Genomic DNA, 287727 nt, shown 5'->3' on the forward strand with positions numbered 1-287727 from the left:
ATGTGCATAAATTATCTAATTATCAAGTGATTCCTGTGTTTGCTAGTAAATTCAGGGGCAGGGTAGCCCGCTGCGGGGTGTCCTGCAGTTCCTGGGCAAGGGATGGGGAGGCAGCCCCCAGTCCCCAGACAGTCATCTTTTTCAGTCTATTTCATTTTTGCCATTGTAGATTATGATTTTACAAATTTCTTTTTCAGCATCGTTATGACACTTTAGGCAATTTTATGCATTTTGTACATGTACACAATTTTTACATTGTATATTTAAATAAGCGTTAGTGGTTCTGATTTGGTGGCCCTGATCTTGCAGGAAAGCAGGATATAGGTACCATAAATGAAATAAATATATAAAGGAAGGTGAAAATATTATTTTTACAAGAGACACTTGATAGGTAACTTCAAGGTTTCAAGTAAAATATGTATAAAATTATATCGATCTGAAGCAACAAATACCTTGAGGTCTTCACACAACATAAATTCACTCTGACACTTTCTGAATGCTTCTGTCTTATAGTTCTCTCAGACTCTCTGTCTTTATTTTGCCTAACAGTTTATTGAGGCTCTGATTTTCTCTGTGTACCCCATGACACAAAGACTAATTCTCTCAACACTTGGTCTTTTCACTCAGAAGCATTACACATTCTGCCATGCTCACAGAGAGCTTTAACTCTCTCTGACTAGAGTTTTGACACTCTAATCTTTTCACTCTGAAATTCAATCACCTTCTTCTCTCTCTCTGACTCTCTGGGCCTTTCCCCACTTACCTTCTGCCCCGCGCTACTGTAGGCAAGTAGCACGGGGTCCCCCGGCACTCCCCACTACAGGGCGGCAACAACGCAACCGCCCCCGACGCTGTCGCTGTCGCGCCCCCCTCAGCGCACGTCATTCCTGGCGCTCTTCCAAACGACACCTTTTGATGACCCTGCGCAGAAATGATGCACGCTGAAATGACAGTCTGACACCCCACATGCCAGTCTGACACCCCACATGCACAATCTACAATCAACTAATCATACTGGTCTTTCATCCCTCTCTTAACCTCCCCATTTTTCTCTCCAACTCAGCTCTCATTTTAAAGTCACACTCACACATACATTAAAATCATTACACTCCCCTCTGACCATTTTCTCTTCCCCCTCATCTTCCATTTTCAAAAGATTTTTTTAAAATCCTGCATTGCATTAGCAATGTAATGTAAGGGCTACAGACACAAGCCAGGTCAATTGTATCAGCTTTATCAGTTTCATCCCAAATGAGCGCTGTTAGGTTAAGGAGTAAATGCAATGTGTCCACATTTAGAAGCAAGTGAAATTGACAAGAGAAGTAGCATTTGCTGGAGGAAACTGACAAGGGACTGTTGCAGTAATAATGGTACTTTACTGCAGCAGTCCCTTGACAATTTTATCCTGTAAAAGCAACTTTCCTTGTCAATTTCAGTATCACCTAACATTATATCTTCACCTAAACGCGAGCTTGGATTCACCATTTAAGGATTAAATTAAACTTAGATGAAATTACAATCCAACTGAAGCGCAGCTTGTGTCTTTACGTTATATAAGTGTGATAGAGAAATTTGTTTAAAATAACTTCATTGGGTTATAATATCACAGAATTTACCCTCCGAAGATCCTATTTTCTCCAGGGAAACAGATCTCTGTTAATACAGCAATAGGTTACTTCAATTCCTCCAGGTTACCTGGAAGACTGAAGATATAATGCAAAGTCAGCAAAATGTAACCAAAGAGGTCAGAACCAAAGAAGCAAAGAGAATATTAGTATAATTTCAGTTAAATGAATTTAGGTTTAGGATGAAGTCTGTCAGTGGTGGATTCTGCAGAGGCCAAATGAGAGGAGTGTAGATCAGCATACAATCCATCTGCAGGGGAGGGGGAGACTTCGCAAGGTCCCACTCCGAAAATGAGCCTGCTCCATTTTATTTCCCTCAACCCATGTTTTTTGAAAATCGCTAAACTAGCGATCCTTTTGGAAAATGCCGGTTTGGAGATGCTCTGACGTGAATGGCCAGGCAGGAGGCACATTATGTCCCTCTCTTCCAATGCACTGTCCATGGCAGGGAGAATCTGCCTGCCATTGCCCTGCTGTTGCAGGGAGGCCCCTTTTCGTTGTTGTTTTTTTAAAATTGGGGGGTTGCATCTGTGTAGCTACACAGGTGCAGCCAGTCGTATCATGTGTTACCTAGCTTAACAGTTAGTTTGCTGGCTCGTTCCAGCTCAATACTAGCCTGAACTTCTCTTGTGTCTGGTTTGTGCTTGTGTCTGGTTGGTTTTGAGTCATGATATCATCCTTCGCTTGGATTTATATGCTGGTCATATGAATCCTTGCCTTCTTCAGAACTTCTCAAGACGCCGGGATACAGAGCGAAAAGCGGGGCGAGGTGGGATTCATTTATGCAAAGTCCTCTCTGCTTAGCTACCGCGTTTTGCCGCGAAATTAAAAGAAGTGACTCCGTGCGAAGGCAGGACCGAAACCTGGATTGTTTCCGTGGGCTTCAATTGCTGCCTGCATGGAACAGAAAAACACAAAAACAGGTTCCTTTACTATGACTGCAACCCGTTATACGTTTGCTGTGAGGAAACAGCCAGAGATTTAACAGAACAGTTTGATTCTGAGGAAAGATTTCAAATAAGAATAACAGGTACGAACATTATCTAGCGGACTCAGTTCTCTCAAAAGGAACTCTGAGCAACCTTACCACAAGCCTTTGACCAGCATTAATGAATGATTCTAAATTCCTAATTATTTAGCCTCTTCTTATCAGTTGCATAACGGATTCAAATCCCTGGTCCCTACTTGAATGCGACTAGTTGACCACTGATAAAGTGACGTTTTGGTTTAAGGTAGGTAAGTAGGAGAGGGGCTGCAGGAGCTGAAGGGGGAATCTGAAGAATAAAGGGAAGAAATTAAAGTTGAGAAAGAACAAAAGGGGAGTGGCTGCTGAAATGCCACAGGAAGTGAAAGAAGTAATAATGGGAGGGAAGGGAATACAGGGGGAAATGGGATCTCCCCTTCCATAAAATGCCCCTACCATATTCATCATGCTTTGGACAATCTGCTGCAAACACAGCTAGGTAAAAGCATGATTGTTTATGTATTTATTTGCTCTAAATTACATTTCTCAAAATTCCTCTCCATTAATGATTCCTTCTACGTAGAAACCTGGCAGAACATGCAGAAAGCTATGCTAGAACCTTTCTCCCTGGTGTGTGTGTGTGTGTGTGTGTGTGTGTGTGTGTGTGTGTGTGAGAGAGAGAGAGAGAGAGAGAGTTCTTTTATGGGGGAGTACTAAAATGTGTTCAACATATTTATTGCCCCAGCCAAAGAGTTCCTGTTGCTCCTGCCATCCTGCTACCAGCTGAGTTGAAGCCCATATGCTATCTTTGCACTCTCCTTATTGTGCTACCCCAAGGAGTTGCATGGGTGGCTTGTCCAAAGAATTGGCTTTGCCTATCTATATTCTGCAGTGGTAAATCCCATCATGCCTCCTCAGAATTCTGCCAGCTCTTTATTATTTTAATGTAGACCAGGCTTAATTCTCTTGTGTTACATTTAAGGAGTGAGCAAAAAACATCACAATTGTCCTGGGGCTTCTAAAATATATCTTCTATGCCTAGTGTAAATGAAAGTTGTAAGAACAAATTTAGTTTTATCCTGCCTTTCTTGCCAAACCCTCTCCCTCAGAAAAATGATGAGCAGAGATGCAGTGTCTTCATGTCATTACATTAGTAACTCTTGCAAGCTCTAGAAGGACTTCATGCCCCTGTGAAACTAAATAGGTCAGGTATGTGGCTCAGACCATGGGTACTATATTTACTTTTAAAAGTCTGTCCTGCAGCTGAGCACTATACATAGCTGCCTTTGCTCAAGGCAAAAGGCTTCAGAACATGGAGTGTTTTTCCCCTTCCAAAAATGCCTGCGAGTTTAATTAAACTTCTAATATAAACTAGCTGGCAGGAGAGAATACCTTATCGGCTTGCTGATTGCTTGCAATTTTAAGTAAGTTATTATTCTTCTGGTGCATGTTAAACAGATATAATTTCATCAGATTTATTGTCTTTCAGGTTCAGGGTAATCTCTTTCTCAAAGTGAATTGATTATTGCAATCTTCTTAACCTGTTTGTATATGGTGAGCAATAAGAAGCAGGTGAAATTAATTAACCTAAAATGATTTTAAAATAAGTTTTGTTATACTCTTGGTTTTGTAAGATCAAAATATGATTCATATGAAAATCCTGAATGTTAAGTAAAGAGTTTCTTTGAGCAATTTTATAGAACTGCAGTTCATTGGAAGAAGTTGAATAATGTTTGATTATCATTCAAGGATTGATCTGAAATGTTACTAGTCCTTTCCTTGCTTGCCATTTATTAAAGAATAAAATTTGTCACTGTTTCTGTGGCAAATATTACCAATCTATTCCATCACCTAAATCTGTTTTTCTTTCTATCAGGTGAAGATGGGTGCCCTGGCTGTGCTTATTCTTCCATTACTTGTAGTTGGAATCAGTGGGATAGTATATATTTATCGGTCAGTTGTTCAGCTGATGTCAAAATCTGCTGTGCGGAGTAAAGTCGTGGTGATCACGGATGCTCTTTCCGGTGTTGGCAAGGGTAAGTCAGAGCAACAAAAGGCTAACTAATAGCATGCCACACAACACAACTTCCACATTCTAGAAACTTAAATTGCTGTGATGGAATTGCATGTCACTTGGAATCTAGTTGTTTGATTGCTGAACCTCAAAAGGTTTCCAGAATCTTGAGAATCTCAGTTTTCATTTAACAACATAATTTCTAGACCACATGATTGTATAGGGGAGACTGGAACAGTGGGAAGATGAAAACAAACATTTATAATCAGTACTGGAGGATAATGTGTAGTGTATAGTATAGTGGATATATGTGTTCATGCACTCAGGCAGAGTGAGTCCTCTCGTGTTATTGATGGAGGAAGGTCTCCAGACTCCTCTATTTATCCTAATTCACCCATGCCTGACAGTGTCTTAGAACACCTAGTTCATGTTGCCTAGACCAAGAGCTATCATCTATGCGTTACATTTGGACCAAATTCACTATTTGGCAAACCTTACAATTTTGCAAGATCAATGACCAAAAAAAAAAAGGCTTCTGAACATACAAAGAATTAAGTACAATAAAAATGTACATAGATTCTATGCAGATTTGTTGATTGTACTCTACATATCCTGTGCAAGAAATGAGGCCCTTCTGTGGCAACATATGTAATTTTTTGCAGCCCATTTTCTAGAATTCTACTTTACAGAACTTCTCCATTCTTGACACAAAATAAAATAAACAATAATTGATACATCACATTTGTTCAAATAGTTGTGTCCTCAGAACATTCTTGTGATCTAGAGAAGTCTGGGCCCAGAGGAATGACACTCAGGTGGATCCAGAAAGAGTTGAAAAGCTGCCCCCACAGGCTAGAAGTCTCAAGATTGTATAAATGGATCTAGCTTTTACTTGGAATACAAGCTATGCTGCTTAGGGGCAAGATCTAATTACACTTTAGTAACTATCCAATTGGCAGTAAGAAGTTATAAAACCCGTTGTAGTGTATTTCTAGTACTCCAAAAATTATGTTCTAAATGCTGGGCTTTAAGACAAGTAAAAATGACAGGTGTAGGGTTATCCGGAAGCTAAATTGTTTGCTGGCTTTGGGGCTAAGTACTTTAACAGGCAGCAATATTCAGTCAGTGGATGGATACTTGGCCACGAAGAGTGCCAGGGGAATTCTCTGTTGGTGCTTACCATGTGTTAGGGGTGTGTGTGGTGGAAATGAGAGATATCAATGGACAGAAGTCCTGGCTCAGATGTACAATTTGGCAGACATACTTGGAGAAGCTAGAAAAATATGGGGCAACAGGTTATACAGCTTTCATTCCTTTCGGGGATCGGGCGGTATACAAATTAAATAAATAAATAAATAAAAATAATAATAATAATAATAATAATAATAATAATAATAATAATAATAATAATAATTCCACAGTGGTGGGTTTGCAGAATTAGGGAAGCATTCCTGACTGTACCAAGATTGATGATGGAAGTGAAAAACTTGGAAAGAGAAAGATAGTAAGAACATACAAAGGACAAGGAAAAGGTCGATGGTTTTTTTTTCTGATGGTGATAAGAATACAGTGTGAAATCATTGGCCATAGTTGTACATACAGGTAATAGTATGAGTTTTGTGGAAATAGTGCTGTATTTATGGCCTATAAGAATGCGTGTGACGTTTGGGGAAAAAAAGTATTGACTATCTTCTTTTGCTTAACTGAAATAAATAATTTTATCTTGATTTGTCTTTCTTCTAGTATCTATTTTCCTTTTCTTTCTACATCCATTTTCAATGTCTGCCATTTTCAGTTTATTCATGCATCTAGAATTTCTTTTTTTCTCCAGACACTACCCCAAATTACTTCAGTCTCTTCCTACATTTATTGTAACATTCTTCTTGTTCTTCAACTTTTTCCTGGTTCACCTTTGTTCTGTGCTTCTTTCCTCTTGGCTATAATTGTACACTGCAAGGCATCAGGCAGGTCCTGTTTTATTTTTAATTTGATGACAGTAGCTTCTTATAATTATCATCTCTAGAGAAGAGGGAGTTCAAGAGACTTTTACATGCTCTGTGGGTAGCAGGGCCACACCCTTAAAATGTAAGTGGGTAGAGCAGTTCACAGTGCTTCCCATTGGAGTTAAAAGAGTATGGCCCTTTCTGCACAACCAAAATGAAATGTTTTGAAGAAGGAAATAAAATGTTTTCTACAAGAAGTCCTGCACAGTTTCCCCCCGAAAATGTTTTATTGCAGCCTCATAAAAAGCGTTTGGCGGGAGACTGGGGTAGGCCCCCGTGCTCTTGTGGCGGTTTGGCGCATGGGTATTGATCTGGAAGGGCAAGGGGAAGGGGGCTAGGGAGTTGCGCCTTCCCCTTGGGAACGGCAACAGTGACAAGAGGCGACCGCCCTGTCGAACCGGGCCGAAAGGGGGAACATCTCTGGCCAGGAGTGGCCACCCGGCAGAGCCTCACAATAGATCAAAGCTCGGGACTGGGCACCCGCCCTGCTGAGCTGTAGCACGTGCCCGCATGACCAGATCCACACCCATGCTTAGCCTCACGCTTCTGGCTATGGCCAATTTATTACCCCAGCAATGGTGTGATGTGTATCATTATAGAGGGGCCTCCCACAAGAAGTGATCCACCCTCGGGCAGCAAATGTTTTATATGGATCCTCTAAATCTCAAGTGATTGGAGACACAGTAAGATCCCTAACCTGTTCAGGGAATCTCTAAACCCTCTCTGAACCAAATAAAAGCTAAATGGTTTTTTTTCCTTCTGTTCCTCTCCCTCCCTTCTCCCTGTGAAGGTTCTGTGGGCTTTGATTGCTGTTGCTAGCTTTTCCTCCAGATCACAAAAGAGGCTGACAGATAAGCAAAAAAGAGGGGACTTGGCTCTATCTGTCACACTTTCAATGGGGGCGGGGAGGTTTTGCAGCTTCTCCCAGCAATGCATTTCTCAATCAATCTTACTATTAGAAAAAGTTTGTGACATCTATCTTAGACATTCTCTTTGTTGCAACTTGAACCCAAGAAGTACACCAAGTTTAGAAATAGGCCACACTTCAAGTGATTTGAGAGGCAACGTTCCTGAAAAAAAATATGCATATTTTCAAAGACATCTGGAGTTTCTTTTAGTTCCATGGAAGTCTGTGTGTCTTAGCAACTGCAGCACAATTCACAAGTAATTGATTCTCAAAGACTGTCATTAATATAAGTTTCAGAGTTAACTGGTTGTGGATCAGAGCCCAAGTATGGTTGCTAGACGATGGCAGGAGAACTTCTGCTGGCAACCCACTTTGCCTGCCACCTCTCCAAGCCTGGCAAACAGTGGGAGGCCTGGGGGCAGGGACAAGGGGCCTGTATATGACCACAGAGCTTCCAGCAATCCATAGAGCTACACTATGTCACATCTGGGTTTTACCCAAAATTGATATTGTGACATTGTTTTTCATGTTATTTTTCTCATGGCCAGAGCACTGTGGGCAACTGGGTTTGCTGATGGGATGCTTAGCTTTTGGAATAGGGTTGTCAACCTCTTACCAGGTTTGAGGTCGTTTGTGTTCTGAAACCGGGCTAAGACGGTAGTGGGGATTCGACCGGGGAGGTCGTCCCTCAAACCTGGTTAGTTTGTGTTCTGAAACCGGGCTAAGACGGTAGTGGGGATTCGACCTTAGTGGGGCCTGCAGTTCTCCTAGAATTACAACTGTTCTCCATACAACCAAGATCAAATCCTCTGGAGAAAACGACGGCTTTGCAGGGTGGACTGTGGTGAGGTCCCTCTCCATGTCTCCCTACCCACAATCTCAACCCAGAGTTAGCAACCTTACTTATTTCTCTGTCTGTTCTCTCTCCCAGTTTGTCATCCTCTCTCAGGCTCCTTCTTCTTACCTTCTCCTCATTCCTCTGCACTACTCCTAGCCCCTCCCTGTTTCCCTGGGCCTGCATCCTTCTTAGGTCCCTGCCTTCTGCTTTCCTAGTCATTGTAGCCTTGTTTCCCTGGATGCTCCTGCCTGCCTTCTTCTGCCCTTCTGTGTGGTACCTAGCATTACTAACCTTCAGGTAGAGCAGGGGTCCTCAACATAGTGCCTGTGGGCATCTTGGTGCCTGCTGACATCTGCCAAATGTTTTTAGAAAGTGGACAGGGCCGGGTAAGGCCATTGCTCAGCAAAGCTTTTGATTGGTCACTGGAGATTAGATTGTGCATTAAAAAAACATTTTGGCAGCAGCTGCCACACATAGCACTGTATGACTGAAGGTAAGCTACAACAGCCACTTTGTGGCAGGCTCCTTCTGCAGTAGCCATGTTGTACCAGCCCACCATGCTGTTTTTAACACCAAGCTGGTAGGTGAATGACTTGGATTGAGAAAGCACTGTGAGAATGTGCATGTTCTGTGCATTTTCAATTGTATTTTGAACAGGAACAATCAACCATGTTTTGAAAGATTGATGGTGCTGTATTGTTGAAGGCTTTCACGGCCAGAATCACTAGGATGTTGTGGGTTTTCCGGGTTGTATGATCGTGTTCCAGTAGCATTTTCTCTGAAGATGCCAGCCACAGATGCAGGCAAAACTTCAGGAGAAAATGCTACTGGAACATGGCCATACAACCTGGAAAACCCACAACACCATATTGATGGTGCTGTTTGTAGTTTGAGTTAATTATGATCTGAGCAATGGTGTATCTAATGGGGACAGAGGGGGCATATGACCTAGATGCCACTTTGAAGTCATATGTGGGGGGCACATTCGGCGCCCTCCCCAGGAGGCTCCTGTGCCCCCACCAGCTGCTGCCTGCTGTCCATTCTGCTGCCCACCCATTGCTTCTGTCGCCCTCCCACCACTCACTCTCCACTTCTGCCACCCTCCCACTACAATTTGGGCCCCCAATTTTAGTACTTGTCCCGGGTACATTTTTGACTGATATGCTGCTGGATCTGAGTGATCAGCTTTCTTAGATTACAACTTAAATTGTCACAACATTGCATTGAATTTAGCAGTTCTTGTGCTCTTGCTGCATGCACCATCTCATAGGATCAGTCTGTCAACAAATTTTAAGTGTTGGTACGTTCATTTGTATAGTTTATTGATTGGAGTTGAAGTATATGGAACATTTTCTCAGCTGTCTGAGGATCCATGATTTGAACTGCAACCAAGGGTGGGCAGGTGTATGTGGTTGCAGAACTGTATTATGCTTGTTTCTTTCAAATTAACAAATATGTTGCTACAAGTCACATTAACCTGTACTGTGTTTTCTTTTCTAGAATGCTCACGAGTATTTCACACAGGTGGGTCTAGGCTTGTTCTGTGTGGTAAAGACTTCGACAAGTTAGAAGCTCTCTATGATACTTTAAACAGCTCAGCTGATCCTCGTGCAGTGAGTATATAGTAAAGACCTTAAGATCAGCAGGATTTTCTGCATGAAGTGAGGGCGATGATAGAGAATATATGTTCACCTTTTCCCACGGAATAAATGATTTATGAATAGGTTAAGGGAACTACTTCAGGTTATGATGCAGATGCACTCACCATTACCAAATTTATGGTATCCACAGAATGTAAGACAGGGTGACTGGATGAGGTATGGAAGTCATCTAGGTCAGTCTTCCACACCAAGGGCAGCAATGATCATACTGAACAGAATAATATTCTTTTTTTAAAAAAGAAGAAGAATGCAGCCTATGATCTTTCTTACTGTAGTATGACATAAGTAGAAAGCAATGTAAATTAAGTATATCATATCAGGGTGCAGTTAGAATAAGGGATAAACAACTTCAATGAGACATCTCTGAATGGTTAAAGATAGTGACTAGGCCATACATTATGAAGCATAGGTTCTTTATGCATGCAGTATTTACACAGAGGCTGTTTGCTCTGCAGTGCAGTTTGCTCCTATGTTTCTTAGTTTACACATGAGGACGTGCCCTGCTGATTGCTCCAAGCCCAGCTGCCATTTTGCCTGGGTCGGGAGATTGTTTGCTGCCTTTTTGGGGGGAGCTGTTTTAACAATCTATTGCTCCTGCATTAGATCAAAAGTGTCAAAATTTTTAAAAAGAACAGAAGAAAAAGGCCCATCAATCTCCCAGAAATGCTGACCAAGAAGTGGTCAAACTTCTCCTGCATGGGAGGAAAGGTGGGGAGGAGTGGAAAAAGCAAAGGAAGGCAAACACACACTTGTCTGCTTCACTTTCCCTGCTCAGACAGGGGACAAGGCGCACTTTGCCCGCTTTTGCAAACCGCAGGGATTATTTGATCCACAGCGCAGTGAGTTCAGGAGGGGGGGGCATGTGTGCAACTGAAAAGCAATGTAGGCTCACTGTGGGGCAGAACAAAAGTGCATAAATGGCCATAGTTAGGGAACATTTTTGGTGCTGATGTCATATCCCCAGTTTTAAAACAACCAGTATATGTAACACACCCATATGCTTTGTGTATGTCATAAAAGCATACACCTGGTCTTTCTAACTGTGCCTTTCTAAAAATTGGTCTTACTAAATGTTCAGTTCAGGCAAAGCATATTTTATCCAACCGGTTGAGTCAGGTATGAGATCAGGCAGATGTGCAAAGCAAGAACAGGGTAAGTCTGGATATAGTCATCAACAAGTCATGAAAATGCCATCTTGATCAAAGGAATTGTAGCTAATTATGATGCTCACACAATAGTGTCCACTTCAGCAATTTGCTGTTACAGTCATTTAAAATTTGATTCATAGTAGTCTGATCTGGTAAATTTAGATATGGCGTTATACATAAAGCTGTCAAGATGGGCTTTATACCAAATGATCTATCCATTGATCTGCTTTCTAAAATTTATGGAAGATGTCTCATTTCATATATATTGTCTTCCACTTCAAACAGAATGTAGAAACAGCTCCATGCTAAAGGTAGGGTACATTGTAATAACAAAATATTCTTTCTTTTGTAGACCTTTACACCAAAGCTTGTTCTTCTAGATCTGTCTGATGTAAACTGTGTCCAAGACGTAGCTAAAGAAATCCTTGACTGCTATGGTTGTATTGATATACTCATTAACAATGCGAGTGCAAAGGTGAAGGGAACAGTACAGAATATCTCCTTGGAAGTTGATCAAAAAATTATGGATGCCAACTATTTTGGACCTATAACACTCACCAAAGGTATTACTTGGAACAATGCCTCTTTAAGATCCTGTTGCTTGGGCCAATTAACACACTACAAGCATACTACAAGCCAACTGTAGCCAGGGATGGGCTGAGTACAAATACAATTTAAAAAATAAATAAAATAAAACATATACATTACAAAGTTTTATTCTAGCTACCCTGTTGTGTCTTTCTCCAAAGAATTCTGGGAATAGTAGTTTCGCAAGGATGAGAATTTTGTGATACAATTTCCCATCCCCCCTTAAAAACTACAGGTCCCACGGCTGAAAGAAAGGCTGCTTCCGCATGGGCCAAAAACAGCGGTATGAAAACGGTGTGAAAACAGTATAAACCCTTTTACACCGTTTTAAACCCTTTTACACCATTTTCACACTGCTGTTTTTGGCCCATGCGGAAGCAGCCAAAGTCATTTAAGTCTGTTGTGTGTTACAAGCTCTTAATGTTTATTGCTATTAGCCTAGGTATTTTTGAATCCCATTGATACATGTAGAATAGTTAACAAGAGCTTGGGTTGAATCCAGTGATAGGTCAGCAGGAGTCCAGGCAAGGAATCCAGGCAAGCTATTTCCTCAAATACACTCATATTTGAGCAGGCTTTGAAGTGAGTTCTTCCTCCAGTTGGCTTCTTTATATCTTCTTAGATACTTGAATGCTAGGAAAGAGTTTGACTTACTTGTTTGGCTTACTATTTGGCTTACTTGTACTTGTACTTCAGTTGTATGTTGCTGAGCTGTGGGGGTTCTACTGTTTAGTTTGACAGAATTCTATGTTTTTAATGTTCACTGTTTGTGCCATAAGACACTTCAAGCAGTTTTTGTTGCATATAAATCTCCTAACTGGATAAAAAACAACCAGCTGGTGGTGCTCCTGAAGATGCCCTTCCCCAATTTTCACAGGTTTTAGCCATACAGCTTTTTTCTTGTGAACTCACACATCAAAAACTAGTCTCTCTCCAAAATGCAGCCACTGTTGCTGTGTTCCTTCTAGATCACCCAGATATCCTTACTTCATCATGGTTGTAAGGTCCTTCTCTCCATAGACAAACCAGCTATGCCACACAGTCCAAAAGAGATACATTATCCTGGATTCCTCTAAGGCAGGGGTAGGGAACCTGCGGCTCGAGAGCTGCATGCGGCTCTTCTGCCCTTGCACTGTGGCTCCACAAGCCGAGCCGCCAGCCCCATCCTTGCCCGCCCTGCAGGCAGCAGGGTGGGCGCACCAACTGCCCACGGTCAACCACGCTGCGCCGCGGGCTTCCCCTCTTTCAGTTGCCATTGGGGCGGGGCGGGCATTTCCTGGCGGCCGGCAAGGCCAAGCCGCCGGCTTCATCCTTGCCCGCTCTGCAGGCAGCAGGGCGGGCGCATCCATGCGCTTCTCAGAATGAGCGGAGTAAAAGGTAAAAAACCCCTACATATATATATAGTGTTATCTTTATTTTAAATGTCAAAAATTATTTGCGGCTCCAAGTGTTTTCTTTTCCCGTGGAAAACGGGTCCAAATGGCTCTTTGAGTGTTAAAGGTTCCCTACCCCTGCTCTAAGGTGAAGCTATGGCAAACCTGGAGGGTTTTTTTCCCTGTCAAGTTGGGGGTTTGGTGGTTTTGTCTATGGAAGGTAGGGCAGTTTGAGCCTCAGATACCATTATCCCTGAGTCCCTCATGTGAGTTTGTCAATATGGCTTGGCACTGGTTGGGGGTGGGGCTCAGACTCCCTCAGGCAAATCCCAGGAGGGTCTGGAGCCCCTGAGCTCCACCCCATAGATTACACCTATGCTCTAGTGCAATATTGGAGATGTGCTTCTCAGTTGGGCCATATGATGTCAATGAGTATGCTTCATGTGCTTGGAGGACCCAGCTGCTGCTTTAAAAAAACAAATAGTTCAGACCTTGAATGGAACATTCTGATTTAGATATGCAAAGAGGCTGCAAATTATATTGCAAGGATTACCCATGGCTAGCATGCAGGAAGGTAAAAACCTCTATGGAATCAAAGGGACAGGGTTTGCACACATCTGTGCTAAAATAGATGGATTTTGATATGATCTTTCAAAACACTTCTGTTCATTCCCCCAATCTCTACTTCTGTTTATTCAATACATACAAGGGAGCAGCAGTGGCGTAGTGGCTAAGAGCAGTGGCTAAGAGCAGGTGCACTCTGATCTGGAGGAACCAGGTTTGATTCCCAGCTCTGCCGCTTGAGTTGTGGAGGCTTATCTGGGGAATTCAGATTAGCCTGTACACTGCCACACACGCCAGCTGGGTGACCTTGGGCTAGTCACAGCTTCTCGGAGCTCTCTCAGCCCCACCCACCTCACAGGGTGTTTGTTGTGAGGGGGGAAGGGCAAGGAGATTGTAAGCCCCTTTGAGTCTCCTACAGGAGAGAAAGGGGGGATATAAATCCAAACTCTTCTTCTTCTTCTTCTTCAAACATACTGCAGACCCTCTAGGCAGAGACTGCATCATATCAGTTGTTTGTACTGTGAGGATCTTTAAAAATAAGTTCAGTTGAGACCTGATTATATTTGTTATTGGATTTGAAAACTGTCAACCATCTTCAGCCCCTGCATTTCTTCGACCTTGATTTTAACTGAACCAGGCACTGAAAACAAGTTCTAGGCATGAAGTTTAAATAATTAATCTCACATTCATTTTCTGCCATCTTTTCTCTTCAGCTCTTCTTCCCAACATGATTTCCAGAAGAACTGGTCAAATTGTTTTAATCAATAATATTCAAGGGAAACTGGGAGTCCCTTTTCGTGCGGCCTGTAAGTTTACAAGTCTACATGACAACTATTTATTACATTTTTAAATTCTCATTAAATATATCCTGTTGTGTCTTCACAAAATCCATTTGATGGCCAAGCCAGGCAGTTCTGGACCGAGTGGGGGGGGAGGGGAGCAAGGATCAGCTCTTCCACACCATACATATCAACTTCATTCAGAAGTCACAGTCTGACTGGAGAATCTCACCACTCTTGTCAAATATTCCAGCGTATAGTAAATTACGTTGTTCTGAAATTTCATACTTTTGTGTTATTCAGAAGGGCACTTCTCATACACAGATTTAAGTGTATACACATTATTATAATATCTGTTTAGGTGCGCTGTGCTCCTTAAATGTTACTCTACTTTTTCTAACTGCTGTGGACCAGACCAGCTGACAACTAGCTAGTTCTTCTTAGGCTACCTGACCACCACATGCAGCGTCCAAGAAATGAGACAGCAACTTTAAAACCTGAAAATGAACTATCTGTAGAATGTACAGCTCATACCTTCCAAAAAGAGGAACATCCTTATTGTTTTGCATGTGAACTGGAACAGTAATATAAAAGAAGGAATTTCTAGTAATCATGGATTTCAACTTCCTGTACCTGGAAAGACAGTACTGAGCCCAAATAACAGAAAAGCTGAGGGAGGAAACTGCTAATGTCTTTTTTTCTCTTTTCATTTTATGAAGTGATGTTCTTTTTTCCTAGATGCTGCTTCAAAGCATGCTGCACTGGGATTCTTTGACTGCTTGAGAGCAGAACTGCAAGAATTTGGTGTGTGTGTCAGTACTGTGACTCCAAGTTTCGTATGCTCAGATCATATTCAACCACAGCCTAGCAAATCAGACTCTTCTGTATGGAAATGTAAGCTTCACATAATACATGGGAGGAGGGTAAAGGAAGAAGTGCGAGAGAAGTTGATTTGAATAAGCCCGTGTGACTGGGAAGGTGAAATCAGATCTAATAATAAGACTCTGTTAGGGTTTCCAGGTGCATTTGACATTGATACATCAACATCACTCTGAGATAAAACTCAGAAGTGATGTCACTGATGCTCTAGCACACAGGTGTCAAACTTGTGGCCCTCCAGATGTTATGGACTACAGTTCCCATCATCCCTTGCCAGCATGATGTAGTCCGTAACATGTAGTCCGTAACACATAGTCCATAACATCTGGAGCAGGGGTAGGGAACCTGCGGCTCTCCAGATGTTCAGGAACTACAATTCCCATCAGCCTCTGTCAGCATGGCCAATTGGCCATGCTGGTAGGGGCTGATGGGAATTGTAGTTCCTGAACATCTGGAGAGCCGCAGGTTCCCTACCCCTGATCTGGAGGGTCGTGAGGTAGCATTTTGCCAAGCTATATGCATTTTTTATTTATTTCAATAAACTTATATGCCGCTTTCCCTCCAAAGGACTCAGAGTTGCAAGTGATGTCACCAACATGCTAGGATTTTGCCTATCTCTACATATATATTAGCAAAGTCCTACAGCATCAGTGATGTCACTTCTGAGTTTTAGCTAGATATTGATGCTTTGATAATGTCTCCCCCCACCCCACCCGCACTGCTCATTCAAGCAGTGGCGAGGGCTGGGACTGGGAGGCATAGGCAGAAAATCCTATGCCATAGTGGGTAAGTGCAGATGTTTTGAGCGTGCAAAAAATGTGCTACTGAAGGCAGTAGAGTTATATCCACTCTCCCCGTCACCCCGCATAGTATTTGCGCAGAACCAATATATATCTTTAAGCTGTGTACTTTTGATTTTTCATTTATTTATTTGTATTCCAAGCTTCTCTTATCCACTATAGCATACCAGCCCTCAATTCTATGCCACTTGCAAACTTGTCCCAACTGCAAGGAGAAAACTTGCATGCATGTAATGTTCACATTTGCACACTTGGTAAAGATGTTATCCTCATGCATGGGGATAATTACAAGAGGGTAGCAAAGCAAAAGAGGTGGCACTTCTAAGAACAATGAAGTTCATTCTGGAAGAAGCGTTCATGAACCAGACCTCCCCTCTTTAGATGCATATGTAGTGGACCTTTTACACAGATTTTACAACCAAAATCCCAAGACAAAAATAGGGCAGGGGACTATGGCCTCTTGTAATTGTGAGTCCCTGTGGTAAAGAACTGGAACATAATGTGGTTGTTACACTAATTAAATGATCAGAGAGGTCACAGGTTCCAGCCACCCATGGGGTTCACCTTGCCAGTCTCCAGGTAGGGCCTGGAGTTCCCCCAAAATTACAACAACTGTTCTTCAGGCCTGATGGAGAAAATGCTTGCTTTGGAAGGTGGATTCTATGTCATCATTCCCCACTGAAGCTGCTTCCCAGGCTCTATCCTTAAATCTCTAGAAATTGCCTAGTCAGGAGTTGGCAACCCTAACAGTTACACATCACTCCTGATCTGTGACCAATCTGTTTTTGGACTTTAAGGCTCCAAGCAGGGGAAGGAGGGAGATTTGGATTTTCTCTCTACATGTTTCCAGCAGCATCAGTGGGGGAAAGGATCTGGCCTTGGAGCCAACAGCTTTCTAATTCAAACGCATACCTGCCTCTTCATCAGCTGGTCAAGGGAAGGGAGTGATGCTGGGAGCCTCCTTTACACTTTCTCCTTTGTTTTCTACAATGCTTGTAATTCTTATAGAAAATAAGCGGAACAGTGTAAAGAAATATTTCAGCCTTGCTGATAGGGGAGGTGTGGGCTAAATGCTTTCCTAAAGCCCAGCCCCTGAGTTGGGTGTGGGTGTGTGGGTGTGTGTGTGTGTGAGAGAGAGAGATAAATACTCTGCCTCAAGTTTGCCTCCCTCATTGCTAACACCAGCCATCTGATTCAGTGTGGCTTGTTGGGGGAAGCAGGATAGCTTCTCTTACTAGTTTATTTTTTTCTACAGGGTTTTTTTTGTAGTATCACTTGTATTGGTTATAGGTTTTGCTAGGCTACCCTCAAAATGGTAGCCTTGATCAATCAGCAAAAGGAACTGATTGTAGCAGATCTTCCCCTCTTTCGCTTCCCCACATCAGTCATTTCTAGCTGCAGGAAAGTTGATTCCCACAGCTGCAAGATCCACACTGAGTATGGATGCAGATGAGGAGACTGCAGCCAAGCGGAAGAAGGGGACAAAACCTTTCTGCCTCTCCCATCATTGTAGTCGTGGTGGAAAGTATTGTCAAGTCACAGCTGACTTATGGCGACCTCGTAGGGTGGCCAAGGGAACAGATGTTCAGAGGTGGTTTGCCATTGCCTTCCTCAGCATGGACTACCCTCAGCATGGGCTGAGAGAGTTCAGAGAGAACTGTGCCTGGCCCAAGGTCACCCAGCAGGCTTCATGTGGAGAAATCTAACCCAGTTCCCCAGATTAGAGTCCACTGCTTTTAACTACTACATCATGCTGGCTTGCAATAATAATAATAATTCCCCATTATTTCAAAAGGTTTTATCAATTTTAAAAAAATCTGTTTCCTTAAAATAATATGGGCTCACACTCTCCAACACATCCAGTGATGTCATTTTTTCTTTTAACTTTCTTTTATAAAATTTCTAGACCTAAAGCTGACTACGATCCACTTTCACTCAGTGCTGAAAATGAAAAAGAATGATATTTAAGACCATGGTGGAAGTTGCTTTGACCCTTTCCTCTCTGTTTGATCCTCAGTCTTTTCTAGAAAACTGGCATACGGTGTCCACCCAGAGGAGGTAGCAGAAGAAATTCTGCGAACAGTGAACAGGAAGAAACAAGAAGTGTTCATGGCAAATCCCATTGCAAAGGCTGCTGTTTACATTCGCACATTCTTCCCAGATATATTTTTTGCTGTTGTTGCTGCTGGAGTTAAAGAAAAGCAGAAAACAGAAGATGAAAGATGATTGTGTCTGATTCTCCTTCTCTGGCAGTAAGGTTGCCAGAGCCCCATGTTTTATGAGCTCACTATGTAAAAGCCATACAACTTTTGATGGCTTATTAAAATGTTTCATGTTCGAACACTTGGAGGCAGTGGAGCTGGGAACTGTAGTCTTTCCAACTACCATTAAACAGTGCACTCCAGGCAGTGGTAGGTTTCAAATAATTTAACAACCGGTTCCGAAAGGACTCAGTGAGGGGCTTACAACCAGTTCTCTGAACTAGACAAAAAATTAGCTACCGGTTCTACCGAACTGGTGTGAATAGGCTGAATCCCACCACTGACTCCAGGGCTTTGGGAGAATGATTCCCTTGAGTGACTTGTGATCCATCTGACAGGTCTATGGTGTTGCAAGGGCTCCTGGGAATTGTGGTTGCAGGAGAGGGAGTAGAAGGTATAAATCTCTAATCTGAAGAAGCTATGTCCAGCATACTAAACTCTGGGCTGCTGCGTAAATAAGGATTCATAAGTAGGTTCTGACAGAGATAACAGGAGGATCTGAGAGCAGGAAAAATGACAAATTAGAGAAATTATCAGACATAGAAGATGGAGAGAAGATGGCATTGATGAGAGTGAGTGTTTGGTGTTAGTTTTACTACAGAGTGTAGGATACCTCTTTAAAAAGGTTTGATTTCTTAGAAAAGGAAATGTTAAGCATAAGAAGACTGGTTTGGTGCAGCTGCCCTTTCTGTGGGTTAGTGCAAGTATTATTTCTTCCAGGTCCCAATTTCACAGAGAATCTCCAGTTGAGAATTTTTGTGGGTTTTGTTTTAAATTTAAGGAATGACCAACACCCAGGGGAAAATACGCATTCTATATTTTAAAACCTAGGCTAATTTTGTACGTTAAAAGTGCCCCATTGGCACGGGTTCCCTGGCGCTGCCCCGCTTTGCTACGGGGGAAAGGGGGGGGGGCTCGGGCGTCAATTCCCAGTGCTTGTTTTGTGCAGAGTCAACTAAATTGGTGAAAGTGAGTGGAGGGAGCGGGGAGATTCGTAGAAGACATTGCCGAAGACCTCGCAGTGCAAGTGGAGGAGAGCCGGGGAGCACTGTGAAATCAACAGCCGGGTAAAGAGCACAGTGGAAACTGCGCTCCCGGATATAGCATGGGGGGTTTTGAAAGTGAAAAAACAGCCCTAGAGATCTCCGTGTATCATATATCTTCAGTTTTTTGACCAATTAATATTTTATGCTCACAGAACAATACTATTTGATTATAGGATTTAGTAGTAGCTGATATCTAGGAACCCTGTGGTACAGAGTGGTAAGCTGCAGTACTGTAGTCAAAGCTCTGTTCACAAACTGAGTTTGATCCCAGTGGAAGTTGGTTTCAGGTAGCCAGTTCAAGGTTGTCTCAGCCTTCCACCTTCCTAAGATAGGTAAAATGAGATCTTAGCTTGCTGGGGGTAAAATGTAGATGACTGTGGGAGCCAATGGCAAACTACCCTGTAAACAGTCTGCCTAGTCACGTGATGTGGCATGTTCCCATGGGTCAGTAATGACCCAGTGCCTGCATAGTCCCTTCACCTGTTAGCTGATATTTTACTTGGAGAGTGATATGAAGGAGGAGAAAGATCAGAGGTATGTCAAGTATCTGAAGGCTGCTACTGTCAGGGTTGCATGATGAAAATTTGTAGCAGAGTTATGTTTTTTAAAATTGCCTCATTTTAAAGAAGCATAATAGATTTTAAAATATAATCCCCCTGTCAGTTAATCATTGAGAAGGACAATGCGGTAAGACAAATATGATGCTATGATTGTACTGATGCTCTATCAGATGCACCACTTTGGTGTCACCTGCAATACACACTATGGGCTATCCTGGCCTGGGTTCTGCTGACACTGCTAATAGGTATATTTGCTAAACAACTATGGAAAGTGCAATCTAGTTGGTTATAAAAGGAGCAGCATTGGCGTAGTGGTTAAGAGCAGGTGCATTCTAATCTGGAGGAATCGGGTTTGATTCCCCGGTCTGCCACTTGAGCTATGGAGGCTTATCTGGAGAATTCAGATTAGCCTGTGCACTCCAACACATGCCAGCTGGGTGGCCTTGGGCTAGTCACAGTTCTTCTGAACTCTCTCAGCCCCACCCACCTCACAGGGTGTTTGTTGTGAAGGGGGAAGGGAAAGGAGATTGTAAGCCCCTTTGAGTCTCCTACAAAAAAGAAAGGGGGATATAAATTCAAACTCTTCTTCTCAGACTGAGACCAAGGAGAAGTTTTTAAATACTCTCACTGAGTCTAACTGTTTATGGCAGAAGGAGGCAGACTAGATATTTCTGGGAACTACTTAATTCTTTCCAAGAACCTTGGGAGCTAAGTATTACAAAATGGTGGACTGCTGGTAGTAGTGAACAGCCAGGGGCTGGCAACCACATAGGAGCTTGGGGGAGGGATGGGAAGACATCATACAATGCAACAGTGGCTATTTTCTCCCTCTAAAGGCTGAAGGCTGGAAGTCTGTAACTGTAGTCCTACTTCATGGGTAGAGCCAGTCACAAAATGGCAGCTTGCAAGAAAGTTACCTTTCAGAGCAGGTGCTCAGGGCTCAGGTGTGAAAACCTTTCACCTGTTGTTTTCCCAAAGCAAACTGCCATCATCATCCCAAACTGTAACTTCCAAAAATGGGAAACTTCCAAAAGTAGGGAAAGTGTACAGTTCCTTCTTCATGGTTTCCCTAGAAGAGGCAAATAGGAGCTTTGATACAAGGACAAAGCATCAATGGGACACTCTTTGCCAGAGGCGTAGCTCCAAGGGAACGGGGGGTGCACGACACACTGGGCATTCGTCCCTGTGGGGGTGTGGCATGGGCGTTCCAGGGGCGTGGCAGAAGTGGAGGACGCACCGGGAGCTTTTCCCCCTTGCTACGTCTCTGCTCTTTGCCCATCCAGAGCAAGAGTGCATGTCTGAGGAAGGAGGGGCAGATGGGGAAATGCTGGTGTTGTAATTTCCCATGCAGAGAAATAGTGCATGGGTGCACTTCTTTTTCCATTGCATGAAAGAAAAAGAGAAGAGAAGCTGCTACAGCAGCTTTAAAGAAGAGAATAAGGAAGTGGTTTCAGCAGCATTGACGAAGGGACAGAGAATTACTTTTAATTGGGGGTGGGGGGGTGGGGCTGCCGGTCACGCTTCAGTGATCTTCGGCCCAGTGCTGATTTATAGCAAGATGATGAGGGATCTTTCATTGTGATTCAGAAAAGTTTTAGATAAAGTGGAAAAGAACCTGGGATTAGTGCAAGCTGTGTTAAAGTGTTATGTGTGTATGCAGATGAGAAGAGGGAGCTGAACAGAGAGATGGCTGCTTCTGAGACCCCTTCCGCACATGCAGAATAATGCACTTTCAATCCACTTTGCATCTGGATTTTACTGTGTGGAACCACAAAATCCACTTGCAAACAATTGTGAAAGTGGATTGAAAGTGCGTTATTCTGCATGTGCAAAAGGGGCCTAAGTTTGTTTGCTGCAGGGTTTTCAGAGGTCTGTGCCAATTAGTGCACATTAGAGGTCTGTGTGTTCTCCCTTCCCTATCATAGAGAAGAAGGAGGGGAGGAACAAGTCCTCAAAGTATTCCCTGACTCCACTGCCTCCATTTCCCCCTTGGTTCACCAGCTTAAATTTGGAACAGATGTAAGTTAACTTCAAAAATGAATATTTTCCATCCAGGAGTACATCCACAGTTTTACACAAAATTGTGAAGAGGAAAAAAAAGTAATGCACATAAGATGCAGATTCTGCTTCCCTTACATTCTTATTTCAGATACAACAGCCCTATCAGGAAGTATCATGAATAAAAGTCTTGTTTCAGCTATGTCTTTTATTAAGATCCTTGTTTTCATTATTAATTCTAAAAGTAACTGTTTTGTTATTAGGTTGTTGTTTTTATTATTCTTTCATTATTGTTCTTTCATTTTCACAATTATATTTTGTCATTTCCCACTGGTTTCAGTGGAAACTCCCCCTCTTCTTTACTTCTTTCAATCTTTGATCTAATGATCTTGAGCAGCAAATAGGGAGCCATTATTGCTTTAAGGAAAATTTGGTGAAGAGATTTTTGGCCACTGCCAAGATAATCCTTGGGTCTCTATCAGTGGTAGGTTTCAGCAGGTTCGCACCACTTCAGCAGAACTGGTTGTTAAAATGATGCTTGTAAACAACCAGTTGTTAAATTATTTGAATCCTACCACCGGAACCAGTTGCTAAATTACTTGAATTCCACCACTGGTCTCTATCGACCAACAAATAGGTAACTACATTATCTTTTTATACAGTAAAAAGTAGTTTAGTTAAAACAGGGAAAAATCCATAAATCATGATAAGAGTTATGAGGGCATTCCAGTATTATGTGACTGGAAAATTTAACTGGAAAACCATGAAGGGGGGAGGAATTGACTCTCTATAATTCCTCCCCCCTTCATGGTTTTCCAGTTAAATTTGACAAAACTCAGGTGAATTGCGCAACTCACTGAGAACATTCACAATGTCAACATTCAGACAAATGCAATAAAGAGACACCTATATTTGAGGCACCCATTTGAGGCATCCTTATTTAACATTAATGCTTATGGGACAATGGATAGGACAAAGCACAGCAGCACAGAGAGCACTACTACAGCCACTTAGCATGAAGAACAGTAGCACAAGGAATAGGTATACTGACAAGGAATGGGCATTTGATGGCACAAGAGATGCAAGACATCCAGGCAGGCAGCAGGAGGACAATTGTGCATAATATTTATTACTAGATAGTATGTTTTTAAATGTATTATAAGTGGAGTACTTGGGTTAAACTGCGGACGCTTAAGACATACGACTCAGATATAAAACACAGACTGAGTTACACAAGGCAGACAATAAAATGTCAGCAAGGAATAAAAATGCTAACATATCCCAAATGAATTGTACTTCCCAAAATACAACAGATGAGGGAATGGATACCGTTTATAAATAGAGGACAAGGACATGGAGATGTAACATCAGCAAGTCAAAACTGAAATACTTTATACAAAAGACTAGGTTAAAAAGCACCTAAGACCTGAGGATGGGTGTATGTGTGTTAAAATAAAATTTAAAAAGGCTCCAAAGAGCTAAAAGTGGCAGGAGGAAGCAAGAAACAGAAGGAAAGAACTGAAATCAAATATTATTTAAAGCAGTGAATAACTGGTGAGTGGGGAAGCAAGTTCCAACTGAAAATAATAAATTGCTTCAGAACGTTTCAATCCAGACAGAACAGTAAGTGTATTCAAGAAAAAAGCTAGGAATAGTCACTCTGGCCCCTTCCGCACACGCAAAATAATGCGTTTTCAAACCACTTTCACAACTGTTTGCAAGTGGATTTTGCCAATTTCCGCACAGCTTCAAAGAGCACTGAAAGCAGTTTGAAAGTGCATTATTCTGCATGTGCGGAATGAGCCTCTAATTGGCACAAGAAATGCAAATGTTTTCCTCTCGAGGAGGGAATTGTTTTTCCATTCTTAGTCTTAAAAGGAAGGTGCAATATTTTTTCCCGTGGAATTTCCCCCACTCACTTTTCAGAACAAGAACGCAATTCTTAGACACTGGCATTGCTAAATAATACTCCACACTACTCCTACACATGTGATCTATCAATGGATTCCAGAAGTCACAATGTATTAAGGACTGCCTGGTATCTGCTGATTTGAAAATAGCAGAAGCATTGCCTATTGCCATCAACGGCATTATCAGCATCACCACCACTGCCATATACATGCTTCAGTATGTGATATCGGCTTATATGCAATTCAAAGTGTCATCCTGTGTCCTTCAGGATTAGAAAACCTTACAAATGTGTGCAATGCTAATGGCTACAGCTTACAGCTAGTCAAGAAAATGCAGAGGTGCTCTCTCTTTTCCCCTCATTACAAAAATACCGACTGCCTTTTGAAACAGCAAAAAACGAGTTAGATGAACAGAGATAATGATGAAAGAAGCAAGAAAAGAACTGCAGAAAAGCATGAGTTTTTTCATTATAGTTGTTTAAAAGAAGAGTGGGTTTTTATACCCCATTTTTCTCTACCAAAAGGAGACTAACTTACAATCGCCTTCACTTCCCCCACCCCAACAGGTACCTTGTGAGGTAGGTGAGACTGAGAGTTCTGATGGAATGGTGACTAGCCCAAGGACACTCAGCAGGCTGCATGTGGCAAATCAGGTAATCAAACCTTATTATCCAGATTTTAACTACTCCGCCTCTACTACACCATCTGGTTTAGATTGTGATTTTTTTTTCATTTTTGGATTCCTTATAATAATTATGAAACACCCCATTTTCATATTTATTATTATTAACTAAGAAAAAACAAGTCTACTAATCATATATGGGGTGGCATGCAAAGGAAGGAGAGTGAGTGAGTGAGGGAAACATGCAAGGGAGGGGAGGGAGGGGGCCGGCATCTGGACAAGGCCCACCAACCCTAGCAGGGGGAGTGGGAGGGGTGGCATGGAAGAGAGAGGAGGGGCCCGGCATCTGGATATGGCCCACCCATCCTCGCGGAGGGGAGGGAGCGGGAGGGGTACCCTGCAAGGGAAGGGGAAGGAGCCCTCCCGGCATCTGGACATGGCCCATCCACTCATTTCAGAACAGTCTTCCACTGGCTCTGGAGGACCATGGCTGACTGTGCCAAAAGAAAACCTGTTTAGCATCAGTGTGGAACACATTCTTGGATTTAGATATAATGGGTATATTTATTATAGTGACAACATTTTCTTCTTGGTTTTGCCACACAGACTACATAGCTATGGATCTAGAATTTCTCTCTGCTAATTGCCAAGGTTTCACTAGGGCTTACTCAAGAGTCCTGTTTGTTTGAGTCCTGTCCTGGAAGAAAAATACCCCTTCGGAATGCACAGAACACCAATTGCTCTTATCTTCCCATGCATATTAATAATCTTCCTACATGTATTAATAGTTCCAAAACTGTTGGATTAAAAGGTTTTGGAGAACTTATTTTAATTCTTTAGTCCAGTTGCCACCAAAGGACTGGGGGACAGGATTTCCAGATCCAGGTTGGGAAACTCATGGAGATTTGGGGATGAAGCCTGAGGACAGGAACCCCAGCGGGGCGCAATGCCGTAGAATCCATGCTCCAAAGCATCCATTTTCTCCAGGGAACCTGATTTCTGTAATCTAGAGATGAGTTGTAATTCCTGTGGATCCCCAGGTCCCATCTGGAGGCTGGCAACCCTGTCCAGCCACCATTGTCTGGTAGCAGAAGGAAACATTCTTCTGCTCCTACAGACATACCCTAACCAGTACAGAACATGACCAGAGGTAGCAGCGAGCCAAACTGCCCAGTGATTAACAGTTTTACTAATGAAGCATTTGGTGGCAAGCTCTACAGGGTTTGGAAAACATTGGTTTCTGCACACATGTAACACATTATTAATGAACCTGGTTTCCCCTGTTCACCTTCGCACTGGAGATTTCACCCCTCCAGGAAGCAATTGCAGCAATTGCGAATGGTCCAGGTTGCTGTGGCTCCTTTGGTTTTTCCAAAAAGACTGCTGGTGTAGTGATTTTTGTAAAACCTGGGTTGAGGGAAATACAAAGGGCTGAACCTGTTTTGGGAAAATCTCAGTGTGAAGATCTTCCCCAAAACGAGATCAAGCGCTTCCTCTGCCCATTATATTTGGGTTGTGCAGAAAACACTGTGGAGTAAAGCATTTTCTCGTCTCCAGAAGTACCAGTTTTGCTGTCACAATGTTCTGTTCTATATACTCCAAAGGACTCCAGAGAAAGACCCAGGTGGAAGCGAACAAAATTTGAGGGATACTTTAGGGCAGGGGTCCCCAAACTTTTTAAACAGGGGGCCAGTTCACTGTCCCTCAGACTGTTGGAGGGCCGGACTGAAAAAAACTATGAATTCCTATGCACAAATGATTGTAAAATGTTTGATTTCACCTTTCAGCCTTTCTGGTCAGCGGTTCATTTTTAAAACAAAGACTGCAGAAAGTCAAGTACAAGGTAGTTTCCAAACATTAGAGGCTGTGGAATACCTTCCCCTGTAAAAAAAAGCAGAACTTTCCCAATGAAGCATTCCATCTAACCCAGGATCAGGTATCTTCCTGGGTTCTTTCCTCCCTAGCAGCCAGCCGCAGCCGCATTCCGGCCAGCCTGGCTGATGCCAATGGGAGGGAGAAGGAACAGGAAGCCTGGAGAGCAACACATGGAGTAGCTGAAAGGGAAGGGCAGAGCAGGTGTTGCCACATGTAAGGTTTCCAACTCTGGGTCAGAAAATTCCATGGATATCGAAAGCATGTAACTGCAATCATTAGCCGTTGCGAATAGTTCTTCCTCTCCCTCGAGCCCCCACTGCACATACGAATGGAAAGCCATCACCACCATGCCTCAAGGGTCGGATAGTCGCCTTCAGGGGGCGACATTTGGCCCCCCGGTCAGAAGGCTTCAGGGGACCCCTGCTTTAGGGAGCCGGCGGGGTGGCTGTGGTATGGTTAGGGGAAGCGACAACAGGCAAAAGCACCACAGGTCAAGGAGAAAAGTGTTCCTATGGGGGGGGGGGGTGCTGACAAACCCCATCTGGGGAGGTCTCATTCTGGGATCCAGAGTGTGACTCATCTTGTTGCTGGGGAGGTGAAGCCTTCCCAAATGGGGTTTGTTTCAGCCAGCCTGGGTGGGGACTGTCAGCAGCCCCCCTCATGGGAACATTTTTCTCCTTGACCTGTGGTGCTTTTACTAACACCCTGGAGGAGATTCCGATCCTCCTTGAGCAAAGCGGGGCCGACGTCTGCGCAACCTTTCTCTTCAGGCAGTGGGCAGAGTTTTGCAGCGTTATTCCCTTATAAATTATAAACATTGCTCGTCTATCTGCCAAACTCCCTTTTAGTATTAAAGCGACAAAGACGCATTAACGCCACCAGCAAGATGCCTTCCTTGTTTGCGTCTGGTCCGCCGCTCTCTTGGCGGAACGTTTTTGCTGCAGTTTTGGCAAACGGCCGCCGCTTATTCCCAGCTGCACCAAACTCAACATGGCCGGAGCTCCGATTGCAGCACAGCCGCGAGATTCTGCATTTTGCACTTCACGGAGCCGAGCTACACAAGGTCCTTCCGCTGTTTGCTAACATGATTTTGACTCGGATGCAAACAGAAGAAGGGGAAGTGGACGAGAGCGGCGTGGCATTTCACCTGCTCTTAACATTTGTCTTTTAGCTGCCTTTTGTTCCTCAGGATTGATTTATCGTTTAGCTAATCCTTGCCGTGAGGCAACCTCTTTCAATCACAGGTGTTGAGATTACCATTTATAATAAACTGAATTTATCCTTCGCAAGGTCACACTTAGTAGAAGGCTGGACGTCTTTTGCATAAGGAAGATAGAACGGCAGAACTGCAATGGTTGGTTCCATGGTGTAATGGCTAGCACTCTGGACTCTGAATCCAGCGATCCGAGTTCAAATCTCGGTGGAACCTGGAAATACTTTATTTTCCCGAAAATTGTACTTACACTATGTAGGGAACAGTTTATCTATATAAACTAGTACGTCTAGTTTAGTAACTTGTTCCGGGCTAGGTCCACAGCAAAACGTATCAACGTCAAAGAATAGTCATTAGTAATGTAATTGTTGTACTTGTACATTATTATTAAGGCAAAAGCTCAGCGTAAGAAGTATGCATGTCTAGGTTTACGAATATCGGAAAACGTGCTAATAGGCATCCTTTCAAGCACAAGGGCTGACCGATGGTTCTATGGTGTAATGGTTAGCACTCTGGACTTTGAATCCAGCGATCCGAGTTCAAATCTCGGTAGAACCTGAAATTCAGGGAAGTAATTTTGCCACAATCTTTGCTTTTTCTTTATGAGTTGTTACAGAGGATGTGCATTCTATTTTTTTGGAATTGCACAAGCCCTCTTGCAAGATTTAAAAATACTCTCCAGCCGCCAGTTTAAAAATGTATGATTACAGCAGCACTCTCAACCCACACTTTTCTGCAGACAATAAAAACCGGTCAGTCCAAGTTCAACCAGGACATGCTTTTCACATTTCTTTATTTAAAATCGTGAAAACTAACAAAACCATAGCGACTAAGTAGATCCGACGTCGCGCACAGGGAGCGGGCGGGCATATAGAATAGCATCGGCACAATCACTAACGAATTCGTCCAAATGCACAGGATCGGCGCAGGCTCCGCGCAAATTATTTGAAAGGGGAATTGCTGGGGACCAAAATCTCCCAGGGTTTTCGTTGAATAAACAACGAGTTCACGACCGGGAGTAAAGAGATTATCAGCTGCCCAAATGTGATGTGAAGCGTTAAGTGTCTGCTCTGTGTCAGAGTCTCTGTGTCAACCAGCCAGGCGCCATTTCCTCGGCTAGACTCACGTCACTCTCTGGGATGCCTCTCTGGGAGGGAATACCACACGTTGAGACCCAACGTTCCAATTTCAGATTTATTCCCAATGCTTAAAAAAAAAAACCTTTATGAACATTTAAACTGGTTTTGAAAGCTTTACAGAGCAGTCTTATGCAGTTTTTTTTCCCAGTCAGTGAAATCAGTGAACGGGCTTAGACTAGAGTGACTCTGCACAGGATTGCATTATAAAATATGTAATAGTCCTCACATAGAAGGGCGATGGGAAGATTTTTAAAAAGGTATCTCTATAGCAGATCCTTTTAAAAATCACCATGACGTTTAAAAATGTTATTGAGGGCTTTCAAGAAAATGCAGTTTTCAGGAAAAATCTTCATTAGTGGAGCTTGCAAAAGGCAAGTGCGCTGTTTAACAGAATTCACCTCGGTTCATCGATCTTGAATAACAAGCGCATCATGACAAGAATGGCATATGTGCAAATCTATGTATTCCTTCTACCCATGAAGCTGCTCCCTCTAGTGGACATTCTCAAATATGCACTTCCCTGGAAACATGCTGCCTAACGCAGAACTGGCCATTCAGGTGTGGAGCATTTACAACCTCTTTTGGAAATATGGCTACCGTATATTCCACTAAAAGTTTGTTACATTACACAGAAGCATGAGGCTTTCAAAGCATTTATTGAGGTTTAATTAATTAATTAAGCAATCAATTAATTATTGGATTTTTATACCGCCCTCCCCCGGAAGGCTCAGGTTAATTTTTAATAGCTCAAAATAACTTTACAAAACGTTTAACAAAGCACAAATCGTCTTTTTTTTTTAAAAAAAAAGTATTTCATTTTAATTGGAACTGCTACATTTATTTGATTAATCAATAAAATCTTGATTAATCAAATTGTGCTTTAATCAAAGTAATTTAAAATTATTTTAATATAATATATAATGCTGAGTTGGCTGGGATTGGAAAAGGAAGGAATTCTCCTTCTCAATGAAGAGTCCAAAGTTTTTTCTTCAGAAGACAACCTTGATTGGGGTGTTGTGTGGTTTTTGGACTGTGTAGGCATGTTCTAATAAGATCTCCCACACACAAAAAATCACAATTAATTTCAATCCCTCATTATTTTTTTTCATTTATTTATTCCACAGCAAAAAAATTGTCCCAGCAGAATATCTTCATGCCTTAGAATCCCCCAAATATCAAAGAGCTTTCACTTTGACTTTCAGCTTTTCTGGAAGGAAGATATTTATATGTGTCCTTTGCTCACTGTGTTTGACCTGGATGTAACCAACAATTGGTTTTAGATTCTGTTCTACCATTAGGTAATTTGAGGCAGTCCACTAATCGCAGAGCCATTAAAAGTAAAGGCAAGTACTGTGCAAGTACTGGATCATTGCTGACCCATGGGATGACCTCACATCACATTTACTAGGGGTGGTTTGCCACTGTCTTCTCCAGTTGTCTATATTTTACCTCCAGCATGCTAGGTACTCATTTTACCAACTTCGAAGAATGGAATGCTGAGTCGACCTTGAGCGGGCTACTTGAAACCGACTTCTATTGAGATCAAACTCAGGTCATGAGCACAGCTTTGACTGCAGTAGTGCAGCTTGCCACTGTACGCCACAGGGTTCCTCGGGTACCGTTAGAGAGAGCAAGTTGTCAATAATTCACTTAATGGTTGCAGTTTTCCTACAGGGAGGGAGCCATTTAGATTTCTACCCTAGGCACAAAAACATCTCTGACAGGCACTTAGATGAAACCAAACAAAAAGTGTAACAAAATCCAATTGATCTTTAATTATTTAAGCAATTCAAATTCATATTCCACTAGAAGAAGCTCAGATTGTTGAATATTATCCAAGTACAATCATGTTGAAAAGGCAGAGATGAATACAAACATTTTTGTTTTGATATATATCAGCCTGTAGTCACTTCAGCTGTTAAACATTTACAATTTCCTTTGGCTCTGAGGTCCTGATGTCGTGACACTATATCTATTGCTCCCTTTTAAAGACCCCAGGTATATAATACATAATAGAGACTAAACTTCTAGAACAGAATGCATGTACAATGTACCATCATTCAGAGCATATTCACATTATACTACATGTATTTTGGGAGCCTAAACTGTAAGCCCATATTGGTTGCCCATAATTTCAGGCTCAGCTGAGGGCTACACTTTTTTGCATTTCATTTTCTTTAAAAATCACGCATAAATGTATACTTCTTATATTCCATATCTAGAAATGGATTGTTCCACAGGTTTTAGATGAAAAGCAAAGCGCTATGGACCTTACTAATTCCTAGGAAGCAAAGCTGACTGCAGCTGTAATAAGTCTGAAGCACATACATTACTTTTCTTTCAAGGCAGAAAGAGCAGAAGGGGCTATCAATGTCCATAAGACAGCAGGTGGCTTCCATTATAGTCCCATCACAGTGAATAAGGATTGATGGGTGATTGATGGGTTGCACATACAGTTAATAATTGGGAGCTCTTGTAATGAACTGGAATCCTGAAATTGTGTACACTGAATACTATGAAGGGGATTACTTTCAAGTGAGCAGCTTGGATCTTAGCTAACCTTAGAGACAGGGGAAACATGCCTTTTCTAAATGCATATGGATCGTTCTGATCAGTGAATTCTAGCTACTTCTGACTTTTTAAAAAAGCATTTCCACTGGACTGAACGGTTATTATAGCAGGGCAAAACAGGTGTAAATACATTGTCCACAAATCCTTTCCCAAACAGATCTAGATTTGCAAACTGTAATAGTTTATGCAGCCTTTAACTATCATGCAAGTTAAAGCACTTTGCAGTGCAATCCTGCAAAGAGTTGATTTTAACAGGGCTTAGATTGGAGTAATTTTGCATGGGATTGCATTGCCAATTTCATTTCTGCCTTGTTTAGGTGACAATTCAAGATGCCAACATCCCATATAATATCAGATCTGTGAACTCTGATTCTCTCTCATTCTCATTCACATCAACCCTGTGCCTTGCACTGAATGTGGTACATGTGGTACACCTTGGTCCTTCATTTATTAATGCACATACGTGAAGGATGGAAAGGCCCTTCCTTAGATCCAAAAGGTTCCGAACTTGGTGGTATGACCTTGCTTTATTGAAGTGGCTCCTTTCTGGCTTTGAATAGGGACAGCCAAGAAAAACTATTGCCATAAGCGTGTGTGTAGTTGTATCAGAGATTCAAGTTAAAGGTAATGTTGTCTATCAGAGAACCTGCAATGGTGAACCATTATGGCAACTACCCTAAATGAAAGGAGTTTAAGGGGTCAGCACTTAACTACTAGATTTATATTTGGAAGTTTCTATTTTGGCAAAAAAACAGAACCTTTTACATCACAGCAAATGGAAGGCAGCACAACCCATTGGGATTTGTGCTGGTGGAATGTTTGACCACAGAGTCCATAACATGAAACTAAAAGTCGGTATTGAGAACCACATTTCCCCCGATCAATCACACACATACCATACATAACAAAACCTAGCCACAAAACTGTGAAGAAAATGAGATATAAGATTTAACGTAGTGGCTTAGATCCTCCAGTAACTTTGTGCTAATGGAAGGGGGGGGAGGGCATTTCTCACCGATTCCTACTGCAGTGCCCTAGTTTGCGCCTCATGCTGTTCCAGGCTGCAGCAAGAAAGGGGGGACGCAAGGAAGTTCTCTTCTGCTAACAGAAATGCCTTCCATGAGTGGAGATTTACTGCAGGATCCAAGCCGATGTCATTCAAATTTATATACAAATACAGAACACCGAATTATAATTGTCTTGTAAATGAGACCACAATTATTAAATTGAAAACGTATGAAAACTAACGAACAAAGAAGGCAGAATAAAAATAAATATCATGGTCACCATAACCTGAAGTTACAGAAGGCTTTGCTTAAGTGCGTTTGCCTTGATTCTGACACTTCGATGCCCTGAGGTGGCACACAACTGGGAAAAGTTCCTGGAAAAGAGCCAGTCATCTTGTCTGCAGAATATCCTTATGATGAAACAGGAAGGCAGCCGGGCACATTGCGTATCTGTCTGCTGCTACCTCAGTTTACAGAAGTACACTTTGTTCAGGAACTGGGGTGAACTGGAAGTACTACAACAGTGCACCTGAGGGCAGTACATGCCAATTCCTTGAAATTCCTTTCCTAACAGAGAGGTAGGCTTAATTACCAGTTTTGCTTCTACACCCATTTCATGTAATTAATATTTTTTTTTTGCAAACACACAACTAAAGGCTGAAAAGGACATATAATCTCACATGTGTGTGTGTAAACCAAATCAATAAGAACAGAATACAGAATAAGCATCTCTATGTTAGTGTTGCTGAAGGAGCTACATCCAAAATCTAGAGCCACTGGATTTTTCTTCCCATATCTCTCCACTATTTGTCTGCTCCTGTACAAAATTTCACTGCCTTCGGTGGAAATTACAGCAACAAATTATATGTTCGTTTTATTTAAGAAAAGTGAGGTACCAACGTCCTCTAATTAGAGGTTTAGATCCCAACCATGCGCAACCCTACCATGCGTAACTTGAGATACCAATCTTTGAATGATTGTATTTTAAGAATGTAATAGGGATTCATAATCATAAGTATTATAAGGTTTATCCCTACTTTCTTGTTAATATAAAACTGAACAAGGGAGCAATTCTGGAAAACAGCAGGGTGAAGCTGCAGCAAAGTGTTTGAAAATTATTTTTAGGAACAAGTTTGTAAGTCTCCAGTATGGAAAAAAGGACCAAAGAAGTGCCAAAAACTCTTCCATAGTTTCATTTCTGAACACCACCCATCTAGGGAATCTTAAGGGGAAAATGCACCCAAAGTAGAAATAATATCTACAGAAATAAAGCTACAGCACTATAGGTATATAACCTATGTTTGTTTCCGTTTGCCGGGACTAGGCCCCACACCAATGATATGCATGGAGACTGCACACTAGCAAGGCTTGCTTGATTCCTTTTTTTGTGGATATAGTTGCTCCTCAAGATAAGCTTGCTAATAACTAATCGTGGTGAAGCCTTATTGGTCTTGACAAATGTGAAATTGTGATCAATACTGTGTGTGTTTCCTTTATTTCTTTTTCCATGCATGACTGTGGGCAAGAATCTGCTGTCAAGATCAGGGCCTGGCCATCATCAGAAAAATCTCCAACCCACAGAATGGGATTATCACCAGTGTAAGAAGCTGGACAATCAGTTCTTACCTAAGGAGCTGTGTGATACAGACTTGGCATTAGGCAGGCCTCAGTATAGGAAAACAGATTGGTGGAGGAGGCCAACCTTCATTTTCAGAGATTCTGGATTCAGTTCAGAGGTCTTTGTGTCTGAACGACTTCTCCCATATAGATTAGCTATACTCTCCACATTTGGCCCAGTGATTTTCCTGTCCCCCACATTTATTGCTATCTTACCTTTTGGTTTCTTTAATTAATCATCCAGAACTGCTAAAAACAGATAAAATGTTCAAGATCCAGGCTTGTTGCCTACCCATGTCTCTCTCAAAGGCCAAGATCTCAACATTCAGAAGCAGGCTAGAAATGCCAATAAAACATGACAACAAAAATAGAGAACATTTCCTCTAAAGAAATGAAGTTAAAGCTCATAAAGAAAATAATTACCCCTCTTTCTAGATTTTCTAGTGACAACTCTCAAATATCCCAAAATACGGTAAAGTGGATTTGTTGAGGTACGGTAAAGAATTATACCACTAACTGGTTTGTTCTATCATATTTTGATAACTTATGAGTTAGAGTTTGGTAATGATACAAAGTCACACAACACAGTACCTTCTGAGAACAACGAAATTCATGGTAAATCATTTTTGGCACAAAGGACTTTGTACGAAAAATTCAGACTCAAAGCACCAGACAACATGCACTGATTCTGCTATGCTCCTTCCACTGCAGTGTACCTCTGCTCTACGCTGAGGGATTCCCTGTGCCTTACAAAAGATCCCTGGAGACACATACTCACAATATCAGGCTTTGATTAAATAAAGACATTCCAAATATGCAAGGGCTAAGGAACACTGTGATCCTACCTAGTCTCAATGGGAATAAAGGCAGCCCCAGTTCTTAATTCATAGTGCCTCAGATCTCCTGTTGCATAGAAGGTGCCAGTGCTGAATGTACCAAAAACCTTATGCAAGTCTTGTAATCTGATTGGTCACCACTTGATATCGAAACTGTTGGCAGTTGGTTTTTCCATGCTGTATTTAGTGTGTAATGTTTCTCTAACCCGGGTGGAGTCAATCCCTTCCAACCACTCTTGGTAAAGCTTCTGCACGTGCTCGCTGTTTTCAGGAAGCTGGACAGGAACAGCAGCATATACATCCTCCATCTGACGGAGAAGTGCTCTGTCTGGTTTTCCATCTTCAGTCTGAGCCTGGCCCTTTCCATTTAAGCATCCTAGAAGGCCAAAGACAGGAGAGATGGTCTGATTTCTTGGGAAGTTAAATAATGATAGCATAATGCATAAACAAAATACCAAATGCTAAATCTAGTTCAGCACAGCAGTTTAAGATTTTAGAAACTTCTAAGCAATCTTCCTGCTAAATTTGGCATCCAAAGTGGTTGCTGTAAAAAGAACCATGATTATACAGCATCAGTAAAGAAAACCAAAGAATAGCAGATAAAATAGCCAATATTGGATACAGAAACTTTTTTACAGCAGCTCAGGCTGCTGTAAACAAATTAAAATCTCCAATATAGCATCTTCAAAACAACAGAAGTACTAAATCAATACTATCCCAGCTAAAACAATCAGAACATAATTGATTGTTCTCAAAATGAAAGACAATAGAACAGACTTTGCCTAGAGCCCAGTGTGAGATTCTCTTCAAAGTAGTTTCATCTTCTTTTCCATTCAAGTTTTCATCCTTTTGCCTTTCTAAGGTTTTTGGTATCACTCCCAGCTAAGCTCAGTGCCTTTTACTTGGAATTTCAGTACTGGAATACAAAAAATCCTGTTCTTTAAGGATCTGCCTAAAATGGATCCAAAATATTGGACTCATCTTATATACTGCATAGCAATATGGAATTCTAGGCTTTCTAAGAACTGGAACTATAAAATGAAGTAGAAGTACGCAGTATTGTTTATTTTATTTTTAAAGATGCCAGTATTCACATATAAGGTTGTGCCAATTTCCACCGATTTTCCTCTCCTTCTCCAGATTACCATCAGGCTGTTTCTGAAGATCTACCTTTCCCTAGTTGAATTTGGGAAGCTCCTTTTCTCAAAGAAAGTGCTGGTACTCCGTACTGGTCTGTATCATCATGCATCCCCCTGGAAATATATATTGAAGTTTTTCGTTTTGACAGAATTTCAGTAGACCTATCACCATCTATCAAAACCCAACAAAGGGCAAAATCAGAATAGTTAGCTCTGTCAGTATCTTTTCCATCACAAAATAAAAGGGTGTTGAGAGATCCTTTATGTTTTAACATTACCTCCAGGACAAGCTAAAACTTCTACGAAGTGGTAGACACACTTTCCCTTTTTCAGTTTTAAAACCATGTTTTGGATGTTTCGAAATCCATAAGTTGCAGCAAAGCGCAACACTGTCTCTCCTTCTTTTTCTAGTGTGACCTCTTGGAAGTCTTTGTTTCTGAAAAGACACACAGAGAAGATTCTGAATACTTCCATCTGGAGCATTAGTTTGAGAACTATTATATCTTTTTCAGCATAAATGATGACACCAGATTTGAGAATTCATCCACAATTTTCTGGACCATCTTTGTTCTAGAATGCTTGGGTCCAAGTGCCTTGGGGACAGAATTAGGTAGGCACCAGAACCCAAATGGAGCATTCTAGGACAAAGAGGGTCCAGGAAACAGTGGATGCATTCTCAAATCTGGTGTGATCTTTATGTTGAAAAAAGTATAGAAACTGTGTTTGGTGCATTCACAGAAAGCACTGATTTCAGTGGAATTAGAAGGGTGTAACTCTGCTTAGAACAGCATTGCCACAGTTTCACAGACAGTAGCATATAAAGGTTGCATTTCTCAAACCAACCTAATGGCCACAAATGGTTTTTAATTGTGTGGTGAGAAAGTTACTGTTCTTTCAGAGGACATAGGGAGCAGCAGTGGCATAGTGGTTAAGAGCAGGTGCATTCTAATCTGGAGGAACTGGGTTTGATTTCCAGCTCTGCCGCCTGAGCTGTGGAGGCTTATCTGGGGAATTCTGATTAGCCTGTACACTCCCACACACGCCAGCTGGATGACCTTGGGCTAGTTACAGCTTTCCGGAGCTCTCCCAGCCCCACCTACCTCACAGGGTGTTTGTTGTGAGGGGGGATGGGCAAGGAGATTGTAAGCCCCTTTGAGTCTCCTATAGGAGAGAAAGGGGAGATATAAATCCAAACTCCTCCTCCTCCTCTGCTAATATGCCCAGCATAGGACTGCCCATTGATAACTGATGCCTTTGATGATTTAGAGCAGTGGTGGCGAACCTTTGGCACTCCAGATGTTATGGACTACAATTCCCATCAGCCCCTGCCAGCATAGCCAATTGATCATGCTGGCAGGGGCTGATGGGAATTGTAGTCCATAACATCTGGAGTGCCAAAGGTTCGCCACCACGGATTTAGAGCTTCACAGTAAAATACATAGCAGCTCCCCTCCCCATGCACACTAGACATGTGATACCAGAAACACATCATAACAGTGCTTCAGAAACACCACTGTTCTTAAAGCCTTCAGGGTTTAATTCAAGGTGCTCATTTCAATTTTTTAGTCTCAAAACAAACATTCCACTTTTCTTACAAAAATCAGTTGTAAAAGCCTTAATATTTAACTCTTTCAGGAATGCCAGCCTCCAGGTGGGATCTGGGGATCCCCTGGAATTACAGCTCATCCTCAGACCATAGAGATCAATTCCCTTGATGAAAATGGATGCTTTGGAGGATGGGCTCTATTGTACCCTCGTAAGGTCCATCCTAGGTGAACAGATTGTTTTCTGTGGGCTGCAGGATTAATGTGCCAGACCTGGGAGCAAGTAGTCTGTAGAATGAGTGTGCCAGGTCTCTACCCTTGGAGCAAATACCAGAATTTATTTTGAGTTGGCATTTCTGCTGTGAAAGGTTCTTGATTGAGAGTTGTTACCCTAACATAAGTTATATTATATGCACAGACAGAAAATCTCAGGTTGTTTAGTTGTTGGCCTATCTCCCTATTTGAGGTCACCATGCACTTGTGGTGATAAGGAAATTGTATTACTTACAAGATTGTTTACCCAGAGAGTTAATGTAGGCAGATCAAGAACCCACAACTATATAGATCTCAACTGTTTTATCCGTGCATCTAAAATGTCAGGAATGCACATGACAAGCAAATGTTTTCAATCACATGTATGATCATACACACCACAAGTGGCCATGGTTCCTGGTGTGTGCAGAAGCACCGAAAAACACACATTCATTGCAGTCTCTGTGCAAAGTGACTTTAAGTGTATATTTTCTGAACTGCTGTTTTTGAGTAATTTAGTTCGGATTTGCTACTTACTTTAATACTCTGTATGTGATTTCCTTCACATCAATATCGAACAGCTCCTTGGCAGCATGCTTAAATATGTGTTCCAGGTAACCATCTGACCTCCTTCCATCATGCCGGATTAACTCTCCTTCTTTTATTCCACCAAACCTTATAAAACGATGGTGGAAATCAAAAAGGTAAAAACATGGTCTGGATCAGTTTGCGATTGTCCAAGAGCTCAATTAGCTCTGATTTGTGCACAGGCAGTCACCATACCCAAAGAATAACCGTAATACTATGTTTTCCTTAACCACAGTACAAGAGTAACATTAAAACGTCGCCACTGAATATATATATTAAATGTCTGCCATCTCAGCCCCCTGAAAAACTGGGACTATCATCCTTGTTTTCAGCCCAGAAGTGTGTACCATCACTCTTAGACAAAGAGCAACAGGGAAGGGGAAAGAGCAGAACAGTCTATTGCTGAATTATTCAGGCAGACAGGATGCAAATTACAAGTATGCAAGCCTGTTTTTGAAGTAGCTGGATATAGAAACAGTTTTGCCACCTGTCTGTACTCCAGGATTACTAAGTTATCGCTGAAGCAATTACCATGACAAGAATTACTGTTTCTGTTCTTTTTGTGAGATGCTTTATGACTTCTTTCAGCCTAGTTACCTAAAGTGTCCCACAGAAATTACTTACAGGGTATCGAAGGCCACTTCTTTTACTTCTTTCAAAGAAGTTTTTCTCTGTTCCATTATTTGGAAGATTTCACCTGCAGAAAAAAACCCCAACGCATTTCACCTTAGACACACAGAAACAGAATAGGCTGAGGGCCAAGGAACTAATACTTTGAGATAAGGCTGCCAGGCTGTAACTTGGAGAACCTACAGATTATCAACACTGATGCAGTGGAAGAGACTGCTGTTGTTGGACTCCTGCCCTGATGCATACTTTCCTCCCCATTTGGTGAAATACAGAAGACTTCAGTTTGGGCCCACAGCAAATGAGATGAAAAAGGACCTTGGAAAGACAACGGTGAGGAATGGTGAGGGTAAGAGTATTAGAAATGACAAACTTAATGACACCTGGGTAGAATACTATGACTTGCTGAAGGGGAAAAGTAAGTTTGCCAGCCTCCAGATGGAGCGAATAGATCTCCCACAACTACAACTGACCTCCAGTCTACAGAGATCAGTCCCCCTAGAAGAGGTGCTTTGGAGGATGAACTCTATGCCATTATCCTCTGCTGAAATCTCTCCTGTCCTCAAACTCTGCCCTCCCCAAATTTTGCCCTCAAATCTCCAGGAATTTCCCAACCTGGAACTGACAACTGTAGGGAGAAGATACCTGATCATGTGAAATGAAAGCAAGAACAAGTTTTCCAGACAAAATAAGAGTTTCCCCTCCATATGGCTGTTTCCGCACAGCCAGCGGCAGCGGCATCCCACCAGCTTATATGAAGCTGGTGGGGCGTCGGGACTACTCGTACGGTCCCGTGCAGGCAGCCCCGACGCCACCGCTGCCCAAAGGGGCGGCTCCACATGGAGCCGCCCAGGGTGTGGTCAAGGGACTTACCTTGCCCTGTTCAGCTCCAGGCAGCTTCACAGACACCCCACGCTGTCCTCTGACTCCTGGGGGTCAGAGGGCAGTGTGGGCGTGTCTTTGCAGCCACCCAGAGCTGAACAGGATGGCAAGGTAAGTCCCTTACACACACCGGAGGGACCAAAAGTGGTGCCCTCACACCAGTGCAGTTTGCATTGCGCCGGCCCGAAGATGCGGCTTTCAGAAAACCTCGCTCAGGGAGCAAAGCTTGAAAGTGGCGTCTTTGCACAGCTTGGGCGGGCCCAGCACAGCACTGCTGCGTTGCAGCAGCACCTGCTGTGCGAACAACGCCCCAGGGACGGTGTTTTCTCCATCCCTAGGGCGCTGTTTTCCGCCTGCGCGGAAACAGCCTATGATAGCACTAAGGTCTTCACTGTTGCATTGGTAAAGAACACACCTACTTGAATTCTGAGATCAATGAATGGGACTCTCCCATCTATGGGAATCTACCTTGTCTGTGACTAGTGTGGATTTGTGGGAGCCTTTTCAACCCCCAAAATATAGGATTCCTATGCCAAGAAAACCTTCTTTTCCAGAATTTTTGGGAAGGACTTTTATTAACTCTGAAGTCATGGCCCTTTGCTACTCTTTTTCTATGTTCTTATCATGCCCTGTTGTTTGATTTTCTAACAAAATACTTATAATGGTTTAGGATTATTTTAAATTTTTGTAGCCATTAAAGCTAAAGTCAGGCTCCAACCTATACCAGCATCCCTAAAGTATATCCCCTTAAAATATATATATTTTATCACCATCCCCGAATATTCTATCCATTTGTTTTAAACTTTTCCTCTGTAAGGAAGATAGAGGTACTTTATTAAATCAAAAGAAAGAAAATGAAACTGAGAACCAAAGTACAAATGTTGTACGTGTGTGCACACACACACACATATATACACACACACAATTATTAACAAAGTTAACAATGAATTTTCTTCCCCACTGCTTCAAATACATAAACACGGTTTCAGGGCTGTTACGAGCTATCCAGATTGAAGTGTACCGATTTGCTGCTGCCATGTACAGGCAGACCTGCTGGAAAGTCTGCTCTGATGAGCAAAAGTCACCTCATTGTTTTTCACTGCATAAGTGCCCACCAAGGGAAATGTCTACCTACCTGATGTTAAAACACAATCAACGTCACGCGAGCTATACAAGGGGTTGTAGAAGTCTTCTCGCAAAGCTTCCAGTTTCTTGTCGTAGCAAGGTGCCACAATTACGTGAAAAATTTTATCAGGAGACAGATTCTGATGATGAAAACAGAAAAAATGAAGTAAAAGAAATATGGCTTCAAACCCTTTTTTTCAGAAAAAGCAATGATGCTTAACAATGGTGCCTGTGGCGAGGGCAAAGACAAGTAAAACTTCCCAGAAAGGGCAATTTCCCAAAAAATTTACAAGGTATTGGAATTTTAAGCTCAGAACAGACACGATGCCGGGAATTCCACGCATGAGCTGTTTCAGGGCAGGATAATGTCATGGGCCCAGGGGAATCTTGATCTCGCCATGCTCCCAATCCAAATGAGGATTCTGTACATCTGTTATTTAAAGGCAAAAACCCACGTGGGATATGTGGAATACCCAATGTCACATTTGTTTCCAGCCTGCAGCTGCTAGTTTTACATTATTCACACTGATTTTGTTTATTAATGTTTATCTGAATAATCAGTCTACTTGTGCTCTATCACTCTAAGATGAAATGGAGCCTATTTCCAATCCATGAGACCCCTCCAGCTATCATGTTGGTGATTTGATTTGAGGGCAGGCGAGCTTGAATGGGCCTGAAAATATCCCTAATCAGGATGCGATTGCTTACCTGCTGTTTGGCAAAATAACCCTTTACGAGGGAGCCCATGATCTGCTGTGGTGATTTTGCAGTGCAAATATATGGAGTCACTAGACTGGAAAGGACTCTCTCGGCATACTGTATCCAGCCTATAATGAGTCAACAGGAAAAACAGTAAGGTATCCTGACACTGGATTGATAAACCAAGATAGGTAAAAAATATATGAAGCAAAATGGAAAAACAGGCAAATGGACAAACTACTGAGATATCCAACAAATATTTTAAAACACTGCCTATGTCTTCCTTTCTATTTAGCTGATCTGTTAATGGGAAAACCAGCTCTGGGGGGATGTAACTTTTTTTACTTCTCCCCAAAATCATTAATTCCTGGTTCTGTTTTGCAACACGGATAGAGGTTCAACGTAGGAAAACATTTACATATGTTAATGACTGAGCCACTTTTTGGAAAGAGGGGAAGAATGTCTTCCCTTGCCAGCTGATCTATTTGTTGCATTTATTTTTTGTCAGCAGATGTACTCCCGAGCACAAAAACAGCTTGCCATTCCTTCTAGCTAGCTTGCCAATGTGCTTGTATCGCATTCTTTCCAAAAAGATCAGAGTGAAGCAGTTTTGAGAAAGAGAGAATGGAGAAAGCAGAGAAACAGGGTTACAGCAGGATGTTGTGTGGAAGCTCAAAATCTCTCTAGTTTGGAAGCCAAGCCAAAAAAAAAAAATCTCCTTGTGGAAGTAACCCCATGCCCTCCTCCACCATACCCTCTCATATCCACATGCATATGACTTCCTTATCCATTACCATTTCCAGACAGAAAGGACTCAACTGGAAAGATACCAAGAAAGAAATAAGAGCTATCTATGTAAAATAGCTGCTGCTTACAAAAGCAAAATGCTGGGTATTTCAGATAATCATTGGCTGCCTGAAGATACGTTAATGCATTTCTGGAGACCTCTGCTCTATCAGGTTCTGCCATTTGTATCCTGAGTCATCCTGGTGCTGTGCCCATGATACTGGGCTTTTACACCCCTGCCTCCACACTATCACCAAACAACCACTGGGGAGCTTAAGGAGAGACGCCAAGAGTTTGTTATGGCATGAATCATTTCCCAAGTTGATTGACCTCCAAGTATCTATTTCTTGGGAGGAAAAACAGACAAGAGTTCAATCCTTAGCTCCAACCTTACAGTCGACATTACTAATTGTTTAGTTACGCAAACAGCCTCACTGCAAGAGCCAGAGGGCAAGGGAGGCTTTTATCAACTCCCACACGAACAACCCAGCCCTTTCTGCACAGTCATCAGCAGAGTCGCTGAAAGCAATGCAAGTGGCAACAGAACCAGGGCCCAAATTCTTCTGCCTGTGGCCTGTGCTCTGCCCACCTCCACTCAGCTGAAGTGAGAATGAAAAAGGAGGAAAGGAGTTGACCCAGGCTGCACCATACTTGTCTACCAGTAGAGCTTATTCACAGGACTGAAAAAATCAGCTAAAAATAAACTAGCAAGAACATTCAGCTCTTCTGATTGTCAGAATAAATCTTAGCAATCGTGCCTGCTATGCTCAGAGGGCAGAATCTGTTTTGTTTTAATCACTAGATTTTTTTAAAGGGACAAATCTCTGAAACGCTTATTTAAAAAGCAATCCCCAAAGTGCTGTCTGTGTACATGCCCTGCTGACATAAGAGGGCTGTGAGTAACAGCGATCCTGGGACCATTGCCTTTTCATCTTCCCAAACTTCATCATTGAGCTGCAACGAGGCATAACAAAAATGCATACACCTATTTACCCACAAAATGTATTTTTCAAGTTTGCTACAAATAAACATATCTGTTATGTCTTCCTTCTTATTGTTTTGAAATTTTTAAATTTCTCCTTTATTTAAAAGACAAGACATGCACCTAAGGTGTTCTAACCATGGTGTGGCTAAGGTATTTCCTGGTGTGGCTGCCAAATTGTCCATATCATTTTTAATTCCCTGCCCTTCTACCCAGTGGGATGTATGGTCACAGTCAAAAATAAATAACCATTATGTATGCAAACCTTTTCCCAGATTAACTATATTTCTGGTTCATCTGTAGCTTTTTAAAAAAAGCTCAGGAATTGTGCAGCTTTGCATATTTGTTAGTTGGGTCTCTATAAAACTAAGTGATCCTATGCCAATATCACTAATCCTTCTGACATGCATGGTAAGCAGAGAATCACACAACTTTTGGCAAAATACTTTTTTGGGGGGGGGGGGGGACTGCCTAGGAAGGTAACAGAAATTAAAAACACAGTTATACTCCCTGACAGTCTTACAACATCCAGAATGTACAAAGTATAGATGTGATACATGGAAAAAGATGTATAGCAACCATTGTGCATATAATAATATAATATATGCATAGTAATCATTGTGCACTAACACCACAAGAGAGAGAAGTAAGAGATACCCTAGGTCAGAGTTTGGGGCACGATGCCTGCACAGTTGCAAAACAGCATCATAGGAATGAGTCTGGTGCTGATCTTACCAGGACCAAAGCAGGGAATTTTCCTGGATGTAGTGTTTTAATACACACAGAGAATCTCTACAAATCACAAAATTACTCACTAAGCTTCAAGGTCTTACTATCTTCAAGTGCCTAATGATCCCAACAAAGCCCATCTCAATGGTGAATACTGGAAATGTATGAATGGTGTCATATGTTGGACTGGGTTTCTCACCTGGGCAAGCAGAAGCAAACATTGGTAAGGCATATTCTTCTTGACTCTGATGGCGGTACCGCTGCACAAACTCCTTCTGGCTCTCCAGAATACTAAAATCAGCAGCTATTGTGGTGTCAAAGACATAATGTACTCCTAGAGGAAAATGATAGCAGAACTTTAAAACATAATCAGATTCGCTGCAGGGATATGTGGTTTCTTAGAATGCTCTGAGTGTCCTTCAGCCTTTTCAAACACATTGAAAAAAAATAAAATCAGAATGTCAAGGTGGTAAAGAGAGCAGCAGTGGCGTAGGAGGTTAAGAGCTCATGTATCTAATCTGGAGGAACAGGGTTTGATTCCCAGCTCTGCCGCCTGAGCTGTGGAGGCTTATCTGGGGAATTCAGATTAGCCTGTGCACTCCAACACATGCCAGCTGGGTGACCTTGGGCTAGTCACAGTTATTCGGAGCTCTCTCAGCCCCACCTACCTCACAGAGTGTTTGTTGTGAGGGGGGAAGGGCAAGGAGATTGTAAGCCCCTTTGAGTCTCCTGCAAGAAAGAAAGGGGGGATATAAATCCAAACTCTTCTTCTTCTAAAGGACAAATCTGCACTCATGTTTCACGGAATGGCACAAAAATGAAGTGTTTATGCAAACTCACCAGACTGGTCAAAATGGCTAGAATTTGGGCAGAGAACCATTCACAAACAGTAACTATCAGTGTGTATCAAAAGCAGTTATAATCCCCCCCCCAAAAAAACCCTCAAAAGGGTACACACAACCTCTTGAGCACACCTACCAGTGCCAATGTATTCCAGTGCCTTGAGGCCAGAGATTCTAAATTTCAATACTCATTCCTATGTCCAACACTGTGACCAGAAATTGGAATAAAATTTTATTTATGTTACAATGCACACACAGTGAATTACCACTGTTACTCTTATAGACTAAGATGGTGGGAACAGGAGGGAATATGAACAAGAGACAACAAATACACATAGATTTCCAGATCAAATTTCAAAAGAAAAGGGCCCTAAGGACTTGTGGGGTTTGTTGTCTGATGTTCCAAGCAACAGGTATTTTACCAAAGTAACTGAGCCATACTGTGTTCAGTGGGGATGTACAGTAATTGCAAAAGAGAACAGAGAATCTAGATGGGAACAAGACTTCAACTGATGGGAGGAAGATATCTGCTGATTTCTCACTTTCCACAGTAATTTCCCCCTCATGCTATTCCTGGGGATCCTCCATCCTCTAGAAACAGCATGGGAGGGCTTAAGGTAGCAGGTTTGGGCGGGGGGATAAAATCATCATGCTCCTCTGACATAATTCCTTCCATTGGGGGTAATTTGGGGTGAAATCCAAGCTGCTGTTTGCAATCACCTCCTTTACCTGTAGCATGGGTGCAGAGGCTTAGCAAGGGGGAAAAGCGCCCAGTGCACTTGTGGGTCCTCCGCCCCTGCCACACCCTCGGAACGCCCTCGCCACACCCCCACAGGGGCGCACGCCTGGTGCGTCGCGCACCCCTGGTGCGTCGCGCACCCCTCCCCCTCTTGGAGCTATGTCTCTGCATGGGTGTTTTTGAACCCTGGTTTATAATAGAATACTTTCCCCAACTTTTCTCCTGTAAACAAGACTTAAAAACAAAAGCAACATAAAACAAAAACCCTTAGGTTCTTAAGCCGTGTATTAAGATGTACATGTGGAAGGAGGATGAGGATTCTGCTTGTCCTGTTCCTTGCTGCACTTGATTACTAGGCTGGTGCACATGGGCTCAGCAAATATGTAGCATGTATGGATGAAAGGATGCATTCGGGGTTTAGGAGTTTACTACAATTCATGAAGATCAAGTGTGGTAAGGAAGAGGGGGCAATGGGGGCAGTTCTAATCTACACTGCTCCCCAATCTCTACAGGGACAGACCAGTTGCAGGGGGCTCAAATTCAACATTCTGTGATGGAAATCTTCACTCTGCATTCCACAGTGGTATTGGAGCATTACAGATTTCTCAGTTCCCTGAACACAATCCTAAGAAAGCTTTATTAGTTGACTTGAATTATATCCATTTTTTTCTATAATGAAACTCAAGATAGCACACATAAGGTTCCTAGAAGATCTCTTTCTCATCCAGGCGCTGACCAGACTCGGACCTGCTTAGCTTCACGTGACTTCCAAGTATACCCAAGTACTGTGTTATATCAGAACACATTATTGATTGTGGGTGCCGTCATAAATGTATTCCAGTTTAATAATTGCACAATCCTTTCTGATGACTTGGCACCTGCTACAGAATTTGCCAGAAAAGCAAAATGTAAAATACAAATAAAAATAAAGGGGGAGGGGGGGAGAGAATGCAGCTTTTGTTTTACCATAATAACGGACCTACCAAGACTGCGGAGGAAACCACAAAGCCTCTTGGCTGCTTCAGTTACACAGATATTGAATTTAGCAGCAAAATAAGGCAAGGACTGAGGGCATATAGACACGGCCACCACTTTGTGTTTTGAGGTATCACATTTCTGGAAAACAATACACAGCAAAACATACAGGTAGATTAATATTTAACCATTCAGAGTACATCCTTATCTCATATCTTATTAATTGTTCTGAGTTGGACATTGATCCAGAGTTTAAGTTAAGTTTCAGGAAGTTGTCATTGGCATCTCCCCCTGCCACTGCTCACTACCACAATATATCACCACACTGTTCTAGGCAATTTGCCATTCTTGGTTCCTCTCCCTATTCTTAAGGGCAGGAAAGAAAGAGAAAAAATACTAAAACTGGAAACTGCAAGAACACAGCCAAGTTGATTTCTCCAGACAACAGAAATACAAAACAGCATTATGGTGGCTGTTCGTCATCTTTCTCTCTCTGTCTTGTTGCCATAATGTCAGGAGACCCATGGCAGGCAAGAGATCAGAAGGTAAAGAAATATAGAATTGTGTTAGACAAAAGAGGAGAGGAAGAAGGCTGTGTATCTCCAGTTTTTGAAATACAGTGAAGTGTTACAAACATGGTAGTCGGGTTGCAACCTCCCAATGGGGCCCAGAGTTCTCCTAGAATTATGTTTGATGCAGAAAAAGGCAGCTTCAAAGGAAGGATTGTATGGAAATACATTTCTTCTCTTCCTAACCCCACACTCTACCACTACTAGGATCAGTCCCCAAATCTCCAGGAATTATGGTCACAGTCAATCCCAATCCTTAGACCATAGACCATCCTTAGATGGCAAACCTATGGCATGGGTGCCAGAGGTGGCACTCGGAGCCCTCTGTGGGCATGCGCACACAGAGTTCGTCATGTGGGGGGCGGAAAATCACACACACACACACCCCACACACAAATCTAAGCTGGTCTGGGCTACTGAGCACGATGTGCGCACACTGTGGTGAGCAGGGAGGACTCGGATGGCAGGCCTGGTGCCTGTGCTCCAGGTGGCTGCTGCCCGGGGGGGGGGGGCAGAGGAGGCAGAGATGCTTGAGAGGCACAGAGCGGTGCGGGCGGGACTTGCTGGAGGCTAGAGCAGGCTGGCCCCTGCTCGAGCGGGTGGGGCGGAGGAAGAGGGAGCCAACCGATTTTTTCTAATCTAAAACCTCAGCATTCAGGTTAAATTGTCGGGTTGGCACTTTGCGATAAATAAATGGGGTTTGAGTTGTAATTTGGGCATCACTGCCTTAGACAACTGTACCTTAATAATACCCATTTATTTCAAAGTGGGGACTTTCAAAGAATAATGGGGATAGAAGTAAAATCACTGGGAAACTTCTCCCCATTAGAGATTTACAGCCCCATCCAAAGGGGGTGCAAAAGGGAAACCTTGTGAGGGTGCATTTGCCCTCCCTGGGGCACTTACCCTGGTGGAGGGGGCAGATATGCCAGTGGCAGAAATGACAGTGGCAGTATATCCCGCAGCCCCACCGCTGCACTGGCGTCCTGCTTAATGCCAGTGTGTGAAGGGGAGGCGGGCCAGGCGTTTCCAGGGGCAGAGGCAACAATAATCAGTTCCCTCGCAGGGTTTAGGGCTGGCTAGGCGGCACATCAGCCCTTGGACATGCCACCCTTATTAAAGTATGTCCTTTAAACTCTATGGGGCTCCCGACAGTGGGAATGTTTTGGGGGTTTTCCAAGATCCCGGTGCCACTGGAAAGCCCTATGGGAGCCAGCAGACTGCCGTCACCCTGACACCATGTCCCACCACCTCTGGGTTTGGATGGGACTGTTAACCAGGAGGATGTTCCCATCCCCCTCCATTTTCCTCCCACTGCTTAATTCAACAGCTCCTGAAACAAGCTTAATCTCCCCTTTCCCCCTCCCACTCTCTTTTTTCTTCAAAGCAGCATTTTTCAGCATACCTGGAAAGTCCCACACTAGAAACCCCTAATTTTTCTACATATTGCCACTTTGCAGCCCTACTGATAGGCGTTTGACTATGGTTATTTTATTTAAAATATTTATATACTACTTTTCGGTCAGAAGTCCCCAAAGCAATTTGAAAATAGATAAAATTAACAATTTTTAACAGAATTAAACCACATATACATACATATTTCAAACTGGCATTTGTCACAAGTACCTCCTGAAACAAACATTGGCATGTTCCTTCAGCCTAAAGAGACTTCTTCCAGCTTTAGTGGCTCTTCTGTGTGAGGACAGGCCTCTAAAGTTGGAGGAAGGCTTCACATTTTATTCATTAGAGTGGAAGGATATGCCACAATGGAATAACAGCATTTGCCACAATCTCTGCCAATAGGGTTATATTTTAAGAACAGGAGAAAAGAGGATGAAACAGTGAGAGAGAGATCAAGCAAAACCTTTTACATGAGTGTGAGTTCTAGCTGTATTATGTTACAGCTGCAGCATTAGTGCAAAGTGAAAGACTTGAAGAAGGAAAAGTGGAAGAAGGTGTTTAAAAATAAAGCAATGAAAACAAATATGACATACCAACAGAATGGATTTGACTGTGTAGAGAAACTGAATGCTGGAGGGAGAGGGAGTCACTGCAAAGATACGAAGAATGGGGAGACAGATCAAAGAGAAAAGCAACAAAAAATAGGTAAGTAAACATATTTTAGACAGAAGACAAAGAATTTGAATGAGAAAGAGGGAAACCAATGAAAAAGAATGTTATAATAGTTCCAATGAGTAAGAAAACATGCATTTTAGGATTACTTAGAAACTAATGGCAATACAACTTAAATATACAGTGAATGTGCAGCAGGAATAAAAAAATAAAGGAAAAGTGTCAAAAAGGATATCTGGAAAAAGAAAAATGGACAATGGTATTTCTGTGACTTGGAACAGAAACAACTATGGGCATGAACGAAGACATAGAACGTGGGACAACAGTGTGTCACAGAGAATTCATAGGGAAAAAGAGTATTTTGGGTATGGGAATACCAGTTTTAAAGTTGTAAGGAATGAGTCCTAAAGACAGGGTAAAATAGGAAATGCAACATATTGCTGGTTCTTTTAAGAAGATAGGTATCATAAAGTTCTACTTCATCATATTCTTTCATTTTTCACCAAAAGCAGAATGCTCTTCATGCACACATTACCTTGTTAAGGTTTAGTACCTGGAAGAGCTCCTTCTGATTCTGCTGGAAAACTCTGACAGCTTCTTCTGAGGTTATGCAATTTTCACAAGCTAGGCAGTCACTGAGGAATATTTTTGCATTAGCCAATTTATGGAATTCACTTTTCTGAAAATGAAGAACACCAACAAAAAAACTTAATAAAAATGCAACAACACTCTGTTAAGCTGCGTTATTCAAAAATGCCATGCTAAAAAATTGTGGCTGGATAACCAGGTGTCAGCAGTTGGTACTGCCTGGAACGAAGACCTAGAGGTGAAGGGCTTGGAACTGCTGGAAATTTCTGCATATACATTCCCTGTTCTACTTCCAAAACACCCCCTAAAATTCTGTCTCTGGGAAGAAAGGGAACCAGGAAGAGTCTGGGGTAAGAGCCAGAGATTTGAAGCGGGGAGGGCGAATCAATAAAAATCATTCCCTTCCCTTCATGGAGGAACCCTCTCCGAAATCCAATCCAATGAAAGAATGAGGTTTTGATCAGGGAGTGATTTACAAGTCCTGATCACAGACAATATTGAATTTATTTACTTAATCTACTTTCTCCCCCAATGACGTGGCTTACATGGTTCTCCTCCATTTTATCTTCAGAACAAACCAAGTGAGGTACATTAGACTGAGAGTACGCATCTTGCCCAAAATCATCCAGCAAGCTCCCATAGCAGACTGGGGATTCAAACCTGGATCTCCCAAATCCAAATCCCACACTTCCACCACTGCAATATAGTGACACTCCTCAAAGGCCATGGCAGATTGATTTTTCAATCAATCTACAGTTGTACGATGTCTAGATTTTGATCAACATGTCTCTTTAAACTTCCTAAATAAACATTTTGGTGCCAACTTTTTAGCCCATTTTTCTCATTGTTTTCAGAGAACGACTACCATTAAATCATGGTCAAATTATTTGGAGCTCTACTATGAAACACTGTGGAGTACTTGTATTTCTGGAGGCAAAATGGTGCAGAATAAGGGACATACCATTACACAAGACAGGATTGCTAGCAAGTGGTCTCTGGGTTAGATGTGACTCAGGAATAAAGTATATCAAGCCTGCAGTGGCCCAATCAGGCTTAACTCAATGTACTGTTAAAAACTGCCCTTAGGTATCACCCAAAATATTGCTTTTGAATTACGTGAGAGTCAAGACATACTTAACATTTTAATGTTACATTCTGTTATGATTTATGCACACAATGTTCTAGCCATACCCCTCTGCACGTACTCTGTAAATATGACTCTCTTAAGTGTTGGAAAAATACCATGAAGAATGTGTATCCTATCACCTCTATGGAGCAGTACTTTTCAATATCCCCCTCCGGTCTAGCAAAGTCCACTGAGCTCTTGGGGCAGGGGGTATCAGCAGACTTTCAGGAGCTGCAAAAGGGAAAGGAGGAGCCAGCGCCACCTGAAAGCCTGGCAATATTTATTTCAATATAAGCTTTCATGTCACAGCTCACTTCCTCAGACATGCAGTAGATTCAGAAGGAAGTTGCTATAAATTCAATGAAACTTATGCCCAAGTAAGATAGAATCAGACTGCAAAACTGTGCTTTTGTGTCTGACAAATATTAAATTTATACTTGTTAGAAAGACAACTATGTTAAAAATGTCAATCATGTTAACTTCTTAAATAAAATTTGTGGCATATTTTACTCTTATTCCCTAGAAGTAAGCCTTCCTTTCTCCAATTACCATTTTTTAAAAATAGTGTGCATCCACTATCAGAAGTCTGAGTAACCATGATATAGATTAGTGGCTCCAAACCTGGAGTAAGTGTACCCCTGGGGTACGCCCCACCACATTTGGGGGTACGTGAAAAAAGTACATAATGGGTTTGCTAATATGGGGGCACTTGGATCCAGTAAATGGCATCTGGGAATTTCTGCCTTCATTGTTACTTTCCCCCCTCTTGTTGCAGCCCAAAATGCCCCAAGGGGACTCCACCTACAGAAATGTTCCACTAGATCTCAGTCTAGGATCTCTTAGCAAAGACTTCTGCCTATCTGAGCAGACAGTGCTCAGCCAGATGCACCAATGGTCAGAACAGATATAAAGCAGTTTCTGTTAAGTTCTGTAGCAGTTACACCATATGGAATGTATCATTTGTTCTGGTTTCATAAAGCCCATATGAGTGTATAATGTTTTCACAAACCAGCAGTGTATAAGGAAACAAAACAGAATGGCTCCAATGTAGAAACAGTGAGCCATAATGAAGGCAGCAATCCAATGCACATTCACTTGGGAGTATATAAGTAAACACTTATGAATACATTATATATCTTATTGAGGCCAGTGGAATAAATTAGGCATTATTTACATTTGAGTCAGGTCAGCATGATTTAGATTAATAAAAATGTGTTATTACCTCTTCATTTTCTTCATCTGAATTGAGAACATCAGCTCGCATACTTTGTTGTTCATCATTTTTCGGTTTTTTACTACATTCCTGAAACATTTAATAGCCTTTAGTGATAAAACAAAGTACTGTACAATACAGGTAAATGGGCAATGGAAAAGTATCTAACAGTCCAATCCTGATGACCGATGGAGGAGGGGCCAGTGTGCCAGAGGCAGTACCGCACCGTCTCCAACAAGCTTCCCAGGGTGGAAGCCAACCAATGTCAGCTCCACCAGCGGGAACACCCCTGCCATGGGTGGGTGGGGGAGCCCTGACATGAGGCCAGGTGCTGTGGCCAGTTGTTGCAGGGCGCCCCAGGAAGGACATTTCTGCAGGTGTAGATTTATGCTGCCTCCAGAGGGGGATTCATGCCCTTCCCCCCAAAAAATTGGACATAATGTCATGTGCTAGATAAATAAATAGGGACAAAACAATTAATACAAATAAAGGAACAGGAAACCTTGCTATGTAGTACATAGATTTCAACCACTTATTAGGTTACCTAGTTGTGGCTGCTGTGAGGCAAACCCCTGTAGTCTAGCCTTGGAAGATGTAGGAATTAAGGATCTAACAACTATCAGTCACAAAGCTCATTGGGTACCTCTGGCCAAGTCCCTATCTGCCAATCTACTTTATAATGATAAATTAAAAACCCCTAAACTATATATAAACTCACATATATACCCATTATGATCCCATATACTCAAATGGCCTGAGGCTCAGGGAGGGAAAAGAAAGTCAAGAAAACAACAGGCAAACTGTAGAATGGACAGCAGGGTACAAAATCAATTTGGTAATCAAGGAGAGGCATTTGGAATATAATTAAGAGCTCTGATGCATCTCATTTTGCATGGAATTAGGCTGTAAATACACTCCTTCTTGATTAAGAAATTTTAAAAAATTAAAAGAAGCAAAAACCAGTCTTGTTTTCTTTGCGGAATTCTTAATGACAAAAGAAAGTTTCCTAATGGAATCTGTTATTTGATGTGCCCCTGTCTGTGTAACTATTCCTGAGTAACAATATAAATTCAAATCACCCAAAGTATGGTTCTCTCAACGTGGAGCTTCTGTGCTCTTAAGCAGATTAACAAACTGGTCGGGATGGTGCAACATGTAGAGTTTAAAGCGGGACACACAATCAAGCTGCTACATGCCCAGTACATTCTTTCAAAGCAGTACCACACACATACTGTTTGTGAATAAATAGGGATCTTCAGAGCCCACCAGAAAGGCAAATCCACATGATGCTATGCTGGGAATCTGACTTAAGGTAAAAGAGAGAAAGCAAGAGTATATTCTGGGAAGCAGTGGCAAAATGCCCTCTCGCACTGTATGTCTAAAAAATACTCCACAATTTCCCAGACATATGTTGCATGCTGAACCACACAGAGGAGACTGGAAGAGCAGTGCAATGCAGTCCTAAGCAGTAATATCTCTCTAAGACACTTGACTTCAATGGAAACAGAAGGGTGTGACCTGCTGTGGGGCTGGATCCATACTAAATTGGCCATTTCTATCACTTAACCCTTCCTGCTGCAGCCCCTTCTCATGTTGTTCCTCAAGGTCCCCTAACCTCCAGAAACAAAATTTAGGCAGACCTTCCACGGGGGAATCTGGGGACAAAATCCCCGGGCGGCTGTCTTTCAGTCACATGGACCCCCCTGGAAAATCGCCCCCCACACTTCTAGCCTGGTGGGCATGCTCCGTGCAGCGGGTCAAGGCAGAGGGGCGCAGTGTGCACAGGCACAGGAGTGGAGGTGAGTGGGAAGGAAGCGGCGCAGACTAGCCGCACTGGAGCCTGGAGGCGTTGCACAGGCTGGCTAACAAGCAGGTGCTGCTGGCCGCCAGGCTGAGCGAGTGCCAGGCAGGAGGGGTGAGCTTCAGGCCCCTGTGCAGTGCGAGTCAGTGCCCCCTCCTTGGGCTTGAGCATGGGCTGGGGGGAGGGGTAGGCGTCGGGCATTTCTTTGAGAAAAAGGAAGCCAAATTTAGGAAAGTCACTGCCCTGTAGCTCCACTTTAGAGGCACGTCTTGTTCTCATTATACATGTAACAGTATTTGAATGAAAAGTGTGTTTGTACTGGACGGGGGGGGGGGGGGGACCAAAAAAACTGAGTGCACTTTTCCACAACCTTCATTCCCTTCACCCTGTCTTCAGTGGGGCTCTTCCCCATTCCCTCTCTGTGTCCTGGACAAAGAACTGGCACCAAATGTTTGGCATCAGAGGGGTAAGGTGGGCTGGAGCAGCAACTGCTATCAGTGGGATCAGCACTGGTGAGTGGGGGCTGGGGGAGTGGGGAGGGGAGGTTCCAGTTCTCCTCCATGTGGGGGTAGGAGAACTGCCAGGTGCTCCTCTGCTGGGTTCTTTCTCTCCTCCTTTCTTTCTCTCCCCTTCTTTCATTCTCTCACCTTCTTCCTTCCATTCCTCCCTCCCTCCCTTCCAGATCTCATTCTCCCCCCACCCCCCGGTGTCCTTGCATGTCCCAGTTCATTGTAGGACATGTGTTCTGTGGATTCTTTACCAAAGGAATCTCCATTGCCTTTTGTCATTTGTAACAATTTATAGAATAATACTACTGCCTTTATCACACTCCTGGTCATGGTTGGGGAGGGCAGCTGCCCATACGGGGGGTGGGGAGGCACAGAAAACTCAGAATTTTTTGCCCTGGGCTCCATTATCCCTAGCTATGCCTCTGGCACAATTTCATGGAAATCAAAGGGCTGCAGGGAAAGGGGAAATGCAGGAAGGTCCCATTCCAGTGATGTAAAATTTAGTCTGGATCCAGCTCTAAGACTGCACTTTGACAGCAAGAGCCTTACTCTGTAAAGGATGCCCCTTTCAGAATCCTGCAGTAGAATAACTTAACCTATCGAAGTGCCTAAACAGTAACTGCAAAGCATTTCACATATTACAGGACAATACAGCTCTTTCCCTCAGATATACAATATTGAGAAATCCAAAACAAAAGGCATATATCCAGGCATTTTATTTTTTCAGAACTTTCACTTATGTCAGAATCTTTTGAAAGTCTATTTTGCAATTTTTTTGCTGTCAAATCATCACTGACATAGTGACCTTGTAGGGTTTTCAAGGCAAGAGACATTTGGAGGTGGTTTGCCATTGCCTGCCTCCACATCCTGTCCCTAGTACTCCTTGGAGATCTCCCGTCCACATAGCAGCCAGGGTCAGGGCTGAGAGTATTCAACTGGCCCAAGGTCACAACTACACCTGTCTTTATTTTGCAATATGGCATATTAAATTTAATGGGATTTACTGCTCAGGTAGGATACATAGGATTGCAGCTGTCAAGCTAATGTTATGAATGTTTATTCAGAAACATAATTCACAAGAAAATTACTCACCTTTTTGGTGCAGTTTTCACACTTCATTTGAAGGTCTTTGTATTACTGTCTTTGGTGTGCTGGGTAAAACCTGCTGGTTCTCATATATTTGTATCAAAGAGATCGAGAAGAGGAAAACGCTGCCTAGACAGTCCAGCTCCCTGAAACAGTAAAGGCACAAATACAAAAAGGAGTGGTCAGAATCCTTTATTGCTATCATGGCCTTTCATCCTTCATATAACTATTCTCCTTTGTGACCAAAGCATTCTGCTTCAGCTGCCAATTCTTCCTGTAACTGGGTAAGTCTTTCAGGATCAGGCATTTCAAAAGTGGGATGGTTCTAATCTAATCTAGTGTTACAGAACTGACTAATCAGCAAACGTCTGCTTTCAACTCACAAGAGACAGAAATACCGTAGCATACCAAAACATGAGCAATTCTGATCTTTAGCTCCAATTATACATATTTTACGGTACCACAAGTAGATATAAGAACATAAGAACATAAGAACAAGCCAGCTGGATCAGACCAGAGTCCATCTAGTCCAGCTCTCTGCTACTCGCAGTGGCCCACCAGGTGCCTTTGGGAGTTCACATGTAGGATGTGAAAGCAATGGCCTTCTGTGGCTGTTGCTCCCGAGCACCTGGACTGTTAAGGCATTTGCAATCTCAGATCAAAGAGGATCAAGATTGGTAGCCATAAATCGACTTCTCCTCCATAAATCTGTCCAAGCCCCTTTTAAAGCTATCCAGGTTAGTGGCCATCACCACCTCCTGTGGCAGCATATTCCAAACACCAATCACACGTTGCGTGAAGAAGTGTTTCCTTTTATTAGTTCTAATTCTTCCCCCCAGCATTTTCAATGAATGCCCCCTGGTTCTAGTATTGTGAGATAAATATATGCATAGCAACTTGCAAATAGCATGTATGTATACAGCTTCAAGGTAAACATTTTAGCTACTGTATACCTTAATAGAAGATGGCTGTATACCTTAATAGAAGATGGCTTAATAGAAGATGACCAGGCATTCAGGGACAGGTGTGTGTATGTGTGCATGAGAGATGGCCTTGGAGACATACAGTACAGCTAACTTTCACAACATAGGCTGGGGGATCCTAACTGATAAATATCTATAGAAGCCTGTTGCTAACAATTACACATTACCAGTTGGTTCCTTCTAAGAGTTGATGCTCCAAAGGAACAACTAGGCCTCTTTCATCTTCAAAATGCTATACTAAGAACAAATGAGTAAGTTTGCAATATATCTTCTATCAGGGCCACAGAACGCAAGAGATGCCCTTCATTTCAGAACACACAGTGCCAAATTGAAGAAATCCCAGTTCAGCAACATCCATAATTTGGAAACACCAGGCAGCGGTAACGAGCCATTAGCCAAAACTAATTTCTTATCTGTACTTGGTGCCTGGAATCTACACCAGCCAATCACACCCATACTCACTGGGCAGGGCTTAAACCCACACTTCTTTTTAGAGGCATTTAGGAGTCAAATGCACTTCATTAAGAAACTGTGGCCACTGTAGAGAGTACCATAAAGATAGGATTCAACTGTTTTTAATAAAGTGTCTGTACTTCTGTGGAAGGCTTCCCAGCCCAGTTTGCAAGTGTCTAGAGTCTAGACCCACCTGAAAATCAATACAAGGTTTACTACACCAAACCTGACACAAGGGGTGAATGCACTTGGATTTAGAAACGCAGAATAACCCAACCTACTTATTTTCTTAACAAGAGGAGCTATTCCTGTTCCCGTAACAAATGAACAGATCCTCATGGAAATCAACGGCATTTCGACACGTCTGTATAAGACACTTCAGCCTGTGCTGCAGAGCTTTACAATTACTTGGAAGTAACTGTAAGACACAGATGTTTCAAGCATACTCAGCAGCACAGTTTATGTATCCCAAGTAAGGACACGACCCCTCCCCCTCCAGCATCAAACCAGAAACAGCTCTCCTGTATCTTGTGAGGTCTCTGCTTAAACATTTAAGGTGCCTTTTAAAAAATAACAGCCAAACCTGGTACACTTTATCTCCGGGATTACACAAATGATAACGTGTGTGTGGCAATTGGAGGGAGTTCTGAATTTTGATCCTTTGGAATTGCAGACATACATTCAAAACACTCTTCAACATTTTTTTTGCAAGCTCCGCATAAAACTAACGATGAACAAATCTTACTCTCGCGACCGCAAGTCATTATTTCGCCTCTGCAGATGCAGAATTAAGAAAGCGGAAAATAAGCCACCTTAAAATAGGCACCCGGACGTGCAAGAGCAAGCTGCGGCAGCTGCCGCCGCCGCTGCAATTCAATTCGTGCAAAGGAATTAAAGGGAAGCAAAGCCGACACAGTACCTTGAAGCATAATTCGCTTAAGTCACAAATGGCATCACTAGATGAAATGAAATAGCACCGCTGCTAGAGACTGATGCACGCCGCTATCACCATTTAAAAGCAATCCAGAGCACAAGTAACGGGGTCCTGAACGGCTCCAAAGGAGGACACGACCTTTCTTTCTTTTTTCCTCTTATTTTGGGGGTAACCTTGTTTCTCCTCCCTCCGCCCCTGCCGTTTGCAAGCGTTCATTGTAGACCTGAGAGCTGTCACGTAGTCACAAGCGTTTGGTGGAAGTGGGGGAGACAGCGCCTCCCCGCGGAAGAGAAGCGAATGGCAGGCGATATCTTCAATCACCATGCGGTGTTTCCGAAAAAAAGAAGCAGATGATGCTCCGAGGAAAGCCATTCTCCAAGATTATATTCCATTTAAAATACACATAAACTACTTACAGCTTGGTTGTTGTGGGTTTTCCGGGCTGAGTGGCCGTGGTCTTGTAAATCTTACTTACAGCTTCATTATTTATTTATTTATAATTAGTTTTCTATACCGCCCCTCCCCCGAAGGGCTCTGGGCAGTGCACAATATAAATAAAGCAACAACAGATGAAGCACACGGACAAAATACAAACTATAAATTAAACAATATAGGCTCCATTAGCCATAACACTATTGTTTATCGGCCCCTTCCGCACACGCAAAATAATGCGTTTTCAAACCACTTTCACAACTGTTTGCAAGTGGATTTTGCTATTCCGCACAGCTTCAAAGAGCACTGAAAGCAGTTTGAAAGTGCATTATTCTGCATGTGCGGAATGAGCCTTGGTTTTTTTTAATTAAACTCGTCTTACCTTCTGGCCTTTCCATGCGTGTTAAGTGCCCTCAAGTTGCTTCCACGGCCCTATGAACTAATGACGTGCACCCCTCTCATTCCCCACGTCCTATCCTTAACAGCCTTGCTCAGGCCATGCAAACTGCAGGTCGGTACGTCTTGACTGACTGAATCCATCTCATGTTGGGTCTTCCTCTTTTTCTGCTGCCTTCAACTTTTCCTGGCATTACTGTCTTTTGCAGTGACTCCATTCTTACTCTAGCCAGTCACTAATATATTTATCTTGGATAGCAACTTGTTATAAATAATGCTTCGATTATAAGATATATATCCTATTCAGAGCATGGGGTAGAATTAGAGGACATGGGACAAACATTCATGAGTTTTAATGTATTGTTGAAGGTTTTAATGAGTTTATTGTTCTCCATCATTTGCTCTGCGTAAGCCAAAACAAAAACTTATTTAACATTTGCTTTTGATTTTTTAAAATCATCACAAAAATTGGAGCAGATCATCACAATATCTCTAGCCTTTGATCTAACATTTCAGATTACTCTTTCACAAAGAGTTGCCAGATCCCTGGATGTCTGATGTGCCACATAAGGACGTTTGATGTTCCATATAACGGATGCTTGATGTCCCACATAAGGATTTGTATTTATATTAGTATTTCTTCATTTGCCTTTTGTGGCTTCATTGTCCATGTATCCATTTATGACCAGTTACCATGGGATCACTCTTCCGATAGAACAGGCTATTTTTTATGTGGTTAAGAGCTTAAACAGGGGCTAAAATAAGCTGTTTGTCTTCCCACCACAATTCCAGAAGGTGGTGCCAGGAGACTATTTCTATACCTTATAGCCTTAACTGAAATTTTGTTTTTTTAATTTAGATATTTATACCATCACTCCCCCACCCCCGCCAATGGGGACCCAAAAAATTTACAACATTGTCCTCCTATCCAGGCTGTCCTCCATTAAACCAGCTTGAGAGTGTGACTCAAGGGCACCAAGCAACAATCCTGTTAGGCCAAACTGGCAGTACGTTTGCCCAAGGACACCCAGCGAGCTTCATGGCATAGTCAGATCCAAACCAGGATCTTTCAGACCCTAGTTCAATACTCTATACTGGATGGTCTGATCAAGCCCAGAGAAGTACTGTTATTTTTGGAATCTATGTGATAGGGTGATAGGTATTCAGCTTATGTTAGGTGTTTGGCATTACCTTGAAAGGTTTGAAGCTGAGGCATGCTTTTGGATCCACCCTCTGCACTAACATGTGTAGGCTACACCTTCTGAAGTCTAATGGGTGGCCACTAGAGACAGGGCTTTTCAGCAGTGGCACCAAGAATATGGAGCTCCTTCCTCCCCTCCCCCCCCCAACCAGATAACTTTCCTGCACTGGGACACACTTGAGATTATTTATTGCCTAGTTTGTTAATGCTCATTTTGCTTTTTAGGATAGGTTTAACAATCTACTAATTGTATTTACCTTTTAAATTGTTTATGTCAAGATATGTTTTCATATACATATAATACACATAAACCAGCCACAAACAGGAAAGATTCTTCCTGAAAAAATCTAGAGCAGGTCTTTGCACTAATGTAGTTAAGCATGATTAATCATCTGAAATGAAGGCCCCTGGGCATAGCAGAAGTGTTCAGTCATTCCTGTTCCAGAGCACTTTGGTTGCATTCCACTCTGGGGGCTGTCACTCCAGTCCCAGAGCACAGCCTTTAGTCCTATCATTCTACAGTACGGATTTTAATTCAAGGTCCAGAGCAGTCTAATGAGCCCAGAAGTCCATTTTGCCAGCTGGTATTCCAGACCCAGGTTTCCCAAAACCCCTTCCGTCTTTTCGTTATAACTTTTGTGTGCTTTAATGTTTTCAAATCGTGAGCGCGCAAATCAATTGTCATTCCTGGAATCTATTACATCCAATGGAGGGTTGTACATCGTGCCTCTCCGATTATTTCAAGTGGGCATTCTTGTCGTTCGTTTTAGTACACTGTGCGTTTCTGCATTTCCTTCTGCTACCTGAAAAAGCAAAATAGCTTTGATTGCTATTCTCCTTGCTTAGTTCAAGCGACATCTTTGCTTTTGGTTTAAAAACCCTATTATTACGAAATCAGACGCTTTTTGATGACGAAGACAGCCACGTTCCAATAGTGTCCTATGAAGACTAATTCCCCGCCATCCCCAAGAGGAATAATTGAGATGCCCAAACCAAATATGGCTGATCAACATGCAGGGAAATAGTGATAGTTGGCGACGGCTGCAGACTGAATGATTCAGTCTGCGCGTCCGTGCGTGTTGCAGCATGCCTCAGGTTAAGAAGGCAGGTTCGGAAGTTTCCTTTTGTTGCAGTTCTTCGAAATGGTCACTACACCCCCTCCCCCTGCCAGTTGTTCCCTTTCCCGTGGACGTCGATGCTTGGGGAAAGTAGCAATGCAGAAAGTAGCAATGCAGACAGGCTGCGAAAGTGAAAGTGCCGCGTCAATGCCCCCTACCGTAGAATGCAGAAAACGAGCTACAAAACGAGCTCATGCGCTAGATCAGCATTCTTTCCCCTTCCATGAAGATGCAGACTTGATAAACCTCTACCTGCTACACAGACTTTGAAAACAAAGTCCATAAGGACCCCGCCCTTATGGACCACTCCAGGTTCCAGGGGGAACCGTCTCTGATTTGCATAAAAAAATACATTGTGACGTGACGGCTTGAGGAATTCTCGTTGCTTGCTACGCCGGTTTTCTGCCTGCACATCAGGAACATAACGGCACTTTCTCAGCGGTGAGCCTCCACGCGCAGTCCGAAGCGGTGCAATCCGTTCAACTACACCTCTTTCCTTTGCAAGTGTGAGGCCGGCTGGTCTGTCTCCCAAAACGTTTAGACTTTATTGATGAACTGGACATCGATTGTATATATTAGATATCAACTTCTGACCATCCTGCTGCCTCGCCGCCCACCCTGACACTCACACACAAGCCCCTTCCTATTCCAAGGAGGAAGCAGGTGCATCCAGGCGGTGCTTGTGGATTTCTTTCTCCGTAAAACATTTATGTAGCCCTTTATAACTCTTGCCCCGCGTGAGAAACATACAGTCGGAAGCGGAAATGACATTGTAAAGCAAGCTTATTTCTCCCCCCTTGGTTTCCCCCCTCCTTGGAACTCTGGAACTACTTTTGAAAAACTCTATGGTTGAGTGTGAAGGAAGGACCTCTGCTTTAAGTGTATTATTATCATTGAAGCATCGCTCCCCTCTCCCAAGGTGTCTGGAAAAGGATAACTTAGGTAAGTTTGGAAGGTGGGGGGAGGAGAAGAAACTGAGAGAAGTCCTCTAAAAAACGCGGCTAAAATATGTGCGGGGAGAGAGGACAGAGCTCCCTCCCCCATTGGAAGATGATGTGGGATGGGGGGAATTATCTGGGCTGCTGTATAAGGGAGGACCACACCCTTTGACCCTTTACTTTTCCAAATATTCTTTGTTAGCTATAAGATGCACAAGGCGGGAAATGTTAATATGACTTCCTTTTTTCCACACTATAATTAAACATTGCTTGTGCAGTAGGGTCCCACCCCCCTCCCCAGTAGGGGAGAAAGGTGGCAAGGCATTTACTTGTTATGCTATTATTTCATTTTATGAAACTGAAATTTACTGTCTAGAAAAGCCATGATTTGAAATTTAGTGTTTGCTTAGCCTTAGGCAGATGCTAAAGGTGCAGTTTCTGTTTTAAAGTACATACATTTGATTGTCAGCACTTTGCATTGGTCAGCACCTAATACGCTGGTAGAATCTGGTATATAGTTAGATTTCAGGATGTGAAGCATATTAAGGAAAAATCTTAAGGAAAAATGGGAAAGCTCTGGAAGCAATGCATCAGTGGACATTTTTTCTCTCCATCCTTCTGTAGGTGGCTTTTGTGAACGCAGTTGGGCTCTGTGGATTCCCCCTCTTGTCTCTGAAAATGTATATGCTGGCTGAAACCAATTCAAACAATGTTCTTCATTTAAAAAGGTCACCTGGTATCAGATCATGGTCTCTCCTTGTAGGTAAGACTACAATCCTTGTATGTATTTTTAATGGATCTCCTTTTTATTTAAGTATAAATATATATATTTTCCCTCAACAACCCTCACTATTGTTTCTGAGAATGATGACTGTTTCAGAAGTTTCTTTAAGAAATTTTATTTTTCTCTGTTTAGGGGATGTTATAGTACAGGTTAACTAATTGAATATAATGAACTTGACTTGTAACAGAAAAATGGCTGAGGAACTTCTTGGATCTATACAAGAGATATTTTATATTTCAAGATGTAACTAATGTTTTGATACGTTTATTTTGCACTGGGATTGATTTCCCTTAACAGTCATTGTGTTGTGTTGTACATATAGACTTCGTCAAACAATATTTCTTTGTTACTGATGTATTATACTGTTGTTGTTCACCGCCCTGAGCCCTTTGGGGGAGGGCGGTATGCAAATCGAATAATACAGTACAATACAATAGGAGGAGGAAGGGATCTATTCTTTGAAATGGAATGAAGTTGAATAGTAGAAAGGCCCAACAAAGCTTTATGTTTTGTCAAAGTTAGATGATGTTGGTGATTTTTATAAATAGCTGAAGTTACATAGTGAGTTTACATTTCTGTCCTCTTTCTAGGAATCTCCTCTGTGGGCTTGGCTGCTGCTTACTACAGCTCTGGTAAAATTCAGTAACTTCATTTGGTACTTTTCATTAGAACTCACTAGAACTTGTACAGCCCTTTCCACATCCAGACAAGGAGGCTGTGTTTTGCTACTAAAATCATGGCTTGCAGAGTTACCATAATGAAAGGGTTTTAGAGATTAGTAATAAACATGGTCTGGCTTGGAATGAAGATACTTGTTGTGTCTCTGAAAATTCATTTTCTGATCTGCAGGACATGCTGTGTGCCCTTCATCAGCATAGTGTGTGTTTATAATACTGATAGTCTAATAACCTGAATATAAACTTTAAATATGAAATTTCTAGATTCCTTTCAAAGCTGTTTGAAATGCAGAAACGATATCAATAAACATTGCTCAAATTCTTAATCTTACATAAACATTAGATATCATTAAAAGTCTGACAGAAGAGAAGTATCATTCGTATGAAAGGTGCATGTTACACGTGACACAGCCGGACAGATCTCCAAAGGAAGGCAGTTCCATAATGTGTGACTTTAAAAAATCCTCTGTTCTTGGTAGACACCAATATGGTATCTACGTGTGATGACATTGGAATAGAACTTCACTGCTAGATCTGAAGGAACAGGAAGTTAGAAGAGCAGTCATTCCCGTGGGAACTCTCCTTGCCGACTGTTGAGGGATTTCAGGACTAAAATTTGTATCTTGAATTGGGCCCTAAAACAAATGATTAATCAAGGAAGTTGTTGGAGCACATATCACCCCAATTTAGGACTTATCAAAAGACAGGCAGCAACAATTTCAGATTAAAATTTCTGTGTGACCTCCAAAGGCAGCTCCGCATAGAACACCTTACAGTTGCATAATGTAGCAGCAATCAAGGCATGGATTATAATAGCCAAATCTTTCTGTTCTAGTAATAGACAGAACTGGCAAGCCAGGAAGTCCTACTCAATTATGTTATCTGAGGTTACAGAAGAGGCTGCAGTCTTAATAATTAAAATGAGCCTGTATATGTGGTTTTGGATTCATCTTTCTAATTGCCAAAATATTTGTGTATTATTCAGATAGCCTTGGATGGAAACTTTTCTATATTGCTGGCTGTCTTTTTGTAGCTGTGCAAAATCTTGAGGACTGGGAGGTAAGCAGTGGACTATAAAGTGAAATTTGGGCTGCCTTAGCCAAATGTCTGTTAATGTTGCTTAGACTGAAGTGCCATGTTAGCTTAGTCCTGAGTTTGCTCCTTGGCATCCTTAGATAAAAGGACTGGGCAGCAGGTGATGTTCATGCCTTATCCTCTGAGACCTTGGAGAGCCACTGTGAATTGGGATAGATTAAACTGATTTTGACTGCCTAACTGTCTGAGGCTGAAGTCCTAAAGATACTTTCCTGGGAGTAAGCCTTATTGAATAGCATCGGACTTACTTCTGAGTAGACTTGCTTAGGCTTGCTCCCTGACTGTGTATAAGACAGCTCCATGTGAAAATAAACTGACTCCTCAATCCTTGGGGAGGATTGTTATTCCCCCATTCCACAGACTAAGCTAAACTAAACTAAGCTTTAATACAGATGCTAAATATTTGGCTCCTATTTAAGGAGAAGCCCATTTTAAATAAATACCCTGTTCCATTACCAAGAACAGCTGATCCATTTAATCCTCATGGTGTTTTGACAAAGTTGGTCTGCCAGGTAGATGCTGAGGGCCAAACTGAAGAGTATAATCCAGTAAAAAGACAATAGTGATTATCTATTATTATGTAGCTGTTACACATTTACTTCTGAGATCATTGAAGTTAATTGGTATAAGAGGATGATAGAGTGTCTGTTTGTGGAGTCATTAATGTCCCGTTTTGAAAGCAACTATTCTTCCTTTGCCTTACAGCTATTTCTACACTGATTTTTAAAAATTATTTTTACAGGAAGCTGTATTTGAAAAGGACACAGGAAAAGTTATCCTAAAGATATTTAACCTTTACAAAAAGTTACTGACCCTGTCAAGAGCTGGCCATGAACAAGGTAAAGTAAATGAATGCAAAGTACTGTGTTGGGGAAAAAAATTAGTAAAATTTTGGGGACTATTTCTTTGTGTGCTGAAGAAAATGTGAAATGTGTGCCATTCTATAACTTGTATAGGTTATAAATTCACCAAATTTGCATAACTCTGCTTCTAGCGGGAGGAGTGGCAACAGCAAGGACAAAAGTCTAGAAATGTAGTTTATTGTGCATAGTGGTGGACCATGAGCAAAAGATTCTCACGCAAGATAGTAAAATGAACTGCCTAGGTGAATCTTCACTGTAGTTCACCTGATCTCCTACTTTCCCACGTAGTGGTATTTCGTTTGGATGAAATTCGAGCTGTGAACGTAGAGGAGGAGAAAGTACGTTATTTTGGGAAGGGTTACTTAGTTGTCCTGCGACTTGTTACTGGTCTTTCGGTGCCTCTGACTCAGAATGCAGTGATGGGCTGTAGAAGGTACAGTATGAATTTACTAAACTGTGATTGGTAAGGATATGTGAGAAAGCTGCATTGAATCCTAGATGTAACAAGAAGATTCTAGATGCTATGGAAGCTGCTGAAGTTTCATGTATATTTTCAAAGGGTTTTTTTCAGTTTGTATATGATGGCTTGGGTTGCATCAATTCTAGGTAACCACTTATGCATCATAGATTATCTTGGAAATATGCTATCAAGCTATTAACATATGTTACATGGTAGGTATTTCATTTATGTGTCTTGTTACTCACCCTGTGGCATAAGGTGACATTCCAAGAGTCCTGGGTAACATCCATTCCTGGGCACTAAGTGTTTTCATAATAGGAGTGCCTGTCAAAAACTTGCCATATTTTCTGTAATATTTTCCCTTATTTTAATTCGTATTACTGAAAACATACATTTTTTAGAAGTGTTCTCTGAAAACTGGGCCCCAACAATTTCTTCTAAAGTAATAGATGAGTACAGTTAAAGTGGTAATAAATAAAGATCAGTAGCTATTCCTAGCAAATCTTTAGTTATTGACTTGTTCTTATGATCTCTGTGCTAGTTTGCCTATGTATGTTGTTAGGAAATAAATCTTCAAGAGGGGTTGTTGCCTTAGAAGTCACTGTTGATTAGTGTGAGCTATTATAGTTCAGATCAGGTAGCGAATGGAACTAAGATGTACTTTAACTATGGTTAGTATGTGAAACCAGAATTCTGCTTATGGACCGTTTTTCCAATCTTGGATTGTCCTGGCAAAATGCTGTTTTCATGGCCTTCTCTCAGTAGCGTGGGAGGGTATTATTAGGGAACAAGCCAGGAGGTATGCATTTATATAGTATATGAAACTATAATTATGGCCAACTTTAGACCCTGGTTTGGTATGTAACTAGCTAACTGTCGTTGTGGGAGAGATCTGCATTCAACAACCTCTGTAACCATGTTTTTTGTGTGATGTCTGAATTGAGTAACTACAGCCTTGCAGGTTCCCAGAAACGGACTCCTAGGAAATACACCATAATGAAAGCATGCATGGAATTGTTTTTCAGCAGCAGATCCATGGGAGAATAAGCATAATTCTCCATTTGAAGAATTGGTATAGTTTTCAGCTAATTCTAAGAAGCCAATGTGCTAAAAGGAATGAGTTGACTTCCTTTACATAATTTTTTTGCCATGTCAATGAAGCTTGGGTGAAATTTTGTGACTTTGGCCAACAGTCACAGGAAAAAAAAACCCCACTCCTTAATAAGTTAATAATTGAAGGGGATTCTTATCAATACTTTCCAGTTTTGTTATCCTGAATGATTTCCCCCTTTATTGGATGCTTTCATATTTATTAAAATGCACACACTTCTTTCAGAGGAGCACTTGCTTCATTAATTCTTCCTTGTTTCTTTCCAACAGTGATGTAGAAGCCGTGGCTCAGCTTGTTACCAGCTTTCTTGGGCTGAACACAGTGCCGAATTATCAAGTTTCCAAGAACAACAGTGAAACAGATGGCAGTGATGTTGATGATCCCAGGGATTCTGGCGTGCAGGAAACAAAAGCTCTCTGAATCCTATAAGATAACATCTATAAGTTCTTGCTGAATTCAGAGTTTGGTGTCTTCCATAGATGCAGAGAGAAGATGCAGAGAGATTTACAATAGCTTGGAATCCTACACATAGTAGCTTTTGAATACTGCATTATGTAATTACTACTTCAGTGACATTTTTTACTCCTGTTCGGAGGAAATCTACTGTAATTTAGTATGTGAAAGATATGATGTGTAGGTGAAAACTCTCTCATAAATCCTGTGTACGGTCATTTTTCTTAAGGCCATAGCTATGAGCCTAACTTATTTTTTAAAATATTCTGCTTCTTTTAAAAGGAAAGACAGGAAAGGTACTTAGTGGTATTGCCAGTAAGTCGTATTGATCTAGAAAGGTTTATTTTAGGCAGTTTGACATTCATCTTCAGGTTTTATACACATTTACCTCCGGTTATGTGAGAGCATTCAAGCATCTTGATTTGACAGACACACTTTTGTTGACCTATTCATGATACATACTTTAGAATGTCTAGGATTAGACACCTCTGCACATGTTGAGAACAAATTTTTGCTTTAGAGCACTCCTACCACCTAAGTTTTTTTAAACTGTTGATCGCCAATAAAAAGGTAATATTTAATTTTTTTAAAGTCCACAATATTGGCTATTCAGTATTGAGCTTTCTGGTGACATCCACATTTTCCTTCTGACTATGATGTATATACTTAAAAAAATAAAAGTAAGGAATTTTTTTGGAAAATGCCATAGGAGCCCATTTTGTAAGTACTTGTGAATTTCATTGAGGGCCTAATGAATTGAAATAAGATTGTATACTTTTCTAGCTGAAGTCTGTAAAGCCTGTGATTTTCATATAAACTATATATAAAATTTGGTGGTTAAAATTTGGCAACTGACATTTTCTTGTATTGAAATGGATTATAATAGGTTTAAATGCCATCTTGCTATATTTTAACTAGCAGCTATCAATCCCCACGTCCTCCAGTACTGAGATTTGTAACTTTAGAAAATTCCAGGAACTTTGGAAATTCAAGTTGTAATAGTATCAGGGGCTGTCTGAATTCAGCCCCATCTGATAAGACTGTTAATGCAGTACTGAGTGGGATTACATGAAAGGGTTAGGGATTACATGAAAGGGCTCATGGTGTGGCGTGAACCCATTGCATAAGTGGCATCATGGTGTAGTGGTTAAGAACAGGTGTACTCTAACCTGGAGAACCGGGTTTGATTCCCCACTCTGCCACTTGAGCTGTGGAAGCTTATCTGGTGAACCACATTAGCTTGTGCACTCCAACACATGCCAGCTGGGTGACCTTGGGCTAGTCACAGCTTCTTGGAGCTCTCTCAGCCCCACCTACCTCACAGGGTGTTTGTTGTGAGGGGGAAAGGGAGAGGAGTTTGTAAGCCCCTTTGAGTCTCCTATAGGAGAGAAAGGGGGGAATATAAATCCAACTCTTCTTCATTATCATCAGTGCCGGTGCAGGGGCACTAACATGGTGCCAGAGATGGGGCCCAGTTTAGTCAGCTTCCTATGGCCAGCTTTCTTTCAGCCCAGGAATGCCACCTTTTGCTGGTGTGGAATTACGCCAGCAAAAAAAGGTGGTGCAGCCCATTGGGCTGCATAGGGGCCTTTCAGCGGGTTGGTGAGTTTTCTCTCTCTTTTCCTTATTGCGCCTTCACAAACCTCTTGGGAGGTGGCAGGGCTGCGCTGTGCCTGGCTGTGCTCATCTTCCCCTTCTCTCAGTAATAGGTTGTCCATCTTGTTCTGTCATTTGTGAACCCAGTGTTTATTAGTTTGAATGTTCAACTACTGCTCTGTGCAAGACTGCTCTTGTTTAGAAGATGCATCTGGTACAGCACGCTGTTGCCTTCCTGCAAAAAGTACTGGAAGCACATTATGCCTGTGCCTACAAATGCAATGTTATTCAGAGCTACAGTAGTTCAAGCCCACTGAAATCCGCAAGCTTAGACTGAAGCTAATCTGTACTGGATTGTGCTGTGTCAGCTCTGACTCTTCATTCTCTTCTAGACACAGATCAAAGGTATTGTGTTTAATGTTTAAGGTTCTATAAGGACCAAAATATGTCTGAACCCAGCTGCTTCCTTCCTACCTCATCATAAGTTCTGAAATCAGCTGATGGTGTGCAAACAGCAAGGCATCTTCTAGAGGCAGGCCCTTCAGTACAGATAGAAGATGTGGTAAAGGTGTGGTTGTTGCAAAAAATGAGCTGGATTTCAAGGATTAGGATTAAACTGGCAAAATTGGGGATTTTAATACATTTTATGAAACTGTCTGCTCAAAAACTGAAGTAGAATAATGGCCTACTCTGTCCTAAAAGCCTGAGGCAAAGTCCAAGTCCATATTCTATTTATAGTTGAAGAACAAAAGGTAGTGGTGTGGGCGAACACAGGTGAGTATTCAGTCGTATAAAAATTATTGTGGTATGCAGGTTCGTGTTTAAAATCCTGGGAAATATCAAGGAATGTTTGAAAGAAGCAAATGTATGTTGGCTTTATAGAACAGCTTTTTCACAGCACAGAAGTTATCAATGGCAGTTTAAAAAGGTTTGTTCAGGATCATTACATACCTTTAAATCACCAATTTATAGCAGTAGTATACATAATGTAGACCTTAAGATAAAATCATTGGCAGCTTTTTACTAAACATTCTGAAGTCACAAATGAGTATGTGTAAGCAAGTCTATCTGAATTCTATTTTCGGAGCTCTCTCAGTCCCACCCACCTCACAGGGTGTTTGTTGTGAGGGGGGAAGGGCAAGGAGATTGTCAGCCCCTTTGAGTCTCCTACAGGAGAGAAAGGGGGGTTATAAATCCAAACTCTTCTTCTTCTGAACTCCAAAGGACCAATTTATTCACTAACTTGAGGTCCCTCATGCAGTACTTTCTATCTTAGCCACATAACCATAGAACTACAGTCTACAAATGACATTCCAGAGGGGATTCATTACATTTCACTCTCAAATCTCTTAATGTTTGGGGAGACTCACGGCAAATTGGCACTCTGCCATAGAAGGACACTGGGTGGCAATGGTTGGAAAATTCCTGGAGATTTGGAGGTGGAACCTGGAAAGTCCAGGGTTTAGGGAGGTCAGGGAGCCCAGCAGGGACACGATGCCACAGAATCTATTATCAGAATCTGCCATTTTCTCCAGGGGAAGTGATCTAATGTCTAGAGATCATCACCTGTAATTCTGGGAGAATTCTAGGCCCAACATGGATATTGGCAACCCGACTGGGTTATCTTGAGTCAATCTCACACATTCAAACCAATTTATCTCACAGGGTTGTAACGAGGATAAGGTGGAAGAAAGAAAAAAGATGTAGGTTGCTAAGAGTCCCCAGTGTGGAGAAAGGCAGTTAATAAATTAAGCAGATAATAAATGTAGAGCAGATAAAAGGTTGGTTGATGGGTGAGAATGACAAAAGGAAGGAGGGGGAAATATGATGCCTGCCAGGACAAGGGAAAGATGAAGTACTGTAGGGTTAGGGATACAGGGGAAAGTGAGGTGCCATTTCTAAGTCATTGCAGGCTTCCCATTGCATGCCTCCCAAATAAGCCTGGCTTAGCAGCTGGTACCATACAGCTCAGCCAATGTTCTGGTGGACAGGGGCTGCTATGGGGAGGAAAGGAGGAAAAGCTGAAGGAACGGGGTATGTGGGAAAGAGAGAAGGAAATAGAAAAAGGGGAGATGCTATGGAGGCTTTCATGGAAAGGAAAGAATATATGGGGAAATGGGATGCCTCCACAACTCCTTGGAGGGCTTGTCGCTGTCTAAAATAGTGCTGTGAAAGTTGCTACAGTTGGTCATTTCTGAGACATTTCTACCTTTAAGCCATCATCTTCCAAATGCAGACATTCCTGAGGGTTTTTCTACAAGTGCATTTATACACACATTCTCACAGAAATAATTCGTATAATGTAGTACATACCAGCTCTTTAACCTTCAACTGGTTGTCTCTCTATTACTGTTTCTACACTGATGAACAGATGACAATAGTTGTGAAAACGTTTCATAGAAATTGTTCTGTAAAACACATGGCCTGGGATGCAGTCCTGTGAAGTATATCTATGTAGCTAAGTTATTTAAAAAAAACCTGAGACTCTACTACTAAAATGGTTGAGAGGTTTATTAAGTAACTAGTCAACAATATCCAGCATGTAACATGCGATGCTGCAAATCCACAGGATCTGCCTTGTTTCCTAGTAAATTTCTGCTTAGGCTTTTTCCATCTGATTTGTTCTGGAACTTATTGCAGCTTCCTTGTTAATCTCAATTGCTTGGTCTGCTTTCCTAGCTGTTATTGACATGGGTCTCCACAGCTGCCACTGAAGATACTCAAAGCATATTAACAAGGGGATTGTGCAACATTTTAGATTTTATTTTGAAGATAAAGTGTCTGTGCAACAGTCTTGAATTTGGAACTTATCAACTATAATCACCATGAAGTTTTAGGCCAGTTCTCCCTTCTGTATACTGGGAGACACTCTTCAAAAAATCATTTTAAGATTAATTCCAAGCAGGTTAGTGCAATTAACACTCAGACAAACTTCTGACATTTACACTACACTATTTTCAGCTGCAGGATACCAGTTGTCACATCCTGAGCCTCCATAAAGCAGTCTGGAACAGTGCTATGTTAATGCCTGTATCGCTCGGTCCAAGTCATCTACTGTGTCTTGAAGTCTCTGTAGGCTGGGTTGGATATTTTCCTCCATCCATTCCTCCACAGTAGACCTATAGAAAACCTTTTCCATGGCTACTTGAAGTTCCTGGGTCACTGTATTCCACTTGGTCAAAAGCCTAAACAGAAACCAGTGGTAGAAGTGAATGCATTTCAGCAATTACATTTGGTTCTACTATACCACAAAGCAGAAGACTCTGAAAAGATAAACTTAAGTTTTAAAATTGTATGGTACCTACTCACAGCCAAAAATCTACCACTAGACTTTAGCAGCTCAAATATTTGTGAATATTGTAGGACTTCAAGGTAGTGTGTCCAAGGGTAGGGGAGAATGCTCAAGGACAGATGACAACAAGGAATCTTTTCCTTTTATTTGTTCCAGTTTGGCATCCAAGCTAAAGCAAGGGTTGGGAAAGAAGTTCAGCATCCATACATGGTCCCCTAGTTAGCCACTTTTCAGTTTTTTTCTGATTTGATATGATCTTAGGTTTAGTTTCTTTGCACTAAACATTTAATAGAACAAGGATTGTTGAATGTAAGTGACCAAGTGGATACTGGATTATTAGGTTCACTGAGAACTGCCTCTCCTTATCTTGGATCATTCATTATTATAGGAATTATAAACTATTGTTAATTCTGTTTCAACTAGCCATAAAGCTTGTGTTTCATATGCTTATCATGTATTTTAATCTTTTAATGGTTATTTTATAGACTTTACTTGATACTGTGAATGACACTTCATTATTATTGCTTTGCTATGGCTTTGAGCTAATTCAATTAAAAAAAACAGAAATATATGATCTTTTAAAAGAGATCAGTTTTAAAAGAGATCACGGATAGAAAGGTGTACATTTTTAATGTACCCATTCATGCTGGAATTACTTTCCTTGCCTCAGCCTCCAACATGAGCATTTCTGGCCCGCTCCTGGCTTTTCTGAATTGGCCATTGCTATAGTGCAATAATGTTATAATGATCTACTGCCATGATCTACTACAATCTCTGAATTCCTGGCTTTCATGAAAAAAGCCTCAGGTCTTTTTCTTTGTTTAGATATCTCTGCGGGAAGGAGGGATGGCAGTGCAGAGGCAAGGAAAGTACGAGGGAAAACTGATGTCTGCAGTCATAGCAGCAACACAATCTGCAGAGAATCTTTGCTGACAACCAGTGTGATGTAGTGGTTAGGAGTGGCAGACTGTAATATGGAGAACTTGGTTTGATTCCCAAACCCTCCACATGAAGTCTGATGACCTTGGGCTAGTCACAGTTCTCCCTGATCTCTCTTTGTTCATCACCAACCTCACAAGGTGCCTGTTGCGGGAGGGAAGGGGCGGAGAAGGAAGATGATTGTAAGCTGCTTTGAGACTCGTTACAGTAATACAGTAAGCAGAGCATAAAACCCAGCTTTTCTTCATCTTCTGTGTGGATGCACCCTGTGTGTGTTTTCCCCTGCTTTTGTACTAATAAAGCAATAATTGGCATAAAGCAGTACATGGCTTATTTCAGTAAGAGTCCAACTGTGTCAGAAATTTGGCAAATATGTTCAGTAAAACACTCCCTCCCCAAACGGAAAGCATCACAGTGGCCTCAGTGAACAAGATTTATTGTGAAGAGAAAGACAAAGTTTTTAAGAGCTTGTAATATGGCTGTGCCATGTTAATTTTACAAGTGACCATGAGTTACCTGAGTACATCTGGCTGAAAGAGATGGATCATTATAGGATGGATCTTCTTCCGCTTTCTATGGTAAGGGCTGAACCAGCCTGTGACATACCTGAAAACACATTTATATGTGATTAAAATGGAAGAACTAATGTGGCAGAGGTGAGACAGAATGCATCATTTCCAAATTTGGAATTTCAAGTTGCTCTCATAGTATATACACAAGAGAATACATCAAGGATCAGTCACCCCAGACTATATAACCACTTAGTCATAATTAACATTAGGATGAACAAAGAGATTCTTTCAGTTTTTACCACAAATGTGTATATATAAGGAGAAACAGTTTTAATTGTATTAGAACAGGGGTCCCCAACATGGTGTTATGAGTGCTATGGCACCAACCCACATCATCAAGTATTTTTAGAACGTGAGTGGAGCCAGGTGGGTTCCTCCTGATCATGACTTCTGATAGGATACTGATTAGCTGTGTAGATTAAAATAATGTTGTTTTGGCAGCAGATGCCACCAGTGTTAGTTCTATGCCCTTTCTCAGTGCATGTTTTAAATTGCTCCTCTTTTCCTCAGCATTTGGGTTTCCTGTCTGTGTCTGTTTCCACCTTCCATGAAAAACATTTTGTGGTTGCACCTACCACCTTGTGCCAGAATTCAAAAGGTGACCACAGGCTCAGAAAGGTTTGGGGACCCCTGTATTAGAGAATATTAGGTCACGAGATAGCTGTTAGCTTCAGAACAGTGATATTTTATGTAGTCATCAGGCCAATTGTCAGTTAACAACATGGGATTTTTTCCCCATTCCTTACCTGTTATTTTCCAGAAGTTCATCCACTGAGGGTTTGAGGTAGAAAGCTATTTGGGTCACAAGTGAAAGAATTTCACTTCCTGGGAAAGTCCCTGAGACGTCACTGTTCAAGAAAACAATTCTTGTAAGCACTGAAGATAACTATAGAGTACATCAACACCTTGCTCCTAACTCAAAGTACCTGCTTGGACAATGCTACTACTACCCCGAGTCTGAACAGCTTGCAGAATTCTTTCCTACTGCTACGCCATTCTTGTCAGTGATGTTTCACAATATAATTTTTTGGTGTGAGTTTTATTTTTGTGTTTTAATGTGGGGTTTTATATGTATGTTGCTGCGATTTAAAATGCAGGTCTCTACAGTATGAAAGAAGAGGCTTGGATTGGATGATTGAAATGTGTTATGACTGGATGGTAACTGTATCGTAGGGGGTAGAGTTGACTGGTTTGTGAAGAAGGGTTGTGTGTGAGAGCGTGAGAAGAAAGGAGACTGATTGTGTTGGAAGACTAAGGAGTGTCAGAGAAATATGTTCTTTGTGGAAGTTATTAACCTAAGTTGCAACTGAGGAAAATAAACCCTGGTGACTAGGTCTATTTAAGGAATCTTAGAGAAAGGAGAACTGTACTTATGTGAAAGCATAGCACTCGGGTATTAATTTAAAACAGTTACACTGGTATACTTGTAAATAAACTCTATGTTTATTTACACAGCTGAACACAGCTGTTTTATTTAGAGTAAAACTCCTTTTTATCTCAGAGCCACTCCCGTGCACTGACTGTTCTGTCATTCTACCAGATATAAGTAAGCCATTCTGTTCTTTGGGTTCAGCTAAAAAGTTAAGGTGAGAGCCTCTGATGGCAGCAAACATTAGTAGGAAACGCTGAGGAAGGGAAGGAGGCAGCATCACATGTCATCTCAAAACACTATAGAGAGCGTTGCCATTACAGGTGATGCATATAAGAGGGCTCAGAAAAGAAGCAAAACTTTCCACTTTCCACTATTCCTGAAAAATCTTTAAAAGATGTGGAGAAGTCAATCAAATCTGTGGCAGTGATTTGATAACAAATCAACAAATAACTAGATTAATAAACTTTGAATTAAAGCTTGTGATTGCTTTTTTTGGCTCATCTTCTGATATTAACATGATCAGGAAAGCACATTCTTTCTTCCACATGCACACCCCACCCCTCAGTATTGGATCTGTTCACAATTCATAACGTGAACCTTTTACCTCATGAAAGTATCAATTTCCAGACTGGAGATCCCTAGGAGTTTTTCCACATCTTCTTTCACCTTTTCTGAATAGCCACCTTGAGAGATTTAAAATAAAAAAGGTGGGGGGAGGAGTAGAGTTAAAGCATGTAAGGGAGAATTTTTTTTAAAAAAATGTAAAGCCTTTAATCAAAATCAAAGCTGGCATGGACACTGAGTTTCCTGCCACAGAGTGTTCACATGTTAACACAAAGGGCAAATGGGAATTCCAGGAGCAACCTAGTCAGAATTCAACCATGGCTCATTGTTTATAACATTTCATACTGATGGCAAAGTGACATAACCTGTATTTGTAAAACCCTACCCCTGCTCGGCAAAAATTAAAGCATGATGCCAGTCTGCCCAGGTGCTTTCTAAATGATGGATCAGGACTCACCAGGTTATGGAGGAATGGGGAAAACAAAACAAAACTGTGAATGCACTTTCCAGGTCAGGGATTGGTACAGATACATGGGTCTTGGACTTTGAGGGCAATTCTGAGTTGCCCTGGATTCCCATTCAGGAAAAAGTAGGGTATACATTTTAAACAGTTTTCAAATCAAACAGCAGTTTGAAAACAATGTACAGGTTCTGATCTTAGTAAATTTTTAGAGTTTTCATGACACTACTAATGTGCACCTGGCTTAGATCTGACCAAGGAGAGAGTCATTCTATACCGTTCGTTAGTGCCTGGAGACATATGGCTAATGATGGGATTCCTACAGGCAGAAGATCACATAGAACAGAGAAGTGGTCATACCTAGAGAAGAAAATGCAGGGCTATTTAGTAAATGGCAATGTAGACAGATATTAGATTCAGTGACTAAAAGAGCTTTAGTGAAGCACAGCTCTTGATTTATGTGAGTACATATTTGCTTGTTCTTTTCTGACACATAAGAACTTGGCATCCTGAAACAAAGATGTAGATACGCATATACTTAATTTGAGTATTCTTCTTCTAGAACTATTTTTTTTATGGATTGAGATAATGGAATGGAAAAATAGGTCTGGAACATCAGGAACTTTGAAGAAGGGAATGAGTGAGAAGAGAGCTGGTCAATAAACATGGGTAGCAAATAAGACAGAACAATGGTAAGATCATAAAAGCCCTCTTCTTGCTTTAACCTCTTTCCTCAGTTCTGAAGTGATCAAATACATTGTAATATGTAACAGTTGTGAGCCACCTTGAGCCCATTTGATGGGGAAAGGCAGCCTAAGGATCAAATAAACAAACGTAAAGAAAGAAAGAAAAGAGACTGGGTCCTGTAATTTTCAGTACATTAATAATGCTACAGATATCAATTGCCTTCAGAAATCGTAATTACCTTTGCCATCCAGTTAAGGCAATTCCTTGGAGGATACTAGGAGGAGTGCTCTCGGCCACTTTTATCCATTGTTGGTGATTTTTAAGATGATGCCCAATAAATGTAAGACACTGGTTTACTCCAGTGGCCCCTTTAAAAGCACTAGCAAACCATAATTTGGGAAATTTACATTTCTGGTACTTTTCTATGAGAGTTGCTGGAAGGCAAGACAGAGAAGATTGTCATCAATTGTAGAAAGTGTTAAAATTAGAGAATACGATGCATACTAGTTCCATAAATAGAAGATAATGTACCCCACCCCATCACAAGAATAGCTTCTTGGATACCACTGAATGAGAATTCTGAAGCGTACACATTTCTTCTGTTGACAGTGCATGGGATCCAACTTGCTTCAAGTAGAAAATAAGTGAATTGTAACTTGGTGATAAAGATATAAAAGGTGGTAGTCAGGCAAACTTATCCATTTATACGGACTTATCCATTTATACGGATCCAGACTTATCCATTTATACGGATCTCTGCCGATTATTCTGAGACAATGCCAAAGAAGTCTCAGATTTCAATAAGAGAACAGTAGAGTATTAGATATAATTCACAAACTACTTAATCCAGTTTGCTTGATTCAGGACAGCTTTAGCCTCATTAACTTAACATTGGTAGCCAGTGGGGTATTTATTAGAGTGCTGGACTAGGAAAACCGAGTTTTCCTAGACCAGCACTCTATTCAGCCATAAAGCTCACTGGGTGACCTCCAGTCAGACATGTTCTTTCAGCCTAACCTATCTACAGGGTTGTTGATAGAGGAAAAAATATTGTAACTGGAAACCAAATTGGAAACCAACCTGAACTACTACTAATTGAAGAATGAGTGACATTAAAGGAATGACTTGGTTTAAGGAATAGCTGAAGTGGTTAGGTGGGTTGCAGGTTACAGTGTCAATTAAGAGCCAAACTTGACTTGAAGAGGTCTTCATGTCCACCATGGGATGCCACCACCATTTTAAAGTGGTTTAAATTCACTGTAGTGGCCTGGTGCTTGATTAAGCCCACAGAACAGTAGGCTGAAATACTCTTATACCTCCCACACCTTTTCATGTGCTGAGAGAGCACTCAGGGGTAGGGAGAGAACAAGAGCACCTCAGCCTGCTGATCTGCGGGCCTGAACATGATTCGCCATCACAGCATTTTTAAATCTCTTTAAAATGACAGCAGTGTGCCTGTGGCAGACACACACACTGTCATGTTGAGTTTGACCCTTAGGCACATAGATGAAATATTCCGCCAGCTCGGTTTTATGTATTCAGTATGTACTGATGCTTGCTGATAAACTATTATGTTGCTCCAAGAGTGTAGCAATAGTTGCCCATTTTATATTCACAATAACTCTGTGAGGTACCCTGTTTCTCTGAAAATAAGACATCCCCTGAGAATAAGACGTAGTAGAGGTTTTGCTGAAGTGCTAAATATAAAACGTCCCCCAAAAGTAAGATGTAGCAAAGTTTTTGTTTGGAAGCATGCCCGTCGAACAGAACACCAGAGCATGCAGCTGTGGAGCGGAAAAATAAGACATCCCCTGAAAATAAGACATAGCGCATCTTTGGGAGCAAAAATTAATATAAGACACTGTCTTATTTTCGGAGAAACACGGTAGGGCTATGTTTAGTGTGTATCCTGCTAGTATCCTGTGTGCTTTATGGCACCGTACAGATTGAAACCCATGATTAGCGATTCTCACTGTTTCTGGCAAATCATAAAACAGTTCTCACCTTTATTGGTGACATCAAGATCAGGAGCATAGTCCCAGATCATCAGCTCTACAAGCTGTGCTATCCCAGAATCTGGAAAGATGCAAAAATCTGAGTGATTATAACGAGCTTGTGAAGAGAGTGCAATATTTTGTACAAAAGACAGATGAAAAAAACTTCATTTGGGAACAAGGTCCAAAGGCTCAAGGAAAGAAACAGAAAAGCGCCTCTTCCTCAAACAACAACAACGACCAACTATAAAGAAAGCAGAGAGAGCTCAGAAGTAGCAATATATTAACAAGACTGGCAGATATTTTTAAAGTATTCCTATGATTCATTACCAAGCGCACCTACGACTTCTGTAATTCAGCACAAACTGGAAACCCCTTAGTTCAGACATTTTTACTTTGCCCTTCCTCCCAAGGCTCAGGGTATTATATATCATTGCCCCCTCTTCCATTTTTTCCTCACAATAACCCTCTGAGATAGTAAGGCTGAGAAAGAGGGACTGGCCTGCAAGAATCATGATTATTGTAGGGATTTTCAGATCAGAATTGTGCTCGAGTCTAGGAACTACAATTCCCATCAGCCTCTACCAGCATGGCCAATTGGGCATGCTGACAGAGGCTGATGGGAATTGTAGTTCCTGAACATCTGGAGAGCCGCAGGTTCCCTACCCCTGTCCTAGATGCTAGTCCAACACTGGTAAATGCAGCACTGTAATGCAGACAAAGCTGAAGAAGTAATATTCTGCTACTATTTTAAATGTTCCTCTCCTTCCCTACTGTTTCAAATACAAACTATTTTTATTTTTATATTTCTAAAATATTTGTAAAAAATCAATTTAAATGAATGCTTTGATACTAATCTCAGTCTTTTCATTAAGCTCTATAATATCCAATATGCTTTTTAAAATTTTAATGTCAATTAATTAAGCATTCACCTTTTAAAGTTTCAGTAACCAATGAAGAAGTTTAGAAAACAAGGACATGCGGCTTGGCGCAGCTCATTAAAATTAATACTGACATCCATTTTTTTTTACTCACTCTTTTCAGTTTCTCTGTATCTCTGAAACATAGCATATGTCCAGGTGTGGACACTGAAGCAAATGTCTACTTTTTTGAAAAGTGTTATTTTTAAATGGTGGTGCTGATTCTTCTTGGCATTTCAAAAATCTTTCTCCAAAACACAAAGCATTTCTTAAGCTACATTTAGATTGGAATCCCATAGTGCCTCAGAGACCAACAAGATTTTTGGAGTATAAGCTTTTGAGATTCAAAGCTCTCTTCAGCAGAGTAGAGAACCTGGCCTCTCAAATGCTTACACCTCAAAGTCTCCAAGGTGCTACTGAACTCAAACCTAGCTGTTCTATTGAGACCAACATGGCTAATGTCTGAAACTAAGCTACATTTGAAACCCCGATTAATTTTTTTCTTAGCCCCACTCAGACATTCACCATGAGACATTCATTGGCTCATTTGGATTACAAGGGTGTTTCAGACATGAAATCAGAATTTAAAAACCCATTCTCTAGTAACATACCTTTCAACGTTTCTTCACTCATTTCCCTCAGCATGTCATCCCATACCACAGGTTTCACTGTGGGGTGGGCTGAGACCACATGGCTAGCCACAGCTTTCAAGTGGGCCAGGCATAGCTTTTCAATGGTATTTTTTTCTTGCTGCAGCCACTTTTTCGACTCTTCCCCTTCACCAAGATAATAAACCTGAAGAAGCCACAAAAGACAAATTTCAGCGACTATTACCACTATGCAGTGTGCTAGACACCACTGCAGTAAGAAAGGAAAGTGGTGAGTTTCTCACAAGGAAATAATCCTTTCCAGTCACAGTAGACAAAACTAAGCTACCCGGTGCAATGATCTGATTCAGGGTGGGACAGCTACATACATTCTCAAAGTATGCTTCATTTCACATACTCAATTATCACACCTCTAACCTCCAACAGAATGCAGTTGATGGGGCGAATGTCTACATCTACATTCTGCTAGCATCATTCATTCAATTGCACATACAGGTACAATGCATTGCTGCATGTTTTAAAGCCAAATGATTTGATATCATTTGTAACAAAACATCTTACAAAGTTAACACCACAAAACCAGGAAAAGGGGGGAGTGCATCCCCGCTCTTTTCTGCCTTCTTTTATTTGACGCAACTCCTGTTTTTTTCCATGGTTTAGATACCACAGTAGCTATGAAAGGAGAAGGAAAGCTGTGAGAAATTCCCTTCTCTACTCCACCCCCATCTGTAAAGACATCAAGCACACCGTGGTAATGCCAAGGAACATTTAAACTAGCAGACAAGTTGCCACATGATAATAATGTTATTAATATTGTAATGTTTACTACGTGATTATAGAACTTGACATCCCATCATTCCCAGGGACAAGAAAGGCATTCTAACCTCAAGGGAACAATAAAAATGTAGCAACAGGAAATGGCCAACTTCCAAGGCTCTTACAAGGTAAAAGTTGTTGCAGTTACTTGCAGGGCAGTTTCAATCCCAGCCTTACAAGAGGTTTCACTTGGGGTGGGCTGAGACCACATGGCTAGCTTTCAAGTGGGCCAGGCATAGCTTTTCAATTGTATTTTTTTTCTTGCTGCAGCCTCTTTTTTGACTCTTCCCCTTCACCAAGATAACAAGCCTGTGTTTATTAAGTTATTTACTAAGTGATTATAGAACTTGACATCCCATCATTCCCAGGGACAAGAAAGGCATTCTAACCTCAAGGGAACAATAAGAATGTAGCAACAGGAAATGGCCGACTTCCATGGCTCTTTCAAAGTAAAAGTTGTTGCAGTTACTTGCAGGACAGTTTCAATCCCAGTCTTACACTATACCTCATCACAACCAATGTGAAACCATCGAATTTCTTCATGCAGTGCTACCACTTGGTCTATCATTTTGCTGACAAGCTGCAGGGATTCTTCCTTGTGTGGGCTCACAGTGTTGGGAAATGCTGCCACTTCCCGCAGGTGGAGGAACTCTTTGTGCTTCAGGACAAACTGCAGGAGAAATAGGAATCAGCAGACGTAGTCAGCAAGCCAAAACAAAAATGCCAAAGGTCAATAGCTTTTGGAAAAGCTCTAAAACCACTGGGCTTAGAGGAGCATGATTCTGCTGAAGAGTGCCTTAGTATTATATTAGTCCCTTGCGTCACATGATTTTGGATATCCCAGAATATTCCCCAGAAAAAGTACAGCAAAGTGGATAGTCTCCAGAATGAATAGGGAATACAGCCCCATATATCTTCACATTTATGTAAGATTTTCCAATATAAAAATAACACAAAGATGTTATGTCATACAGATCCAGTGACGAAACGGCTACTGTCAAAAGTCTAGAAATCTGCATAGCTATGAATGTAAAATTCAGCTATCTAGTGGCAACCTTCAAAGGAATCCTTGTAAAACTGTCAATCCAACTCCAGTAGCAAAATACAATTTAAGAATATCATGAGTTGGAGAAGGGAAATAGCCAGACTATGCAAGCAAATAAAGGAAACTTTAAAAGTCAGAAAATAATGCAGCCATATGGGGTGGAGGAGAGGAAGAAGAAGGATTGCTTATTCTAACAGCTGTGATGCCACATAGGCACTATTCAGCAGGTAGTCAAAAGGAACAGATTCTACAAACAAAAAAAATCAGAATACAAACTTCAGGCATTTTATTTTAACTCATTAGTACAGGCAGGAATAGAGGCAAGAAAATAATTTCTCTATACAAACACATAAGAGAGCATATAAACATATGTATGCATGAAAGAAGATACTAGAGGCCTGTGAAGGAACTTTATCCAGGCGGCCAAGGATTAAAACTTGTCCTTCTTTTGAAGACTAACTTCCTGTCAGGCCACAAAAGGTATCTCCATGCTGGATGCCCATATACCAACTGACATTTTTTGACATATCATTTTTTTCAACAGATGTATGATGACCTCTATCAGTCATCTCCCACATCAAAGTATCGAAGTGGCCTCTGGTTAATCCTGGAGAAATAAAATCTCAACTGACTTAAAAGAGGCAAAGCCCCTAGAATAGATGCCACCCCCCAGGGTTTTCTAAATGTTGATTGGTGGGTGCCTTTCCTGGCGTCTTTCTAGCAATTTGACCAGTTATCTTTTCAGGTACTGTGGTATGGAAGTAAAAAGAGAAGTAGGAATGACCCAGTGAAATATAAGCATGTTAATTATTTTTAGTAAATTATATGCCAGGCACCTTCTCGATAAACTCTCAAATTAATTAGATCAGGAGGGCATAATTACAGAGGGTTTAGAGAGGGTAGATCTACAGCAGACCACTGTCCAACCCTTCAACATCCAATTGAAAAATATCACAACAAAGGCGTGTCTTCATTATATGCTGCTTTGGTTGATCTGAAGGCAGCATTTAATTCTATCTCCCAATCTAGACTATGAGAACAACTAGAATGATCAACTATAGACTACATGTTATATAAACAACATTGTAAGTTATCTGGACGAAATTGACCTTCACCAACCAAACTAGCAGTTCATCATATATCACCAATTCTTCTATACACCAATGATGCAGTCATCATGTCCCGGACTCCAATAGGAAAGAAAAGAGACTTTTAAAAAATTGGGCCAGTGCTGAGATAAAAAAAACACTTCTAGATAACCAAAATAATGGCTTTTGGGAAGCATCAGAAAAGCTGGACCTGCAAACTGAATGGCTTTAAACTGGAAAAAGTAAATAAAATATCTTGGGGTCATCCTTCAGGCCTCTGGATCTAAGGCAGCCCATAATAACTATATGGATGACTTGAGAAAGAAATCAGCTCATAATATTCTCAGGTTTTTTTCCACTAAAAGAGAGCACTTTGTTCCAGTTGCTTGAAAGTTGTAAAACCTTGGCACAATTCACATATGGGGCCTTTCATGGACCTCCAGAAACCTGTTTTGAGATCCTAGAGAGAATTCAATCTAAATTTCTCAGAGCTGCCCTTTAAATTCCCACCTGTCTATCAAATTATATCATTGCCGTGGGACAGGCAAGCTGAAAGTCGAGGCAAGAATCTGTCTTTCATCCTTGTCCTTATGGGTCAAAGCAAATTAAATCTCTGAGATCTATTTCCTCTGACCTCCCCCCCCCCCCCAGCATATAAAATATACATCCTCATACTGGCTGTTCTTCTCCCACTTCTAGAAATTAATAACTACAAAACATCATTTACCTTAGCTAGAAGCTCTGCTTTACCAACAGCATTACTGGAAGGTAAGTATAGAAAAATCCCTAGATCAGAGAGGTTATGCCCATGCGAACCAAAGCAAGTGGAATCAATGGATCATGTCTTTTTCCACTGCCCATTCTAGGAAGCTGCTTGATTCAAGCTCATCTGTTCATTGTTAGATTTAATTACAGATGGATCTAGATCTGAATGTCAAAATGTTCTTGTCCAATGATAAATCTGAGGTCTCTATGCAAATTGTGAATTTTTGTGTATATATATATATGCAAAGCATGTCATCAGGTAGCCAAACAGAAATGCCAGATGGAGTAATGGTATCTTAGAAATTTAATTACCTTTTATTTAGACTTTTCTTCTTTTGTCAAGTTTTGTATTATGGATTATTTTTATACAGAGTAGAATTCTTATTCAGACTTTTAAACGCTATTTTTCTATTTGTACATCTGGCCAATGATTTTATTAATAAATAACGTAACATATCAACTATAAATGTGAGTTTCTGTTTGCAGAACAAATTACTTTCTACATCTTAGCAGCTCTGCAAAGATCAAAGCCAGATGTTCTGTGTCTGGAGCTTTATAACACATATCCAGTTATTAGAAGGGTAAAGAAATCTCACTTGCCATTTCTGTTAGCACTAAAGGGCTAATGATAAGTCTTATACACATCTGTCCCCAAACGAAAATGAATGTAATCAGTCATGGAACTCACCTCCATGTGTCCAAAGGTCTGTACCAGAGGGATGACCTCTAACTTGTGCAACTTTGCCAGGTTTAAAATCTCTTTAATCTCAGAGGGACTAGAAAGAAATAATTTAGTTGCCAATGCTATATTTGAACATTAAGTATTCTGTTTACTTTGTCTTTCTTATATCGTTATTATCTTGCATCCATGTCAAGAAGCCTGTACTAATTAGCATGTTCAGAAATTATTTTCTTTACCCAAGTTGCCACAGACACTTGAAAAAAATCTATAGAAATAATCCCCACTGACAGGGCAATTTTATCTAAGATATTATAATACTCATAAGTGAGTACTGTGCTTAGTCTTGAACCAGCAAACTAGACAGAGACTTTCAGCAAGTTTATTATCTTTTTCTGAAAAAAAGAAAACGTTCTTTTAATTAGACAAGTTAATAAAAATTAGAAACAAATACAAACTAACCCTATAAGTACTGAAAAACCATATGCAAGAAAAATCAGACCTCTAATATTTCTCAAACATAATTGAATATATGCGATTTAAAGTAAAGCAAATTTCAAATTACTATCTCAGAATGCTTCAGAAAGCTTTGGAAGGCCAATAAACACCCACAGCTCCGGCAGTCATCTTAAAATTACTGTATATACTCGAGTATAAGCCGAGGGGGGCTTTTTCAGCATTAAAAATCTGCTGAAAAAGTTGACTTATACTCGAGTATAAGATACGGTATCCCATTCTTCCCAGTACAGAAGGATTGTATATATGTGTCAAGATTAATTAATTTATTTCACATGACTCCAAGGAAGCATTTTATAGCTTTTAACCATGTTTGGTTTTGGCTCTAAATTTTCATAATCATAGCCCTGTTTTTTCCTTATCACTCTACATTCAGACTGGACTTTGCACATTTAGTGACCTTTTGAGATTTCAATACAGCTTCTGAATTGACAAGCTTCTAATTCTGCTTATTTGAAATAGACACCCAACTGCAAATAGAAGATCGTATTAGTCTTCTCACCTGTAGGCATCATTTGCTTGGAGTGACTTCAACTCTCCATCGTAAGGGAACATATCTTCATATTCAAGGAGAATTCCATTTGCCCCCAGGTCATGGAACAAAGGGAAAATCTGTTGGGTTCATAAGACATTTCAAAACTCAAGCCAGTGTGGATTGATAAAACTTCATTTTGTGAGATTGAAGAAGCCTAAACAAGCTCACACAGAAGTCAGTTCCATGATAGTCAATGGATCTTACTCCCAGGAAAATGTCCTTAGGATTGTTTTGCCCCTCCGGCAGGGCCCAAATCCTTAGAGAAAAATCTAAAACAGCCTATCAAAGCCTGTTGCTTCTAATCTTGAGGGAAGATATGATTTTTTTTCTCTCGGAAGACTTTGCAGATGTCTAAAGCAGGGAGTCTAAAGTCTTACAATGAGATATTGTATTGCAGATTAATGGACTGTTTCATTTGTGACTATATTATGTAAGCCACCCTTGCAATTAAAGTGTAAGGAAAGAAAACTACATATATGCCTTATATCGCAGGCTGTACAATGCCTAAATGAGGCGAAGTATGTCAAACCATAATGAAGTCTACTATTGAGCCTCAATCAAACTCATTCTGTTTTTGTTTTATTTTTGCAGAGTAAATTGAGATCCAGCTACGGTTGCCAACTTCCAGGCTGAGCCAATCTCCCAGAATTACATTTGATTTCCAGACTACAGCGATCGATTCTCCTGGACAAAATGGCTGCTTTGGAGGGCAGGCTCTATAGCATTATAATGCAGTGAGGCCCCTCTCCAAACCCTGCCCTACCCGAGATTCACTTCCAAATCTCCACCAATTTCCAAACCTGGAGTTGGCAACCCTATTTCCAGCATACCATCAGCAACACTATAAAGTAAGAATACAAAATGGCTGTTCCAAGAACGCAACTGCAATTTATAGAGAGGACAGGGATGATTCAGGTAACAAGTCAACAAGATTGTAGTTACATTATAGAAATCCATGAATTAACTGACCACAGATGGATAACTGACAGGATTTTGAAACAGATTAGTACTAGGCAATGTGTGAAAAAAGTTCTGGTTTGTTTCAGTAGCCTTTACTTTACCAGATCTCAAGATACTGTAGTGAATGCCAGTGCACTATGGAATATTTCTGAATCCAAAGTTTAATCTTGATATTGGCAAGGAAAAAGCAGAATGGCTAGTTTGTCTTGAGTCTTAAAGCAGAGCAAAGTCCTTGCAAGTGTATGAAGACAGAGCAAGTTGTGGGTGAAGCCCTCTTACAGTCAATATGTGTAAGATTTAACACCAGGAAACCGAAACTTTCCCAGAGTTGCCAACTCCATGTCAAGAGAAAATCCAGCAACTTTCTGTGATTTTCCCAGTTTTTCTATTAAGTACAAAAAAAGCACAGCATATCAATTTGTGCATGACTCTGACATTTTTTTCTTTAAAAAGTACAAACTAGTTCGGTCTTACCTTCTCAACATAAACTGAGCAAACAATCTCATCCTTTTAAAAGTGTTACGCAGTAGAAAGAAGATATAAAGCACTATTGGGCAATATCAGCTACAGCACTGTTAAGTCCTTTCACATAGTTAGAGCAAGACAAATAGATATTTCTTTTGATTGAACTGATTACTTCTAAAATGGATTTGAACCCTCTCTCTGAACCAAACCAAAGAGTTTTGATTCCCTGGTTACACAGACTAAATCTTAGTTACCTCAGCTAGGTATGAGACCTTTGGTGGTGCTCCCTTAAGATCCAAGTGCACCAGACGTAGTTCAAAGGGAGAAGAACTCATCACTCTGTTTTCTTCCATGTTTCCTGCAGGATAACTGTAAGAAGCAAAACCAACTGTTACACCTGGAGCAGTAGCAAAATTACAAATAGGCTCATTTCCCCACATGATGAAATGACAATTTTAAAAAACAGAAACTCATTGGCTGCCTTTCCAAGCAGAGATGGCACAGTGAGCAGGATGTGTAGAACTGGGATGCAGGAGTTGAGAAGTAAAAATTTGCAGTCTTGCAACTTGCTTCAACCAACTTCCACAGATGTCAACAGAACTTCATTCCAATGCAGAACACCCAGACTTGAGGTTTGAAGAACTGTACAGCTGAAAGGAGGCTTAAGCCCTGTACTGCCTTAATTATAGAGATCTGTGTGTATGAAGTGCCAAGTCACAGCTGACTTATGGCAACCCAGTAGGGTTTTCAAAGGCAAGAGACTACCAGAGACGATTTGCTATAGCTTTCCTCTGAATAGCAGAGGTATGGTGGTCTCCCATCCAAGTACTAGTCAGATGCACCCTGCTTAGCTTCTGAGATCTGTCAAGATCAAGCTAGCCTGTGCCATACAGGTCAGGACAATAGTAGAGATCAGCCATACCCAAATTAATTATACTCAATGTATTGTCGAAGGCTTTCATGGCCGGATTCAACTGGTTGTTGTGGGTTTTCCGGGCTGTGTGGCTGTGATCTTGTTCCTAACAAGTCAACAGCCCAGAAAACCCAATCATCAATAATGAATGTCTTTTTGCAGAGATTAAAACCCCCCCAGTGAAATTGACACAAGCAGTAAGATTTATGTGGTGCTGAGCAGACTGATGCTGGGAGGAAGCCTGCCTAGATTCCCAGCCTTGACATTGAAAAATGAAAAGTTCGTTTGGCTCTTGTTGCATTCAGATTCATCATACCAGGAAGAAGACTTCCTAAGTTCTTATATTACAAGCATGGCCGTGAATGAAGCACAAATTCAGCATTTTACAGGTAACCCCTCTTCCTGGCTGACGTGCGACAGATGCAATAGGACATGCCACAGAAAATAACAATAACGATATATTGCCTCTGGAATACAAATTAGTCAACATTTTAATAATTTTGGCTGTTCTGGATTAAGACTCGCGTACTCCGCTTTTGCATGCAATTGTAGCCTTTCTAGACTTCCCACCTGTCTCTTTTGCACTGCGCCCCTGCAACTCTCCCTTCCTCTCCAGCGCGTCGATCTCCGTCTCTGCACTCTAACCAGCTAGCGTGCCCTAGTTTTCCGCTCTCTTTCTCCGACTTCGGTTGCTTCTGTCTGATGCTCTCTCAGGGGCTTTCGCGTCGGGGAACGTTCATCCTGATTGGTCACTCGCCTTTGCCTATCCCGCGCCTGCGTAGTGGCTGCCAGGCTGTGCCGCATCAGTGTAAGCCGGGTAACGCGATGGCTGCTCAGCGTCGGGCCGGTTCCCGGGCTGCAGCGAGCGGTGGGGCTGGCGCGGGTGCCCCGGGAGAGGAGCGCCGACGCCGAAGCAGGTACCCTTGGGGAGAGGGAGAGAGTCCCGCTGAGAGGCGGTGTTTGCTCTTGCTTCCAGGGAGGTGGTAGCGCGAGCATGCCAGGGACTATGGAATATGCTGCCACAGGAGGTGGTGATGGCCACTAACCTGGATAGCTTTAAAAGGGGCTTGGACAGATTTATGGAGAAGTCAATCTATTCTATGGCTACCAATCTTGACCCTCTTTGATCTGAGATTGCAAATGCCTTAGAAGACCAGGTGCTCGGGAGCAGCAGCAGCAGAAGGCCATTGCTTTCACATCCTGCATGTGAACTCCCAAAGGCACCTGGTGGGCCACTGCGAGTAGCAGAGTGCTGGACTAGATGGACTCTAGATCCATCTAGATCAAGCCAGATCCAGCTGGCTTGTTCTTATGTTCTTATGACTCTGTGGCTGCGTGGCTGCGATGCACACGGGTCTGGGGTAAAAAGACCCGATTGTACTTAGGGGGGTTAGCTTACCTTGGAGCAAGGCCTGCACAGCACCGGGGTTGCATGTATTTTATTATCTTCCTTACCCCGAGCCAGGTGGTTAAGAGAGGTGAACGGCACTCAGGTCAGGCTGTTTCCTTCTATTATGCTAAGTATCCTAGAGTGGTTGTCCGCATGACTTCTCATGCATGCTGTGGAGGTGAAGTATTTAAACCAGACATTGCGTGTTCACTTACCAATGTATTTTATTTACGTTTCCAGTATAATTATAGTCAAAGTAATCAAATCAATACAAACCTTTTTGTGGACCAGATTCCCCCCCCCCCCCCCCCCCCGAATCAGAAGGACTGGTGTAGAAATATAGATGAATAAGGTGGTGAAATGCTTTGGGGGTAGATTAAGCTATACCACTTCAGACAGTGGGTAAAGGATTAGAATTGTCCATGTTGACTTCTGGTGCTGATTTACAATTAGTCAGGAACATATCATCTCTGACCCATAGTGCTCTGACACACACCTTTTCTAGAAATAGATCAACTAGAACACGGAGTAATGGATTCAAGGTGCAGTAAAAGAGATTCCACCTAAACATTAGAAAGAACTCTCTGACTGTGAGAGCTGTTCAGCAGTGGAATTAACTGCCTCAGAGAGTGATGGAATCTCCTTCTTTGGAGATTTTTAAGCAGAGGTTGGATGACCATATGTTAGGAGAGCTTTGATTGTGTGTTCCTGCATGGCAGGGGGTTGGACTTGATGGACCTTGTGGTCTCTTCCAACTCTATTATTCTATGATTCAATATTCTATTATTCTATATTATAGTGTTACTTTTGATTTATGGGGTGTGTTGAACCATACAATTCATCTGATGGAATGGCATTTCCCTGAGTGGAAGATGGGTTGGTAATTTGCAGATTCCTGTTTCTCATGGCGAATTCATATTTTGTCCTCTGTGCTGTTCTTGAGCATCTGCTGATGTCCAAGAACAACATGGCAGGGGAGACTTATTTTGCCACAGCAGAGGGATGAAATGGGAAAGTCCTGCTTTGTGGTTGAATACATCCCAGTTTATTATTTTGTTGCTCAATCAAAGATTGTCTCTTAAAACTGACTGCAGTTACAGAAGAGGGGTGATCAGCTGCTGACTTCTCTCCCTGTCCTTCACCATGAATGATTGCTGGAAACTGGGGGAATGGGAGCTTTGGATCAGTCAGAGCCAAATCTAGGCACAATGGAGAGATATTTCTTGCTCTCCTTTCATATTATAACGTGATATAATGCAGGGATCCTCAGTGTTCTATTTGAATTGACTATCTGTGCAGGCTTTAAGTGTAGGACCATAGGGGATATAATTTCTTCTTCCACTCTAAGGTTTTGACAGCTGGGTCAGTGTCTGCTGCATTGGAAGTGATGCTGCATTGAAACACTTTGGCTTTCAGCATATGCACAGTGTTTTAATACATGTGAGAGTACTTTACGAGATTGTCTTTGTTATATTTTGCTGTAACTACTCATTCTGGTGTGGATGACCTGGGGTTGACATTTCTGTAACAAACTAATCAGTTTGTACTTCTTTGGGAGTGTTTTTTTCCTCTTCATTGTTGCTTGGTAATGCTCGCTGGCAACTATCCCTTGGTGTTGTCCCCCTGTCATGGGAAAACTGCCTGTGTAACTCTTTCACAAACTATATTGTTTAGAAGGTGGAACACAGGTGTTCAGATTCTCTAGGGAATTTAGAAAAATAAATATCTGTAGTTTACTGTGTCTTTCCATTGTAGAATGAAATGCTGGAGACTAATTTGTTAACATTTTCAGGATGGTTGGGTGCTGTGTGGTTTCCGGGCTGTATGGCCGTGTTCTAGCAGCATTCTCTCCTGACGTTTCGCCTGCGTCTGTGGCTGGCATCTTCAGAGGATCTGATGTTGGATCAGATGTTTGTGGATCAGAGGATCTGATGTTGGATCAGACGTCTGTGGCTGGCATCTTCAGAGGATCTGATGTTTTGAGAAACAAGCCCTGAAAACAGCACCAAAAAAGCCCACCATATAGTTCCGTTATGTGGATGACACATTCACCATTTGGAGCCACGGAGAAGAAGAACTAAACAAGTTCCTGGATCATATCAACAAGATCCACCCAAACATCCAATTTACTATGGAGAAAGAAAATGAAGGAAAACTGCCATTTTTAGATGTTTTAGTCATCCGCAAACCAAACCAGCAATTGGGACACACAGTATACAGAAAACCTACTCACACAGACAGATATCTACACAAAAACTCCAATCACCATCCAGGGCAAAAAAGGAGCACCATAAAAACTGTGGTACATCGCGCAAACAGAATCTGTGAACCTCACCTCCTACAAGATGAATTGAATCACCTAAACAGGGCTCTACAGGCTAATGGTTACTCTAATACAGAAATCAGAAGGGCTGCAAGACCAAGAACAAGCCACATGAACAAAGATAAAGAGCCATCTAGAGGGAAGGTGTTCTTACCATACATCAAGGGAACCACTGATCGCATAGGAAAACTGATGAAGAAGCACAACCTACAAACAATCTACAGACCCACTAAGAAAATTCAACAGATGCTACGTTCAGCAAAGGATAAGAGGGATCCTTTAGCTACTGCAGGAGTCTATCGTGATACCATGCAGCTGTGGGACAAGTCTACATAGGGAACTCACCAACGCAGCGCATGGCTGGGTGACATCGCATCAAAGAACACGAAAGGCACTGCAGACTATTTCAGCCAGAAAAATCAGCAATAGCAGAACACATGATAAACCAACCTGGACATAGAATATTATTTGAAAAAACAGAAATTCTGGACCACTCTGAAAGCCACTACGTCAGACTACACAGAGAAGCAATTGAAATCCATAGGCACATGGACAATTTTAACAGGAAGGAAGAAACTATGAAAATGAACAGAACTTGGCTGCCAGTGTTGAAAAATACTAGGGTCAAGACTATGTCAAACCAGCTCCACACAAACACAGGATGACCATAGACAAAAGAAACAAAGGCCAGGATACTTCTATTCAGATGCTCCCACCAGTGACCTTGCTATCTACAGGGTTACTCCCAGGCTATAGTCTTCATTGTTACTCATACTTCTATTCAGATGCCCTCAACTATTGACCTGGTTGCCGCCTTTGTTACTCACAGACAAGGTTTCCCCACCCACCCTGGACACTCCAACAGATATATACTCCACTTGCTTTCCCAACATCAGATCCTCTGAAGATGCCAGCCACAGACGCAGGCGAAACGTCAGGAGAGAATGCTGCTAGAACACGGCCATACAGCCCGGAAACCACACAGCACCCAAGTGATTCCGGCCGTGAAAGCCTTCGACAATACATTTTCAGGATGTATTGCTCATATCTGAGGCTAGATGAGGGCTTAGCTGCATCAGACTATGTGAATGAGTCCCTTGAACCAAAGCTATATTTATCAGGCAGCCTTGCTCTTTGGGTGTTTTTGCCTGTGGCTTCAGGCTTCTCGGTCCACCTTCTTCTGGGCAGCTGCAAAGTGCCTGCTTGTGGTTACAGGAGTGTGAAATGCAAGTTGATGTTAAAGATGATGGTCTAACAGTTCTCCTGGTTTTATCTTGCAATTCAGCTTTTAAATTGTATACATTTAAAACTTTTAATGGTTCTGGATTTACTTGTTCAGTCCACGATGCTTTCTGTTAGAGCTACCCTCTGAGCTAGATCTTCAACACACTCCTTGCTCACAAAATGCATATGGCAGAGCACATACTTTTCAGTTGTTCTTTTATTTATTTATTTGTTTGTTTGTTTTTAGTGTTATGAAAGGAAACAGTCAGAAGAATTCTCAACGGAAATGGCTGAAAGTGGCATTCCTTCTCTCCTGTGCTGTCCTGGGCTGTCTTCTGAGTCGGAACTATTTGTTCAGTGAAGAAGGAGTTACTGAAGTTTTAGCTCATCATGGAGAAATCCTAAAGGACAAATTTATCGAGGTACCCTGTTCAGAGGACTATGACAGCCACAAACGTTTTGAAGGTATTTGCATGTGACCTGTGTGCTGAAGAAACCTACCTGCCCATTACTTTAATGCCAGAAGGTGGCCAAATATTAAGTCTTTTGTCTCTGCAGGAGCAACAGTTTATTTTTTTTCTTTATGTTTCCCCATCCCAATTAAGCAGTGACTAAAAAGATGTTATGTGGGTTAAGTCTATACTACCGTGTTTCCCCGAATATAAGACAGTGTCTTATATTAATTTTTGCTCCCAAAGATGCGCTATGTCTTATTTTCAGGGGATGTCTTATATTTCTGTATTCTGTTCGTCAGGCATGCTTCCAAACAAAAACTTTGCTACGTCTTACTTTTGGGGGATGCCTTATTTTTCGCACTTCAGCAAAACCTCTACTACGTCTTATTTTCCGGGGATGTCTTATATTCGGGGAAACAGGGTAGGAATAGCAGCATCCAGCATCCAAGTGTGATATAGTGTCCTTTAACAGAATCCTGAGATTTCTTTTTGTTTGACCAAAATTCTTGACATACATGCAATTCCAGATCAAATCCCCAAAAGTGAAATAAATGGTTGGAGGTGGAGTGGTAGGAACTGGAGTGGAACTTCTTTTGCAGTTCAATTTTCTCCTTAACTCCTTGCCCAAAGGTACTTTTCTACACTTTTAGAGAGCTTAGGTTAGGGATGTCCAACTCTGGTGCCCCAGTTGGCCATGCTGGCAGGGGCTGATGGGAATTGTAGTCCATGAACATCTGGGGCACCAGAGTTGTTGTTGTTGTTAATTAAATTTAGTATACCGCCCCATCCCCGAAGGGCTCTGGCTTAGATGACCCCTAATGCATGTAATTTGCGTATTTAGCAAAGGCTCATAAGTATGTTGTTGAAATGATCACCATAACTGGAAAAGATAGTCCAAGGCAGGACTGGGCCTGCTAAAAAAAGGACCTCCTTGCAGACTAGGGGGCAGAGGGCAGAGGCCTGCCCTCAAGCTCCACCCCCCGCCTCCCTGCAAGCAAACCGGAGTTTTTGAAAGCCAGCTGGTGTGTGTGGGGGGTGGGGGGCGCGGCACTTGGAGAAGGAGTTGTCTCCAGCCGTCATTTCCTACCCATACATCTCTGTTTGCATCCAAAACGTTTTAGCTTTATTACAAGCCCATGATAAATGGTAAAACAATCCTTCATGTTCACATTTCCAACAGACATTTGGACTATTTTATATATTTTTGCTAAATTTTGTGGTGACAGTACATCATTTTATAAAAATTCTCTTTAACACTGGAACTTTTAAATTTAAGGCCCTTTATCCACATATTTTCCCAGTCATCCATTTGTATATTGTACCTAAAGTTACTTGTCAATTTTATCATACACTCTTTTCCTCATTCTTCTGGTTCACATTTCAACAGAAACTTATACATTTTTGCAATATCATCATCATCTATCTTTTCCAAAGGCAAGGCGAATTCACGACGGCTCACTTTCTACAGAGCTGCACAGGCGCTCACACTGAGGGTTTTTTTTACATTGTACAATGTGCTCACATCAGTGTGGCCTACCCCCTCTGTTCACACTCTTCCAGTTACTCCACCCCTATTTCTCCCCTCCCTTCTCCACTCAGGTTTGGCTGTCCTCCCAACTTCCTCCCCAGTACTAGCCACCTCTTGGACAAAGTCTGTAAGTTTTATTATGATTGGTGAGATTCTTAATCTTAATCACTGTGCCTGTGTATATGTGAGAGAGTGTCTTTTTTCCTGCTCTCCTTCCCCTCCTGCCTTAAATCTTTCTGGCAGTGTCAATGGCTTCTCCTGCCACGAAGTGGTGGCAGCCTGAAATTGGGCTGGGGCTGGGGGTGGTTTGTGAGTGACTCCAGAGGGGGAAAGAGATGCTTTTGGCGGGATCAAGAAGGGAAAGAGAGAGAAAAAGCACACATGCTCATGTTTGGGAAAGGGGAGGGGACTGACAGCATGAACATCTCATTTAACTGCTGCCGGCGTAGTAGCATCCCAAGTGGCAACTGAGTAGGTCAGGGGTTTTAGCCAGGGTCTCTCTTTCTGCCAGTCACCCAAAGCAGTGCCAGTGCCAGAGGAGCGACCCCCTCTCCTCCCCCCTCCCTGACCAAGCTGGCAAATGAACTTAATCCAAGTCACCAACCCTGTTTTCTAAACCTGTTGTATTTTTCCCACAACAGGCTTTATTGCTAGTTCTCCCATAATTCTGCTTCAGAATCAGTCCTGGGGTCTTCAAAAACCATGTAGTCTCTTATCTACTATAAATCTTTCTAATTGTGCATAGACAAATCAATAACAAGTCCTTCTGCTACTAAATCTTACCTTGATTTCACTTTACAATCCCCTTGAGAAAAATCTAGTGTGGCACAATATATTAACCATCCACTTTCAACTATCATTTCTCATCTATATAGTGCTTGTGCTGAGAGCCATAATGGTGTTTTCTGACACTAGGTTTATATTTTTCGCATGTATAGCAAGTCTTATATAAAGATTTTTAAAATGCTTCTTGCCGTTCTATTAATAGATGTGCCGCCCAAATCTCATGTCAAGTTCCTCTCATTCCAACAGTCTTTTAAATTTTTTTCTGACAGTCCAGAAAATTGAGTGCTTTTGAAGTACAACATTTAATTTCCATCTGAAAGTATTAAATTTTCTGTTACAAACCAGATTTACAGGATTATGATCTGAAAAAAGTCTTTGGTAAAATTTCTACTGCAGTTACCTTAATTGTGTCTGTAGAAATCCAGATCATTTCTATTCTTGAAAGAGATCTCTGTCTTTCTGAAAAATGCATATACTCTCTTGAGTTTCCATTTTTCTGCTTCCATATATCAACCAAGCCCAAGTTGTTCATCAAATCAAAAACAGTTTTTGACAATTTACTTGTGTCTTTTTAATCATATTTTTCAGAAAATCATTTGAGGCGATACTACTCAATCCCAGTCTTCTAGCAGACATCCGCTTTCATATGGAAAGTATGTGATCTTATCAATAAGATCTTTATAAAATGTCCTCATTTGGAGCACAACTTCCCAACTTCCCATGGGACTTTGCTTGTTATAGCAGATCGAGAATGTATTCTGTAAATCTTGTTAGCTTCCTTCTCTTCCTCTGCAAAAAGTCCAAGTCCACCAAGGCTATTATAATCCTTTGTCTAATATCTTTATCTCATATTTTAGGAATATCTCTAAGGCCGTTTCCGCACGGCCTCCAGTCGCCCCCACGCCGCCAAGAGTTCTGGTGGCGTGGGGGCTTGTAATTTTCTTCCGCTCATAGACGCGAAGCGTGTGCAGGAGCAGGCAGAAGCTGAGGACGGCAGACTGCAGATCTGCATGGCTCAGCAATGATGGAGTCGCCTTCTCTTCCCGCTTCACTCATCGGTGTTCTCAGTCAGCAGTTCGTTGGCCTGCCCAGAAGCCTCGCTTCATTTCGCTGCCCTCCGACCCCCTGGAGGTCGGAGGGACAGTGTGGCTGGAAGGCGACTTCAGCAGGCTTAATGCACGCAGCGGACACACCGCGGAGTGGGCGGAGATGGAGACGAGATGTGCCTCTCGGGCGGCGCTGATTCAAGCATCAAGCGCCGTTGGAAGACGCCTTCCTCAACAACAACCCTTTAAAGGGTTAGTTGTTTAGGGCGGACCTGAGGTCAGCTTCCTGGGGGGGAGGGAAGCGAGCCCAATTCGCCGGGCTAAGCGCTTGCAGCAGCGGCGCCACGGTGGACCAGGCGGCCTGGGGCAGCTGCTTTTTACCCCAGGCCCAGGCTTCGTTAATGCACGGTCGTATTGGAAACGGCCTAAATCTTTGATCTAATTCTTTCTCAGTTCCAACTAAATTGTCCATTTCTCTTTCCATCCTTTTATTCTGAGCTTTTGCTTTACCCTCAAAAACATCAACTTTATCATTTACTTTATTTATTTGTGTTATAGAGCTGTCCATCTGCTTTTCTGTTTGTTCTAAATTTACCAAACTTCTCATCAGTTTTCTTTTTAGATGTTTCCTACCTAATAGTAATTTGATGAAAGCAATTTTTAACATGTCAGACATAATACCAGAAAAAACTGCTACCGTATATACTCATGTATAAGCCAACCCGTGTATAAGCCGAGGCACCTAATTTTACTGCCCAAACCTGGGAAAACTTATTGACTCAGGAATTAAGCTCGAAAGTAAGAAGCTTAATTTATAAAAGAACTAAACTTCAAACTTACACAAACCTGCCTTGAGCTTTAAGCATTATTTAAGGATGATGTATAAATTTGTTTTCCAAATTTGCTGATCTTTGATTTGTTTGTTACAAATACTGGGGAGCTTATTAGTACCAGGTGTTAGGACCAAGCATTGTAGAATCAGACTGGCGGTATAGTTATAATGTAAGCCTGAGATCTGCGGGAGACAGGTTAGAATCTCTATTATACCATGGAACATCACTAGGCAATTTTAGGTCAGCCTCTTATCTGCCTATTCTACTTCACAGGATTGTAATTGAGAGGAAAAAATGGAGGAGGGGAGAAGGATGTTGTAAGTCAATTTTGAAAGAAAGTATCCAAGCTTCTGGTTAGTCTCATCATGTGCAAACTCCCATCCTATCAGGTGCAAGACTTGTTCCATTGTTGCATCGCATATACCCACTCACTTGCTGTGCAAATAGGTAGTCACAATCTATAGTAGCATTAACTGTCCCAGGAACTCCGTCTGCAAAAGAGTTCTAGAAGTGTGGATAAGGTCAGGAAAATCACTGAGCCTGATGTTCAGAAATGCCCTTGGGAACAAGAGTATGGCTGTTCCATTCCAGAGAAACACACATGCATGAAGACTTTGTGTTTAGCAACCAGCATTTTTATTTCTTTCTAAACGGCGGTTTTATTTCTTTCTAAAAAACTGCATTTAGGAAGAGGATTTTCTCCTGCAAGGAAGTGTGCCTTTCTATCACCGCATCAGAAACTGTTTTAACATTTTGTTAATATTGATGAAGCTTAAGAAACAGTGTATATCTAGCTTTCTTTTTGTCTGTTGCCGGTATACATTGGATGTAAGTTTGATTGTGAAAGATACCATATTCATGCTAATATAAACACCATATGGACAGTTTGCTTTGTTGCCTATGTGTCTTGAAAACAAGTTTGGTTTTGAAAACTATTTTTATGTTGATGCAAACAAATTTGGTTATGCAAAGTATATTTATGCTGATGTAAGCATAAGTACTTCTGTCCATTGAAATTTAGTAATTGAACCTTGTCAAGGAAGACTCCACAGTCCCCTTCTACTTGAATTGCTTATTGATTCAATACACTCATAGAAACTTCTTCTTTTTTGTAGTTTATTACATATAACAGGCAAGCTTACAAGTTGCTCTAACGAATTCAACTGTGTAAAGAAAAAAACTTCAGGAAAAAAACGAACTGGGCTTCAGCTTCATTTAAACCCTCACTCACTAACTGCCCTTCCTGTGTTCTGAGCCACATCCTCCTAAACTGACACTTTCTAGAATGTTCCCTTGAACTCTTTCACATGCCTCCTTTTTCAGCTGAAATTTAGGGGCTAAATGTCTCTCAAAATTTCCAGTTAGATCCAATCATTGTATCATATACAGGCAATTATATATAATTAACCATTACCCTGACGTACTTTTAGTGCATCAGCAATAAATATTGTCGCCTACCCTTTACATGTTCGAATCTCCAAATTCATTAATCTTGTAGGGCTAAGGACCATCTCAAAATACGAGCATTGCTGTTTTTTTCAATATACTTGCTCAAAAAGGCCAAAGGGATTATGGTCAGATCTTACAATAAACTTTAGACCCTATTAAGGTAAGGCGATGTAATTTTGGATTGCCCACAAAATGGCGTATGGTGCGATTCCTTCTCGATGCGCTGAGTATGCACATTCCTCTAGGTAACAGCTTTCTACTAAGGAAAACTATTGGATGCATCAATTGGTCTTGTAGCCTTTCTGAACTAATGTAGCACCTAAACCCTCGTCTTCAAGCATCATCAGGTATACACTTCAAATGGTTTGTTAAAATCCAGGGAGCAACTAATACTGGAGCATTTCTACAACAGCTCCTTTTTACCCCGTCAAAGCAGTATTGACATCCTATCGCTCCAAACAACTTTAAATGGAGCTCAGCTTACATAAAGTCTGATAATGGTGTAGCTAGATTCTACTTAGTTGCTGAGGTATGAACTTTCTATAAAACTCCAACTAATCCTAAAAAGGACTGAATATCCTTTTTGTGGTTGGAATAGGCCAATTCTTAATACTGGCAACCCTTAGCTTCAAGAGGCTTGAATTTGACTGCTGTCCGACACAGTATGACTCCACAAGGATTATATCACTCCTCCTTCCATCCTAAATTGACACATTTATCAGGTCTCAAAGTTAACTCCAGCTTCCTGAACCTTTCTTGCCTGGAAACCTTAATATATTCAGATATATGTTTCCTCTCTAAATGGGTCCTCCCCAGGGAATCTAGACACTTGATGGCTATATCCATCCCTGATAACCAAAGGCATGCTATCTCCAAATCCCAGAGTAAGAACTCTTTATCAATCAACTCTCTGGAAGGTTTTGGAAGTCTCCCGTTTAACCCAAAAGGCATTCTCTTAAATTAGAAAATGCCCAAGTTTTCCGCATACAAAGGCTGTTTTCTCAGAGGCTTTTTTAGTTAGGGGGAATTTGCCAATACCCTCTTTGGAACAGTCCTAAGGTTGCTTATAAACTTAGCACTAGCTAATCTTTTCCACCAATTCCTCCAAACGGGGTCAGTGGGATAAGGATCAAAGAGTTGTCATTAGATTAACAACTTTCTAAAGTCTACACAATAATAGTCTGGAATTCAGGAGGGTCACCCTCCTGAGACACTTGCTTGTTTTCTTCACTAAGGTACTATGGGTGCTCCCCATGCACTGTTAGCTTTTAGGCTCAATAATATCATCCTCACTTCAACATTTGTTTAAACCTCCCTTCTCTCCACAACTTCTCTTTTTCTATAATGCATTGTTAATTAGGGTATGGTGTGGTTTTTATTAGGTGCTGACACTTCCAGTGTCAATGTGGTGGTGAAATCTAAGGTGAGTCCAAAAACCCGGGCTGTTCAGTAAACAACAATTCAAAGTCCTTTAACAAATGTCTAACTTGCTTACATTGGATGCCCTCTCTGATAAACTTCATCTTGAAATTCTGAACTTTACTCAAGAATCAGAATCACTCCCTCTAAAAATCCCATTCCCACAAACTCATCTGCGTTAGGTGTCAACTTGTACTGGAAAAGTCATTACAGATCTCTCACAATACTTCTGTTTCTCAAACCTATTCAAGCATGCACAGTTCTCTGCCCATCATCTCTTTCTTGAATTACATAATTGGGACATTGGAGTAAAACCTGTATTATGCACATAAGGTCCTTCCAAGCCACTCATGATCCTAACTTAACAGAAGCTTATGTCCTGGAACTTTGACAGTATAATAAAACTTTATTACCCACTGTGCAAAGCTGCGTGGTCTAGCCTTAACATCAAAAGTAGGTCTTTTTGTTTTTTTGCTTGAGCCTGCTTCAAATTCTCTGCTTGCAGCTGTCCTTACTTCCTGCAGAGTTCTTTTTGCAGCTTACATGAAATATGCATTTACATCCTTGGGACCAAGAGTTGTCAGTAAAGTCTCTCTCCCAACTTTTGCTTCTAGTGCTAAGCCCAAAGGACCTCTCTTGATATCTCTTCTACTCAAACAATTAACTTTGATTTGGACTAAATCCTAAGGCTTTCTTGGATCTGAATCTTCACCGGAGAGCAAACGATCAGGAAAATATGGTGTACCGCTTGATCCCATGAATTTGAATGCTTGCTTGTAAGTACATAAGACTTCAACAATTGTCCTAGAGTTCTAGTGATGATGGCCCTCTCCACTCAAAACCATTTTGACTGAGGGTTATCACGCCACTACAGGGGCATGCTGGAACCTCAGCCAACTCCTTGCTAGAAGTAATTTTCAGTCACCTGTGACATCAAATTAGGGGCTTGATCAGTCATTAGTACTTTCATCACACCATATGTGGACACAAATCTCCATTAAGGCCTTAGTGCTACTGACACAGATGTAATGTTCTCTCCTACACAAAAGTGCACAAAGGTGAAATCTGGTTGCATGGTCAACTATAATCTACAATATCACTGTTTTCCCTAGACTACTTTCTTTGTAGGTAAAGGACCTAAAATGTCCAAACCTGACCCTTGCAAAGGGTTCATCAATTATTTCTGGGTAGGGTTCGTGAGCTTCACACCTAGTTCTATCAGTAGCGTATGCCCAACCCGTTGGACATACATCACGCATGTCTTGGTCCCAGGCAAATCCTTAACTGCTTTCTAGAATCAACCCTGGCCAAAAAAAAACTGCCTTTGAATTCTTTCCACTTAGTCCCTTCTTATTCCTAGTGTGGGTGTCCAGCCAATGGGACACACTATGAGCCAGTTCTGAAAATTTCTTCCCTGTGCTTTCTTGGAATTACTAACTGTGTTTGTTACTTTTCCCTTCTCAGGAAAAGCCCTGCCTCCATTTTTGGCGATACAATGAAGCCAGATTGCCATATAAATTCCTCTCAGGATTTTCTTTAGATACTTCTCCAGAAGCAACCTCTGCAACCCTTTTCACATAGCTCTTTTAAAGAGTGAGTACATGATGCTCTTTGTATCAGTTTTAAAACTGCTCAGACCTTCTATATGCATGACATACATTTTTCTTTTATCCCTCAAAATGGAAAGTTTCAACTTCCACTTAAGCTGGACTAGGGAGTGCTGTAATTTGACTCCATCTTTCTTTCCACTCCAATTGTGGACTTCAAGTTAACTCAGCTTTTGCTGTCCAACTCCACTTCCACCCCTACTTTTTCTTTCTTTTTGCTCCAACCTATATTTGACTTAAGTTTTTTCTTCCCAGCTTTAGGATCCTCTAGTTGGAAACTTCTTTTCATGTCTTCACATCCTCTCCTAATTCCACTCCCTTTGAGCCTTCTGTTTTCTCTCTTTTCTCAGTAGCTTGTTTCTAGCTCTTTGACCTTAGTACCACTACATGGGCGTTCATTATGTCTAGATTTGGTACAACACATCTGCTCCAATTCATAAAAGTGCATATCAGAAACATCACTGTACAATGGCATATATGTCCCTTTTTTTTTTTCAATTCTGTGGAGTCTGGATTATGAATCAATTGTTACGTAAATCCTAAGTACACTTAGGGGGTCCTTCTATATGGGGTAACCTGCATCCTTCCCACCAACTGGATGACTTTATTTGCTTTTAACAAATCCCTTTTCCTTGTTGATAGAGACTTATATCTGCCCTCTTGTGTCAACATGTGAACTCCTTTCCCACCCACAACTTCCCCAAAGTAACACTTTCATTAGCAAATTCTGAGATCTCCCAACCCACTGTCTCTGTTCTCTCAGATAGTCACACTATTTACATCAACCAGCTGTAACTCTCCCATTCTCACTCTTTGGTTCTGTGTTCAGTGGATTTTAACAAGTTCCCTCCTCACCAGCATATCTCTTTTAGTTGTCAGCGCATGAGTTTCTTCCCAGGACTTCTAGCAGAGTTCTTCTTTCATCACCCACGGTGACCCGGCTCTTTCTCCTTTCACTGGGAACAAACTTAGAGACTACCTGAGTGAATCATTTAATCTCCTCCCAATCTTCATTTTGCACCAATTCAAACCCGATTATTTCCCCCTAAACATGTTGCACTCTTTGTTTCCTCTCTTTTATTTCTTGCACATAATTGTGATTTAGAAGTTGTAATCCCCTTTCTCCACAATAAAAAAGCGAAGAGATTATATTCCCTTTGCGTGTATAGATCTCAGCCGGTTTACTGGGCCTTGGAAAGAAGTCCCTTTCTCTGGAAAGCTGTAAACTTTTTTTTCTCCATCTTTACCCGTAAAACCTCAATATTTCTCGAGGTTGGTTTTAAACAATTCTCTCTTCTCTGATACAAAACGTGCTGGTTTTCTTTTCCCTTTTGCTTTTTTATGGGATGGCCATCTGGTCTGGCGAAAAGAAGCCAAGCTCAGATAAATCTAAGTTCTCTTTAGCTTGAACAAGAGCTAGGAGATTTCTTGAGGGAGTGTGTGAAAAAATTGCTCTCTTTGCTTAGTCAAGTTGCAAAAGTCTTCTATGGACTGAACTCTTTTGCAGCTCTATACCATTGCCTGAATCCTATCAGTTTCAATCCGAGGAGCCATAAAAAAGCAACATAGCTCTCTCCTTCCTCTTGTAGTGGGGAAAGCTCCCTCAGTTCTTCTCTCAACCTGGATCTGGATTTTCTCCAAATCTGGCTAAGGACCTGCCTTGTAAAATTCCTCATAGGTGGCTTCTTCCCCCCAAGTGTAAGTTCCACCTAATAACTGAGCTTAAATCTCCCTTAGCAACGCAAGGCCATAACAGCCCTCCACTTCTGCTCTCTTCTGGGAACTTCATTTTCTCTCAAGGCAGTTTCTGCTAAAACAAAGCTTAAAAAACTCTTCTCACTGACTCTACCCCTGCTGATACCTGGGGAACTGTCTTCTTTCTGCCATAGCTGCAGTCGACTCTCCTCTGTCTATCCACCATCAGCAAGTTCATGGTGGTTTTCTTGTGCGTAGCATAAACGCTTGTTGCAGCATCCTCATCCATCCCTTCCAGTCGGCTGGATTTGGTACTGATAGTAACGTGGTCTGTAGTCTATACCTATCCCGTTCGCCTGGTTGCATTTTCAACTCTGGGTAGTCCTCCCTGGGGTGTACTACATGGTGACCTTTCTTGGTCATTCTCATCCATGTTCTCTCTCAACTCCTTGCCAATTCTAACAGCTGGGTCCCGCGGTAATTTCCCAACTCTTGAGCTACTCACTCCTGCTAAAGCTTGACCTCTTGGCTCAGCTTGAGAAAAAATGGTGTGTGCATATGCTGGGCTCTTCCAGTGCGTGACCACTGCACTTCATTCACCTTTTTTTTTTTAGATCGAGGGGTTTCACCACTCACCGAGTTCGAATCCATCTGCACATTCAAGCTGAAATCTGTGGTTTGTACTAGAGCAAATTCACGCCACTCTTTGCTTAAGCAAGCAACAAAATGCTCACGCTGAGTGTATTTCAAAAAATCCCTCCGCTTGCCACACTCATTACGTCAAGGAAGACTCCACAGTCCCCTTCTACTTTGAAATTAAGCTTATTGATTCCAATACACTCATAGAAACTTCTTCTTTTTTGTAGTTTATTACATATAACAGGCAAGCTTACAAGTTGCTCTAACGAATTAACCAAAGAAAACTTCAGGAAAAAAACGAACTGGGCTTCAGCTTCATTTAAACCCTCACTCACTAACTGCCCTTCCTGTGTTCTGAGCCACATCCTCCAACTGACACTTTCAGAATGTTCCTGAACTCTTCACAAACCTCAACAGAGGTTTTGTTATTACTCTTCCACATTCAACAGCGTAGCCTAGACTGGTTTTGAATTAATAGGCTGTTCCATGCTAGACTTACCAGTGGGAGGTAAGATTTAAGATTTTTTTAAAAATCATGTTAATTCATATTTTCTTCTTTTTTATCTGGTACAACTTTTTGAAATCTCCACTTGAGGGCACTCTGGAGATGCTCTTTGTGATGTTTTTTATCCAACTTGTTTGCAGTGGATGCATGCAGGAAGTTTCTGATTACTTAGCTATATACTGCATGTATTATGTCTAACTGATTGTGCTTAGTGCTCTTAAGGAGTATGTTGGAACTTATCTCCTGCCTGTTTTATGATGCATGTCTCTTGCTGTTGCTCCAAGTGGTGTTCCTTCCTAGTCATTAAGACTGCTATCATGTAGTATTTGGCAAAGCACTGCTTTGAGGACAGTACTAGTGCGCTAGAGTAAGGGAAACCTGGTTAGCAGAAGCGAAGCGTTTTGGATTTATAAACTGCTGTTCTACCCTGTAAGGAGTCTCAAAGCAGCTTACAAATTTCCTTCCCTTCCTCTCTCCGTAACAGACACCTTGTGAGGTAGGTGGGGCTGAGAGAGTTCCAAAGAACTGAGACTATCCCAAGATCACCCCCCCACACAGGCTTCATGTGTAGGAGCAGGGAAACGAATCCAGTTGCTCATGTGGAAGCATGGGGAATCAAACCTGGTTCTCCAGATCACAGTCCACTGCTCTTAACCACTACACCACGCTAGCTGTCCATTTTAAGTAGTGAAATACTGCAGAAGGCTCTTAAATATGTTATCTACCCACCCTCTTGATTGTACTGTAGTTTAACTGAAGCAGCTGGCAAAAATGTGTTTTTCCTTTTGCCCAGCATTAGATCAACTGGGATTTTTTTTCACATACCCCATAAAACTTCTCCCAAAGTCACAGCAGATAATTCCTCCTGTCCATTATGCATGAAGTGCACTTAAATATACTAATGTATGTGTGAAGATACACAAAAGCACATGCTCTTTGATTTTTTCTTTTCCTACCAATTTTGAAGCTCTCTTGTTGGAACTGTAGGATTTGTTCTTTGACAGGGGAAGTCGTGTCTCTGCAGCATCATATTTGACCATAATTGGCAATTATACTTTTGCCAGAATGGAAGTGACAGTTCAAATATATTCTGTCCTGATCAGCATGCTGAATTAAACCTTGACATATTGTGAAGTTTGAAGACTTAATGTATTATCAAAGGCTTTCATAGCTGGATTCAACTGGTTGTGGTGGGTTTTCAGGGCTGCGTGGCCGTGGTCTGGTGGCTCTTGTTCCTAACATTTCGCCTGCATCTATGGCTGGCATCTTCAGAGGTGCATTAAAGAGGGAAGTCTGTTACACACATGTCCTTTTTGAACTCTATGCCAGGAGCCTTTATGCTCCAGAAGTTGTGAATAGTGAAAGATTCTTTTAAAGGTTCTGTATGCTGACAGAATCAGAAATAATCTGTAAAGACAAAACTTTTGATCAGTCAGCTAAAACAAGCTATTTGGGAACTTTATTGTGATTTTTTCCTTTGCAGCAATGTTCCCCCTGAAACATTTTGAAGAATAATTTAGGTTTTTGCTTTTAGAAATCATGAAAAAGCATGCAATATTCCTAGTAGTGTATCTGACTAAAATGTCATACATGCTCACATAAGATTCTGGAGGCACAAAAGACATTCAAATGAGTGTTGAAGGCGGCTAAGATGGGTAATTGTCAAGGGGGGGATATTGGATTGTTCCCCTTGTCATCCACAAGAGTGTTCAAATTCAACATATGAAATCAATCAGTCTTGCTGTCATGCAGAATATTTTTATCAAGGTGTTGTCAGAGGAGAAGTATGATGTGGTACCAAGGCAAAAACATATTGTAGGATAAGGGATCTATGGATTTTGAGGTGATGGAGAATGGTGGAGGAGTGCTAAAGCCCTATTATACATAAATTATTGCTCCTATTTTGTGCATCAGAGCCCTCAGTTTTCTTGTGCAATCATGAAGAAACATTTTATAATTGACAGTTGACATACCAGTGTTCATAAAAAACAAACGAACACAAGGTTCCTTGCTCTGTAAGTTGAAGCCAAGGTGATTTCTAGATAAAGAGCAAATATGAAAAAGGCATTAAAAGGTGAGTGAGGGGTACTTAAAACTTTTGTTTTGTTTGTTCCAGGCTGCACTCCTAGAAAATGTGGAAGAGGAATAACAGATGCCATTATCAGCAGGGGAGAAGCTGAGAGAATCCGTAGGTAAATTTCCTTTTCAGAATTTAATTACTTTCATTAGGATGTGAGAATGTCTGTGGGGGGTGGCCTTTCTGGCACTTATAAGCAGCTTTGTCTTGCCTTACTGAAAGCTCGAAACTCAGTGGTAAATTAATCGCAGACACTTCTGGGACCTTTTGTGCAGTGGAATTCTCTGCTACAGTCCTAGTGCCTGCCCAGTTCTGTCTCCCTCCTCCCCATCTCAATTCTCCAGTAGCATTTTAAAGCACCGCTGTGCACTATTGAGCTTCTTACTTTGATAAAAGAGCATTTTTAGTGCACCCAAAGACTATTTGCAGTACTTGCTTTTTCTTATAACTGCACCTGCAATTTTGTGGCAGCTTGAAAAAGGCAAGGATGAACTAAAAATGCTCTTTTATCAAAGTAAGAAACTTAATAGTGCACAGAATAAAGGTTTTGCATGAGCGGTACTTAAAATCACTTTTAAAATGCTACCGGAGAATCAGGACATTTTTGAGCTGCCCACACAGGACTGCATTTTTTATCTTTCATTGAGACAAGGAATATTTATGTGCTTTCTTAATGGAAAAGGGTGTGATAACAGAGAGCATCAACTTTCTTCTCCTATTCCAGGACTGAATAGGATGACCTGCTTGTTTAGAATGAATGACCTGCTTGTTTAGAACTGCTTGTTTAGAACTGTTAATATATAAGTTATTTTATTTTTATTCTGTTTCCATGGTAGGTCACTGTTATTCCAATTTTACCTATTGGGATCTGATAGGGAAACCTATTAAAAACTAACCAATGAGTTTATGTCAGATAAGATACCTTTTTCCAAAAAAATTATTTTGGCTAAACAATTGAGAGAGGGATTATGGGCTACATACTTCCTTCTGGATTACAAATTCAGTGTCCACATCAACCATTACGTTGGTAGTGACAGCAAACACAGTTAATGTGAACAAGATTTTCTATTTAATTAGGATTTGAGACTGGAGTCGCAGTATTCCTTAACTACGGCTAAAACAACAGGGAGCTTGACTTGGCCTTATACCCATGTCACTTAGATTCTGTTTTTTAAATAGCAGTCCTGGCTGTTGGAGGGGGCCTACAGTCAGTTGAAAAGTGCAATATGTGAGGATTTTGCTGTAAAGGCACATACTGGAAAGTTGCTGCATGATGCTGCATGTACCTCATCCCAGGATTCAGGTTTGAACCCAGCAGAATAATGTGTCTCTGGCATGGTTTGTTTTCACCTAACATTTCTGTTACTTTACGCTCACTTCTTCAAAAAGTGGCTTTTCTTGATATGTGCACATTATGTCAATGTTCTGAAGTAAGGAAGACATGGAAGGTTTCTCTACCCCACAATCTCTCTCATTCTGCCTAATTTTCTTCAGTAAAATGGTACAGCTGTTTTTACAATAACAACTATTCCTATTAGGTCATTCTCTCGATGGGCTCTCGCATTCCATCAGTGTAGTATTTGAGGTCTTCTAAATAGAGCTTTATTTACATGTCTCAGGCGTCTGAGCTAAGAAAAATGAGAGTTACTCTGACTTTTCCAGTAACCCTGTCTAGAAAAGATCAGGTTAAAGCTGGGCTTTTTATTATCTGGGTTCTTACTCCTCTCTTTTGTTATTGGTATATGCATGTCCTGTCTTCTGTTTTACTCACAGTGATGCCAGTGGAAGTTCACCTCTATATTCTGTCAGCATTGACAGCAGCAGTTCTTATTTAGCCAAGTACAAATAAACAGGAAACTTAAAAAAAACCTCAGTTCTGATTTAACATTTTTTTAATCTACAGATTAGCAGAGAAGGGCCTGTCCCTCGGAGGATCAGACGGAGGGGTGAGCAGTGTCCTGTTACCTTTTACATTCTTCTGGTGTCCAGGCAAGATTCTTCAGATTTTGCTTTATAATACATCTTGGGAAGGAGAAGGCGGGTGGGAAAGAGATACAACACACATCCAGATGCAAAAAATTTTTTTTTCCTGCAGTTGCCACTTTTAGTGGACCAGTAAGCTGTGCTCATAAAACCCAACATGTGTTACCTAGCCTTTTGCAGTCAGTTAATAATGTTCCAGCAGAATTAATTGTTACCCAAGGTGGAGACACAGTCCCTCAATATAGTGGGGAATATTAGCTTAGAGCATATTCTTATTAATGTTGCAAGAGGCTTGGGTAAGGAATCTTTAATAACAGTAATAACTTTAATAACAGCCCGGTGTGCACTCTGGCTTTTTCGCCCCCCGTGGCGCCCCCCCATGGCATTCCACCCCACTTACATGTAGGAAAGGAGCAGGCTGGAGAAGAAGGCCGGAAGCCTGCCTGCGTTGCCTGGGCCTGGTGGGAACTACAGGCCCAGGCAACACAGGCAGGCTTCCATCCTGCTCCATTCTTAAAAGTAAGTGTGGTGGTGATTTTTCCACCCCCCCCCATGTGACTAGAAATGGTGCGCCGGTGCGTTGCGCACCCCCTACTCCAGGTGGCTTCGCCACTGCTCTCAGTAGAAAATCCACAGAGAGGAATATGATGCAGATTTGACAATCTTTATTGTAAGGATAAGGGGTTCACAGGCAGTAGATTCAATTCAGCAAACATGCACACATCGAGTTCCTAAGAAAATAGATTTTGGAATAGAAAAGGGGTATGGGGGTATATGGGTAATGTAACCTGTTCATGAAGTGAAGAAGATCCAGGGTTCAGCTTAATCCTGACTTTCCCAAAGATTAATCTTGTTACTGTGCTTTTCCCTAACATATGCTTTAAATTTGTAGTCATTCATTTCTCTTCCTTCCTAATGTTCTGACAGCATTATTACCCCTCTAATAGAACATTTAATCCAGATTTGTTACCATTGCTGTTAGCTGTGAAATTTATGCAGTATTTATGCGAAGAATGGTATCATCTTCCGGGAATAAATGCTTTGCCCTTGAGTTTTGGAAGCCAAATTCCTGCGCGGGAGACTCCATGATCCTGTGCCACCGCTAGAAACTTCTGTGCAGAAGAAAGAGTTTTTGCTCAGTGATGTGCTGGTCTAGACTGATATTATACTGACAGGAAATGCTTATTCCTTTTACATTTTGTTGTTTGTGTGGCCTGAATCAGTCTATCCTGAGGAGTCTAATAAAGCATCAGTTCTGTTTTTTTTTTTTAAAAAGCAGCTTTGTGCAGAAATCATGAAATTGAGTTGGAACATTTCTCTGTAGCCAGGGAATGCCCATAGAGGGCTAAGCTATGACATCTGAGAGTGTTGTCTATGTCAGTCAAACTGCTAGGTATTTCCTTTGTGGTAAGCATTATAGTGCTGAGCTGTTGCAGCTCACTGTCTGTTCTTCTCTCAATATTTCTATCGGTAATATTTCTGTTTCCAACAGGTGAAGGGATTCAGTGAACTTGTTTCCGTCAGGTGAAGGGATTCAGTGAATACTTTTTCTGACATCTATAATATTTCTCATAGTTTATGCGTCTTCTGCCACTATTTGTTTGTAGTTTATGCAAAAGGTTTACGTCAGTGGAATGATAAATTTCCCCCCACTTTCTTGCTCATATGTGTTACCTGAACTAACCTTGGCAGTTTTTTGAGTTGTCAGGATGCCTGAAATTGCCTATACATCTTTATCAAGGTTAAGTAGGAGAACAGTATTGTTGTCCCTGGAATTAATTCAAGAGATTGAACGAATGTGTTTTTTTCTTTTCTGTGGAGGTTAGCAAATCTATTGTCTAAGGATCTAAATAGTCCAATGAGAACTTAGAATTGAACAAAGGGTAAGAATCAAAACAAGATAAATGTCCTTGGTTCTCTGAGTTTCATTCAAATTAGTGGCAAATGTTCCTTAATTAGATGTGGCAGGAAACAGTTTTTCTTGTCTATTTATGAGGGAGTTTGATATTATTACCTATTGATGCAGTTCGCTGGTGGGGAGAGGGATATTGATCATATAGGGAAAATAATAGCTATATGCAAGACAGAGTTCATTACCTAGTTCATTACCTAGTAATCAAGGTTCATTACCTAGTCATCAAAAGCCAACTTGATTTGTCAACCAGTATCTTTCCCACTTCTAGTCTGGTTCTCACACCAAGTGAAACCAGCCAAGAGAACTCGGGTTCATGTTAGAGTGATTTCATAAAACATATCTTGAATTGATCATACAGGAAGCTATGTGAGTCATACAGTACATTTTGAAAATTAAGGGACCCTGGGTCTGTGGCTTTTAATGTGTGCAGAGCAAAGAGCAAAACCATGACAATCTAAACTTGGATTTTAAAGAAACTTTAAAAATCCTTAACTTTTAAGAAATTTTAAGGTTGAAATTCTTAACTTCAAGAAAAAGCTTGATAATAATTTGTATTTGTATTTATACCCTGGTCCATCCCTGCAGGGCTCAGGGCGGCTAACAACATAATGGAAACCTATAGGTTCACAAACCAGAAAGCACATATAGGCCGATAATACATGGAACACTTATGCCAAGCCTATTCTCTGCATAGTGGGCTTGTAGTGGGCACTCCTCATGTTTTTCTGTTTATACGTAAGGAGGTAGCTCGCAGTGCAATTTGTCTGCTGGGTCTCTGCTTCTTCTGGTTCTGTTAACTCTGCCTATCAACAGCTGTAAGGGCACAGGGGTGATATTCTCTCCCCCACTCCCTTCCCTTCTGTGCACACATGCACACTCTCTGCCGCTATCCCAAGAGAAGAGAAGAAAGAGACTTGTTTTAAAACAGAGTTCTAAAAGCCCTCTAATCCCATCAGGGAGGCCAGAAGCAAAGCAGGTGAGGTGGGGTGGAGCCAAAAAGATGCAATCTTGTATTGTTTTTTTTGCAACAGCCCTCTTTGTTGTTGCTTTGTATCAAAAGATTGATCTCACAATTTCTCAATATGTGCACTCTAGAGAAGCAGTAAGGAGCCAGCAGCATGGAGAGGGGGGTGAGGGGGAAAGCTCCAGGGCACCTGGCAACAGAGGCTGTGCTGGTGGAAGAGAGACGGAGCACACATGTTAAACAGATCAGTTTAGCGATCTCTTGATCAGTTAACTTAGGGAAGCAGGAAGGAGCCAACAGCATGAAAGGGGTGGGGGGTTAGAGAGAAGGCTTACGAAGCTCTGGGAGGGAGAGGGAAGACTGGCCATGGGTGAAGAGGTTCAGGGCAAAGCTGGCCCCACTGACAAATCTATCCCACTCTGGCACTGAAGCAAGATTTAACTCGTGCTATAAGTGGTTTCACTTGCCACAAAAAGAGTGGAAAGTGAAAGTGGGGCTCCAGAAAATACGTCCATCCAAGCAATCTTGCTGCAGTGAACACTGACCTCCACCACACAGCAAACACTTTGTACGTAATTGGCTATAGTACATCAATCTTCATATTTTATAGTCTTACATAATCAGGCACTATATCAGTCAGGCACTCCAGATATTAATGGACTACAATTCCCATCAGCCCCTGCAGGATGATGGGAATTGTAGTCCATGAACATCAGGAGTGCCATAGGTTCGCCACCACAGCACTATATTGTAGAATAACAGCTGTAGTTTGGAGAAATCCTGTAAGTACATTTATCTGGCTAACTTTCTAAAAATTATTACGTTTTGTCACAAAACGTTAGTTTTTAGTGAAGAAAATTCATATGTAGAATAATGTATAGGTCTAACTTTATTAGATTTGGATCAAAAAATTCTGCGGTCAAATCCAGAAACAAATGGATCTGTGTCCTTGATCCCAAATGCAAGCTCCCGGATAGTACATCCCATTTTCAGGACTTAGTATTTATATCAGACCTGATCAGTCCAGAGGCTTAATTTTCCTTACCAATTATTTGGTGAGTGTTGAATGTCCATGTTCTCTCGTAGGTGTGTGCTCAAAGTGTTCTCTAAAGTCTGAGAATGCATAGTTCATGATGGATCATGAGGTGAGGTCCCAGTTTTATCCATGAGGCTCCCATTTTAACCCCTGGATTACCTGACACTAGTGGAGTTAGGTAAGAATAACCCCAAGTTTCCAAACTGCAGTGTCATCCCATTTCAAGTGAGACCACTATAAGCCTTGAGTTGCCAGCATATCAGCCCAACCATGACCCATGAGGAAAGGTGGGAAATAAATAAAAAGTTGTTTCCAGTTGAACTGTGTGAAAGGGCTTAAGTGAGAAGAAATGTCTAAATTCTATATACAATGTGAATGTTGCTCAAGTGATGAGACACCTGAGTGACTGAGTGAAACCTTGTATCAGTTCTAATTTGAGAGAACCATGTGTAAACCACAAGCCCTGGAAGCATTGGCAAGGTCAGGCTTCTACCTAGGTGCCGACCAGGCTCTGTTGTCTTTACTCTATGTGTACTTCTTTGAAGCTCTTGGAGCCACATTCACTTTGTATATAGAGTTTATGAGTTTCTTTTCACTTAAAAGTAGTTGAGAGCATCACCTAGTATAAGACATTAGAATCCAATTGGAGTTGCTGTGTGTTTTTTTTTCCAAGGGACACTCTTTGTGGCTAAAGCAAACTCCTTTAAGTAATTCAGCAATTTATGTAGTTGTGTTGGTGTTTGTCTTCATGTTACACTGATCCCCAATTATTTCTTGCTATGGTGGATCCCCCCAAGGAATAGAACATGGTCCAGCAAACTTGTGCACATTACATGGCATTTTGCAATTGCTGCTTGACATATCAGGACAATCATTTAGCAAGCTTCTTCATATTACTGAGATTCACACACCAACTGACAGCCAATCATCTCATGTGCAGAGGACTAATTTTTCTTCTCCCAGTTGATTTTCATCTTCATAATTTTCCTTTGGGGCTGCTTATGGTAGCCATTTGTTTTGTTTTGCTTTTTTTCTTGGTGCTTGATTAATAAGCCTTTCAGTAAATGGCTTAATGGTTTTGTTTCCTTGTAGCACTCTAAATTTGTGCTGTTTCAGGAAGCTGAAAGAATAAAAGCTTTTTTTAATGGGCTACTAGAAGGTTTGGAATAAAAAATCATGTTACAGTAATGTGAAGGACTTGTGGGGGCAGGGGGGCGCACCCCAGAGAATAGATGGATCAGAATACAGAGAGAATTCAATTCACAGGTGGGGGTGGGGGGGGCAAGAACAAGTAAATTTAGAATTTAAAAGAAAGCATGTAGGGGACCTGTAAGGAATTGCAAGAGCATCCCATTTCCCCTCCTTCACTTATTTCCTCTTTCCCTTTCCAGAAACCCCATGGCCTCTCTCCTTCTTTCCTGCTCATTCACCCTAGCTGACTTTCCCCCTGTATTTAGTTTTCCCTTTTCCCCTCCCTGGCAGCCTCTGTCCAGGAAAACTATGACTCAGTCACATAACGTCACCCTCCAGGCTAGTTCCAGTGCAGTTCAGTGCATAACCATCAATGACTCTGGGAGGTACTTTTCATCTTTCTCTCATCCTGGTAACCCTCATATCCTCAACTCTCACTGCTTCCATCTCTCCTTCTCATCTACCTGCCCACCCTTTTATTTGCTTCCCTCATATAAATAAATAATAATGCACCGCTCAGAGCCCTTTGTGGGTGAGTGGGTTATCAAATGTAATAAATAATAATAATAATATTCACCTATAAGTATAATTTATTTCCTTTATTTGTACACCCCTTTCTCAACATTGGGGACCCAAAGCAGCTTACATCATTCTATTCCTGTCCATTTTATTTTCACAACAGCCCTGTAAAGTAGGTCAGGCTGAGAATGTATCACTGACCCAAGGTCATCTAATGAGCTTCCAAGACAGTGATGATTGAATGTGGGACCCCCCCCCCCCCGATCCTAGTCTGAAATGCAAACCACTACACCAACTGTATTTTGTGGATTTGCTGCTGTTGAACAGTACACTAGCAAGCAGCTAGTCCTGGGTGAGTAATGCAGGTCATGTGGTATCAAGTCATCTGGTATCAATTTCTCCCAGGCCTGGCCTTGTTGAGTCCCCTCTCAAAGGCCAGAACAGCTCTGGAAATGATCCTGCCCCTTCCCCCTGCTTTGTTAAACAAAAACCAAGGCTTAAAGTGTGGTAGTACTGTGCGGTTGTCTTGCAGTGGCCATTGAAGTCATTAGTTTGTTAAAGCTACAGGCGCTGCTATTATTGGTGTGGGTGTGTGGGCGTATTAACAGCTCTTTGTGGGGCATTTTCCAGGTTTGCCTTTTCATGGCTCCAGCTTCCAAATATAAGTATCCACAAATGTGGCCTTGTTTAGAGTTAGATATGAGTGAGAAAGAAAAGTCAACTTTTTTTGACCATCAAGAAATAAAGTATTAAAAATGAGTATTTATACTCCATGTAATATCTGGATCAACAAGGAACAGGGATCTAGCCTGCAAATAGTATTTATTCTTTTGAAGAAAAGAAATCAGCCTTAGATGTTTCTCTTCAGTTTACTGATTTCTTTTTCCTTCTGCTTGATGTTTTTTCCCCAGGCTTCAATTCTGGATTTGCACTCTGGAGCTCTTTCTTTGGGAAAGCATTTTGTTAACATGTACAGGTAACGTGGTATTGTCTCTTGGTCTCTGGGTCCTTGAGTACTTCTGATTTTGGTGCTTTTAGCTTCTTAACATGTATTGGGTATAAGATCTGCAGGAAATTGGTGTATTTGCAAAAGTCTATCAGTCAAATAAAATTTGATTTCTTTTTAAAATGAATTTTTTATTTTTCTATATATAAAAAGGAGTAATGCAGAAAATAAAAAAGAGGGAGAAAAGGGGATACAGTAAGAAAAATTAGAGGATCTGTGTTGATACCTTATAAAACTGAAAAAAATGAGTTGCATTCAAAATAGAAAAGAGTAGTTCAATACATTAGCTTAGCAACTTCCACATAGTATCATACTCATGTAAAGAATTCATTTAGAATCATCTATATATAATGAAAAGTTATGTGTATTAAAAATTGTATTCGTATACTTCACAATTGCACTAGCAGAATGTAAGGTTATTAGTACACATAAAGAAATGATTAATATGAGATTCCCATTCTACTTTTGGATTATATTCCGATCTTCTATTCTATTCTTCTGCATAGTTGATTTTTGGGATTTTTTAGCGGTTTTTCTTTGTAAGCTATAGTTCCCAATGATTTTTCTCTGGAATCTATTCTGGAATCTTTGAAAGAAGATTAATCTGTGAGACATATTACCAGCTGTTTGACTTGAGCCCTCATTTCTGTAATTCTATTTGCTGCAGATAGGGACAGTTCTGCAGCAGATTGAATTCTCCAATAGTATGCAGTGAATCCTGAACCAATTCTGCAAGTTAGTGCAATATCAAAAAAGTTCTCACCGACTGAAATGAATTTCTGCAGAATCTTGCCAAATTCTTTTTTAAGGTCTCTATTGCTTATTGTTCCGGAAGTGCCTGATATTTTCACTCTTCCTTGAACTTCTGAAACTTTAGCTCTCACCTCAGCATTCTGTATTCTTTTCTCATAATTGTCTGTTTGGTGAATATATTCCAGTTGAATACGTGTTACTTTCACTTTATCTAGTATGTTTCTTTGGATTCCTTCATTAATTACTGATGTTACTTACGATCTAATATTCTGTGATTCCTTCTTTAACTCTGCTCTTAAATTAAGATCTGCTTGTGTGATCTCCTCTATTAAACTCTTAAGATTTTGCCTTATGTTGTTTTCTGATTGACTTATTTTCAAAGAGTATTTGAATCATTTTTGTTAGGCTTGTAGGCATTTTTTTAAATAATTAGGATATTGTCTCAGAAAATTCACAAGATAGCAGCTATGAAAGTCTTCAACAAAGATGTGGTTCTTATCTGCTCGTAATAGGAAGTATAGTATTATGGTATACACTGCCCTGGTTATTCCCACAGTCTGTAGAAAACAGTTTTGGTATGAAGCTGTTTCCAGCCAAGTAACTGGAGACAAGTTTTAACCAAACTTCACTTACTGTTTGTATGACCCATTTTCACTTTTGCAAAAGGGTCCTTTAAGTGTTTATAAACCAGAACTCCCATGCCACTACTCCTTATAACCAAAAACTCAGTTCTAAATTCCTTTAAATACAATGATCTTATATTATCTGAGGCAAAAAAAGTTTGTAATCTGTTTAGTAGCAAAGAGCCCTGTATGCAACTCTAGTCCAGAAGACTAACCAAATCTCAAATTATGTGTTTTAGCAAAAGGGTCTCTCAAATGCTTATAAATCACTCCAAAAGCTTCTCACAACTGAGAGAAAGTCCATATGTCTCATTAAGAGATGATAAATCAGCTTTGTAACTGGCCATCCATCTTGAATGTTTCAAATCTGAGAGTCTTAAAGTCCATTTAATAATATTTCAACAACAGCTTCTCTGTCTTTCTTGTTAGAGATATTTTTTTAAAAAAAGAAGTCCTTTAGAACTCAAAAGTATTTTTTACTTCAGATCTGAAAAGAAAACTTAAACAGAAGAAAACAAAATTAAAGAACTTAACAGAACAAAGGGGAGAGGGTGACAAAGTAGTCCCTTCTGCTGAAACCGCACATTTGCAGTCACTGATCCTAGATTTTATCAGAGCTAGTGGGTCAAAATAAACCCAGACTAGCCCACCTGATGAATTGAAGGTCCTCAAAAAAAATGGGGAGGCCAAAATGGGACCCAGTCTATTTACCCCTTCAGTGAGTGCAGCCAAGAGCTAATGAAAGCTCAGACTGAACGAGAACCATATATTAATGAATGGAGCTCCCAGGAAGACAGTAAAAATCTGGCTGCCTCCCCAGGTGCTAATGTAAGAGCATAGTTTTAGCATAGTTTAAGCCATTTTCTTTAGTAAAGGAAGAGTGTTTTTTTTAATGGTGATTATTTTTGCCCTCTGCGGAATTACTAAATGCTAGTGCCATGTCATCCTTTCTTTATGTCTGAACTAATCTTCATAATTGTCACTTCGGAATTATTAATTTTTAAATAATTTCATATTTTGAGATATAATCTGGGTAAATTTATATTGTTTGCAAAGAGAACTTAAATACTGGAAGATTAGAGATCTAACTTGCACTTTTCAGAGAAGATGGCTTAGAGGTTTTTTTTTCTTTTTGCTTATCTGTCTTCAGATATTTTGGGGATAAAGTCCGTGATATATTTACAAAGGAAGATTTTCATTTGTACAGGTGAGAAAAACTTGTAATTGTGACTTACCTTTTTTCATTCCTCGGCCCTCTAGTATAACTTTAGTCATGTTGGTTAAGGTCCTGTACATTTTATAACTGTATCTGGGAAAGGGCATGTCTAAATGCAGCATGATGTTTTAATTGCTTACAAGATGTTTTGTGTTGGGTCCAGTGGAAGGTGTGCACAATGATCCCTGATCTTCTCGGCTTCCTTCTTCCTATTTCTGACCTTGGGAAAACTGGTTCTTGGGGTTATGGACCTCACCTAGAGTAGTACCCACATGAGTTGGGAAGGTGCAGTAGGCAGGGAGGAAGGGAGTGAAATCATTTTCTTCAGTCAGTGGGACTCCAGTCAGGAAGGCAGGAAGAAATGAGTGTGTCTTTTTCTCTCGCCACTTCAGCCTTCTGACCTGTTTGGTGTTTTCTTTATGAAGTCCTGTGGCTTCAAAGGGTTGCTCTGGGGATAAAATGGAGGAAAAAAGAATGGTGTAAGCTGTTTTGATTCTACATTGTGGTGAAAGATGGGGTATAAATGAAGTAAATATAAATAAAACCAAAGCCTGGGGACAGATAATAGGTAGGTAGGTTGGTTGGTCAGTAGGAAGAAGAGAAAGAAGTAGGAAAATGTGAGAATATGGGAGTTAATAGGAGGAGTGAATATTGGCCATGGCAAGAATTTGGATTGGAGATCTCTAAGGAATATCAGGATCATGATGTGGAGACAGGCATTGGCCAACCACCCCCAAGCACCTCTTGCTTGAAAACCCTGTGAAGTCACCATGTGAGCTATGACTTGACAGCAAATAAATAAAGGAGAAAGGAAAGGATCTTGTTGGTGGATACAGGGGAAAGTGAGATGCTTCCTGCAAGTCCTTGCACGTTCCCCACCATGCAACTGCACCTGATGGCTGCCACTACACAGCTCTGGGCTTAGGTTTACATTTATTCTAAATCTTCCTGGGAAGCTTAGAATTTGCTCCCAGGAGGGAGAGTCAGCATTTCTCTACAGATGTGAAGGTTGGAAAAAAGTTTTGTCCCCCTTTTATCTGAGCATCTTTTCAATATTGGGAAATTATAGGGAGCCCTTGAAAACTCCTTTTTTCCTTTTGCAATGAGTGAAATACTTTTACTTTTACCTCCCGGTTGAATGAAACTCCCTCCTCTTTTGTTGACAGCTCTTGACCTTAAGTTTCTATTGATAAGCACATTTATTCCTTGTTTCCATTAAGCAGCCAAGGTTAGTGCTAAGTAAAAGTCGCTGCTAAGCATCCTCGATAGCCTTCTTGGAAGCAGCACTGACACATTCTGTCTGTTGAGGAGGTATCCTTGAATAAGGACTCTGCTGAAGACCTTGCAGAGTTTTTTGGTTTTCAGTGGGCCATGGATCCACAGAATGTGGCCCTGCATACTCTGCAGGAGCACGACATTCTGTTGTCTTGCTGTTTTCTTTGTCCACAATTTTCTTTTTTTCCCTTTTGCCTGCAAGATTTAAAAAAGTGAAATGACTGAAAGGTCAGGTTCTCTTTCTGCAGCAGCTCAGCTTATCTCCCCAGCGGTTAGTCTGAAACCATTATTTTTGCCACTTATATTCCTTTTCCTTTTTGGAGATACCTGTGGTTAAGATAGACAACAGGAGATATTTTTCTGACTGGTAGGTTTGTCCCTGACTGCTTCCAGATTTGGGTGGCAAATGGCTATCCCTTGTGCTCTGGCTAAAAATGGAAGTTTTTTCCTACCCTATGACGCTTCTGAAAGTATTTATCTGTTTGATGGGTCAAACAGTTGTCCAGCTTGCCCACAGTATCTTGAAGTATATTTCAGCTATTCACAGAACAGTGCTGTTCACAGTTATTCCAATCGGCAGCCATTGTTTTCTGTGGGCTTAGGCTAGAGTATCTCTACACTGGAATGTACTGTCTGTATTTCAGAACCCTAGTTAGCATAAAGTAGTGTCTGCCTCAGTATTGACAAAAAGCAAGACATTTTGGCTGTAGCGTAGGCCAGGATATAAGTTTATTTATTTATTTATTTATGATTGTATTTATAAACCGCCCTCCCCCGGAGGGCTCAGGGCGGTGTTCATGAGGGATTTATCATTGGATGGTCTCAGACAGCCCAGGGGACCAGCAGAAAAGAGCATTCTTGTCTGCTTGAGCAGTTGGATTGATTTCTGTGAAATAGATGGTGTATTTAGAAATCATGCCAATTGAGGAAGAATGACACGCTGAGCTTCTTGGCAAAAAATAGATTGAACTCTTAAACTGATTTGCTTGGGTTAAATAACTGTCCTTCCCAGTGAATGTCATATTTTTCATCTGGCAAGAAAATAGCATTTGGGAAATAGTGGAAACCACCTTACTGTAACAACTCCTCTGCAAATTGAAAACTGTGTCCATGAAAGATGCTTCTATGTATGCTGAGCATGGGCTTTGAGACAGTGAATGAGGGCTGATGGGGGTTGGAGCTTTTCCCATTAATACAAACATGAAAGAAAGATGCAGATGTATTACCTGTGTAGGCTTACAGCTTGCTAAGTCTGAGGCATTTCTGATGTAGCATTATTGTAGGGGGAAGGAGTAACAACAGAGTATTCATAGGATTTTTGCATTTGGGTAATATTGTAGGCTTTGATACCCTGACCGAACAGTCCCATCCTAAACATATATATATATATTCAAAATTCTACTCAGATCTATTAAGTGGGCATGGGATTGTACTGTAAGCAGCTTAACTTTGAGCTAGGACAGTTCCAGTTCAGATTTCATTAGATGATTTTATGCTACATGTACTGTTTTGGTCCTTCCACTGCAATAAATGATTTATTTTCTATCAAATTCCATGCATTACTATTCACAAAATGGAGGAAACATTATTAGGTCTCAGGTCATTGTAGTGTCACAGCCTGTTAAAGGTGCTGTCTTTTCTTTTGCAGTGAATTAAGGCAGCGAATTCAACAAAAAATAGCTCTCACTTTTGGTATCAGCTCCGCTTCCATGTATTTGACCAAGCCAACCTTCTTCTCCAGAATAAACAGCTCAGAAGCCAAGACAACTCATGATGAATACTGGCACCCACATATTGACAAGGTAAGTGGGATGGAACTCTTCCATGTAGAGGAAGAGTTGACTGCTCTCCTTAACCGTGGGTTAGGATTTTGAACGCACACACGACTCAGAGAAAAAAATTGCTTTTAAAACATATTTCTGAAGTTTATTGAATTCAATGCCATTCAACAAACTATAGTAAACTGGCATACCATGCATACAATCAGTTGAATAAGAGCCAATAAAGACAAAACTATTGAACCAACTAAAATCAAAATATAAAACTTATCCATAACAGCTTAGTTGTTATAATAAAAAGCAAGCAAGTTTCATTTTCGAAACAGACTCTAGCTGGAATGAGGTAGCATTGTATAGTATCAGCAGTTACAGGTGGGAAGGAACAAAAAAAATGCCCTTATTTTGGTGAATTGGCACTGTGATTATTGCATTCAAGTAAGTCATTGAGCTAAGTAGGACCTGTTCCCATTTAAGAGTGCCTAGGATTGAATTGTAAGTTACTATTCCATTTTCCAAGTGGAAAAGTTAGGATGTTGATGGCTTAGCAGGAATTTACACCAAAGTATTTCAGGGCCAGATTAAATATAGCAATTATCTTACTTTCATGTGGTTTTGTTAGGTTTTCATAATTCTTTAAGTGGGAATCTGCAGTAAGCTCAATATGTCCCCTGGATTTCAGTTATTGAATTAATAATCTGATTTTTTTCTGTTAGTGGACTGTTACGTTGCAGATTTTTGGCTGACCTTTTAACTGTTTTGGACAGCACCTGGTTATTTCAGGCATTTAACTAGTAACAAACTAGAAACACATAGAATATGCAAAATAAGTTATTTTCAATAACAAACAAGTAAGACCAAAGCATAAACTCAAAGGTAATAAGAGCCTGCTGTCATGCTTATACAAGTGTGACATAAATGCCCTTATAGTAAAAGATGTAAGAAATTCTTGAAGTAATTGTGTGTTTGTTTACAATATTTCTACTATGCTGCTTCAGAGTCCTGCTCATGGTAGTGTAATGACCCAAAGGACCCCCAGAATATTATTTATATATATTTCTGCTTTAAAATAATATTGGCAGAAGCCAGTTGTCATACACTTCTCTATGCAGGTAGCAGCATGTCCAAAGGTCACAGGTCTGCTTAACAAAATCTAATCAAGAGGATGAGTTACTCCTGCATAACCTGGAGGTCTCATTTTGTTTGTGGGCATGAGCTTGATTACCTCACCTTGCAAAGATACTGTTAAAGACAAAGAATATGGAAAGCCAACTTGCTATCAGATACTGTCATTTCCCTATCTCTTCTGGAAACCAAATTAACAACAAAGAGTTATTCCTTTGCATCTCCTCTACCTTTGTTATGACTCCTAAACCACTCACCTTATCCTGATCTAAATGTCTCAGCTAAATCTGAATATCCTGGGCAGTGACTCTCAAGAGTTAATCTGCATGGAAGCCTTTCAGCGTTTCCTCGTTTAGCTTAACAAAGCAATTTTGGCCCCATTGTCCCGGGTTTAGCAGTAGTTGAGCTGACTAATTACCTCAGCACCCCCAAACCCAGCACAGATGTGAAACGTAGTGTGATTGGTTCCTTTCCCACCAAGGAACGACCCACCTTATAAAAGTTTAGTTCACCTGCAACAGTTTGCTCATTGCCACATGTTCTTGCTGGTGTTGAGACATGAATTCATCCTTCATTGGGTTTCTGTGCTGGTATGGAATCCCTGCCTTCTACTTCTACTCTTCTAAGAATCATTAGGTAACGTATTACCCCACAACAACCCCCATTCCCTTCTCTATCATCCAATCTATCTTTCAAACCTGTTTATATCCTAGGATCCTAGGAAACTTGAATGTATGTGCCCTTACTGTGTGTTTGTATTTTTGAACAAATTTATATAAAACATTTAAATTCAATTTGGACTCTTGCTTCTCTGTGGAATATTAATTGCCAGAATTCCTTCCCCATATTATACAGTCTAAAAGATCTCCTCTTGGCCCCTCTCCTGATCTGCCAATGTGAGTGTTCATTCCCCTTTGCTCCTTCTAAAACTATATGTGTGCTGTTACACTTTTAGCAGCTGGTGGAGAATCCCTTTTATAAAACCCTTGAAGCCCCTGTTAAGGCCATAACAGTAGCTTACAATTAAAAATGATGGTATAAAACACAGGCCATTTGACATAATAGACATCCAGTTTGTCAGTAAAAAATGTCAGGTGGTTAAAAAGCTGGCAAGATAGCACCCAATTAAAATTGTGAGTAAAAAGATGTGGAGTTGTGTATATCTGGGGGTGAGGTCGGGAGAGGCTGTGGAGAGCTTTTGTGAGGAATGGGGTCTCTCAACCTGCCTGTGTGCTGACTTGCTTTACACTTGTACACTTCCTTGTGATTGGCTTTTGTTTTCTATTGGTTCTTACCTTGACACTGGTGAGGTCACATCTTAGGCTTCCTCTCCTCTTATGTGACTCTGTCGTGTGTTTCCTGCTCTGTGGGTCTCATGGTGCTGTCCAGGGATTAAAAGTCGTTTCCAGATCGAAAATAATCGAAGGCTTTAAGCCATGATAAGCAGTTCTCGCACCAGAATTCTGCAGATGATTCTTGTTTTTCACTGTCTCTTATACTTTGGCTGATTTAACCACTGAACTTTATTGTGTCATTTTTCTTCTTTTGGAACACCAGACCGAAAGTGTCTCTCTCAACTTTCTTGTTTTTCCCAACTTGTCTGCCTCTTGCTCCAGAAAATAATGTGGTAGTATAATCCAGAAAACAGATGTTTCTGCGTGGAGATTTTTCCAGAATCTTACCATATGTCTCCTCATTTAATTTTAGCTGAGGAACTGTTTTGTTTTGCTTATACATCCCAGATTTATTTGTAGTGGCATAAATTTATTTAATTTTTTAAAAATTGTTTCTTTTTCTCTGTGGTTGTCAAGATTTTAATTTATCATTGCACTGGAAAAATGTGGACTTCTGACAGGTAGGGAAATGTTGAAACACTGTTTGGGTGGCTTTTGTTTTAATAGGCTCCACAGGCAAAAAGCTTTTGGAATCCATTATCTCCAGAAAAATGAAATGAAATGACATGTCAGATGTAGTAGGGTTGCCAGCTTCAAGATGGGACATTCCTGGACACTGTGGATGGAACTTGCAGAAGGTGGGGTTTGGGAAGGGGAGAGGCCTCTATGTGGTATAATACCATACATTCTAACCTCCAAAGCAGCCATTTTACCCAGGGAAGTGGATCTCTGTTATCTGGAGATTAGTTGTAATTTCTGTAATTGTAACTCCATCTGGAGATTGGCAACCCTAGGTGTGGGTCATGTGGCAAAAGTACAACCTAGGAGTTCACATTTTATGGTTTTCAGTGGTTCTTAAAGTTGTCATTTAAAGAATTTGCGTGTTTTATTCTGCTGATCCATAATAGTAATAACTGATTGATTGATAGCATGTTGTTAGTGAACCTCTTATTCAGCCATTTCATGGTAGTAGCTCGGTGTTGAAGTTTTCTTCACCTGCAAAGCCTTCAGCATATTGACTATCATAACTAGCAATGCTGTTTGAAGGTTAGACAGCAAAGTTTGACTTTTTCGTGGATGCCCACTGAGCCAGTAACAACAACAACAACAAAAGATATTGGTCATCATTTCTACAGTTGCCTAACACAGGCTCTTGGGAAAAGGAAGAAGGGGTTATATGCATGAGAGGGTGTATCTTTTCTCGTGGGGTGTGAAATTGTTGAAGGTTCTCTTAGTGTAGTTTTTATTGGAGTTGTGTATGTTTATCTTGTCTGTGTCCTTGGAAAGAGCTGGAACTGGGGGGGAGGGGACGGAGGGAGAATAGTGTTTATTTTCATTTTTGAAAATTCTGTTAGGGATTATTAGTACCACTATGTGTTTTCCGTTTCTCTGTTCAGGTTTAACAATTTCCCTGAAACAATGTCTTTTGAAGCAAAGATCTCTACAGGTGAATACCAAAACAAATATTTAAATGAATGCTTTCATCTGTAAGCATTGGAAATACATTTGGTGTAGAACTCTGAGTTGTGTTCATTTCATTGAGGCTTTGGAAAGATCGTAGCCTCTTATCATGTAAATGATCATATGAAACTGTGACCTATGCAGGAGCAAAAATCAATTTCTAAACTTACAAAGGAAATCTTCAGGTTGTTTGCTTTGTGAAATGTCCAGTGTGTTAGAGCACTTGAGATAATAATGTACTGTGTTAAGCATAGGGTTGGACCCATACTGTATCTTCTGCTCATGCAAAACATATATTGTCATTGAAATAAAATGTTTCCACCGTCTCTGCCATCCTGCTTCTTGCTGAAATGCTGGCGTCGGGGAACAGGGGAACGTCAGGAATAGCATAAGAAGCAAATTTGGTGGTCTGCAGCAGGAAGACAGAATTGGTGGAAACCACTTCTTTCCTCCCATTAGAGAAACAGTGTGGATTTAATCTATTGAGGAAAAAATTACAGTGCTTTCCCTGGAGAACATTGTTGCTGGTGGATTGGAGAGGTGTAGTGGATTGTCTTCTATTGGGTAATACAGATTGTCTTAATTGCTGTTATGAATATAATTTGTTCAGTTAAAGTTGGTAAATGTTCCCTGAGCTGAAAAAAATTCTAAACATAAAATCAATAGTAAAAGAAGCTGCAACAATATAGTGAAAAGATAAGTGTGCAATAAACGGTCTTTTCAGATGAAGGGAATGAAGAAGCTCTAATTATCCAAACTGGTACTTTCACATTAACATGCCCTGAAGCAATGTTCTGTGTCATCCATCTTCTGAGCTTAGTTGGCTCCTCACCAAAAAGATGGTCATGGTTTTATCTGTGGTGTGATCTGATCATGCGAATAAGATTCTTAACACCCTTTATCTTTAATGGATTATCGTCTATGGGAAAAACGTAAAGCCTTGGCATATTGTACTGAGGTAAAAAAAAAAACTAGTTGATAAACTAATCCTATGTTGTAACCAGATTTAAAGAGCTTCTTTTTAATAAAACGTACTGTGATAAATTTCTAAATTAACTTGTTCTTGAGGCAGCACTAAGAAATCCTGATGAAATTAGATGCTGTATTTTGTGTTTTTCTTCCCAGGTGACCTATGGTTCCTTTGACTACACATCACTGCTTTACTTGTCAGACTATACAGAAGACTTTGGTGGAGGACGGTTTGTCTTTATGGATGAAGGTGCAAATAGGACTGTAGAACCTCGGGCAGGTACAGCTGTCTTCACTACACAATTTGCAGTACAATTTTTAGCCATGTATATTAAAATCTATCGCCCTCTCTTTAATCTTATTTTTAATAACCTAACTTTATTTGGGTTCATTATTATGATTTATTGCTTAAAGCAGTCTTCTGTCTGTTAACTGGTGTACTAAAGATAAAATGAAAAGTTGACCCACCCACAGGCTTATATAACATTCTTTTGATCCCAAGTGCTAAAAAGGCCTGCAGTGCCTACCTATGAAGATGTGGGTCTACCAGTGAGCAGAAGCAGAGAAATAGGGAAAGAGCTACTACTTGTATTTGTCACAGACCCACTAGTAGCAAGCTAAGAGCTCAGTTTAGTCCCTTGGGCAGAGAACTGACCCTATATGATGATCAAAAACTCTTGGCATACTTCTGGTCAGCATGCTTGCCAATGATTGCCTGTCATGGTTTTGATCATTATTATTATTGTACTTTGATTCCATTACACAAGATGGTGATTGAATAAGGTGCTCCCATGATTTCTATCCAGTGCTAAATGGAGCAGTACCAGAAATCACAATTCTGTCAATGTAGTGATCAAGATTATTGTTTAGGAAGTGTTATTCAAAGTAATTTGCGACTGATTTTCAGGGGTGCTGTTGCATGGGTGTTCAGGGCTAGCCCAGGGTTTTTTGGCACCTCATGCAAACCATGATTTTGCTGCCCCGCCCCTCAATCAATAGAGAGAAAAGAGAGCACTGGAATCAAAATTTTACTTACTGAGCTTTCAAAATGAACAATGCAGAAATAAAAATGAATACGTTCTTTGGTAGCCTGTTATGTTCTATCATGGCTGTCAGAAAACTGGAGCCAGCAAAGATTCTAGAAATCATTTAACACCAAACTTCCCTTCAGGCTAGCAGATAAGGATCCTATTGGCTTGTTTGTCATCCCTCAAAATTTGGCCTCTAGGTTTGCCTAGTGATTGGGTCAGCCCTGTAGATGTCCTCTCATTTTTATCTGCACACCCTGTGATTCCAACATTTGCTTTCTGGAAAAATAATTAATTAATTTAAAATAATTTAAACTAATTAATTAATTTAAATTAATTAATTAAAATAATTAAATTCTAAGCCGAGCGCTACTTTGTTGCATGGTTTTGTGCAAACAAAATAACTCTTGTATTGTCGAAAGCTTTCATGGCCGGATTCAACTGGTTGTGGTGGGTTTTCCAGACCACGGCCACACAGCCCGGAAAACCCACCACAACCAGTTAAATAACTCTTGTTTGGAAGACTTGAGGTTGTGGGAATGTATTGTTAAACTGCAGCTAGTTAAGAGAAGATGTTGTTCAGTATACCTTTATTTAAAATAAAGTGCTATATCTTGACAAAGTTATATTTCCACTTTCTAGAAAAGTCTCATCTATTTCCTGGCATTTTCCTACTGACAATTAGGCTCTTTAAGCACCATGTGAAACTGCCTGTAAGACTGGTCTCTTTAAGCTTTGTTTCTGTGAATATGTTGTCTGTCTCACAGGGAAGTTGTTATTTTCTTTAAGACATCACAGCATAAGGGGAGGGGGGCGGGAGAATCCTGTTCTTTGTAATAGGTAAAGTAGAAGGATATATTTTAGTGAAACCAATACATGAGTCGCACACGTACCAAAGTTGATTGGTTATAATAAAAAAGATAAATGAATTGCTGTGTTGCTGCCGAAATGGAACTGTCCATTCATATAATGAAAGCAGACAATTTACAGCAAAACCTTGAAGAATTTCTCTCTGTAGAGGCGTATTCCATGGCTTTGATTTTTCCTCCTCTGATTTAAACCACAATATAGCTTTGGAATGAATGCTAATTGGCAGTGTGCACATTGCTTTGTTAAACTAAAATTGCAAAATAATCTTTAAAGTGTTTTCAATTATCTTTGTTAAACATCCTGTTTATTCAGCAAGAAAAAAAATCTCCCTTTCTGAGGAACTGAACTGGAGATGGGGGAAATAAGAAAATCCATGTCCAAGCCATTTAAGTTACTTAGAGGTTCTTTAGTGTGGCTTTAGTTGTTAACCAGTGTAGTTGGATCTTGCCTTGTTCAGTGTGTATCTACTTTTGCCTGTAACATTTGTAAGAAACCCCTTGACTTTCCCCTACGACGCAACCAGGTCCTCATGCTGCACAAACAACTCAGCCAGCTTGAGCGAGTCCCTGGGGAGGCAAGCATCCCCCTAAATTGCCCCAACTAATTCGGCTTCCTTCCTAAAATATAAGAAACGGGGAGATGTAGGGGTGAGCCTGCGAACCCGGCAGAACCATAGAAGGAGCGCCAGGCATGCTGGTGCCGGCTACGGCCTTCCGGGCGCACACGCTCCCCCAACCCCCGCTCCCCCATGAGTCACGGGTCATGAACTGCCTGACTCGCGGTCACCAGGTGTCCCATACAAAAGGACAAAAGGGCTCCTGCCCTCAGGTGAAGATTAGACCCAGACACGGATGCTTCCTCCCGCACGTAGCAGCCCGATGAGATCATGCATCACATGATGATCTCCCGATCTCCCGACCTCCTGTTCTCCTGCCTGCCCGACCCCTTTACACGCCCCCGTTGAAACCCTAATAAAAGGTGTGAGGGGCGAGCGCATGGCAGAGTTGCCAGGATCACGGGATCCCGCACTTCCTGCTTCCTGGCTCTCACCACCAGATGAAATCTCCGCGTGTCGTCTCTTCCCTGGGACCTCGTGGGTACGACTACAAACCAGCATTACTTACTTCATTTAGGCTGTTTCCAGAGATTTCAATAACTGCTTTCCAAGTCAGGCATAATTGTGGCTCATAAACAAGCTTGCCAGATTTGTTTTTTACTTCCTCCTGCTTTGTCATACAAAGCACTATTTGAAAGTGGAAGTACGCAGGAAAAGGAAAGAAGACGGGGGACTGGGAATATATTACCTTTTCTTTTCTGTGTTGGAGAATTGTATGGAGTGGTCTAGTTTTGTTGATCCCTCATACCAACTATGGCTTGGAGGTGGTACTAGGAAAAATTCCTTGCATGGGGGCCAAGCAGGTGATCCAGCAGCAATTCCAGGCAGCAATCCATTTAACATTATATCCAGACTAAAAGTACCCCCCTACACACCTCACTTGCCTCCTCCCCCCCTCCCCCCGACATAGCACTGTTGTCTTAAGGTGAATAATTTGACCGATGCTACCCACACAGAGAATCTGCCCGCCTGAACCGTCTTCCAGTATGGATACCCCCTCCCCCAATACCTCCATTACCAGAGTCGTCTCAGGTGGCTCAAGTGGGAGGTATTTCATTGGGGGTCTCCTGAATTTGATGGTCATTTTCAAGGGACAACCCAGTATCGCAATGCCCATAGTAACCCACTCACTTCCCTAGATCTCACTTTCTTTGGATCTTTTGGGACTGGGTGGTCATTTCTCTCCCTTCGATCCTCTGTGCTCCAGGAGGGAAATCCCAACCCCCTGCCACGCTCCTGAATAGTCCTGATTGATCATCAACGTCACCACAAGTTCTGGTTGGCAGGTTAGATACAGCCAGTAAGCTATTTGAGTGTTCCACTTCTTCGAGATCTCTGGGCTCATCTGAAGTCGTCTGACAATTCCCGAGGGCTTCTCCAACCCTTCTTGCGAACCTACAGGGAGTTCCAGGACTAGTGGGGACTTCCTCCTTCATCAGTGACTGAAAATGAGGTTGCTCTGTTGGATCTGCTATTCATTTAACTTCCCATTGGGTCCTGGTAGTCTTGGGATGCAACGGTGGACCGATGTCATTATTTCCTGGGACTATTCTGGTGGTTTCTGGGGTCTGGATCGAGTCAGCCACAGGCCTAAGGCTTATGCCTGGCCTGCCAGCCAGCTTTGCAGCTTTCTCAGACCTGGTTCTCATTGTCCTTCCTGATAGTACTGGTGAGTGTATATTCAGCCTGGGAGCCAGCTGTCCCCAGGAGAAGCAACTGCAGTCGGATGGACCTCTCTCACTGTCTCACACGTAGACTACACTAGTGACTAGGGGTTGATTTTATGTTGTGTTGCATTGTTTTCTTTCCCTCCTTTTTCCTCTCCTTTTATCTAAAAACTGGTTGAATATGCTGGGTGTGTAAATGTTTAGATGCAAAGACTGAAATGGAGTTTAAGCTTGGACTGAAACAGAACGTAAACTAAAACAAACAAAACCTTCTCAGCCTTAGGATATTATTGATGTTAGAAAGTAATTAATTCTTCCTTATTCAAAAAAAAAAAAGGCCCTAAAATATTAAAAGTACTAAGAATAACCTCCTAGGATGCTAGTAAAAAATTCAGCCTCACTACCAACTTCATCATTATATAATATCTGCATCATGCTATGAATTTTTGATGATGATGTGGAAGTCGTTGTAGCGGCTTCTAAGGCACAGGATAACCTTGATCAACTGATTCTGAAAAGGATATGGGAACAGGATCTATTGAACACTCACAGACCTTTAGTGTGCTGATGTGAATGAAAAGGTACCCCTGCTTGTCATCAAAAAGCTCTGCTGAGTCTGTTTAAAGCAGAGCTTATTGCATAGAATGCAACAAAACTGAGTATTAGTCAAAAGTTATATGTTCATTTTAATGGATACAATAAGATCCTTTTGGAGGAAAATACTTGAGATTTCAAGATAAATGTTATTTATAGAAAGATAGAGCCATGGCAAAGGTACTTTCATGCACAGAGTGGTTCATTTATTCATATGTTGCACTGAAATAATCCAAGGGTCCCCAGTCATTTTTACCATGTTTGCAGCTGTGGAATTCTGACTACAGGGTGGTGGACACAACCACAAAATTGCTATTGCAAGGGAGCTAGCCAACCACAACATCTCAGGGAATGAGTTTATTACTAGAGTTCTTTGAGGGTGTAAACTTTGAGTAAACTAGAGTTCTTTGAGGGTGTAAACTTTGAGGGTGTAAACTTACTAGAGTTCTTTGAGGGTGTAAACAGGCATGTGGACAGGGGTGAACCGGTGGACATTGTCTACTTGGATTTCCAAAAGGCTTTTGACAAAGTTCCTCACCAGAGACTGTTGAGAAAACTCAGCAATGAAGGAATAAGAGGGGAAGTCCTCCTATGGATTAAAAACTGGTTGAGGAACAGGAAACAAAGGGTGGGTATAAATGGGAAGTTCTCACAATGGAGAGATGTCGGGAGTGGTGTCCCCCAAGGATCTGTATTGGGACCAGTGCTCTTTAACCTATTCATAAATGACCTGGAAGTAGGGGTGGGTAGCGTGGTGGCCAAGTTTGCAGATGATACCAAATTATGTAGGGTGGTGAGAACCGCAAAGGATTGCGAAGAGCTCCAAGCGGACCTTGATAAATTAGGTGAGTGGGCTCAGAAATGGCAAATGCAGTTCAATGTAGCAAAATGTAAAGTGATGCACATAGGGGCAAAAAAATCCAAACTTCACATACACGCTACAGGGGTCAGTGCTATCAGTCACAGACCAGGAAAGGGATCTAGGCGTCTTAGTTGATAGTTCCATGGGAATGTCAACTCAATGCATGGCAGCTGTAAAAAAGGCAAACTCTATGCTGGGGATCATTAGGAAAGGAATTGAGAATAAAACTGCAAAGATTGTCATGCCCTTATATAAAGCAGTGGTGCGACTGCACTTGGAGTACTGTGTCCAGTTCTGGTCTCCGCATCTCAAAAAGGATATTGAGGAGATAGAAAAAGTGCAGAGAAGGGCAACGAGGATGATTGAGGAACTGGAGCACCTTCCCTATGAGGAGAGGCTGCAGCGTTTGGGACTCTTTAGTTTGGAGAGGAGGCGGCTGAGGGGGGATATGATTGAAGTCTACAAAATTATGCATGGGGTAGAAAATGTTGACAGAGAGAAATTTTTCTCTCTTTCTCACAATACTAGAACCAGGGGGCATTCATTGAAAATGCTGGGGGGAAGAATTAGGACTAATAAAAGGAAACACTTCTTCACGCAACATGTGATTGGTGTTTGGAATATGCTGCCACAGGAGGTGGTGATGGCCACTAACCTGGATAGCTTTAAAAGGGGCTTGGAGAGATTTATGGAGGAGAAGTCGATTTATGGCTACCAATCTTGATCCTCTTTGATCTGAGATTGCAAATGCCTTAACAGACCAGGTGATCGGGAGCAACAGCCGCAGAAGGCCATTGCGTTCACATCCTACATGTGAGCTCCCAAAGGCACCTGGTGGGCCACTGCGAGTAGCAGAGAGCTGGACTAGATGGACTTTGGTCTGATCCAGCTGGCTTGTTCTTATGTTCTTATGTTCTTATGAGTTTATGCATAACTCTGAAAGGTCTTCAACACTTAAGGCAGAAGCTCTGTTTAATGGGATTTTTAAAATTAACATTTCTTTGTTTAGAATATTTGTATACTGCCTTTCTAGGAACCTGCACAAGGTGGCTAACAAAATAAACACAAAACATTAAAATGAAAAATATAGACCTAGCATAAAAATATAGAACATGAAGCTACTTAAGCTGTGGCATAGTGGCTAAGAGCAGCAGTGGTGTAGTGGCTAAGAGCAGTGGCTAAGAGCAGGTGCACTCTGATCTGGAGGAACCGGGTTTGATTCCCAGCTCTGCCGCTTGAGTTGTGGAGGCTTATCTGGGGAATTCAGATTAGCCTGTACACTCCCACACACGCCAGCTGGGTGACCTTGGGCTAGTCACAGCTTCTCGGAGCTCTCTCAGCCCCACCTACCTCACAGGGTGTTTGTTGTGAGGGGGGAAGGGAAAGGAGATTGTAAGCCCCTTTGAGTCTCCTACAGGAGAGAAAGGGGGGATATAAATCCAAACTCCTCCTCCTCCTCCTCCTCCTCTTCTTCTTCTTCTGTAAGCTATTCAGCATCTTCAATGACAGTTTACTTGCACTAACATTTATTTTAAGATGAGCTTTTGCCAGTCTGATTTCTTCAGGTATCTATGTATCTCACATCTTATGCCTGTAGCGTAGGTTGGCCATGCTAGGAATTAGTGTTGATAAGAAAAGAAGGGTACTGGTTGCTACTCCGTCTTCCCAGAGAGCCCATGAATTCTTCAGTCCAGTTAGACAACACCCTAAGGGCAGTAACAGGTTTGCTGTTGGATCCTTAAGAGTAACTTCTTTCCCTGTTTCAAGTAATGTTGTGTCTCAGGTTGTACATATGTATTTTCAATGTGGAAGATGCCAGGTTCCATCCTTAACATCTACTGAAAAATCTAGTAACTGGACTTGTCAAAAATTAATGTATTTTCAAACATTTCATCTGTCCTAGATGTGAGCAAAATGTTAGAAGCAAAAATGGCCAGACCATGACCACACAACCTAGAAAACCCACAACAGCCAGTTCTTTTATGTCACTCATCTGTCCTCTGCGGTGATTTAGCCTCCCAGAGAAAGTAAAAATGTCTTGTCCATCACTGAAAGATTTCCTACAGTTCTTTTCGATCTATGTCACTGTGTGAGCTCAGACTCAAGATATTCTTCACCTCTACTGTGAGTGGAGGTCATCTGTCTTCCCATTAGAGTATTCAATTCAATACTCCCCCTAGGACAGAAAAGAAGAGTAGTTTGGATTTCTACCCCACCTTTCTTTCCTGTAAGGAGACTCAAAGGGGCTTACAAACTCCTTTTCCTTCCTCTCCCCACAACAGACACCTTGTGAGGAAGGTGGGGCTGAGAGAGTCCTGAAGAACTGTGACTAGGCCAAGGTCATCCAGCAGGAATATAGGAGTAGGGAAACGAATCTGATTCACCAGATAAGACTCCACCACTCAGGTGGAGGAGCTGGGAATCAAACCCAGTTCTCTAGATTAGTCCACCTGCTCTTAACCACTATAACATGCAGACTCTCAAAAAATTATTTGAGTGATTTTTATATGTTAAGGAGGGCTTTTGAAAAGGCCTTTTGCACGGCTGCCTTATTCATAGACCTCTCAACCCTTCTTACAGAGAGCCCTTTGCAGATGGAGGTGGAACCTGCTGGTGGCAGAACTGCAACATTCCCCTTTGCTTGAGATTATGCCTTCATTGTTTTTACAAAAGGCAGGGTGATTGGGCTGTGTGTGTTTAATGTGACCTGTACAAAAGACAGTTACAGGAAAGTGCAGTCCTGGTTTTTCCTCCCCATGGAAGAGTTTTGTTTTTCTGTGCATGTTCTGAAGAAAGTGTCACATGCATTTCTTATTCTCCTCACTGTTGCACCTCCATGTTCTCTGGAGACTGTTCAGATTTTTTCCCCTCACGTTGCTAGCTTTAGCTGTAATCTGCTGAAGAAAATAGTTCAGTTGTACTTCAGTACTTTATTTTTCTGTCTTGGTTTTTCATTTCTTTCCCTCAGGCTGTGTATGGCATTAATAGCCTTTCTTTAAATTGTGCTAAAACTGTTAGGAGAAATTTCCCCATTGCAAATAGGAATGACCTCTGCCTGTTTTGTTTGGGCGAGGCCCATTTCTCCTCTCAAGTGTGAAAAATCTTCCAAGCAGTCCAATAGCAATAGTCTTTTACTCATTACTTCCTGCTCCTGAGAGAAAATCTTAGTGTCATCCATGTAATATGTGCAGGTTAAACTTCCATGTAAATTGCTTCACAGAACCTACAACATGAGTAAAACTTGTTCAGTATTATTTGTTTCCCCAGGAAATTATTGTTCTCTGATCATTCACCAGGGATCTCTGGTGAGGGAGTTGTTGAGAATTTCCAAACATACAATTACCAGGATTCTTCTGGGGGGTAGGGGATGCTATTTCAGTTGCTTTCTATAGTAGATGTTCTATGAAGGTACAGTGACAACTGAATTGGATCTAATTATCATGGGAGGAAAAGAAAGTGTTTGTAAATCTGACCAAGAGGCATTTGCTAGCTTCCCTTCTCTCAACCCCTGTTTTCAATGCAGGCTATGATATTCTCTTTAGGAGCAGGATGGTGATACAATGCAGTGTGTGTGTGTTTCCTTTCAAGCTCTCAACAAAGCAAGAACCATGCCTTAATGGCTAAAATCTGTGATCCTTTTACAAGATGATAGTTTTCTTATGCTTTGAAGGAGGCATCTCTTCAAGGAGTCTCTGGGTAATGATACCATATTATTCTCAGTAAATATTTATCAGCCAGTAATGCAAATAAAGTCTCTTGATTTTTTTTCCTTATTATTTCTGCTTCTGTAACCTTTTGCAGCCATAGGAGGCAAAAAGGGGGTGCTTCTTGAGACTGAAAAACCTTTGTGAGTCGTGTGTGAGTTCAGTGTCATCAATTTGTTTCTGACTTAACAGTGGCCTTGAGAATTAATGACCTCCAAAATACCCTCTCGCTGACAGCCTCGCTTGGGTCTTTTGAACTGTGGACCATGACTTCCTTTGATTAAATTAATCTTGTTTTGGATCTTTTCCTGCTGCCTTCAACCTTTCCCAGAATTATTGTCGCTTCCAGTGAGTCTTGTCTTCTCAAATACAATAGCCTCATGTAAATCTTGCATGCTTATAATGGCCTGTTTGTTAATAACTAATTACTAGGTGCATTTCTTTAGCTGTTTATGAAGTCTGCGTAACTTTGGAATTGCGAAATAATAGGTTTATTAGTGGGAGAATGGATGTTTTGCTGCTTAGTCATGAGGTCGTTCAGTGGCAGAGTATCTCCCTAGCATAGATAAGGTTCCAGGTTCAATTCGTGGCATCTTCAGTTATGAAAGGATTAGGTGATGTAGATGACCTTATAGACCCAGGAGAGCTGCTGCCATTCAGAGTAGGCAATACTGAGCTAGATGGATCAATCTTTGAATTGATATAAGGCAGCTTGGTACTGCAAGTACATCTAAGTGACCTTTTAAACAGATAAATGAAAACATGGTTGTGAAGCATTTTGTTGAAAAGCAATCGAGTCCTAGAAGCAGAAGTTTCAGTTTCTGCACTTGAAACTATTATAGAGAATCTGTGTTGCTGATGAATACTGATTTTGGCAACAGAAATTAACACTGGCTTGTCACACAATTTGGGATATAAATTAAGTAAATAAATAAATGAGATTCAAGGCAGCATTCAGACATCACAGAGAATTGTATGTACCTTTATAAACTGGTTTGCTCAAACTCCAGTCTGAATTCAGATAGTTTAGCCAACTTGAGTTTGTTGCTTGAAATTAGACATATATTTCAAAATGCAAAGTTCATAGTGTTTTGTCAGTCATCTTAGATAGACTTAAGTTTAATCTAGAGAAAAAGAACAGTATTTTCTTTGCTTAGCCTTGAGATTTACTGTTTAGTAGCTTTAGGTAAGAAATGGAACATTGCTCACAAAATGGTACTGGATATGTTTGGTTAAATGCTTATGCTAGTGTTATGTGCATACAAAATACTAGAACTCTGTGTTCTACCCACGTGGCCCTCTTTATTGACAGTCTTTAGCAAGGAATTGAAACAGCACCCTCTCTCATTCCCCTGAAATAAACGCTGGTTCTCTGTTTCTGTGTATATTATCACCATTTGTATAGCTGATTATGCAAAGTCAGAATGAAAATACCACCTTGAGTTTAAACACATTTGCTTTATTTTGTGATTGCTGGGTTCTTCAAATAGCTCATGGAGCAAAAACGCTTGAATTATGCAGTTAAATGCATGACACTGGCAAGAAAGTGATGTGTACAAAGATCGGACTGTACTGATGGAACAGACCAATTTTGCTAAAGCAGCCTAGAATAGAATCTATTATAGTACATGTATCTCATGGTTTTCTCAGGCTGACATTCATATAGTGCAGTTTAAGAACAGGACACCTAAGAAGAGCCTGCCTATATAAAAGTGCGTGTGCTCTGGTATTCTTTTTGTCTGTCTGTGGAACTGTTTTCATTCAAGGCAGAATTTGGTGTATAAATATAATTATGCTCACAGCATTCAGGGCAGCTTTCTTCTTTATTTATAGCCCAGTTTTTAGTGTTTGTGTATTGAACAAAGCTAGTATAAAGACTCATGTGCAAAGCAAGCTTCTGGTTTCAGGAGACCGACCCTTTATAGCCATGAAAGTTTACTTTTCTGGCATCTGTCTGTGTCAAGCCAGTGGCTGGTTTGTCTTGAGGATGGCGTAATCATTTAAGTAGTAACTTCTCCCTTCTTGTATAGGAAGTTGTGCTCATAGGACTATATGGGACAGTTCTGCCAGACCACTATTGAAGGTGGGCTAAGGCAGTTACTAACAAACTTCAGGCACCCTGCAGTACATCGTTCCTGGGGCTTGGAGGGCTGTTGACAGGGAATGGAATATATTGACAAATGTGCTCCATTCCCTACTTTCTCAGATATGGATCCTTGTCCATGTAGAATACAGACAGTATTCACAAATGCTGTTTCCCCAATTTATAGTGGGATGTCATTTCCTTCCAGTTGTCAAGCAGTTTTCATCTGTGGCGTTCAATAACAGATAAAAATAATCTTGTTTTCTTACAGCTGCGGTTTGGAAAACTTCATTCCTTAAAAGGCACAGAGCTACTTATAGGAATGATACTGTTAGCTAGATACAAGTGCAGTTTAGTAGAGTTGTTACCCTGTGGCAGTTTTTTTGCTATTCTGCTGAAACATATTGTTTTGTCCTCCAAAACCAAAGTATAAGCACACATCAGGCTCTCGTATTGCACCCCTTGCCCTTTAAGTAACACCTTCATTGTCTTCAAGATGCAGGGCACCACTTTCAGATAACATTCAGGTTTCAGATCGGCAGGATCAGTATCAGGAGCTACCATCCAGACAAATGCGATGTGTCCTGATTCTCCTCCTGTATTTTTGTCTTACAGGCCGAGTGTCCTTCTTCACTTCAGGCACAGAAAACCTTCACCGTGTGGAGAAGGTGCACTGGGGCACCCGCTACGCCATCACCATTTCCTTCACCTGCAATCCAGATCATGGTATTGGAGATCCAGTTATAACATAATGGGACTGGTGGCCGAATGGATTGACAAGAGAAACTCCTGTGCAGAAGGAAAAAGAGATTAACTTATTTAAATTCCACTACATTGACTCTTCTAAATGTTTATTTAATGTCAATGTCAGCTGTTTTCACACATCCCTCTTAAGTGTTAAAACAGTGCCTTAATTATTATCTTTCTAATTTAAAGAGAATTCCAGAGACTGCATAGCCCTGTATAGAGTGTCTTCCTGCTAATAGCAGAGACCTAAATTTTGTCTGTTTAAAAATATTTCTTCCCATTGTTGCTCCAGAATATAATTTCATAATTTTTTGTGGACACATGAACACTCAGGAACCTATAATAAAGAATTGGAGCACTGTCTGATGCCTTCCAAGGTCTTTTTCTCCATCCTGTCTTAATGTTCCTTCTTTCCCTATGCCAATTAAATTCTAGTAAACAGTAGGGTAACCAAGCAAAGTCTTGATCATTTGCATAAATCACGTTTTTGTATTTAAACTGCTTCCACAAAGCCTGAGGTCATAGTGTTGTGGGTGTTGTCCATGCATCAGTTTTTAAAATCTTTATTACAATATTTTTCTCCTTGAGAAAAGAAAACATGTGCTTTGACTACTGCAATTGCCTGCAGCTCTTGAATAAAACAACTATATGTGAACTTGATAAATGGTTTCATGTAATTCAACAGGTTGTTCAGAATAAAATTTAACTACTGAATAGTCTGCTTACTGTTAATTTAATATCTTTGGCTTGCCATAGTTACAGGCCGTGTGCTTCTTTTTAAAAAGTTACTTTTTCTATTTCAAACTCGATTTGCCTACCTAGTTTCACATACCTTAGGTTTTAAATATTCCAGTAGTTACAGGTTATACTAAGGTTTGCTTTAGAATGAACTTGGTTGTTGTGTTCATCTCATAAGGCAAGTTTGAAAGGGCTTTAAAATAGTCACATTTTCTTCATGTGAGGAAGAATGTTGAATTTAATAAAAACTTTAAGAGTAAAATTATGATAAGAATCCCACTGAATTTATTACAGAAGCTCAATGTCTTCATTGCAACCTCTAGACAAAGAAATGAGATTCACAGAATTTCTTGAGGTTAAAATTAGATTTTTTTTTAGAATTGTGAAAACTCATCCTGATTAAAGCTATGTGAAAAAAATGACATGCTATGAATCAGGAACCTCACTGTTTCCCAACACCACCCTGTGAGCTATGCTTCATTCAGAAGGCATGAATTTCTTCCTTCACATTTTCCACCAAAGATAGCCTAGTTATTCACTCCATTGTCTCAGAACGCATGACTCCATTTATACCTTATGCTGGCTGAGAGATCTGGTACTACGTGAACACAACTGCCTGGGTTTTTCAGGGGCTGAATGCCTATCAGAACACGTGTTTTTAATTTGAAGGATTATGAAGGAGGAGAAGCAGAAAGAGTGGAGGTTGGTTTGCCATACTTTCTATGAAGGAGCAAAAAGGATATAGGAATGCCAAGTGGGAACTACTACTTATGCTGAAAAGAAACAGCAGTGTGTGTTCTAAGACATGTGAAACTTCTGGAAATCTTGAAATCAGGGGGGAAGGGGTTTTTTTTCTGATGGGGGTGAGGGAAAAACAGAAATTTTGGGGAAAACATCTGCAATACTTTCTGTCCTATCAAACCTAAGCTAATGTTACTGGTTTAAAATACATCATCTGTAACTTAGCATAAGAAATGTCAATACTGTATATGCTTATAAAATTTAAAAGTTAGAAGTGCCTTAGTTTTTAACAAGCAAAATGTGTAATAAAGATGTCTAGTGCTTGAAAGAAAACTGCAAATAGAAGCACCCTATGCTACTTCAGGGCAATAAGCTACTGTTACCCAATCTGTGGGTATGAGTGTCACATTGGAGAAGTAAAAAGGTCATTCACAAGTTAGCTCAGAAGAACAGACAGGGTTTCCAGCTCCAAATTGGGAAATACTTGCAGGTTTTGTAGGGAGGGTCTAAGGTAGGTGTGGTTTGGAGAGGAGAGGGACTTCAATGAGATATAATACCATGGAGCTTATCTTCCAAATCAGCCATTTGATGCAGGTGAACTGATCTGCAGGTGAACTAATTTTAAAGTGTTTTTAAAAAGCAGGCAGGGCCAGGTGGACTTTTGTCCAACAGGGCTTCTGCTTAGCTATAGGAGATCAGATCAGCTGTGGTGGCAGCTAGATTTATTGTTCAATGTTAAGGGATGGGTAGTGTGGTTTGTAATATTTGTGCAGCCTGATGTTTGTGTTTTCTTAACATTACAATCTACACAGTGCACAAAGGTGGATTAATAGTATCACAAATGGATAATCATAGCAAATAATACAAGTCAGGGGCAGGGGTAATGTTGGTGGTAGGGCATTGATGCTGAAGCAGGGGCAGCCATAGTTGGTCATGTATTAAAATATACAAAGGTATGGACATCTTACTCCCAGTGTTCTGTTGCTGTAGGGAAATTTTTCCCAACTCATCTTGAATACCAAAATTAAATTAGTGCCTGAAGCTACCATGTGAAGAAAGTGCCTGAAGCTACCATGTGAAGAAAGGTACAGGGGGGAGGTGGTAGTTCTTAATTTATGTGTTATTTTTGTTATAGAAAATACACCTTTACACTCCTGTTTTACATAATGAGCTGGGCTGGAATATTAAGAAAAGTAGCTACTTCATTCATGTCCAGTTTGATCCTGATATGGGGATGGATCTCATAAATCATCAAAAGCCCTTTTCCTCTCATGGATTTAAAAGTGATTCCAGAATGTAAATTAAGCAATGACGATCTGAACATTTTGCTATTTTTGACTTCAACCTGCAGTTGGGTTGGGTCCAGGAGAAGTCATCTGTCTCTTCTAAAAGCAACATCGGGGTTAGGGATTTGCAAGCTTACCCACTTATGGCTGATACTATAAGGATGCCACCATTTACAGAATTAACTGGCCTGGATTTGTCTCTTTGACATAAAGGATGTAAGGTCTGACAGAGAGGAGAAAACAATGTGCACAGTTGCTCTCTGAAAAGTGACCCTCCTGTTGGTTGATTTGTCTGTAAACAAAATTGCCAGGTGGACTGGAGAGAAAGAATATCCTATCTGTTTAGCAGAGGTGGGAAGTGTAGAAATGCACAGATGAAACTTTTTGTGACATATGACAACTGGCAACCCTACATGCAGAGAGAGCTGTCATTCTGTGCTCTTGTTTACTTCCCGGTATAGGCACTGACCAATGCAAACACAGACATACTTCTTGATTCTCCTTTTTTAATTGCAGCTTTAAATTGCCCATAAGGCTGGGCGGAAGAAATGGAAGACAGCTAAAGCATATTTTGTAGGAACTGTGGACGGGTAAGGTTTTTGATCATTAAATTCAAAAGCAAGTCTTCAAAAGTGTTGCTCATGGCCAATGAAGGGAGTCACATTCTTTTGTGCTATCAGCTTCTTAGTGGTGGGGGGTGGGGGTGTTTAAAACTCTACTTTTTTTCAAAATGGTTCCCTTCACATTCTAACATTTTTCTGCCTTTTTGTCCTACCCTTTGATATCAATTTCCAGTTGCTTCTTTTTTGCTGTTTTGTAAGCATGAGGCTGGAGATATATTTTAGCTTCTACCAAAGAGCACAGGATAAAAGCTTGAGAGGGGAGAAAATAAATGCTTGAAACAAAAAGGGAATGTTTCTATCAAAAGCATGTCTCTTTGAAGGTCTTGCATCTAGGGGAATATTCTATACCATTCTGCTTGTTACAAGAAATTATGCAAAAAATACTGGGATCTAGAGCTGAATATGGACACTAAGCTCTAGGTGCCAGCATTTCCTCTCCTTTGAGGCCTGGGGTCTCTGTCTCCCTTCCCCCTCCTCCTAGCAGCAGTCTAATAGAGGGAATGGGTGCATGCACTGCAGAATGAGCCATCTCTTCTGGGCAATTGAGCCTCCTCCACTTCCTTCTGTTGTCCCTTTTTGCCTGCTACCCGCCACAACTGCCCCCCCCCCCAGGTCTGCCCTGGCAATACAGAAGGTGTGGCCTATTGTGAAATGGCAGACAATAATTTGAGTTAAGAGTAGATCAGATTCTGTTTCTGGACTAAAACATTTGCTTACACAGCAGCTGAGTTTACAACATGCACGATGTGCAGTCTCACGAAAGGACACTCCCTTCAAGATTTTACAAACAGGCAGAACTATATTTGATGGCATTGTATTACACATCTGAATGAACACAACATGCAGGCACACAACTCTAAGGTATTATGCAAACAGCTGTCCCCACACCTAAGTGAAGTGATATGCCATGTGAGCATTCACTGTGACAGCTCATGTGTCCAATAGCAAAACTAGGTCAACTGGGCTGATTTTTAGCTTTACATCTATAGTTCTTGCAACTGGCCAAGAAGATAAAATTCTGGTGGTTGGGTGCTGTGCTAACCATGGCTCTTTTAGAATTACAGCGCAATACTAAGCACAGTTACTTCAACTTAAACCCATTGAAATAAATCGGCGTAGACAGGAATAACTCTCCTTAAGACTGCACTGTTAGTATACCAAATCCCAGCTGACTTGAGGTACAGCATAGCATGGTGGTACAGCATAGCATGGTGGTCTTCCCCTTTACATTGTTAATTTATTCATCCCACTTCAGTAGAGATAAATATATAAACAAATATTAGATGTTATTTGAGGGACAAAACTGAAAGGACGGCTTTGGAAGAGGACGATTCAGCTTACCTAATCAAATCAAAATGCTTCGTGGTGGTGGCAATGTTTTTCACATAGTTTGTTTTCAAGCAGTGACATTTACCCAGATTCCACAACATAAGGCTCATTCACATTAAACGTACAACAAAACTCTTCCTTGCTGGGCTCTATCTCTTGTGCATATTTATGCAGAAGTAAGCCCTACTGCATTCAATGGGATTTGCTCCCAGATATGTGTGCATAGGGCTAGAACAGGGTTAGGGAACCTGCAGCTCTCCAGATGTTCAGGAACTACAATTCCCATCAGCCTCTGTCAGCATGGCCAATTGGCCATGCTGGTAGGGGCTGATGGGAATTGTAGTTCCTGAACATCTGGAGAGCCGCAGGTTCCCTACCCCTGGGCTAGAACTATAATCTCTACCACAGCTAAGCAGGGGTGGAGGGGGAACTGTGCTTGGGGCATGCCCCCGCCCACCCCAGGGCACCCCCTTTCCCGTTGGTGCTACATCACTGCAGCTAAGTATGGGGTGCTAGGTTCTAGTTGTTTAAGGAAGTTCCACTGAAACCAATGGGGCTTTCCACTGAATGCTAGAAAGGACTCGAATGTTGGCATGCAAGCCTATAGCCAGATAAGAAGCCATTTCTGACAGCTCTTCCAGTCATTTCTTGACATCAGACAGCCCAGATTTATGGTGCAGAGCAAGGGTAAGATGGATGCCACTTCTTAATTCCAGGGCTTTGATATCAAGAGGGTTGCCTGACACATTACATCAGTTTCCCTCCCTCCCGCATCTGGTATGCATAGCATCAGACAATGTCTTCCCTGAAGATTCAGCCACTAGAATCGGGATAACAGCTCAACCTTGAGAAGGTACACTTGGTTCCAGTCTCACACAGAACTGACAAATACCCACACCCAAATTCCATCAGCAGACTGGCTAGATCATCCTGCACCCTTTTCTCCAAAATGTTAATTTAACCTTAAACTTTCTGTCCAGCCATTAAGGGGCCATCAACCTTCCAGAGATTCTTTGTTTTAACATTCCAAGTTGATCCATGGTCTTAATTTCATCAGCACAGCCCATAACTCATCAAGAATTGGGCACTCCCAGGTCTTAACCCAATCAAGCCTTATTCCATAGCACTGTGCTCCTGACTGATCCTTGAAAGCACAGGGTGTTTGTCCTCAGCAGTATTCCCTTACGATAATAAGACACACTTTTGTTATCCTTCATTCAAATTCACACTTACCCTCAATGTGGAGGTGATTTTTCATTTGAAAAAAAATTCTATAGGTTAAAACGATGAAATACTAGATATTCACAGAGGGGTCCAGTGAGGAAAAAATACAAATCATGTGTTCAGTTACAGATTGTTCCAACAAAAAGTATGACATGCAAAAAGTATATAAACAAATCCTTCCCCACCTCCGCTGTCTTCACTGCACTTTGTCCTGATGGGACACAGAGATAATGAAGCACTTGTGAAACATCCTTTCCTAAAAGCATCCTAATTCAATTACTACAGATGAACTACATCTCCAGGAGACAGGCCTTGCTTTACAAGCTCCAGTGCTCAGGTCTCCAGCTTTGAAAGGAAGATGACTTCCTGAGGTATTCTCTGTAAACCTGAGACAGTTGTCAAGATAACAACTATTTGGAGACTGTGCTGAGAATTCAGCAAGTTAAGGCTTTATCTCCTTCCTTCCTTCCTTGCCTAGTGAACTATCATCCATAAAAGAACTAAGTCAACAAAATCTTTAAAAGTGGGCTACAGATCAACAGAAAGTTCTTATAAGGAGCATGGCTTTGGCCGGTTTCTGGAAGAATACCAAACAGTCATGTGTGGAAGGACTGTAACTCTCACTACTAGTCAGCACATCCTTTGCATTGGCATTGGGTTATACTCCTCAGTTTTTGTCTAGAAATGTTTGCAAGGGTCAGAAGTTTATGTATTCCATGTCTTGGTGGAAACCTTGTATTCCAGCCAATGATAACTCAATGTTGTCCTTTAAGAACTTTATAATTGTCAAATACTGGTGTGACTTTTAACAGCTGCCTGGTAGAGACAAAGTTCAGCAAGGACATTTCTCCAATTAGCGTACCCCTGATTTCTTTTGCACCGGTTACACCAGAGAAAATAGTTTATTGAATTGGTCTTCCTGCTGCTGTCTGTCTTAGTATTCTCTATGCTGAGGTTCCACTTCTGTCATTTGATGATAGCTAAATCAAGGCTCTAAAAATAGAATGAAGAAAAAAGACTGGACTTGGAAGCCTCTCAACCATATGAGTCAGATGACAATTTGTGGATCCAAGTAGTCTGAAATACCTATGCCACATTTGTGCTGTCAACCTTGAAACATCAAAGTCATTTGAAATATATAGCTGGATTTTCAATTATGTATAAGGAGCTCTACTTTAAAACGTCAACAAGGAACCTAGTTTGCATTAAAACAAGTTTGTTGTGGTGGGTTTTCCAGGCTCTGTGGCTGTGGTCTGGTGGATCTTGTTTCTAACGTTTCACCTGCATCTGTGGCTGGCATCTTCAGAGGTGTATCACAGACCATGGCCACTCAGCCCGGAAAACCCACCACAACCAGTTGAATCCGGCTGTGAAAGCCTTCAACCCTAGTTTGTATTAAAACACACACCAGCAGAATCTCAACTTATTTAAAAGTTTTCTTGCATCATTTACAATATAAATACTCTTAAGTATACTAAAACAATGTTCTTCAATCTCTCCAGGGACCTTTAACATCCAGGTGGCATTCTGGGACCAACAGAAGTCACTGACCCCTGATTCATGTCCTGAGAAGAAGAGGTGTCAAAGCTGGTCTCTCCAGTGGAGTGGGATGGGCATTCCTGTGCTGGAAACAACTGTGAATCACCAAATGACTGACTGTTAGGAGCAGGTCATTACCAGGCTAGGCCAGTCTGGGAAAAGCAGGGGACAGCTAATGCAGGCCAAGCAGTTTCTCTGAACCTGTCTTTTCTAAAAAAAAAAAAAAAAAAAGCAGAAGCTGGATTTATATCCCAATTTTCTTTCCTGTAAGAAGTCTCAAAGTGGCTTACAAACTCCTTCCTTTCCTCTCCCCACAAGAGGTAGGTGGGGCTGAGAGAGTTCTGAGAGAACTCTGACTAGTCCACGGTCACCCAGCTAGTTTCACGTGGAGGAGCAGGGAAACAAATCCTGTTTACCAGGTAAGAGCCTGCTGCTCGTGTGGAGGAGTGGGGAATCAAACCTGGTTCTCCAGATTAGAGTCCACTGCTCTTAACCACTACGCCATGCTGGCTTTCCACTCCATTGCTGACTTTGCCTCACTGTTGTGCTCCTCTCACTCTGTACGCAAGGAGAGGCATGAAGCAAGGTTCCTTTCCTCTAGGCAGAAAAAATAGCAGTTCTATACAGATTGGCAACCTACCTGAAAGTCCCTTGCCCTTGGGATGTAATGCACTGAATGCTCCTGCTCTCTCTCTCTCTCTCTCTCTCTCTCTCTCTCTCTCTCTCTTTCTCTCTCTCTTTCTTTTTATGAACAAGGAAAAGCTACACAGTTGTTGATTAAGTTGATGAGCATTATAATTCAGAATAAAAAGCCCTTTGTTAAAACAGCAGTGAATATTGTTCTATACCTAGGATTGCTTTATCTATTTTATGTTCCCCATATGGGAATGCACAAAGATATGGTAATTATATACATGATTGCACAAGTGTCTATTTTTATTATGTGTGTCTTTAAAGGGGCTCCAATTATGCAAACAAAGCAAACTATGCAAGGCAGAATCTTCACAGTTAACAGTGTATAATGGTATATGCAGGTGTTTTCTAAACCTGGAGTCACAGAGTTGGAAGAGACCACCAGGGCCATCAAGTCCAAACCCCTGCCATGCAGTAATACACAATCAAAGCACTCCTGACAGATGGCCATCCAGCCTCCAGAAAAGGAAACCCCACCACACTTAAAAAACCTCCGAAGGAGGAGACTCCACCACACTCCAAGGCAGTGTATTTCACTGTCAAACAGTCCTTACTGTCAGGTAGTTCTTCCTAATGTTTAGGTGGAATCTCTTTTCCTGTACTTTGAATCCATTACTCTTTGTCCTAGTCTCTGGGGCAGCAGAAAACAAACTTGCTCCATCTTCAACATGCCAGTCCGTCAAATATTTAAACATGGCTGTCATGTCACCCCTTAACCTTTTCTCCAGACTAAACATACCTAGCTCCCTAAGCCGTTCCTCATAGGGCATGGAATCCAGACCTTTCCCCATTTTGGTCACCCTCTTCTGGACCTCTTCCAGCTTGTCAATATTCTTCTTGAATTGTAATGCCCAGAACTGGACAAAGTTTTTCAGAATAGAGTGGTACTATTACATCTTTCTATTAGACACTATACTCCTATTGATGCAGCACAGAATTACATTGGATTTCTTGGTTGCTGCATCACACTGCTGACTTATGTTCAGTTTGTGGTCAAAGACACCTTTCATATGTACCGTTGTCAAGCCAGGTGTCACTCATTCTATATCTGTGCATTTCACTTTTTCTGCCTAAGGGTAGTATCTTACGTTTATCTGTACTAAAATTTATTTTGTCAGTTTTGGCCCAGCTCTCTAATCTGTCCGGGTCATTTTCAATTCTGACCTTGTCCTCTGGGGTATTAGCTACCCCATCTAATTTGGTGTCATCTGAAATTTTATTAGCATGTCCTCTATTACATCATCAACAAGAAAACTCATATAAGGTGCAGCAACTTCATATGATAGCTTTAACTTTGGAACTGACACACCAGGGTAGATTTGTCCTACTGAACATCTCCACACTAAACTTCCACATCATTGATGGTGGTTGGCATCAAGAATGCCCTTTTGGAATCTGCTTACCATGATGTTCACCCTATTATGCAAAGACACTAACAGTCAGCAAGTTTTCTCTGCAGTTTCCCTTGCCTTCCAAGAACAAGGGAGAGAAAGTTCAGGAATAGGGGAAAAAATGACTGCTGCAGCCTTCAATTAAGGGAGAGACATAGTTGAACCCTAACATATACACAGTGCAATTTGCAGTAAGAGAAAGAACTAGGGAGCATGGCTAACTGTTACTTTTAGCATTAGAACAGCAGTTAGCAGCAGCTGAACGAATTAAAGGAGAGAGAATTAAATGCAACTGATACTCTTTTAGTACAGCACATGAAATCACTCTGTGCTGCACAACTGAAAAAGTAAATGCCAGATACAATATAACTGTTCTAGGGATGCCAAAACGCTGACATTCAAACCCCACAGCGCCTCACAAGAATAGACATAAATGTGTATGTAGTGTTTAATTTTTTTATTATGGTTGTAACCTATTTATAGGTTAGTTTTCACTGAAATTTGCTGTTATGGCTTGAAGAAAAAGTCAATCACAGCAAGACACTGAACTCTTAACGAGTCCTGTAGAATTATACTAGGAACAAATTTATCTTACCAGACAGTGTGGTGAAGTGGTTAGGATATCTGACTAGAATCTGTGAGACCCACAGTTCCATCACAAGCAGAAAACTTGCTTGGCAAGGACCAGTCACTCTTTCTGTCCTTGTTGTGAGAGTGAAATGCAAGAGAAGAGAGCCATACACACTGTCCTGAACTACTCAGAGAAAAGGGGGATAAAAATGTAATAAATAATATTAGGTCATCTTCAGAAATCATATTAGCCAGTGTTACCAACCAAAGATATTCATAGTCTAATACTTTAAAATATTCTGCAGAAACAGTTGAAACCTCTGGCTAGCCAGAATGTTGTGATGTCATGAAATGTTCCTAGGCATTATAAATACAGAAGTGGGATAGAAGCGATTTTGTGAGAGAAGTGGAAGAACCTCATATAACTATGTGAGCCATGGTGAGAAAAGATTCCAGAAGACAGGGGTGTTAATAGACTGGGAGTCCAGAGGCAACATGGCTCAATGAAAGGAGCAGAAAGATGACAACAAGAGCAAATAGTAGCTGGAGGAAACAGAGGCCTAAGGAAAATAAAGTTAGAAGTAACTGAGGAGTAATTAGAAAGGAAGCAGCGGGGGGGGGGGGAGAGAACCCTCAAAACATGAGGAAAGAAGAGACTGTGGTTTGCAGCTAAGTCCTGATCTGAGACAGAATAAACAGGGAAGAAAAAATCTCTAAAAGCCTTATAGCAGGGTAAGCTAAAAATTGGGGACTTTTGGTTGCCCTCCTCTAGACATGTTCCACCTTGTCAATATCCTTTTAAAATTGCGGTGCCCATAATTGAACACAGTACTCTAGGAGAAGTCTGATCAATGCAGAGTAGAGTGGTACAATTACATCCCTCGATCTAGACACTATACTCCCATTGATACAGCCCAGAATCGTGTTGGCTTTCTTGGCCGCTGCATCACACTGCTGACTCATGTTCTGTTTGTGGTCTACTAAGACTCCCAAATCCCTTTTGCATGTAGCGGTTGTCAAGTCAGATGTCACCCATCCTATATCTGTGCATTTCATTTTTTTCTGCCTAAGTGTAGTATCTTACATTTATCTCTGCTAAATTCATTTTGTTTGTTTTGGTCCATCAGGCTCTGGAGATCTGAATTCATTTAAAGTATTCAGATATTCTTGTACTAGCTTTTTATTTATTCTGTGCTGAATTTCCCCTACTGTATCTTCAGATTCATTTCCTCCCAGTTGAGCACTGTTTTTCTTTTGGGGGAAAAAACCAAGGCAAAGAAGGTATTGAGTAGTTCTGTGTTTTCTCTGCCCTCTGTTAGAATTTCACCATCTTCTCCGCATAGTGACCCTATTGTAACCTTTTTCTTCCTTTTGCTACAGACATAACAAAAAAGCAATTTTTATTGTTTTTAACATCTCTCGCAAGCCTGAGCTCATTGTGAGCTTTAGCTTTTCTGACTTTCTCTGTACATGTCTTGGCTATTTGTTTGAATTCCTCTTTAGTAATCCTGCACTTTCCATGTGTTGCACATGTCCCTTTTATATCTTAGCTCGTTTGAGAGTTCTTTATATATCCATCCTGGTTTCTTTAGACACCTCCCATTTTTTCTCCTCATTGGAACTGTTTGAAATTGTGCCTTCAAGAGCTCACTTTTAAGAAACTCCCATCCATCTTGTACTCCCTTCTCTTTTAGTATTCTTAACTATGGGATCACACCCAGTAGTTTCTTAAGTTTACTGAAATCAGCTTTCTTAAAATCTAGAACATGGGTCTGACTAGACTTGGCATCCCCTTTCCATTGTATAACAAACTCCAGGAGAACATGGTCACTCCCACCTAAGGACCCTTCCACTTCCACCCCATTGATCAGATTATCATTGTTGGTTAGGAGCAGATCTTAAATAGTTGATCCCCTTGTTGCTTTGTCCACCTTCTTGACCATGAAATTGTCTGCAAGGCAAGTGAGGAAATTGTTGGATCTGGTAGTCTTGGCAGAGTTTGATTCCCAGCAAATATCTGGATAATTAAATTCTCCCATTACTACTATTTCTCTTCTTTGTGAAGTTTGGTCATTTGCTCCAGGAAGGCATCATCCAACTCTTCAGTCTGGCTTGGGGGTATGTAACAGACCCCCACAATGAGATCACTGTTGTTTTTCTCCCCCTTATTTTTTTTTTTTTGTAAAATAACTGTAAAAGAAGATTTCTGTGAGACTCCTTTGGATCAAAGAGTTCGACCATTTCATCTCCTGGATAAAAACTCTAGAGATATTAATTCCACTTATCAACATCCTGGCAGACATATTCTCTCCCACACTGGAACAGAGTCTATATTGATGCTTGTAAAAAATAGGTCCTCACAATTCAGATACAAGGTTGCTGCTGCTGTTCCTAAGAAATAGAAAATCAAAGGAAGGAATAAAGACTTTCCACTCAGCTTCTTAGCCACCAAAACCCTAAAAGCAAACATTGGCATACAGCCAATGTCCATCTGCAAAAAAAAGTCTAGGTTAAAAGGCTGTAAAGATGCATTTTTCAATCTTGTCAACCTGGAAATCAGAGAAAGTGTGATAAATTCGGTAACTCCAAAATAAATGTAGGGAATCAGTTTAGGTTGGTTTTTTTAAAAGACAACACTTGCAAACTATTTGTCCAAAGCTCTAGTTAAAGAATCTTAAATGGCCTTAACCCTAGCTAGAATATCAATAGTCAGTAGAGTACTATATGTTCTGTATGGCTAACAAAAATCCTCCTTGAGATCTTTTTACTCAGTAGCCTAAATTTTATCCAGACACAGGGGACATCTTTAATACAGAAGCCACTCCTAATATTTTATCACATATATATCTGTCTTTTTCTTCTGCTCAAACTCAACCTCACCAGGCCTGGGGGTGGGGGGGAGCTGGGTGGTGGCAGTGGAACAGCCCACCTTAAGGCACAGCACAATTCATATATGAGTATTTGTTAACTGCAGACCAATATTCTAATCCAGATCTCTATCCAGAAGCAAAAAATATTGTACTTAATATTCTTCTAAAAGATTAGTCCCATCTACAACAAAATAATCTAATCCATAATAATACAGATGATGCTTCATCATTTTTAAAAGTACTAAGGTTATTAGACCCAACAATAATTAATGACTGACTGCAAAGCGGAAAACATAAGGTGCACTATTTGGGAAAGTGACCTTAAGAGAAGGTGCCAGTCCAATAAAATTAATCCAACAAGCAGGTCTTATGCTAAAATTCTGAATCAAAGGCTCATTCCGCAAATGCAGAATAATGCACTTTCAAACTGCTTTCAGTGCTCTTTGAAGCTGTGCAGAATAGCAAAATCCACTTGCAAACAGTTGTGAAAGTGGTTTGAAAACGCATTATTTTGCGTGTGCAGAAGGGGCCAGAGTGTTGTTGATCTGAAAGAAACCTGGAGATCAATTAGTTACCCCTTCCATCCCACAAACAGGCCCTTCCTAACAATCTTCACAGAACAGTCCATGTGATACTGAAAAGGAGAAAATCCTTTGGTGGACGGGGTAGGAATGTGTGATACAGTCTTCCTGCAGCTTAGGGGTGTGAGGCTGGAAGATATTCAAATGCTCCCACAATTTCTTTCTTTCTTTTTTTGAAAAACCTATTTTCTGTGCACACATAGCATTGAGCTGTGAAAGAAAGGTACTGTGAAAACATGGTAACCTAAACAAATGTAGCACACCACTAAACTGACTTTCACAAGCGAGGGGCTTCTACTATGGGGAAACATTCCAGCATCCCACTCCTACACACATACATCTGAATTCAGAAGCCACACATTGCTTTGAAGACTGAATCATGTGCTTCTGTTGAACTTCTCAACTTGTTCACAGACTTTTTTAAAGGAGAGGGAAAGTGAACAGCTGACATGGTTTGTGAACATTTGTGATATATTTTTTTATTACCGGGCCCAGGTCAGCGTCAGCCACTCTGAGAAGAATTTGGCAGGTTGAGCCAGTGTTCAAGCAAGACCCTTTGCCACCATTACAACCAAGAACTTCAACTCAAAGGACTACATGCGGTTGTTCTAACCCTTGTCCTGCTCTTTGAACCAGAAACCCCAGTCAGAAGTAGAATCTGATATGCTGAAGAGAACTTTTCATAAGTGTGCTTTGAATCAGCTTTTTAAAACTTTTCCCATTTGCAAATGCAAATCCAGCATTTGTGGCAACTACACATTATTCAAAGGAGTCTACTCACATGTAAATTACGTAATATAGATTCAGGATCAACTACAATGTTAAGTACACTTGAGAAACCAGGGGACAAAGCTTGCAATCTCTATGTTTACCTACACCAAAGGGGCTTATTTCTATGTAAATATTACCATAGGGATCATTCTGCACACTGTTTTGTTTTTCAGTATCTCATGTGAAAATTCTAAAAGTTCAACCTTGCTGTCCTATCCCGGAACCTTACCTTGGCCAGGCCCACCTGGATCTCTGAGATTTTGGGGAAGCCACTCAGAACAAAGAAGAGAAATAATAGGATTCATTTGCAGTCTCTCAGAGTGGCCATACTGAGGCCCTCGGACCCGGACTCGTACTGGGTCCCGGAGGACGTGGATCGCTTCCACGAACAGTGCCGGTTGGAGCCTCTCTTGCGGAAAGAGGAGGTGAAGCGGTAGAAGTTGCTGTGCCTGTTGCGCAGGTACTCTCGGTAGTTCCTGGTGAGCAAGGTATAGAGGAAAGGGTTGATGCAGCTGTTGCTATAGGTCAGGCAGGTCACCAAGTAGTTGATGCACTTGGCTGTGTGGGGCGGGAGCCCCAGGGAGCCGTAATAGAGGGGCACCAGCTGCCAGATCCAGAAGGGCAGGAAGCAAGCCCAGAACACCAGCACGATGGTGAAGACCAGGATGAGGACCTTCTGGCGGGGGGAGCGCTTGGGCTCCTTCTTGCGGGGCGGGTTCCGCTGCGACTCCAGGTAGGTGGTGGCCAGGCGGGCGTAGAGGCAGCCGATGATCAGCCCCGGGGCCACGATGCTGGTGCCGAAGAGCACGGTCAGGTAGAGCCGGTAGGCGCCGCGGCTCCAGGTCGGGGCGCAGATGCGCTTGCCGTCGCGGCCGCGGCTCAAGGTGACCATCAGCATCATGGGCAGCGCGAGCAGCAGCGACACCCCCCAGACGGCGGCGGCCGTGGCTTTGCGGCAGCGCCGGGCCCGGGAGCGGGCGGCCAGCGGGCGGGTGACGGCCAGGTAGCGCTCGGCGCACATGCCGGTCAGCGTGAAGATGCTGGCGTGCATGGTGAGCAAGTCCAGGCTGAGCAGGACGCGGCAGCCCAGCTCGCCGAAGTACCAGTCCTGCGCCACCGACGTGCCCACGATGAAGGGGATGGAGCACAGGTAGAGCAGGTCGGCCAGCGCCAGGCTGGCGATGGAGCCGGACAAGGGCGCGCCGCGGGCGCACCGGCCCGAGCGCCACAGCAGCGCCAGCGTGTACACGTTGCCCGTCACGCCGGTCACATACATGATCGACAGCACGGCCCCGAAAGCCCACGCCGCCGCCGCGCCTTCGCCCCAGCCCGGACCCCCGACGGACGCGGTCTCGTTGCCCAGCCTGCCGCTCAAGTTGCGCTCCATGCCGGTGGGGCAGCAGCCCGGCCGCCGCCTGCACGGGTCCTCAGCCCCTCTGCCCTCCTCCCGCGGCTCCTGCCGTCCCGGGGGCTCAATCCCCGTTGCGACGTGCCGGCCGGGCACCAGCCCCACAGCGGCGATCGCCAGGGTGCTCCGCCTTGGGGAAGCAGGAACGCAAGGGGCGGGGAAGCGCGGCCGCGACTCGGGGCGGGCGAGGGGGCGATCGATGTCCAGGAGAGGCTGCTCGCAGCGGGCATGTGCTTCCTCCACACTTCGATCCTCTCCGTCTATGGATTGAGCGGGAAGTCCCGCTTGGCACAAAGTGCCCCCTCCCCCGCCACCCGCCCTCCACCGGTAGATACGCATAGAAGTCTTAAGTTCTGGATCGCGCTTCGAAGACTCGGCGGAGAGGGCTTGGGTGAAGCTCGCCCGAGGCTTGCGTGCCCGGGTCCGATGCTAGTCAAGACCTCGTCCCTGAGTTTCCGCATTAAAGATTGCGGGAGGCTTATAAGGCAAGGCTTGAGCTGTTCTGTTAGCAGGACTGCCATTCGATTAAGGAAATCTTACCCAATAGATTGCGTAGATTTGCATATAAATGAAAACGGTTCTGAGAGACAACATTCCTTTGTGATAAGATGTTGGCCAGGGACGGATCTGGGGTGTGTGTGAGGGGGCAAATAGGGGTGGTGGAAAGAGGTGTGTGTGTGTGTGTGTGGGGGGCAATTGCGTGGATCAGATGGTATGTCCTGCAGTGCAGGCTCCTGCTCCCTCATTAGGCTGCTGCTAGGTGGCTCCGGAGGTTCACTGACATGGAAGAGATGGCTTGTGCTGCAGCGCGTCCTCCCTTCCCACAATTACGCTTCGCTGCCTGCTGCTTGGAGGTGGGGGAGGCTGAATTGCCCAGCCGATTACCCTTTCTGCCAGTGGCATAACTAGGCAAACTGGAGCCCTGGGCAAAACCTGAGTTTGATGCCCCCCAGGCGTGTGTCCGGTGCAACGCGCACCCCCGGTCCCCTTGTAGCTACGCCCAGTGGCATATCTAGTCAAACTGGAGAGGGAGACCCTTAAAGTAAAAGCTGTCAGTCTAGTGTGGTTATGATGACAGAAGAAGGTGGGTTCCTGAGCTAATGGTTACTGAGATGTTCAAAATATGACAAGTTCTATTTAATGGGAGACATAGACCCCTCCCCCCAGGTAACCTCACAAATTTCCCTCAGCTGAGGCACCCTCTGCTCTTCCACCTGTAAAAACACCCAATTCCTTGCCTTAGTCCTCCTCACCCCTCCCTTTCAAGCACAACACGTTGAGAGTGGCTATGGTAGACTTTGGGCAGGTGAGACTTCTGGAGGCGGGGCTTAGGGGATATTCTAAGCCAGGGGTGGCCAATCTATGGCACTCCAGATGTTCATGGACAACAATTCCCATCAGCATGGCCAATGTAGTCCATGAACATCTGGAGTGCCATAGATTGGCCACCCCTGTAAGCACTCAGAGGAGGCTAGCAACTGTTAATGGCTTAGAATGCCTAATGTGACCCTCTTCTTTGTCTCCTGCCTTTTGCTCTGCTGGGGTTCTGCAAGCCCTGGAGCACCCTGGAATCAAAATAGGGTGGAGAAGAAGAGGGTATGCTCTTCTCTTGCTCCCCTTTAAAACTGGACTGTGTTATGCTTGGCTTTGACAAAGCCACAACTAGACCTGCCCCCTCATCCCCAGACAGTCTGATTTTACACCTTGGGAAAGGTGGGGTGGGACAAGAATGGACTGTCTATTCACATACATTATGTACCATCACTTAGCTTCTGACATGAATCAGTGACCTCCCAAATGTCCTCATTAACAGCCTTGCTCAGGTCACACAAACTGAGGACTATGGCTTCCTTCACTGCTGTCTTCAATATTGCCTACCCTTCAATGTTGCCTTGAATACCTTTTTCCAGTGACTAAAGTACAGTAGCTTCAGTTTACTCATTTTAGCTTCTAGCAGCATAATTGCCAAATAAAACCTTTCTTGGGCTGTACTTTATCAGGCTGCGAAGGAGCATGAGGTGTGTTTGATATTTCTCATGACAAAATTATGTGTGCTGTATTTTTTAAAATGTTCTGGAAAAAGCTAGTCTGAAAACAATTCTCCTTGGGTTGGGTTTTTATGTATACTGTGGGGTGGAGGGAACATGCACACGTTATAGATGGATAAAATAATGTAGAATTGTAATTATTCATTAACAGTAGAAGTCAACACAATTTATCCTAACATTTGAAAGAATTGTTTCCTATCTGTCTACATATAAAGAAAAACTGTATATAATTGTCCCGGAATGTTGGCAGGCCCTGCTCCCATCAGTAGGTCCGTGACCACTCACTGTGCACACTGCCTCACCATCTGCCGCCATAGAGGGCCAGCACCACAGCAGCAGCTCCCTGCTGTTGCTCCACAGGCTGGAGCTGCCAAGACAAGTTCATCTGGAAGAACAGGGAGTTCACCAGTGGGTGAACAGAGGCAGGGATGAAGTGGGCTGGCATAGCGGCAGACAGTCAGGGAGCCAGGATGATGCAGGTCAGAGAGCAGCCTGACCACATGAAGAGGGCGCTCCAGAACTAGCAGGCTGACAGGAACCAGAGACCAGTGAGGTGTGGCAGCACCCCTGGCCTAGCCAAGCCTTGGCTTGTGAATGCCGAAGGAAGGAGTCTGATGGAGGTCAAGGAAGAGGCAGGGCTAGGAGAGGACAAGCAGGGTGAAAGACCAGCAAGGCCAGGGAAGGACAGGCTTACTCTTGGCCCCGAGGCCTTGACTGGTTGAGGGCAGACTCAACTCAACCCTGGAGTCAAGTAGGACCATTTCCATATAAGCAAGTTACTATCAAGGGACCATGCTGAAACTGGAAGAGGACTATAACCCCCTCAACTCTAATGACATGAGCCCTGCTGCACTCCAGATTCCACCAGTGCAGGTGTCCTGTCCCCTTGAAGTGATCCCTCTCATTCCTTTTTTTTTTTAATATTTTTTTATTGATATTTCGGAATTATTACAGATTTATAATGTGTACTTTATATACATCCTCCATATCTTTTTTTCCCCTTTTTCCCCTCCCCCTCCTTCTTCTTCTCTTCTTTAGATGCGCAGCAGCAGGTCCATTCTTTTCAATCTTCTTGTCCATTTTTCTTCTGTAATTCCAATTTTGTTTAGCCAGTCTTTAAATTCCATCCAAATCTCCTTCATGTCCTTTTGTTTTTCTTGCCATATTTGATTTCTTGACATTGTGTCGAAAATTTCTAATTGTATTTGCTCCCATATATATTCCAACCATTTCTGCATTGTCCAGATTTTTTTATCCTTCCACCCCAATGCTATTACTGCATGGGCCGCTCTGATCATGAATTTGAAAAGTTTTCTTTTTCTTTGTTCTATTGTAATATGATCCACTATACCTATAAATAGTAAATCTATATTTATCTTTATTTTTACCTTTACATATTTTTCTATGTATTTTATCACATTTTCCCACATATTTTTTACTTCTGTACATTCTAGCCACATATGGATATATATTGCATTTTTATCTCCACAATGCCAACATTTCGGACTGAGTCCACTTATCATATATGCCAACTGTTTTGGTGTTCTATACCATTTTAATATTAATTTCTTCTCTAGTTCTGCATATTTATCTATTTTTATTTTATTTATATTGTCTATAGTCCTTTTAATAAGCTCTATGTCTTTCACTCCATCTTGTTGCCATTTTTCCATTATGGTTCTTATCATAAATCCTTGATCTTCTATCATGTTTTTTGTATAAGACACCTAAGATTTGTCCTTTCTTTTCCTCATATATTTTTATACAACTTTTCATTATACACTCTTCCTCCCTCCTGGAGGCTTTTGTCTTTTCCCAGATTCCTCTTAATAATAACCAGTTTTCTTTACCTCCCTTCTCCAAAAAAAATTTGGAAACGGTATTAATTCTCCTCTTTCATTGTACAGTTGTGCTACCTTGTATATTCCTTGTCTATGTAGAGATCCTATTGCTTGTGCTCCTTCCTGTCCAACCATGCTCGCGAGTGGTGCCGCATCCAGTAACCCTGGCATCCATTTTCCCTTCCATTTCTCCCAGATTTCCATTGATACCTTTCTAGGGCCTTTTAATTTTTGTCTTTCTATTCTTGAACAACTTGAATATATTCCAAAGCTACCCGTGTTCAAATTTATTTCATTTTCGAACTTCATCCATCTATCTTTTTTCTCTCTTTGAATTCCCATCAAACTTTTTATTTGAAATGCCTCGTAGTATTCCTGTAATTTTGGGAGCCCCCAGCCCATTAGTTTTTTAGACATATAGACTATTTTATTCATCACTCTTGGTTTCTTTTGATTAAATGCCCATAGTTTAATTTTCTTGTCCCATTCTTCAAATTGTTTCTTCTTAATCTCTAACGGCAAAGTACGAAATAGATAGAAGAGTTTTGGCATTATACACATTTTTAATGCTACTATTCTCTTGGAAATAGATAGATTCTTCTCTCGCCACTCCTTTGATCCCTCTCATTCCATACCAGGATCCAAATAAGGGCAGAAATCAGGAACAGGTCAAACTTCCAGCCCAGCAATGGTTGTTGATATTGTCACAAATGAAGGCTGTAGGTGCTGTCAGGATTGAAAAAGAGAGGTTGGCTGTTAATTAATTAATTAATTTATTATTTATTTTTTCAATTTATATACCGCCCGATCCCCGGTGCATTTTAGCAGAACAAAGTCACATGTGGGTAGGGGGGCAAAATGGTGCCCGGGGCAAAATGGTGCCTGGGCCCCACCCCCTGCACCCCCTTTGGTGCCCCACCCCTGTAGCCCCCCAGGCCCCACCCCTGCACCCCCCACTTACCTTAGTTCAGCTGGCTGCTCTTTGCAGCCAGTTGAACTTCAGGCTGCTCTGGGTTGCCCCCTCTTCCTGTGGGGCCCCACCTGTCGCTTACCTTGGTTCAGCCGGCTGCTTTTTGCAGCCAGCTGAACTCCAGGCTCCTCCAGCTTCTACCGGGCCTGACGGGGCAGGGGGAGGGGTGTGGGGGCAATTTTCCACCCCATGACCCCAATGGCCCCACCCCACGGCAACTATGCCACAGCATGTGGACAGCCTGTCCTCTCAGGAGTGCTTGTTTTCAACAACCATGGATCCATTTCATCTTGATATTGATGAGAGGGAATGACTAGGAAAGATTGTTGAGAAGAAGACTAGGTTAATTTGAAGAACCCCGGCCCCTCACCATGCCACATGGAGGCCAACCAAGGGTCATGACACACGGCTCTGATTGGTATGACCAGGGACGGAGTGAGGAAGACCAGCCGCACCCATCCCTGGAATGCCATGCCCATCCCTGGAATGCCCCCTCTACACCCCTCTACACCCCCACCCTGGGGCATGCCCGGGGCATCACTCTCCCCTCCTGTGCCCCGTGGGCACGACACTACTGGGTTTTGACCCATTCTTAGAACACGCTTCATGGCAAACTTGATTCCAAGCAGGAGGGCTGAGCAATGCTTAAGTTATGTAACGGAAAGCTTGGGGGGAGGGGTAATGAAATACACAAACCCCAGTCCTGATCTCCCAAATATGACACCTTTTTATAGCCCTCTAAAGAGACAATTGCACAAAAAAAATGGAAGCCTGGCACCCTCCCTTGCTTGCAAACTAGGTCCAGAGATCCCCATGAAAAGCCAGACAGAAACTTTTCCCACATACAATTTTTTATTTCAGCAACCGAAATCATTCTGTGATCAAAATGAAGCCTGAGGTACAAATAGCCTTTGGAGGCTGTAGTTTTTGAGCATAGTAGCGCTTAATTGTTTCCATGTGAGTCAGTTTTTCACTCAAAATTTATTATTATTTGGGGTTACAAGAAAGGGGAAAGCAGTTTGACAGGATTTAGGCGTCTTAGTTGATAGTTCCATGGGAATGTCAACTCAATGCATGGCAGCTGTAAAAAAGGCAAACTCTATGCTGGGGATCATTAGAAAAGGTATTGATAATAAAACTGCAAAGATTGTCATGCCCTTATATAAAGCAGTGGTGCGACCGCACTTGGAGTACTGTGTCCAGTTCTGGTCGCCGCATCTCAAAAAGGATATTGAGGAGATAGAAAAAGTGCAGAGAAGGGCAACAAGGATGATTGAGGGACTGGAGCACCTTCCCTATGAGGAGAGGCTGCAGTGTTTGGGACTCTTTAGTTTGGAGAGGGGGCGGCTGAGGGGGGATATGATTGAAGTCTACAAAATTATGCATGGGGTAGAAAATGTTGACAGAGAGAAATTTTTCTCTCTTTCTCACAATACTAGAACCAGGGGGCATTCATTGAAAATGCTGGGGGGAAGAATTAGGACTAATAAAAGGAAACACTTCTTCACGCAACGTGTGATTGGTGTTTGGAATATGCTGCCACAAGAGGTGGTGATGGCCACTAACCTGGATAGCTTTAAAAGGGGCTTGGACAGATTTATGGAGGAGAAGTCGATTTATGGCTACCAATCTTGATCCTCTTTGATCTGAGATTGCAAATGCCTTAACAGACCAGGTGATCGGGAGCAACAGCCGCAGAAGGCCATTGCGTTCACATCCTACATGTGAGCTCCCAAAGGCACCTGGTAGGCCACTGCGAGTAGCAGAGAGCTGGACTAGATGGACTTTGGTCTGATCCAGCTGGCTTGTTCTTATGTTCTTATGATTTTTGGGGGGGCATGAAAAAGCCACTGGGAAAAGAGCATCCCTCCTACTAATTCCTCTTCTGCTGAGAACTGGAGCTTCTTGTGGCTTTTAGTTAAAAATATGCTTTCAGAGCTTTGGTATGTGCATTTACATGAAGTGTCGAATTGATTAATATAATGCTGTCCCATTAGTATTTCTTCTATTTTCTGAAAGAAAAAAATTCCTTCTGCATGATGACAGCTAATGCTGTGGATCCATTGGAAATGTTCTTCAGATCAAAGGATTTCTCACTTTCTACCTCCAAAAATGCCTCATTTTGGGCTACAGTGGGAAGAGGAAACTGAGAAAGTCACACTTCATGGCTTGAAATCCTTTTCTTTGAAAAAATTCTCCAGTGGATCCAAGTCAATACCTTTGGCAGCTAAAACTTTCATTTGTTGCTAATGCATACCTTTTGAATGGAGATTTTCTTTGTGATTTTACTTTCATAATTTCACACACAAGTCTCTTAGCAAGACCATGTTGTAGTTGCATTTGGCCCTTGGAATGAAATTTTTTGTACAGATTTTTCCAGAAAACATCAGGATGATTCAGAATAAACAGTTTGGGAATCAAAAGAAGAGTAAAAAAGATTTATTTAAAAATAAACTGTTCAAAATCTGGTGTGAGTTTCTCTTCACTCTTTCACTAGGACCATTTTTCCCCGTGAGATAGCTGGTGGCTCAAATGAAACTGAAGATAGTTCACCTTCAAAATAGTTTCACAATTAATTATCTATGCATTTCTAACAGTACAACCAAACCAATTATTTTGATATAATTGTAACACTAATCCAAAAAGTTATTATTCTAAAAATGAAACTTTCATCTGGTTGTAAATGTTAAGATTATACCAGCAAGAATGAGCCTTTATGTAGAAAACTGTGATTTAAATCTAGTTTTACTTGCAACCCTTCTACCAGAATTAACATAGTAAGCAGATTAATAGGCAATATCTTGATAAAGTGGCTAGAATGTTCATATTCACAGAAAGCCACTTTGTGGTGCCCAATATTTCTTTACGAAATATCAAGCCAACAGAAAAAGATTTTTAAGTAGCTTTATTTGCAAAGAAAGGGGAGACATCCTGCCTGGGCAGACTCCGCTGAAACAGTATATCTACAGGACATTTATTCCCTTCTCCAGAATTTGCCACACCCTCTCTGTTCCCCCATTGGCTAAGGGTACTTAGAGTCACAACTTTCTGGTCCACCTATTTACATGTTGCTCCTTGATATGTTGCCCCCTCCCATATTCTTCCTGTATGTTCATTATAATACAGTTTGTTGTCAGAGCAGGAGAAGTTAATATGCATTAGCTTATTAAGCATGCTCAATCCATAAGATTTGATGCAAGCCTTGCCCTCTAGTCTAGTTACTCAGTTCAACTGGTCTCAGCCGGTCCTATCCTGTTCTATCCTAGCCATCTGCCACATTCTCTTATCTCATTTCTTTGTTCTGGTAGAAAACACATCTTTATTAGATCAGATGCACATTGAGAGGACAATTCAGTCTGAACCGTTTCTTATGGCATGTATGGCACCTTGTGCCTACGGGTAATGACCCTGCCCTTAAGACAATTTTATATGGCTTTGATAATCCTACTAATTTTTTAATCACAGTTAAATCTTTGCAGTCAGTTTCACAAAGAAGAAAAAGAAAATGTTCTGTCTTGACAAGAATAACAGGCTTCTGTTGAAGGTCATAGAACAATGAAGTTTGATTTAACTGGTACCCTTATCTTCAGATGTGCAAGAATAAGCTAATTCATTGCTTATTGAGTATGCCTAGTGCCTCCACAAGATCCTTGAAGACACAGAGAGTTATTCCTTCCTATTGAGATATGGTTTACAATTACAATTCAGGCACTTCAGGAAATAATTTACACTTTAGGTCCCTCTAATAGCAGGCAGTAGATACAATTTTCTTTCTGGCCAGGTGGCTTCAAAAGTGGGAGTGAATATTCCAGATTTTAAAATAATATCATACACAGTCCATAAGAGATTGCTTTAAGGTTAACTGACTTCAGTAAAGATTCCATCCTAATACTGCTATCTTATTGTGCTAACTTAACACAAACCTAAACTAAAATAATATTGTTCATATTAATAACTAACAGTTCCATCTTGGGGGAATGGGTTTTTTGAGCTGGCATGAGTTCACACTGCTGTGTTTTCCCACCCCGTCAGCTCATTTGACAATTTTTTTTGACAAAGTTCCTCACCAGAGACTATTGAGAAAACTCAGCAATGAAGGAATAAGAGGGTAAGTCCTCCTATGGATTAAAAACTGGTTGAGAAACAGGAAGCAAAGGGTGGGTGTAAATGGGAAATTCTCACAATGGAGAGATGTAAGGAGTGGTGTCCCCCAAGGATCCGTTTTGGGACCAGTGCTCTTTAACCTATTCATAAATGACCTGGAAGTAGGGGTGGGTAGCGTGGTGGCCAAGTTTGCAGATGATACCAAATTATGCAGTGTGGTGAGAACCGCAAAGGATTGCGAAAAGTTCCAAGTGGACCTTGATAAATTAGGTGAGTGGGCTAAGAAATGGCAAATGCAGTTTGGTGTAGCAAAATGTAAAGTGATGCACATAGGGGCAAAAAATCCAAACTTCACATACACGCTACAGGGGTCAGTGCTATCAGTCACAGACCAGGAAAGGGATTTGGGCGTCTTAGTTGATAGTTCCATGGGAATGTCAACTCAATGCATGGCAGCTGTGAAAAAGGCAAACTCTATGCTGGGGATAATTAGGAAAGGAATTGGATACTGCAAAGATTGTCATGCCCTTATATCAAAGCAGAGGTGCGAACGCACTTGGAGTACTGTGTAGCCCAGTTCTGGTCGCCACATCTCCAAAAAAAGGATATCGAAGCGAGATAGAAAAAAAAGTACAGAGAGAAGGGCAACAAGGATGATTGAGGGGACTGGAGCACCTTCCTTTATGAGGAGAGGCTGCAGCCGCTTTGGGGACTCTTTAGTTTTTAGCTCGGAGAGAGGAGACGTTCCTGAGGGGGGGATATGATTGAAGTCTACAAAATTATGCATGGGGTAGAAAATGTTGACAGAGAGAAATTTTTCTCTCTTTCTCACAATACTAGAACCAGGGGGCATACATTGAAAATGCTGGGGGGAAGAATTAGGACTAATAAAAGGAGACACTTCTTCACGCAACATGTGATTGGTGTTTGGAATATGCTGCCACAAGAGGTGGTGATGGCCACTAACCTAGATAGCTTTAAAAGGGGCTTGGACAGATGTATGGAGAAGTCGATCTATGGCTACCTAACTGGATCCTCCTTGATCTGAGGTTGCAAATGCCTCAGCAGACCAGGTGCTCAGGAGCAGCAGCAGCAGCAGCAGGCCATTGCTTTCACATCCTGCCTGTGAGCTCCCAAAGGCACCTGGTGGGCCACTGCGAGTAGCAGAGAGCTGGACTAGATGGACTCTGGTCTGATCCAGCAGGTTTGTTCTTATGTTCTTAAATGGGCCACTGGGGTGGGCCACCTGACAGGCAGGTAGGCACTGTTGACTTCCCCAACCCAAAAAGATGGTTGGGGTTCTGCCTACGTTGCATCCAATCAGATGGCAGCATCGGGGGTAGACCAGGAGGAGGGAGGAGCCAACAATAGCCAATTCCCATCTGAGCTTTTGGGCCATGGGAGCTGCAGCCAATGTCCTAGACTTATGCCACCCAAAAGCCCCATGGCAGGCTTTCAGCTGGGGAGTTTGTTTTCCCTGCTTCCCCATACTGGCTGAAAGCCATCTGCATGTCACACGGTGGTGAAGTAGCAAAAATCATGTTCTGCCGGCATGAGTTCTTTACGCTCTGTGGCCATTTCCGCACTGAGAAATTAAAGGCAGATACAACTAGGTTTCAAAAGGAACAGCACCTTTTCATCGTGGTTTCTTCCTTCCCACTGCAGCGTCTGTCTAGTGAAGACCTCGCGGTTTTGAGCAATGCAACACTCCCCGCAATCACGCTATCGAACGTGTGATCTGCTCACCTGCTCTGTTCTTCCTCGTCCTGATTGGCTGATGCACTGTGTTGGGGCGGGAATTTTAAAAAACTTTTTTTTGGGGGTGCAGCTACGTCACCATGCACATGCGTAGATAGAATTTTCCAGCCTATGCTGGGAGCAGCTTTCTTCTGATTGGCTATTGTGTTGGAGCGGGAACAGTAACTGTTTTTCATGCTAAACTACATTTATGCACTACTTTGACTTTTTCGGCACTCCTTACCCAAGCAGCTATGCTGGCACGAAAGTCTAATGTTAGTTTACAGTTGGCACAGAAATCACGTTCCATGTTTCAATGTAGCCACCACCGGCGCAAAACAAAAAAAGGCTGTGTGCGCATCGCACACAGCCCACCACGCTCTGATTGGCTAGAAGGCTCCACGTCACTCCCTACGGAGAGAAAAAGAAACCTAGATTCTGTCCCCTGATCCTTCCCACCAATCCGGCTTTGGTGCGTGTTTTTTAAAAAGGTGCATTTCCATGTAGGTTCTTGAAAAAACACATGATCAGGGGGAAAGGGTGCACCAGAACTGGGATAAATCTGTGTTCGGCAGTTAAGCAGTGGGAGTTCTGCTGAAACCGTGATATTTCACGTGAATATCACGCGATTAATTCCACCTGTATGGGGCTTTTCAAAAAGTATTTTCTTCTCAAAATGCTGTCTCAATTGCATAGGGAAAGATAGTGCAGTAAAGTATAGTGATTTGGTACCAAACAGTTTAAACACCGTTATGGAATATTCCAAAGGCAGCACTGACACACCAGCCGCTTCAATCACCACCTTGCATTGCAGTAGAGCCTTCATTTTTCAAATCTTTTCACTGTTTTTGATGGGATAAAAGGCTCTCCAGCCCCTGAAGATGACACAACCAATTAGTTTCTGCCCGAGCCCATTTGAATATTACGGTTAATACCAGTCACCTAAATGCTGGAGGGAAGTGCAATAGCTGGCAGATTTTTTTGGAAAGAATATAGTTCTGCTTCAAGAAGGAGCGTAGAATAGGATTAGCTGTACATTAGTAAGAGGATCGTTTTAGGCCTGTCTGTAATAATTTACTCTGACCAGATTAAACACAGAACCATTAGTAGATTTCTCCTGAATCTTTAGTAGAGGATGCACACACCAAGTTGTAGGACCTAAATGTTTTAGTACAAGGTCTTGCTGTAGCAAAAGATGTTTGAATTCAGGCTAAAATCATAGCTTTGTATAAGAAGCCTCATATCTCCTGGAAGTTTTCATTCTCATCTGTGAAAAATGTAATATATTTATCTCAAAGGCATTTGTTGAAGCTCATGTCTTTGAATGAAAGGATAGAGCAAATCCTACAAAATCCTGCTTCTCTTGTTGCTGTGAAAGCATCTGGATGACAGCCACAGAAGCTGCTTTGCAATGGACCCATTGGGAAGGTAATTGGCATGCAGCGACAAGGCATTTAATCAGGTATAATCACCTAGCTCTCAATAATTTTGTTATACCTGGAGGTTTGTCCTAATAGTTTTTAAAACAACACCGTGTGGGTAGATGATTTGAGTTCTACAATATAAAGGAAACATAGGGAACAATCCTAACCAGGTCTTCTCAGAAGTAAGCCCAATTTTATTCAGTAGGACTTTCCCTCAGGAAAATATTCTTAGTATTACAGCCGTACTTGGTCTTTCCTCCAGAAAGTGACAGTGTAAATGATTATACTGATACCAACCATTATCTAATTAATTAATGTGGAATCAAGGCAGCTCAGCATCTTGTCATCTTTCATGCTTTTATATTATGAAAACAAATTTTTCATAAACAATTTTTTTACAAGCATAAATTTGCCATAAATCAAACTCCCAATAGTGCGATGTAGCCCAAAATGCAGGGCATTTATTTGCAGAGATAAAACAATATCGTCAAAATGATCTCTGGGGAACAGGGTTTAAAATGCGACTAGATTACTTTGTCCATTTGCTTATATCAAGAAACTCATGATGCTTTTCTGGGCGTTTGAGCCAGGGTAATATGGTTAGTATACTGGAAAAAAAAATCTTACCTTTATTGGCACAGCAAGCAGATAAAACAAAACAGTTGAAAGGGAGTCATATCGAATAAAAAAAGGAGGAGGAGACAGTCAAAGACTAACAGCATAAAAGAATAAATAAAACAACAAAAATAAAACAAGACACTTAAAAAGGAGCACTATTGAGTAAAAAAGAAGAGCAGACCATCAAAGCAGAAAAATAAAGTAATAAAAAAGCATGGGTTGGAGGTACAGTAGAGAAATTAAGTAATAAAACAGCATGGTCAGAAGTACATGATGGCTCATGTCGCATCCTTATGCGAACAAAAGGAAGGTATTGTTATATAAAAGAGGTTTTAGTAAGTTGATCCGAATGGTTATATATAAGGGACAATTTTTTTAAAAATGATACAGATTCTGAATCATTCACTTTACATGGACAGAGCCTGCCTGAATATGGGATTTTTTAAACCTCCCAGATAAGATCACTGATGACAGAACATTACACTTTGCAAGAGAAAATGTTCTGCATTGGTTGAGGGCATCCAGATAGTAAAAATAAAAAGCCAGTTGGTTTGCATTTAAAGAATCCCCAGGGGGAGGGGGGAACAAGACTTGTTTGTTGCACTTCTAAGATTTTATAATTTGCTATCAATAAGTCTGCATTTTATGCAGTGGTGGGATTCAAATAATTTAACAACCGGTTACGGTGGTGGGATTCAAATAATTTAACAACTGGTTGTTTACAAACAAGTTAACAACTGGTTCTGCTGAAGTGGTGCGAACCTGCTGAATCCCACCACTGATTTTATGGTGTGAAAAGCTTCCTTTGCAGATAGCATGGCCAGCAGTCAAGGGATAGACCCATAGATGTTATTTTCTGCTCAATGCCTACTAGTCAGTATGAGGACTGAGACTCAGTAAGCAATTAGTAGAGGGAGCAGGTGGAATCAGAGTTGAAAAGATATACTCAGAACTTAAAGGTGATGAGCCATGCTGTAATCTCAAGAAAATGCTTGCCAGTTTCGAGGCAGAGAGCCACTTATGATACACAATGGAGCAAATCAAGAATTTTATGAAAATGGGATTGAATACCTTCCAGAGAGGGATTGACTGCATGAATCCAAATTGGTATGCCATATAATAACTGTGAACATATTTTAGCATTGAAATCCTTAAGTACAGCAGGGACATATTGTAGGCCTCTGGCAAAAACAAAGACAAAAACAATTAATGACTAGGGTGTTGTTCTTTGCCATATTAGTAGCTATTTTTTTGTTGAGTGAGCCACCCAGCATTGTAATGAAAATATAATCCTAAATATTTAAAAGATTTAACCTGCTCAAAATTATTACCATTTAATTCCTACTTGGAGGATTTCCAGGATCTTGAGAAGATAATTTTGGATTTTGTATAATTTAAAATGACTCTGTTCCTTGTGAAAAAGCCTAGATAACAGATGAGTAAAGCATTTCAGGCCTACTCATGAGCAAGCTAGAAGGATCAATCATTGGCATACACAACTATAGGAACATTGGCAGAACTGAGTTTGTGGCAATGGCTATTAACGTTCAGGAGAGTGGGAACAAAGCCATTCAGAAAGAGGTTGAACAGGAAATGAGCTAGAATACAATCCTTTTAAACACCTTATTAATAGGTATTTTGGAAGACAGAATCTCTGATTGAGTGCATTTAATTTGGCAGTCTGAAGCAGTGTATAGTGTATTGTGATAAGGAACAATAACCTTCTATCAGTGCCTATTTTGGATAGTTTTTTCCCAAAGGAAATCCCTGGGAACTGAGTCAAAAGCCTCTTTAAGGTCCAAAAAGGCTGAGTATAGCTTGATGTTGGCTTTCCTGCTATATTTATTGATCAAGTGGTTAAGAGTAATACAGTGTTTGAGAGTAGATTTCCCATGTCTAAACTGAACTTGCTCTGGGCCTAATAGCTAAAACATCCAGGAAGTTAGTTTGCCTAGTAGATTTTTGGTGTATAGTTTTCCAGCAACAGAAAGGAGAATAATGGGCCTATAGTTTGTTGGTGACATCTTGTCTCCCCTTTTGAAAATAGGAACAATTATTGTACAGGCAGCTGGTATTGAGCCAGTTTTATCTGACATTGTAAAGAGGGCAGCTAGGAGCCCACAAGTGGTATAATCTGGGCAAGGAGGAAAATAGACATTTATAGTAATTAAAACAAAGTGACCAAAGTTAAGTAAGTAAGCTTGTGCCAGGGAATTACGTGATGGTAGAACAGTTAAATGTATATCTAAATGCAGAGATATAAAAATCCAGCTTGGCATTGGCCCTTGAGACTAAGTTTAAAGGCTGGCAAGGAATGGGATTTATAGCCCTCAACAGAGATTTGAGTTTGGGACCTGGTCTCTTGAAAAAGGAAAAGTTCTTACCTAAAATCCTCATATAGCTGGCTATGTGAATGGTAACAAGGTCTTCCTGAAAAGTTCTTAATACTTCTTAACCCTTATCAGTCTGGAGTAATTGAAGGCATATTAGAATGCCTTTGAACTTTGTTACATCAAGTGCATATAAAGCGACAACAACCCAGGTAATGGAAAGTGTACTAATTAAATAAGACAATTCATCATTATTTTAAACTGAGGATTAACAGCCCAATTCAGAGCCCCTGGCAATGGGATGCAGCACCGTTGTGATGCAGCCCCTGTGACACAGCTTTTCCACTCCTCCCTGCCACCAAAAAGCCATTCATTGGGCTCTATAGACTTATATCACCCAAGCACCCAGTGCCAACGTTCTGGCAGGCAAAGCCAAGTGGAAGGTGACTAATGTTGGCTCCATCCCTGACCATGTTTCCGGAACCCCTGGTATGCTGGCAGAGGCTCAGAAGCACTGGAGGGCTGCATCAGCTGCCCAATGGTAGATTTGCCCATCTACCAGGCCAAATGCCCTGGGGACAGCACATCTGCTGGAGCAGCCCACACCACTTCCATAGGTGGATTCAGCCTCGCATCCCGCTTTGGATTGGGTTGTTAGTGTGTACTGGTGTATAAAGTACTGATGGATTATTGCAAAGAGGAGGTGATTGATGTTTCAATATTCAGTCCTCTCACTTTGTACCAAATTAGAAGGCAAGATTGGACAGTGTAGGAAATTTTAAAGGATAGCCTGTTGGAATGCTTCAGCTGGTGAATTGGTTGAACTGCAGGCATATAATGTACTGGCTGCCATTAATTCTTTGCATTATTGTCCGTAAATGTTTTCTATTGTTTAGCATATTTTATATCCTCTATGATAGGTGGTTTGGTCATACATAATTTTGCAGATATCCAGCACCAGAACCACTATCCCTTGCTTTGTGTCTTCATGTCTCTGGCAGAGCATATTACGTAATTGATCAGCAGGTTTTCAAAACACAAAGGAAAGCAATCCAAATCCACATGGTGTTGATGGCACCCAACATGTTTTCTGATTCAAGAACAATCCAAGGATTCTAATGTGAGAAATGAAGATAAACCCTTGTTTAATGCTGCCGGCATAATCACCCTTCAGTTTTACAGAAAACTGATGAAGGCTCATATAAACAGCAACATTGTAAAGCAAAAAATCCAGATGTTTTCCCTATTGGAAAAAAAGCAACAGGGTGACAGTGTTTTTTTGAGAAGTTAAAAATATTACATAACCTATTTTCTTGAGCCAAACTCCAGTGAAACCTCCCAAAGAGGTTCTCACTTAAAAAAAAAATGTTGGAGAGATACACTCAGTTGTAATGTCTATTTTCTTTCATAGGGTAGACTCAAGCAATAGTGCTTAAGTAGACTTGCAAACCTCAAGGTGGGGCCTGGAGATCTCCCAGAAAAAACAACTTATTTCTGGGCTACAGAGGCCAATTCCCGTAGGGAAAACGGAAGATTTGCAGTGTGGACAGTATGGCATTATACCCGGAGGAGGTCTCTTTCCTCCCCAAATTCTCCACAGACTCCACTCCCCAAATCTTCGGGAATTTCCCAACCCAAATTTGAAACTCTAGGGTTGAGGTGCAGTGAGAAATGCCCTGATATATAGATTAATGCAGTTTTAATCATTTACTCATTGTTATGGATTTGCTATTTTATTTTAGTCTAAACAAGAGCAGGATGTAAATGTTTTAATAAATAATAAATAAAATAAATGCTATATCCAGTTAATTTTAGAGCAAAACTACACATACAGTTCGTTCGTTCGTTCGTTCGTTCGTTCGTTCGTTCGTTCGTTCGTTCTTCTTTCTTTCTTTCTTTCTTTCTTTCTTTCTTTCTTTCTTTCTTTCTTTCTTTCTTTCTTTCTTTCTTTCTTTCTTTCTTTCTTTCTTTCTTTCTTTCTTTCTCTTTGATTGAATTCATTGTCAACGGTTGCATTTTCAGTGTGATACTGGCATGTGAAGAAGAGTCCTTTTACCTGTCCCTCCTCTTTATGTTCCCATCAAAGTTACTCCCTACAAGCTATTGTTACCCCTGCTGAGGAACACATAGTCATTCCCTGAAAGAATCTCAGGGTGTGCAGTGAATGGTAGCTGTAGGGGAAGGAGGCACAATTTGTCAGAGAGATGGGCAAATTTAGAAAGGAGAACTAGATGCTTGTATTTGTTGTAGAACATAAATGAGTCAGTGTATAAATTTAGCAAAGACATTAGGAATCACTAAAACATTTAATAGCAATCCTCCCTTCTCAGCACTTGTGCTGTGGTTGTGCTTCTCAGCACTTTGTGGTTGTGACTCAGACACCTGAAGGGACAAGAAACCTTTGCAGGTTGCATGTTTTTCTGACCTTGCTTGTTTAATGACTCCCCCTTTCCTTGTTCTGCTGGGAGAGCGGCATGTTAAAGCCCAAAAGGAAGCTGTGCCAGAATAAGAATTGTAATAACCACATTGGACCTGACCTTGGAACAAACTGATGTTCCCAACAGCATTATTACATTGTGAGATAATGTGTAGTAGACAGAAATATATTTGAAATATGCAAATCAGTTCCCTGTATTTTTAATCACACTATTTAAAAACTGGCGACTCCCTCAGTGGTAAGTGACATTAATGTCAAATCTGAAAAATCACAAAATAACTTTTAAAAAGTTATCAAAAAGTGGGATGTTACCAAATTTATGTAAACTTCCCTGGTAAATTTGGGTATATATCCCTGGCAGTTAGTTCCTTTGAAAACAGCAGGACTTGAATTTCTGGGTAAATATATATGAGATTGTTTTGTTTGATGTTTAACACCCAAATTCAAGACATTTTAGAAATGATGGATCTAATTACGTTGTGTGCAACAATTATTGTCCATTTTATATTGACATAAATCCCAATTAATGTGTTGTTCATGTTCGGTTTTTGTCATTCTAGCATACAAGCTCAGCATGCTGGGAAAATTTTCAAAGGGTGAAACATTCTATCAGGTAAGTCAGTTGACAAGTATCTTTCTCTCTGTGGGTGTATGTATTTCTGTGAGTTGAGATGTTGTTTATTGTTCTGCTTGAAACCTGTACCCTGTAATCGGTAAATGTGAAAAAGAGTTCTTTTGTGTGTTTTTAATGTAACAAAGTAAGTAAACGAAGTTTCAATAGTTCATCTGAGGAAGAGGATGACTTATTTACCAGAGAAGAGTAACCAGCTGGTCTTAACCGATGCAGCAACTTTCAGCCCATTCAGACTCCCGTGGTGCAAATGCAGCACACCCCACTGCCTCCAAAAGGGCTTTCTGGAAAGCAGTGGTGGAAAGCCCACCACTAAAAAGCTCCATAGAGTTGAAAGAACATATGCTTCCCAAAGGGTGGCATTTGTTCGAGGGCTGGCGTACCATGCAACTGACCCTCAACCCCAGGATGGAATTGACTAATGCTGGCTCTGACCCAGAGAACGCTCCACCGTACCTCCCCCCCATGCTAGTGTCCGAGCAGGTTCCAGTGCAACTCCACTGAGGCCTGAATGTCCGGGCTTTGTGGCAGCAGGCTGCAGGACATGTGGCTGCTGGAGTGTCTGCCCCCTACACCAAAGTAGGTGCCTGGGGAGGGGGGAATGTGTTGGTGAATCTGTGCGCCATTTCCACAGGCTCTTTCATCCCCCCCCCCTTTGGATAGGGCTGCTTGTCTCCAAACTTTCCTGGGACCCTATGAAACTTTTTGGGACCCTATGAAAGAAAGATTAGCGGATCCAACTTAAAATTATTAATCTTTTTGCTTTGGTTCATTATTAATTATTATCTCAGCCCCACCTACCTCACAGGGTGTTTGTTGTGAGGGGGGAAGGGCAAGGAGATTGTAAGCCCCTTTGAGTCTCCTGCAGGAGAGAAAGGGGGGGGGATATAAATCCAAACTCTTCTTCTTCTTATAAGATCTTCTTGCCTCAATTTTTTAATTTACAGCATCAAACTCTTCTAAGGAGAGGTGGGTATGCTACTGTCAGAATGGTACTGCTACCAGATGTAAGAAATGTTTATACTGGAAGTCCTTAATTAGCAATTTAATGAGTTGTCAGATGTTAATGGCATCACTGTTTGAATAACGTTGCTTTGCCCCTCTGAGATTTTAGCAAGACCGATCATGCTTCTGTCCCTTGGACTGAAATATGTAATTGGAGACCAAAAAGTCTTTTCATTCTTAATCCTCTTCAGATGCAGTGATTTTATTAGACCATTGGTTTTACTGCAGCCCAACATTTTCAGGCTTCAAAGCAGTAATCTTGTTAATCAACAACCACATTAATTCCAAATGTGTACAGACTCTGTTGATGAAAAGCTGTTTGAGTAGGAATCAGGAACTTTCAGATAATTGCCAGTAAACCCCTTTCCTTCTCAATTCCAGATGCACATATAAACATTTACCAAAAAAAGGGTGGCATTTAATTTAAAAAGAAATACTTTCTTGTAGCTAACAGTCTCAGTCAAAGATCTTTATTAATAAAAAAAGAGGTGAAAGTATAGAGTTGTTGAGGATCACAAGGACACATCTGAGGTAGTGTAAATTTTTGAAAAAAAATACAAGTCTGGCAATGAAATCTAATGTTTTGTGTACTGTGTTGGGTAGGATGACCAAGCTCTAGGTGTTGGCTGGAGATCTTTTAAAATTACAACTGAACTGACCTCCAGAGTAAAGAGTTCAGTTCCTCTGGAGAAAATGGCTGCTGTGGAGCGTGAACTGTGTGGTATTATAGGCCACTGAGGTCCCTTCCCTTCCCAAACCCTACCCTCCACAGGTTAAGAAGCCCCCAAAGTTCTAGATACCGGTTTTTCCCAAGCAAGTGATTAAAACGCTAGTGAGGTGAAGAGTTGACATGGAAGATTTTGCAAGGAATGGCATTTCATATTCTGTAACTGCAGTAAATATGAAAATATGCATATATTTACTCAGTTTTCCTAATTGTTTTCCATTGTAGAAAGTGGAGAATGTTGAAAAAATCATGTCATTTTTTCCCGAAATCTTTCCTTCAAGCAACTCAGGACAGCTTGCATATTTCTCCCACACACACACACACCTTTATCCTCATAGCAGTCCTTTGGGTAGGTTAGGCTGAGAGGCTGTGACTGACCAAAGGATTCCCATTGAACTTCTAAGCCATTTAGAAATTCTCCAACTCTAGTGTTGTTGACCAGCATTCGCAACTAATGGGAAGCGAGGGGAGGGGGCATGGAGTTTCTGGCAATTCCTGGAATGAACTGAAGTTACTACTGGTGCCATTCCATTGCCTAATAGTGATTTTTTTGCACTATGTTTCCACAGGAGCAGCAGCAGGAAGCAGAAGCCATCCTAGATGTCACCAGGCCTGCTCTAACATTCTAACTGATAAACTGTTAGGTGCAGGGAGACCCGGTTAATTGCTAGGGCTGAGACACTTGGTGCTCAAGATTCCATGGGGAAAAGGAAAGAAAGGTGTTTAAGGTGTTATTTTACCTTAATCCACTCAGAAATCTTGCACATGCCTGTCCTGAGTTTCCATGCTATAGCATAGCTTCCCACACACTTTAAAAGCTTCTTTTAAAACTCTTTTTAAGCATAAGTGCTAAAATCTTGTGTGTTTTTAATGCATTTTTCTTGGTATTTACAGCTACATCAGTAAATATCTTCTCCATAAGTGTTTTTATTTCTTAATGTATTTATATATTTATTTCATTCTGTTTTTATCCCACCCCTTCCATGGCAGTCAGGGCTCAGAAAGATTAAAAACATAAATATAAAACACAAATAAAAATAAAAATATTCTATAAAACAGTTTAACAGTCTGTCATGACAATCAGATTGATAGTAGGCCCAATAAGATTGCCTCAGTGGAATGCCTGGAGGAACAATTCCATCTTGCAGGCCCTGTAGAGCCTAGGGCTTTTCTGCATTCCCATTTTTCTTGCTTGTGTGTTTACTTGTTGCTTTGGGATTTTTTTGCACTTGTTTTGCTTGCTGTAGTATTGATTTGAGATTACCGTATATACTCATGTATAAGTCGAATTTTTCAGCACATTTTCAATGCTGAAAAAGCTCCCCTTGACTTATATGCGGGTCATTAAAATTTTTGTGTGTTTTTACTTTGCCGGCCAGCAGGGGGCGCAGTTTTTATGCTAGCGGCACCAAAATTTCAGGGTACCCTCAGAAGACACTTCTGATGATACCAGCCATGTTTGATAAAGTTTGGGTCAGGGGGTCCAAAGTTATGGACCCCCAAAGGAGGTGCCCCCATTCCCCATTGTTTTCAATGGGAGCTATTAGTAGATGGGGCTACCCTTTTGCGGACCCTCTCAACCAAACTTCACCAAACCTGGCTGGTCTCATCAGGAGAGTCTCTTTATGATACCAGTCAGGTTTGGTGAAGTTTGGGTCAGGGGATCCAAAGTTATTGAACCCCAAAGGGGATGCCCCATTCCCCATTGTTTACAGCAATGGAAGCTTAATAGTAGATTTTCCATTTCTTGGGATAATATCCCTCTTAAAATCCTAAGTTGGGTTACATTTGGACATACAGATGATGATGAGGGAATCCCAGTTTTGAAGGATTTTAACTCTTGTGTTTTAGCTTTGGTTGCTGCAGGTTGAGCTTAAGGTTTTTGTACTTTTAAAGTTATTGTTGATACCATATTGTTCTTGTTGACCCTCTTTTCCACTTTTGCCAGAGCCAGTTTATTGTTTTTTTCTTTGAAATAAATATTCAAAAGCAATTTAACCTACTGGATGCCTCCCAATTGAAGTATCACACATGTAATTTTATTGGCATCTATTTTTATTTTTGAAATTTACCAGCAGCTGCTGCATTACCCACCCTCGACTTAAACGCGAGTCAATAAGTTTTCCCAGTTTTTTGTGGTAAAATTAGGTGCCTCGACTTATATGCGGGTTGACTTATACACGAGTATATACGGTATATTGGTTTATATCTGGCATATCCCCTTGCAACTTTAAACTAGGGGTGTGTGCCATTTTTTATTGGACCTGTTTGTTTGGAAAAGTTTGAAAAAGTTGGGTCCATTAAAGACATTGGGTAATTTTTTTTTGGGGGGGGGCACATCAAATTTGCAGCATAGCTGCAGGTGACTTTCCTTAGAAGAATCCCAATGTTTGGTGAAGTTAGAATTAAGGGGTTAAATAAAATACAACTTTATTTGTATTTATTTGTACAAATCAGTATTATTTGTATTTTTGTATTTGTAATTCTATTTATATCCTGCACTATCCCCGAAGGGCTTCAAAAAGAATGCTTTATCTATCCAATGGAATTTTCAGTTGTTTTCAATGGAAAGATGGGGACATCCCTTTTGGGGGCACATAAAATGGGATCCCCTAACTGAAACTTCCCCAAATCTGGGGGTTATTTGAGGAGACATGCTGCAAATTTGCCCCCAAATTCCCCATGGACTTTAATGGGCCAATGTCTGGACTTTAATGGGCCAGTGTCTATAGACTTTAGGAGCAGCAGTGGCATAGGAGGTTAAGAGCTCATGTATCTAATCTGGAGGAACCGGGTTTGATTCCCAGCTCTGCCGCCTGAGCTGTGGAGGCTTATCTGGGGAATTTAGATTAGTCTGTAAACTCCCACACATGCCAGCTGGGTGACCTTGGGCTAGTCACAGCTTCTCGGAGCTCTCTCAGCCCCACCTACCTCACAGGGTGTTTGTTGTGAGGGGGAAGGGCAAGGAGATTATAAACCCCTTTGAGTCTCCTGCAGGAGAGAAAGGGGGGATATAAATCCAAACTCTTCTCTTCTTCTTCTTCTTTAATGGACTAGAAATAAAGTTTAGATGATAGATAGATAGATAGATAGATAGATAGATAGATAGATAGATAGATAGATAGATAGATAGATAGATAGATAGATAGATAGATAGATAGATAGATAGATTTGCTAGTTTAAATTAGAACACATTCAGCTGTATGGAATTGCTAATGGTTTGTGTCTGAGCAAAACAGTTTTATTGAGAAAACTGACACTTAGGGAAGTCTGATGAGTGGAAAGGAAACCCACATGGCTGCCTCCTTGGCAGTTATCCCTGGTTTGTGGAAGTAATGTATTTCCTTCACTTACACCCCACTTCTCTTTCTCGTGGGGATCAATGTATCATTTTGTTCTCACAACAATTGACTTACAGGTAAAATGTTTAGCATTAGAGTATAATATCCATAACTAGATTTTGACAATCTCAAGGGAAAGAGGATTCAAATAATTTACACCCAGATGATTCACCAGAATTATGGGAGAGATTTATGAACTGTTGGGATTAGTTCCCATAAGAGGTACAGGTTAGAAGTTTAGAATGTCCACAGCAGATACTGCAAATGTATTTTCATAGCATGATCTCCATGTAGAAGGACATTTAAAATTTTTCCTGGTGATGGTCAACGTCTGACTTAAGCACATATCCTATATTCTAAGAACCACAAAAAGACTCAGTTTCCTTGATAGGTGCTTCCACTGTAACGTTACTCTTTAGAAAATGTAGTTTCTAAAAATATTCTAATCTATAGCCTATGTTTGCATCATTCTCCAAAAAGCTAAGCTTAACATCATCTTCATGACTAAACGTGAAGGGAAGTGTGGGATGAAAAAGTGTTCGTTTATTTAGTAGGTTTAAAAAACCCCTCTTTATTACAGAAAACATTTCCATGCTAGTTTGCTTAAATACTGAAAAGTTGGATGGGTCAGGTAACTGTATTTTTCGCTCCTGGATTACTATATCTCACCAGTGTGTGGTGCTGTTAACCTGAGCAGAATAGCACAGTATTTGGGGCAAGGTGACAAGATACGGTATGGTCATCAAACCAGCAAGAATCAATAAGAATATCACACAGCTGTGACTCTGGCATAGCCTACTTTGGCAGCTGCCATTGTTCATCAGCTGTTAATGTACATTAACACAACATTTACCTTAAACAAGCATAAAATATGGTTCCTGGATTTCCTGTTTACATTTCTCTTTTCTAAAAAAGAAACTAATACGATTTTGGAATGAGCTGTAGTTCTGAGATTGTATCAAGCAATGCTAGAAACCAAGACCCGGAGCTGCCTTTGCATGTACACATAATGCAGCTTCATGAGTGTCTGACAACACTGCAACATTTTGCACCCACCCTGCACAGGAATTTTCATTAATTGGCAATAAATAAACACTGCACACATTAAATATTTTATTTATTTAATTCATTTATACCCCACATTTCTCCCAGCATGGTATAGTGATTAAGAGCAGGTAGACTGTAATCTGGAGAACGGAGTTTGATTCCCCACTCCTCTGCATGAGCAATGGAGCCTTATCTCGTAAACCAGATTTGCTTCTGCACTCCCAGCAACCAGCTGAGTGACCTGAGTGACTGAGTGGGTCACTGTTCTTTGGGATTCTCTCAGCCCCACCTACCTCACAAGGTGTCTGTTAGGGGAGAGGAAGGGAAAGGAGTTTGTAAGCTCCTTTGAGTCTCCTTACAGGAGAAAAGGATAGGTATAAATGCTAACTTACTTTCTTTTTTCCCAATGGAGACCCAAACTGCTTACATCATTCTCCTCACCTCTATTTTATCCTTTCAGCAACCCTGTGATGTGGGTTAGGTTGACAGAATGTGAGTGACTTGGGTTTCCAAGGTACTAGTTTAAGACTCAACAACTTTCATTCAGCTCTATCAACCCCTGTTTTGATCTAGAATCATACTAAGTTAAGACCTCTAAGCAAAGGCATAGGGGAGGGGAAATGGCGCCCAGGGCAAAATGGTGCCCGGGTCCTGCCTTCCACAAAGAGCAGCCGGCTGAAAAAGCAGCCTGGCTGGGTTGCTGGCTGAACTACGGTAAGTGGGGTGGTGGTGGTGGTGGTCCTGCCCTCCCCTCAAGCCCCCCACCCCGCCCCCTACTTACCTTAGTTCAGCTGGCTACAAAGAGGCCAGGCTGCTCCAGAGGGGCCTGGCAGGGGCACCCAGCAGCGGCAAGGCGAGACGAGACGAGCAGTAAAGGGGAAGTGGTGTGGGGGCAATTTTTTGCCCCCACGTGACCCCAATGTCACACGACCTCACCCTGTGGCAGCTACGCGACTGCCTATAAGGAGGAACCAAGCAATTAATAAAGGGGCCCAGAGATTGAAATGATGCAGGAAAACTGTTGATTTCTCTTCCTCTCTGGATAGTAATCTTCGGAGGACAGATGAATTACTGAAAATATTTCAGCTACTTTTTGTATTTACTTATTTATTACTTTGGATTTCTTCATCCCCAAAGGGCTCTAGGCACTTCACAATAGCAGTGTACAGTAATAAGTACCTAAAAACACATCTAAAAACACTTAAAATTCAGTGAGCATAACAATTCCAACAACAACGATCTAAAAACCCATTTTGGTATATATGCAATATATGCAGTATTTAGGGTATATATGCAGTATGTAGACTATATGCAGTATATAGACTACATATTGATAAGGATTTGTTATTCTGGCTTCTTGCATCAAAGCATGACTATAAATCTGTTATAACAACTAAGTAGAAAGTTGCAAAAAAGGAGGGCTGGAATCACTTGGTTTGGTCAGCCAACCTAAAAGATGATAAGTTTTTTGGGGAATATAGTTGCAGCAGCCTGAACATGTGAAGTATGGTTCCTTGTCACATGCATGGTTCCTTGTGGTATGCTTGAGAAATCCTTTCCTGGCATTATTTACGACATCAGTTCCCAAGGAAGGGACTATGCTTAAAACTTTGAGCTTTGACATTAATGAATAAAAAATGTGAACTTAAGTGTTTAATTAGCAAGTTCGATCTGAATTCCTTAGATCCAGTTCCAGTTGGTGGGCAGAAATATTAACACCTATTATGCTGAATTGGAACTTAATTATATATTTAGAAATTCTCATGGAATGTAATGCATATAGGACTTAAATTCCTAAGAAAGGTCTGTGCATTATAATAATTGGATGCACATTAACAGCTGTCTGTGTTTAAAGTCTTTGTATTTTGTTAAATGTTTCTGTTTCTGTACCTTTGTATAATAATAGAGCACTTGCATTTTCCCCCTGTGTGTGGTTTTTGTATGTAATAAGTGTGGTTGGCCAATGGGCATAGTGTATTTAGATACATCTAAATGTTACTGTGATGTCATAAACACACCTGGGAATTCGGACTTATGTTGTCTGGTTAAAAGGTGTTTGAAAGAGCTAGATCATAACAGGGTTTGTTCACCTCTTGCTATTGGAATATGCCTTCATTGAAGACCCCAGGTTTTCCAGATTTTTTTTCCAGACTTTTTTCTGTACTGAGATACAAAGGTCTTTTATGATGGCCCATCTGAATGTCTTTCCTTCAGTAGTTATGACATAAAGGTACTTTGATATGTCGTTCTCCGGTAGATTATGTACCTATGGATCAGAGAAGGTTGATACTATTGATCATATTCCCTTTGAATTTGGATTCAGATGTTAGAAGTGAATTGATATTTCCTTTGATTAGAAAGAATTTTGTTTCTGCACAGGCCAATATTTTGTGGTTGCTAAGCGACAGAGAACAACAAATAACTTTGCAGGTCGCTAAATATTTGATAGCTGTGATAGCTTGCTGGACCTCCAAACCCCATTAATATTTTAGTTGTTTCCTGTTGAAGACATTGGTTGAATGAACAGTTAACGCAAGTAAGTGAGTGAGGAATTAAAGATGCATGGAATCTTTGATGAATCTACATTAATCTTTCACAAGAAACAAGTAAGGTCAGCTGCAAAAAACACTTTTTTTGTTCCCCTGGAATGGATTATGGTTCCCTACCTTGACCCATTCAGTCTGGCCCATGTGGTAGTAAGCTTGAGATTGTAATTCTCTCTCTATAGGATTGTTGAGTCTCCTATAGGAGAGAAAGGTGGGGGTATAAATCCAACTCTTCTTCTTCTTCTTCTTGAAGGTAGCTTGGAAGCTTTAGCTGGTAGAATGCTGCTGCTTGATTACTATCAAGGGGGAGGCAGAGTTCACAGAGTTTCGGTCTCTTGATTGGTTGCCAATTAGGTTTTGGTTCAATACAAGGTGCTACTTGTTACCTATAAAGTCGTTCATGAACTGAAACACACATCGCTGCAGGACCACCTACCCTATGACATAAGGGGTTGCTGCTTCCATAGGGTGATTTTTCCATAGTAGTCTAGTTGCTGATAAGATTTTGTGTGAAATCACCCTTGCAATGGAAATTCCAGGCAGCCCAGGATCATCTGTTTACTCTCAATTTTAGTGGTGGCTTTCAAACATAGCATACAATGTAGCCCCCTCCCCTGCTATGTTCTCACATGGCCCTCAGGATTTTCGTCTCATTCTGTTTTAATTTTTGTTTTGAGAAGCATGGATAACATAGGAAACATACTACAATGTTTGCATATATTCACCTCTTCCAAAACGTTTCTTGGCCGCTGTGAGGGATTTTTACATTTTTTGCTTATTAATTGAAACACTGCTTCATCAAATCATCGCTTTACTTCTCTGTAGCTTCATTTAATCGATGCTTTGTTGACTCAACAAAAGCAGGAGAATCTGCCCCCCCCATGGTGAAAATAGAGGTGAGAAAAAGGAGTGAGACGAGGGATGCAACAAAAGTGCTGCTGAGGGGAAAGAAGGATGCTAGCACATAGGTGTAGAAAATGGCAGAGTGCTTTAAATATGATGGCACTGGAAGGGAAGCTGGCTCTGAAATGTTTCAGGGGAAAGAATAGTTATGGAAGGTTTTTTCAAAAACGATGGAGAAAAAACTCCTTGGAAACATTTTCAGAAACAAAGGAAAAACAATGTGGAACTCCATGAAAGAAACTTTTTCCCCCCAGCTTGAAAACGTTGTAAATTTCTTGTATGAAAAAGGCCTTTTAAAATAGATTTAAAATAAAACGTGTGTGTGTGTGTGTGTGTGTGTGTGTCTGTCTGTGTGTGTGTGTGGAAACAACAGGCTGTTAACAGTCTGTCCTAAAATAGAGGATATCATGTGGACACCTGGGTATGCACTACCTGGTGACTGAAATATGGGAAATCCTTGGTGCAAAAGCAACCAGATTGCCAAAAGCCAGGAGAAAAAGTATCCTGCCTTTAACAGAGGCTTAATGGGATGTTATTACCAAGTGCTGTTTTACCACCATGCCATGAAAAGCTTCATCAGTCCATTTCTGCACATCAAGCCTCTGTTGAAGGGACAGGATATTTTTTCCTTCAGATTGTTGACAACCTACTGTGACAAATTTGTTCATCTGAGTAAAGGCTTTTGCAGGTGCCACCCAGCTAATGGGGAAGATCAACAGTTGCTTGTACCTAAGTATTCTCAGTTGTGGTCCCTACCTGTTGGAATGGCCTGCTTGACAAAATCAAAAAAGCTCCTACACTACTATTTTTCTGTAGCATATGTAAAATACAATTGTTCATTAAGGCAATTTTATGAAAGACATTTGGGGTATTTTTAATGTTGGTGGAAATGTTAAGGAACTGTTTATTGAATTGTTTTTATTGCATTCTTTTTACATTTTTGCAATCTGCCCCAAACCTCTGTGATAATGGCAGAGTATAAATGAAATAAGTAATCAGGGATTTTATTGTTGTGGTACTGGCCAGTACTGAGTACTAGCACCTTTTGGGGGGGGCTTTCCCAAGTCCTGAGGGAGAATTGGAAGAAATTAGTGTAACCTTAAATAGGAGTACCATTATTTTTAAACCAAAAAACACAGCAAATAAATAAATGCACACAATCAGCAGTAATTTTAATAATGATACCACACATCTTCCTGAACAATAACCTGTAAGGGAAATTAGTATAGTTACAATTCTCATATTGCAGATTAGACAGACACGAAAGAGGACTGCCTAAGGCAAGATAGTGAGTTTGTGGCTGACATGTTATCCAATCCAGGACTATCTGCTTTACAGCTCAGGCAGATATCCTTTGTCTGCTTTACCTGTAAAAAGTTTGGTTGAAATGCAAACTAAGGCCGTTTCCGCACAGTCAAAATATCCTGGGTTGAGCAGGAAAAATATCCCTGTGCAGCCGAGAATGCCACACAGTTCCCAGTGCTAAAGTGGGCCTGCCCCAGCATTGCCCCGTAATATTTCCCTTACCCTGTGATTTTCAAAAATTGCCAGTTTGGAGGTTCTTTTTAAAAATCCTGGTGTGACCCTGCTTGAGCCTGCTACTGTGCAAAAACCAATCAGGAGCAGGACCGTTTTATTTTTCCTGCCCAGCTGCTTGATCTCCCTGCCTGACGTTCATTCAAGCTGCCACTCAAAACCAACAGCCAATCAGAACTCAGGACACCGAGCACGCTCAGATATGCTTCCAAAGCAAATACAGAAGTGCTGGGCTCGTGCGAAAGAAATTGGAGTATTTCCTCCTGGTTTTCAATGGATTCCTTCAAAATGCGGGCAGCCATGCACATGGACACCCTGGGATAAGTTAGACCCAGGTTAAAAAAAAACCCTGGTGGTGCACAGGTATAATTTTGCTGAGCAGAAACGGCCTAAGCTGGTTATATATGGGGACAGGCTATTTGGCAGAGTGGGTCCTAAATCTGGATATCCATTTCAACTTTAAGTGCCAGCCGTAAAGAAAGCATTCCCATGTGAAGAAACTTCTGCTTCTGCCAGAACTCTGTGGATTATCATGAAATACTAGTTGAAAGTGAAGGGGAAAAAACAGTTTCTTCATCACACTTGGAGAGAAATCCTTTTAATCTAATCACCATCCTTGTAAACTTGGATTTGCTAATGAGTGCATGTAGCATGATCGCACAAGCATACAAATGACTTGTTTGCCAGACTTCAACTGTGTGTGTTTGTGTGTGTGTGTAAAGTGCTGCCAAGTGTCATCTGATTTACAGTGACTCATACAAAGGGCTTTCAAGGCAAGTGAGAAGCAGAAGTGGTTTCCCATTGCCTTCCAATTACTGACCCTTCTTAGCTTCTGAGACCTGACAAGTTTGAGCTATACCATGCCACCTTCCCTCTCCAACTGTAAGTACTTAAATACAAAAACATATGGATGTTTAAATTTTAAAATGAGGATTTAAAAAATCTTATCAACCCTCTGTAAAAAAAAATTAGGTTGGAGCCTGACAAAATTTTCTGCTGATGAGGGTTTTTGCCAATTCCCCCTCTACTGTAGACCCCTGGTTTGTTCCCCATGATATTCCTAAGGTAGGGTTGCCATCTCTAGGTTGAGAAATACCTGGAGAATTTGGGGAGTGGAGTCTGAGGAGGGTGGGTTTGGGGAGGGGTGGGACTTCAATGAGGTATAATGCCATTGAATCCACCTTCTAAACTGCCCATTTTCTCTAGGAGAACTGATCTTTATTGCCTGGAGATCAGGAAATCTTTAGTTATCATCTGGAGGTTGGCAGCCCTATCCTGAGGGTCCCCTCTTCCCCCTCCTTTAACAACAACAGCCTTTTAGGGAGATCAGCGCACTGCAGTAGGAAGGTATGCTGATGGGAGGGCCTTTCATTACCGTAGTGTAAATTTAACCAGACTTCACATCCTCTTTAGAGGCAAACAGGAGCTACCTGTCTGCTTCAGATACTCGTCAGCACTGGGAATTGTACAACCATTCCTGCTGAAGATGATATTCTGTGCCTAATAAAAAATCTTCCAGATTATTTTATTGCCTTTGGAATAGGCCAGACTGCTGGAATTGCTGGGTCAGTTAGAAATATTGGCTACGTGAGAGGTGTCAATAATTCACTAAAGAACAAAGGCCATATGTTTCAGCTCAACAGGGGCTCAGTATATTACAGTGGAAGCTGAATGTTTCTGGCAAGATATTCTTTTAATCTCAGCTACAGAATACAGATGCATTATGGGGGAAAAATCCAAAAGGCATGCTTGCTTTCGAATTGCACCAAATGTCAAGAAATTGCCAGTACTGATATGAAACTTAGCTCTCTCTTTCCTTTAAGAAAGCATTGCAGCCTTAAAATAATCTGTTTTCTTTAAATAGTTTTACAAACTGATTTTTTTAAATGAAGAGCAGGGTGGGGGTGGAGAGATGGCAGATTTTGCAGTACTTATGCCAGTCTTCATGGCTGATTGTGAAGGATTGTAATCAGAAAACACAAATACTAATTTAATAACTTGCAATTGTTCATTCCTGCCATTGTATAGTTAACTTAAATGCCAAATAATACTGCAGGTGTAACCCCCATGCCCTGAATGGATTGGCCCAGAATGGGTTGACCCATGGGGGGGGGGTGGGGGGGGGGGGGGGTGGGGGGGGGGGGGGGTGGGGGGGGGGGGGGGTGGGGGGGGGGGGGGGTGGGGGGGGGGGGGGGTGGGGGGGGGGGGGGGTGGGGGGGGGGGGGGGTGGGGGGGGGGGGGGGTGGGGGGGGGGGGGGGTGGGGGGGGGGGGGGGTGGGGGGGGGGGGGGGTGGGGGGGGGGGGGGGTGGGGGGGGGGGGGGGTGGGGGGGGGGGGGGGTGGGGGGGGGGGGGGGTGGGGGGGGGGGGGGGTGGGGGGGGGGGGGGGTGGGGGGGGGGGGGGGTGGGGGGGGGGGGGGGTGGGGGGGGGGGGGGGTGGGGGGGGGGGGGGGTGGGGGGGGGGGGGGGTGGGGGGGGGGGGGGGTGGGGGGGGGGGGGGGTGGGGGGGGGGGGGGGTGGGGGGGGGGGGGGGTGGGGGGGGGGGGGGGTGGGGGGGGGGGGGGGTGGGGGGGGGGGGGGGTGGGGGGGGGGGGGGGTGGGGGGGGGGGGGGGTGGGGGGGGGGGGGGGTGGGGGGGGGGGGGGGTGGGGGGGGGGGGGGGTGGGGGGGGGGGGGGGTGGGGGGGGGGGGGGGTGGGGGGGGGGGGGGGTGGGGGGGGGGGGGGGTGGGGGGGGGGGGGGGTGGGGGGGGGGGGGGGTGGGGGGGGGGGGGGGTGGGGGGGGGGGGGGGTGGGGGGGGGGGGGGGTGGGGGGGGGGGGGGGTGGGGGGGGGGGGGGGTGGGGGGGGGGGGGGGTGGGGGGGGGGGGGGGTGGGGGGGGGGGGGGGTGGGGGGGGGGGGGGGTGGGGGGGGGGGGGGGTGGGGGGGGGGGGGGGTGGGGGGGGGGGGGGGTGGGGGGGGGGGGGGGTGGGGGGGGGGGGGGGTGGGGGGGGGGGGGGGTGGGGGGGGGGGGGGGTGGGGGGGGGGGGGGGTGGGGGGGGGGGGGGGTGGGGGGGGGGGGGGGTGGGGGGGGGGGGGGGTGGGGGGGGGGGGGGGTGGGGGGGGGGGGGGGTGGGGGGGGGGGGGGGTGGGGGGGGGGGGGGGTGGGGGGGGGGGGGGGTGGGGGGGGGGGGGGGTGGGGGGGGGGGGGGGTGGGGGGGGGGGGGGGTGGGGGGGGGGGGGGGTGGGGGGGGGGGGGGGTGGGGGGGGGGGGGGGTGGGGGGGGGGGGGGGTGGGGGGGGGGGGGGGTGGGGGGGGGGGGGGGTGGGGGGGGGGGGGGGTGGGGGGGGGGGGGGGTGGGGGGGGGGGGGGGTGGGGGGGGGGGGGGGTGGGGGGGGGGGGGGGTGGGGGGGGGGGGGGGTGGGGGGGGGGGGGGGTGGGGGGGGGGGGGGGTGGGGGGGGGGGGGGGTGGGGGGGGGGGGGGGTGGGGGGGGGGGGGGGTGGGGGGGGGGGGGGGTGGGGGGGGGGGGGGGTGGGGGGGGGGGGGGGTGGGGGGGGGGGGGGGTGGGGGGGGGGGGGGGTGGGGGGGGGGGGGGGTGGGGGGGGGGGGGGGTGGGGGGGGGGGGGGGTGGGGGGGGGGGGGGGTGGGGGGGGGGGGGGGTGGGGGGGGGGGGGGGTGGGGGGGGGGGGGGGTGGGGGGGGGGGGGGGTGGGGGGGGGGGGGGGTGGGGGGGGGGGGGGGTGGGGGGGGGGGGGGGTGGGGGGGGGGGGGGGTGGGGGGGGGGGGGGGTGGGGGGGGGGGGGGGTGGGGGGGGGGGGGGGTGGGGGGGGGGGGGGGTGGGGGGGGGGGGGGGTGGGGGGGGGGGGGGGTGGGGGGGGGGGGGGGTGGGGGGGGGGGGGGGTGGGGGGGGGGGGGGGTGGGGGGGGGGGGGGGTGGGGGGGGGGGGGGGTGGGGGGGGGGGGGGGTGGGGGGGGGGGGGGGTGGGGGGGGGGGGGGGTGGGGGGGGGGGGGGGTGGGGGGGGGGGGGGGTGGGGGGGGGGGGGGGTGGGGGGGGGGGGGGGTGGGGGGGGGGGGGGGTGGGGGGGGGGGGGGGTGGGGGGGGGGGGGGGTGGGGGGGGGGGGGGGTGGGGGGGGGGGGGGGTGGGGGGGGGGGGGGGTGGGGGGGGGGGGGGGTGGGGGGGGGGGGGGGTGGGGGGGGGGGGGGGTGGGGGGGGGGGGGGGTGGGGGGGGGGGGGGGTGGGGGGGGGGGGGGGTGGGGGGGGGGGGGGGTGGGGGGGGGGGGGGGTGGGGGGGGGGGGGGGTGGGGGGGGGGGGGGGTGGGGGGGGGGGGGGGTGGGGGGGGGGGGGGGTGGGGGGGGGGGGGGGTGGGGGGGGGGGGGGGTGGGGGGGGGGGGGGGTGGGGGGGGGGGGGGGTGGGGGGGGGGGGGGGTGGGGGGGGGGGGGGGTGGGGGGGGGGGGGGGTGGGGGGGGGGGGGGGTGGGGGGGGGGGGGGGTGGGGGGGGGGGGGGGTGGGGGGGGGGGGGGGTGGGGGGGGGGGGGGGTGGGGGGGGGGGGGGGTGGGGGGGGGGGGGGGTGGGGGGGGGGGGGGGTGGGGGGGGGGGGGGGTGGGGGGGGGGGGGGGTGGGGGGGGGGGGGGGTGGGGGGGGGGGGGGGTGGGGGGGGGGGGGGGTGGGGGGGGGGGGGGGTGGGGGGGGGGGGGGGTGGGGGGGGGGGGGGGTGGGGGGGGGGGGGGGTGGGGGGGGGGGGGGGTGGGGGGGGGGGGGGGTGGGGGGGGGGGGGGGTGGGGGGGGGGGGGGGTGGGGGGGGGGGGGGGTGGGGGGGGGGGGGGGTGGGGGGGGGGGGGGGTGGGGGGGGGGGGGGGTGGGGGGGGGGGGGGGTGGGGGGGGGGGGGGGTGGGGGGGGGGGGGGGTGGGGGGGGGGGGGGGTGGGGGGGGGGGGGGGTGGGGGGGGGGGGGGGTGGGGGGGGGGGGGGGTGGGGGGGGGGGGGGGTGGGGGGGGGGGGGGGTGGGGGGGGGGGGGGGTGGGGGGGGGGGGGGGTGGGGGGGGGGGGGGGTGGGGGGGGGGGGGGGTGGGGGGGGGGGGGGGTGGGGGGGGGGGGGGGTGGGGGGGGGGGGGGGTGGGGGGGGGGGGGGGTGGGGGGGGGGGGGGGTGGGGGGGGGGGGGGGTGGGGGGGGGGGGGGGTGGGGGGGGGGGGGGGTGGGGGGGGGGGGGGGTGGGGGGGGGGGGGGGTGGGGGGGGGGGGGGGTGGGGGGGGGGGGGGGTGGGGGGGGGGGGGGGTGGGGGGGGGGGGGGGTGGGGGGGGGGGGGGGTGGGGGGGGGGGGGGGTGGGGGGGGGGGGGGGTGGGGGGGGGGGGGGGTGGGGGGGGGGGGGGGTGGGGGGGGGGGGGGGTGGGGGGGGGGGGGGGTGGGGGGGGGGGGGGGTGGGGGGGGGGGGGGGTGGGGGGGGGGGGGGGTGGGGGGGGGGGGGGGTGGGGGGGGGGGGGGGTGGGGGGGGGGGGGGGTGGGGGGGGGGGGGGGTGGGGGGGGGGGGGGGTGGGGGGGGGGGGGGGTGGGGGGGGGGGGGGGTGGGGGGGGGGGGGGGTGGGGGGGGGGGGGGGTGGGGGGGGGGGGGGGTGGGGGGGGGGGGGGGTGGGGGGGGGGGGGGGTGGGGGGGGGGGGGGGTGGGGGGGGGGGGGGGTGGGGGGGGGGGGGGGTGGGGGGGGGGGGGGGTGGGGGGGGGGGGGGGTGGGGGGGGGGGGGGGTGGGGGGGGGGGGGGGTGGGGGGGGGGGGGGGTGGGGGGGGGGGGGGGTGGGGGGGGGGGGGGGTGGGGGGGGGGGGGGGTGGGGGGGGGGGGGGGTGGGGGGGGGGGGGGGTGGGGGGGGGGGGGGGTGGGGGGGGGGGGGGGTGGGGGGGGGGGGGGGTGGGGGGGGGGGGGGGTGGGGGGGGGGGGGGGTGGGGGGGGGGGGGGGTGGGGGGGGGGGGGGGTGGGGGGGGGGGGGGGTGGGGGGGGGGGGGGGTGGGGGGGGGGGGGGGTGGGGGGGGGGGGGGGTGGGGGGGGGGGGGGGTGGGGGGGGGGGGGGGTGGGGGGGGGGGGGGGTGGGGGGGGGGGGGGGTGGGGGGGGGGGGGGGTGGGGGGGGGGGGGGGTGGGGGGGGGGGGGGGTGGGGGGGGGGGGGGGTGGGGGGGGGGGGGGGTGGGGGGGGGGGGGGGTGGGGGGGGGGGGGGGTGGGGGGGGGGGGGGGTGGGGGGGGGGGGGGGTGGGGGGGGGGGGGGGTGGGGGGGGGGGGGGGTGGGGGGGGGGGGGGGTGGGGGGGGGGGGGGGTGGGGGGGGGGGGGGGTGGGGGGGGGGGGGGGTGGGGGGGGGGGGGGGTGGGGGGGGGGGGGGGTGGGGGGGGGGGGGGGTGGGGGGGGGGGGGGGTGGGGGGGGGGGGGGGTGGGGGGGGGGGGGGGTGGGGGGGGGGGGGGGTGGGGGGGGGGGGGGGTGGGGGGGGGGGGGGGTGGGGGGGGGGGGGGGTGGGGGGGGGGGGGGGTGGGGGGGGGGGGGGGTGGGGGGGGGGGGGGGTGGGGGGGGGGGGGGGTGGGGGGGGGGGGGGGTGGGGGGGGGGGGGGGTGGGGGGGGGGGGGGGTGGGGGGGGGGGGGGGTGGGGGGGGGGGGGGGTGGGGGGGGGGGGGGGTGGGGGGGGGGGGGGGTGGGGGGGGGGGGGGGTGGGGGGGGGGGGGGGTGGGGGGGGGGGGGGGTGGGGGGGGGGGGGGGTGGGGGGGGGGGGGGGTGGGGGGGGGGGGGGGTGGGGGGGGGGGGGGGTGGGGGGGGGGGGGGGTGGGGGGGGGGGGGGGTGGGGGGGGGGGGGGGTGGGGGGGGGGGGGGGTGGGGGGGGGGGGGGGTGGGGGGGGGGGGGGGTGGGGGGGGGGGGGGGTGGGGGGGGGGGGGGGTGGGGGGGGGGGGGGGTGGGGGGGGGGGGGGGTGGGGGGGGGGGGGGGTGGGGGGGGGGGGGGGTGGGGGGGGGGGGGGGTGGGGGGGGGGGGGGGTGGGGGGGGGGGGGGGTGGGGGGGGGGGGGGGTGGGGGGGGGGGGGGGTGGGGGGGGGGGGGGGTGGGGGGGGGGGGGGGTGGGGGGGGGGGGGGGTGGGGGGGGGGGGGGGTGGGGGGGGGGGGGGGTGGGGGGGGGGGGGGGTGGGGGGGGGGGGGGGTGGGGGGGGGGGGGGGTGGGGGGGGGGGGGGGTGGGGGGGGGGGGGGGTGGGGGGGGGGGGGGGTGGGGGGGGGGGGGGGTGGGGGGGGGGGGGGGTGGGGGGGGGGGGGGGTGGGGGGGGGGGGGGGTGGGGGGGGGGGGGGGTGGGGGGGGGGGGGGGTGGGGGGGGGGGGGGGTGGGGGGGGGGGGGGGTGGGGGGGGGGGGGGGTGGGGGGGGGGGGGGGTGGGGGGGGGGGGGGGTGGGGGGGGGGGGGGGTGGGGGGGGGGGGGGGTGGGGGGGGGGGGGGGTGGGGGGGGGGGGGGGTGGGGGGGGGGGGGGGTGGGGGGGGGGGGGGGTGGGGGGGGGGGGGGGTGGGGGGGGGGGGGGGTGGGGGGGGGGGGGGGTGGGGGGGGGGGGGGGTGGGGGGGGGGGGGGGTGGGGGGGGGGGGGGGTGGGGGGGGGGGGGGGTGGGGGGGGGGGGGGGTGGGGGGGGGGGGGGGTGGGGGGGGGGGGGGGTGGGGGGGGGGGGGGGTGGGGGGGGGGGGGGGTGGGGGGGGGGGGGGGTGGGGGGGGGGGGGGGTGGGGGGGGGGGGGGGTGGGGGGGGGGGGGGGTGGGGGGGGGGGGGGGTGGGGGGGGGGGGGGGTGGGGGGGGGGGGGGGTGGGGGGGGGGGGGGGTGGGGGGGGGGGGGGGTGGGGGGGGGGGGGGGTGGGGGGGGGGGGGGGTGGGGGGGGGGGGGGGTGGGGGGGGGGGGGGGTGGGGGGGGGGGGGGGTGGGGGGGGGGGGGGGTGGGGGGGGGGGGGGGTGGGGGGGGGGGGGGGTGGGGGGGGGGGGGGGTGGGGGGGGGGGGGGGTGGGGGGGGGGGGGGGTGGGGGGGGGGGGGGGTGGGGGGGGGGGGGGGTGGGGGGGGGGGGGGGTGGGGGGGGGGGGGGGTGGGGGGGGGGGGGGGTGGGGGGGGGGGGGGGTGGGGGGGGGGGGGGGTGGGGGGGGGGGGGGGTGGGGGGGGGGGGGGGTGGGGGGGGGGGGGGGTGGGGGGGGGGGGGGGTGGGGGGGGGGGGGGGTGGGGGGGGGGGGGGGTGGGGGGGGGGGGGGGTGGGGGGGGGGGGGGGTGGGGGGGGGGGGGGGTGGGGGGGGGGGGGGGTGGGGGGGGGGGGGGGTGGGGGGGGGGGGGGGTGGGGGGGGGGGGGGGTGGGGGGGGGGGGGGGTGGGGGGGGGGGGGGGTGGGGGGGGGGGGGGGTGGGGGGGGGGGGGGGTGGGGGGGGGGGGGGGTGGGGGGGGGGGGGGGTGGGGGGGGGGGGGGGTGGGGGGGGGGGGGGGTGGGGGGGGGGGGGGGTGGGGGGGGGGGGGGGTGGGGGGGGGGGGGGGTGGGGGGGGGGGGGGGTGGGGGGGGGGGGGGGTGGGGGGGGGGGGGGGTGGGGGGGGGGGGGGGTGGGGGGGGGGGGGGGTGGGGGGGGGGGGGGGTGGGGGGGGGGGGGGGTGGGGGGGGGGGGGGGTGGGGGGGGGGGGGGGTGGGGGGGGGGGGGGGTGGGGGGGGGGGGGGGTGGGGGGGGGGGGGGGTGGGGGGGGGGGGGGGTGGGGGGGGGGGGGGGTGGGGGGGGGGGGGGGTGGGGGGGGGGGGGGGTGGGGGGGGGGGGGGGTGGGGGGGGGGGGGGGTGGGGGGGGGGGGGGGTGGGGGGGGGGGGGGGTGGGGGGGGGGGGGGGTGGGGGGGGGGGGGGGTGGGGGGGGGGGGGGGTGGGGGGGGGGGGGGGTGGGGGGGGGGGGGGGTGGGGGGGGGGGGGGGTGGGGGGGGGGGGGGGTGGGGGGGGGGGGGGGTGGGGGGGGGGGGGGGTGGGGGGGGGGGGGGGTGGGGGGGGGGGGGGGTGGGGGGGGGGGGGGGTGGGGGGGGGGGGGGGTGGGGGGGGGGGGGGGTGGGGGGGGGGGGGGGTGGGGGGGGGGGGGGGTGGGGGGGGGGGGGGGTGGGGGGGGGGGGGGGTGGGGGGGGGGGGGGGTGGGGGGGGGGGGGGGTGGGGGGGGGGGGGGGTGGGGGGGGGGGGGGGTGGGGGGGGGGGGGGGTGGGGGGGGGGGGGGGTGGGGGGGGGGGGGGGTGGGGGGGGGGGGGGGTGGGGGGGGGGGGGGGTGGGGGGGGGGGGGGGTGGGGGGGGGGGGGGGTGGGGGGGGGGGGGGGTGGGGGGGGGGGGGGGTGGGGGGGGGGGGGGGTGGGGGGGGGGGGGGGTGGGGGGGGGGGGGGGTGGGGGGGGGGGGGGGTGGGGGGGGGGGGGGGTGGGGGGGGGGGGGGGTGGGGGGGGGGGGGGGTGGGGGGGGGGGGGGGTGGGGGGGGGGGGGGGTGGGGGGGGGGGGGGGTGGGGGGGGGGGGGGGTGGGGGGGGGGGGGGGTGGGGGGGGGGGGGGGTGGGGGGGGGGGGGGGTGGGGGGGGGGGGGGGTGGGGGGGGGGGGGGGTGGGGGGGGGGGGGGGTGGGGGGGGGGGGGGGTGGGGGGGGGGGGGGGTGGGGGGGGGGGGGGGTGGGGGGGGGGGGGGGTGGGGGGGGGGGGGGGTGGGGGGGGGGGGGGGTGGGGGGGGGGGGGGGTGGGGGGGGGGGGGGGTGGGGGGGGGGGGGGGTGGGGGGGGGGGGGGGTGGGGGGGGGGGGGGGTGGGGGGGGGGGGGGGTGGGGGGGGGGGGGGGTGGGGGGGGGGGGGGGTGGGGGGGGGGGGGGGTGGGGGGGGGGGGGGGTGGGGGGGGGGGGGGGTGGGGGGGGGGGGGGGTGGGGGGGGGGGGGGGTGGGGGGGGGGGGGGGTGGGGGGGGGGGGGGGTGGGGGGGGGGGGGGGTGGGGGGGGGGGGGGGTGGGGGGGGGGGGGGGTGGGGGGGGGGGGGGGTGGGGGGGGGGGGGGGTGGGGGGGGGGGGGGGTGGGGGGGGGGGGGGGTGGGGGGGGGGGGGGGTGGGGGGGGGGGGGGGTGGGGGGGGGGGGGGGTGGGGGGGGGGGGGGGTGGGGGGGGGGGGGGGTGGGGGGGGGGGGGGGTGGGGGGGGGGGGGGGTGGGGGGGGGGGGGGGTGGGGGGGGGGGGGGGTGGGGGGGGGGGGGGGTGGGGGGGGGGGGGGGTGGGGGGGGGGGGGGGTGGGGGGGGGGGGGGGTGGGGGGGGGGGGGGGTGGGGGGGGGGGGGGGTGGGGGGGGGGGGGGGTGGGGGGGGGGGGGGGTGGGGGGGGGGGGGGGTGGGGGGGGGGGGGGGTGGGGGGGGGGGGGGGTGGGGGGGGGGGGGGGTGGGGGGGGGGGGGGGTGGGGGGGGGGGGGGGTGGGGGGGGGGGGGGGTGGGGGGGGGGGGGGGTGGGGGGGGGGGGGGGTGGGGGGGGGGGGGGGTGGGGGGGGGGGGGGGTGGGGGGGGGGGGGGGTGGGGGGGGGGGGGGGTGGGGGGGGGGGGGGGTGGGGGGGGGGGGGGGTGGGGGGGGGGGGGGGTGGGGGGGGGGGGGGGTGGGGGGGGGGGGGGGTGGGGGGGGGGGGGGGTGGGGGGGGGGGGGGGTGGGGGGGGGGGGGGGTGGGGGGGGGGGGGGGTGGGGGGGGGGGGGGGTGGGGGGGGGGGGGGGTGGGGGGGGGGGGGGGTGGGGGGGGGGGGGGGTGGGGGGGGGGGGGGGTGGGGGGGGGGGGGGGTGGGGGGGGGGGGGGGTGGGGGGGGGGGGGGGTGGGGGGGGGGGGGGGTGGGGGGGGGGGGGGGTGGGGGGGGGGGGGGGTGGGGGGGGGGGGGGGTGGGGGGGGGGGGGGGTGGGGGGGGGGGGGGGTGGGGGGGGGGGGGGGTGGGGGGGGGGGGGGGTGGGGGGGGGGGGGGGTGGGGGGGGGGGGGGGTGGGGGGGGGGGGGGGTGGGGGGGGGGGGGGGTGGGGGGGGGGGGGGGTGGGGGGGGGGGGGGGTGGGGGGGGGGGGGGGTGGGGGGGGGGGGGGGTGGGGGGGGGGGGGGGTGGGGGGGGGGGGGGGTGGGGGGGGGGGGGGGTGGGGGGGGGGGGGGGTGGGGGGGGGGGGGGGTGGGGGGGGGGGGGGGTGGGGGGGGGGGGGGGTGGGGGGGGGGGGGGGTGGGGGGGGGGGGGGGTGGGGGGGGGGGGGGGTGGGGGGGGGGGGGGGTGGGGGGGGGGGGGGGTGGGGGGGGGGGGGGGTGGGGGGGGGGGGGGGTGGGGGGGGGGGGGGGTGGGGGGGGGGGGGGGTGGGGGGGGGGGGGGGTGGGGGGGGGGGGGGGTGGGGGGGGGGGGGGGTGGGGGGGGGGGGGGGTGGGGGGGGGGGGGGGTGGGGGGGGGGGGGGGTGGGGGGGGGGGGGGGTGGGGGGGGGGGGGGGTGGGGGGGGGGGGGGGTGGGGGGGGGGGGGGGTGGGGGGGGGGGGGGGTGGGGGGGGGGGGGGGTGGGGGGGGGGGGGGGTGGGGGGGGGGGGGGGTGGGGGGGGGGGGGGGTGGGGGGGGGGGGGGGTGGGGGGGGGGGGGGGTGGGGGGGGGGGGGGGTGGGGGGGGGGGGGGGTGGGGGGGGGGGGGGGTGGGGGGGGGGGGGGGTGGGGGGGGGGGGGGGTGGGGGGGGGGGGGGGTGGGGGGGGGGGGGGGTGGGGGGGGGGGGGGGTGGGGGGGGGGGGGGGTGGGGGGGGGGGGGGGTGGGGGGGGGGGGGGGTGGGGGGGGGGGGGGGTGGGGGGGGGGGGGGGTGGGGGGGGGGGGGGGTGGGGGGGGGGGGGGGTGGGGGGGGGGGGGGGTGGGGGGGGGGGGGGGTGGGGGGGGGGGGGGGTGGGGGGGGGGGGGGGTGGGGGGGGGGGGGGGTGGGGGGGGGGGGGGGTGGGGGGGGGGGGGGGTGGGGGGGGGGGGGGGTGGGGGGGGGGGGGGGTGGGGGGGGGGGGGGGTGGGGGGGGGGGGGGGTGGGGGGGGGGGGGGGTGGGGGGGGGGGGGGGTGGGGGGGGGGGGGGGTGGGGGGGGGGGGGGGTGGGGGGGGGGGGGGGTGGGGGGGGGGGGGGGTGGGGGGGGGGGGGGGTGGGGGGGGGGGGGGGTGGGGGGGGGGGGGGGTGGGGGGGGGGGGGGGTGGGGGGGGGGGGGGGTGGGGGGGGGGGGGGGTGGGGGGGGGGGGGGGTGGGGGGGGGGGGGGGTGGGGGGGGGGGGGGGTGGGGGGGGGGGGGGGTGGGGGGGGGGGGGGGTGGGGGGGGGGGGGGGTGGGGGGGGGGGGGGGTGGGGGGGGGGGGGGGTGGGGGGGGGGGGGGGTGGGGGGGGGGGGGGGTGGGGGGGGGGGGGGGTGGGGGGGGGGGGGGGTGGGGGGGGGGGGGGGTGGGGGGGGGGGGGGGTGGGGGGGGGGGGGGGTGGGGGGGGGGGGGGGTGGGGGGGGGGGGGGGTGGGGGGGGGGGGGGGTGGGGGGGGGGGGGGGTGGGGGGGGGGGGGGGTGGGGGGGGGGGGGGGTGGGGGGGGGGGGGGGTGGGGGGGGGGGGGGGTGGGGGGGGGGGGGGGTGGGGGGGGGGGGGGGTGGGGGGGGGGGGGGGTGGGGGGGGGGGGGGGTGGGGGGGGGGGGGGGTGGGGGGGGGGGGGGGTGGGGGGGGGGGGGGGTGGGGGGGGGGGGGGGTGGGGGGGGGGGGGGGTGGGGGGGGGGGGGGGTGGGGGGGGGGGGGGGTGGGGGGGGGGGGGGGTGGGGGGGGGGGGGGGTGGGGGGGGGGGGGGGTGGGGGGGGGGGGGGGTGGGGGGGGGGGGGGGTGGGGGGGGGGGGGGGTGGGGGGGGGGGGGGGTGGGGGGGGGGGGGGGTGGGGGGGGGGGGGGGTGGGGGGGGGGGGGGGTGGGGGGGGGGGGGGGTGGGGGGGGGGGGGGGTGGGGGGGGGGGGGGGTGGGGGGGGGGGGGGGTGGGGGGGGGGGGGGGTGGGGGGGGGGGGGGGTGGGGGGGGGGGGGGGTGGGGGGGGGGGGGGGTGGGGGGGGGGGGGGGTGGGGGGGGGGGGGGGTGGGGGGGGGGGGGGGTGGGGGGGGGGGGGGGTGGGGGGGGGGGGGGGTGGGGGGGGGGGGGGGTGGGGGGGGGGGGGGGTGGGGGGGGGGGGGGGTGGGGGGGGGGGGGGGTGGGGGGGGGGGGGGGTGGGGGGGGGGGGGGGTGGGGGGGGGGGGGGGTGGGGGGGGGGGGGGGTGGGGGGGGGGGGGGGTGGGGGGGGGGGGGGGTGGGGGGGGGGGGGGGTGGGGGGGGGGGGGGGTGGGGGGGGGGGGGGGTGGGGGGGGGGGGGGGTGGGGGGGGGGGGGGGTGGGGGGGGGGGGGGGTGGGGGGGGGGGGGGGTGGGGGGGGGGGGGGGTGGGGGGGGGGGGGGGTGGGGGGGGGGGGGGGTGGGGGGGGGGGGGGGTGGGGGGGGGGGGGGGTGGGGGGGGGGGGGGGTGGGGGGGGGGGGGGGTGGGGGGGGGGGGGGGTGGGGGGGGGGGGGGGTGGGGGGGGGGGGGGGTGGGGGGGGGGGGGGGTGGGGGGGGGGGGGGGTGGGGGGGGGGGGGGGTGGGGGGGGGGGGGGGTGGGGGGGGGGGGGGGTGGGGGGGGGGGGGGGTGGGGGGGGGGGGGGGTGGGGGGGGGGGGGGGTGGGGGGGGGGGGGGGTGGGGGGGGGGGGGGGTGGGGGGGGGGGGGGGTGGGGGGGGGGGGGGGTGGGGGGGGGGGGGGGTGGGGGGGGGGGGGGGTGGGGGGGGGGGGGGGTGGGGGGGGGGGGGGGTGGGGGGGGGGGGGGGTGGGGGGGGGGGGGGGTGGGGGGGGGGGGGGGTGGGGGGGGGGGGGGGTGGGGGGGGGGGGGGGTGGGGGGGGGGGGGGGTGGGGGGGGGGGGGGGTGGGGGGGGGGGGGGGTGGGGGGGGGGGGGGGTGGGGGGGGGGGGGGGTGGGGGGGGGGGGGGGTGGGGGGGGGGGGGGGTGGGGGGGGGGGGGGGTGGGGGGGGGGGGGGGTGGGGGGGGGGGGGGGTGGGGGGGGGGGGGGGTGGGGGGGGGGGGGGGTGGGGGGGGGGGGGGGTGGGGGGGGGGGGGGGTGGGGGGGGGGGGGGGTGGGGGGGGGGGGGGGTGGGGGGGGGGGGGGGTGGGGGGGGGGGGGGGTGGGGGGGGGGGGGGGTGGGGGGGGGGGGGGGTGGGGGGGGGGGGGGGTGGGGGGGGGGGGGGGTGGGGGGGGGGGGGGGTGGGGGGGGGGGGGGGTGGGGGGGGGGGGGGGTGGGGGGGGGGGGGGGTGGGGGGGGGGGGGGGTGGGGGGGGGGGGGGGTGGGGGGGGGGGGGGGTGGGGGGGGGGGGGGGTGGGGGGGGGGGGGGGTGGGGGGGGGGGGGGGTGGGGGGGGGGGGGGGTGGGGGGGGGGGGGGGTGGGGGGGGGGGGGGGTGGGGGGGGGGGGGGGTGGGGGGGGGGGGGGGTGGGGGGGGGGGGGGGTGGGGGGGGGGGGGGGTGGGGGGGGGGGGGGGTGGGGGGGGGGGGGGGTGGGGGGGGGGGGGGGTGGGGGGGGGGGGGGGTGGGGGGGGGGGGGGGTGGGGGGGGGGGGGGGTGGGGGGGGGGGGGGGTGGGGGGGGGGGGGGGTGGGGGGGGGGGGGGGTGGGGGGGGGGGGGGGTGGGGGGGGGGGGGGGTGGGGGGGGGGGGGGGTGGGGGGGGGGGGGGGTGGGGGGGGGGGGGGGTGGGGGGGGGGGGGGGTGGGGGGGGGGGGGGGTGGGGGGGGGGGGGGGTGGGGGGGGGGGGGGGTGGGGGGGGGGGGGGGTGGGGGGGGGGGGGGGTGGGGGGGGGGGGGGGTGGGGGGGGGGGGGGGTGGGGGGGGGGGGGGGTGGGGGGGGGGGGGGGTGGGGGGGGGGGGGGGTGGGGGGGGGGGGGGGTGGGGGGGGGGGGGGGTGGGGGGGGGGGGGGGTGGGGGGGGGGGGGGGTGGGGGGGGGGGGGGGTGGGGGGGGGGGGGGGTGGGGGGGGGGGGGGGTGGGGGGGGGGGGGGGTGGGGGGGGGGGGGGGTGGGGGGGGGGGGGGGTGGGGGGGGGGGGGGGTGGGGGGGGGGGGGGGTGGGGGGGGGGGGGGGTGGGGGGGGGGGGGGGTGGGGGGGGGGGGGGGTGGGGGGGGGGGGGGGTGGGGGGGGGGGGGGGTGGGGGGGGGGGGGGGTGGGGGGGGGGGGGGGTGGGGGGGGGGGGGGGTGGGGGGGGGGGGGGGTGGGGGGGGGGGGGGGTGGGGGGGGGGGGGGGTGGGGGGGGGGGGGGGTGGGGGGGGGGGGGGGTGGGGGGGGGGGGGGGTGGGGGGGGGGGGGGGTGGGGGGGGGGGGGGGTGGGGGGGGGGGGGGGTGGGGGGGGGGGGGGGTGGGGGGGGGGGGGGGTGGGGGGGGGGGGGGGTGGGGGGGGGGGGGGGTGGGGGGGGGGGGGGGTGGGGGGGGGGGGGGGTGGGGGGGGGGGGGGGTGGGGGGGGGGGGGGGTGGGGGGGGGGGGGGGTGGGGGGGGGGGGGGGTGGGGGGGGGGGGGGGTGGGGGGGGGGGGGGGTGGGGGGGGGGGGGGGTGGGGGGGGGGGGGGGTGGGGGGGGGGGGGGGTGGGGGGGGGGGGGGGTGGGGGGGGGGGGGGGTGGGGGGGGGGGGGGGTGGGGGGGGGGGGGGGTGGGGGGGGGGGGGGGTGGGGGGGGGGGGGGGTGGGGGGGGGGGGGGGTGGGGGGGGGGGGGGGTGGGGGGGGGGGGGGGTGGGGGGGGGGGGGGGTGGGGGGGGGGGGGGGTGGGGGGGGGGGGGGGTGGGGGGGGGGGGGGGTGGGGGGGGGGGGGGGTGGGGGGGGGGGGGGGTGGGGGGGGGGGGGGGTGGGGGGGGGGGGGGGTGGGGGGGGGGGGGGGTGGGGGGGGGGGGGGGTGGGGGGGGGGGGGGGTGGGGGGGGGGGGGGGTGGGGGGGGGGGGGGGTGGGGGGGGGGGGGGGTGGGGGGGGGGGGGGGTGGGGGGGGGGGGGGGTGGGGGGGGGGGGGGGTGGGGGGGGGGGGGGGTGGGGGGGGGGGGGGGTGGGGGGGGGGGGGGGTGGGGGGGGGGGGGGGTGGGGGGGGGGGGGGGTGGGGGGGGGGGGGGGTGGGGGGGGGGGGGGGTGGGGGGGGGGGGGGGTGGGGGGGGGGGGGGGTGGGGGGGGGGGGGGGTGGGGGGGGGGGGGGGTGGGGGGGGGGGGGGGTGGGGGGGGGGGGGGGTGGGGGGGGGGGGGGGTGGGGGGGGGGGGGGGTGGGGGGGGGGGGGGGTGGGGGGGGGGGGGGGTGGGGGGGGGGGGGGGTGGGGGGGGGGGGGGGTGGGGGGGGGGGGGGGTGGGGGGGGGGGGGGGTGGGGGGGGGGGGGGGTGGGGGGGGGGGGGGGTGGGGGGGGGGGGGGGTGGGGGGGGGGGGGGGTGGGGGGGGGGGGGGGTGGGGGGGGGGGGGGGTGGGGGGGGGGGGGGGTGGGGGGGGGGGGGGGTGGGGGGGGGGGGGGGTGGGGGGGGGGGGGGGTGGGGGGGGGGGGGGGTGGGGGGGGGGGGGGGTGGGGGGGGGGGGGGGTGGGGGGGGGGGGGGGTGGGGGGGGGGGGGGGTGGGGGGGGGGGGGGGTGGGGGGGGGGGGGGGTGGGGGGGGGGGGGGGTGGGGGGGGGGGGGGGTGGGGGGGGGGGGGGGTGGGGGGGGGGGGGGGTGGGGGGGGGGGGGGGTGGGGGGGGGGGGGGGTGGGGGGGGGGGGGGGTGGGGGGGGGGGGGGGTGGGGGGGGGGGGGGGTGGGGGGGGGGGGGGGTGGGGGGGGGGGGGGGTGGGGGGGGGGGGGGGTGGGGGGGGGGGGGGGTGGGGGGGGGGGGGGGTGGGGGGGGGGGGGGGTGGGGGGGGGGGGGGGTGGGGGGGGGGGGGGGTGGGGGGGGGGGGGGGTGGGGGGGGGGGGGGGGGGGGGGGGGGGGGGGTGGGGGGGGGGGGGGGTGGGGGGGGGGGGGGGTGGGGGTGGGGGGGGTGGTGGGGGGGGGGGGGGGGGGGGGGGGGGGGGTGGGGGGGGGGGGGGGGGGGGTGGGGGTGGGGGGGGTGGGGGGGGGGGGGGGGGGGGGGGGGTGGTGGGGGGGGTGGTGGGGGGGGGGGTGGGGGGGGGGGTGGGGGTGGGGGGGCTACTGCCACACCAGCGAGATGCTTGCAGATCTCTTCACTAAGCCCCTAGCAAAACCAGCTTTTGAGAAGCTAAGAAGCAAGATAAGCCTGACTACCTGAGTCAAGAAACATCGAGAGGGGGTGTTGGAAGAAAGGGACATTACGCTGTTTCCTGCCTCATCCTGCAGAGGGGGGTTTTTACTACGGAAATAGTGGCCAGGATAGGGACTTAGGAATTTGTCACCTTTACTCTATCATGCTGAGTCTATCCCTTTGATGTAGACTGATACTCTTAGGGACTTCCTCCCTTGCTTCCACCTTCTTCTCGGAGACCCTCTCCATTTTACCCCTTACCTTCACCATGCCTAGGGAGAGGATGTGTCTCCTACGCATCCGCCTCCATCTAGCTAGATTAGATTAGATAGTGAACCTATCTCTCCACCTTTCTATCCAGAATGGAGTTCACTAATAAATACACTTTTTATTAGATAAGAAACTACAAATGATTCTGACTTTCTTTTGTGTCTGAAGTTCTCTCTAGCAAGCTCAACCACGTGTTTGTACCCAGGTAAGCTTCCCTGTGTTTAGCCTCTGTGCCACTCTGCTACTTTTCAAGGGATACACACGCACCAGGTGTGGATCCTCCAACAAAGTCTATAAGAAATTCTATTTGTTAGGTATAGTCTGTTTTACTTTGTTTTTTCTTAGAAAGTTTGTTCTGTTGAAGTCTATTTGTTTCTATTTCTTTTAAAAAAATGTGGCTCTAGTAAATATACTTTTAAGTCTGGAAGTCACTTACTGGGTTTTGGGGCTCCAGGGGTTTTCAAAGCTGGGTCACTAGGATGTGAGAGCATTTGGATTTGAACCTGATTCACAGGATGCCCTATCAACCAGATCTCCTTGAAAGCACTGTTTGGTAAGAGAAGTGGAGAAATGTATTAGTTGTGTGTTTCACAAAGCTTTTATTCCAGTGTCACCATTGAACAAGCACAAGCTATGCACAACTGAATACTGTTAAAATTCGCAGTGTGATAAGGCAACAATAAGGTTCAGTAAGAGGATTTCATCTAGTACTATAAGCAATTCCTGTACTTTTGGTATTGCCAAATGAAATACCGGAGCAAATAATTGAAAGTGCATCTCAGCAATGTAGAAGCTGTGGAGGGAATAATGTTTTGAACATGCTGATTTTGTGAGATGCGATTCATACCTGATCAAATCAAGTCATTTTCAAGATCGATGCTGTCACATGGTACAAAGGCAAATGTTTCTTGGAGTTATGCTTATGCAAAGGAAAAGTGAAGGTGCCCCATAACACTAAGTGGTAAGCTGCTGCAGTCAAAGCTCTGCTTACAACCTGAGTTTGATCGTGACAGAAGTCAGTTTTAGGTAGCTGGCTCAAGGTTGGCTCAGCCTTCCATCCTTCCAAGGTTGGTAAAATGAGTACCTAGCTTGCTGAGGGTAAAGTGTAGACAACTGGGAAAGACAATAGCAAACCACCCTGTAAACATAGGTCAGTTCCACACACCAAATGTATAATAGGTTGCAGTCGTTATTACGGAACCTGTTTTCCTTTTTCCCATTTACATGAGTGCCGTGCAGGCAGCGATTGGAGCCTATGGAAACAATCTGGGTTGTTTTCATGCCTTTGCATGAAGATTCTTTAAAAAAGTCCTGCAACACATGGGTAGCTTCTCCACAGCCATGTCGATTGTCCCACAATATGATCAGCTGCACCTGCGTAGTTGCACTTTTGCAACAAGTAAAAAATTTTTTAAAAGAAGAAGAGGCCCTCCCCACAATGGCAGAGGAATGGCAGGCAGATTCTCGGTGACTGGACAGCACAGAGGAAGGGAGGGAAATAAAGCGTCTCCTGCCTGGCCGCTCACGCAGGAGCAGCGTCAACCTGTGATTTTGCAAAAGGATTGCTGGTTTAGCGATTTTTGAAAATCTCGGCTTGAGGGAAGTAAAACAGGGTAGACTTGTTTAGGGGACAGGATCTGTGCAAATCCCCCCTGCCCAAACCAGTTTGTATTGTGTTCTACACCCATTATATTTGCATTATATTATTAGGCCTCTATTATTAAGAACTACATTCTAGGCAGGATAGAGACAGGATTCTAATCTAGACTAACTAGCGAGAATGGATAGAGATGCAGGAGTCATATCCTGCCCTCACAGTGGCATAGCGCCAAAGGGGCGGGAGGCGCGACACCCCAGGCGGCGCCAAGGTGGAGGTGTGGCCAGGCCATGGAGGAGGAGTGGAGGGGCCGTTCCAGGGTATGGCAGGGACAGGCGGTGCGCAGTTCCCCCTTGCTCCTCCCCTGTGCTCTCATGGTGTCAAGATGGAGAAGAAAAGGTGTGGAGAGAAGGTGTCAACTGGAAGGAAGATTCTTTATGAGTAGTGATCAAAGGGATAGTATCAGAACAGTAGAAAGATGTTCAGGGTCCTCACCTATCTCCCTGATTCTCATCCCCCTCTGAAGTCTGAGGCTAAGGGATAGTGCAAAGCATTTCACTTCCAACAGAAATTACATTCAGCAGTTCAGGAAGTCACATCTGACCCAAACCCTGGGTATGAAATCAATGCATTGGATAACATGCTGACCATATCCCCAAACTCCAGATTTTGGATATGGTCACAGTGCTGGCCATCATGCCGATATCACATCACTGTAAATATCATGACACATTCTATTTATTTATTTTATTTATATCCCACCTTTCTCTCCAGAGGCATTATTGTTTACATTATTGTTTGCTCTTCTGTTTTATCCTTACAAGAACCCTGCGAGGTATGTTAGGCTGAGAGTGTATGACTGGCCCAAGGCCACCCAGTGAGCATTCCTGGTTTCCCAGATCCTAGTCTATCAGTTTAACCACTATATCACACTAATCTGTTTTGGATTTAGTAATTCAAAGTGTCTGCAGTTGAATATAAAATATTGTTTCTTACAAGGAAGTATTTGATATAGGAGTATTATCAAATGCAATCTGTCTGAAGGAAGTGGTTTATAGACTAAGTACGCACAAGGCATTGCAAATACTTCATTAATAAACAAATTGATAATGTCTGTGACACACTTCGCAAATTCCAGGCTGAGAAATTGTGAGGGATGTGACAGCTGCCAGAATGAATTTGAGCATTTCTTCATCGGTGAATTCAGTCTGCTGTTCTAAAATGGGCACATTTCTTCGTGTTCTGCCTTTTAAACTGTGTGATTTGCTTGGTTGCTAACTGTTGTTTACAGTGTAGGGATGTGCACCATGTTTTGGTATTTTTCAGATTCTGGTTTATTGTACCAAATATTTTTGGAAAAGCCAAAAAAAAGTTGAATATGCTTATCAAAATAGGTGCCTTATCTATCCAACTGAGTTTTCAATTGTTTCCAATGGTAGTTGGGACACCCACTCTGGGGGCTCATAAAATGGGACCCGCTGACACAAACTCCACCAAATGTGGAAGTGCTACTAAAGATAGTCACCTGCAGCTATGCTGTTAATTTGGTGCCTCTACATTGAAAAAATAACACTCCAGAGCCCCCCAAATTCCTCATAGACTGTAATGGGCCAATGTCACACCCAAACATTTCATGAGAAATGTTGCTATCATTGATTTCAGTGGAGAAGCTGGGTAACAGTTTTGTTTCAGTTTCAATCAGTGGAAGGTCTTGGGTTCTTGGGGAGGCTGTTTCTCAAAGTACAGGCACCAGATTTGGTGGTCAAGTTTGGTGATGTTTGGGTCAGTGGATCCGATTCTGTGGGCACCCATGTGGAGGAAAACTGGACCCCATTCTCCCAATGTTTCCAATGTAGGAAATTATATATTCTTGACCGAAGTACGGTACACTCCTATCTGGGATTGTCATCTCTTCCGCCGAGCGCGCAGCTTCGGGAGGGACACACATGAAGCAGTGAGGGAGGTAGGGGACACCTGCCTAGCCAGCCAGATCAGCCAAATCAACCCTGGCGATCAGTGGAGTGACAGATGTCGCAGCCAGATTGCCCTCCCATCTGTGTAGGAAAAGCAACCTTTTTCCCTCTGGGGAGAAGCAAAGAGGCATGCTTGTAAGCAACCGCAGGTCAATGTCTCTTATACCAAGAACCAATACAAGCCCAACAGAACCATACCAGAACGTAATCCAGTGGTACTGCAAACCAACGCATTGTGAAGCCTAACAGAATCCGACCCCCACACACAAAGAAGCACAACACAAGAAAATCATAACAGGGGCACTTGTGCCAGCCCAGATGAAGCCACCATTCAATCCAATGTACAGATGCCCAGCAAAATCCAAGCACATTCAGTGCAGGCCTAACAGAACCCATGTTCAACCACACAATATCAAGTAGCTGAAGGAGTGGGGGCACTTTTGCTAGCACAGAGAAAGCTGCAAGCCAATCTAATACACCTGTACCTAGCAAAAACCTAGGCAAACTCTGGCAGTACAAGCCTAACCAAAGCCATGTGACCAGACAAGGGCAAAACCCTAGATGGAGCCATAAATAAAAATTATGGCTCCATCTAGTATGTTTATGGGGGTTCTAAAAACTATTCTGCTATTCAGAAAGTTGTAATTTGGTTGTCTAGTTTCTGATTTTTTTTAAAAAAATTGGTCTGGCTTAGTGTTTAGTGTGTCAAACATTTGCTACATTCTGGATTTTATCTTTCACTGCCTGGCACACATCTTGTTTTGGTCAGCCATTCTACACATTTGGAGGTCTAGACCAGGGGTAGGGAACCTTTAACACTCAAAGAGCCATTTGGACCCGTTTTCCACGGGAAAAGAAAACACCTGGAGCCGCAAATAATTTTTGACATTTAAAATGAAGATAACACTGTATATACTGTTTTTTTTAACCTTTTTACTCCACTAATTCTCAGAAGTGCATGAGCCCTACTAGAAATTAAGCCAAGTTCTAGGCATTGAAACTCACAGTTAGAGCATTGTATGCATAGCGATATTCAGACTACGGCGGACCCTCCTTGCCCAGGGCAGAATCTTTGTAAGGGGGGTACATTAATGTACTGACCTGCTCTGACCTGGGGCACCATCTCCCATCAGCTTCCACCCACCTCTCCCTCAGTCTGGGGAAAACCTCATGAGGGAAAACCCAGATACCATCCATGCCAGGAGTCAGAGCTTTGGCCCAGCTCCTGGCATCAGCTTTCCTCAAGATTTCCCTCAAGCCATGAGGATGGCCAAATGGGGAGCGAATAGCACTCTGCACGAGCTCAGAGCCCCGTTGATTTTCACAACCAGTGAGGAAGGAGGCGATGCGAAGCCCTCTTTCCCCCTTTCCCCTCACCATTCTCCTCAGGGTTGGTGGCTGCTCCTCCCGCCTCTATTGGCGCTAAGCTCAGAAGCTATGCGGGACCTGGTGGGAAAGAGGAGGAGAAGCAGGCCAAATCCCCAGGCTCTCCAGAGACCGCAAGCCAGTGAGGTCGAGAGGGCGGCCGTGTTGAGGGTGGTGGCGGCAATGGTGCAGTAGCAGCGGCGGCGGCGGCAGCAGGAGAGGCCTGCTGGCTCTTTCTCATAATTGTGCAATGGAGCCGGGGGAAGTGCCCACCCCGCTACCTTCGGGGCAAGTGAGAAGTGCGCCCGCGGCTTGGCACAGCTGGGCACGGGCCCGAGATCGCCCCAGCCAGCAATGAATGGGGCAGGCGGAGGGGAAGGGGAAAGGAGCCCATGGTGCAGCCAGGCCGGCCACAGGCAGAGGAGCACGCACGCCCTGCTGCCTGCAGGGCGGGCGAGGAGAAGGGCCGGTGGCTCGGCCTGGCTGGCCGCTGGGTGCACGCACGCCCCCAAAGAAGGGTGACGGGCGAGAGGAGAAGCCCGGGGGAAGCGCCCGCCCCGCTTCCTGCGGGGCGAGTGAAAAGTGCGCCCACAGCTCAGCACAGCCGGGCGCGGGACCGAGATCGCCCCAGCCCGCAATGAATGGGGCAGGCGGAGGGGAAGGGAGCCCATGGCGCAGCCAGGCCGGCCGCGGGCGGAGGAGCACGCACGCCCTGCTGCCTTCAGGGTGGGCGAGGGGAAGGGCCAGTGGCTCAGCCTGGCTGGCCGCCGGGCGCATGCACGCCCCCAAAGCAGGGTTGACGGGCGAGAGGAGAAGCCCGGGGGAGTGAAAAATGCGCCCGCGGCTCAGCATTGCCGGGCGCGGGCCCAAGATCGCCCCAGCCAGCAATGAACGGGGCAGGCAGAGGGGAAGGGAGCCCTCGGCGTGGCCAAGCCATCCGCGGGCGGAGGAGCATGCACGCCCTGCTGCCTGCAGGGCGGGCGAGGGGAAGGGCCGGTGGCTCGGCCTGGCTGGCTGCTGGGTGCACGCACGCCCCCAAAGCAGGGGGGACGGGCGAGAGGAGAAGCCCGGGGGAAGCGCCCGCCCCGCTGCCTGCGGGGCGAGTGAAAAGCACAGCCAGGCGCGGACCCGAGATCGCCCCAGCCCGAAATGAACGGGGCAGGCGGAGGGGAAGGGAGCCCTCGGCGTGGCCAAGTTGGCCGCAGGCGGAGGAGCACGCACGCCCTGCTGCCTGCAAGGGAGGTGAGGGGAAGGACTGGTGGCTCGGCCTGATTGGCCGCCGGGCACATGCACACCCCACAACCAATGGGGTGGTGAGAGGCGAAGCCCGCATCCAGGGGGTGAACACACCCGCCCTGCTGCCTGCAGGGCGGGCGAGGGGAAGGGCCGGTGGCTCAGCCTGGCCGGCCGCTGGGGGAACACCCACCTCAGAAGCAACGGGGCGGGCGGAAGGGAAGCCTGCGGTGCATCCCATGGAGTCTCCTCCCCTCAGCCAGGCTGGCCCTTTTCAGGCCCTAGTGAAGTGTTTCCCGCGCTGAGGCGAAAGCGGGTGGAAGCTGAAGGGGAAATCGGGCTTGCTTTTTAGGTTGCTCAGGTCCCAAGCTAGTGGAGCCGCAATACGAGGGCGGAAGAGCCGCATGCGGCTCTCGAGCCGCGGGTTCCCGACCTCTGGTCTAGACTCTGGCAAAGGCGTAGCTCCAAGGGGACGGGGGGTGTATGACACACTGAGCGCATGCCCCTGCAAGGGTGTGGCAAGGGTGCCCCGGGGGCGTGGTGGGCGCTACGGGGTGGGACAGGGGCATGGCAGGGGTGAAGGATGCACCAGTGCACCAGGCGCTTTCCCCCCTCGCTCTGTCCTTGGACTCTGGTAAATTACAACATGTAAGAACTGGTGAGAAAAATGCCAGACATAAATTTGACAGCTAGGGGTACATGAAAGAGAGAGTACTGGTGGAATAAATTTCTGTATGCTTCATCTATCACTATCCTGATTTTCTGATTCATGCCTTGGGTAAATGACTGTTCCTAGATTGTCCCTCCAGCCTTTTAAATCAGTAGATAAGCTATTGCTGAGCGAATTAACTACAGGGATAGTTAGGTCAATTTATAGAAGCACTGTTGAAAAGGAGTAGACTCCTTACCTCACTGTAGAAATAAATATGTAATGCAAAGTGGATTGAATTTAAATCTCATACATTTTCATCTGTGTCATCTGTGGAATTCAATAACCTTCTCTAGAAAGCTTTAGAAAATTTCCCAAATTGTGTGTTATTAGAAATTTTGGCTTTCAAGTGAGCTTTAGAAAATCCAACGAGGTCCATGCAAATCCATCGAGATTGTGGTACTGACAAGTTTTCAGTATTGTACTATAGAGATTTATGTGCAGGGTGGGTTTGCCTGCCTACTTCATGCTATCATGATACATATATTGATTAATGTTTCTATGCTGCATTGTTGTTCTCTTCTTTTCTTGGGCTGCAGTACAGTCAGTGCCAGTAGAGGTATAAAGGAAAACAGGAAACACCATTGAATATCTTGAGCTACGATGAAAGTGTTTTTCCTCTGACCATAAAGTCCTGGGGAGCTGGGACAGGATCTATCTTTGCTGGGGCAAATGTACTGCACCTTCACAAGGTGAGTAATTTAGGGTTGATGATTCAAGCACAGCCCCATGAGCACATCTTGCATATGGGAGTGATGATTAGGCAACTGTCCCATTTTCTGAACCACATGTAGGTTGAGGGGGGCAGTTGAGCTATGCCACCTCAGTTATGTTAGCACAGGCAGGTAATCTTAAGCCAGTTATTTCTCTTCACCTAATTCAGAGTTGTTTTGAAGATGACATGGAAGTGGGGGGGAAGTATATACCACTCTGAGCACTTGGAGGAAAACTGGGTTAAAATATGATGGGTAGAATTATAGTTTCCTGTCATTAGATTATGGAATTTTAAGCATTTAAAATTCCATAATCTGCAGAGGCACCAAAAGTGACTTATATATCCTCCCCTTCTTCATTATATCTTCACAATATCCCATGAGGAAGATTAGGTTGAGAAGGAGTGCCTGACCCAAGTGAGTATCTATGACCAGTTGGGAATTTGATCCTGGGTCTCGTAGACCTTACTTGACACCTTATCACTATACACAGAGGTGGGATGCAGCCTATTAGCACCTATTCAGTAGAACCGGTTACTAAAATTTTCTCAGTTCGGAGAACTGGTTATTAATGATTAACTCCACTAGGGACAAGGGGGTAATCTCTGTCCCTGGGTACAACAAATCTCATCAAGTGGGAAATGCAAAATCACCCACCAGGGCCCCCTGCCCCCCATGGCACCCCGCATGTGTGAATGAACTGTATGAAATAATACAATATATAGTAATTCTATTTTTTTTGTTCATTGGTATAAAGATTGGGAAAGTATTATAGGTAAAGATTTTTCATTTTCTTTTTTCCCCTTGAAATTTATATTGGAAAGAAAGTAGTTTAAACTACTCTTTTAGATTAAGGATTTTGGATCTCTCCCTTTGTTAGTTTTCTTTCAAGTGAGATAGATAAAGTAGTTATAGGAATCTGAAGGGGAAATAGAAAGTAGGGAGGGAGGGAAATATGGGAAGGAGGGAGGCAATATAGGATGTTTTTGGGGGGGGGTTGAGAGAGATAGACAATTAGATATGTTTGTAATATGTTAACAATTGTAAACAGTTTTTGGTTTCTCTCCTTACTTATGTTATTATTTAAAATCAATCAATATAATTATATAAAAATAAATAATACACTGCCCTACGGTATATTGCTTTTTTAATGCTTTAAACAGTCATTATTTGAATCTAGAGGCGGGGCAAAGGGGAACTGCACCCGGGGCGCGTGTGCCCTGCATTCTTGCCACAGCCCCACCCAGGAATGCCCCACCCCCAGAATGCCTGGCCACACCCCCTGTCGTGCCCCGCCCAGCCCCACTGGCACTACGCCACTGTTTGAATCCCACCACCATCGGAACCTGGTACTAAAATTTTTGAATCCCACCACTGATTATACCATACATGTCTGAAACAGTCTTAAACTGAGTCAGATCATTATCGTATTTAGCTCAGTCTTGTCTACTCTGACTGGTAGTGCTGTTCCAGATCAGCCTGTGATCACCTAGTTTGTGATACTGTCCTGAAGGGATCTTTGCAATGAAGTTATTCCTATCACAGGATTAACTTTTGTTTGCTTTTAACCAGCAGCCTTTATACTGCTAAGCCTTAATTATAAAGATTCAGTTGCACTGGTATCATGTACTTGTGGCAGTCAAGCAGACTGGAAATGCTGAAGAGTATTTCAGCCACTGCATTTTGATTTAAATGACCTTTCATCTCACCCAGTTATGTTACAGGAAATTAAACATATTGGAGGGGTTTGGAGAGGCTACTTAATTCTTACCATCAAAAAAGAGAGAGAGATTCAGAAGTGTTTAATGATAATGATTAACTCTTGAAACTGCAGAATCCTTCCTTACAAATTTTTCAGCGCCAGCTGTGGCAGCATTGCTTCTTAATCTCTGGATGAACAAAAGGCCATGCCTCCTCCTTGTTTACAGAAATATCTCCAAATGTCCATGTGGATGTTTTCCATGTCTGCCTTTGGTTAGTGGGAATTGTGGCTGCTTGAACAATGCTGGAGTATTTGGTAAAATAATGCTTTTTATTACTACTTCCCATTTAAAATACAAACAGCAAAGAAAGAGAGCACTCCAGCAACAAAGTCATGCTTACATCACTGACAGCAAATTAACCATATCCATACTGTGTTCACCAAACTTTACTCAAGCTTCATAAAATGTATTTATCCCAACTTGGCACTCCCACTGTGATTGTATATATGTGGGTATACCTCTGAGTGAGCCCTCAAAGGTAGCTTCTGGTTCTCCCTTCCAAACCTGTGTGGGAGCCTTGCTGAGGCCTTGGTCTGTCTGTCTTGTTCGTAAGCGTCCACTCCCAGTTGAAAGCTCAAAAGAGGCTTTCTATTGAAGCCACTGGAGCCTCTTGTGTGCCAGCTGCTAATAGAGTTGCCTGCTCCAGGTTGGGAAATACCTGGAGGTTTTGGGGAGTGTGGATTTTGAAGAGGGAAGAGACTTCAATGGGTATAATGCCACAGAATCCTCCTTCAAAAAGTGAACTGATCTCTATTGCCTGGACACCACTTGTAATAGCAATCTCTGAACACCACCTGGAGGTCAGCAACCTTAGCTGTAAGGAGGGGCTGAAGGGTGAGCTGTTAGGTAAATTTATCTCTCTCAGTGAATCTTAGAGGAAACTACACCCGTTGTCACTTATCTGATATGATAACATTCAGGATTGATCCATAGAATATCCAATTGAGCTAACTTTGCACTGAACAGGTTCTTATCCCAACCAAGGCCCAATAAAAGCATTCTGAGGTTCTGTGTCAAGATTAAGAGGCCCCATACATTATTCCTTCCCCGCCCGCAAAAAAAAAAGAAAGAAAAAAGAGAAGAAAAGTAGTCTAGTAATAGATAGATGGGTGGTGGATTTAGAAGCTGATCATAATGTATAGCCATAAACTGCAGTTTATGTTGTTTGGGTTTGCTTGGACCCTAATTATAGATGGTAATTGTAGTCGTACCCACGAGGCCCCAATGAAGAGACGAGACGCGGAGATTTCATCTGGCGGAGAGAGCCAGAGGCAGGAAGCGCGGGATCCCGTGATCCTGGCAACTCTGCCGTGCGCTCGCCCCTCACACCTTTTATTAGGGTTTCAACGGGGGCGTGTAAAGGGGTCGGGCAGGCGGGAGAACGGGAGGTCGGGAGAGCGGGAGAGCGGGAGATCATCATGTGATGCATGATCTCATCGGGCTGCTACGTGCGGGAGGAAGCATCCGTGTCTGGGCCTAATCTTCACCTGAGGGCAGGAGCCCCTTTGTCCCTTTGTATGGGACACCTGGTGACCGCGAGTCAGGCAGTTCATGACCCGTGACTCATGGGGGGAGCGGGGGTTGGGGGAGCATGTGCGCCCGGAAGGTCAGAGTCGGCACCTGCATGCCTGGCCTCCTTCTATGTCTGTTCTGCTGCTGGGTTCAATGGGCTCACCCCTACATCTCCCCGCTTCTTTATATTTTAGGAAGGAAGCTCGAATTAGTTGGGGCAATTTAGGGGGATGCTTCTGCCTCCCAGGGACTTGCTCAAGCTGGCTGGAGTTGTTTGTGCAGCATGAGGACCTTGGTTGCGGCGTAGGGGAAAGTCGTAAGGTTCTCTCATACAAATGCGTTGCAAGCAAAAGCATTAATACACATTGAAACAAGACAAGACCCGACAACAAGGCATACAATCAAACCAATGAAGCAATTGTACAATAAGTATTTAACCATCCCCTCTCCGCAGCCAGCTCCAAAGGGCATTGACCATCAGTGAGGTAATACATCATATTTCAGGGATTAGATACAAACATTTTGTAACTCACGACTTCTCTCTCATATGAATCAAATGAGAATTCTATCAGAGGGATTAAAATGTAACACATATTATGTACATTTTCACAACCCAGGTGATGCAGTAACAACAAGTAATCAATAGCTGCACGATTATCTAAGGTCGCTTGACGATCTGTTCTTGTTGCTCGGAGGCCAGGAGCATCCAGAGCGTGTGGAGGTGGGAATTAATGGATCTTCTGCGAAGTGGCACAGGTGCCACAATGGCCAATAGTCTTAGCATTATAGGTGGCGAGTCCTGGACTCCCACCAGGGAGGCTGGGCGAGGGAGATCGTACTCGGCTTCGAAAGGCAGTGCAAACTCCGCTGGCCGCCTCCCGCAGTAGAAGGGTCGAGGGAAAGAGCGGAGCCGGGCGACGCGGGCGCTGCTTTGGGCTCCCGGGGTGGAGCCTGGGGCAGGACCGGATGGTAAGGCATGGCTAAGGCAAACAAAGAGAGGCGAGCGGGGATGTAGTTGAAGCTAGTTCTCTCCCCGCAAGTCCAGAACCAGCCTCTTTAGGGAGGAGGGGATGTTCCCATATAAGGGGGGAATGTCCCCTGCTCAACATGTGTGCAGGGTTCCAGTTGGCCGAAGCCGGTGACTGGGCTCAGGCTAGTTTCCTGTCCCGCCACATCAGCAATGCGGGCGCAAGTGTTGGACCTGTGGTTGGCTTATCTGTTTGGGTGATGAGAGAGAGAGCGCCGGCGGGGAGGGTTTGGACAACGGGTCCCCCCCAATCGGGCGCTCAAGTGGAGTACCGGGATGGACGCAGGCATTCATGAAAGGGCTCAGGCTGCCAGACTCTTCCAGGAAATCTCCAGGGCTTTGCAGACAGGGAGTAGTGGCAGGAACTTAGCAAGCTTCCCACCTCGGTGAGATACTGGCCCAGGCAGAAGGGATGAGACGCTGGCAGCTGCAGCTTAACTGCTCCCAGATGTTGACTTGGTTGGGATCTCCAAAAGGGGGTGACCGAGCCGCCACCGCAAGAGTGCAGTGCAGAGCAGGCAGGGATGATGGTGACTCGCGGAGTTTGCAGTGATGATTGCAAAGATGGCAGCGCAGAGACCCTGGGGTGTCTTGGGGCAGCCTTGCTGCGTTGCAGCAGCTCTTGAGCCTCGGCCGGTCAAGCTGCCTTGGATCGCCTCCCCCAAGTCATCTGGGTCCTCAAGTCGTTCCTGGCGCTGGCGGCAGTTCCATGGGGCTGGGCAAGGGACCGATCTTCCAGGGAGATCTGCTCCATCTCTGGGATTGGGTTGGTTTCCTTCTGGTGCCATTCCATGGGCTGGCTGGACATGGCGAAGCTGGAACCCACTGGGGACCTGTAGAGAGAGGGATTGGAAGCATACCCCTTCCCCCCAGGTTATGAGAGGGGCTCGGGCCCTGCCAAGCTCTGGTCTTGGCTCAGGGTGGGAGTGGGGCCTGAGAGCAGTTTTATTTCACCCTGCTTTCAATTCTGCAGGGGGTAGGCCATGGAGGCCCCACCTACTCCCCTTCTTTAGTTTGTTTGGACATAGGACAGGGGGGTATGAAGGGCGCGTAGACAACTCCTAAGTGGAGAGTGGCTTCAAAGACGCCATCAGGATGCTGCCAGAGCTATGGTCCGAGCCCCCAAAGAGAGGGGGGAGTGGACCGGGCCCAAGGGATTGTGGGTATGCATATCTAAATTTGTAGTGGACAAAGGGACTTTTGAGGCGCTGCATGAGCAGGGGATGCAATCAGAATCTGCAAAACAATCACACATTTGGGAGTTGGTCTTTGGGACAAAGGGACCGGGGAGGTCTCCACCCCTGGGGCAAATATACTTTACCGTGGATCGCAGGGGCTGAGGCAGACATGGCGTTCAGAATTTTGGACCGAATTTGAGTATCTTGGGGAAATGCCGCCCGCCCAAACCACTCCTTAAGGGGCGGTTTCAAGTGCCACTCGGGCGATGGCAAAATCCACATGCCAAACAGGTTTTGTTATTCGGGGCATAATGGCAGCAGCCCCTTTTAATCCTGGGGCCTGTCCCGCGCAGTGCTAAGCGGTACTCAGTGGATTCGGGCCCAGATTTTTAATGTGCAGAACGAGCTAGCCAGTCAGCCAATTGGCTCCCTCCCGCCTTTGCTGGTTGGAAAAAATAATAGAAACAAAGTGAGAGAGAAAGAGGGTGTTCCAGAGCCGGGGGCTCTGGGGTGGGAGGTAGGAAAATCACAGTCAGAGCTGGGGGGTAGGGATCTCTAACGTGGCCAGCTGTTATCTGACTCTTTCTTCTGGGTATGGCCATGGCGGGGGTGGATTTATCCATCCCAGACTAGAGTCGTCTTTACTTGACTCATGAGATCCCTCTCCCCCATAAGTTAACATGGGATGTCCAAAAATGATGGGGCGGACTGTGAGCTGCCACTCGAGCCCTGGGCTGGGCGGACTGTGAGAGGGTGGGTAGTCTGCCCTCAAGCTGGGTCTGCTTCCCCCCCCCACCCCCCAAATGCGCGCTGGCAAGCTCTCAGTCGGCCACTGATCAGGCTACACTCGGCTGCTCTTGGATGACGGTTACGCCGGGCGCCGTGTCCACAAGTCCCTTGAATGGACACCCTTTATAGTGAGCTCCAGGTAACGGGCGGGAGCTACCAATGGGCTGCCTCCACCGCTGCCACGGTGGTGAAAGCCAGCTGTGCCCCCGATGGCTGCATTTGGGCTCGTGGCCTTTATTGGAATCGTGGGGCGGCAGGCAGCGTGTGGGGGCAGTGGTGGAGGACCAGCTGTGCAGCTTGGTTCCTTCTGGGCATAACTCCTGCGGGATGTTTGTCCACACCTGGAATGTGAACGGGCTACCCTTGGTGTGTAGAGTCACGACTCCCGGAACGACAAACAGTCCCCTGCTCAGCCGGGCGGAGACTTTGGGCAAAATTAACCCGACGGGCCTCTGGGGATGGGATCGCAGGCCTGGGTCGGAGCAACGAGGGATCTCAAGTGGGGAAACTTGCAGGGGAAAAGAGGCTGGGTGCAAGAGAGAGAGATGACCGCTTGGGAGGGGAGGTGGCTTTGGGTTCGGGCCTTGGTTCTCGGGCTGATTTAGTATTCTCCTCCTTGGTCCTGGGCTGGGGAGAGGCCCGGGTAAGAGGTTCCCCACCCGCACTCGCTCCTCCCGTGAAAGCCCTCCCCTGGCATCGGGCATTTGGTCTGGGGCTTTCCTGGGGCCTCGCCTCCCAGGGGAGAACCCTCCTCCGCTGGGCCAGTCTCCCAGGGGAGAACCCCCCACCGGGCGCACCTACCAATCCCTCCGGAAGCGTCCCCGCTGGGCCGCAGCCAGGGCGCACCTCGCCTTGGGGCTTTCGTCCCCGGGTGGTGGAGAGTGCCGCGGCTAGGAGGCTGGCTCCTGATGGAGCAGAAGATCCCATATCCTGGCAAGCCTTAAGCATGTTGGCCAGCTTTCGGGGTTCTTCCCTAAGCCCGCGGATCGCCTCTAAGCGCGCACTCCAGCGGAGGCGCCTCTTTGGCGCAGGCGCATGAGGAGCTCGTGGTTGGGCCGCGCCGTTGCTTCAACTTGTCTCTGTAGGGCCTCCTGGAGCCTATTCAGGAATTCAGCCGTAAGGGGCTCCTGGAGGCTTCTGGGCCGGATGTTGGAAAAGCTCTGGGTTGGCTGTCCGGCAGCAGGCACTCTTACAAACCCCTTTGTAGGCACAGTCAGAGTAAACTTTAAGGGTTATTCTCCGGCAGGACGCACTCCTGCACGCCAGGAAGGGCGGCCTTCAAGCGAGCTGCATAGAGCTTGGGCGCCGCAGTATAGGCACCGTCACCAGAGGCTGCCCCTCTGCTTATGCACTGTTGGCTGTATTCGCTTTCCCAAACAACATATTGGCGCAGGGTTCAAGAGCATGTGAAAAGTGGTTTTCCAGTCCTCCTCGAACCATTACGCGATTCCGCATGACTGCTTGCAGCATGCCTCTCACATAGGGGCTGGTGATCCCCATCGCCCCGTATTGCCTTGCGGAGCTCGGTGAGAACGTTATAGCCTATGGGACGCATACTCAACGCACTCGCTGGACGGGCGCTCGGGCCCCCTCCCCCACGCGGTCAGTGTGTAGTGGACTGGGCAGACGGGCGAGGAGATCAGCATCGCCTTCCCGCCAGGGGTTTCCTTCCTCTGCAGATCGTGGGTAATACGCTTCTGCTAGAGTTTTGAAACTCACGTTTCATTACGCGGGCATTGACGGAGGTGCGTGGCTTCAGTGAAACGTGGAGGGGGAAGCGGAGCAGAAGGAGGAGCAGAAGGGGAGGAGTAGCGGCAGGGCCGCTGGTGATAACGGTACGGAGAGTTTGGAACGGGAGAAGGACAGGCCCCTGCTTAGTGTGGATAGAGAAAGTTCCGGGCTTGAAATTGTAGGTGAAAGATCGTGGCGAGGAGGATCCATGGCAAAGACACCATGGACCTGCAGGCTGGATGGCTACATAACGACTGTCTCCACATCGATCGCAGCGTTTACATCGGCGCTACGAGGCCTTCTTTGCAGAGTGCTCCCGATGTTTTCCCAGTCCTTAAGAGATTGAATGTCCCTCTTTCTGCAAAATTATGGACATTGCCTATCAATCTCCTCAACCAATTCGCCACAGCTCCCCTCTCTTTAATGGGAGACCCTACCGTCTGCTTCGCCACTAGTGCTTTCTAGTTCTTCGCTAACGCGGCTTGTCAAAAGCCGTGCTTTTACAAGCTTCACCATGCTTACCTCGGGGTGGTTCGGCCAGACGAGAGAGTGTCCTAGAACGTGAATCCCTGGATGCGCTCGACATCCAGCCGGATGGTCGGGTAACCGAGGGGGTGGGTCCCTGACGATGCTCGGACATCCATGCAGACTCCATTAGTACCGAGTAGCCCTTTCCCAGGCGCACGGTAAGTCACGGGCGAGGTTCGAGGGATTCCCGGGTTTCCGCAACACCAGCTTGTAGGGTCAGTGCAATTCCACGCAGGCCCCAATGAAGAGACGAGACGCAGAGATTTCATCTGGTGGAGAGAGCCAGAGGCAGGAAGCGCGGGATCCCGTGATCCTGGCAACTCTGCCGTTTGCTCGCCCCTCACACCTTTTATTAGGGTTTCAACGGGGGGGTGTAAAGGGGTCGGGCAGGCGGGAGAACAGGAGGTCGGGAGGTCGGGAGAGCGGGAGATCATCATGTGATGCATGATCTCATCGGGCTGCTACGTGCGGGAGGAAGCATCCGTGTCTGGGCCTAATCTTCACTTGAGGGCAGGAGCCCCTTTGTCCCTTTGTATGGGACACCTGGTGACTGCGAGTCAGGCAGTTCATGACCCGTGACTCATGGGGGAGCGGGGGTTGGGGGAGCGTGTGCGCCCGGAAGGCTGTAGCCGGCACCGGCATGCCTGGCGCTCCTTCTACGGTTCTGCTGGGTTCGCGGGCTCACCCCTACAGTAATTTTGCCTGAAGCCAAGTTCTTCTTCAAATACTCTTGTTTGGATTGTGTATGACCATGTAAAGGACAAGAAAACCAGAGAGATACATCAGATGTGAAAAACAATAATTTTTTAAATGGGGAGTAAATACATCATTTACCCCTAGGCTTAGGATCGCCAACAGAACTGGAGAAAAATGTCCCATCCCTTTTACAGAGGCCCTTTCCACCCGGGGCCAAAAACAGCGGCCCAGGCATGGAAAAACACCGGTCCCCGGGGAATTGTTCAAACAGGCAGCTGTCCTGTGCGGCCCCGAGCGGCGTGAAGGCGCCGCTTTCCACCCCCTTCCTGAGGGAGGTTTTTCGGAAAGCGTTGCCTTCCCATCAGCGTGGTGCGAACAGCACCGCGCCGAAGTCGCCGCTTTCCCATCTCCCCCACTCACCTCGTCCTCCAGCGTCGGTCTGAAGGGCTGCTGAGACCCGCCCACGCTGGAGGTCAGAGGGCAGCATGGGCGGGTCCCTGCAGCCCTCTGGACCAATGCTGGAGGACGAGGTGAGTGGGGGGGGACGCAAAAGAGGCAGCTTCGTGTGGATCTGCCTCTTCTGCGCCGGCTTCTGCCGGGGCCGCTCACACGCTCCCGTGCAAACGGCCCCCTCCCTCCACCGGCATAATTTCTGCCGTTGGAGAGGCGCCCTTTCTGCCATGCGGAAAGGGCCAGAGATTGTGTGGAAGTTGGCAGAAGCTTTTCTTGGTATGGAGGAAAATGACACCATCTAGTAAACAGCTGCCCATTAAGCTCCTTTAAAAGAACCAGAGTCAGTAAACAGTCAATAAGACTTGAATTTTAAGAAAAAATCCTGGGAAACTGTTTCTTGGCATCAGTCGGTCTTTACACAATAATAGACTTGCAGCATTTAATTGGATAATTTTCATTAATTTAAACGACATTTCCTCTAGCGCTTGGGAATCAGTATCTTCACTGCTTGCTATCAGAAGAGCCCATCAGTAATCTTGGCATGGGTACACGATGATTACTTTGTCCTGGTTTGTGTTTATTCCAAATGCATTAGGAGCCATTTTGGTTACTGTGCTATATATGTACCAACTCAGCATTTGACCACATTTCTTATCAGTTACCAAAGTTTCCATTTGTTTGTGTCAAGATCTAAGTCTTTTTAGCTGAAGTCCTTAAGTAAAATCCTGGGCAAATTGAATGACTTGGCACCTGCATTCTTCCAGAAAGAAATGTTCTTTTGTATGTGTTCCTTTGCTGTTCAGAATAAATACACAGAAACCAGGGGGCTGTATTCAACCATGCAGGCCTGAAGACTAAGGGCATTTTTCTTAAAAGGAGTGGTGATTTTTGCTAATTTATTTCTTCTGCTGCAGTCAACCGAGCTCTTTAAAATGTTGTCCCTGGAGTTCAGCAAATTATCAGGAACAGCACAGGGAGCAAAGTGGAGGTTTGTAGTGGGAGGGGAAACCATCAGAAATAGGAAAACGTAACCAAACATGAGTGCCCTCAAGTCTTTGAAACTGCGGGGTTGGATAGACTCCAAGTGTCCATTCTTTCATTACAAAATAAAACAGCTCTGCTAATGTTGTTTCTGTGAATGATAATAAAGGTTGCTCACTTGTGATCTTAATTTTCTATGCTGAGGGTCTGATCATAATAAGTACCAAAGAAGGATTTTCACATCCTCCCCCTCTTCAGGCAGGTGGCCTGATTGGATTTCAGGTCTCACACACCCTTTTTTGATAAGCAAACTTAATATTTAATGGAATGATCCTGCTGAAGCAGCCAATTTACTGAATTTACAATCCTGAATTATAACAGTTGTAAAATTTGGGTTTTCTTTATACAACGCTGGTTTTTGAAAAGTAAAGTCTAAGTCTTTTGATTACCAAGAAGCACACATTTCCCACAGTGGCTTTATTATTATTTTTTAAAGGCATAGATGCACCCAACTGGGATATTTCCAAAACATGAACTAGGAACGTGAGCTACCATGGACTGCATACTTAAGTTTTAGATCCCATTCCTATGGTTGAAAAGAACAGAGACATACAGTGGCTACCCATGAAATGAACAAACTTTTGAGCTTCAACCCCTGGGTTGACCTGGTCTAGCAAAAACTTCAAGAGCCTTGCCTTCAGTCTTTTCATGGACAGAGCAATACTAACAGCTTGCCGCACTTTGGTCTCTATTAACTGATTTTAGTGACTTCCAGTGTAATAAACAAGGGGAGGGGTGCAAAAAGGCTTAGGAGGTGGTAGACCTCAGTGCTGGAGTAAATGCCACTTGCGCTAGCATGCGGAGCATTTAAGCTGGTTCCAGGCCACTTATAGTGGAGTTGGGGAGCCACATGGCAGTGCAAAACCTGGGCACCAGTGCAGCCACAACAACAGTGCTCCTCTGGTTCAGGAGCTCACGCCAGCTCCAAAGGAAGCATTTCTGGGGCCAGGGGCTGCATTAGTTGGTTTCCTGAACCCTTTTGACCCAGGAATATCCCAATTTGCTGGCATGAACTTACACCAGCAAAAACAATGGCTCCACTGGCGTATTTACCTGGGGACATGGGGTACCTCTTGTCCCCGGGCGCATCAATTTCAGTCACGTGGGGGGCGCCAAAATGTCCCCCCACAGACTGCACCATCTTCACCATCATGTGAAGCCACTTCAAGCAAGAAAGCGGCAGGCAAGCTGCTTTACACAGCACTCAGTCAGTTCAGGCCGCCTTAGCCCCGCCCACTGTGTACGGTGGCCCACTGGGCCAGCCCTACCTCCCAGTCCGAGTAAGCAAGCCAGCAGGAGGAGGAGGGAGCTCCGCCTCCCAGCTTCACGTCATCACAAGCCTTCTCCCGACTGACTGACTGGCCAGCAGAAGCATGGAGCTGGGGAGTCCCAGGCTCCCCGCCCGGCAGCGGCGTTTGTTGCTCCTCCAGGAGTGTATCCACAGGGCGGCAGCGGCGGGGACAGCAGCTACAGGAGGAAGGAAGGTTTGTTTTTTGTTTGCTAGGTCAACTGCGGGTCCACAGTGGATGCACTCTCAGCTTCCCAGCCACTCGGGCTCCTTATCAAGCCTCCCAGCGTGCTCCGGGCCTGGGCCAGGCGGTTTTGATTCCTCAGGAGCAGGAGGAAGGAAGGTTTTGGTTCCTCTGAACAGGCTTCAGTCAGAGGTGGAGCTATGGCGGGAAGGGGACAAATTTCCTGGCCGGGAGCTGGGAGCCATGTGGGGGTGGCGGAAAATAGCCCCCACACCCCTGGCCTGCTTCCCCACACTCCTTCAGTCCAAGGAGCCTCCACTTCAAGACAAGTGACTCTTTCCCAGAGACCCTGCACCTGCTGATGAGTCCCAGCGGTGGTGCAAAAGTTGCAGGAGAACCCCTGCACGGAGCTTCCTCCTGCACCCATTGCAGACAGAGCCCCAGGAACTCAGCCACCCGTAGTGGCCGTGCTTGTCTGGCTGGATCACTGTTCCAGAGGAGGCAGTGCAAAATGCAAGGGAGGGAGCATGGGAGGCGGCCCTCAAAGTGGGCTTGCTTGGGAGTAAGCCCAACAAGTTGCAATGGGGGGCAGGCTTCCTGGTGCAACTGATCGGCGTGCAGCCTGGCTGAGTTCCATGTGAGCAAAGAAAGCTCCTGAGGTTCGGTGCCTGAGGGCTTGTTGCAAGTCCTACTCCATATGCTGCAACCTCCTGTAATAATGGGGCAAGAGGTGGAGGGAGCTAGTTTTGATTTCCTGCTTGCTGGTTTGTCTCTCCACTTCCAAAAGCAATCCTGGGACTGTTCCCTTCCTGCCAAGGACTCGCCTCTGCTGCTGCCCCATCGCAGCCTAGTAAAGAGGCAGCTGGAATGGCAAGAGAAGAGGCGCCGGGAGAAGGAGGTAGCATTGTGGGGGGAATGCAGCCCCCTCGCACTCTTCTGGGTGGCACCTGCAAGCCCCTTGGAGGGCAGGGAAATGCTTCTCCTCGGCTTTCCCGGGGCCTTCTGCTTGCAAAGTCTGGGGAAAGTTGGAAGGAATTGGAGAGCTGCTTGCAGCTGAACGGATTTGCCGAGGAAAGGAATCCCTAGCACCTGCCCCTTTTAAAAAAAACAGCCGGGTTCAGATCTCCCTCACTGCTCTTATCTGGGAAGGGGTGTGTGGCAAAAACTCACCAATTTCCCCTCTTGAAGCTGGGATTTTTTTAAAAAAAAAAGGCGGCTCAACTGTTTAGCTGCAGATCTACCTCTTTTTTTTCCTTCCCTCGCTCCATGGCTGAGCCATTCCCAGGATAGCAATACGAGCATCAAGATCCCTGCAAAGTGAAAGGCTCTGCCTCTGAATTGAAGGGTAAGAAAAGAAGTGCTGTGAGAAGGGTGGGGAAGGGCAGCATTGGGGGGGGGGAGTGGCCCCTTTTGCACTCCTGTGGGCAGCACCTGCAAGCCTCTTGGAGGGCAGGGAGACACTGGCCCTTCGCCTCCTGTGACCTTCAGCTTGCAAAGTCTGAGGAAAGTTGGAAGGAATTGGAGGGCTGCAGCTGAACAGATTTGCTGAGGAAAGGAACCCCTAGCACCTGCCCCTTTTGGAAAAAAAACCCAGCCAGGTTCAGATCTCCCTCACTGCTCTTATCTGGGAAGGGGGTATGTGGCAAAAACTCCCCAATTTCCCCTTGGAAGCTGATTAAAAAAAAGACGGCTCAACCATTTGGCTGTGGATCCACCTCTTTTTTCCTTTCCTCTCCCCATGCTGAGCCATTCCCACAACAGCAACACACACTGTCAAGTTCCCTGCAAAGTGAAAGGCGGTCCCAGCTGGCTCCTGATCCAAAAGAGAAGGTAGAAATGGATGGTGTCCTTCCAGACAGCGAAAGAGAGGGGAGCCCCATTCCCCATCGCCTAGTTTTTTGGAGACGGTGTGGTGTAGTGGTTAAGAACTGTGAACTCCAGTATAGTGAACTGGATTTGTTTCCCCGCTCCTCCACATGAAGCTTGTTGGGTGACCTTGGGCCAGTTGCAGTTTTCTCAGAACTCTCTCGGCCCCACCTACCTCACAAGGTAGGGAGAGGAAAGGGAAGAAGTTTGTAAGCCACTTAGAGACCTTTTCAAGATTTTCCTTGAGAGTTGAAGAATAGTCTAGGAACCCAAAGCCCTTCTTGGAAAGCAGGTAAAGAACCTGAAAGGATCTACTGTAGTTTTTCCAAGAATGATTGTGTACAGATACTTGGAGGTTATAGGTAAATCATCTTCAGGCCCTGGGTTGCTCTGATGGATAACATGGGATAGGGGCGCAGAGTTGGTGATACCTTTGGATTCTCCTGGATCTGTCAGTGTTGTTTAATTTCTGCTGGACCATCTTTTGTGTCTGGGATTGGAAGGCACCATACTCAGATTGGCCCACTCCTTTCTGGAATCTCAGTTCCAATAGGTGGTGTGCTGGGGATTTTATCTTTGCTTACTAGCATGGGATATGTGATCATTGTGTTCAGACAGGTTGCCAGGGGCTTGAGCTGTCATGTGCTGGTGATTTTGAGGTGACCAAGTGCAAAAATCAGAAAAAGTGTTTTGAAAGCATTTTGAAAACGTCAAAAAAAAATTATTGGGGGCGGGGGGGCACCAAAATCAGGTTTTGTCCCCAGGCTCAAGTTTGCCTAGACATGCCTCTGAATGGCTCAGGCCATTGTACTGCATAGTTTCTGTGAAGTAGGTGGTGTGTTACTGTCAGGTTGATTACTTCGGCACAGAAAGCCTCTTAGCAGGTGGCGAGGTTGCACCATGGCTGTGCCATCCCTGGCCTCTGTGCATCAATGCCTCTTCCTCAGGATTACACTATTATTGAGCTGGACATCTTGAGCTGAACGGAAACAAGCTTTGTGTGAATTTATTAAGTAGATAAACCAGTCCTACTTAAAAATCCTGGTTTTACTGTTTTTATTTCCCATGCAAACATTAAACTAATTCCAGCTGCAACGGCACAAAAGCAGATATCAATAAAATATAGGAGCCCATCATCAGTGAGTCAGAAAAGTTTCTTAAAGATAGAAAAAAAATTCCAACAAAGAGCAGCAAGTAGTTGGTTCTTGCAGAAAAGAACATTCAAAGACTTGTTGGCTTAAGTAGTCTGGATTTTTGCCTCCTAGATTCTTCTGCTCAGCTATCTGCAAGAGCATTGGCTTTGCCATGCCACTTTTCTAATCAGATTTTATTTGATTTGGTTTCAGCCAATTATTAAACCTTCTGATTCCAAATTGCAGTGCTAATAAAAATAGAGCAGAGTGATGAAGGGCCCAAGTTGGTGTTTCACAGCTGATATAATCTAAAAATGGCTCAAGTGGGTAGCAAGAGACTTTGATGTGGATAACCGTAACTGCTCACAGAGAGAGGCAGCTGCATCTATGGCAGCAGAGTTAATTACCCTATGAAGAGAACAGGCACGAAATATTGTACGTAGCTGTTGATGAGAAGGACAAGGCTTTTGTAACTTGTTCTCTGGAGATACAGGTCCAAGAGACAAGATTAGACATTACTGCAAATGAAAGGAAGGAAATAAAATGAAAATCTTCATACGACATCTTAACAGATCTCCCATTGCTTTGAGTGTGTTTTTGTGCCATCAAGATGCTTCTGACATACAATGATCCTATGAATGAATGACCTCCAGAATGTCCTATTATTAGCAGCCTTGACCAGTTTTAAACCCATTGCTTTAAATTTCTTTCAATAGCAGTCAGGCAGGGGTGGACAGTAGGTGGGAAGGCCCTGAAACAGGACCATGGTTTGGGGTGGGGTGGGGTGGGGGTGGGAGGGTGGGGTGGGGGTGGGAGGGTGGGGGTAGGAATAGGAGGAAGACATGCAAGATTCTATTTCATTATTTTTCCGACATTCAGAGCTATTTTTACCAACATGTCCCTGAAGAAAATGGTCAGAATCATGAAAAAATACATTAAAAATTGAAACTTAGATCTCAAATTTTGTAAACCATGAGTGGCCAGATTGGGATCACAAGGAACACGGGGCAGCATTTTTTAAAATTAGTAGAAAGTGTATGGATTGGTAGATGTTTTCATTCTGTGAAGAAACAGAACTTCAAAATATCACTTAAATGGGACACAAATATGACCTAAAATATACCCCAAGTTTTCATAGGTTGTAATACACTTCATTAGATGCATGGAGAATAGTTTCATGAGGCTGATCCTTTGGAAAATGGATACATTTTCATGCTGCATTGCTAAATGTAGAGCCTTCTTGATGATAATTCCCAGTAGTTATCCCTGTATCTGCCTCTTGGATGCATTGGTTTAATGGATGTATATGGAGGAAAGCTTTGATTAACAAGGGGCCACTGACAGAGGTGGGATCCAGCAGGTTCTCACCAGTTCCCGAGAGTGGGTTACTAATTATTTGTGTGTGCCGAGAGGGGGTTACTAATTGGGTCTGCTTTTCCATCGCCACGTCCTTGCCTCCCTGAGAGGCATACTGCCTTTGAACGTGAAGGTTCCATATAGCAATTGCGACTAATAATGTAACTCCCTGAACTGGGTTAATCCCTTTCAGGTACTGCAATTCATTGATTCTCAGTCTTTCGTACCTTTTATCTCACCAGTCTCACCAGGTTTGCCTAGGTACGCCTCTGCCCCCTTTGCTGAGGGAGGGCTGGTGAGGGAACCTGTTACTAAAATTTTTGGATGCCACCACTGGCCACTGGGCTCCTGTTTTGCTTGCTCCAGTGGATTCTAATTACCAGTAGTGGGGGTGGAATGGTGGCGATGCAACAAAGGGAAGCTTTGGCCTTGTGCCCTGTTTGCAGACTTTCAGGAGAGACATCTAGGCAACTTGTACTCTGACCTGCTCTGCAGTGAGCATACATTACCTTTGGGTCAGATTCTCAATTGTACACATGTTTTCTCTGCTCCTGAACTCAATGCCCCACAGTTGAGAAAAGCCTTTGCGGAAAGTGTGACTTTCCCTCTGCCTTCGCAGTGAAATATAAGGAGATGGTGTGCATCAATCTGTAAGGCCAGGTTTCACTTCTTGTAACTCCCAGTAAGTTTCAGTTTCGTTTCCCCCAACAACCCTCGTTGCCGCCACCCTTCAGAACCGCCCACTGCACGGTGCCTAATTCACCCCGACCTCGTTGAGGCACTTGGCCTCCGGCTGGTTGAGCTCAAAACCGCCATCCGGTTTGAGCAGATGGACGGCTCCCTTTTGGGGGGGATGCTAGCCACGCACAAGTCGGAGCCGGTGACCATCTCTTTTGCGGGACTCACTGAATGTCACCAATTTATAGTGGCTAAATTGGGTTCATGAAGATGCTCCACCTGACCAGGAGGCAGTTCTGGTGGCTGTCCCTCCGCAAAGACGTGGCTGACTATGTGGCGGGTTGTCCTATCTGTGCTGCAGACAAAAATGTGATGGGGAAGCAGCCTGGCTTGTTACAACCGCTCCCCAGCCCCAATGCTCCGTGGTGCCACATCTCCATGGATTTTATTACGGACCTCCCAGTCAGGTGGTGGTGGACCTCTTCTCGAAACAGGCCCATTTCACCCCCTGTCGGGGCCCCCATTGGCTCAGAAACTGGCCCGCCTGTTCCTAACCCACATCTACTGCCTCCACGGGGCCCCCCACAAAATCATCTCAGACTAGGGCACACAGTTCATCTCCCGGTTCTGGCGGGAGTTCACAAAACTTTTGGGGGTGAAATTGGGGCTCTCGTCAGCGTACCATGCGGCAACAGACAGTCAGACCGAATGGGTTAATGGCATTTTAGAGCAGTACCTCTGCTGCTATGTTAATCAACACAGCGACGATTGGGCCGCTGGATTCCCGTTTGCGGAATACGCATACAATAACGCCATTCACTCCAGCATGGGCGGCCAAAGCCCTTTCAAAGTGATCTACGGCCATGACAATTCACCTTTTCCCCTGGAGAGGGAGCCCCCCAATGGCCCTACGGCCCTACAGGAATGGATCGCTTCCCTACACGATACATGGGGCACTGCACTGGACTCTCTCACTAAGGCCAAGGCAGATTACAAACGCTTCACGGACCGCAAGCGTTGCCCAATGGATTTCAAAGTGGGGGACTGCGCGTATCTGTCTATGAGGATCCTACAGGGACTGCCGGGGACCTGCAAGCTCAGGGCTCATTTCGTCGGACCTTTCTGCGTCTCCCGAGTTATTAACCCAGTCATGGTGGAACTCGAGCTCCCGAAAACACTCGCCCGCATCCACCCGGTATTCCACATTAGCCTCCTGAAAAAGGCCGTGCCCTGCGATGCCGGGCACCCAGACGCCCCGCCACTGGAAGTGGTCGTAGTGAATGGGGAAATTCACCAGGAGGTAGAGGCCGTTGTAGACTTGTGAATGCATAGAGGGACTTTACAGTACTTGGTCGAGTGGAAGAACCTCCCCATTATGGGTTACGCGACATGGAGTGGGTGTCCGGCCCACCATCCATCGCTGCCCCACGCCCTCCATCAGGCGCTTTTTTACCATGGGCCATACCCCGACAAACCGGGTGGGAGGGGGGCTTAAGGGGAGCGGGATGTCAGGACCAGGTTTCACTTCTTGTAACTCCCAGTAAGTTCCAGTTTTGTTTTCCCCAACAACCCTCGGTCCCGCCACCCTTCAGGACCACCCACTGCACACCCTACATATACTGGAACTGAGAGCAAGAACCCTCAGTTCCAGCACCCTGTAGCTAGGGCAATACAATTCAATAAAGTTTGTTCCTTCTCACAAAGTCGACTTTGTTTGAGTGTGTTCAGCCTTACACAATCTCTCTTCTGGTTTTCTAACTCCTTCCTGCCTTCCCCCACCCTCGTTCCACCACTTGAGACCTATCGGAAGGGCTTCTTGTGATTTTTTTGTTTCAAATCTAAAGGACTATGCCAGCAGAGTAATCTAAAGGACTATGCCAGCAGAGTAATCTAAAGGACTATGCCAGCAGAGTAATCTAAAGGACTATGCCAGCAGAGTAATCTAAAGGACTATGCCAGCAGAGTAATGCTGGGTAGAAATAAACATTATAAAAATTATTTGCCTTAATGCAAGGCAGGCAAAGTAGCAGATCATCTTGCCTCATCTAGGGACACTTTGCAGCAGGAGACTTCCCTTTTGAACTGAAAACTTCAAGGAAACCGCACTGCGAAGCACAAAGCCACGCCTCAAACCATAAATGCTCTAGTTGAGGAACAGGATATTGGACTACATGGGCCACTGGTTGTTGGGCCAGGGCCTTCTGCCTATTCACAGAAATGTTAGAGAATATGGTTCAGATGTCTTTAAGAGATTTCAGTACTTTTATGAGGAAAAGGCCCACTGAATCAGGCAAGGGTGCCAGTCCCCAGTTTGGCAGTGGCTAGACCAAATAGACTAGCAGGATCAACAAAGGCAATATCATACCTATTATGCAAAATAAGCAAAGGCACTACCATGTCCTAGTGCTGCTAACAGGAATTTCCCTTTATTGAGGCAGTTCCTGATGTGATCACAGGAGAAAGGGGTGGGGGGGGAACCTTTGAGCAGGGTGCTGCTTTGTTGATTAGCAGCTTTATTTGCATAGGAAGCAATGCTTGTTTAAAACCCATTAACAGCCAATTAGTGGCTTTCTGTGTACCTGCATAAAATTGTACTTCAAAGCACCCCAGAGGAAAAGCACTGCAGTCAGCCAAGTGTTGCTATTCAGGAGGCCAAGGCAAGAGCAAATCCTCCCACTTTATTATGAGCATCCTTAAGAGTGCTCTGTAGCATTCTTGTCCGATGTCTAGGCTGCATGGGGAGACAAATATGCAGTGTGTGAACTATGTTTCTCTACGAATTTAACCTCTTATCTCATGGTGTCCATTAACTGTGTTGCAGAATTAATAATTGCAATAATCGCAGCCCAATATTTGCAACAGAATCAACTAGGCTTGTAAAACTACCCTCAGACCTCTTCCGATGTGACTTTTCTCTATCAAAAAGCAGTCACTGACATGTATCTCTGCCAACTGCAGTGCCTAGATGCAAATCTGAAGGATGCTTCTAGAGTTGCAAAAAACCTCAAGGGTAAAAAGTCCTGTCTCTTTAATACAGGTCTATTGTGTGGGAATGGATAGCAGAAGCTTTTCATGGCATGGAGGTAAATAACATCACCTGGTAAATAACATACCATTCCGCCTCTGTTAAAGGAACAAGATTCTTTTCTACTGGCTGTTGGCAACTTTATTTGTTTTATTAAAAAAACAACAACTTTGGATTATATTATACATAGTTCATGTATGAACTGCATGCATATATAGAAATTATAGAAGCAGGGTGGTTGCTAACTGTACACATGTGAGACTGAGAAATGATTGAGTCCTTCCTCAAATGCTTTTTTTTTTTAATTCTGCTGAAGTACCCTATTCACAATGTATTTTGTACTTGGAAATGAGTTCCTAGCTACACAATAAAATACATAGCCCTTCAAAAGGCTCTCAGTTTTTGACCAGAGAACCATCTGAGGCTTATGCCTGCCCATTCACATGTCTGTGGTCACGTACGCGTGATAAATACCATTAGCAAACAGCAAAAATTGTACTAGCTTCATGATTCCTAGCAGTTCCTTGTAAAGAAGAATTGGCAGCCAGCTATCAATGAGTTGGAAACTGAACTTGTCAGATAAGAAAGGGGAAAGATTTAGCAGAAAGGGAAAAAATGGTATTTCTGTCTGCCCTCTACAGATCAAATAAAGTCAGAAAATAAGATATGTTATTATGTGACAGTAGACCATCATATTGGCATTATCTAGTGAATTCTAGTTATATTGAACTAGCAAGAAACTTAAAAGCAAAATTTATATTTAGTGTTCAGTCTCAGCCCTTCATATCCATCCAATCCGTGTGTTCGTTTATCTGTGTGTGCGCAAATCCATTTGTGGAGATAATGTGGGTCTGTGCCAGTGCATTTGTCCTCCCTGGGGCACTTACTCTGGCAGAGGGGCAAACATGCTGGCAGGTGAACTCCACAGCCCTCCATGATGCCCAGATGCATCACCGGGTACCATGTCAGCTCTCCTGAACTGTTGCCAGCCCATCAGTGCAATGGGGCATGTCAAAGGCGTGCTGGGGGTAGAGCCAACATTAGTCAGCTCCCCACCCCCTCTTCATGACCTGGGCCTTTGGGCAGGGTAAGCCCATTAAGCCTGAAGAGGGCTTTCTAGCAGCAAGGCTATTTTTGGGTGGTGGTGGTGCTTTCTGCCTCTTTGTGCTACTGAGAAGACCTCTGAGGGCAGCGGGGTGACAGTAGCACTGTCCCCAGCTTCCTGGGGCTCTGGATTGGGCTGCCTCCTAGTCGGCCTAGAGATCCATCCAATGCATTCCTATCCCTGGGGATTCCATCCCCATCACATTCTAGCTTAATTCAAAGGAGATTGCATGATTCCTAGCCCATGGTTCATGAAAGAGGGGAAGTTTTGCTGGAGATTGGATGGGGGAAATAGAGAGAAAGCTTATTTTGTCCCCAGTAAAGGGAAGAGGAACATAGATATTGCCATCAGCAACAAATGGTTATTCAGGTTTATCTGATATGAAAGCTGTTAGTGCTAAGTGCATACAATGTTAGTACTGTGTACATTTGCATTTAATATTCTGCCTTTTTGTCTAAGGGTACCCGGTTGAAATGTCTCTGTTTATTTATTTATTTTTTTGTGTGTATGTGTGTGTGTGCCTTGCTCTGCTTCCTTGCAAAGGGGGCCTATGACATCTCATTACTTAGATTATGTTGACAGATTAACTAGTAATCATTTGTACATTGGTTCAGTTGATTCATCATGTTCTTTATGATTTCATTCCACAAGTACGTGCAGATATCTGGCTCACCAAGCTAATAAAATTAGAGCTTTAGATTGAGGTCACCCCTGGCTATTGGTTGGTATACCCTGGTATTTTTTGGTATGGGGGGAGAGGTATTGTTGTTGGGACTACGGGGATTTGTGGCAGTTTAAAGACAGGTTAATTGAAGCATAAGTTTTTGTTGATGACAAGCTGCTTCATTAGAAGCATGAAACAGAGTCCCAGTTGCTGGAAATATATTTATTTATTTTATTTTAATTTATTTTTAGATTTATATCCTGCTCTTCCCAATAGGGCTCAGGACGGCAAAGATCAGTATAAATTAACTAAAACAATACAATAAAATCAGTATAACAACAGCCATATCAATTAAAACTTACACAGTAGAACAATAAATAAGCAGATGGCGATAAAACCCCATAAAAGACACCCATGGGAGGATACGATGTTCCGGTCAGGCTGGCTGGCAAGATATAAAAGCTTGACGGAAGAGCTCAGTCTTACAGGCACTGTGTATGAATGAATTGTTTTAAAAAAATACGTTAAGAAAGGAAGTGAAAGAGAGAGAAAGTGCACTTCCAAACTGTATTGGACCATTCTAAATCCATTGAAGTCAATCAGTTTAGAAGACTGTAACTCTGGTTAGGATTTCACTGCTAGTCTACAATTCTAGGACACTTTCCTGGCAGAAAGCTCAAGCCACTGAATAAAGTAGGACTTCTTCTGTCGGTTTACTCCCATTGGTTTGGATCCAGATTAAATTGGCAATTTATGCTGATTCTCTCTTCTGGCTTCTGACAACACTCACACAGTTCCTGAGGGTCCCCTGTCCCCCAGTACCAGCATTTCATTGATATCAGTGGGTGGCAGTGGTAAGAGGGAGGTAGAAAAACTCTGTTCTGCCACTGGAAAATTTAGACTGGATGCAACCCATAATTTATGACATTTCTGTGCAAAACTGAAACATATGCATGAAAAAGTAACCATTCATAAGAACTATAAAGGGTGAAAACTAGTTATGCAGAATAATAGCTTCAGTATTCAAGAAAGATGTCAGTTATGATTAATCTGTCATTGATCCAATCACATTTATCAACTAATTCTAATTCAGTAGATTCTTGGTGGAATCTCCCTTTGAGGTTCCTTGTTGAAGAAGGATGACTTTCTTTTGTGCAAGCCAATTTTGTAATTTTAGTCAATTATCATCTTGTAGATGTTCTTAAATGTTTTTTTAAAAACTTTTATTTTAATGATGTCACAAAATTATTCAGTATAAGTTGATAAAAGGTAGTTGCATCCCTCTTGCAGGATGTTAGAGATAAGGCTGAGATGGACAATTTAATCAGGTCAGTGAATGATCCACACGACGGTCATCACAGGCTGGACTATTTGCTCTGCATTGGGCTACCCTTGGATCTACTCTGGAAGCTCCAACTCGTCCAGAACGTGGTGGCTAGGGCCCTGACAAGATCCTCGTGGTGGACGCACATACAACCTCTGCTCTGCCATTTGCACTTCAGGTGGAGCACCAAATTAGGTCCAAGATTCTTGTACTAATGTACAAAATCCTATACAGTCTGAGATGAAGCATGTGGAAAAGACCAAGGCAAGTCCTAGGCAAGAGCTGGAGACCTTGGTTAAGGGTGTGTTGTCTGCTCAGAAAACCTCTTTCTTGAGATTCATCTCACTGGTGTTATCTCTTGGATGAGGAAGAGGTGTTGGTTCTGGTGGCTATCTCAGATCCGATGTCACAACCAGAGAGGCCAGTACTACAGTGAGCAGGGGACACAAATGCGCTGGTCCAGCAGAATTTACTGAAGTTGCTGGCATCACCAGTTTTCCAGCAGCAGGTAGAGCAGTTGGCACAAATTGTGCTCCTTTCAGAACCGAGAGGAGGGAGTGCTCCTTCTTTGAAATCAAGGCAGGGTAGGACACCTTGGAAGCCCAGCAGTGTTGAAACTGCAGGATATGAATGCAGGATATGAGTGGATCCAGAGTAAGAGTTCTGAGAAGGATGTTTTTGGAGAAGGGGAGTTTGTGGGAGTTCCCAGACAGAAAGGGGATAGAGGAGCCAGCACTGATACCTTCAGAGGACCTTCGGCTATGTGCTGAACAGATGTTGAAGATGGCCAAGGTTCTAGACATTGAGGTTTCAGCTACAGTGCAGAAATTTAAAGATGAGATTTTGTCCCATGTATATGGGGAAGCTCTTGGGCATTTCCTTTTGAAGGTCTATTGTAAATGCTATCGGATTTGTGACTAAAACCAGCAACAATGCTGGCAACAGCAGAGAACCTGGAACATTATTACAGAGTACGCTAGGGCAATTGTAAGTTTTTTTGGGGGGAGGGGGGGTTCATCCTTCCCCTTCATCTTTGGTTACTGTGGAGATGCAACCTTGAGGCAGCTAACAGTAACATTCAGTCCCTGGGGACAAGGAAGCAAGGAAGTTAGATGCATTGGGGCGGAAAATTTATACATCTGCTTCTTTGAATCTGTGTATGGCCAACTGTATGGCAATTATGGCAGGCTATCAACTGTCATTATGGGACATTGTGAAGCAGCAACTTGAAGGGAGGCCAGAGCCAGCTAAGGCTGTGCTGACTGATGTTTATAAAGAGGCTGTTAGACTGCTGAAACAACAAATAAATGCCAGTAGGCATCCAGTCAACACTTGGGGAGGGCACTGGTGACTGCAGTGGTGTTAAGGCACCTGGTTACCATCAACTGTATTACCAAATGACACCAGACAGAGGACAGAGGATCTTCCTTTCAAAGGGGACAACCAAAACAGATGACACTGTAGCAAAGATACATGAAAACAGGAAAACAGCAAAAAAAAAAAGCTTCCTCAAGGGACACTGCAACCAAAGTCCAAGCAGTTTTACCAGTGGAGTTGGCAACCTTATCCCAAGGAGTACAGGCTGCCACAGTACCAACAAAGAAAATATCCTCAGTATAGTCGAAGAAATGCACAGAACACTTGAATATTTAGGAGGAAGAATAGAAGAGGAGTTTGGATTTATACCCCACTTTTCTCAACTGTATGGAATCTAAAACCAGTTTACAAACTCTTTCCCTTCCTCTTCCCACAACACAGTATCCTCTATGCTCTCATGTGATATAAAGATATTACGGTACACTGGTTCTCCAGATCACAGTCTGCCACTCTTAACCACTACACCACCCTGGTTCTAGGAATGTTATTAATTAATTGGATATCTTTAAAATAGGGATCTTATTGAGTTGCCATAACTTGGCTGTGACTTGATGGCCCTTTACATACACAGACTTTTGAAGTCTGAAGAACATTTTCCTGGGAGTAAGCCAGGAAATAAGATAGACTTTTCAGTCCATTTGAATAAAATGGACTTCTCAGAAGAACTACTGTATATACTCGTGTATACGTCAACCGGCATATAAGTCAAGGCACCTAATTTTACCACAAAAAACTGGGAAAACTTATTGACTCGTGTATACGTCGAGCGTGGGAAATGCAGCAGCTACTGGTAAATTTCAAAAATAAAAATAGATACCAATAAAATTACATTAATTGAGGCATCAGTAGGTTAAATGTTGTTGAATATTTATTTCAAAGAAAAACAGTAAACTAGCTCTGTAAGTGGAAAAGAGGGTCAACCAAAAATATGGTCTCAACAACAACTTTAAAAGTACAAAAACCTTAGCTCAACCAGCAACCAAGCTAAAACACGAGTTAAAATCCTTCAAAACTGGATTTTTGGTCAGGGGAGGAATGTTTATGTTTGCAGTACCAACATTTCAGAGTATCTTTAGGAGATCCTCCTGATGATACCACCCAGGTTTGGTGAAGTTTGGTTCAGGAGGTCCAAAGTTATGGACCCTCAAAATGTAGCCCCATCTACTATTAGCTGCCATTGGAAACAATGGGGGATGGGGTACCCCCTTTGGGGGTCCATAACTTTGGACTCCCTGAACCAAACGTTACCAAACTTGGGTGGTATCATCAGGAGAGTCTCTTGAAAACTCCCTGAACTTTTGGTGCCACTAGCCTAAAAACTGTGCCCCCTGGCAGCCGACAAAGTAAAAACCCTAAAATATTTTTAAAAATACACTTGACTCGCGTATAAGTTGAGGGGGGCTTTTTCAGCACAAAAAATGTGCTGAAAAATTCAGCTTTTATGCGAGTATATATGGTACTTAGGATGCCTCTTTAAACGACTCAATTAAGTTAGTACAACACCCACCAATGATGTCTGTTTATTGTACAACATATACTAAGCTCTCAGAGACTTCTGCAAATTAATTTATTGCTTAATCTAATTTTCATCCAGCAGACTGGAGAAAAATGAGAGACTGAAGTGTCTTTGTGTGAGAGAGACACAGATTTGGTTTCTTACCCATTTGCAGCAATTGATCTTATTGCAGCTATTTATTACTACAATAAGTAGCCGTAAGATTTTAAACTTATTAACTGTAACATGATGAGCAAAAACAGCTTGTGCCTCCTAAATATTTCCTCTTGTTGGAAACAGACTGTTCACTGCCCTGATTGATTATATAATTAGCTTGGCAGTACAATCCTAAAAAGACTTAATAAAAATAAAGTGCTGTCAATGACTGTGATTTAAGGTGACCTCTCAGGAGGTTTCAAATCAAAAGATAGACAAAGATAGTCTAACTATTGCTTTCCTCTAGCATAGCAACTCTGACCTTCTGTCATGGCTTCTTATCCAAAAACTGACCATGACTTACCCTGTTTGTCTTTTGAGCCCTGAACAAAATCAGACTAGTCTGAGCTATATAGGCGGCTGTAAGAGTTATACCTTTCCAAATACATTTAAGTCAATGATGCAGTTCTGTTTAATACTGCCAGTTAGACATGGACAAAGCCCCATGCTAGTTGACTTGAAACCAGTTACATGCTGTCAGAATTAGTGACTGGAGGCAGTTTTTGAGCGGATGCAGGCTAATAAATGGGAGCTTAATCCTGGCAATATGGAAGTACTTCTACTGTTAGGTAGAAGGTCTGATCTGGGATTTAAGTTTACAACCATTCGGGATGGGGCTGTATGTCCTTTGAAAGAACAGGTCCACAGCCGGGGTGGGGTTGTTGAATCCCAGGCCCTATGGTGCCTTTTAACTAGTTATTGGCTGGGTAGCCAGTCCTTTAGAGTTTAATTAGATTTTTCAAAGGATAATTAAAGATGGGGTAGAAATGTAAAATATGGAGAATGAAAAGTAAATTCAGTAAATATAACTGTGATGGAGGATGAAATTAAAAGGGTTTAGAAATTATGTGTAAATGTAATTTTAAATGTTGGGATAATAAGTTAGGAAGATAGATTGTGCTTTTTATATAATGTGGATATCCTTAATTCCATAATTTAAAAATGTCTGAGATATTTTATCATTTATGTTCTAAATTGGCCACCCTTGTAAGGACACAAATTCTGCAAATAAAATAAGTACTTTGTTTGGCTGTTTGCTGCAAACTCTAGTTATATTTACTGAATAGTAGTAAAAATTATATGAAGTATAATGCCTGGTTATCAAAGAAACAAAGAACATAAATACTTGCCATTGTTCCAGAATTTATTTTTCAAACAGCATCACTTCTTTTAAAAATCCCACCCAGCATGAGTGGTTTTCCACTCCAATTACCCATAAAACCCTGATCAGTATGATGCTGTGTTTTTCCAAAAACAGTTGGTGAATCTTCATCTTGCAATCCTTTACAAGACACCATTTCTTTTAAATGGAACATGATTGAAGGTGGTTGGCATGCAAGTGCATCTTTAATAGACAGTCAGAACTTTATAGGCTTTTAAATATGCTATTTACATTGGCCTGACTTTGCATCTGTTTTGACTTCGGCTTTATTTCTGAAAGTTCTCTTCTTCTTTGCAGATAGCAACAGCACAAGAAGTCAAGAATATTTCACTGGCTTTTTATATTAACTGGGAACAATTCATGAAGATGAGATACATGTAGAAGTTAATAATAATTGTAAGCCATTTGCTAACAGCGCAACCTGAGCAAGCCTTTTAGGGCAACTAAAACTGGACCGGCTCAGAGAGTTCTTTGTAGAGCAATTGTGCTCTTCACTGAACCACCAAATCCACATCTGCCCTATGTTTAAAGAAAATATTTGGACATTCTAGGATTAATTATCTGCCTTTTGTTTGGCCAGCAAACCTGTATTTACCCTTTATAAAACCCTTTAGATGAAAATAATAAAACAAAGTATTTTAACGGTGGCCATTCTTTGTCCACAGTGTGATCCTGGCTTTGTAATTGGTGATGCAAACATAAACATTAGCAAACTACACTGTATTATTATAGTTAGACAAACCCTGGTAAGGGGTATGATTTATATATATTATTATTATTCAAACTTTTAAAAAATGATGTTAGATGGTTATCTGAATGCATTACACAACTTGAAATTTAATAAACATATTTAAAAAATAAACATTAGCAAACTGAATTCAGGATTGGTAAGGGAATCAACATTCAGCCTTGCATCATACTTATCTATTTCAAAAGAAGCTCATATACAATCATACAAATCTTTACCTTTAAAAAAATCAAATGCTGTTCAGGGGAATGGGGTGCTATCTGCACACATTAGCTCATCTTAAGAGTGTTTCAGATATTACATTTTGTGTTTCCTGGACCACACACTGCCCTTGATTCTTACAATGTGAGCAGTCACCATTTCTTCTGAAATGGGTACCATGCATATGAAACAGAAAATTTCAGTTCCCATTTCAGATATACTGGGAGGATGGAAAATAGTCGGCACTTGAGGCATGCATGGTTGGATACTTCCAAATGTAACATTTGGAAACAGAATGGGAAAGGACCCTTGCTGTAACCCATGGGCACCATGGCATCCATCAACATTTTTTCCAGTGCACTGGGCTCCATTTTCCCTAGCTACGCCTCTGCCCAGAAAGGAAGGCAGAGGGGGCTGCTGGCTGGTAGCCCAGCTGGAGGTGCGGGAGGGGGGCAGGGGAGTCTGCTGTCCCCGGCCTTGGAGAGCTGCTTTTATAAACACTGAGGCTGGGGTGGGGCTTGGGGAGGTGTGGCCACACCCCCAGGGGCGGGTGGGTGCATGACCCCACCTCCGAACCCCCCCATAACAAATCTATACCTACATCCCTGCCAGACCTGCTATGATGAAAAATGCTTTTCATTCGCCAGACTTATACTTTGGTGGGCTTTGAAATGAATCTGCATAATAAATATTTTGAAAACAAACTCCCCAGGCCCTGGCAAGACAAAGGAGATCAGTAAATGCAATACATACTTCACATACAGTTCTAAGCCAAGCCACGCACTCTGAAGCAGCAGAGCTGTGTAACATGAACATGTTAAAGGAATGGGCCCTTCTTAAGAGATCTAGCAGTACACTAGAGCAATACATATGCATAGATGGAGTTTGACTAAATTGTTTGCTGTTGTGCCTTTCATTTCTCTGTCCTGAGCCACATCTTCATTCTACATCCTCTGTAAAGCATAGCCCAATTAGGAGTATAGGTTGGATCCTAATATTCATCTCTGTCTTCTCTTAATGTAGTCTGTTGGAATCTTATTTCTCCTTCCTCCTTGGGTTTTAAATTTTTGTTTCATTTTTTTGAAAAATCAATAAATGTTTTTAAAAAGTAAAGTTAACAAGCACACAGTTACTTAGGTTGCAGAAGTATTTTTACTAGCAGAATGTAGCACCAATAGTGTGCCATTTTGATTTTCCAAGCTTCTCTTGATCATGTCTGAATTAAGATGATCCCAGACATCACAGACATGGAGCTCTTATTGCTATTGGTACTGTAATCTGCACAGTAGCCTCTTGTGTCAACTTTCAAACTATTCATCCAGCCACATCCATAACAAGCTTACTGTTCTATTAGCTATTTATAAGTTCTGTGGTTATGGCAATCAAAACAATCTTATCCTGTCAGGAAGCTATCGTGGCCTGTCATTTCCACCTGTGAAATGCTTTTAATGATTGATGGGAAGGCAAGGACTAAATAGAAGGACAGTGGGAAAGCACATTATGCTGCCCTTTCTAGCAGCTCTTCTGGTCATCAAGAGTGGCTTGGGTTTTTTTTACATAGCTGAGCTTAAAAAAAATGTGCCTCTTGTCAAGTGTGCATTATGCATATCCGTTAAACTCAGACAGCATATCCTGCAGTGAACACTGCTCACACTAAACAGGTCGGGACAATTGCTTGAAGGCTCCTGAAGAAAAGACTGGGTAAAATGTGATAAACATGAACATTGCTGCCATTTTTAGTATCATCACTAATTGTGTTCTTGACGGGAATAATCAAAGTTTATCCTTTCCACTCAATTTCATATCAGTACTGCTATCTTCAAACTAAAGGGCTGAGGCTTTCTCCCCTAAGATTTATTTATATACACTCCTGTTTTACCTCTCATTAATAAATAGATCACTACTAACATTCAATTAAAATGTTCCTTGCAAATCTAAAGAACTATGCCCTTATTATGATAAGACAGAGGCTGTTTGTTTTTGTCAGAAAATTTTCTACCTACCTACTTGCCTAAAATGTACTTCTTCCATTTTTAGTTTCTCACCCAAAAGTGGTTGAGAAAGACAATATCATGGCTACCGTGATTGTTAAGAACAGAAGAACTGTGCGTGAAGGGATATGAGTTCAGCAATAGAAATTAATCCAGGAGACAACTTAATGGATAGGATCTGTATTCATCCTCTGACCACTCACACAATTTAGAACCTTGCAACTTAGGAAATGTAACTAATAGAGCAGACTAGTAGAAAGGACTAAAATTTAACCCTTTTTACTCAAGGAAGAGTATAACTATTTCAGATTACACTGATACTACTACGTTTAACAGACTGCCCACCTCCTTTCTGTAACTGGATCCCATGAGATGCCACAACCTCTGACCTCTCTCAGTCATCGGTATGTGTAACAACTACCTCTGGTCCAGCCCTTTACATGAAGGATCACAACTGAATGCTTATTGACAACAAGATTTACAACATTTATCTTTGCTACAAATCCTCTACCCTCCTTCTTCTGTGATTTTGATTAGAAAAATCTCTGTAAAAGAAGAGTTTGAATTTATATCCCCCCTTTCTCTCTTGTAGGAGACTCAAAGGGGCTTACAATCTCCTTTCCCTTCCCCCCTCACAACAAACACCCTGTGAGGTGGGCAGGCCTGAGAGAGCTCAAAAGAACTGTGAGTAGCTCAAGGTCACCCAGCTGGCATGTGTCGGAGTGCTTACACTAGTCTAATTCCCCAGATAAGCCTCCACAGCTCAGGTGGCAGAGTGGGGAATCAAACCCGGTTCCTCCAGATTAGAATGCACCTGCTCTTAACCATTACACCGCTGCTGCTCCTGTAAAAGGAGTTTCTACACCATATGCATCTCATAAAGTGGGATCTGACTCATTAAAGGTTAGCTGGAATAAACTCTGTTAGTGTTTCAGGTGCCACTGAAATTCTTCTTTGCTTTACTTGTCCATTGAACTGCTCCAAAGTGAGCATTAAATGATTTTTATCTGTCTTTCCTGGAAAACATTATAGGCAGGGTTTATTTTCCTTTCTCTTCATCTACCATCGAATCCAGTACAAAGAATAGCCTAAACATTAGATCATTGGCACTCATAGCATCTCAGTTTTATTTATTACATTTTTATTCCAAGGAGCTTAGGGATGAACTTGGATGGAAAAAACAGTGCTGGAAATGCACACCAGTCCTACCTGGTTATATGTTATCGAGGCCTTCAATCCCTCATATGCTTGGTTGATGGATGTGGCCTGGGAGTACAGTACTTAATATTTAATTCCCAGTTGTGTGAGACAGGACTTGACTGGTGCAATTAATACAGAAATTTGGTTAGTGTTTTCAGCCTAACTCCTCCTATACCACTTTGGATTTATTGCCGACCCTTGATGGAGTGCAGTTAATACCACCCACTTCTGTCCAGAGCCTGGGGTGATCCTGAAGGCTTCTCTTTGTTTGGAGACCCCAATGACCAATGTTGCCCTGCCAGCTTTCCCCCCAGTTCCACTGGGCTTGGCAGCTTATGGCCTATTTGTCCCACTGTGATTTAGCCATAATGATCCATGGAAAAGTCACCTTCAGATTGGACCACTGGAGCTAATTATATGCAGGAATACCCTTGAGACTGCTCCAGAAATTACATTTGGTCCAAAGTGCAGCTGTGCGGACCCTAATGGGAACTCCCTGGAGGGCACATATTCAACCTGTGCTCTGCCAGCTGCATGGGCCTCTGAGTGAATTCTGGATCAGGCTCAAGGTATTGTTGTTTACTTTTAAAGCCCTAAATGCTCCAGTACCTTTGTATTTACAGAACTGCTTCTTCTGGTATACCCCCAGAAAGCCTTACATTGTTTTTCAAACAATCTCCCTAGTGGTCCCTGGTTGCAATGATCTGGCTGTCATCAACCATAGTCTGCCTCATGGAACTTTCTGTCTTAGGAGACCAGACCCTGATGGATCTTACTCAGTTTGGTAGGGCGTGCAAGACAGAGGTATTCCACCTGGCCTATGGTTGAGGACAGCGACTGCTTCTTTAGTCAGCAGAATGAAACGTTTCACTTTGTGTATACCACACACACACATTAGTGCATATTCCCACTTGTACCCAATCCTAGAATTCAAAAAGGAAAAAGGTGCTAATTTAATGCTCAATTTCTCAAATTCTGTTTATTTCCTTCACGTCTTGCCTCAGTGATTTTGATGGAATGCAGTGCAAGTTATCTGAAATAGGGCTACGCAGTGCCTAAGGTGACCAGATGGTCACCTTTGTGAACCAGAACGGAAGGTAGGTGGCCGCGCGCGCATGTGCACGCAGCCGCAGGAGCGCACTGCCTTCTGGGGCTTGCCGTTTCCCGTGACAGGGCGGGAAACGGCACGCCCCAGAAGGCCGTGCTCCTGCAGCCGCACACGCGGGAGGCTGACGCACTGCCTTGTGCCCCAGAAGGCAGTGCAGCAACCTCCCAAAAATTGGGACAATTGAAATAACCCGCGGGACAGGGGACAAATTGTTTGAAAGCGGGACTGTCCTGCCAAAAGCGGGACGTCTGGTCAGCCTGGCAATGCCAGGCTTGAAAATATATTATTGTTCATGGATAGTAGCAGACCAGCTGTGAGGGGTGCAGTAGATCACAACAGTTTTGTAGTTAATAGTGAAACCATCTCAACTGTCTGAGGTTCTTGCCAACTTTGTACACATGCAATTCTGGGCATTTTTCTCACTCTGTCAGTCAGGGACTGCTGTTGCAAGCTGACCTCAGGAAGCTTATAGTTCTGTCTAGTGATGCTGCAGTGATGCTTATTGGATACCTGGGTAAGGAGATGTGAAAATTACTGTTCCAATTACTCTCAACAGGAGTTGTCCTGGGGAAGATTGGGAAGTTAAGCAAAGATAAGCCCCAGAGAAGACATTCTATGAGGAGCTCTTTCCCACAGCTAGTTATTCCTGACACTTGTTTTTCAGTTTATGGCCTGATAAGCAGGAGAACTGAAGAAAAGGAAGTGAAAACATGTGTGTGTGTGTGTGTGTGTGTGTGTGTGTGTGTGTGTGTGTGTGTGTGTATGCACTTGCACATTTTACAAATGTCCATCAAGCAACTTTGGAAGAGATGCTTCCAAAGGTCTTAGTTTGGGAATGAGACTATTCATCCATCAGTAGTTCTTTTCTCCCTCTATTAGTAGCTCTCTTTGTTTAGATCTTGTGATGGAAGAGCCCAGCTAACCTTCAAATGCCACTCTTACGCCTTTTGAGATGTCTAGGGCTTTTTCTGCACAAAGCTTTTAAAATGTTTGCCAAACATTTCGGTAATGTTTTGTGCATACAGCCTGGAAAAATAATGTGTTTCGGTTAAAAATAGTTCTTTAAAAAACGTGTGGACATGTCTTTAAAGCTATGAAGATTCACAATCTGTGATGTCATATCTACATAGCATTAAATCTCCCTCACACATTTTTTTAAAAAAGGAAAAAATGGCAAGTTCACATAATCAGCAGGTAAAAATTAATTTATTAGGGCATCGCAATTATGAAAATGGAGGGCAGCTGCAATGCCAGATGAGAAAACATCTGTAGGAACTTCAGCAAATGGTAGACAGCCTGAAGTTACAGACAATGGTGGGTGGCAGAAATGAAAATGAGAGCTTCAAAATTGGCAGGAGAAATAAACATTTCCTAATCTCCATGCAGCAATCAAGAAATGTTTTGCAACTGTTTTTTGGAAACAGATTGCTGGTTATCGTATCAAAATAAAATGGTTAGAGGCAGCAATAAGATGTTTCTAAAACGTTTTGGGCTAAAAGCTGTGTGGAAATCCTAGAGGAAAAGTTTTGTTTTCCTGACTCAAAACATTTTATTTGTGTTGTGTGGAAAGGACCTAGGTCCCCAGCAACTATCCTGAGTCTCTGCCTGGTGACTCGCCATTCTCCTAGTTTGTCCAACTCCCAGAGGGGTTGTTATTTTGCTTAATGGTTTTTTAGGATGTGATTTTATTATATATGTTTATTAACTGCCTTCTTGATCCTTATGAGGGCAAAAAGGCAAGAGATAAATTTTGTACAATAAAGTCAGTGGTATACTAGCTGCTCACATTTACCATGGGCTGAGGTAAGCAAGCAATTCATGACAAACTATCCAGTACAGTTGCAAAGTATAAATAATGGCTACTTAAAATTTGTCTCTATCACACTTGAATGACCTTCAACAATAAGCGGACTTGACAGAGATGAAGAAAAAAATTGTTTGGCTTTTCACATTTCCTTTCTTGAAATTACCTATGGAACAATGGATGGTTTTAATTATGCAAAGTGCTATATTTTCTTTCTCCTGACAGCAATTCCTGTTTGCATAAATAATGGATGCTTCCACTTCCAAATGAAGAAACACAGTTATTGTTGTTAATTACTTTATGGAAGGTACATGAACCACATGTTCACTCAGAAGTAAGTCACAGTGTGCTCAATGGGGCTGTCACCAAAGAAAATTGACTTCAGTGGACTTAGAAGGATGTAAATATGTTTAGGTTTAAGTTCCTCAGAGCTAAGGATACAACATAAGAGATTTACTCTGTGCACACAGTGGGAGGCAAATGAGGGGAGTGGAAAAGGAAACCACAAAATGTGTGGGAAAGGGAAAAAAACATTTTCTGACTTACAAGGTTTCCCAAATAGTAATGCCTCCCTCGTGAAAATGAGCCAAGCCTCTTCCCATACCTGAAAGCTGACAGACTTGACAAAGGGTTTCATCTTTGGCCTGGCAGAAAGTAGGGAACTTGTGCAAATCTTCCCTTCAAGAGGGCTCAGATTTCTGAGCTATTTTCACTGGACCATGTCAGTTTTTCATCCAGAACTCTGGAGGTTCTGTGCAAAGGTAATTGTGCAGAGCAGAGGTCTCTGGGCAGGGGTTGCAGAGCTGTCAGTCAGGAGGAAATACTTTATCGCTCTCCTCAGAGGTGACACTTGACAAGATGCTGGGACAGCCACTTAGATGTCATATCTTAGATGCTTGCATGACCTCCCCATCTTAAAAGGGTTGAGTTTTTGTCAGCTAACATACAGTATCAGCCTTTCTCACACAATTACTTACACAATACTTTCTTACACAATTACAAACTCTAGAGTAATGACATCTACCATAATGGAGCATAATGTGCAAGTGCATCACTTGGGCAGTGGCAATTACCAGCCAGTCACTGAGAGCATATCTCAGTCACTGAGAGCATTTCTTTCTAAGAGTGCCAACATTCCTGCACTTCATCCTCATCACCATTTATAATTTATGCCAGATGCCCACATTTTCTTCTTTCCTTCTGAATAGCCTTTGCAGGAATGCCTTACTGTACTTACTTATTTCTGAGGATATAGTGATCAATTGCCGTCCCTGGTGCCTTGTAATAACGTGTTTGAGTAAGTCTTATTGTGGCTACAGAGCACAAACTTCCAGCCATTAAAATAAGAAGAAAAGTATTAAAAAGAAAATGTTCTCACACATATTCTGTATAGCAGTGGATCAAGCAAGGGACAAAGAAAAAATGCACACACATTCCTCTGCCATCTTTGTAGACATACCATGAATGTTGTTATCTTGTTATCTTACAATTGACTATTTACTCTTAAAGTTATAGCTTTCCATCAGTCATCCATTGCCATGAGTCTTTTCCAGGTTGCCTCCCCTTTGTTAGCTTCACTCAGTAATGATAGCCATCAAGATGGGTTCAGCTGAGAAGGACCTCACAAAAGAAATCTCTGAAAAAAGGACGCAATTTCCTTCATGATCAGGGATCTATTACCTCTCTCTGCCCACTCCCATTTGGGTCCTGATCCTCTCCTTCTGTTCTGCCCAGGTTGAGGTACAGTCTAGCATTTGTCATCCCTAACTCTCTGTCATATCCTAGGTGTCACATTCCTGGCAGGGTATGAGACAGTCTTTTGACCACTTCTGGCTAGAAGCATTTGCTAATAGCCAAGCTATGAGAGCTCAATGGAATGAAGGTGCTTGAAAACAACTGATTTCCTGTTTCCTGTCTGTACTGACAGAGAAATTTCTTGGAATGAATAGTGAAATGTAGCCCAACATGGAATACAACTCTCCAAACTTGTAAATATTAATCTGGCCATTTATATAAGAAATACCACCACCACCACCCCCCCCACACACACACTTTCATCTCTTCACCACATCTCCAGTAAGCACAGGTTTTTGTCTGCTGTCTTTGCGAAAGTGCTGAGAAATGCAAAGCACTCTATAATTCCAAAAGCTGATACAACTCCATGCCTCAAAAATTGCCTGTGGATAATTGTTCTTCTCCCACATTAATAATGTAAGCAGCTTTACCTGATGCATTGAGAGAGCATTGAGGATTATGCTATGGGTGGGGAAAATCTAAGCCCTTTTAAAAGGAAAAGCAATGCAGGAGATATTTGTGGCTACAGAAGGTCTTTCCATATTCTTTGCTATAGCCATTGATTATTAATTACATTACAAGCAGTAGGAATTCAGCTCAGTTTCAACACTGCATATTTCGAATCATTTTCATGATGTAATGAATAGAAGAATGAAGCTGTTTTGGGGTTTTTGGAAGCGTGCATATTTCTTGAGGTAATTTCTTTCTGGGCAAATTGACAGGCACAATTATCAGCTCGAAAGGTATTAACTGAGAAATCCACCAGACTGTTTTCTTTGGTTGAACTTTTCAGGGTGAGAGGTCTCATCAGAAATTGCTTCTGACATACCTTGTATCCCAACAAAGGGCCTTTCCCCACTCCCTTCCATCCCCCCTATGCCGCGCTGCTCTCAGCGCACGGCATCCCAGGCGCGCACCCAGGAGTCCCCACGACCCCGCACTCTGTGCGTGGTCGTCAAAAGGCGCTGTTCGGAAGAGTGCCTGGGATGCCGCGCACTAAGGGGGCGCGACAGCGGCAGCGTCGGGGTGGCTGCGCTGTGGCCGCCCCTGCCGTGGGGAGGGAGGAGGAACCCCGCGCTACTCTCCTCAAGTAGCGCGGGGCTTACGGTAAGTGGGGAAAGGCCCAGTGAGAGACAAATTCTCATGGATCTTTGTCTTCTACAGCCTGTCAAGAAACTGAGCCCCTTAATGAGTCCCTTGTTCTCTTAAACATTGGTTCAGGGTTCAGGCCTATGACAACAACTACAACAACAAAAGTTGATGTGGAAAATAACTGTGCTGGTACTTGAGATTCAGCAAAGCTGTGACCTTTTGCAACTGAGATAAGGACTGGGTGGGGGCAGTATCTATCTTGACTCCCTATTAAGTCTCTGAGGTTGAGAACAGCTGAGCTACATTCCAGTTAATTTGCATCTGTGAGAAAAGGGAGGGTTTAACCTGCAGATAACTCCTACCACTTTATCTCCCTCAGACTGCTGGGTCATCAGGATAGCAACAGGGTTATGAGATTAATTGACATCACCAGGTCAATTTAGATGCCTGGCCATAAATTTTAGGATTTTCAGCCTAATGTTGTTCTGGGGTGCTGACTTGTTAATTGTGATTATGCACTTGTTTTGTGGTTTTGAAATGCTCATCTGCCTATGCTGATCTCAGAAAGAGTGGACTTTAACTTCTAGAAGATTTCAGCTGGAAAGATAATATCTGGTAATTTGAACCAGTGCTATTATTCTGTAATTAGACCTTTTGATTTAGCCTTTGTTATTTCAATCCTCACTGCCTACTGTTGTTTTTAGAAATATTCTTGCACAATTTTAACAACTCAATTATATTCTGTGGCATGGTCTCCAAGTGCTCTAACTCCAGTATCCAGCTACACCAACCAGATTAATTATTTTGTGAAACTATCACTGCAAAAGATCTACTTTGCAGGGTGACTTTCTTGATTTCAAACCCAGGAGGGTGGGAAGCTTGCCCCTTGGCATGAAGATTCATATCCCAGGAGTTTGTAATGAAGGTAGGAAGATTCATATCCCAGGGATTTGTAATGCTGTGTGTTGTTAGCCCATTGCACAAATCTCTCAGACATCACTTTCCTAGCTTGAAAAAAACTGAGAGAAAATAGCCACCAAAATAAAACCTTAGGGTGGACAGAGAAACAGTAATGGGAACTTAGCAATATAATGACAGCTGAAAGAAGGAAAATAATGCAAAAAGGCAAAATTTTGACAAAAGGAAGAGCATTGAGAAGTGCCCTCCTTGTGGCAGTGGCCCAGGCATACATTATGCCCAGGAAAACATAGTTTCCAATAGTAATTTTTATTCTGTGCAGACTCTGAAAACTTGTTGCTGTCCGAGGGTGGATCTCTTTTGTGCGGAGCCCTTTACCAATAATACACACCACTCACTTGCTGGGGTAATAAATTGGCCATAGCCATTTTATTGAGCAGAAGCGTGAGGCTAAGCATGGGTTGGGTTCTGGTCATACGGGTACGTTCTACAGCTCAGCAGGGCGGGTGCCCCATCTGGAGTTTCATTCTCCTGTGGGGCTCTGCCGGGCGGACGCTCCTGGCCTGAGATGTTCCCTTTCGGCCCGGTTTGACAGGAGCTGTCGCCTCTTGCTGCTGTTGCCGTTCCCGAGGGGAAGGCATAGCTCCCTAGCTCCCTACCCCTTGTCCTTCCAGAGCCATACCCATGCGCCAACTGCCAAACGCTTCCCCCTACCCCAGCCATTCCCGCAAAGCCGCCTGGATACTAAGCTGCCACCGGTCTATGCCCAGATTAGAGAGGTGGATGCCGTCGTCCCTGTAGAAGGCCGGGTCACGAAAGGAGATGGTCGGGTGGGCGATGCTCCTGCCACCACCCACCAGCACGAGGACCGGGAAATTGCCCGGTTGATCTTTCTCCTGGCCACGTCAACCCGACCTGGAGCCCTGGCTCTGCGCCTCACTCGTCTCTCCAACAGCTGTGACCAGAAAATGGTGGCACCAGGCAGAAGGAGAGGGACTGCCCCCAGGCTGGCCAGCATGTTGTTCAGGAGCTGTAACTGTGTAGATTCTGGCAGGTCGTTCTCCCCAAGCTGGATAACAACGGCATGAGGCATGTCGAGGAGCTGCCAGGTCCACTATGGAGGTGGCCCCGATCCGGAAGGAGTGCAGCCCGTACTACTGGTGTGGGATCCCTAAGCTGGCCAGGATCATCTGGAGAACGCTGGCCAGCTGGTACCTGGACAGGGAGGACAAATCCCTATGGACCAGGAGGGCCCCCCTGGTGGGCGCACCGCCAGATAAGTGATTGTGGCTGCCACGAGACATTAGCCGCTCCCTGGTGCTGCCTGGAGAGTAACCCTGGCCCCCTGGGCTCATTGATCAGTCTTGGAGCGTCTCAACCAGATAAGCAGACCGTTGCCCCGCACAGTGACGTCCCACACCCCCCGCCCCCCCGCCCACTCCCTGTGTGATGCCGGCACCAACTCACTGCAGTGAAAGGCTCCCCAGAAAGCCAGGGAGAAGGTGGCCCAATAAAGGAGGGCCTTGTACCGTGTATCGCAGATGGCTCTGAGGGCGCCTAAGGAGATCTGTGGATATGGGAAGTGAGCTCTCTGCCTGGCGGGCGGACACCCTGTCCCACCCCCGAAGGGCCTGCCGAGCTGTGAATGATGAGGGGGGATCCCCAATGCCTGCCACCTTGCAATAAAAGGAGATGGCCTGGACAAAGGAGAACGAGCCTCTTTAAAGTCTCTCTTGCCCCTCCTTTCTTCTGGTGACACTCGCCCTCTTCTAGCGTGGCTTTCCTTCCCCTTCCGTCCTTACGGGCGGTATTGGCTGGTCCCACCTGTTCCCACCCCAAGCAGCAACAGCGCCTAGTGGTGATTCACAGGCGTCTTTCTGGTGTTTCCAAATAGCGTTGGGTTGAGTTTCAAGAATAAGCATCATCTTTGAGCAATTCAAGGCAACTGCTATTTGGAATTAGAGTTAAACAGTACATAGTTGCTGTTGTTGGTTTAGATATTAAGCAACACGCTTGGAATTTTTTTTGCCATGGATTTCAGTGGGCATGGCACATACTGTGACAAGAAGCCTTTTCCTACAGTGATTTCTTCTTTTAGATGGCCAACCTTCCTTTGAGACAATGATACTTTTTTTAAAAAATGAGGAATGCCAAAATTGATGGCCAATCTTAAAAAAAGTTGAGTGCACCAAACTTGTAAAGGAATAGGGGTGTCTGTAACCAGTGTATCCTTGACAAGGAAAAAAGCATTATTAGTCAAGCAACAGAATTATTCCATCTTAATTGGAAATCAGATCTAGAGAGAAAATGCTAATTTATTTAAAAGGTAATGAGGCTCAGATTAGAACAACAATGTTGTCTTCTAACTCTTAGGATACATGGTGTACTAGCTTTTCAAACAGTATGCCAGGAAAAAATAACTTTAACTAGAAAGATGACTTTAATATGTCATTGATAATCTTTTATCTTAGGTCTTATTAATTGGTAAAAAGGCAAAATCAGTTTCCTTGGAGACTGCATAGATGTTATTATTAGTTAAAGCAATTAAACAAATGGACAGAAGATTTCGAAAAAGAAGAAGAGTTTGGACTTATATCCCACCTTTCTCTCCTGTAAGGAGATTCAGGGTGGCTTACAAGCTCCTTTCCCTTCCTCTCCCCACAACAGACACCTTGTGAGGTAGGTGGGGCTGAGAGAGTTCTGAGAGAACTGTAACTAGCCCAAGGACACTCAGCAGGAATGTAGGAGTTCATCAGGTTAGCTTTTGCCACTCAGGTGGAGGAGTGGGGAATCAAACCTGGTCCTCCAGATTAGAATCCACCTGCTCTTAACCACTATACCATGCTGGCTCTCATTTAGATGAGCTCTTTCAACAGAAAGGTTATATCTGTATAACATACCAATTATTTTTCTTTAGTCAACTGGACAACAAACTGGACAACCCAACATTACACTTGCTTCCAAATAGACTGGCTTAGAATTGATTCAATGTTCTACCTCAACCTCATGTCTAAAGTCCAGATGCTGCTTTACAAGAGGGCGTGATTTTCAAGAGAAGTTGTGCAGTTTGCCAGTTTGGGACATAAGGAGGTTTCCAAGTTGAGGAAAAGCAATTGATGATGAAGAATCAAAGTGGACACTAAATGAATGAGGAAAGCATCCTCCTTGCTCTGCCAAGAGTTCCTCTGTTGCAAATCATATACTCCTGACCCTGATTTGCATAAGAAAAGCAGCAGCCAGGCTTTAAATGTATGGGGTAGAAGTGGAACATGTACTTCTACCTTAAGAATGAGAAAAGAGGCCACATTCATGTACATAACTATGATCATCTATTTCAATTTGTACAAATGAAAAACATTCCCATCAGGTACCGAAGGCTGTTTCTGCACGGCACAATTATACCGGGTTACAATCGGTATCTTACAATTTGGGTCTGTTTTATTCCAGTTGTTCCCTTTGTGTGGCTGCCCATTTCTGTGAAGGAATCGAGTGGAGACTGGGAGAAAATACTCCAGTTTGTTTCTCATGAACCCTGGTCTTTTGTATTTATGCTGCAAGTGTATCTGCGCATGTGCAAACATCCCCAGTGTCCTGTGCTCCGATTGGCTGTTGTTTTGAATGAATGAATGAATGTCTTCTGGTTGGTCGACCCATAGCTTGAATGAACGTCTTCTGATTGGTCGACCCACAGTGAGCGGGGGGAAATGATGCCCCCCCTTTCCAGTTTTGGATAGAGCTCGGCACAGGCCTCAACACAGCAAGTGGCAGCAAAAAACAATGGGGCACAGCATCACATCACATCATGTTCTCATATTTTTGTGGAAAACAAAAGATCCGCCCCCCCCCCCGTGATATGCCCACTAACATTTGGCCCGAAGTGCACATCTCCCTAGCTATACATTCCAAGCAACCAGTACATGTACAGAAAAGAAAATGGGGACATTTTGGGACTCCACTCCTGATTAACCCAGGCAAAATGGCACCCGGTCGATACCATGAGCAAAAAACGTGCTTGGAGGAACGTTTCGGGAAGGGTGGGGTGCAATGGTCAGGAGCTCAACAGAGTTGAAAACTGACATGATGTCAGGTGGGGAGATCATGGGGGTGGGCGGTGGACTGGGAGATCAGGTAGCTGGGCAGGAAAAATAGACTGGTTCTGCTCCCATGGTGTTTGCATGATAGCGGGTTCAACCCAGAATTTTTAAAAAGAATCGCCAAATTGGCAATTTTTGAAAATCCCAGGATGAGGAAAATATTGTGGGGCAAATCTGCTTTAGGTCCGGGAACTGTGCAAACTTCTTGGCCAAACCGGGATATTTCCCTTGCTCAACCTGGGATATTTGGACCATGCAGAAACAACCAAAGTTTAATAAGAACTTATTGATGTTAGCCATCAGTATAATTGACCAGGCAATGTTCTTTATTGCACAGATACTTAACAGCCATTTCGTTCCCAGACAAGACCATACTCAAGGAAAAAAAGGGGAGCATCTGTGCAAGCTTTGTGGCGTGGGAGAGGGGACTAGAAAGGAGGAGGCAGGCAGCCTCTCTCTGTGCACACATAAACATTTTGTGAGCATCCCATCAAATTCTTGCCAACATTTGCTGAACATTTTTGAGTATTCAGCCTGGATGCATGCAGAATTGCGGGTGATTTTGGATTAAGCAATAGCATGGGTGTGTAAAAAATAAATTTAAATTCTAGTTGCTGGTGTAGAAGTAACAGAGGAGGTTTTGATCTCTGGGGTAACTGTTTGGCAACAGTAGGAAACAGGATGCTGAACTGGAACCATGGTCTAATCTGAGTTCTTCTTATGTTCTGTTCTTTAAAGGACAATAGTCGATAAATATTCTTGCTCCAGGAAATCACACTGTTCTTTCCATTTCAGTCTACTCAAGCCCCACAGCATATATTTTCTGACAAGCTATGGGTGGTGTAGCTTTGAGCTATTTAGATTCTGAATGTGATATGGCTGAAACTTTGTCTATAAATGAATGGGACTTCCATCTATGTAAATAGATTATTTAATAATTAACTTTTAAATAGCTATATGCTCCAAGCTGTCAAGGAATTCCCTAAGAACCTCACATAATTACTGCAAAACAACATTTGACTGTTTATTATCTAATGCTCTTCCTCTCATGAATTAAGAGTCATTTAATTTCCAGTGAAAGCGCCTGGATGAATGCATTCACAATGCTTGTACATATAATCTCCTTACATGTTCCCAGATAATAATTCTTTAATGTTGTACATGCTTATGGAGAGATCAAATATCCCCTTGCTGAAATGCAAGCATGGAGGTGATACTTTCACCACTGTAAAATATTTTTTGTTGTTTTGTAACAAATCAGAACAAATACAGGGTTTTAATTTTTTTTTTCAAGCTAAAGTTCATTCTTTAAAGAAAAACCTAGGTTTCTTTAAAGGCTATGGTTTCTTTGGTATTATCATTAGCAAAAAAAGAAGAGGAAATAGGAGGAGCATGTTTCTCTTGAGCATGTGAAGCTGTCACTATAAGCAAGTAAGGATTGCAAAATTGCATTCCAAAATCCTGGAGTATATGAATACTAATAGAGTTGTCAGTCCTTTAACAATATAGTGACAATGTTATTACAAATCACTTTTCACCGGATTCAAATAAACTAGTGTGTGCTAGTGACATGCAGGTGGGCATCTGTGTTCCTCCTTGAAATAACTGGTAAGCCACTAACTGCATAGTTATGATTTTGTCTCTTGTTCTGTGGATATAGGCACAAGAAAGCCTTAGACTTTTAGCTACCGTATATACCTTTCAGTGTATAAGTGGAGACCTGTGTATAGAAGTCCCGAGGCAATCTCTTTAATTTTACCACAAAAACTGGGGAAAACTTATTTGACTTCAGCTGTGATAAGTCGAGGAGTTAGGGAAATGCAGCAGCTGCTGTTAAATTTCAAAAATAAAAATAGATACCAATAAAATTACATCAATTGAGAGCATCAGATAGGGTTAAATGTTTTTGAATATTTATTTCAAAAGAAAAACAGTAAACTGGCTTTTGTAAAGTGGAAAAGGAGAGGTCCAACAAGAACAATATGGTCTCAACAGTAACTTTTACAAAAATTACAAAAACCTTAGCTCAATCAGCAACCAAGCTAAAACACAGGAGTTAAAATACTTCAGAACTGGATTCCTCATCATCATCTATATGTCCAAATGTAACTCAACTTAGATTTTAAGAGAGATATTATCAAGAAATGGAAAAATCTACAGTATTTAGCTTGCTCATTGTAAACAATGGGGGGGGATGGGAGCCTGCCAAACCACAGGGGATCAATAACTTTGGATCCCTGACCCAAACTTCACCAAACCTGGTTTGCTATCATAAAAGAGACTCTCCTTATGAGACCAACCAGGTTTGGTGAAGTTTATTTAGAGGGAATCCAGAAAGTTATGGACCTCTCAAAGGGTAGCCCCATCTGCCTAATAGCCCTATTGAAAACAATGGGGAATGGGAGGCAGCTCTCTTTGGGAAGTCCATGGCATCTTTTGGGACCCCCTAAACCAAACTTTACCAAACTTGGCTGGTATCATCAGGGGTGTCTTCTGAGGGTACCCTGAAAGTTTGGTGTTGCTAACATAAAAACTGCGCCCCCTGCCAGCCGGCAAAGTAAAAACACACAAAAAAATTTAATGACCCGCATATAAGTCGAGGAGAGCTTTTTCAGCATTAAAAATGTGCTGAAAAATTCGACTTATACATGAGTATATACGGTACTTTCCTAAGAGCCAGTCAGTTGCTTTCTAAGCTCTTAGAGTAAACAATGCTTCCTCAAAGGAGAGTGTGGACCTCTTTTCATGAGACATAAGGAAATATTATTCAACCTTCAGAACACAGCCATTTGAAATCTATTTAAGTTTATAAATTTACATTTTGACATGAGTTACCTTGGACCACTTTGGAAAGAAAAACCACACTCCCAAAGTATTTGCTCTTCAAAAAAATAATGGTAGAGGAGGAAAATATCCCAACAAACTCATGGCTTTCACCAAAGACTGTTTCCATAAAGAGATCCTCCCGTTTGTGGAAAGTAGGAAACATTAAAAGAAACATCCTTGTGATTGATATGGGGCATTTTCTGAACACAATTTGTGCAATTCCCATGGCTTTCCCCTTTAAGCCAGAGAAAAAAATGAACTTGTTTTTAATCCTGCTCAAAGGGGAACCTGTGGAGTGCCAGGCACAGGGAAGCATTCATGTAGTCATTGTCACTTTGGAGATAAAAGTTACCAACTCCAGGTTAAGAAATTCCTGGAGATTAGTGGATGGAGCCCAGGGAGGGTAGAGTTTGGGGAGTGGACAGACCTCATTAGGGTATAATGACATATAGTCCATTTTCCAAAACAGCCATTGTCTCCAGGGGAACTGATCTCTGTAGTCTGGAGATCAGCTTTAATCCTAGGAGACTGCCAAGCCCTTAGCCCTTCAAAGAGATGTTTTTCACCTTTCCCTGCAGAACAGGAACGTTCTGTTGTTGTTGTGATGGAGGGGAAAAAAGAAAGGAGTGGTATAGAGGCCACTGTAGCATCAAGTGTCAAGGTATTAGCTGCGCAGATTGTTCATTTGCTGTTTCTGCTGTGGTAGGGACATGTGTTCTCACCCCAGTGGCGAAGCTACAAGGAGACGGGGGGTGCTCTGTGCACCGGGCTCACGCCTGGGGGAGCAGAAAATTGCCCCCAGGCCCCTCCCCTTTTCCCCGCCCTTCCGCGGTGCCCCCTTCCCACACTTACCTTAGTTCCTTTCCTTTTTGAGAACTTTTTCAGGCTGCAAAAGGCCTGTTCGCAGTAAAAACAGCCTGAGGCCCTGAGGAACTGCACTTCCCAGGAGACTTGGGGCTCACAAGGCCGTTTTTACTGAGAACAGGGGAGGGGAAAAGGGAGGGCGCTGCAGGGGGGAGTGCGGGGGGGCACCGCGGGGGGCGGGGGCAGAAAATACAGTATGCACACTGGGCGCAGTTTGGCCCAGCTACACCTCTGTCTCACCCCCATCAGGAAGCTGCTTGTTTTTTGTGAAAAATTAATGAGTGCTTCCTTCATGTGTGGCAGTATCTTAATTGAAATACTTCTAGATTCACCCAAGTGCTTTGGCATGTAGGCGCTCAAATTTCTGAACAGGAACTGGAAATGCTTCTGTCACCTCTTTTGCAAGCTTGTCCCAAAACTCAAGAAAATGGCAGTTTGTCTACTTATATGATTGACTTCCAAGGTGACAAAGAAATTGTTATACCTGTTCCATCTTCCGTTATGGGATTGGAGGATCTTAGCCATAAAAGTGAAAGATGAGGAAAGGGATTTGGGTTTTCTCATTTTGGGATTAGCCCATTTTAATTAATGTTGGAAAGAGCAAAGAAACACCCACAATCTATTTATACAAGAATTATCTTTGTCATCTGACTAGCCCCTGTTGGAAAAAGATTGCTGGGCTTGATGGACCATTAGTCTGATCCAGTGTGGCTACTCTTATGTTTTTAACAACATGAAAAGAGGTGGAAGACTTTGTCATTATTTGTCCCATTTAACTTTAACATAAAAATATACGTTCTACAGCAGAAAGACCCATGATTGTCTTAACCTGAAAAATTTGGGAGAGTCTCAACTTTACACAAAAAATAAATGTGTTTCATGAAATGTATGCCTTGCTCTCAATTGCCTGCTGTGCACTTTGAGAGCCAGAACATAAATAGGAATCTCCAAGCTGCCTGCTTTACTGAGGCATTCATTATCTCTAATGATAATTGCAGGGCAGACACTGCCATTTTGAACAGCAATTATCCATAGAAATGGGAAGAGAGAAACGCTGTGATGGGGAGGGAAATGAGGAAACCATGCAAATCACACTTAATCCAAGTTCTGAAGAGAAGACTCTGCAAATCACACTTAATCCAAGTTCTGAAGAGAAGACTCTACGGAGAAATTGGATGCTCCAGCCCCTAAATGTTGGAGAGAAATGTCAAAGCTTATTAGTTCTTTCCTCTTATGCATTTTATGGATCAGACCAGGGACGTAGGTATAGATTTTTTATGGGGGGGGGGTTCAGGGTGGGGCCACACTCCCACCCGCCCCTAGCGCATGGCCACGCCTCCCCAAGCCCCGCCCCTGGCCTAGCGCTTATAAAAGCAGCTCTCCGAGGTCGGGGATGGCAGACTCCCCTCCCCTGCCCTCCCCCGCCCCTCCCCTCTGGGCAGAGGCATAGAGGGAAAATGGAGCCTGGTGCAAAATCTGTTTCCCCCCCCCCCCCGGGCAGCTGCTGTGATGCTGGAATCCACCCCCAAACAGCATCACTTTCAATGGCATTTAAACTAGAGAGCCCAAATTCTCCTTTTAAATCCACCTTAAAGGGAGAATCTGGGGCCCCTAGTTAAACAACATTGAAAGTGATGCTGTTTTGGGGTGGATTATCCCCCCACCTTCTGAAACAGCATCACTTTCAATGTGGCGTAGTGGTTAAGAGCAGGTGCATTCTAATCTGGAGGAACCGGGGTTCCCTGCTCTGCCACTTGAACTGTGAAGACTTATCTGGGGAATTCAGATTAGCCTGTGCACTCCCACACATGCCAGCTGGGTGACCTTGGGCTAGTCACAGCTTTTTGGAGCTCTCTCAGCCCCACCCACCTCACAGGGTGTTTGTTGTGAGGGAGCAAGGGCAAGGAGATTGTAAGCCCATTTGAGTCTCCTACAGGAGAGAAAGGGAGGATATAAATCCAAACTCTTCTTCTTCTTCTAAACTGAGGACCTCTGATTCTCCCTTTAAATCCATGCCGAAGAGGGTGGATTTAAAACGAGAATCTGGAAACATTTGGGGGGTGCCTGCTGTCAGGGGTACAATTGTTAAGCTCGAAGCACCAAACTTTCAGGGTGTCTTTAGGAGTCTCTCCTAATGATACCACCCAGGTTTGGTGAAGTTTGGTTCGGGGGTCCAAAGTTATGGACCCTCAAAGTGTAGCCCCCATTTTCTATTAGCTCCCATTGAAAACAGTGGAGGATGGGGCACTCCCTTTGGGAGTCCATAGCTTTGGACCCCCTGGACCAAACTTCACAAAATCTGGGTGGTATCAGTAAGAGATTCTCCTGATAATACATCCCAGGTTGGGTGAAGTTTGGTTCAGGGGGTCCAAAGTTATGGACCCTCAAAGGTGTAGCCCCCATCTTCTATTAGCTCCCATTGGAAACAATGGAGGATGGAGGCACCCCCTTTGGGAGTCCATAACTTTGGACCCCCTGAACCAAACCTCACCAAACCTGGCAGGTATCATCAGGAGAGTCTCCCAAATAATCCCTGAAAGTTTGGTGCTGCTAGCCCAAACAATGCCCCTCTTGCAGGCCAAAAACCGAAAAAAAGCACTAAAATGTTTTTTAAACCCACAAACGGGTGGGAGGAGCTTCGGACATGAATGGGGGGGTTTCAAACCCGAGAACCCCCCCCCCTTACCTACGTGCATGGATCAGACAAAACACAAGCAATTGTTCAACACCAATGAAGTAAAAGAGTTGCAAAGGTGGGAATGTGGAACATTTTCCTAATTTTTTAGGAAAACAATGGCCTTTAAAAATATAATCCAATTTTTTTTGTAGTGAGCAGCTAAGCTTTGCAATTCAGGAGTTTATCCTGCGAAGTCAATCCACCACAGGAGTTTTTGTAAATTCTAAGGGATACAGCATTTAAATGTAATTATGTCAGCATGAGTCTTTTGTAGATTGTACTGGAAATGTCATTTCAAGCTAAACCCCATATAAGAAAGGGAGAAGAACAAATAGGCTGAATGATATCTGAAGATTAACAAATCTGAAGATTAACAAATAGCTCGCAAACAATAAGTGAATCTGAGTTACTGGGAAATTTACCACAGAGTGTAGAGTGATGATAATAGAATGCCCTGGCCATGTTGTCTCCTGAAACCACTTTAGCCTTTATGGGCAGGTCTCAGGAGCATGTATGCTCCAGACTGGAAGGCTGTATAGAGAGCTTTGCCAAAACAGAATATCCCTGCAATGTTACATGAAATGTTAACCAATGGCAAAAGTGCATTTTCTCATCAAGTTGCACTACTTCGTCATGGGAAATTTCTCACGTTTGCAATAACAACTGATAAGAAGTCACTTGGGCAAATCTGATCATTTGGAGACATTCTGGTTGCTTTGAGAATTTAACACTTAGGAAGCATTCTAAGCAACCTGGCTTACTTGCACATTGGGAAAGGCAACTTTTTAAATTTGTTTTTAAATTTGTTTTTTTTTAATTTGTTTTTTTAAAGAATGAAACTATGTGCTATTGTTTCATCTTGTGAATAGGACATTTTGTTTCTTTAAAAGTTTCTATCCCATCTCTTAACAAGTTTGAGCTGGCAAACAACAATCTGTATCTAAAAAGCAGATTATCTTTAAAACAAAGTAATAAGGCAAAATACGATCAGTAAACATTTTGTGTTGTACATAGATGTGTATGTAAAGTGCTATTAAGTCACAGTTGATTTACAGCAACTCCAGCAAGGGGCTTTCAAGGCAAGTGAGGAGCAGAGGGGCAGAGCCCTCCCTGATGGTCTCTCCCCCCCGCCCCCCCCGCCCCCCCCCAAGTAGTGACCCTGCTTAGGTTTTGAGGGCTTGACAAGATCGGGCTATCTATACCATGCCACTTTTCCTTTCTTGTTATAGAGCAGTTACATCTTTCTTTACTGTCCATGTGCCCTTTCAAAAGGCCAAGAAGGATAATATACCTCAGACCTTACAATTAAGCTGAATATATTTCACTGTGTACCAATTTAGTTTAAATGGAGTCCTTCTGTATGAATTTATTTATTTTTATTTTAGAAAATTTCTATCTGACCTTTCTTTGCTCAGAAGGACCACCAAAGTGGCTGACATATTCAAATAGGCATAATTACATTTTAAAACCATTAAAACCAACCAATCTCCTACATCATTAAAACAATTAAAATAGAGCTAAAATATATACAAAGACAAAAACAACAATTAAAACATTGGTCAGGATGTAAGGATTCCTGAGGAACTGTCAAACTGTCACCACTCAGAACTTCCTGAGAAAATCTAGACCAGGGGTAGGGAACCTTTAACACTCAAAGAGCCATTTGGACCCGTTTTCCACTGGAAAAGAAAACACTTGGAGCCGCAAATAATTTTTGACATTTAAAATAAAGATAACACTATATATATTGGGTTTTTTTTACCTTTTACTCCGCTCATTCTGAGAAGCGCATGGATGCGTCCGCCCTGCTGCCTGCAGGGTGGGCAAGGATGGGGCCAGCGGCTCGGCCTCGCAAGCTGCCAGGAAAGCACCCGCCCTGCTCGAACCGGGCGGACGAGAGGGGAAGCCCCGCGAAGTGGCTCCAGCCCGACCGCGTGAACTGCAGTTGAGTGCGCCAGCCTCTGCTATACCTGCAGGGCGCTGGCAACTTGGAGATGGGGCCGGCGGCTCGGCTCGTGGAGCCGCAGTGCAAGGGCAGAAGAGCCGCATATGGCTCTCGAGCCGCAGGTTCCCTGATCTAGACTGACCTGCTGAGAAGGCACTCTTCCAATGCACTACTACAGCAATAACAAAATAGCTTATAACCAAGCTGATAGCACCTGTGCAGTGTAGCACATGGGGAAAAGATTTTTTTTTAATATCCCAGAGAAATAGATTGTCCTAAATGAAGTTGAAAAAAAAGTGTTTATAAAAATATATTACCTATATTACCTATGCTGTAGCTGGTTCCTCAGAGCCTGTGCGGACTTCTTCATGGTAACAAGAAGCTAAAGGAATCCTTAATCCCTAGTCAACTTCCTGCAGACCCAGTTTCTACCCAAGACTGAAAACCAAAGACCAGGAAGATCCCAAATGTCCAGACATTTATGCTAAATGGAGATGGACCTAAGACAGCCTCCTTTCTAAAAGTGATAAGTGCATTTCTCCAGTCATATGCAAATCTCCAATCTTTGATGTCAGAGGCTACATTTTCCTATCAAAGTCATATCCCATATAGTCCCACCTCCATTAAGCACCTGGTGATGACTCTGAATAAAGGGGCTGGTCTAAACCATATAATCCTTTATTCAAAAGGGATTAAGTCTGCCAGGATGGTCCAATGTGGAATGGAACACCTTTATCGTAGTGTAATCTAGGGTCCAGACACTTTTAGCAAGTTTCAGGATTGTTGTCACAGGCTGCTCTTCAAATATGTTGGTCCCAAACTCTACACAGAGATGTATCTAGGGTGGGGCAGCCAGTTGGGGAAGGTGCCCTCAGTCACTTGGCCTCCTCCTTGCCAAGAACTCCTTTCTGCCCCAGATGGATCCAGCTTTAGACTTCAAACCGACGTATAAAGCTGGACATGGCCAGGCTGAAGCCGCAGTTTGACACTGGGCTTTATTCCACTGGCTCCGTCCTGAATCTCCAACTCCGAAGTCAGGCTGAGTCCAATATTCAACTGCACACAGTTTAACATTGGACCTGGCTAGGCTGGGAGAGGTGGGGAGGGGCTTTCAGTGTTTGCCCTAGGCACTGTTTTCCATAGATACACCCCTGACCAGACTTTAAAAGTCAACACAGTACTATGGATTGTGTCCAGAAATACATTGGGAGCCAGTTTAGATGGGCTAAGATTAGACTGATTGGTCCCCATGACTCAACGTCCTAGCATGACTCTACTCAACGTCCTAGCAGCATATTCTGCATAAATTGAAGATTTCAAACACTTCTCAAGGGCAGCCTGATGTACAGCCCATTGTGTTACTGAAACTATTGACCCACAGAAAGCTAAAGGATATTGCCTTCTGGAGTTATGGAAAGTCTGGCAGTAGATGAAGACAGTTTCAGCAAGCTATAGCACTCATCACAACTGCAGGCATTCTGCACAGTCTGAAGCAAGACTCATTAAGCATCTAGCTATCTGAAACTGGGGGAGGTAACATAAATGATTTTGCTGTGGGAAAGGTCATAAAAATAAAGCTGTAAAGTTTTTTGGGCTAATGTTTGCAGCCCTGTTAGTCTATTGGAATTTTTTTTTTAAAAAAAGAAGTCATTGACAGGATGATCCCCTGATAATGGCCATAAAGTTAGAAAAGGTTAGGAAACTTATAGGACTCTCAGGTGGGATGTTATTATTAGCTAAAAGTAGCAACAGTGAGGATTTTTCAGAAATGGACAATATGTACCAGTAATTTCAGAATTTTTTAAAAAAGTTTTTCCATGGTTAATGAGACTGTATATATATATAGGATGAAGGATGTATCAGATGAGGGATTATGGTTTTGTGGGTAAAGTTGTTACAAGTTTGTACCATCTTGAAAAAAATAATGCTGGGGCCCTAGGCATGTTGGCTTACATAGTTTATGGATCACAATGCACAGATTTATTTTAAAAGATTCAGATCTGTCTTCTACAGCTGTTAAAATATTGAATAAATGAATCTATTTGAAACGGACACCTTTGTACTTAGTTACTTCTATGTTTGGTGCCAATGCCAAAATTAATTGCATTGAAATATAAAAAATGCAGCAGGTCACTGCTGGTTTTGAATCACAAGTTTTAAAAGTTTTATGTAAATCTGCTTGGACTTTTTGGAGCACCCAGTAATGGATTAATTCCAACTTCTGCTTCCCACAGTGTTTGCTAAAGAGAACAAATAAACCCAAAGGACTTAATACTATTAAGGGCAATCAGTTTGTTTACCAAAGCACTTTGATTAATTTATTGTGAAATGATAATGTACATTAAATTAAAGTGCTGTTTCATTTTCCAGTCTGTAATCAAGAAAGAATTTCGGCACTATCTCTGCAAAATGCCATTGTGCGTACTAAAAGCTGTGGAAACTGCTTGGAAACCTACCGGTATGTAATTTTTTTCCCAGTGATCACCCCCAAAGATAATTTTTTTCCCAGTGATCACCCCCAAATTCCCCATAGACTTCAATGGAGACAAACAATTTCACATATCCAAAAAAAGCTGGGAAAAAAAATCAGTTTTCTGGTATGGGTATTTGGCTTTTTTCAGCTTTTCTGAAAATATTTAGGTACAATAAATATGAATCCCAAAAATACCAGGAAAATGGCATACACCCCTAAAACCTGCTGGAATCCAAAGCAGGTTATAACTATATAACCAATGTATCATTTTTTAAAAACCTATCAAAACCCCATTATAATATTTGTCAGATACTTCAAACCACTCATTCAAGGAGCCAAGAACTCTTCTAAATTCAATCTTATGTGCCCTCTGAAACTTTACAGTGGGTATGGATCTTATAATCTCTGTTGCCTAAAATTGGAATGGATTCTCAAAAAGGCCCCAAGTAGAGATATAGGCTTCAGATTGTGATGAGCTTTAAAAGGAAGCACCAACATGGCTTGAATTGGATTCAGAAATTAGAGGCCAATATATTTATGGTAAAATAGCCATCCTGTGACCTAGCCCCTGACAACAAGCAGGGTGCCCTGTTTTGCTCAAATTTAAGTCTCTGAATCATGTTCAAGGGAGGCCCAACATATAGTGTATTACAGTAGCTAAGTCTCAAGATTACTGTTGTATAAATTAGTATAGAGAACTCCGGAAGTTGGGTGAAATTTATAGACTACATATAGTTGGTGAAAAATCATCTTGGCTATTTCAGATAGCTGTTTCTCTCATAGTAGTGCTGAGTCAAGTAGAGATCCTAAGCTTTTCACAATGTGCACCAGAGAAAGTTGAACACAATCCAATGTGGGAGTGTAATTTTCTCTAGTGCAGACACCTTCCCAACCACTATTACCTCTGTCTTAGCAGGATAGAGTTTCAACTCTTAGCCAGCTATGGGGGCATCATTACCTTTTGAGCCAAGGAACTTAATTTACGCCATGCTGATGTGTCAAAGAGAGCTGCATGGATGTGGGCCAAGGCGTAGAAAAACAGACATCATATCTGAAATAATAATTTTTCTTCAAGCTGAAAGCACACAGGGACTTGGAAGGCCAACCCTTTCAAAAATATTTCCTGTATTGTCTCATCCAACATTTACATAAACCAGTGGCATTAATATCTCCTGGCTTGGGACATTTTAAAAAAATATTTAGGTTTTGGTGCTTCTCAGTTTTGGTACTTCTTTACCACTTTGGAATGTGTTAAAAAACACTACAAACACATCCACAATATCTTTTTAACCTGTTGCTCCATTTTAATTTGTGGTGTTAGATCCAATAGAAGGACTATGGATCTTCCTGGTTCTCCCCTTCCCACAACAGTTCTTTCTAATCCCGGGAAAGCAGGACTCCACTCATGCAAGAAGCAGCAGCAAAGTGCATTTGCCTCCCCATCCACTGTACCCTTCCAATCCACATGGCTATTATTCCAAACAGAACTTCTAGGGCTACCAACCTCCAGGTGAGTCTTGGAGTTCTTCTGGAATTACAACTAATTTCCAGGCTACAGAGATTGGTTCCCCTGGAGAAAATGCCAATTTCAGAGGGCAAACTCTATGGCATACCATATATTCTAGGTGAAGTCCAGCCCCCGTTCACAGGCACTTCTCCCAAGTCTCCAGAAATTTCTCAGGCCAGAGTTGGCAACCATATCATGACTCTGAAAATAAACTACCCCACCATTATACATGACTGCTGGGGGGCGGGGGAGGGAGAGCTTGGCTGATGGATTATAGCATTCAGCCCATTATCTGGAGAAAATCCTTCTGGGGAGCATAAAGCTACATGGCACATCTTCCTCTTCATGATGGTGCAGTCTTTTGGGCTATGCTGACCACAGAAAACTCTGGCTCATTCCGCACATGCAGAATAATGCACTTTCAAACTGCTTTCAGTGCTCTTTGAAGCTGTGCAGAATAGCAAAATCCACTTCCAAACAGTTGTGAAAGTGGTTTGAAAACGCATTATTTTGTGTATGCGGAAGGGGCCTCTGAGCCTGAAACATCTTGGAAGAAGGGGGTAGGCACTCCATGTAGTGCTTTTTGTTCCAGAATAACTGGGGAATACTGGTTTGGAACACTCCGAGCCCAATATACCGGCATGGAAGAGGCCTTCCATCTCTTCTCCCTCTACAGCTATTACTTCCTTGTTTAATCGCTAGATTTGAGAGGCTTGGTGGTGGGTACTTAGAGAGTTAATTTTTTAATGTTTCTGACTAAAATGGTGATTAGTTGTTTTCCTGGAATTAAAGGCCAGATTGAAAACATAGGTCAGCAAACAGCTAAAATATGCGTTTTGTTTGTTTACAACATTTGCATAATATTTCAAGTAGCTATGCTTTGTATGCTTTTCTGGATTATCAGTTGTGCTTCTGATAGCATCTGATTCTGCACTGGATCCTCTACCTCCCTTTTCCTTTGAGAAAAGTTGAAGTGTAAAGGCTACCTTAAAAAAACACTAGAAATTTGAATAAGACTTTAGAAAATAATTTATAAAAACTATTTCCCTTGATTTGGTGGTTGGTACAAAACAGAAAACAGCCCAGTGCACAGTAGCAGACCACTAGCTTGGTATCTAAGAGTGACGTTCGTTGTTGCCATTAAGTTTAATTATCTTAAGGCTACTTTAGGATGCATTACCTGCTTCAAATTATTCTTCAAAATACTCTGGGGCCTACATAAATGAGAAACCCAGCATCCTGTTCCCTTCTCATCAATTGTTCAAAGCCCATTTATCAAATCTATTAATGCTCTTTACATGTTCCTTCATTGTCAAAATCTTGAAGTACATTAACACTAGTTTATCATAAAATCTAAGGAGCACACAGAACAACCTGATTTTGCTAATTGAAGGTTAGGTATAGGTAGAAAATATTGAAGCTAAGCAGAGGGACTGGATGTGAGCAGTGCTTATGTGGGAAATCTACTGGGAACCTGGTTTATTCCATCTCTCTGTCAACATTTTCTATCCCATGCGCAATTTTATAGACTTCAATCATATCCCCCCTTAGACGTCTCCTCTCCAAACTAAACAGTCCCAAATGCTTCAGCCTCTCCTCATAAGGAAGGTGCTCCAGTTCCTCAATCATCCTCGTTGCCCTTCTCTGCACTTTTTCTATCTCTTCGATATCCTTTTTGAGATGTGGCAACCAGGACTGAACACAGTACTCCAAGTGTGGTCGCACCACTGCTTTATATAAGGGCATGACAATCCTTGCAGTTTTATTATCAATTCCTTTCCTAATTATCCCCAGCATAGAGTTTGCCTTTTTCACAGCTGCCATGCATTGAGTTGACATTCCCATGGAACTATCAACTAAGATGCCCAAATCTCTTTCCTGGTCTGTGACTGATAGCACTGACCCCTGTAGCGTGTATGTGAAGTTTGGATTTTTTGCCCCTATGTGCATCACTTTACATTTTGCTACATTGAACTGCATTTGCCATTTCTTAGCCCACTCACCTAATTTATCAAGGTCCGCTTGGAGCTCTTCGCAATCCTTTGCGGTTTTCACCACCCTACATAATTTGGTATCATCTGCAAACTTGGCCACCACGCTACCCACCCCTACTTCCAGGTCATTTATGAATAGGTTAAAGAGCACTGGTCCCAAAACGGATCCTTGGGGGACACCACTCCCTACATCTCTCCATTGGGAGAACTTCCCATTTACATCCACTCTTTGCTTCCTGTTTCTCAACCAGTTTTTAATCCATAGGAGGACTTCCCCTCTTATTCCTTGATTGCTGAGTTTTCTCAATAGTCTCTGGTGAGGAACTTTGTCGAAAGCCTTTTGGAAATCCAAGTAGACAATGTCCACTGGTTCCCCCTTATCCGCATGCCTGTTTACACCCTCAAAGAACTCTAGTAAGTTTGTAAGACAGGATTTGCCTCTGCAAAAGCCATGCTGACTCTTTCTCAGCAGGTCTTGCATTTCTACATGTTTAATAATTTTATCTTTAATGATAGATTCTACTAATTCTACTGATATGTATACAAGATGTTCAATTCCCTCCCTCAGTGTCTGGCACTAAACCTTTTTCTTCACCGAGGCTCCATTATTCACCGTCCGACTGTTATTTTTCCAGCCACTGTGCCAATAACCTTTATTCCATGCAGCAGCTTTTGCAATAGTGAAGCTCATTCCTGGCTTGCCTTTTCAGCTTGCAGAGAGGTAAAAAAACCAACAACCAAGATTAAAAGAGGCTTGTTTGATAAATCAGCAGAAGTTTCTGTGTTCATTTCATTTGCTTTGAAAAAAAATTGTTTGCCATTTTTTTCACTTAAATTTCTCATGAATCTTGAAGAGAAAAAATGGAGGACCCCACAAAAAAGCAAAAAAACCAAAAACAAAACCAGAGTGGAGAAAGCTTTGTCATGTGCAACTGCTGAGGCTGCATTTTAGACCATGGGGGAGAGGGACTGTTTAACTCTTTCATCTTGCACCTTAATCCTGACCTACAAGCTGTTTTTACCTGAACTAGAGGGAAAAATTAGTGTTTACCTGTAAATTTTCCTGGGGAGCAACTTGAGGTAGTGAAGGCTGTGATGATCTGTGATGAGAGAGGTCTGCCACCTCTCTCCTAGGGGAAGGATTTATGTTGGGTTATGGGGCGCCATCCACACCCATAGGTTATAGGACGTTTATTAAGAGATTACACTCGCTGCTTTTATAGATTTTATAGATTTTATCTAATTTATGATAGCTTTATGACTGCACTTATTGACTAATTGTACTTGTTATATGTTGTGCACCGCCCGGAGCCCCTCGGGGACGTGGCGGTATAAAAGCTGAAAGTATAAATATAAATAAATAAATAAAATGATCAGTGATACAGCAGTAGGGGCGGCGGGTGGGGAGAGACAGCTGTGAAGCCTTTCTCCCACTTTACTGATTTCTCTTTTGAAATTGTCTCTCTAATGCTTACTTTCTAGTTTAGGAAAAAAATGTAGAAAAAAAAATCACAGATGTAACGTGTAATTTTACTCTCAGACTGCTTTTCCTGCTGTTCCTAAGAAATGTGTGAGATTTATTTCAATGAACTGTTTCTAAGCGCCTATTTAAGTCTCCTCTTCTGGCTTTTATTATGAATCTTAATATCCTGGTACCTGCCTATAATATTAAAAACTGTTCTGTTCTGAGCCCTGAAACATGGTGGGACTTGCTGCAAAATGGTGTGTACACAGGTATACTCTGAAGTAACCAGTGATAATTTTCTGGATCCCAATGTTGTCCATATGATGATTTTGTGGAGAAAATAATGGTGCATATTTTCATTAGCTAACAAAAAATTGAATGACATTTGTTATTTGTTAACATTCAATATTCTGGTATGAGTCTGGCAGGAGAGACATTTATTTATTTCTTGATTTCTTCTCCACAGATCAGACTATGTGACCTTGCAGTGTCTGCAAAACATGCAAATAGATTATCAACAATTAAAATAAATATTTCTAAATGATGAAGACAAAATGTAGCATAAATATCAGTTTAAATAATAGAAGAAGAAGAAGAAGTAGAAGAAGAAGAAGAAGAAGAGGAGGAGGAGGAGGAGGAGGAGGAGGAGGAGGAGGAGGAGGAGGAGGAGTTTGGATTTATACCCCCCCTTTCTCTCCTGTAGGAGACTCAAAGGGGCTTACAATCTCTTTGCCCTTCCCCCCTCACAACAAACACCCTGTGAGGTAGGTGGGGCTGAGAGAGCTCCGAGAAGCTGTGACTAGCCCAAGGTCACCCAGCTGGCATGTGTGGGAGTGTACAGGCTAATCTGAATTCCCCAGATAAGCCTCCACAGCTCTGGGAATCAAACCCGGTCCCTCCAGATTAGATACACGAGCTCTTAATCTCCTACGCCACTGCTGCTCCTAATACAATTGCACTAGAGATCTTAAAAGGCACAATAACTAGTCCCTGTTAAAGAATTACAGATAAAAATTAAAAAATACCCCTATTAATAGAATGCATAGGGATATAGCTACATTATCACTTGGCAACCAAACTTGAAAAGTTTAGGCATCCAGTGAATAACTATGGAGAGTGTGAGCCATAGATATGTATGCCCTGGCTTTGGTTGCTGCCAAATTAACTCAGGCCTCAAATGATGATTATAAGTAAAAGGTATGTTGATGTGGCAAAAAAAGTCCTTCATGCACCTCAATCTCAGGTCATGAAGGGATTTGAAATAGGGATGTCGTGGATTCTACAGTGAATAGATTTGGCAGGCAAGCGTACCATGTTCAGTTGCTATGATCATCCATAGTCCACGCTTCCAAATAGGCTGAGAGCATATGACTAGCCCAAAGTCAACTAGCACATTTCCATGGAAGAGTGGGGAGTCGAACCTGAGTCTTCCAGATCCTAGTCCAACACCTTAACTATTACACCATGCTAGCTCTCCATGTAGTTGCCTGGGAGACAGAATAGAGCTCATAGTCACTGTAGCACCAATACCACTGAACTCAGAAGTTATTCCCCTGTATCATCTTCTGGCATTGGTTTGCCAGATAGACAGAGCTGGTGGTTTCAATCCTAATTAACACTGGAATCTGCAGCTCTGCCAATCAGTTCAGAAGGAGAGCTTGACTAGTGGTTTAAAACATACTTTTATTGTCCCTCTCCTGGAAAAGTTCATCCTCAGAGTGATCATCAGGACAGTTTTAGTCCCCAAATCAATTGGAAACCAGATTGAAATGTGTCTAGATAACCTGACCCCGTCAAAAATATCTGGAAGTGTACAGCTACCACATGCAGAAACATCTTGAAAAAATGGAATAGTTATTACCAGATGGAAGACATTGTGTGGAAGACATTGCGGAAGAGCTTGCGGTGCAAATGGAGAAGCACCGGGCTCATGAAGAAACATTTGGGGCATAATGCGCCGCCCCTGCCTCGAATCCCTCGAAGAACCGGGAAGCAGTGAAGAGTCAACAACAGGGCAAAAGGCGCCACAGCAGACACGCTGGATCTACCACGAGGCATTTTGACTGTGAAAAATCAGCCTTTGTTACAAATGTTAGAAATAATATTTTTAGGAACACTATATTTTGGACCTGAGTGCTCAGTGTTTAGTGGTGCAGCTTCTGGCTTCTTGACAATATCAGTGGTTGTTGTGCGAGTAAAATAAGTAAAAACAACTGAGCCCATGGAAATGGTGAGGATTTTTTGTCAGTTTTTCAATGCTTTGTTTTTCAATGCTTAGTTTTTATTGAGTAAAACTGGTTAACAAGCCTTTTGATGAATATTGCATTAAAAGGCTTGGAAAATAAATGTCTCCTGAGTAATGCGGATAACTTCACTGCTTAAACATCTAAAGTTTATGGAGCAAATAATAGTGACAGGTCATACTTTGACCTGCATACTTGATTTCTCATTACTGACCTGTTTTTAAGGTTTTCCTGAAATGCATAAAGGAACTCTGAACACAATTGGAAATGGATGACAAGGGTCAATGCAATGAACCTTAAAAAAGCACAAAGGGTCACATTTTTCTAAGCAGTATTCTAAAGCTGAAGATTTGAAAGGTTAACCACGGTGTTGCCTCTTAATTTGATTTGAGTGTGTGTCCTTTTGTGCTACGGTAATTTGTCCCTTACTGGACAAACTGGTGTCCTTTTGGGCCATAAGCCAGTCCTGACATCACTTTTAGCAATTTCATCATGGTGCTCAACCTTGGAGGAACATTGTTGGAATACCTGTTCATGAGATTGTACCTCTACAAAGTTCTCCAGCTTCAAAGTTAGTTCAGCAGACTTTGGCTCTCCTTTTCAATTACTGAATGATACTGAAGAATGCTCTCGGTTGGACATTTTGTATGAACTGGAAAATGTGTTTTAAAAGATAGCATGCATCAAAAAATCCAAGAGAATATGATTGCCCTAAAGTATTGTGCTTTCCTTCTGTGGAGCCTATCTGGTGCAGAAATGATTAAACGAGTTTCAGGTATTGCAACAAATGTAGTGCATACTTGGGTAGCTGTCTGGTCAGTGTCTTAATTTTAAAGTTTTCATTGTATCAGATGGCCTTTCCCCACTTACCGTAAGCCCCGCGCTACTTGAGGAGAGTAGCGCGGGGTTCCTCCTCCCTCCCCACGGCAGGGGCGGCCACAGCGCAGCCGCCCCGACGCTGCCGCTGTTGCGCCCCCTTAGTGCGTGGCATCCCAGGCGCTCTTCCGAACGGCGCCTTTTGACGACCCCGCACAGAGCGCGGGGTCGTGGGGACGCCTGGGCGCGCGCCTGGGATGCCACGCGCTGAGAGCAGCGAGCGGCATAGGGGCCTGTGCATTGCATTCTCCCCCCCCACACACACACATACACATCACACACACACACACATAATATATATCAAGAGCTGCAACTCTAACCTTGACCTCAGTCTCAGCCAAAAGAAATTATAATCAGTAGCAAAACTAAAATTCTAGACATCCTAGAGTAAATGCAGAAATGTGCAACCTCTCTGAAAACATTTCATTTGACAGACTTTTCGAGTGAAACAGATCAAAACAATTACCAGAAGTTTATTTATTAGCTATTTAAATGCCAACTAGTAATGGATTATTGCCTGTGGTTATAATTCCAGTTTCAGCTGCCTTGACATTCTGTGAATACATGGATGTTTTGTGAAATTAAAATACAGTTCAATAGCAGGTACTACTGGAAACTGGAAAATGGACTGAAAACTTTGAAAGTTGTCAGATGTTTTAGGCTCCCTAAAGAATGACAACTTTTATCTATCCTTCAAATTCAATGTCTTTTTCTTCCAAGTGGGTTCAAGAACAGAGTGCACACCTGTTTTGGCTGAAATAGAGTGACTGATCAAAGTTCACATAAAGAGTTTATTTGCTAAGTGAAGATTTGAATCCAGGTGTCCCTTACTGAAAATACAGTATTACACTACACAAGACTATCTGTTCCTTTAACAAACAGATGTGGAGGTGAGTCTGCTAAATAACATGGCTAAAAGAGGAGAATTGGGAGAGCGAGATCAACGATTCCTGCAAGGGAGTCTGTAATACTTCTGTCACATAAGATAAGTTCATAGAGCCAATGGTAGATTTAAAAGTCTGTAATGCTGCACTGTTCATATACTACCAAACTATGAGAATGCTCACTGCATCCTAGGCGTATAAGCAAATTGAAGGCTGTGGAACACAAAAATACAGTATCAGTTGACAGTTCCAAAACTTAATTCTCTACAACAGGCTTCTTACACCTATTGTCAGTGGTGCTTTCTGCATAGCCCAAACATAATGGGCTGAGGGAGCTATTTATCCCATTTTGGGGGAGACTTTGCACAGAGGTCTCCCCCAAACAAGTTCGGCCCATTTCAGTTCCCACAACCCCATTTTAGTTCCTTTAGCACTAGTGATCTTTTTGGAGAAACCCAAGGAGCAACAGCAACCTGGACTGACGGAGTGAAATCTCCAGTGTGAAGGTAAACAGGGGAAACTGGGTTCATTAATAACGTGTTACACATTATTAGTGCGCTGTGCAGAAACCACCACTGTATGGTATACAATGACTTTTGCAAAGCTTGATCTATATGGGGAGTATGAATGGTGGCTCTAACCTTCCAAGGAGCCGAGCACATGAAACACCAATTGTCTGCTCCGGGGCTGCTGTTTGGGGAATGAAATTTGCAGGTATTTCCGACTAAATTCTTTGACTATATCCCCCTCCAATGTGAAAGACTCAGGAGATAGAGAGTCAATCCAGTGCCACTGATCCTGCTGAAAAGTTCCTAAAGCAACTGGTAGACAGCTTGATGCTGAAGGAAACCAGGTTTTCTCTCTGGGTTGTAGTCTCTGGCTCATGTGCCATCTGATGTGTTACAAAGATATTTACCCACTATTCAAACTGGGTGTCTAGCACAGCAGAAGACTGAACTAAGTGGACAGGATCTGTATTTATAGAGTACATATAATCCTAAAAGATAAGGAAAGATGGTTTGCAACATTTATTGCCCAGTGTCACTGCATTTCCATGAAATTTTGCAAGAGGCTTTGATTTGTTCATTGAACCTACGCCTATGACGTGAAACCGAGAATTTTCCCCTTCCCCTAAGACCTTGCCCTATGATCCATTGATAGAAAACATCTCAATGGTCTCTATGGAAACCATAAGCTCTCATCACTGTGAAATGAGAGATGCTTGCCGGCATTCTGTGAACAAATACTGAGCGCTTCTGTCACAGATCAAGAATGAAAGTTGCCTTCACAAGGAAATACAAGGTGCAGCAGGTCAGCAGTGAGTACAGATTGTCTTTTGGAGCCATGTTTTGGTCAAAGACATCACACATGATCTGAAAAAGACATATGATTTTGCACCAGATTCCAATGTGGGCCTCATCATTTCTAAGAAGATTGTTAGATCAACTTATTTAAGTAAAGGAAACAGAAATTAACTCACAATTTCACACTGCTGTTCCCTATCACATTTGTATGATTTGGATTACAAATAGCCTATGAAATGTTCCAGGATTTCTGGCAGTAATTGTCATGCCCCCACAGAGCCTTTGTTTATTTCCCCTTTAGTTTCCCCACAGTTAGTATGGGTTTAGCTATGTTTTGTACAGTATTCAGTGGGAGGGAACCGAATTTAGTTCTGTCCCTTTAAGAAGCCCTAGGGCTGGTGTTCTACGGCAGTTATTACCCAGCAACCTGTCTGATTTGGCAGTTAGGGGCCAACGGAAGCTGGGTGACAGCAGCAGTTAGGTGCCAACGGAAGCTGGGTGACAGCAACAAGTTAGACAGTCCAAGATGTTTTAGACTCTCAGTATTTAACAGTCAAAGATGTTATAGATTCACAGTATTTAAGTTAAACAGTTATAGATGTTATAGTCTCACAGTATTTACAATAAATTCCAGACTCCAGAAAGTTTCTGCAACAAAGTAACCTTTATTTAGTTAGACCCGGGAGGAGTCAGGGTCTGTCCCAACATTGTTTACAATTAAAGCTTTAGAGTATTATTGAACTGGCTTAACTGAGTCAGTGGCGAAGGTCTTACACATTCTGCTTTGGCAGAGATTGCAGCGCACCTAAATAACCACTACAGGGGCGCAGAACAGTTCTAACTTGAGTCCTAACTTGAATGTTTCCAGTTTCCAAAAGGCACGAATTGAAAGTTTCAGTCGGTGAGAAGCGAGGCGAGGGAGCCTTTGCAGTAAAGATTAACAAAGAAAGATCTGCCTACGCATGACAGTAAGAGATTGGTTCCTATAAGCCCTAAAGAAGCTGGGCATAGGAAAGTTGAAGTCTTCTTTGCTAGGAGCACTGGCAGAAGAACCACGATTGGTTCCTATAAGCCCTGAAAGAAGCTGGGCATAGGAAGAGTTGAAGTCTTCTTTGCTAGGAGCACTGGCAGAAGAGAGATTGAAAGTTCCTATAAGCCCTAAAGAAGCTGGGCATGCAGGAAAGTTGAAGTCTTCTTTGCTTTAGGAGCACCGGCAATGCAAGAAAGGAAAAGAAACTCACTCAAGAGCCAACAAGCTCTATTTCACAAAAGCAATGCTGGAAATAAAAAGCCCACTACCAAAATGTCAGCTACGGAGTTTACAAGAGCAGGTGAATATGTCGCGGCTTCGGATGCTCTACAGTGCTTAAGCAAGACCTCCTAGAATTTTTATCAATTTGGAAATTGCCTTGCACAAGAAGAAGAAATATTAAGTTGTAAGGAGATTTTTACAAATACATTACCCGTTTTGGAAAGGTCAGCTAAAGCGTTCACGATGTGTCCCTCCTAAGCGTATGAATACGTCAGAAGCCTTGAATATCAAGACAAAAGAATGGAGGAGGATCAGAGAGAAAAGGAGAGGAAGTAAAGCTTCTTTAGCAACATTACATGTTGTAGTTTTATCTAGTAAGTTGCAGCGGTTGGCTTGATCAAGCAAGTCAACAATCAAGAGATCCTTGCACTTGGCGCCAAAGAAAGAATCTCCACGGAGGGTTCTGGCCATTGGACCTTGTGGTAGAAGTAGTTCCAGGAGGGGACCACAGAGTGCATAAGGTTAAAATAAAGACAACTAAAGCAACAGGTGAAGAAGAGACTTTGCTGAAATCGATAAGCCACAGTTCAGCTTTCCAGGAGCAAATTAGGAGATTAAGCTGCCTTCCTTTATGATGATGCGGCAGCTCAACTCAACAAACATATTCTAGAAATAACTCTGAAAGCTTTAGACCCCACAGTGTGGCAACAGACAAATGTGAAAGGAGAGACTCCTCTCTTTGTAGCGATGGATAAATGTCTTGTGGAAAACGTCCATTTTCTGCTACCTAATGACTTTAACCCTGATTTTAAGAATGAAGATGGAGATTCTTCTTTATTCAGAGTTCCTGAACGTTGAACTTCAGTGAACCACAAGCAGTTTGAATTCTGCAATCAAGATTGTTAGAAGTTTATAGTTATAGTTAGCATAGAAGTTTACAGTTAGCATAGTTGATATTATGTATTAGGGATAGATAGTTATTAAGAGTAGTACAGTAAGAATAGTTAAGTATAGTTAATGGAAGTTGATAAAGGTAAAACTTCCAGAGGAAGTTTTAAGTGAAGTGTCATGCCCCCCACAGAGCCTTTGTTTATTTCCCCTTTAGTTTCCCCACAGTTAGTATGGGTTTAGCTATGTTTTGTACAGTATTCAGTGGGAGGGAACCGAATTTAGTTACAATCCCTTTAAGAAGCCCTAGGGCTGTTGTTCTACTGCACTTGGTACCCAGTAACCTGGCTACTGATTTGAAGTTAGAGGACCAACGGAAGCTGGGTGACAGCAGCAGTTAGGTGCCAACGGAAGCTGGGTGACAGCAACAAGTTAGACAGTCCAAGATGTTTTAGACTCTCAGTATTTAACAGTCAAAGATGTTATAGATTCACAGTATTTAAGTTAAACAGTTATAGATGTTATAGTCTCACAGTATTTACAATAAATTCCAGACTCCAGAAAGTTTCTGCAACAAAGTAACCTTTATTTAGTTAGACCCGGGAGGAGTCAGGGTCTGTCAACATTGTTACAATTAAAGCTTTAAGTATTGAACTGTTAACTGAGTCAGTGAGTCTTACATTCTGCTTTGGCCGGGTGCAGGCACCTAAATAACCACCTGGGGAGCAGAACAGTAATACCAAGAAGTGCATCTTTCTGCTCAAAGGCACTTGGAATTCTTAATTCCCATTAATGTTTAAGTTAGCAAAGAAGAAAAGAGACTTGTTCTATGATTCCTTGCTCATCTGAGACTTCACTCTGCCATTCTCTCTGGTGTGAAGATAAACAGAGGGGAACCATGTAGCCATATTGGGCTCCTTGAAAAAAGCATGAGCTAGAAATGTGACAAATAGATCCTTTGCTAACCACAGTCTGAAATACCACCTAGTGCCTAGCCATAACCTGTCTGCACAGTAGGTGAGATAGATTGTTAGGGATGGCCAGATCAGGGTGACAGGGAACTATGCCTCCCTTAAGGGTATGAAAAAAATGTGCATGCCTGAAATAATGTAGGTAACACACTTAGACTATCAATACCATAGCAAGTTGTTCATGTTTCTTTTGTGTTTGTACACTTAACATACTCTGCATACTCTGCATCTGTTCCTGAATTCTCTGTTCTTGGCAAGTCATCCAACTGATAAGATCCCTTTAGCTCAGTCAAAATTCAGATGAGAACCAGATGTGGTAACAGATATAGGATCTGACTGTTTTTGAGAACTGCATCACGTTAGAAGGATATTTTTCTTTTCCTCTCCCATTATAACATCATATAGGGTTTTTTTTCTCCCCAGAAACATTCTTGCCTAGTTCAATACCCTCTTTTATTTCCTTTTAAAGGTAGTCACTTATGATGGCAGCTGAGAGCATGAAGCAAGCCATGGGAACATGTTAGACTGCCCTGTTTTTCAGTCAAAAACTCAAATCATGCTGATGTGTACCATTACATAGGAACAGAGTGTTCTCAGAAACAGGAGTGAGATTTTATTTCACAGCCACCTTCCAGCCAAGGGTTGTACATACAACTCTCCCTCATCAGTCTTCATCTTGCATTATTATATTGAAGATACAGGGTCACATAAAAGTTAGTAATTGTTGAACAAGGAATGTGGTAGGATCAGTTTTGAGAGACCAAGTCCTCATTAAGCCAAAACAGAAACTTCTGAGAATGAGCTCAGAACCATTCCATAGCACTAGCTGGTTACACCAATAACTCCCATGCTACTCCTTGAAGAACATATCTGAAAAACATTGTAGGCAGCATTTGCTACCTCCCCTTCTATCTTTCTGCATTTTAATATAATAAATAAAAACCATTTACACTAAGAGAATTTCAGCATAACCTTCTCTTCTAATGTAAACTTCATGATGAGCTATAAGTGGAGGTAACTGAAATTCTCAGGGTGGCAGCAGTAACTAGGAAGCCATGCCTTGCTTTCCTCCTGATTCATCCTCATTAACTGAGGCATCAGGACAAAAAAAAAAGACAAACTCCTTGTCCTGACAATTAAAAGAATTGTATCACAGCCAAAACAGATGTGAGAAACATTGGAGTCATATCTAAAACAAACTGTGGCTCTTTCCGCACAAGCCAATAAACTCGGGTTAACGGCAGGAAAAAACTCGTGTTGGGCGGGAACTTTGCATGGTTCCCTAACCCTGGTCCAACTTTGCCCCTAACACTGGTCCAACCCACCCCTCACTTGCGCTATTGGCCGTAGGACGGATTAAACAAGAACCACATTATGTGCGATTATTTTGTTTTAATGCAGTCAAGCGAATGGCTGTGGCTGTGTGCTGCTTTAAAACAAGAAAATCTCACATAACACGATTCTTGAAAACCCCTTCCCTGGCTCCCATCTGTGGAGTCACACAGGGGAAATGGGCCGTATCATGGCCCAGGGGGTTGGTCCTGCACTTCGCAGGCAGGAAAGTAAAAAAAAAAAGCACCTTCATGCGAAGGCATGCGCCCCAGCCAAAGCACGAGACAGCTAGCTGTGCGAAAAGTCCAGGGCAAGGGTGTGTTCATGTAACCCGCCTTTCCCCTGCTTTTATTGGCCCGTGTGGAAAGAGCCAGTGTGTGGATAGCTGCAATTTGGATCAGGGTCAGATCAGATTTGGATCAGATTTAACACATGAACTGTCTCTCCCATGCTGTTATTAGCTTTTAAAAGCAAAAGGCCAGGTTTTCAAAGGACACTTTTTTTTATTTATAAAACCTCTAGTAATACTATTGAGAACCCTGGTTTTGTTCAACAAAGCTGAACAGGGGCTGAGGGTTAAATCTCCTCTTCCACAAGGCCTTGATGTGAATTATGGCTATACTCAGTTTTACAGACTGTTGGAGAATCATGATAGTCACCACATCTGGTTGGCCGTCACTTTCTGTTTGGAACCTTGATGAAGAACACACTGGGTGAAGAGGTGACTATACACATGGAAAAGGCTAATGTATGTTATCAGACATGTTGTCAGACTTTCATTCTGATTGCCAAGCAATTGCCAACATTTCTCTGGGAAAAACACATGTAACTCATCCAAACTACAGCAGCCAGAGCCAGGCTATTGAAAAGGGTAAAGCGATTGTATCACCCCAGAGCAGTGGCGTAGCTAGGGGAAATTGAGCCCGGGACGAAATCTGAGGTTTCATACTTTAGAGAGACAAGCAAGGCAGCTGCCTTCCACCACTACTACCAATGAATGATTTTTTGCACCAGGTCATCTCAAAGACACCCTCACAATATAGAACATGCCCCAACTCACAAATCTGAACAAGGAGAACACAGCAATGGGCCATGTCATCAACACCTTGCAGAAATAAAAAAAATGTTGAAAACATTTTCAAAATGCTTTCACAATGTAAGTTATTACTGCTTATTGAGAAATGTTTTATGGTGTTATATCCAGCACCCCCCCAATTGCCCCCAGCATTAGAAAGACAGCACAGAGCCTGGGAGGAAAGGAGCGAGGGAGAGGGAGGGAAAGGGGCAAATTTCAAGTAAGGTTCACAGTAGTTTCCACATTTTCACAGTAGTTGCACACATTGAATTTTAATACTGACAATGTAAGGCATTTACTAACATGAATTCAGTCTTTAGAAAATAACTTAATAACTTAGAAAAAACTCTGGAATAGCTTAAAATAACTTATTCTTTAGAAAATAACTTAACTTGCAATAATTCGAAATAAAATACAAAATATTTCTGTACAATACATTGGAATTAGTCTTCCATGGTATGGGTTTGTTAAAGTCACAAACCTTTATTATCTTTATACTGTGGGAACTATTCTTGGAATCATAAACATTTCAATAAAATTCCCATCTTGGTTTCCCCATTCTGAGGGGATTCTCTCACAACATACTGCATAATACAGGATACTAAACTGTAGAGTCTCAAATAGGAAATAAAACCAGGATTGATACTTCCTCCTGCTCCAAATCCAGCAACATTCCAGGAGAGGAATTCAATACTTGGGGAATTTCTCAGTCAATTTCCCATCACCCAGGGACACAATATCAGTTACATTTTGTTGGAATACAACTGTTTTTAAATTAACCAAATTAGCTGATGGTGGAGGACAAGAGTGTGTCATACCTAGCATTACTCCTATGATGGACAATAGCCTTTGTTGGAAGCTTAAATACATGTGCATCTGGGAGAGTCAGCAGGGAGGATTTGATGAACTTGGAGATTGGTCTTTGCGTTTGAACAAGACACTTCCTTATCTAAGCTCAGCCCATCCAGGAGCCTTCTATGATATTGGATGAATTGTAATCTAGTTCCTTCCAAGTCTGTCTGTTCACTCCGATGATAGTAATCTGAAGTGCAGCAAGGAGCCTCTTTGTACTAAATTAGCTGGCAACTTGGCAGTGAAGGAGACAGTGGCATCAAGTGAAGGGAGACAAGGTCACCGGAGGAGTCCTGAAGATCTTTACTGTAACTATCCACAGAGGGGCAATTATTTATCCATTGGAGCTGAAAGTTCAGCCAGGTCCCTCTTTCCACGTTTTTTCTCTTTGGGCTTTGTGGTTGAGGAGTCAGTTCTGGAAAGGAAGCACTTTAGTAGATCTTTAGAGTCAATTTCAACTCAATTGGGCCCATTTTATCAGACAGCTTTTTCCCCCCTTTACTTATGTGCACACAAATTGCTTCATTAGGAGAGTTATCTGGAGAACAGGATTACAGGATTATAGGCAAGTAAGGTTGGGCAAGAGGGGGAATTTCCAGAGCATAATGCATCCCTCAAAGGCCTCTGGAACAGAATTGGGAGCAGAATTGAGGCGCAAAACATCCCTCCCACTTCCTCAAGCGATATGTGTTGGTGAGAAGAGTGGATTTCATTCAGGGACATCTCAGAGTTGCTTTCCACTCATCCACTAGTTCTTTGATTCAGCTTTGGTAAAAGCTTCTGAGAAAGAGTGTCCAGTTTTGTTAGGGTTTCCAACAGCAGCTCGATTTGTTTAGAGACTCCCTTTTAAATTTGCATTCCTCTTGTCAGGGTGTAGCATGAGTATCCTCAATGAGTCTGTGGATAGTAGTATTCCTAAAGAAACGCACAATTTTAATATCATACCTTCTTGGGGAAAATGGCGATGTTTCAACAATAGTAGAAGAGCATTTTAGATGTACTAAAAGTTAGGGCTTGAATTCTCTTTATAGTAATCCACAGGGGGCAAGTATTAGAGTACCATTATGAAATCAACTGTATCTTGTTTGGAGCATACTTTAACAACTGGCTCAAAGAGAACCTAATTGCACTATAATTTGGACCTCACCTATTTTGGTTTAGCTCTTGGAGATGTCCAATATACAACACCACTCAAGCTCTTTTGCACCAAATTAACAAATTCATATTCATATTATCTAGCTTCTTTAGCTGCCAGGTGGGCGTAGGCCTTGAGCAGAGAGCCGATAGGCAAGTGTCTGTGAATAAAAGGAGCTGACACCACATCAGATCCATTTCCTGAAGCTTGTGTCTTTAAAAAAATATGAAAAAATAATATAAAAAACAGAACTCTTAACAGCTAGGTGTGTAATTTGAAAAAAACTTTTAGTAAGAAGTTTCAGGGCTTTTAGCTGAGAATTGAGGGTTGTGAAGCTTTCTCCACACCAGCTGGCTCAGAAATGAGCCAGCAAAAAAACCCTCCAAACTCTCTGTGGTTGAGCTCTCAAGAAAATAAAAAAAAATAAAACCAGCAGTTCAACCTACATACCTGATGATAGGGGAAGCTCCAGGCTTCAGAAGTGCACAACTTGTTTTAAAACAAAAGGAAAACAGGAATCATTAGTCAGCACCGCTATTATTAAAATATTGTAGGAATTTCAGCCTCAGCTCTTTAAAATATCAACTCAGAAGGTTCTTTACTATAGTCTGTCTCAACAAGAATTGCAACAAAGAAAATTCTCTAAATTAAAAAAGGAAAATGCTAAATACTAAGAGATAAAACTACAAAGGGTAGGAGAAATTTTAAAACTTATCTTTAAAAGGTGGAGGAGCTCAACGAAGAAGCTGACGCACTGCACCAACTCCACTTGAGCCCCTTTGTTCTACAGAAAACTCTAGAGTCCATTTTTCAAGGTCCGCAATGTCTCCCACACTTCTGGGGCCTCTCCACACTTCAAGATCCATCTTTCAAGGGACTCCTCTCTTCACAAATTGAGATCACAGAGATCTCTTGCTCTTTCTTCATCCTAATACTTCCGTCCAAAAAAAAGTACGTGTAAGCCAGCTCATGACAATATTATTTGCTCCAAAGCCCCAGATGGAGGTCCTTACCTTACTCCTTGTTACACATCAGGGGCACCCTCCTAGCACTTTTTACTGATGCAAATCTGTGTCAATGATGTCATCAAAGTCCTGTCTTCTCTGTTTCTTCCCTTTCCACACTCAGCAGTAAGCAAGATCACAGGAGTCTTTTGTTGCCTCTGCATGGAACTTCTCAGATAGGAAAGTATCAGTTCTCAGTTTGCTGAATGATGCGCTCACAGCTGGCTATGGGAAACTGCAATGGTTAGCAGTATCTGGATAGCAACACGGAGATTTGAAGAAAGTGTATGCATCTCTCTAAACCCGAACAATGAATTCAAGAAGTTGTTTCCAGGGCTAGTTATCCGCCCGCTCATCTCGGCCTTTTGATAGCAGCATTCTGCAATCCAAAGATATCTTGATAGAGCTTCTGTCCATCCACATCACTGCTGTAGAAATTGCCCAAATTCACACACTTCTTTTCCTAGATTCTTCTGTGTCCGTGCCATAACACAGTTCTTCGAGTGTCAGCGAGGAATCGAAAGTTGTTATCAATGCTGTGCAATGCGAGTAGAACCTCTCAGTTCATCTCTCTGTGAAGACTTGATCAAGTGCTGCTAACTTCATACACATCTTTCCAGTTCCTCCTTGGCTGTTAATCCTGCATCTCTTGCTTTCTCTCACCAGGCATTACTTTCCTAAATTTCCTACGACATGCAAATTCAACATTAAATTTCTGGCACAGACTCCAGTCCTTCATCAATTGACTTGCTGACCAAAAAATATCTCTGTGGCCAGCAAAATAAATTTTGGAGACATCTTAGATCTTGGGCAGCATGGTGAGAAAGTTCATGTGGGGGCTCTGTAGCCTCCTTTGAACTGCTAAGTCAATGCGACCAAGCACCTTGTCCCATGAAATCCTAGGTGCGTCAGAAACTCATAATCCAGCAGGCGTTTGATCAGTGCCCCTCGCCTTCACACCTTGTTGCATCAGTTTCAACTTTGGATCGTCTTCCATGCTTTGGAGAAAGTTCAATTTATATCCCTCAAGACACCTCTGGACAGGTTTCACTGCTTCTGCCTTTGCACTCCACCTGGTTTCAGACTGTGACTTGAGACTCAAAGGCACAGCCTGTTTGAGTTTTGTCCAGCGTTTGTCTGAATTTGCAAAAAACGTGTACAGACTATCTAATTCTGCAAAAAATGTGCCTCATTGATGGTTCTTGAGAGGATGCATGAACACCCACCAAATTAGAGGTGAGTGATTGTCACAGTGCTGATCCGGAACAAAGCCAGGGTTGCTTTTCTTTCAGTTGAGTTCTTTGATGTACACCACTTCTGGAGTCCAGCCATTACAGCAGCACTTGTCATTAGCACTGTGACCTGACCAAATCCTAAGATCCAGATTTGTCCTCCGTTTCAAAGCTGTCCTCCAAGATTTCCCAGTCAAAGCTCTCTGCATCTTTCTTACTTGGATCCAGATGAAACCAAGAAAGGACTCTCTAACTATGGACTTTTCTGCTCTCAGCATCAATTTCCCCACGCATTACCCTATAACAACCTTCTGACATGTTTGGTCACGGTTATTGCCAGATCATCAGGAGTTGAATCCAAACATTGATGCCATAGTATTGCTTTGGCAGAACGAATCTTTCTCAGTATATTCTGTGGCCTTGAACTTCCAGAAGCCATGAGGTGGATGGTGAACTCATTTTGGATATCCGGTGAAAGGTAGAGGATACTGAGCCTGGATGACTTTGGATGTTTTCAAGGTGCTCTTTCATGACAGAGAGTCAAACTGAGCCACCAGTTTCACTAACTCCAGGAAATTTCCCACATTGGATCTTTCAGTATCCATGTGAAGTGACTCCCTGTGGCCTCACGATAAGGTAAGTTCTGGATCATAGCGAGGGTTTTACACAGTGTAGGACTCTTTTCAAAATATTCCGCCACTTCTGCGTCTCCTTCTCAATCTGTCTCTGTAGGATCACTGTCAACCATCTCCCTTGTTCTCAGCTCAAATTTCTCTCCATCATCACTTTCCACACTGGGTAAAGCACTCGCGATGATTGCTCCCATTTTCATGGATTAGTAATCCTCTCATACGCTTTTTCCACTGGTCAAACCCACATTCCCTCTCCAATGTGGGACTGAAAATCTGATTTGGAAAATAGAAGGCAATGAAACAGAATGCTGTCCGGCTTTGGACCGGTGGAATACATCAGCCATGACCGAAGGTTACCTCCGTACCTTTGACCATCTCCGGATCTCACTTTGAACCACTTTGAGGTAGGGACATGTGAGCCCGCATTTTCAGGTGGTGTGGGATTTGAAAGGCCGCTTTGCTATTCTTGAAAAAAAACTAGATCCCATCAGGATCATCTGCATTCTCAATGAATAAGAGACGCCTTATGGATGCTTTGGGTTTCCTTATTGAATGGCAGAAGTCCCACATCATGCTTCAGGATGACTTCCGGGATGGCAGGCGAACACTCCTTGACAACCTCCAGCTCACCGGATTCAGGTTTGTCAAAAGGTTCTGTTTCCCCAGCCGAAATATCTTCATCTTCCTCCATCTCAACAGTCTCTGATATCGCTGTCTTCACATCATCCTCTGCTTCTGAGAATGCTGCCACTGGGAAACTTATTGAAGGACCCGGTAACTCCTCAGGCTGCACCGATGCTGCTGACTCCGGCTTCTTAAAATAGGTCACAAAGCCTTGGCTTAATTTATTTGCCTCCTCCACTGCCAACTTCCGTCTCTTCCTTCCTTCTGCTCCACTCTCTTTTCTTTTCGGTTGTCTGTGATCCATTGTGGTACCTTCACACAGAGATGCAGGCAAAACGTTAGGAACAAGATCCACCAGACCATGGCCACACAGCCCGGAAAACCCACTACAACCAGTATTCAGAAGAGCCTCGTTTTGAGAATTTCAACTTGATTACCACTGAATGTTATAATGGTACTTCTGATAATGAAATCTAAGAACAAAATGACTGAGAGAAGGATGTAGAGGCAACATTTTAGACTATTTCAAACTCAAGAATTATTGTGTGTTTGAACTGGGTCCTATTTGACGAGGCATTACCACCACCACCACCCCGCCCCCGCAAACATTGCTCTCTTCCTTCAGAGAATCTAAAGCTGCATTATGAAAGTAGAAACAAATCCATGAAAAAAGCCAATCCACTATGCAGCGGCAGTAATAAAGGCAAACATTATGCTTGGAAGTTATTTTAAAAGGGACTAGAGATACAACAGACAATGTTATAATAACCTGATACAGATCTATGATGAATACCATGTACAATTCTGGTCACCGTATCTTAAAAAGAATATTGCAGAGCTGGAAAAAAGTACAGAAGGGGGCAACCAAAACAAGGAGAGTAAAAGACCCGACCTCGGATCTCTTTGTATCCAGAAGAAGTCACGAACCCGAGGAGTTAACCTTGGCTTTGCTTTCTAGTTCCTGAGATCTGATGTGATCCAGGCTAACTGGGGTCATCCAGGTCAGAGAGTAAGAGAGAAACTATACCGTGTAGGTAGGAGGAATACTCAGCAGCAAAGGTATTTAATTGAATAGTGAAACTTAAAATAATAAAATCATATTAAGAATCATCAGGAACCAAGAGTTTGAAAAATATTTTAAAATTCTAAGTCAAATGCAATGAACAAAAGGTTCATTAAAGGTAAACAAACACATTGTGGCTGTTGGCCAAAACATTGTAGAATTGGTGCTGGCTGAATTCCTGTGAAAAGGGTGTGCTTTTTCCTTATGAGGAGAGGCTGCAGCGTTTGGGACTCTTTAGTTTGGAGAGGAGACGTCTGAGGGGGGATATGATTGAAGTCTATAAAATTATGCATGGGGTAGAAAATGTTGACAGAGAGAAATGTTTCTCTCTTTCTCACAATACTAGAACCAGGGGGCATTCATTGAAAATGCTGGGGGGAAGAATTAGGACTAATAAAAGGAAACACTTCTTCACAACGTGTGATTGGTGTTTGGAATATGCTGCCACAGGAGGTGGGTGATGGCCACTAACCTGGATAAGCTTTAAAAGGGCTTCTTGGACATATTTATGGAGGTGAAGTCAATCTATGGCTACCAATCTTGATCCTCCTTGATCTCAGATTGCAAATGCCTTAGCAGACCAGGTGCTCGGGAGCAGCAGCAGCAGAAGGCCATTGCTTTCACATCCTGCATGTGATCTCCCAAAGGCACCTGGTGGGCCACTGCGAGTAGCAGAATGCTGGACTAGATGGACTCTGGTCTGATCTAGCAGGCTAGTTCTTATGTTCTTATGTTCTGTAGTCAAAATGTGACCCTAGAAACAGCTTGGACTCATATGGCCACCCATCTTATTTCAGATAAAGGGGAAACATGGAACAAGGCTTCTACAGAGAAGAGAACAGTCATTTAGCTGGCTCTCATGGAAGGGGGAAGTCCTTTGGGGAGTGACTTTTTCACAGTGTGACTACTAAAATGAAGGCTTTTTAAGAGATTAGCAGATAGCATCTGATTACTCTTGTGCTTCTAAAGCAAAACACATACATACAGAGGCATGTGGGCTATAAGATGCAGTTTATTCACTCAGTGTCTGGCCATCCTGTTCCTTGGTATCTTCAGGATTTGTTACTTGAAAGGAGCATGCAAAGAAGTCTCATTTTGTGGCTTGTAAGAAATGAATCAAGTAGGTTCTATTGGCAGCAGATCTTTGCTTTGCAAATTGATGGAAATGCCTACAGTGAAAATGGCTTTTAAACTTTGCAATTTTATCATGGTGTATAAAATAAGAATGTTTAAAAAGTGTCAGGAGCAGCAGTGGCGTAGTGGTTAAGAGCAGGTGCATTCTAATCTGGAGGAACCGGGTTTGATTCCCAGCTCTGCCGCCTGAGCTGTGGAGGCTTATCTGGGAAATTCAGATTAGCCTGTGCATTCCCAGGTGGGTGACCTTGGGCTAGTCACAGCTTCTCGGAGCTCTCTCAGCCCCACCCACCTCACAGGGTGTTTGTTGTGAGGGGGGAAGGGCAAGGAGATTGTAAGACCCTTTGAGTCTCCTACAGGAGAGAAAGGGGGGATATAAATCCAAACTCTTCTTCTTAGAAAAAATTATCAACATTCAGGTGCCTCTTTTTTGTATGACACTAATTATATTATCAATGAATACTCTGATCAATGAACAGCCAATTTATTTGGATCCAACCCACCATCTATATTGCTCTGCCTGTGTCTTTTCTTTTGCGCAACTTGAAATAATGTATGTATGGGGGGGGGGGGGAGAATTAGGTAAGAGTTCAAAAATTGAGAAAGACAACTCATTGTGTAGCATACTGAGATTGTTTAAGAAACAGGAGAAAGAGGCACAAAGTGAGGGAAGATGGCAACATTCAAACTACCTTTTTAGGCCATGGAAGGGAGGATAGAAGCAGGTCAGAAGCCGCCGAAAGAAGCGCCAGCACAGGTTGGAGTATTTTTCTCCCCCTCCCCCCACCCCAGCTCTGTTCAAACCGGGTCACCTCTCTGGTCGGCTGTCTCATGTCCGTCAGTCCGCACCCAGAGGTCCCACTCTGCATTTCCCAACCCTCCCTCCGTTTTGTGTGAGTAACAAGCGGGTGCAAGAGGACCATGCTGGGGGTGGGGTGGGGTGGAGAGGATGGTTTTGGCTGCAGGGAAAGAGTGGGGTAAACTGGGGCACCGCGTGGGCGCCCTTCTGCCAGGCAGGGAACCATGCCACTGACTGAGGCATTGTTGCCTGCAGTGAAAAGCTCCGTCTGCAAATGGAAAGCTCAGATGGTGCCAGTTTGGGCCAAATCGACCCTGTGTGCTTCTTTGGGATTGGGAAAGACTCCACAGCTTTCTTTCCCTGACCTTCCACATACAAGCAGCACAAATGATCCCCCAAGCCAGGCCAATACCTCCTCCCCCAAACTTCATGCTGCACACTGAAGAGGCATTCCCCCAGCCCCATGCACAAACCCCCTTCTGCCAGGCCGGAGTGCAACTGCGTCGGCCGCTCTCTATCCCTCCCAGCCACAAGTTGAACAGATCTGCTGCTGCTGCTGCTGGGGATAGGTGTGCTCGCCCGGTGGCGGCGGTTGTTGAGGAGGGCCAAGGAGAAGCAGCAGCTGGGCGCCGGGAAGATGCAGGAGGCTGCAAGGCAGCTGGCTGGGGACTGCCCGCCTTTCTCTCCCCCTCTGCAGATCTAGACTCCTCTCTACCAGCCGGGCCAAACACCCGCTAGAGAAGCCGGCCGGGGGCAGGGAAGACCGGGCCATGCGCAGGCCACCCCCTCCCCTTCCCAGCAGCAGATTCGCCCCACCCCCCCGCCTGTTTTGCCGGGTATTTGCCCGGCTCGGGAGGCGGCAGCACAGCGGCTGGCCTTCCCTCCCATCCCTTCCCTCCCATCCACTCCCAAGCAGCAGTTTCGCGCCCCCCCCTGCTCTGCCGGGTCCGGCTCGACAGGCAGGCAGCACAGCGGCTTGGCTTTCCCTCCCCTCCCCTCCCGCAGATTCGCCCCCCCCCGCCTGCCGGGTGTTTGGGCGGCAGGGCAGCACAGAGGCTTGGCTTTCCCCCCCTCCCCAGCAGCAGATTGCCCCCCCCCGCCTGTTCTGCCGGGTGTTTGCTTGGCTTTCCCTCCCCTCCCCTCCCCAGCAGCAGATTCGCCGCCCCCCCCGCCTGTTCTGCCGGGTGTTTGCTTGGCTTTCCCTCCCCTCCCCTCCCCAGCAGCAGATTCGCCCCCCCCTGCTCTGCCGAGTGTTGGCTTGGCTTTCCCTCCCCTCCCCTCCCCTCCCCAGCAGCAGATTCGCGCCCTCCCCCGCCTGCTCTGCCTGCCGGGTGTTTGCCCGGCTCGGCGGCAGGGCAGCACAGAGGCTTGGCTT

The 287727-nt window shown here is 45.2% G+C and overlaps 6 protein-coding genes and 2 non-coding genes across 11 annotated transcripts; 5 read left to right on the forward strand and 3 right to left on the reverse strand.

Annotated features, from left to right (window-relative positions):
- Positions 1-3849: 3849 nt before the first annotated feature.
- DHRS7C (dehydrogenase/reductase 7C) lies at positions 3850-18547 on the forward strand. The gene is made up of 7 exons (XM_048487588.1): positions 3850-4013; positions 4466-4625; positions 9852-9964; positions 11513-11723; positions 14399-14491; positions 15203-15358; positions 18161-18547. The coding sequence occupies exons 2-7, from the start codon at positions 4472-4474 to the stop codon at positions 18367-18369; spliced, it is 936 nt and encodes a 311-aa protein (XP_048343545.1). The 5' UTR covers positions 3850-4013; positions 4466-4471; the 3' UTR covers positions 18370-18547.
- Positions 18548-27772: 9225 nt separating this feature from the next.
- TRNAQ-CUG lies at positions 27773-27844 on the forward strand. Its single transcript has one exon. It is a non-coding gene; the product is annotated as a tRNA-Gln (tRNA).
- Positions 27845-28114: 270 nt separating this feature from the next.
- On the forward strand, positions 28115-28186 carry TRNAQ-UUG. The gene has a single exon. It is a non-coding gene; the product is annotated as a tRNA-Gln (tRNA).
- Positions 28187-30517: 2331 nt separating this feature from the next.
- Positions 30518-58281, reverse strand: NARF (nuclear prelamin A recognition factor). Of its 3 annotated transcripts, none has more exons than XM_048488687.1 (12): positions 58028-58281; positions 55679-55818; positions 52286-52366; positions 49903-50028; positions 46716-46848; positions 44351-44485; positions 41664-41782; positions 40966-41095; positions 38946-39018; positions 38271-38408; positions 36216-36373; positions 30518-35174 (listed from the first exon to the last, which is right to left on the reverse strand). In XM_048488687.1, exons 2-12 carry the CDS (start codon positions 55703-55705, stop codon positions 34933-34935), a joined length of 1362 nt encoding a protein of 453 aa, XP_048344644.1. In that variant the 5' UTR covers positions 55706-55818; positions 58028-58281; the 3' UTR covers positions 30518-34932. The 3 variants fall into 3 exon arrangements, with proteins under 3 accessions (XP_048344644.1, XP_048344642.1, XP_048344643.1); XM_048488685.1 differs by having other exon boundaries at positions 49885-50028; XM_048488686.1 differs by lacking the exon at positions 58028-58281 and having other exon boundaries at positions 49885-50028; positions 55679-55952.
- A 2821-nt stretch (positions 58282-61102) lies between these two features.
- On the forward strand, positions 61103-68413 carry LOC125430014 (cytochrome b-245 chaperone 1). Its single transcript, XM_048491677.1, has 7 exons — positions 61103-62131; positions 62752-62890; positions 63502-63543; positions 64574-64647; positions 65426-65522; positions 65835-65979; positions 67387-68413. Exons 2-7 carry the CDS (start codon positions 62806-62808, stop codon positions 67535-67537), a joined length of 594 nt encoding a protein of 197 aa, XP_048347634.1. The 5' UTR covers positions 61103-62131; positions 62752-62805; the 3' UTR covers positions 67538-68413.
- Positions 68414-71925: 3512 nt separating this feature from the next.
- On the reverse strand, positions 71926-89037 carry HEXD (hexosaminidase D). Its single transcript, XM_048490798.1, has 13 exons — positions 88927-89037; positions 87698-87812; positions 85986-86095; positions 84977-85064; positions 81896-82060; positions 80578-80761; positions 79057-79128; positions 77291-77486; positions 76643-76725; positions 75946-76024; positions 74716-74817; positions 73914-74003; positions 71926-72351 (listed from the first exon to the last, which is right to left on the reverse strand). The coding sequence occupies exons 2-13, from the start codon at positions 87794-87796 to the stop codon at positions 72183-72185; spliced, it is 1437 nt and encodes a 478-aa protein (XP_048346755.1). The 5' UTR covers positions 87797-87812; positions 88927-89037; the 3' UTR covers positions 71926-72182.
- A 100-nt stretch (positions 89038-89137) lies between these two features.
- OGFOD3 (2-oxoglutarate and iron dependent oxygenase domain containing 3) lies at positions 89138-139422 on the forward strand. Of its 2 annotated transcripts, XM_048490090.1 has the most exons (9): positions 89138-89273; positions 93541-93758; positions 107372-107447; positions 109236-109278; positions 115852-115916; positions 118473-118529; positions 121462-121615; positions 126694-126817; positions 138577-139422. In XM_048490090.1, the coding sequence occupies exons 1-9, from the start codon at positions 89182-89184 to the stop codon at positions 138711-138713; spliced, it is 966 nt and encodes a 321-aa protein (XP_048346047.1). In that variant the 5' UTR covers positions 89138-89181; the 3' UTR covers positions 138714-139422. The 2 variants fall into 2 exon arrangements, with proteins under 2 accessions (XP_048346047.1, XP_048346048.1); XM_048490091.1 differs by lacking the exon at positions 118473-118529.
- A 13880-nt stretch (positions 139423-153302) lies between these two features.
- On the reverse strand, positions 153303-156965 carry LOC125427847 (urotensin-2 receptor-like). The gene is made up of 3 exons (XM_048487403.1): positions 156823-156965; positions 156007-156037; positions 153303-154901 (listed from the first exon to the last, which is right to left on the reverse strand). The coding sequence occupies exons 1-3, from the start codon at positions 156963-156965 to the stop codon at positions 153366-153368; spliced, it is 1710 nt and encodes a 569-aa protein (XP_048343360.1). The 3' UTR covers positions 153303-153365.
- Between the last annotated feature and the right edge of the window lie 130762 nt (positions 156966-287727).

Source organism: Sphaerodactylus townsendi, linkage group LG03 (genome assembly GCF_021028975.2).
Source record: "Sphaerodactylus townsendi isolate TG3544 linkage group LG03, MPM_Stown_v2.3, whole genome shotgun sequence".
NCBI lineage: Eukaryota > Metazoa > Chordata > Lepidosauria > Squamata > Sphaerodactylidae > Sphaerodactylus > Sphaerodactylus townsendi.

Bases quoted from the DNA above. Each gene is read 5' to 3' on its own strand.
- HEXD (XM_048490798.1), bottom strand. From the start codon at position 87,796: ATGGAAGAAAACAGAGTGATGAGTTCTTCTCCCTTTGAACTACGTCTG. The intron at 86,096-87,697 runs GTAACTAAGATT...TGAACCCAACAG, and splicing joins AGGTCTCATACCTAGCTGAG to ATTTTCCCTTTGTTCCATGA. The intron at 82,061-84,976 runs GTGAGTTCCATG...TTTCTCCTGCAG, and splicing joins AGACCTTTGGACACATGGAG to TTTGTCCTGAAGCACAAAGA.
- NARF (XM_048488685.1), bottom strand. From the start codon at position 55,705: ATGAAGTGTGAAAACTGCACCAAAAAG. The intron at 50,029-52,285 runs GTAATAACACAT...CTTCATTTTCAG, and splicing joins CAGATGAAGAAAATGAAGAG to AAAAGTGAATTCCATAAATT. The intron at 41,096-41,663 runs GTAAGCAATCGC...TTTCATCATCAG, and splicing joins GTTATTTTGCCAAACAGCAG to AATCTGTCTCCTGATAAAAT.
- LOC125427847 (XM_048487403.1), bottom strand. From the start codon at position 156,965: ATGCCAGCCCACTTCATCCCTGCCTCTGTTCACCCACTGGTGAACTCC. The intron at 156,038-156,822 runs GTGAGGCAGTGT...TTTTGATTCCAG, and splicing joins GCCCTCTATGGCGGCAGATG to GGTGCTCCAGGGCTTGCAGA. The intron at 154,902-156,006 runs GCAAAAGGCAGG...GGTCTTGACTAG, and splicing joins GCTTGCAGAACCCCAGCAGA to CATCGGACCCGGGCACGCAA.
- DHRS7C (XM_048487588.1), top strand. From the start codon at position 4,472: ATGGGTGCCCTGGCTGTGCTTATTCTTCCATTACTTGTAGTTGGAATC. The intron at 4,626-9,851 runs GTAAGTCAGAGC...TTTCTTTTCTAG, and splicing joins TCTTTCCGGTGTTGGCAAGG to AATGCTCACGAGTATTTCAC. The intron at 9,965-11,512 runs GTGAGTATATAG...TTTCTTTTGTAG, and splicing joins GCTCAGCTGATCCTCGTGCA to ACCTTTACACCAAAGCTTGT.
- LOC125430014 (XM_048491677.1), top strand. From the start codon at position 62,806: ATGTATATGCTGGCTGAAACCAATTCAAACAATGTTCTTCATTTAAAA. The intron at 63,544-64,573 runs GTAAAATTCAGT...TGTATTATTCAG, and splicing joins TGCTGCTTACTACAGCTCTG to ATAGCCTTGGATGGAAACTT. The intron at 65,980-67,386 runs GTACAGTATGAA...TCTTTCCAACAG, and splicing joins GCAGTGATGGGCTGTAGAAG to TGATGTAGAAGCCGTGGCTC.
- OGFOD3 (XM_048490090.1), top strand. From the start codon at position 89,182: ATGGCTGCTCAGCGTCGGGCCGGTTCCCGGGCTGCAGCGAGCGGTGGG. The intron at 115,917-118,472 runs GTAACGTGGTAT...ATCTGTCTTCAG, and splicing joins CATTTTGTTAACATGTACAG to ATATTTTGGGGATAAAGTCC. The intron at 126,818-138,576 runs GTACAGCTGTCT...TTTGTCTTACAG, and splicing joins GACTGTAGAACCTCGGGCAG to GCCGAGTGTCCTTCTTCACT.